At 34.7% G+C, this 288,358-nt stretch overlaps 1 protein-coding gene across 3 annotated transcripts; it reads right to left on the bottom strand.

The window, feature by feature from the left end:
- Positions 1 to 54,953: 54,953 nt before the first annotated feature.
- Positions 54,954 to 209,083, bottom strand: TUSC3 (tumor suppressor candidate 3). Of its 3 annotated transcripts, none has more exons than XM_081045702.1 (11): positions 208,733 to 209,083; positions 168,296 to 168,465; positions 141,010 to 141,127; positions 136,582 to 136,722; positions 132,696 to 132,836; positions 132,269 to 132,358; positions 87,209 to 87,272; positions 71,969 to 72,043; positions 68,322 to 68,412; positions 62,628 to 62,690; positions 54,954 to 56,563 (listed from the first exon to the last, which is right to left on the bottom strand). In XM_081045702.1, the coding sequence occupies exons 1-10, from the start codon at positions 208,868 to 208,870 to the stop codon at positions 62,672 to 62,674; spliced, it is 1,047 nt and encodes a 348-aa protein (XP_080901828.1). In that variant the 5' UTR covers positions 208,871 to 209,083; the 3' UTR covers positions 54,954 to 56,563; positions 62,628 to 62,671. The 3 variants fall into 3 exon arrangements, with proteins under 3 accessions (XP_080901828.1, XP_080901830.1, XP_080901829.1); XM_081045704.1 differs by lacking the exon at positions 208,733 to 209,083 and adding an exon at positions 169,243 to 169,263; XM_081045703.1 differs by lacking the exon at positions 62,628 to 62,690 and having other exon boundaries at positions 208,733 to 209,059.
- Positions 209,084 to 288,358: the final 79,275 nt, after the last annotated feature.

Here is a 288,358-nt window from a genome sequence, read left to right on the forward strand (position 1 = left end):
CCATCTGTAACAGAACTCTGACCATGAGCTCTGCAACATTCAGCCCAGGGTGCTCAAATCCTGATCAAGGACTTGGACTTTCCTATTTAACCCCTACCTCCAACTCAAGACAAACCAGAGAAGCCCAATACGTTCCTCAAACTAATCAAATAAGATCCCCCTTTTCTAGCTAGGCCGTGTCCACCTCCCCACTGCCAACAACTTTCAGTCAGAGCATATCCAAAGGCTTCCTTCTTTTGCCTATAAAGCTTTCTTCCACCTCTGCCTCCTTTGAATCTCAACCAAATGTGAGATGGCTGACTTCTGTGCTATAGCAGTCAGTGACGTGGCTGACTTCTGTGCTATAGCAGTCTCTGAATAAATAGCCTGTGCTTGCTCTCATCTAGGTGGCCTTCATTTAGTTCCATAGAACACTTAACCTTAAAAATAGAGGGAAATGGCTCAGATGAAAATCCAGACCTGGGATCATTTATTCCTGAGTGCAGCAGACCAGAACTACCCACCCCACATGAGGGAACAGTGCTCTCTAAACGGCGCCAGTGTATTGATATTTTGTGCACCATTATGAAGCTAGAAGACCCTTATTTTCCTGTATTTTCAGGAAAGAACATCCTGAAAAAGCAATTAGAAGCATTTTAAAGGTGTAGAGTGTGCTAATTGGTATTCATTTGCCACATATCTACTGTTTGGAAGATGAAGAATGATTATGGTTGACGTATGTCAGGCCAAATCCTGTTAGTGCTCAAAATTTCAGTGATCCAGAGTAATTCCATAAATTTCAAAATGGCCCCTACAGCCAAAATGCCATCCTCTAAATGCCGTCACTTAAGAATGGGATCCTGAAAGTTTTTTAAAAGGTGCATGAACTCTATTTAAACTAATCAGATCCGTGTATCATTATGGACTCTGAGCTCAGTTTACAAGCTAACAAACCAGTACCCCAAAAATGCACTGTGAGCTGGAAAATGTCATGCTGATGGCATTTTATTAGGAGCTAAAAGTTAGGTCACATCAGCAAATTTTAGTGTTATTGTGCTCAAATTTGTACATGACTACCCAGGCAAAGAAATTGATTATTTTAAGGGGGTTGATTTTTTTTTGAAGAGTTAAAAAAAAAAAAAAAGATTCAGTAACTAATCACTATAAATAATTTCATTAGAATCATTATACATTCTAATTATTATTATACATTAGAGCATGAACTTAAGGTGAAATAGCTAAGGCCATACAACAAAATATTTGAGTAAAAGATACATAGTAGGTTCTCTCTGCCTTGTAACCTCAACGTATATATCTCTTACAGCATCTATAATACTTCAAGGCATGTATTTACATACATGTCTTACTTCTTCTGATGGACTTTAATTTCCTTAAGGATAAAGATAGTACCTTATCAGTGCTTGAGCATCTCACCACCTGGTTACCAGAATAGCACATAGTAGGTGCTTAATAAGTGAGAAATGAGTAAATAAATGAATGAATGAAATTAACATTGTATTTACTTCCCTCTCTTAGCACTGACTATAATTTCTGGCAATAGATATCAGGAGTGCTTCAAAGAACATAACAGCATGGCTTTGGTAAGGGCTGAGACACCAGTGCAGTGAATATTAGACTTGAAACTTTAAGTGGATAAACTACAAAAAGGGTGACTTTTGTCTCGAGTTTCTAGTTTATAATAGTGAGAGTCAAACTTAGAGTCAAGCCACGCAGAGATGGTATTTTAAATGAATTTCACCAACAGGCATTAAAATCTTTCATTCCAATTCAAAAGAGTCAGGAAACGCTACACATTGACAGAATTAAGAGATTGGCTTACATTTGTGATGAAAATTTTATGGTAATTGCATAAGACAGATATAGAACAGTTAATATCTCCACAGATTTTAAAGAGACCCAGCACAAAGTATATATGTATTAAACCTATTAGTTGGTACTCATGCCTTGCTGATGGATTTAACTCCTTTAGAAAAGCATTTTTGGGTCTAAGTATGTTCACTTGCACTCTATGTATAAACAGATGTTTAAAAGTACCTTAGTGAGGAGAATGTGGGGTAATTCGTGCATCAGATCATAGTCAGACACTAAATAATAACAAGATATCTTCTACTTCTGTGATTATTTAGCTCTACGAGACAACAGATCGATTCTCAATTTGGCTCTACCATGAGTGAGGGCCACCATGCCCTTGTTTAAAACTCATTTTCCTTCCCCTATTAAACGGCAGGATAACACTAATTGATTTCTAAAACATTTTCTTGCTCTAAAATTTTAAATTCTTTCAGAACCAAAACTTTTTAAAGTAATAGAAGACATTGTTTCTTACGCCTACTTTTTCTTAATGCTGTATCAATACAGGAATAGCATCATATTTAGTTCTAGTTTATGTTGGCCCTTAATGGAAACCATAATAATGACACTGTACAAAAAAAGATTTGTAATAGGAAGATTCCTGTTATTTACTGCTCATATACCAGTAATATGGGGTGGTTATTCTTTAATAAGCTGAACTTTACAGTTTCAGTTTGATTTGGCTGTAGGATTAGAAACCTGATTTGTGCACTGTTATTTCAGATCTCATTATTCGCTCTAAATAATAGAAGTGTTACAAACATTTTACATGGAGAAATCTTACTTTGATTAAGACTTCGTTTGGATTCTAGATATTTGCCTAAAATTTTTATAAATTCAGATTTCTATTAATCAAATACCTCAAATACACACTGGTATCTTTTATTTGGAAAAAAAATGATCATAATGAATTAATAAGACTTACCCAAAATTCTGACTACAATATACAAATATGGGAACCTAGAAAAAAAAAAGTTGCCTGACTGTTTTATGAATATTAAAGTAAAAGGCATAGAAGGATAGAATTTTAAAGAGAAAAGTCACTTTGAAAATATACAGGCCCACATCCTTATCTCACTTAAGATAAAACTAGGATGCAGCTACTTAAAATTAAAAGATAAAGTTGAACTTCAGAGAAGAGTGGGACCTTGCTGGGGCCTCAACTGTTTATCCTGTCCTTTAGACAGAGCTTGAAAACCCCACTGTGTTGACAAAGCTAAAGTTACTCAGGATTACACAAACTGGTGCAGACTAAACTACCTTGGAAGAGACTGATACCGTAAGCAAAAAGCCAATATATTAAATTGAACTAAAGATTTTTAACTATAAATGAAATGGGAAACATGGGTCGATCTACTTATCATTTAAAAAATCTGCAATAAACAGTACTCATTGAGGATAACACCACAGCAAAGGATTTTAGTAGCTGGTGTCATTGAGTTATAGGGAGAACAACTCTGTCTACACTGTAAGAATATAATTTAAATCCACTGTGGGCTTTGCCCCAACTCTCCAACAGAACTGATACTGTAAAGGGCACCAGTAATCTCCACATTGGGAAATGCAATAGTCAATTCTCAGTTCTTATTTTACTTGACATATCTGTAGCAAATGACAGCTGATTATATCTTCTTTTTTTTAGGATATGTGCTGCCGAAGCGAGCACTGATTACATCTTCTTAAAACAATCTTTTTCAGGACAACATTTTCCTGGTTTTTTACCTCACAGGCTGTTACTTTTCTCTCTCTTCTTCTCATCTTTGATCTCAACACAAGTTCCCCAGACTTTTGTCCTTGAACCTCTTCTTCTTGGTATCTACAGTTATATTCTAGGGCAATGGTTCCCAAAGTGTGTTACTCAGACTAGCAGCATAAGCATGACTTAATTCTTCATAGAACAAGTTCCACAAATGGGCACTTGCACATAAGATTCTCTATGTCAATAGTCATAAGAAAAGTGAAGGTTAAAATCACAGTGAGGAACCAACACACACCCATCAGAAAAGCTAAAATTACAAAATGAACATACCTAGCTAGCATCTGTAAGGATATGAAGCAACTAGAATTTCTCCTACACTGCTATTGGGAATGTACAATGGTACAGCCATTTTGGAAAACAGGCAGTGTCTTGAAAAGTTTAATGAACAACTTCCGTGTATGTCCTTGGCCTTTTCACACCATGGAGACAAAGCGCATACGAGTATATCCACGCAAAAACTTACATCTTTAACTCATTTTAGTAAAACATCCTAGCTACCTTGTTTGAAGGTTAGATCTTCTCCTCTTCCCTGCAATCTCTGTCTACTGCATCTATCCTACTGTATTTTTCCCCTGAAATTATCACCATATAACATTTTTGAATGTATGTTATCTAACCTTCCTGGAATAAAAAAAATCACGAGTACAGGGATTCTTTTCTGTTTTATTCATCCCTGTATCTCCAGAACCTAGAACAGTATCTAGCATAAATGCTAATATCTGTTGAATATCTGTTGAATGAATAGATGCCTGTCAAGAAATATCGAAGGAATCACGTATCCTGAAACTGGGGACAACAAACTGACAATTCATTGCTTTTTAGGCTCCCCATTTTGGACTCTGTTTCTGTATCAAACTATGTGCAACATAATTGATTATATTCTAGCTTTCTTTGGAAATATCTTACTCTAATTATGATTTCTTTAGACACCCTGTGAGGTGTATTGATTGGATTTGAGTTGATAAAGGTAGTTGTATCATTAATAATAGCAGTAACACTTATTAAGGGCTTATTCTACATGACACATTATATTAATGCTTTATATGCCTTCTCTCTTTTAATCCTACTAACAACCTTTCAAGATAAGTGTTGGTCTTCTCATCACACTACAGTTGAGAAAACTGAGGGATGTGGAGCTAAATAACTTGTGAAATGTCAAACAGAGGCCTAAGGTATGAACTCAGGCCCATATGCTTCAACTAATTAGTGACACTGTTGGATTTCTATTTACCTATAGCCATATGAATTAGATGTTGTGTCTACCCATTTAACTTTCAAAAAGTAATCTTATTTCTAAGATCTCAGAGGGGAAAGGGTAGTGAAAGCTATTACTATATTCTTCTGTAGAAGTAAAATCCAGAAACGGTGCATAAAGTCACCAAGTTCACATAGCTAACTGACAACTGAGCCAGGGGTCTTATGAATCCTAAGATGATCTTCTATGCCCTTTCCCAGGATATCTCAGTTGACATAAATCATAATTTATCCAGCAAATTATAGTAGATGTGTGGGTATTTGCCAGAGTACTACTTAACCACTTTTGGCAAAAGATTTCTGAATAATTCTCTATTATTCCCAGGAGTCTGGTGTAGTAAAGGCAGGTAAACAGAACCACATTTGATTTTCTAATGAGCACTTTGAGAAAAAGTGATGTATATGGAATAAGTCAGATTAAAATCTGAAATATTCTGCAGTGAGCCTTTCTTCCCCTAAGTATTTAATCCTACTAGAAGGCCAAAGAAATATAAATATATCATTAATATTTACCATTTTAGAGAATTAGAGTGGGCTTGAGATAAATAAAGGGAACTCTGACCACTGCCTTCACTCAAGGGCTATGCCTGAAATCAGACCAGTTGACTAACAAGAATGTTTAGAAAAGGAAATAAATGAAGATAATAGGACAGGAAGCACAGATCTCATTCTCTTTGATAAATAAGCCCAGGTTTATAAAAAAAAGTTCAACCTCCCTAAAATGCCCACAGTGTGACTTTTGGATTGAAAGAACTTACCAATACCCATTTTAACCATTTGTTATCATCTTTATACAGCAGATATCCTTTTAGAGTATTGCAACATTACTAAATTCAGGTGAATTTAGCGAACCAAACTTTTATCAGCTTTCAATTCTATACACCAACTGTGCAAAGTATTGAAAAACATGCAAATATGAGAAACACCTAATTACCATCCTTAGACTATTAATTAGCTAGTATAGCTAGTATGAAAGTAAAGGAGTTGGTGGAACCGTCATTATTGTGAGAAGTTGATGAGCTAGTTAAGTAGAGATGCCCGTGACAGTTAACTGAGGAATTAACACTTGGGAAATTTTCAAAATGGAAATATAGATTAGGAATGATCTGCCTAGAGGTAATAGTGGAGAAGGATGAGATTATGGAAATAAAGTAGTTATACTCAATAGAATGAAGAAGAGTGGAAAAGGAAGCAGAATAGAATAGTGAATATTTATATTTAACTGAGTGAAATTAGAGCATAAGGAAAAGAATTTTAAGTATGTTAAATAATGCAGAATGAAGATGAGGTTAACAATGATTAAAGGATAATGGTTTATATGCAGTCTACTGACATTACATCTGAGAAGATGCTAATTTACATTTAAGTATAAACTTTCAGGGAACCATCAATGAATTGTGATAATGGAGAATGAAATAAGCTGCGTAATCAAGAATGCTCTGAATTTTCACCAGATGAAAGAAATGCTTTTATCCATATTGACTTGTCTTATTAAGAAAGACAAGGTGAGCATGTTACACTTTAAAAATAAAGCCCTCACTGTTAAGTTAACAATGTTACAAAAATCACAACAGGGAAAGTGAATGATTGTAATGAGTTGGGACAGCAACAATTTAATTTATTTTTGTAACAGAAGCAAGGACAATGATATTTAGTTCTTAAAAGAATAAGTAGTTTGAAACATATGTCCCAGTTGGAGGTTATAATTGTAGATGTTCCTCATAGCTATAAACTTAAAAGGTGACATAGTCTCACTTGTACCATTATGCTTAAATTTTCTCATCTGATCCTCAGTGTCAATCACAGAGGATTTGAGAAATGAAAGATTTCTACTTTTCAGGAGCTCGTTTTTAATCACCTGTCAGAGGCAAAGGCTGAATGGTAAGAAGGAGAAAGATTATTAGATTCAAGCTGCACAATCAACAAATCCAAGAACATTGAAGTTTGCCAATTTTGTGAAAATTAAAAATAGAGTACCCTTGAAGGTATTTTAAAGAGGCAAGTAAAAGTACAATAATAATTTAAACAGGAAGACCATTCTAAGGAAAGGCCTGAAAAGCTGTTTGAAAAGATTTCTACGGAAGTAGTACAATGATATGCAAAATCTTTACACGATGTTTGCTCTGAATACATGTTCTCTCAATCACTGAAAAGAATAATGAACAGTAAGTGTCCTTCTTTTTCTTTCTTTTTTCAGTATATCAACTGAGGAAAGAAAATTTTTTAAAAGTTTGTCTTGACATGATCCCATGGCAGGATCTCATAATAATCTCAATTCTTCTGTTGAATCAACCTAATCTCGTCTCCGCTCCTTTGCACGGTTTTGGAATTGAGACCTGGAATTGCATGGTCATGATGTCTCTGTTCCTCTTTTCCTACCTGCATGCATTCCTTCAGCGGCCTCCTCCTTTGCACCCCTAGACTCACCAGTGTGAGTGCTGCCTTTTGACTCGATTCTAACACTGTTGCAGTCTTTTGTGTTTCTTTGCCTGTCATCTTTCGCCAGTTTAGCACCACAGGTCAAGTTCTCTGAAAAAAGATCCTGAGATAGTGGTTGGGGATAAGATTTTTAGTCGGGACCAACACCTATGACAGGAAAGCAGAGGAAGCAAGATTGGAGAAGGAGAAGACAAACTATGATCTAGGCCCAACAAAGCCTCTCCCAACCACACATAGATTTCCAGACTGTTGGTCCTGAGAGCGCCTGTGGTAGGCTTTTGTTCCAAAATCTACACCTCCCACTCCATCTAGATCAGTGAAAAAGTGTGACCTCGGGGAGGCAGCTGTTTGTTCTGACCAGACCTTGGGAAAGCTGACAGTGTAAGGCTGAAGACTTGTCTTCACAGCTGGCTCACATTCATGCCTCACACTTGAGCCATGATAGGTACCTAAAAAATACATTCAAAAAATGTGTTAGTTTCAAGAATATGGATTTTAGAGGCAGAAAGACAAGTACTGGAGTTCCCAAATCTTCCAGTTATTATGCTACATGATTTACTTTGGGTGAATTATTTAATTGCTCCAAGCCTCCTCCTATTCATATGTCAAAAAATGGTTGCACACACTTATTTTGGTTATTATGAGGATTCAATGAGACCAGGAATGCAGTTTTCTTAGAATGGTGCTGAAATGTAGTCGGACTTAATATTCCTTCTCCTCCTTGGCTATCTTAATGCATTGAATATTGTTGACTAGCCTCTCTCAAAATATTAGAACCTCATCCCTTTCATGATACTGCATTTTTCTCCTACAACTTCAGTGAATTCTTCTATGGTAACTTTTTTAAAGCTTTATTGAGCTATAATTGACATACTACATTGTGTAAATTTAAGGGGTACAACATGGTGATTTGATGCACTTGTACGTTGTAAAACGATGACTCCATTTTACAGATGTTTACTAGATGTTACTTAACATCTCTACCACCTCACATAATCATCTTTGTTTTGTTGTTTGTTTGTTAGTGGCAAAATTTAAGATTCTCTCTCTTAGCCACCTTTAATACAATACAGTATTGTTAACTATCCTATCCTGCTATATATCATATCCCCAGAACTGATTTATCTTTTAACTGGAAGTTGGTACCATTTGGCCAACATCTCTCCAGCCCTGCAACCAGCATTCTACTTTCTGCTTCTATGAATTAATCTTTTTAAAATTACACCTGAAATGAGATTATACAGGCGTTATCTTTCTTGTCTGACTTATTTCACTTGGTATAACACTCTGAAGTTGCATTCATGTTATTCCAAATTGGCGTTGCTGAGATGGGGGGGGCCGGTATGAACAAGGGACATCTTATCTGCTATCTTGCTGATATCACTCCTATTACCCTTTTACTCCTCTCCCTTCTGCTCAGCACAGTTCTTTCTTCAACTCATTCTTTTCCTACATATTCTCTGTCTTATGCGGCATCATGGCAGAGGGAGAAGATGTTCAGATTTGGAATCAAATAATAATAACATGAAATCCTCTTTCTAACAGGTAGGTAGTCTTGGGAAAGTGACTTAAATTTTCTGAACTTCACTTCCTTTTTTGTAAACTTAGTATAACATTTAAATTAAACACTAAAAATAATGTGTCAAGTATCCATAATACACTAAAAGGAAAAAAGTATTAATAATATATAAAGTAATTATGAAAATACTTATGGTAATGATGATGATCTATCCCATTCAAGCTAAAGCTCCCAACAATTGCCTCTTTTCAGATTGCTCTCACATGACTATATGTAGAACAATTGTTGTAAGTTTAATTCCATACATTCTACTGCCTATTGGACATCTATACATGACCACCTGGTTAATTAACACCTGTCCCAAAGTTAACTCATAATTTTTAATCTTTAAAAGTGATCTTTCTATTAAGCAATACTCTTCTTTCAGAGAGTAATCATAATAACCTATGCCAACAGAAAGAATAGATATGATAATTTAAAACACTAAGTGTGGGCATGAAAAATGTTTTGCATTTATGCTTAAATATGAGAAAGTCTAATGGTTAATAAACTTACCTGAAATAAACTAATAAACCAACCATATGAGATTTTGCTTACTGGAAACCCTGAAAAATTACCTACTTTTCTCTTAATTGTTTACTTCTGTGTTTAAATGGATATTTAATTTTCCTGCTGACACAAAATCTCAATTCTCAGACTCAGCCTCATACTTTTACTAGAACAGTGACAGTGGTTGGATATTCAAAATTCAAAAAACTTTATTTTATGATGAAACCATTTGATAATTAACAATGATAGAAAAACTGCTGAAATACCAGTAACACAGAAATTTTCTAAAAAAGTATTAATAGCTATGAACTAATCAAGGAAACCGGAACACAGACCATGAAACAAGTGTTACTTCTGAAAATTACAGTAGGCTCTTACCTAGAGTCAAGCTTAAGTAGGTTTTCTTTATGCACTAATTTTCTGCTTCTGTCTCTTGATCTGCAAGATAAGCTGGCAGTAGGTATAGCTTAAATACCTCCTGGTATTTAAGGTCATCAATTGCCATGTACCACAATTTAAAGTACCAGGTATTTTTCTAGACTGCAAATAATGCTCATGAACATGGTTCTTGGTTAACCATGCTGTGCAGTCCATCTCTAGTGAACTTCTTGTGTATAAATATTGTAATCGCTATGCATTTTATCTAAACTTGTCTTTTCAGTATCTCCTATCTATTTGATAGCAACCAGTTGCCTACATTCTTAGAGCCATGTCAATCAAGTACTCTGCAAGAATGGATAAATCCTGGATTCCAGACCGTGCTTCCCTCTCAGTTCCCCATAATAACATCATAACTGTCATATTCCATAAAATGATTTAGATTGGTTTTTCAGATTCAGATCATTATGACTAGAATCACATTCTTGTTTGCCTATGTCCAGACTGAAAACTCTTTTTATCTAACCATGTTTAACACCAAGGATTTCTCTGGCTTCTTGGTTTTGTCTCTCCTGTCTAGAAGCATGCAAATCAGAAAAAGCACAGACATGAGTCTAACTTACAGATCCAGCAGTTGCATTTTTGTTGTTTTATGTGCCTTTCCCCCAACTTGAATCTCTTCTATACATTGCTGTGGTTTGAACTTCAAGACAGAATATTCATCTTATTACTGCCCTACTCAAGAGTTCATGGTAGTTCCTATTAGCCTATTTATTGCATCTAGTAACACTACTACTATTTTAAGCATCGCTAAAATCTGGCTCTCAATATGCTTTTTTTTTGTTTTGTTATTTCTTCTCATAAAATCCGTCTTATTCAGCCTGCTCATTTTCTTACACTCTTTCCCCGGCTTACCCCATTAATCCTCCATGATCTTCTCCAAGGATTTACTCTGCTACTTACCCTATTAAGCTTGTCTTTTAACTTTCATCCATTTATCAATTTCCTTCCAAGCCCAATAATCCAGCGCTAGTTCTTCCTCCTGTGTGATACTATAACTGATGGCTTAGCCTTCATAATCTTTGTTCTGGTGAGTATTTTTTTGTATCAATCATTTACTGACAATTTATCATATGAATAATATTTTTTCATATGTCATTATTATCAAGCTGTCTGCATCAATAGTCTTCAATTATAGCAACATTTAATGTAGTTTTATATATATATATATATATATATACATACATATATATATTCTTACTTGTTTCATGTATCTGTTTTACCAATAGCTAGCTTATAAGCATCTTACGAATAGCCAATATTTCTCATATTTCTCTTATGCTATGAAGTACTTAGTACAGACATAACTTTATCATTGAGTATACAATAGGCACTTAAATACTTGAGCCATAGGCTATTGGGTTTTCAGTACAACCCAAGATATTCGTGAGCATTTTTTGTACAATTAGTTATATGCTACTACTTAACCTATGCTTGTAATCGTAATACAAGGGAAAACACTTCATTTGATTCATTTTCAGACAATAAATTTGTATGTATGATCATCATCTAAACAGATAGTGCTATTCGGAATTAGCATAAAGCTTTCTGTTTGATATGTTGCTTATAAGCTAGGCTTTGCTGTTTATGTAAGACACTGGTTCTCAAACATTGGCATGAATTTAGAATCACTTGGAAGACTTGATAAAACACAGAACGCTGGGACTCACCTGAGAGTTTCTGATTCAGTAGGTCTGGGATGGGGCTTGAGAATTCACAAGTCTGACAAGTTCACAGCTGTTACTCTTGGGACCACACTTTAAGAGCCAGTGATCTAAGAAATGAGAAATCCAGATACAGGACCAAATTCTTTAGCACTGAAGGGTGTCAGACAGAAATTTGGGAAAAATGACAGAAGCAGAATATATTTTCAAGAAAGAACATTGCTCTCCTATATTAAATTCTAAAGCATTAATTTTAGGGTCTTCTTTTTTTGCAGCCTATCCACCGACAACCAGTTAAAAGTCTGCTGTTACCCTTGTTTGCTTGTATATTGTTCTTTTTGAAGAAAGGGACTAAGTTATACATTTTTGTGTGTGTGTAAATTTTCAACTAAATGAATGATTTCTTATTATAATACTTTAAAATAATTGTTACTTTGGTTAAAATATTTTTTCAACCTTACACATTTGATATATAGAGTGTTAAAAGAAAACAAATATTAAATAATATTGGCATCTGTTAATGCATCTGTTCATAATTTAAAATTATAATTTAAGATTTTCATATATATATTCCGATCTACATGCATTTAGCTATTATTTCATAACATATACATGTATACATATATTATATACACACATGTATATAATATATATGTGTATATATATTATACATATATATATATATACAACACATTTTAAAAATAAACACATTAGTGCAATCAATAAAAGATAGCATAGTGTTTGGGTTAGGGGCCAGGGCTTCTGTTTCTGAAAAATGTGAACCTAAAGTCAAGCATTGCACATCACTGGCTCTGAAATGTTAAATTGTTTCACCTCTTTTAGCTTCCATTTCTTCACCAATAAGAGGCGGATCTCAGAGAATCTCAAAGAATCTCAGTAGGAACAGATGAGTTATGTGAACTACTTAGCCAATGTCTGAAATAAAGAAAGTATCTGAAAAATGCTTACAATAATTATTATTATTAATCATATCAATTAAGTACATTATTATACAGTGATGAATATGGTATTGTTATTATTATTAATAACAATAATAAACAGTATCTATAGAAGGTGCTCAGCAAATGTTTGAGTAAGTAAATGAAATAATTCATTTTACTGGAACCTTACAAATTATAATACCACATTCAAGTAAAATAGATGAGACTTATACCCCCAAAATATTAACATACATCAGCAAGCTAAAAAATAAAACTTATTTCTTGATGGCATTAACACAAACATATTTTTGTGATGTTTGTTTTCATGTTTTAGTTCATATGTATATTTTGTATGCATTTGCATTTAGTCATGCCTAATATAAGGTTTTTCCATGTGATAGAGCTCCATGAATGTTGACTAATTGCCTACAAGCCATTTGAAACTGAAAATGAGTATATTTCCTGCTTGTATTATTACGTAAGTCATTTTATGAGTTTGCTAAGTGTGTCATACTGTTATCCTTTGAGCTTGTATTTTTCAAGACTTGATTTCTTTGTTCTCTGGTTGGGTAGCAAACAGAGTGCTGATGCGGTGGAGAGGGGGCGGGACAGTCACCCAATTTCTCAACAACCTAAATCCCGATTAATGTTTTCACAGTTGTGCTTTTTCCACTACCTCATACTTCCAAATAACAGAGAAAAAAGCCTGACTGAGTTTTTATAAGACAGCAACTCCATAGGTGTCTTCATTAATAGCAGTCGTCTGAAGAGACTGACTATCCCTTTTAGGTAATGACCAGATTATACGGGAATTACAGCTTGACTTAATGTTTCTCAGTAACGCAAGTTCCAAATTACTAATTAGTAATTTCAGTTGCCAGCCTTCACATCTCAGATTTTATTTTCCAACAAAATAAAAGAGAAGAACATTTTGGAGCAGCAATAATAGAAATAAAATCTTTACTTTTTTTCTTTCGTGTGTAACATCAGAGAGTGGGTGCTGCCAGGAACTGTAAATCTTCAATTCTGCGATAAGCACACAACCAAGTCTAAACTATGATTGCAAGTTGCTTGTATTTCACTTGAATGACACTGAATTACATGCTGAGTATCAAAGCACACAGATACTCTGTAAGAATTCTAAGTTATTGGGAATGAAAGTGCATGTATAAGTATGTTCTGTCACAAACACTAGAGGTTAAAATGTGATAAAAGCTTTGACCTAAAGCACTTTGACTGTTGCTTGGGGGAATCACCATATAAATTACATCTCCCTATAGGTAGCACCAGCAAATCCCCAAACCCTTGGGACAGAAAAGTCAGCCTTTCCAGTACTCATTGATGGTAGCTACTAGTGCCAGGGTACTTCACAGATCATGTCCCATAGTATCTCCCTTCTTAATCTGTTGCCTGAATCTTCACTGTGAAAATTTTTAATGTACCGGATGACATCAGCTGGACATTTGTTCTCAGGAGAACAGTTAAAATGCATTTACTGCTATCTTTCTCATTGTATCCTCATTTTTCAAGTATTCCCAGCCTACACTTGTGCAATAGGTGGCCTAAGTCAAAGAATGAGGCTTTTCCATATGCCTCTTAAAACTCATCTTCAGTCCTTTCCATTATTGAAATCTATTGAGACATCTTAGGAATCTGACTCACGAACTGGGGCACAGCCAAAGTCCAAGTTTTATAGAAGTTCCTACAGACCTCCCCCCATGTTATAGTTGTCTACAGACAGCTGCTAAGTAGGGAAACGCAGTCATTCACCCTAACTGCCGTTCCTATGGAAAGCTCACCAGATACACTGGGTAAACTGCCTCACTGAAATGTGGATTCAATATGTCTAGTACCTCTTCCTCCTCCTTCTGACAACTTTGCCAGAAGATGCAATGAAGTTTGTCCCATGATTTGCTATTTATGGGCCCAGGTTAGCACTCTAAAGAGCACTTCTTCCATATTAAGTGCTCTATAAGGCAATTTATTCTGGAATGTTCCCTGGAAATGATGCCAAATTTGCTATTCTATAATTTGTAGTACTCACCTTTAGAAAACATTTAGTGATACTGTCTGCAAGTTCTTTAATAAGGGGCTCAGCTGTAATGTATTTGAATCAAGAGATTTGAATACATTGTAAAGGACTAAGAAAAGAGAGGCAAGATGCCCAAAGAAGTGGGATTTGCCGAGCATTAGAAAGCCATGACTCTGTGTAACATTTGCACCGGGGATAGGTAATGATTGTGCTGCACAGATTGCTGACAGATACTTCTGTTCCCAGTTCTAATTGTTCTCCTGTGTCTCTCCTTTCTCTGCTTGAATGTCTCCTATATATTGTTGTATTTAAGCTTCAAATACAACTTCTTCATATTACTGCTCCATTCAGAAATTTATAATAGTTCTTAGTAGTCTACTGTATTCATGAAAACACATTTAAGCTCTTTTAAGGATCTCTGAAATCTGACTCAATCTTTAATAGTAAATATTATTTCTTATTATTTCCGTAAGAAACTCTGTCTGATCTAAGATTCTGACTTCCTTACTATCTCTCCGTACCCCACCCCCAAAACTCCTCCGTGATAATGTCCATGGATTTGCTCCTACTCCTTATGAGAATTCCTTTCTACTGTCTATTTATTAATATTCTATCCATCCTTCAGATCCACTTCCTGTGTGATTCAAAATCACGTCTCCACTGAGATTTTTATGTACAAATCATTTAGTGACAGTTATTCAATGTATACATTTTTATATGACATACTATCTCATTATCTATATCAGTAGTTATTTGATTATCATAACCTTTGTGTGTTTGTATGTATTTTTTTTCATGATGTATTTTCTTATCAACCAAATGATAAGCAATTTGTGGGTAAACAACCTGTCTTACAGTTCTCTCTTACTTAGTAACATTTAGCACAGACCTAACTTTACTGTTGTCATTAAGTATTCAGTAATATACTGAATATATACTTAAATTCTGGGTGACTGGGTTTTCATTACATCTCTAGGTATTCATACATATTTTTGTACAATTAGTTATTTGACACGATTTCTCATTCTTAATATTTAACATTGGTGAATCGCTAACTCCAGAGGTCATCTGGAATCTTTGGTTTTTCAGGGGAAAAACTTTGCATAAGGCAACTCTTTAGATCATTGAAATGAACAAACAAAAAGGACTTGTATTATGTGGATATGTGTATGTTAACATGAGTGTAAATTTTTCATTCAATTTCTGGACCAATCGATATTTTGGGACTTGCAAAAATTCAGTTAAAGTCCGTCAGCACCCAAATCCCCTGAAAATCAACTAATTTTTGAATCAAAACATATTCACTACCAATGCATTGCATGGAGGGGCTTAAAAATGAGGTATTTATATTTACATCTTAGTAGAATGAAAACTGCATCTTTCTCACTTCTCCAATTTGCTTCTCAATTCAGAGGTGAATGTGTTTCTGCAGAGCATCAGGTAATACAAAAGCAGTAACTGATTTTGATGGGTTTGTCTCTGCATCCATCTGGAAGAAAAATGTTTTTATCGTGGAACTTGGTAGGAATACCACACACATTGTCACAGAAAGACTAAACATAACTAGAAGTCAGCAATTAAATTGAGTTTTTAATCTCTTAATTTTGGCTGGAGAAGCCTGCTGATGCTATATCAGACTAAATGACAATGATGAGTAAATTCTGTAAGTAAAAGTCCCACATTTCTAGGTACTATATGCAAAGTTTACTAATATAGGACTAAAATGATACAAAAGCCTTCTATGTCCAGGCACTATTCTAAGTACTTTATGAATATTATCTCATTTTAGTCCTCACAAATAACCCAATGAGGTAGATAATGTTATTACCATGTTTCCCCGAAAATAAGACCTAACTGGAAAATTAGCCCTAGCACGATTTTTCAGGATGGCATCCCCTGAACATAAGCCCTAATGAGTCTTTTGGAGCAAAAATTAATATAAGACCTGGTCTTATTTTCAGGGAAACATGGTATGAAGAAACTGAGACACACAGAAGTGAAGTAACTTGTTCCAAGTCACAAAGCAAAGAGTGGCAGAGCCAGATTTTAGGCCCAGGTAGCCTGGGGCTAGGGAGATTGTGTTTTCACCACTTCATAACACTTTGATTGCATTAATGTTGAATGACTGAAGAACAATATTTAATGACTAGCAGGTAAGCTCTCTCATATCTGGCAATAAGCTATCTTGTTCTATCCCAGAAATGTATAGATAGTAGGTACTCAATATAAACTTGTAAGTTAAATGATTCCATTTTCCCACATATTATATTTCACAGATTCTAAGAAATATCATTTTTCCATTTTAATTATTTATATTTTACATCATTTTTAATGTAAAAATTAAAATGCACCTGAAAGTTTATAGCATTTGCCAATTACTGTCAGCAAGAGAACAGTTGTAAGGTATTTGCTATTATCTGATACCTTCTGGTAAGCTCAAGAATCAGCATCAAAATTTTCAGGATGATATCAGAGGCCAGATGAAAATCCCAGAGATAGGAGTAACATGTTTTGTTTTGTTTTTAAGAAATGCTACATCACCAATACTCTTAATGGCACAGAGGACTCAGCTACCTTGAGTTGAAAGCAATTTCAGATGAATCAGAACCCGAATTAGAAGAACTTTCAGGAACGTTTTAACCAATCTAGTGTCATTACATTTTCTTTTGGTTGATTGTACAATATCAAAATCTAAGTGAACTCTTCCAGCAAGTATAAAATGTAAATTCTCAATGATATGAAAGCACTGTGTCCTAGGTTAATGGCAGCATTATTTTCTTTTTTTAGTGTTACATAAATCACAGTGCATCTTACATTCCATGGGATATTACAATCAAAGGAATAACACAAAAATATGTTTAAAATGTCACCACTCTTCTGCCCTCTTATAACACCGCTCTTACCCTCTGGTGATAGAAGGAGAACTGACTCTGGGTGGTAAACACACAATGCAACATGTACATAATGTATTATAGAAATGTACACTTGAAACCTATATAATTTTACTAACCAACGTCACCCCAATAAAGTTAATACAAAAACATATCACCACTCACATACTACTAGCAATATTTGTTGATTTTCTACTATTGGGAGTGATTTGAACACCCATTGTTTTCTGATGCCCAATAAGTTGCATTGAGATCAATAGCTGCTGTTGTGGTACAGATGGCCAGAAATACATGTATTTTCTCAGTGAGAACTATATTGAGACAAGATGAAGCCTCTTATATAAATGGTTGCAGCCATGGTCACATTTTTATAGCAGTCACAAAATTACCTATTTTATCTCTGAGACTATTTCTTTAACAAGAAAATAAATATATTAGAATCAAAAGCAATTTCCCCAAATTGTGTCACTAGTATTTGTACCAATGTATACACTATCATCCCTTCAGATTTTGATTCCTGTAGAAAAGCTACAACAAAAAGCCTCCTGAATGCTATTACTTTCCACAACACTCATGTTTGCAGTTTGTGATTCTTTTGAAACTTTTAGTCTACAATTCTCTAGCTGAAGAAACTCGGATAATTTTACATTGAGTACTTATTTGTTTATAAACTTTATATTCATGGCAGCAAATACATTTCAACTTACGATGCACTTTAATGCCTGCTAAAAACACAATTAAAACTTCTCATCTAAGTTGAATGTCCCCAAAACCTTGACAAGAGAACCAATAAAAGTTGTCTTCCATCCTGTGTTCTATTTCTTTGGAGAATAAAAGGAATGCAAATTAAGTCAATAAGAAACCATGGGCAAAATATTTTCACAGATCATCATCAAAGAGAACATAAAATTCCCACTTCTTCAAATACCTATTACTATTCTTTTCCTTTCTATTTTAATCTTCCTAAAATCAGTAGTTGGAGAACTGGCTCGGCCATTTTATGGAGGCTTTGGTATTCAGACAAATGTGACAGTCCTCAATGAAATTTGAAAACGTAATTTAGCCCAGATTTACTAGATTATCAAAAAGCTATAGGACTTCTTTTCCAACATAATTCAAAGGTCAGTTATGCTATGTTAACCTAAAGTTAAAAAGCTGAAATGAGAGGCAACAGCATTTATTTGGGTTAAAAAAATTGCAATTTGGGGAGAACAGATTCAGGTTGAAGCCCAAATAATGTCTCTCCCCCTTCCTACTGGAGATGGGATTAAGTATTTTGTTTGTTTGTTTGTTTTAAATGGCAAAAGGGGAGGAAGACGAAGTCAGTTGCATTAAAGAAGAGTTCCTTGGTTCTGGATGAAAGAGGTTTAAATTGTACTTCATGGATTCACTGAGATTTGGTCATCAGGGAATAGGCTAGATTTGCACTTCATTGATTGGCTGGCAATTCGGTTCTTGGCAAAGTCCAATATCCTTACAAACAGGATATTCTCGTTGTTACTGACTTCTTGGAATGTTGGCAGTTTGGTCCAGTTCAGAAGATGAAAATGAAACAAGATGTGCTGGACAGTTTCTCTGACATCGCTACCCCACCTCTGTTTTCACATGGCTCCACTTATGTCCTCTTCCACAGTGAGCATGAGAATCCCCTGGAGGACCTATTATGACACAGGCTGTGGTCCTAATCCCAGAATTCCTGGCTGAAGAGGTCTGGGATATAACCTGACAATTCGCATTTCTAACAAGTTCTCAGGTGATGCTGCTGTGCTGGTCGAAAGACCACACCTTGAGAACACTGTTCTAAGAATTGCTACTAAAGTGTGATCCCTGCACTGGCAGCAGCACCACCTGGGGGCATTTAGAAAGTCAGAATCTCAGCTTTTGTCCTCATACTATTTAATTATAATTTGCATTTTAATTAGATGATTTAACAAGGGCATTCTCCACATGACTCGTACACTTATTAGAGTTTGAAAAACATTAAGGTCCTAAAGAATAGGACGGATACAGGGTTGAATGATTTCCCTAAGGCTGAGTGAAGTGCCCCTTTGCCAGGTGTAAGGAAAACCAAATGATAAGGACCCTTAAGTTATACATAAATATATGTGTTTGTAGTCTACAAATACATCCTTTAAAAAGAATTTTTGGTACAGGTTAGGGATTGTCAGATTCAGTAAAAGCGCACCTAGTAAACCAGGGGATAAGCAAATCAGAAATAAGGCAGAATTTCTAGGGCAGTAACAGGCCAAAGCTAACACCCACATATCTGAGCCTAGAAACTGTTAAAAATGAGAAGCTGTTAGGCAAATTTTCATCTACCATCTTTGACATTCTAACTTTTGGGGGATATAAAATACTTTTGCAATTGACTGCTTCTGTTATCCATGTTCTTAGCTTAATGGAAGAAGAAATAATGGCAGGTTTGAAGGTTATAAATTGAAGAGTAATTCTGAACAGTCTGGGCAGAAATGGACAAAGAAAGGTATATATAAAAATAAATTTTCTGCCCCCTTAATTTTTGTTTGTCTAATATCAAAAACTCTCATTTATAGTAATAAAATGCAAAGGACTATCAAGAAAGTCTTAGCTAAGTAAGTATATCAATTTTTATGCCCTACTGCTCATGATACAGCATTTTTTTCAAAATGATTGTTATTTTTATGTTTAATATTTTAAAATAAAATTCAGTATTAAAATGATAATGCAATAAAATTTGTGACAAAATCTGTGCAATGCTACTACCGTGTTTCCCAGAAAATGAGACCTAGCCAGACAATCAGCTCTAATGCGTCTTTTGGAGCAAAAATTAATATAAGACCTGGTATTATATTATATTATATTATATTATACCCGGTCTTATTAATTTTTGCTCCAAAAGACGCATTAGAGCTGATGTTTGGCTAGATCTTATTTTTGGGAAACATGGTAAGTTCCTGAGGGCAACCTGCTTACCACATAGAGGAAGTATGCACTGAAGATGGTACAAATCTTTTCTCATACAGGTCAGAAAATAAATCATACCTAATGTCTGCACTAAAATGATATGGGATAGTACTTTAATAATATGTTGATAAACTAGTATACGTCGTGGGCTTTAAAATGATACTAGTGTAAACATTTTTTTAAATATCTATTTAACCTTTTGTGCTGCTGAAATTTCCTGTCAATTTTTATTTCAACCTGGTATGAGGAAATATATTTGTTATCATATTAAATTCTCCAGTTCTAAGTGCTAAATATGACCTGTCTTATCTTCACTTAAACATGTTTTATTTGATTTCAGAAATTATACTGTAAATTGAGAGAAGTTACAGATTTATATAGTCATATAGAGGTTTATAAAGTTATTTTACAGCCTAATAACAGTACCAGACTTCACAGTGGTTTAAATGCCTTACATGTGCCTAATTCAGATGATCACTTACTAAGTCTACTAAGACATAGATGCATTTCGATGCAATATTTCTTATTAGGCTTTACATCTCTTTCCTGGAAATGATTGATCAAAACTAACCACAAAAGTGCAATGCCTGAAAGAGAAATCCTATTTTCAGAAACGAAACACTTTTTGAACAATTTGAAAATGCTTCGCCCATCGTTGTTCACTTGCTGCCACGATTATGATGATCAGAAGAAAGGAGTGAACACCAGCATTGACCTTGTTCTTTAATTTTTTTTCCTGTCTTCTCCCAGTCGATATTGCCATAAGTTTTTTGCAAGCACCACACATTTACCTCAAGTGAATACTGTTTCTATCCAGCAGTTCTTTGCAGGTGACATAGTACGCACATAATAATTACTTAAGGTTATTAATTTTTCTAAAAAGTTAATGCTGGAATGACCACTGAGCATGACTATAATTAGCAATTTTCTGCTACATTTATCCAAATCCTGGGGATGTGGTTACACAAATAGCTTTTCTTTTGAGAAGATATGCTTCATTTGAGTTACCTAAGCGTTCTGTCTGCTCTCTGATTAATGTTTCTCAGACCGACCACTGTGTGGATTATATGACCAGTAGAGATATATTTCTGGACCAAAAAAAAAAAAAAAAAGAAGAAGTGAGTGACCTTGTGTCTGTCTATTCAAGAGATGCAATTATAGCTATGCTTCACACGAGGAAAAATTGGACTTTCCATTTATGTCTACAAGTAGAGAAAACAAGATTTGCAAGGACATCGTTTCACTCTTCTTATCCAGGGACCCACACAGACTTCAGTACGTAGCTGTAGGGAAACCAGCGGTTTTGCTGCCACAGTGTCCTTGTCTTCCTTTCTCCACCTCCTCAGCATCTCTGTATGTCACACTAATCGGCTCAAGGCTTCTGCTCTGTAAAACTTCACCATTCCCTTAAACAGTCCAAGCACACACCAAGGAAAGGCCGTGCAAGGAGACAGCAAGAAGGCAACTGCCTGCTTCTCACAGGACGCACCCTCGTCTTGGACTTCTGGCCTCCAGAAGGAATTAACGTGAGGAATTAACGTCTGTTGTTAAGTCACCCAGTCTGTGGTATTGTGTTATGGCAAGCTGAGTCAGCTAAGACACTGTCCAGTCACATCTCTCTTAACAAATTTGAAGTTCAGCGATTGTCCAATCTCAAGCTGTATTTTTTTAAACTTCATTTCATGCATGAAGGATCTGTTCACCTCAGTGTTCTAACAGAGATATTAAATGTTAAATCAATAAGATTACTTTCTAGGCAAAGAAAAATCTTTTATAGGAATTTTGCAATTATTTATATTTCTTCCCAAATTACAGTGGCTATAATTGATCTTTCAGAAGAGGCACTGAAACCTTAGTGGAATTTACTTGAGAGCCATGGACAACAAACACAGTTTATTAATCCTGTGTATTTTGACAAAAAAGAGGAAAACTGTTAAATACCTGGTGATTTCTGGGGCTTCCATAGCTGCAGTGTGTGATTTCATCCAGTGTCTCCCACAACAGCTGGCCTTTCCCTATTGTGAATTAAAATGTGCTCAATGATTGTTGCGCTTTGTCTGAGGTTGTAGACATTCCTCATTCTACCCCTACGTGATGTGTCTTCCAAAAGAAGGCATGGACACGCAAAAGTCGTGTTTAACAACACTGCAGGCTCTATCTAACTCCATCTCTAATACAGGCATTACTCAGGATTCTCTAAGGAGAATAGCTGATCAAAGCTGAAGTCTTAGGGGGCAAATGGGAATTGCTAAGAGACTAAAAGCAACTCTAACTTCAACTGGTGATGTCGTCTCCCAGGTCCCCTGAATCCTCTGTCCCATTCCAAGCCCCCACCATCACCTTCCTCAGAGGACTTGTTTATTCAATTCCTCAAACAGAACATCATTACCCATCATATTCTGTTGCTACAAACATCTCCAACTAAAAGGAAACTGCTCTCCTCCATGTCAGGAGGCTCACTGTGGCAAATAGTACCCCACTTTATATCAGGAGGTTCTCTTGTAGTTCGGGAACCCTCTGAGGCAGAGAGAGGGTTCACCCTTCATGGACCAGCACACCCAGCCTTCCACAACTCATTGTGGTTTTAAGTTTTTGTCTCTCTCAGGGTATGTGATTAAGTTGTCTCCCTCCCGAGCTGTCATATTTACTAAAAACCACAAGACACCAAAATGGAAAGGTCATTTTGTTTTATCTCCTCATGAATGCTAGTCAAAAAGATTTAACAAGAAATAATAGCTGAGTTCAATGTTCCTACAATAAAATTTGTGAAGGTGTTTTATCACACAAATAGGATTTCTTTGGAAACCTGCTCTCAGCCACCATATACATTATTGAATTCTTCTTTAAATGGTCCCCCTCACTCCTCCACAACTCCATACCACCAAAATTCAGAGCACAACACATTTATCCCTGAAAAGTTTAGACACAACAGGCATCAAACTCACTGAAGGGTTTAATAGACAAAAAGATTGATGTGCTCTCCTCACTAAATGGTTCTCTTTGCAGCACTCTGGAAGTCTATGACTGTTTTGTGAACCATCAGGAATAATTATAGTTATAATTTTATTAGTAGCTGGGGGACAGCGTGATAGTTTCTCCTGTCTTCATTTCCAAGCAACTTTGCTGTGGACTTCTCTGCATCTTAATTTAGGACATGAGGTCAGAGCACACCCTTACCAATGTGCATTTATGAGTGGGCACCAGTCTGTAAAGCATTATTTACAAGAAATGCTTCATCTTACTGCTATGCTTTCAGTACCTATTTTACCAGCTAGATTTAATTGGCCTTTTTAAGTCCTACCCTTTCATGCAAATGTTTACGTTTATTTCAGTTTTTATTTCCCTTACACAGGGAACAAAATTTGGGAAAACAGAAACATTCTTACTTAAAATGAATCCTTGCAAAACGGTGCATTTCAAATTTGTGAAATTTGACAAGTGTGTCTCTATTGCTGTTAACGCCCGCTGGCTGCTCTCTTTTCTCACCTGTAAGTTTTCCTCATTCTTTCTGGGGCTCTCCTTGTTAGATTCTAGACACGTGAATGACATATCTTAAATATCTTTCGAGCACTGGGATTTTTAAAAGACACCCAAGCCTCATATGGGAGTGAAAGTACATATCAGGGGGCTAAATGTGTTTCCTGGCAGAGCAGAGGCAAACCGTGTTTTCTCTGCCACATGTAAATACAACCCTGTCTTTGCTGTTAAGACAACCTGGTTGTGAAGCTGTACATCAAACTAGTTGTATATTAGAAGAGTGAGAAATGCTAGAGTTAGATGCTTCTAAAAATAAGCCATAGCCCTAAATCTAACTTGTTATTAACGTTAGTGTTTTGGAAGGACTAGAACTTGTTTAAAACAAGACAACAGGCTCAAAATGGAGTTGATTACGCTAAGCCTCACATCACCAAACAGACTTAATTATAGTTTTGGCTCTCCTAGAAATGCAGCTCGGGAAATAGGCACAAAAACTGCAGACACTTTGGCTGCTGCTACTGCTTAAAGTAGTGCATTGTCTATCATCTCTGACCTGGATTTTCATGTCATCTCCCAACATCTATGAAAATGTAGCAGGCTAACTTGTTAACTTGCAAGTAGGGTAAAATTTCAGATGCTTCACAGTTTTGGACAGTTCTAGCAATGAGGGTAGGATGCCGACCAAGTCATGCCTTTCTAGAAGATAAACAATGAGGATCTTGTGGGCTGATTAACAAGATTTGATGGGAGTCATGGGAATTAGCAGTGAGCATGTGGACCAAATCATATGATCAACTGGACAATAAATGGCCCTTTACCATTGATCATTAATGAGGGGAGGTGGTTACAGACTGAGAGTATCAAGAAGCAAGTTCAAAAACAGTTTCCCAAGTGGTGTGTCATTGTTAACTTTCCTAGAGATAGAGAAATTTCCTTGAGAACCTGGTAGTCAGCTTAGGTCCACTGCATGGTAATAACTAGAGCTGAGGTTCATCCAGGGCAGGCAAAAGTTTCCTGACCCTTTCAGGAAACAGTTACAGAGGTGCAGGTCACAATGAGTGTGAAAGGAGGGAAATTTGGGAGTACCATTTGGAAAAACTAAGCTAATTGTTAGAACCTTGGCTGGTTCCTTAGGACTTGAGGGGAGTGGGGCTTGTGAAGAAATACACCAGCTGGGCCATCTTCTGGCTCAATTCTGGCTGCAGGCTATCAAGCCAACTGTAGATCTATTTGAAGACAATACAATAAGGACTCAGAGGTTCGTTTGTTGTTTTTATTTTATTTCATTTTGCAGGGTATTCTGGCTGTGATAAGGAGGTTTTACTAGCTCTCTCAGGCAGATTTGTCTGAGAAAATAAAACACCTGAGGAAACTGTAGACGACATTGACTGAATCTTTACTTCCCTGGATGGGATTTACAATGCTGATAAAGGAGACTCACTGGATAATAAGAAACTGATCCAAAGTAATTTAGATACATTTTTGTGGTCAGCCACACCATCATGGGAAACTTCCCTAGCCCTTACGTTAAAATGAGGCAAGAGGTTTGAGAGATGAGGCCGGGAAACAGGGCCACAGGTGTCCCATATTAAAGACGACTCCTTTAAAAGGTTGTTGTTGGGAGTGTGAAGGGTGAGTCAGCCGGAAGTTGCAAGCCTAGTGGTCCTGGCTGGAAAGCTGTGTGAGGGAGCTGCTGCTTCAAGGGATCCCACTACTCAATAGTGAGTGCTGGGTGGGATGAAAATATTTGAAATTCATTTTGCTGAACCAGAGCCAATGCCACACTGCTCAAAACTGAAGGTAAATGCAAAGCCTTGTTTCATGGTTCAGTCTCATCCTCTCTCCCCTCTCCCTTCTTCCCTTTTCACTCTCACTCTATGCTGACCTCAGCTACTTTACGGAGAAAAAGAGTTAAATGCAGATTTGAGGTCTCCCTGTCCTCAAGGGGGAATTAAAGAATTTCAAAATTTTTAAGCATACCACCCAGCTGAATATGCTTAGAAACTTTGAAAGGGGAGAAATGAAAACTTTTATGGCTTTTTAGGTGCAGGTGCCTCAGGCAATATCCTACACCAACCGATGAAAGAAAAGGGTGCCTAGATTCAGCTAATTGGGTTTGGAAAGTGTTCCCTGTGGGGAAGAGGAGCTAATGTGACCTTGTGTGACTATTCTGTGCCCTATTGATGATTCTACATCTGAATGGATAGTAGAAATCCATATGTGATGATTGTACTTCCCTGTCTCATAGTGCCAGGGCTAATTCTCTTGGCTGAGAAGAGCCACATATAGAGAGAACTGTTAGTGGGATGTGAAAATTGCCCCCCATCTTGCATGCCTGTCCTCCCCTGGCTGGTCTAACAGAAATAGTATAACTTCGCAGAAAGAGAAAGGAAAATTGCAGGCTGGATTCAGGACTTAAAAGGAGGCTAGTAAGAAATACAATAGCTCAATACAACAGCCTTATACATTCAGCAGAAAAAGCTGATAGTAGGAGTTAGAGGTTTACAGCAGATGATTGCCAATTGAATTCAGGTGTTCCTCTTATAGCCCCAGCTGAACTGTGGCAGACTCGTAAGAGTAGTTGAATCCATTACGCAGATTGATAGCTCTTGGTGTACCTTGTCCCCTAAATGTCTCAGCCTGGTTCACTGATGGTTTGGCTGAACTGAAACCCACTAGCATAACGAGGCTGCTGAGGCTATTTTATCTCAGCTGCAGCTGTGCAGAAAATGGTGTGGTTCCCTCCAGTCCGTGGACATAACTCAAGGCCATTCTTATGTAGCTCTGGCTGCTACAGTCATTGGTGAATTTTGTTATATTTTTAGTGACTTTTAGGCTATTCCCAATAGCATAGCTGTCTGGTATGTCACTTGGAAAACTATCAACTGGCAGATTAAACATAGCCCTTTATGAGGTCAAGAACTGGGGAAATAATTCATAGCTGCCAATAAAACTGTCTGGGTCACTCATGTAGATACACAGTAAGAGCCTGTTGTCTGATACCAAAGTGGAATTAAGCATCAGATTGTCACTTTTGCTTTCTGAATCCATCATGATACCAGGCATGGTAATGCATCCACCAACATAGACTGGGTACTGAGGAAAGGACTATCTCTGATGCAGAGGCAACTGATAGAGCCTGACTTATGACTCCTCCAGAAGTTTAATAGTTTGCCTCAAGGTGAGAGAGGTCACACGGTTTGGAGTATTGGTCCAATCCACTCCTGGCAGACTGATGGCATTGAACTTTTGACCCCATTTCAGGACTATTGGTAGTGTTTCATCAGTCTTGATACTTTTTCAAGTTGCATTGTTGATATTTCAGCCTGTTCATCTGACTCTGGAAAATGCTGTAGGGTAGAAAAATGCCACTCAGATGTTAGTATGAAGATTGGACCCACTGACTTCAAGCAATCCCTCCAAAACAATGATTGATTACATTATTCAAACTAAACTGGAAACCCTAGATTTCACCAGCCAGCTTGGAGTCTATGACCCTGGCACCCTATGTACAAAAACTGGTGTAGTTACTACTTGGACTACTGAGTAATGTAAACAACGCTTTCTTTCCAGGGGCACCATGCCCTCTCTGGTCTATGCTTCTTGTGTGAAGACAAGCACTTCTTCCATCCGTCCTGAAAACATGGTGACTCATATCTTAGAAGTGGACATGAAAGCTCTCAGATGACCTCAAAAATCTCTCCAAAGTGAGGCTATGGTTGGTTAATCAAGGGAGCCTCTAGAAGGGTAATTGACACATTATTTGTAATCAAACTGCAGGTAGTTATCTATACATTGGGAATCCTGCTATTAGAAATGGGAGAATTAGTCCCTTCCTTTAGCTGAAGTGATGAAGGATGCCAACGTTAGCCCTGCAAAACCATCAGATCAGTTTGAGCTCACTGGCCAGGTTTGTTACCGTTTTTCCCTGAAAATAAGACCTAGTTGGATAATCAGTTCTAATGCTTCTTTTGGAGCAAAAATTAACATAAGACCTGGTCTTATTTTTATAAGATCCAGTCTTATATAAAACCCAGTCTTATAGTATGGTAAAATAAGACCAGGTCTCATTAATTTTTGCTCCAAAAGATGCATTAGATCTGATTGTCCGGCTAAGTCTTATTTTCAGGGAAACACTGTATAAATGACAAAATTGCCCTATATTTTCTGCTTGAAGACCAAGGCAGAGTCTGGGCAAATGCTAATATATCCTGTTATACTTGGATTAATGCTTTGGGTCAGATGAAATAGTCAATACAGAAACTTAGCTTTCTTGCCTTCTAAAGTCAACTCTGACAGCCTAAGGTATTTGTTCAGATGGTTGGGTCTGGGATTCCAGGGATCATGGCTGAGGTCACTACTGCCACTTGAGTTCTATTGCTAAGATTCTCAATTAAATGGTACATAAGACAAATTTAAAAAGATTGTCCCAGCCTCTGTCAGCAGAGTGGCTGTCAGAGTGGCACATGGAACGTTCATAAGAAGACAGGATGGTAGAGAAACATGGGATAAATATTATTGGGAGGTAACTCCTCAGGGGTCTCGCACATTTCTATACATCTGGTTTATTCATCAGATGTACAGACATTCCTTTAGATTGTTTTTTAAAGGATGTTTGTATAGAAAACAGTCATGAAACATAGAGGGAGTTTGTTTCACTGGAGCAAAGGGCAGACATATTTATAGTCCAGTATAATAAAGGTAATGTTACCTTTTGGAGCAAAGGGCAAATATGCTTACTTACTGCTCATTACTTTAAAAAAAAAAAAAATTGGGCTCCAAAGCTTAGGGTTCCTTTCCTGTAATTCAACCCTCTATTGGCATAGGCATCACCTGGCCCTCTTTGTGTTGCTGTCTTGGAATTAAAGCTCAGGATACAGGCAGAAAAATTCAGTTATTCTGGCTACTGCTATTGATTTGAGTAACAAACTGTCCTTTATCTATGAGGAGGAAGCTGATGTCTTCTGCCTACACCCATGAAACGGTGGTAGGCTCACTTGTTAGCTTGCAGGAAGGATCCAATCCCATATCCTTCACAGTTCTTGATGATACATTCTAGTGAAGTGAAATTATGTTAGATCTGTCTTTTTATTTAAGAGGAATCATCAGTTTTTACAAAATAAAAAGTTAACCCGATTTTTCCAGTTAGAGGGAAACATGGAAGACCCAATGATCACCTCTTTAGTATAAAGTTTATTAGAAACAGTAAGAGCTTTTATTGTCTGTGTCCTTGTAGAAAAAAAAAAGTCTCAAAAAAAGTCTGAATCCTCAGAAAAATGTGATGGGCAAGAAGAGGGGAAGTAGAAAACAGGACAAAGGGGAAAGTGTTTATCAAGGGCCAAGGCATCGTTGAGATCCTGCAGCAGATCTTGTAGGAGCCATTAAGCAGCAGAAGGTATAGCGTTCCAAAAGATCTGCAACTGAAATACACAGTTCATTCACTACTCAGTAACTGGAGGCCCTTGCGAGTAGAGGGAGAAAAGCATCAGGACTTGGCAGGCATCACTCAGAGACTAGTAGGAGAGAGCTATCAGTTTTCTGACCCTTTCTTCCTCAGGAGGAAGTGTTTTGAACCTCTTTCCTCCTCCTCTAGCCACACTGGCCTTCATTGTTTTCCTCAAACACTCCTACTAGTTTCTTCTCCTGTGCGTTCACAGTTCATTCAGCAGACATTTCGTGAGAGCCCATACATGCCAGGTTTTTTTGCGTTTTTTTTTTTGTCCCCCTACATTGTGAGGATAAAGTAATAATAAAACCAAATAAAAACCAGGAGACTGAGCTTTAAAAAAAAATCTTGCCCTCATGGAACTTAAATTCCAGTTGAGTTTGTGAGGGCAGACTATACACTAAATAAATGAAACATGATGTTTGAATGATAATACATTTGAAATGAGAAAAACAAAGCTGGCAAGGGAGACAGTGAGAGATGGAGTAACTGAGGGTTTCATCTAGGGTATAGGGAAGGTCTCAGAAATCATTTCAACAAAGAACAAAGGAGGTGAGGAAGTGAGTCACACAGAGATCTGGAGGGAGATAGATCAAGGCAGAAAAAAACCAGTGCAGCACTTCCATGGGCTGGAAGTGTGTTGTGTCATGTTCAAGGAACAGCGAAGAGGCCAGTGTGGCTGAAGCAGTATGAGAGGGGGATGGAAGAGGAGGAGTGAAGGTCGTAAAACGGCAGAGACCGGATCTTGGTGAGCTTTGTAGTCTTTGTAAGGACTTGGTTACTGTGTGTGACTGGAAGCAGAGTTTTCATACTCAGGCAGGTTGAAATGCTGATTGATGAGGGAGAGAAGGAAATATGGAAGATGTAGGAGAGAGGGGAGTGCAGACAGAGCCACGTCTTAGGGTAAGCCAGAGGACAAAGGACCTGGTGCAAAAGGGGGAGGAGTACAGCCTTACAGTGCGAGCCCAGAAGCTTCAGAGCAGCAGGTGAAAAGACATCATAAAAGGGTAGATGTGACAGTAGGTGCCTAAGGAACATCTCTCTGATTGCTTTTCTTTTTTCAGTGACATAGGAAGCAGAGACCTCAGTAGAGTGAGAAAAGGAGATATTGGAGGTCTGAAGAAATAGTAGATATGAAATGGACTAGAAACTTGTATTACAACAGTGTCAGGGGTCTTCTAGAAGTACATGGTCATGAATTTCAACGGAGACTCCTCAGCATGGTCATGTGTTTTTCTTCAGAATAAATTCAGCTATAGGTGCAGATGTGAAATAATGTAATCCTTGTTCGGTCATATCTCCTTAGAAGTCTCTCTATACTCTACAGTTACCACTCAGTCTGTGACATTAGTCTATTTTAATTATCTGCATAGCATGTACCACATGTATTTTTCTTGTTTAGTTGTCTGGATATTACCTACTTCTCATGAAAAGGTGCGAGCAGTCATATTTTCTACCTCATTCACTGCTAGTATTTGAAACATTGCTTGGAATATTGCTTGGGGTGGGTGTATATATGTGTGTGAATGTTAGGTGTCCAATCAATATTGAATAGTGACTCCCTTTAAAAATGTGTGTGTGTGTGTGTGTGTGTGTGTGTGTGTTAGAGGTTGGCTAATAGAAGATTCTTTTCTGAATTCTAAATCAAACTGGAAAGCAGACATTGCCTTATAAACCACAACACTCTTCTCATCCAAACAGAATTGATGACACAAACGGAAAATATATACAGCCTTCAACAAACGAACATCTTGGAAACACAGTTTAGTATTTAATTTTTTATTCCATAGGTGACTTTTCACACTGGGAAAAGGAAGGTGGTGAAGATTAACCACATAGATGATGTCACAGAACCAGATCTGTTGCTTAAATCAGTTAATAAACTAGAGTGATGAAACAGCATGTACATATCTTATAATGAAGACAATTAAAACAAAAACAAAAACAAAAAAAACCTAGTTAACAGAAGACCCCTCCTGGCTTTATCAAGAGTTGAAACTAGTGAATTTTTTAAAATGTGAATGACAGAGCTTAAACGAGCTTCCTTGATTTCTTATCTTCAATTTTGGTTTCTTTCCTGTCTGTTAAGATAAGAATAAAGGGAATGGTTTTGTATTTCAGCATTAGCAATGGTATGCAATTTCTTGGTAGGAAATTAGGCCTCATGTAAAAGGACAAAATTCTGACAAAGCTGGCCAATGATAAAACAGTATTTCTCCAAATAGTGAGTTTCCCAGCCCTGTCATTCAAACAGGAACTAGTTTAGGTCATCTCTAGTCCAGGTTTACAATTAAATCTGTGCCAGGCATTCAGGCGGGTGGTTCTGTGTATACATTAATGTGAAAACAAAGCGTATATTTTTGTTCATAGTGATAGAATTACCACTACCATTACACATAATTACATATGTAAAGGCAAACAGTTGGGATATGTGCATATATGTGTGTGAATGTATGTGCATGTGTGTAATCACACACCATGGACTAAAACAATTTGCATGTTGTTTTTTTATCATTACACTAGTATCTATACTAGCAAATGGACAAAGAAATTGGCAGGTTTGGTGAAGGTCATTCTGGTGATTCTCATAAAATATTTTGTTGGGAAATGGTGGATTTTTTTTTTTTTGGTAGATAAAATCTATTCTTTCTATTCCCTGTTCCATTATGCAATTTTTACTTCATCTTTTTTTTTTTTTTTTTTTTTGCCTTGAGTATTGTGACTTCCTGCATACCTGCCCCAATCCATCCCACTCTCTACACAGTAGTTAAAGTGCTGTTTCTAGCAAGGCAAACCTACCTGAGCCAACCCCCTGCTGAAAATCCAGTGGCTTGCAGATGGACTCAGCACCTGGTCCTCAGAAGGCTTTCAGGCTCCTTCATGAAATGAATCCCACAGAGTCTCCAGTCACATCTCTGGTTCCTGCTCTCTTCACACATCTCAGCCTTGTTGAACTAAAATAATATCCTCAAATATACCTTGATTCTCCTCAATTTAGGGTTTCTGCCAGCAGTTCTCTCCTGTGTGTGCTTGGCCAGGCAAACTCCTCCTGTCCTTCATGTGTCACAAGGCTTTCCACTAGTGCCTCTGCCCTGCTGGAGGTTGTGTGTCCTCCCTGTGTATTCACAGGGGCCTGCCCTTTTCTGTTTCATTGCCATTTGCTTTTTTTTTTTCCTTGTCATTTGTAAGCTCATCAAGAGCAGGGACTGTTTTTGTCTTGTTCTTTAGTGTAACTCCAAAGTGTGTCATAGTGCTCGGCTCTTGGTAAAAGTTCATTATGTCTTTGCTGAATAACAAATTTTTGCTCATTATAATAGATTTAGAATTGATTGTATTTTAATTATATACGATATGTAATTGATACAGACAGTCACAGGTGCTCTTCATTTTGTTTTCTGGGTGATTTAAACTTTCAGAATGTTTTTAATTCATAAAATTGCATGGCTTCATTATGTAAATGTCCTAATTAGGCACCTGGATGAGGTCCTCTGTCAATAAACTGGTAAGCTGTCTCTTAAGACCGCCTGATAAATCAGATGAACCTATGACTAAAAGGCAAATGTAATGGTGCCAGAGTAGACTAGGTGTAGACAATAGGAAGCACTATTTTGGGAAATGATATTTTCTGTTATTTCATTGTGCAGAGATGTGAGGCTAGGCTGCACTTGCTCATGTGATGACATAGGGTGTCAGGTCCATTCGCTCAACACTGCAAACACCACTGAGATGAATGCACTTTCCTCCTCTGAGCCAGGGACATGAGGTGCCTCAGTGAAATCCATCCTGGCAGGTATGACTGACACAGAGAATACAAAGAGGTTTTCGCCTAACACTCTGGGAAAATGTGGGTGATGCTATCGGTTCCTAGTTCTGGGAGTGCTTGAATGGTGACACCAGTCTGTTTCCTAGAAATAACAGGCATTTTACTAAACAAACATATGTGAAGCTCTGCCTCAGGGTAGGAATTCCGGGCAGCTGAGGAAAAGGAGAGGCATGGTTTGTCAACTCCATCTGCTTCATTTTCCTAATAATCTAACACCTGCCAGTGAGACTCCTCTTGTATCCCAAAATGGCTAAGGATTATAGAAACACCAATAACTTCTCTGAAGCCCCCTTACTCTCATAAGTAGGAGAGTGACTTTCCAGCTTACCGATTTGCTCCAGAATGATAAGTATGCTAATAGCTCTCAGCAACATCATTGTTGCCATTACGTACTGTTTCCCGAGTGCCTACAGCATCTCGAGCACTCTGAAATAAGAGACAGATTAAATAACAGGCGGTGAAACAAACCTGATAGTCCTCTTTATTGATGTTTCCATCAGTTTCCAGACAGGAAGCCTAGATAAAGACCTGATTTTCTTTTAACAAGCTTTAAAAATTTAATTCTCCGATAAGTACTTGCCTCTCCCACAGGAATGGAAGAATATCTCTTTTCTAATGTGAAGTTATCATGACTTATTTAGTGTCTGGTTTCCATTTACTTTGATTTAATTTAGTTAATTTAGACCAAGTTCTTTCAAATTAGAATTTTCTCCCAGATATTCTTGGCTGGTTTTTCAAAGCTCCACATAGCCATGGTCGGTTAAGGCCTTGATTACCCTATGAAGGTGAAGTACAGTACAGGGCAGAGGGGTTGGGCCAGTCATGCAGGGGAAGCATTTCCCTGAAAGTTATATGCCCCTCCTAAATTACTTTTTATAAAAGGGAGAGAAAAGGAACATTTGAGAAATAATTTACCTGTTGTGACTATATAACTCCATTTACTTTCTTGCCAAGTGATAAATGATGACTTTCCTTAAAAAATACTAGGACTTATGGCTAAAGTTCAACCCAGTAAGCATTAATTCTTTGAAAAATGAGAAGGATTTATATGAACTGTGCTGTTAGTATTAACCCTAGGAAGTAGGCTCTATTTTCAAAGACACTCTCAATCTAGGATAAAGGGGAATGAACAGTCTAGTGATAGACATGTCTGGTCAGATTGATTTTTGTGTGTATTAAGAGCCAATACAGAAAATACCTCTTAGGAAATGAAAGCATCAAATTCTAATCTTCAGGAAAAACATATCAGAAGAGAAAAAAGTGAGTGGTTTTAGTGAGAAAATATATAGCAGTGACTAATCCTGGTCTCATTATTCTAAGAAAGGTTTTATTGGCAATATAAAATCCTTTCAAATGTATTTTTTGACAGTTTTTACAAGAATTTGACCCGAACACTTCAGGAAATATAGTCAATGATAAATACATAATCTGTCGGCAGGATTTCATATAGATCAAATCACCATCTACCTTGTCTATTGTCTTTCATATTTCTTGCCTAATTTCATTGTCAAGGATTGGTTCTCATCCACTATTAACCAGTGCACTGATATTTTCATTATTCTATAATTAGTGTATATGATGCTGGTAGTAAAAACAACTTGCGTACCTTGCTTTTGAAACCATGTTGAAAAAGAATCTCAGAATTTAATACTACCTGTATTAAAACAATTTTTAATTTCTAAGGTAATTCATTTTTCTGAAAAAGATATAAGAGATAGCCTAATTTTGGCCATAGAGAAAAAGATATAAATTAAATCACAAAAGTTCTCAAATAAAATTATAATTATATATCTGAACTATCTGGAGAATGCCAAAGTTTTAAATCTTGAGATGCAGTGTGGTGTGGTGAATGAATACAATGAAAAAAATAAGAATGTAACCAGTAACAATATTGACTAAAAGCCATTAAACTTCATAATTCCCCTTCCCTTTCTCCTAATCCGGTATTTCATTCTACCCTAGTCTCATGTCTAACTAGTTCTTTGTATGTTTTGAGTGTGTGTGTCTTCGTGTGTGTATTTGTAAAGATTAAAGGACTTAGAAATGTACGATGCACTTTTTTCTCTATTTGACCTTCCTGATCAGTTCTAGGTTTAAAAAAGGGAAGAAAATATTACTGTTCTGAGATCTTGTGATGAAACACAAGTCAAATTTTCTTTTGAGCACTTTCTCTCTGTTCTTTTTTAGACTTCCACATTTTTATCTTTCATCTTAATGACATATTAAAATACTTTCCCTTACTAGGGATCTGTACAGGATCATATTACTTTGAGATACATATTTTCAATTTATAAACATTTTTTTTGGGGGGGTAACATTTAGTAACTTACTACTTCATTAAGCTAGCATCATAAGTTCTGAGTAAGAGTAAGTTGTTGTTTTTTTGTTTTGTTTTTTTCCCCCCAAAGTTAGTTCACTTTCGTAGGGTCGCACTTGGATCTTGCTAAAACCTGGCTCAAAAATATATAACATTTTAGACATGGTATGAAGATACAGATATTTTTCAGTTCAGGATTTAAATGAGATGTTACAAAGACTGTGAGAATGGCTTGAAAAGTGCTAGATAAATGCGCTGTAGAAATACCAGGGAGAAGTTTTAAAATAAAACAATATTATTTTTCCAAACTAGTTCAGAAGTCCAACATAGAGCTAGACTGTATACTGTCTTCTCATCCCATTTAATAATGCAATAAATTTCTTGGAAATTTATTTTGAATCATGAAAAAGCAAATTTAGGGCCTGAAATGAATGAAAGCAACTTTAGGGCCTGAAGTGACCTTAGCTATCATTCAATGAATCTTTCCTTTTATAAATTGGAACAATGACTTCACATATGGCTAAAGGATTTTCTTCCAAGGTCACATGTGTCTGGTTATGGCAGAAATATGATTAAAGTTTTTCAATTTTTAGTCTAGAACTGAATTGTTGTTGTTGGTTTTTCTTACTAAAGATATCTATCCAATAAAACACACGAGCATTTTGGAATACCTTCATATAGGTTTTCTTTGCAGAGGTTTTGTTGTTTTGCTTACTTTGTTATAATAATAATGCATATATAATTTTTATTGTAATCCTTTTTCACCTAAGAGTTCAATGAGCATATTCTACATCTTAATATTATTGAGGATTTATATTTTTTTAATGAAGTACATATTTTGATAGGCATTATAAAAGTTGTATGAATGTGCATCCAAGAAAATCAGGTAAAATACCCACCAAACTATCAGCAAAGTCTACCTGGTGACGTGGAGTAATAAGCAGGGAAGACTTAGATCCCCCTCTCTAAGATTCTCTGCATTGACTGGGCTCTACACAAAAATATAATTCTTGTGCAAATAGAAAGATAGCTAAGTAAATGGATAAACATTCTTGTAACAATTTCAACCAATTTAAAAAAATGAACACAACTAATCATTATTAACTCCCTGATAGGCATACCTCATCCTCTGAAAAATATATTTAGGTATAACATTTCAGTTATCACTTTAGAGTAATAGAAGAATTTGGCAAAAACATTAAAACGATGAATAATGGTATAAAACATGTTAAGTTTCTTCTACTCTCCTTCCTTTGTAAACCTTCACCCTGTGTCCCAAGTGGCATTCCCATAGGAAGATACTTAGTCATCGCTTGTCGAATTATCTTTCTGATTATCATTATGTTTCTAAATGAGATTTTTCAATTTTCTGTTTCTTGATTGGTCAACTTGAGGTAAACAAAATAACCTACCTCCCCCTCTTCCCAACTATCTCTTCTCTTGTGAATCTGCTGATAACATTTCAGTGCCTTCCTGCCTTATGGAAATCAACTTTAAAAACTTCTTTACTGTTGATGGCACACTTTGTGGTTATCTAGCCTGTTTTGGATTTTTTGTTTGTTTGTTTTTTGTTTGTTTGCATGTAATGAAGTTTCAGTGGTCTCTTGAGAAGTGTGGAAAACACATGTGCTCAGTCCACCATCTTAGTACTCACAGCTGTCCCCCTCATCCGCTGGAGAGGTCCCTTGCTGCTGGGCACCTCAACCCCTTGCAATGTCACTCTGGGGAGGAGGATGGTTCTGGTAGAGCTTCTCTTTTGCACCCAAACTTATCTGTCTCCCATTCTGGTGGTATTCTAGAATCGCCTTAAGGCTGACTGGATTTCTACAAATTCTTTTTCAATTGTGTGTATCTGCTCAGGTCAACAGTCTACAGGTTTCTATTCCCCCATCCCCATCATTGACTGTGAGTGCGGGTGGAGCAGTATTGCCAACTCCCATGGATCCACAGCCTTTACAGAGGTCTTGTTTATTTTCAGATGTGCATGTGGACAAGAGTCCTCCCAGGTCCCTTGGCATAAGGCTGAGGCATTTTTGTTAATGTATAGATACATCTCTAAGTAAGGAGGGGAGAAAAATGAGAAATGATTTATGCCTCCATGATGCTGATGTAACTCCATAACTTACATTTTTTTGACAAAGTTATGAAATGGTTTGGGTTGTGAGGATTTGAAACTGTTTCTAAATTTTATGCATCTTCTGCATTAAGGCATTATTAGTTTTTTTTTAAATAATATACATATCTGATCATTTTCTGTTTCATGGATAGTTTAAAAATACATATTCCATATTCTCTATAGAAATGTAATATGGTCTTTTTATTTTTTGTGTTTTTTTTTTTTGTTTTTTTTTTTTGGTCTAGTGTATCAAAGTTGACAGAGGTGTTAAAATCTCCCACTGAAATTTTATTCTTGTTAATTTTTTATATTTCTAATATTTTAAATGTGCCAAATAAACTAAGATAATGTATAAAGTATCAGATATATTATTGTCCTTACATTACTTTTTTTTTTTTTTTGCAATTTTTGATAGTCCTTTTTCTATCATTCAATTTTACATCGAGTCCTTCTATTTTCTTACTTTTGGGGGAACTGAATTTTATTTTTTTTACAGCTTTATGAATGTTATAATGGACCTATAATAAATGCATATATTTAATGTTTTAACATATGTATGCATACATATCATCACCCCCAAACTTTCCTTGCGTCCTTGTAATACCTCAAATAATCCACTGATTTGCTGTTCTTACAGATTAGTTTGTATTTTCTATAATTTTATGTAAATGGAATCATAGTAAGTACTTTTTTTGGGGGGGGATGGCTGGCTTCTTTCATTCAGCATAATTACTTTGATTTATTCATGCTGTTGCATGTAGCAATATATTCCTTCATATGACTGAGTAGCATTCCACTGTAAAGATGTACCACAGTTTGTTTATCCATTTACCTGTTAAGGGACATCTGGATTGTTTCTAGTTTTGGCTATTACATATAAAGGTTGTAGAAACATTTGTGAATTAGTATTTGCATAGATATATGCTCTCATTTCTCTTGGATAAATACTCACGTGTGAAATGGCTGGAAAGTATGGTAATTTTATATGAAACTTTTAAAGTAATTGTCAAACTGTATTCCAAACAGGTTACACCATTTTATATTCCCACCAGCAGTGAATGAGTGCACCATTTCCTTCATACTCTCACCAACGCTTGGTATACTTGTTCTTATTAATTTTAGCAATTCTAAAGGATGTGTAGTTTAATTTGTATTTCCTAATTGACTAATGATGCCACACATATTTTATGTGCTTATTTGTTATTACTGTGTTTTTAGGAAAGTGCCTCTTCAAATTTTTTATATTTTTAAAATAGGTTGATTGTTTTCTCAGTGAATTTTGAAAGTTATGTATTCTAGATACAGGTCTTTTATCAGATATATGCTTTGCAAAGATTTTTCTCCTGGTCTATGGCTTGTCTTTTTATTCTCTTAACAGTATCCATTTGAAGAACAGACATTTTTAATTTTAAATGAAGTCCAATTTATCAATTTGTTTTTATTTACTAATTATACTTTTAGTGTACTATTTATGAAATTCTTGCTTAACCCAAGATTACAAAGGTTTTATCCCAAAAGTCTTGTGTTTTAGGTTTTAAATTTAGGTCTATGATCCACTTTGAGTTAATTTTTAAGGTATGAAGTAGGATAAAAGTTGATTTTTATTCATATGGGTATCAAATTGTTTCAGCAACATTTGCTGAGACTGTTCTTTCTCTACTGCATTGCCTTTGCACTTTTATCAAAAATCAGTTCTCCATATCTGTGGCCCTAATTACGGATTCTACTCCTTTCTATTAATGTACACGTTAATATTTTTTTTACTTATCTAAATTTTATTTATTTTATTTTACTTTTTTTATAATTTATTAGTTAAAGGTGTACAAGACAAGGTAATACTTAGACGTTCATCATTTATATCCCCCACACTGTGAACCCCCTGCCCCCATCTACTATCCCTCCGACCTCGCACCGAGCCATCACATTATGTATATAAAATTATAGTTGGCATTCATTATTGTTTAGCTTCTGGTGTACTGTGCCATGGTCAGGCATCCACAGTATCCCTGAGGTGATATGGAAATAATCTCATTGTTCCAATTACTGTGGTTTTACATTAAATTTTAAAATCAATTAATGCAATTCTTCCTTTTTTAAAAAGTTGTTTTAGCTACTTTAGGTCATTTGCCTTTTCATATCAATTTTAAAATCAGTCTGTCAATATCTAACCAAGGTGGGGAGGAAACCCAGCCTCCTGGGATTTTGATTCCAATTTCATTGAATCTATAGATCTATCTGGGGAGAATCAACATCTTAACACACTTTATCTCTTTGTATTTAGGTTTTCTTTCATTTCTGTCAGTGGTGTTTTATAGTTCTCAGTGCATAAATCTTGTACTTTATCAGATTTATTTCTAAGTATTTCATATGTTTTGATACTATTTTAAGTGGTCTTTTGGCCTCAATTTCTGATTTTTTTTTCACATGTAGAAGTACAACTGATATTGGTATGTTGGTCTTGTATCCTTAACTTTGCTAAAAACTTATTAGTTCTGGTAAATTTTTTGTTACCAGATTCTATTGGATTTTCTACATAGACAATTACGTCATCTGTGAATAAAGATAGCTTTACTTAACCCTTTCTAGTCTAGATGTCTTTTTTTTTTTTTCTCTTTCTTGCTTAACAGTGCTGGGTAAAGTTTCTAGTTTATTGTTGAATATAAATGGTGGGAAAGATCATTCTTGTCTGTTTCTGATCTTAACAGGAAAGCATTATAGCTTTCCCCATTAAGTATGACATTGGCTGTAGGGTTTCTGTTGATGTTCTTTACCAGATTGAGGATGTTTTCTTCTGCTTCTCTACCTAGTTCTACCTAGTTTGGTAAGAGTTTAATCAGAAGTGAATGTGATTTTTCTCCAGTGGTTTTGAAGATGTTAAAACGTAATTACTTTTATGTTTTTCAAAAATAGTTGAATTATCCTTTTTTACAGTATTAAAAAAAATAAGGCATTAATTTTTATATCTAATCCTGGAAATTGAGCACATTTTTTACTCCCTTTTAGTCATTAACAATGTAAGTTGTAGGGATGTATTAAGAGTGTTATTACTAAAATTTAAAGTATTTACTATAATTTTCAGTGTATTCTAAGAATTTTTTAAATCAATTACCTTATTCAAATCAATGTTTAGAAAACTTTCATACTGCAATAGTTTCAATACTAAGTGATATTTTCTTGTGCCTACCTTTTTGTTTCTTGAGTTCTTATATTTAATTAATCATGTGATTAGATAAAGAATGTTGTGAATAACTTGTTTTCCTCCTGAAAAGTACATGGGTGAAACATTTTGAGCTCATAGAGAAATTAAAGCTGTAACATATTAGATAGGTATAGAATTTAGGGTCACTTATTTCCCTCAACTCTAAAGTGACACAATGTCTTTTACTTGATGTAACATACAGAGTCTTTTATGACAAACCTGATTTCTGTTCATTTTTGAGTAATTTTTCTTTCTAGGCTATAGATTTTTTCCCCTTTAGTCTTGAAATTTAATGATTTCTTGAGGAGATATTTTGGGATTAGTTTCTTATATTAGTTTCATCTGTAGCATGTTGAGCTATTTTGGTGTACATATTCAGATTATTTGTATAGTACAGGAAAGCTTTCGTCTCTGATATATTACTTCAATTTAAGTGTTTATAGTCTTCCTTAAAATGTTAACTTTTTAAAAACTAAATATTTCTTTTTATGTCCTTGCTTGCTGTTTTAATGTCTTAATACCCCCTGGGAATTCTTAGACAGTTTCAAATTTTCCTCTACCATACTGATTTAATTTCCTGCAGATTTGCTTCTGTTCATTAATTTTTTAATTCAGTTTATAAGTCTATTTTGATTTTTTTTCTGCATCGTCTCACCCATTCCATCTCCTTTTAATTCTCTCTCCTATCTTCATCATGTCCACTTTCATATTATTTTACACTGTTCTGGACCTAATGTTTTTGTTCTTGTTGTCTACTTTTCGTTGAAAACACAAAGCAGCTTTAATTTTTTCTGTGTTTACTTCTAACTAGTGAGTCTATTGGACTGTACAGTGTGTCCTCAAATAATGTCATTTCATTTTGTTATAACATTGATGACAATAAAATAAAATTGATACCCGGCCAGGGCCATTGTGTGGAGTTCGCATGTTCTCCTCATATCTATCTACATGGGTTTTCTGGGGTACTCCGGTTTCCATCCACATCCCTAAGATGTGCGAGTGAGGTGAACTGGTGTGTCTACATTGTCCTCGTCTGAGTGGGTGTGGGTGTAAGTGGGTGTGGGTGTAAGTGGCCCTGCGATAGGAGGGAGTCCTGTCCAGGGTTGGGTCTCACATTATGCCCTGAGCTGCTGGGGTAGGCTCTGGCCACCTGTGATCCCAAATGGGAAAAGCAAGTGGATTGGAAAATAATTCTCTTACTTGTTTTTTATTAATCTTTTTTAAAGGAGTTTATAATTCACATGTATTTTAATCTTTAATATTAGAAGTGTTTTGGGTCTTCATTTAGAAGTTTGGTGATGACCAGAAATATATGCTGTAGGAACTTAACTCGTGTTTATTATCAATTAGACGAGGGTAAAATCAGTTTTGTTATACATCGTTTTGCTTAAAGTCACAGTTTTCAGGAACCTGTCAGTCACATTAAGTAAGGCCTTATCTATGTAGCATCCCAATTCAATTAATAAATCAATGACTTTCAATTGAAATTTGGGGCATTTGTTCAGATCTTTGGACAAATTCATGGAGGATATCAAGAGTCTCACTAGTGTCATAGAAGAATTTCCAAGAACATCATGAAGACTTTTATTACCACCCTTAAATTTCAGAAGATTCACCAACATTTCACTGAAATGATGGATGCGCTGTTGAATCTGCATCACTACTTCCATTCTTTATATCCCTGATCTCTCTCTTTCAAAATCTTTCTAGGGGATGCTGAGAATCCAGGTTCAGAGTGACTTATACCTGTTGGTATAGGAAGACGCGTGGCAGAAGTCCAAGACTGATGGAAATACATGGAAGCTTAAGGTACTTCTTCTATCTCTTGAAACTTTTCCAGAAAGATCCCCACCCAACACCTCAGATAAACTCTTGGGGCTATAAAGATTATGAATTTCAAAATGCAGTTGGTGTTCACTAAATACTTGGATTCAGATCAGGTATGTGAATAGTGATAGGAAACAGAAGAAGCCAAATAATTAAAATTATTTTTTAAAAGCTGAAAAGCAAACTTTTTAAAGGAAAACTTAAAATTATTTCATGTGGCTAAGAAAAGACTGGAAGGGATTTAATAATTAGAAAGAATGTTTTCTTCCTTGCCATTGAGAATAAGGGTAAAATAAATGGGCTTAGAGAATGAAATGTTTTGTATTTGAAACATAATTTTGATGTGTGCTTTTTTTTACAATTAAATATATGAGTGACTCTTCTTCCAATATCTTTAAAAATAGATGATGGTTGTATTTGGTATTGCTGGTATCTAAAGGTCAATATATAATATATTGTGTAAACTATTCCTAATGTTCCAAAGTTTTTTCACTTTATTTTGTGATATACTGTTTAATGGGTGATTTTTATTTGTAAATTTGGTGTAATTTGTGTGTGTAACAAATTATTCATAGGCTCCAGGCTATTTCTTCTCTTTATTATTATTAAACTACTACTAACTAAATAATAGAAATCAGGGTTCTTTGACAGTGAATGTTCTGATTTCAGGGTTTCTTCAGGATTGTATCCAATACTTCTCCATCTTCTTCACACTCCAATCATATAACCTCTATTCAAGCTCCTGGTTTCTCATGGTGGAGATACATGGGCTTTTCCCTTGATCCCACTGATCACAGTATTTCTGGATAAACAGTATAACGTTACTCTTTTGCTAGAAGTATTTTATATATATAAATAAGTATTATATATATATATAGAAGTATTTTATATATATATGTATATATATAATATATATACACATATATATTACATATAAATATATATATATATGTGTATATATATATATATATATATATATATATATATATATACACATATATATATATATATATATAATGCTGAGAGTGGACTACTCCTAGTATTTTTCCAGGATGTATATGAAAATAAGTGAAACAGAATATTTCATCTCTAGCCCTAACACTAAAGTGTTATTACAGTTAATCTTATGTAGAGATGGTACTACAGTGAATTAAAGAGATTTTGGGATTTAATAAGTTTCAAGCAGATCTTTTTTCCAACGGAATTAATGTAAACTCAGAAAGACAGAGCATTTTTAAATGCCTCATTCATTTTTCTATATCTAACTCAAAGCAGATTGAGTTTCTTACTGTAACTTTCATTCCCAGAGAACCACATTAGCCTTTCTGTGGCCAGAGTCCCTTTTCTCTAAGGAAAGAGTACATTTTGGGGAAAGTACATTAGGAAATATACGCTTCCTTTATTTAACATAAAATCTAAGTAATAATGATTTTAGCTGAATGGCATAAGGCACCTTTTATGTTGGGCTTAGCATGGTGAAGATAAATGTTGGCAGAAGGAAAAGAAAGATGCTTACATTTATAAAATCTTTGTTAATAGTTTTCTTTGAGTGAGGCTTGAATTTAGTCCCTTGGTCTGGGGATGCTGATTAGTTAGTAACAACTAATATTAGAGTCCAAAGATCTCTGCCTTGTCTTCTTGTCTATTACTCCAAGGACCCTGAAATGATACCATTCTATAGGGAAATGGTTTCTGTTACTGGTAACCCTTTCTCACACTTCAGGTTGTTATCTTATGCTAATTAGAGTTTTCAGAGCAAATGTAAATCAGGGCCTGTGGAGATCAGGTGGGAGAAGGAGCTTTGGTACCTGAGAAGGAACTCCTAATTACATAGTTGGGAGCAATGGTGATGTTAGTTGGTATTTCCACCTGACAGTATGGGCCTGGCATCTCTGATGTGAGGGCACAGTGGGACTGGTGGGGGCAAGGAGAGGGAAATGAGGATGCTCTTTATGATTCCGAGATCTAAACATAGATTGTTGGATCATTTCTAATCTGGTCTATCTACATTAAATTTATGCTAATCTCTCCAAGAGATTGACAGTACTGTCCATCAATAGCCTTAACCTTTAAGAACTTCTATGAATTTATCCTTTTTGTGTGTGTTTTGTATGTGTGTACATAATATTTTAAAAGGGAATTTTAAGGAGAGGAAAGAGGGAAGAATCAGGAACAGTTATCCAATAGGTATCACAGGCCTTTAATCTTTGAGCTTTTTTCCTCTCTGTGCCTCAGATGTCTACAAAATATATAGTTATACTTGCCTTATCAACAACTTGAAGCTGTAAGGATGAAATGGGATAACTTATGTGTAAATACTTCAAAAAGTAGAGGTGCCATATAAAAGCAAGTACAATGGATATCCTTTATATCTGCTTGAGCTCTGGGGATATATGTTTTTCCTCTTTGTACCCACTAACATCAGTAGACTGGAAAACTGAATTATGTTTTTAAGTTTAAGCAACATATGTAGAGAGATATATACTCTACCCATTGACTTTGTGGACTGGCACCAAGATACGATCCCATTAAATCTCCCTTTGTGGTTAATGAGGACTGAGGTTAAAGAAATGTGGATTTCAGGAAAGTCATTGAGTCAATGTAGCCTTGTTTCTTCATCTTTGGGAACAGCTTGGTAACACCTTTTACTCACCACAAAAAGTATGAAGGCAATCATGGTACCTTTGCTATACTTTCTCCCAGCTGTTATTCTGTTACGACTGAAAGTTGGAGATTTTAAGCAGCAGTTAACCTTTATTTGACGTATTCCATTCCAGTTTCGAAGGCAGGGACTGAACATGTCTTCAGCTTTTGTGCCTTCTATTCTTTAAAGACTCTAGCCAGAAATACTTTGTGAGACTTTAAACAAACACGTAAAATATATTTCATAAGTTTCACAACCGACCTGCAGTGGGTATAGTGCCATGACTTTGTTGTGAAGGCATACATAGTGACACCCAGAAGTTAAATGATTTTGTAATGAACATAAAACAGTGTTAAACTTAACTAACACTTCACCCTCAATTTTTTCCATCATGTTACTCTGCCTTTTTCAGATAATAGTGAAATGTTTAGATTTATAGAGGTTTATAGAATGGTATTGGAAGACACCACTTAAGATAGTTGCAATATCCAAAGAAGGCTTTAAAATAATATATACTTTACAAGGGTAGAATGAAAAATGATTTACGAAGAAATTTTTTAAATGGTAATATAGCTCATTGCCAATTACAGATAATAGATATGAGGCAAAAATATTACTAAAAATTGTTCCACAAGCTGTTAAAAATTGATTTGAATATCTAGTGAAGTGATAACTGAATTTTGACACTTCTTAAACACTAAATAATGGTAGTACAAAGAAGTTTAAAAAGCTGTGTTCGAACTTACAAATATAAATAACTATATATTGGGAAATAAATATCTAAATCATGCATTTTAAGACACAATAGGACTAAATTTTGAAAAGAGCATATGGGCACATCAAGTACTGCAAATGTTTCAAAAATAGTATTCCCTAGATATCCAGTAACAGCCTAATCTCCCAGAGGAATGGGAGGCCATGTGCTGACGTTTTTAGGATATTCATCCTTTCAGAATGGAAACTACAAATAGATGCTGAAGATAGAAATGCCTTCTTCCCTGAGGGGTTATAGAAAACAGTGTAGCTACATGATCACAGGTAAAAAGGAAGCACCAGAAATTAAAAAAAATATACAATAAAAAGCTATAAAATGAGGGTGAATCTTGCTTCATCATCAGCAAAACGGTTGCTGATGTAAGCGTAATCACCAATTAAGATATTCTTCATAACTAATGTCCTTTTTATAGTGATAAGCGAAAAGTGCTTTACCATTAAAAACGATGCATGTGGAAAGCAGTGAATTAGATAAGCGCATCTTTCTTATATCTAAAGACTAAACTATATAGTAAATTTTAAGAGGAATTGAAAAACTGTTAATTAACTGCATCCCTCATCATTTAAATTGGATTCCTTTTTCTGCACTAGTTTACTTATTTATTTGCCCACTTTACCTTGCTTTCCACACTAATCAACCTCTTTATTCCTACGCAAAGGGACAATCCAATTGGAAAAAGGAGGCATATTCAGGAGTCATGCCTCCTTTCTGTAAGAATTAAATTTTGCCTTTTCACCATTATGGATATTTTATTTATATATCTCTATGTATATGTCTGCAAATCTACATTTTTGGTCATGCTGTACCTAATTTAGACTCCAGGAGTCCAGATGAGAGGACCATGTCATCTTGAATAACATCGGGTACAGATGGACAAAAATATTTAAATAGCTATATATAGGATAATTTCTTGGTTGTGGTGGTAAAATCAGTATGGCATAAAATTTATCATTTTAACAATTTTAATGAGTATAATTTCGTGGCATTGACTATATTGACAATGCTGTACAATTGTTCATAGTACTCTTTTCTACACTTTTATTTTTGTAAGGTAGCTGTTAATGTTCGCATTTTCCTTTCTGATTTCAGTAATTTGAGAATTCTTTTTTTTTTCTTGGTGATTCTAGGTAAGGTGTGTTAATATTGCTGATCTTTTCAAAGAATCAAATTTTTATTGATCTTTTCTATATTTTTTCTACTCTCTAGTTTGTTTGTCTCTCCTCTAATAACTGATTGCCTTCTTTCTGTTACCTTCGGGTTTACTCTTCTTTTTCTAGTTCTTTAAGGTGTAAAATTAGAGTATTGATTTGAGATTTAGGCATTTACGCTAAAAAATACTCCTCAGAGCATTGCTTTCAGTGCATCCCATAAGTTTTGATATGTAGTAGTTTTGTTTTCGTTCATCTCAAAGTATTCTCTAATTTACCTTATACTTTCTTTGATCCATTGGTTGTTTGAGTATGGCGTTTTAATTTCCCCATATTTGTGAGTTTTGTATTTTTCCTTATTATGGATACTTAGTTTCATTTCATTGTGGTTGGCACTCTTTGACCAATATTCCGCATTCCCCATCCCTTGGCATCCACTATTCAACTCTTTCTATGAGTTTGAGTTTTTTAGATTTCCACATATAAATGAAATAATACAGTATTTGTCTTTGATTTATTTTACTGGCATAATGTCCTCCAGTTTATCCATGTTGTCACAAATGGCAGGATTCCCTTCTTTATTATGGCTGAATAATAATCCGTGTGTGTGTGTGTGTGTGTGTGTGTACAGAGGGGGCCAAAAAATGTATACACATTTTAAGAAAGGAAAAAAAAACTGAATTAAAATTACAATATATAGCAATAACAAAAGATAAATACAAGTAATGCTTGACTCCTGCAATTATGAGAGGTCCTCAAAGTGGCTACCATCAGCATAATTTTAATAGTTTTTTCCTTTCTTAAAATACATATACATTTTTTTAATACCCTGTGTGTGTTTGTGTGTATCCCACATTTTCTTTATCCATGTATTCAGCAACAGACACATAGGTTTTTTTTCTATATTTTGACTACTGTCAGTAATGCTGTAATGAACACGGGAGTGTAGATATCTCTTCGACATGTTGATTTCATTTCCATTAGATACCCAGAAGTGGGATTGCTAGATCATATAGTAATTCTAATTTAAAAAAAGAATTTGAGGAAGCTCCATACTGTTTTCCCTAGTGGCTGTACCGATTTACGTTCACACCAAAAGGGTACCAGGGTTTCCTTTTCTCCATATACTAGGGGTGCCAGAAAAATACATGAGTATACAAATGGACACTTTGGTCAACATTGCTCAAGCAACAGTTTGCTGTAATCAGAACTGTCTGGACCCTGATGGTAACCACTTTGAGCACCTCTTGCAATTGCAGAAGTCAAACGTGACTTGTATTCATTTTTTGTTAAAGGTATATATTGAGTATTACAATTTTAATAGTTTTTTCCTTTCTTAAAATGTGTATACATTTTCTTTTTTGGCACCCTATGTATTTGCCAACACTCATTTCTTGTAATTTTTATAATAGCCATCCTAACAGGTATGAGATGATATCACGTTGTGGTTTTCATTTGCATTTTCCTGATGATTAGTAATATTGAGCATCTTTGTATGTGCCTGTGGGCCATTTGCATGTCTTCTTTGGGAAAAATGTCTATTCAGGTAATTTCTCCAGTTATTAATTAAATATTTGGATTGTTTTGGTATTGAATTTTATGAGTTCCTTATATACTTTAGAAATTAACCCATTGTCAGATATAGGGTTGCAAATATTTTCACTCATTGCACAGGTTGCCTATTTACTCGTGTTGTTTCCTTTGCTGTGCGACTTTTTAGTTTGATGTAGTCTCATTTGTCTATTTTTGCTTTTGTTTCCTATGCTTTTGGAGACCTATCATAAAAAACAGTGCTAAAATTGATGTCAAGGAGCTTTTTTCCTGTTTTCTTCTAGGAGTTTCAAAGTTTCAGGTATTACATTCAAGTCTTTAATCCACTTTTTATCCATCCAAGTGAATATTTGTAAGTGGTATAAGATACTCAGTTTCATTCTTCTCCATGTGGTTATCCAATTTTCCCAGCACCATTTATCAAAGAGATTATTTTTCCACACCATGTGTTTTTGATGCCCTTGTGAAAGATTAGCTGACTATGTGTGTGGTTTTACTTCTAGGTTCTCTGTTCCATTGGCCTATGCATCTTGTTTTTATGTCAATACAGTACTGCTTAGTTTACTGTAGTTTTGTCATATAAATTGAAATCAGGAAGTATGATGCCTCCAGCTTTGTTCTTCTTGTTTGAAATTGTTTTGGGTATTTGTGGCCTTATGTACTTCCATATGAATTTTGGAATTGTTTTTCCCATGTCTGTGATAAATGCCATTGGAATTTTGATAGGGATAACATTATATCTGTAGATTGCTTTAAGTAATATGGCCGTTTTAACAACATACATTCTTCCAGTCCATGAATGCAGGATATCTTTCAATTTATTTGTGTCTTCTTCACTTTTTCTCATTAATGTCCTGTTTTCAGTGTACAGGTTTTTTTAACTTCCTTGCTTAACTTCTGTTAACTTTATTCCTAAGTATTGAACTGATGCTATTGCAAAATGAATTGTTTTCTTAATTTTTCTTTCAGGTAGTTTTTTGATAATATATAGAAATATAACTGATTTTTGTACGTTGACTGTTTTTTTAATATCACGTAGTTATACTGCATTTACTAGTTTTAATAGTTGTTTGTTTACTTTTTTCTTTCCATTGGGATTCCCTTTATTTTCTCGCATAATTGCTCTGGCTAGGATTTGAAGTACCAAGTGGACTAGAAGTAATAAGTGGGAATCCTTGTCTTGTTCCTGATCTTAGAGGGAAAACTTGCAGTGTTTCACCAATGAGTATGTTAGTACTGGACTTGTCTCATTTGGTCTTTTTATGTTGAGATACATTGCTTCTATACCAAATTTGTTGAGAATTTGTGTCTTGAAAAAAGGTTTTATCAAATGCTATTTTGCCATTAAGATGAGAGTCTTTATCTGTCTTTCATTTCTGAAGGGCAGCTTTGCCAGGCAAAATATTCTTAATTGGAAGTTTTTTTTTTTTTTTTAGAACTTTGAACGTATCATCCTGTTTTCTCCTGGCCTGCAAGGTTTCTGCTGAGAAATCCACGTATATCCTTAGGGGGTTCTCCTAGGGGGTGTACATGAGTATCTTTGGCTGCTTTCAAAAATTCATCTTGATTTTTGACAGCTTTGTATACAAATCTTGATGAAAATCTCTCTTCAGGTTGAATCTATCTGGGGACTTAAAAGCTTTATGAGCGTGGATATTCTTATCACTCCTAAAATTGGAATGTTTTCAGTCATTATTTCTTTAAATAAGCTTTCTGCTTCTTTCTCTGTCTCTTCTTCTGGAACTCCCATACTAAGTAAGTTGTTTTGCTTAATACTGTGTTGCATAATTCACATAGGCTTTTTTATTCTTTCATTCTTTTCTCATTATTCTCCTGTAACTAGATAAATGATTCATTTTTTGAGTTCGGATTCTTCTTCTTGATCTAGTCTGTTGTTGATGTTCTGTATTGAATTTTTCATTTCATTCATTGAATTCTTCACCTCTAGAGTTTTGTTTGGTTCTTTTTATGAATTTTGGTGTGTTGAACTTCTCATTTTGTTTGTGTTGTTCTCCTGATTTCATTGAGTTGTTTGTGTACTTCTTTCAATTTCCTTAAAACAATTACTTTTAATTGTCAGGCATTTTAAAAATCACTGGAAAACTGTTCCTTCATGTCATGTTTTTCTTAATATTTTGCACTCCTTGTAGTCTTGCTGCTGTTTTGCATTTGAAGCTGTACTTAACATCTTTCATTCTCTGAGTTGCTTATGGAGAGAGAAAACTTTAACTCGCTCAGCCCTGCTAGGCATATTAAGGCTTTCTCATGCTTTTTTTATGGATGCAACTGTTCAACATGTTTTGTTTCCTCTTGAGGGAGGGGATTAAGATTTCTTGCCTTCTCTCAATTCTGTACAGCCAGGCTGTGTGATGAGAGCCTTAAATTTGCTTTCCAGGGCTATACCCTGAAATGCTCATGTTTGCATGCTTTCTCCCAATCCTGCAGACAGGTCAGCTTTCCGCATGTATTTACTAGTTGTCTAAAAAGACTCATACTCGCCTCATAGGGAACTGGTCACTGCGGGGCTGGGGTGGTCTTGCATGCGTGAGGCATGTGGTGACTTGGTGGTGCCTGTGGTACATTTGGGGGAATCTGGTCGTGAGGTATCTCAGCAGCTTATGAGCAGGCTTGCTCATGAAGTCTCTGAAATAATTAGTAAGTGCTGTGTCCCTTTGATTTCTAAGTTCTGTCCACTGTGCTCCCAGCCTCTCCCTGGCCCTCAGCCTTACAGATCACTTCAGTATTCTGGGTGAGGCAAGAAATGAGTGGGCCTCCACAGAAGTGTCCTGTACAGTTGTGGTAGCTGGACACTCACTTTACTCCCACCTTCCCCCCTGAGAGAAATTGTCGGCTTATGGTGTCTCTCTTGGCCATGAACTATACTGCGTAGTGACCGAAGTGAGGCAGGCAAGGTGAAACTGTTCCCCTTACCCTCTTCAATGTATTCAATTTTGATTTTTTTTTTTTTTTTGCCTCAGCTGTGTGCTGGAACCTCTTTTCTCTGGGGGAGGGGGATGATGGTAGAAATGCCTATTCCATCATTTTGTTAATATGGAATTTCTTCATATGGCTCTTCCCATTTCTTCATATGGCTTTGTATTGTTGTTTAGTGTTCTTTCATTTCAGCTTGAACTTTTTTTTAGCTTCTCTTGTAGGTACATCTACAAGCAACTGGGTCCTTCTACTTTTATTTATTTGGGAAGGTCTTAATTTTATTCTTCACATTTTAAGGATAGTTTTGCCACACACAGAATTCTTGGTTGACAGCTTGTTTCAGCACTTTAAAAATGCCTTCTTGCCACCATGGTTTTTAACGCGCAGTCAAGATGTTAATCTTACTGAGGACTCCTTTACATGTCACGTCACTTCTCTTTTGCTGTTTTCTGGTTTTTCTCTGTCTTTTGACGGTTTCATTATAGTTTGTCTTGGTGTAGACCTTTTGCATTTTATACTACTTGGAGTTTATTGAGCTTCTTAGGTATTAGATTCACATCTTCCTTCAAATCCAGATTTCATCCAGACATTATTTCTCCAAATATTCTTTCTGTCCTTTTCCCTATCTCCTTCCTTTCTAGGACTCCCATTATGCACATGTTGGTGTACTTATGGTGTATGGTGGGTCTCTTAGGCTCTGTTCATTTTTCATTCTATCATCTTTTTTTTTTCCTTCCTCATATTGGTTCATTTCAATTGACCTATCTTCAAGTTCATTGATTCATTCTTTTGCCTATTCTGTTCTTGAGTCCCTTTAATGAAATTTTCAATTCTATGGTATTGTTCAGCTTCTGTTCAGCTTCAGGTTTTTTATGACTCATATTTATAATTTCTAATTCTTTATTTGTATGTATTTGGTGAGACATTGTTCACCTGCTTCCTTTAGCTCTTTGTTTATGGTTTACGTAAGCTCTTTGCGTGTATTAAGTACACTTAAAGTCTTTATCTAGTAAGTAAGTCTAACGTTTGTGCTTCCTTAAGAGCAGTTTCTGTGAATTTCTTCCTTAAGAGCAGTTTCTGTGAATGGGCTATACTTTGTTTTTTTGAATGCCTCTTTATATGCCCCTTTACACCCTCCCCAGCCTCCACTCCTCTTTTTTTTTTTTTTTTGTAAAGTGGACACTCTGGATATTGTGGCAATTACGAAAATTGGATTTTACTCCCTCTCCAGAGTTACCTTCAGTTGCTTGTTGTGGGTTGTAGTTTAGTGACTTTTTAAAGCAGTTTTTGTAAAAACTGTATTCTTTTTCATGTGTGGCCTATAAAGTTTTTATTTCATTTGATTAGTGGTAACCTAGAGGTTTCCTTAAATTCCTGGAATCAAAAAGAAAAATAAAAAATAAAATATTCTCCTGGTTTTTGCAAATTGGCTTTGTGTTGAAGCTCCCCTTCAGCACTTATCCAGGGTGTTTACAACTGTTCTAGCCTTCATGTCCAGTTTGGGCTGGGTATAAAGATTAGTAAGAAGTAAAAACTTAGGGTCTTCTCAGGTCTTTTCTGAGTGTACCTCCTGCCCTGAATATGAGCATGTCACATGTCTTCTAGATTCCTTAGAATATGTGGGAGCTTTCCAAGCCTTGTTTCCCAAAGCATTTCAGTCCCCAGCTTTTCCCCCCAGGCCCTCACTTGAGTGTTTATTGTTTTTTTCCAACTGTTGTTATTTGCCCCAGGCAGCATGTTTATTTACCTTTCAATGTTTTAGAGAAACACCTTCTCTGCATAGATAGTTTTCTACCCTAAAAACTTCTGTGTGAGGTGAAACAAAGAGAAGCCCTTTGCATCAATCCTATTGGGAGTCGCCAAACTAGTCAAAACAAACACTGTTCCTTGGGAAGAAGGTCCATTCTGCTCTCTCTAAAACCAGGCATCCACACCAGTAATACAGGCTGACATTTCAAGAGCACAGCAAACTGGAGAGAAGGGAGGGAGAAGAGTAAGATAAAATGCCATTAAGCTATCGTACTGGGTTTCTGTCACCTTTTTATTGTTGAAGCATTCACTTGGTTGCTGTAAACCTTTCACTATTTTCCAGACTTTGAAGAAAATCTATTTGGACAATTTTTATTAGCTTTCCTAGTGTTTCTGTGGAGTGGGTGGGTCCCCAAAGAGCCTTGTTTTGCCATTTTCACTGACATATCTGCGTAATTTTTAATGGAAGTAGATACACCAACATTTGGGTGAACATAGCATGATTTTCCTATCATAGTCTGAAGGTGTGATGTTTCATTAAAATTTTGTATAAATATTTAGACTCTCTAGTTACATGATATAAACATTTGCATGCATGTCAGACATTTTAGATTAAAGGAGGAATATACAAAATTCATAAATGATAGATACTCATGAACTAAATAAAGGAATTTAGTGGCTAATGTGTACAAACTTGTACCGTTTGAGTGTGACTAGCTACTATGCTAACCTTTCTCCCACTATTAGAAAAAAAATAATAGTAGACATATTATTGGTCTGACCTAGTATAGCTTCTGGCTGGAGGATGAAAAATATACCTTGTTTTCATATTTTAAACTTAATGAGCTCTATGAACTCTGAGGAACATTAAATCTCCATTAGTCCATTCAAACATTTTGTCCCTAGGTGCTCTAGCTAATGTGTTTGCCCCTATCACCAGTCCTTCTTAAAATACAATGTTTAATCTCCAAATAATGTCATAGCTTATTTAGAATAACTACTCCCTTCATATACCTTTAGGGAGGTTCTCATAAAAGCAAGAAAGGAGATACTTGTCAAGTTCTGTGTTTACAAGGTCTAATCTCCCCAAATCACTGTGCTTGCTGACAAGGGATGTTACTTTACAGGCAAAAGAAAATTACAATAAACACACAACACTATTGGCTTTACTCATGTGAACATGTAATGCAAGGAACCGTATGCTGAGCAAAATGCAACACATTATTCATCAGGTGTTATAAAATGAAACTCCTTTAGATGGAATTTTTCTCTCCAACTGAGGAAAAAAGTAACTGTTTTAATCCTAACTGGAGATTGTTAAACATATCATCAGTTTTTAAGGGAGTGTTTAATAGAATGAATCTGGTTGAAAAGTGACATTGGAGGATATAACATACCATATACAAATTAGTTTTCCAATTTAAATGGTTTGGCAAAGGTAAAGATATATATTACGTATGTGATTTTGCATGTTACATTCTGAAAGCAAATTACATTTGAGCCATTTTTTTTTCTTTCTAGTTTTGCCTGTAGCACTTTGCAATCACACCTTATCTTTAGGCAGTTTATTTCCCTGGAGGATCACTTCCATAATGTAACAATTGACTATAGAGAAGAAATAGCATTTTAAACTATGGAATTCTAGAAGAAAACAAACAAACAAAATGTTTTTATAGTGGCACATGTTTAATGTTCAGAGGAAATTATATAATTGAGGCTAGAAAACTTTTACTAATCTGAGATAGGGAAGTTCTTACCTAGGTCACAATATCTGAGAACTATAGAGGTTAACTGTATGTTAATTTAGTCAATTGCAAACTGGAAGACAAAAATTTTGACCTTTAAGAGGACAAACAGAAATCATTATAATTAATAAATAAATGTTTATTACTTATAAAACTTGGCCTCAAACTCCAATTGTAATGTCTGTTCTGAATGAACTTTAGGTCATACAAAACTATTCAATGGATAAAGATGGACAGATCAAGTGCTACCTAAGGATAGTAAATTCAGTGGGTGTGCACTGGTTCCTGTTTGAGAATATAGCTGGAACTTCCAACTAGCAAGTTCTCCATGGTATATTATTTGGATCTTAATGAAAATTAGATAGCAAAGCCTAAATAGGGAAAACAAAAAAGAGTTTACTGAACTGACTGACTGTATTTCTAAATCCTGCTTTGTGTGCTATAGAACATGAAAATTCAGGTTTGGGAGTTTGAAAGCTTAACCAAAAGCTCTAATTTTTATTCGTTTTGGCTTTCAGCTTCTAGTACTTAAAAGTCAGACAAAATTTACATTTCCTGTCTAATTTACAGAATTGTTATGAATATACTGTAACATATGCAAAGATGCTTATAAACTAAATTTTATAAAGTAAACAGAATATACAAATAATAATGGTTAGACTCCTATATTTGGTTTGCAAGAAAACTTCACTGAGTCCCTCACTCATATTAGGATAACTAATCTTTATCTGGATTTAGGGAATGAGGTTTTGATGGCAAGGTTCTTCCATATAACACTAGGGAAAAATGTCCATACTGGGTTAGTTTTGTGATTATAGGTTATAGGTCTAGATTCCTGGATGTCACTTCTACAGTTGGAGAGGAATTAATTCCCAGTTCCGGTGCACTGTTTTCATTGCCTGATGCCTTTGAGGCATGTTAATTTAGTCATGTTTGCTTTAGATTTATAACCTGGGAAGAACCTCCCAAGTTAGGTATCCAAGTTATAGGTACTATTCATCCAGCTCCCTGTACTATACTCCTTTATCTAGTTATGATTAATGAGAACAAAATCCTGTAACCATACATGTCCTTTATATTGAAACTGAAGTACGTTTAATTTTTCAATACACAGCATTGTCATGCATATACCTAATCTCTGTACAACCATATGAATTCTTTAACACACATTTCACAGTTTCCTCTTACTAACATTGTGGATTTCTTTACTAATAAGTGAATAGCTCTAAAGCATGAATTCAAAATTACATTGTCACTTCAGTCTAGCATACACTGAATATAATATGCTTGAAAAACACTTCAATGTTTCCTTTGTTCTTTCCAATGCTAATATCTAATTTGACCATCAATTTCTTTAAATTACATTTATTAGGAAATCTCACATTTAAAAAACTTATACAAGAATAAGCTAGATTATCACAAGAACACAAGGAAATGAATTTAAGAATTCAAACTAGTATGTCTGGAACATTTATCTTCATGGTAAATATTCACTTTATGGAAATTCCACTTTGCTTCATTTAATTAAAAAGCTGAAAAACAAAGAACATTATTTACTTAAAATTAGAACAAAATATGCCTTTTATTCCGTTCTAAATTAGTACATATAAATATAACAAAAATGTCATAATTATATTAACTCAGCTCATTTTAATTTTTAAATCAGGTTAATTTCCCTGAACTAGTTCCTGTAACGGGGTCAGAAATGTGGTCAGAATAGATCAGGGTGGGATAAGATGCTGATATGAACTTGTACTCGTATTGGTTAAGTTTGGATAAAACACCCTATTTCTGTGAACCACTATCATTGTTGGCTAGATCAATAGTTAAATCAGCATTTAAACTGACAATGTAGGGGAAATAAAGGGAACTGATTGAAACAAATATTCAAAGTGGGTCATTTCAGTGCCTTAAGGGAACTAGTCTCTTTCTCATCATTCAATTTGTAATTCATTTGCTTACATAAACACTTAATCTTTTTCATGAAATTTATTATTTCATTATATTGAATAGCCAGAAAGTATACACAGATCATTAAAGTATTATCAGAGCCTGATGTGTCGTTTCAACACAAATACATGCTTGTACATATAGAAATAAAAGTAAAAGGTAACAATTATTTTGGTTTTTAACTTCCCTAAGCAAAGCTTTTATCTATACATAGAAATATATTTAAGTTTGTAAAAAAATAAGTCAATTTAAATAACATTACTAAGCTTTTGTTTGATATTTATGTCTTTCTGCTAACATGTGGCAAGTTTTTTTTTTTTTTTTTTTGTCTTAACAATATAACTTTGTAGGACAACCAAAGACAAATTCATTTTAAATATTAAAAATGAAATTATTGGTTACTATAGTTGAAAAGTCATGTAGTTGGAAAACTAGTACTTTTAATTATTTGGATGTTTAAATTATAGTATCCTAGGCATACACTTCTCTGTCTTTCTGAACCTCAGTTTCCTCATTAGTGAAACGATTTCCTCATTGTTTTGGATGATCACCAAAGTTCTTTCCAGTGCTAATATTTTATGATCTTGGTGGTACCATGTGTTAAAAGTAAATATATATTTAAAAATAATTTATTATAAAACATAAGCATTGACATATTATATATTTAAAATATGTAACAAATGAAAACATAAAGTGTGCATTACAAACTAAAACAATTACTCTGTATCTGTTACTGAGGAATTACTAAATTAAAAGTTATAAATTATGTGCTGGCATCTACAAGCAATAAGACACTGTATTTTTCAAGATAACAAGTTATGACTGAAGTACCGCAAGGGTAACCATTTCCATGAAGAATGTCAGAGCAGTAACCGCAGTCAAGAGCACTAAGCTCCAGTTGCTGTTCAATCTTCCTTGCCCCTAATAACGTGGGTGGCAAAGAAGTTAGAGGTGCCACATGTAAATTAACTCTTGAGCGTTTTCTGCATTTAATAATAAGCTTGCCTGAAGATAAAACCTGCCTGAAGATAAAACTATCTGAAGAATGAGAGATAGATATCTGAAGAATGAAAAAAGAAAACTTGATCATAAAATATTTTAAACTAATTAAACTTGGAAAAATGATAACTTAAAGAAACTGAAGATTTGTAGTTTTTCTTTCTTTAGTTTTTTAAAGGACAAGTCTGAACATTTCAAGCTATACAGCACCTGTATATAGCTATACAGCTATAAAGATAACCTTTTATCACTGCTAAAAATATTAGCACGATAAAGCAAGGACAGTCATTTGACTGTTTATGATGCTGTTATACTTCCTAACTTTATCTGCAGCTAGAAAGGTTCAAAAGGTTCTATTAGCTTTCGTAATAATGCTTACCATAAAAATGTACAGAATGCTTTCGTGTCATACATAGAAACTGTCAAAAACACTAAAAGCTGAATATATCCCTCTTACTTGGAATGTACTTTTCAGTGTTGCAGTGTGTTTCATGGTTGTCTGCATGTGCAAACACTCACTACCATGATTAGTGTATTCTGAAGTGAATGCATGGTCAACTTTAACTCAGGCCGCAATATAAGACAGAAGCTACTGGGCAAGGCTAGTGACTTGTACACAGGGAAATTAGACAGCAGACCAGAAGCAGCAACATATGCCTCAGAAGCTCCCTGTTCTCCTAACCTAAAGGGGTGCAACCATTCCCTTTTAGTCTGCGTACCTTGATTATTGCTTAAAGCACTATCAGGGACGCAGAGGGCGCTGTGTATACAAAGAAGGAATGGAATGAAGATCCCAACACTTCTCTCTGTAAGTCTGGCTCTCTCCTAATCTCTCCCCACAACAGCAAACATTCAGGATTTAGATAAAAATGCAGTCCCTGATTTGCTGAGGAGTGCTGTTCTAAAGATTCATTAGCAAGTTTATTACTGGAAATTCAGAGTTTTTTCTAGAGAACATTATTTAAAGTGGTAGTTCTCTCATATTCAGAACTAAAAATGCCATTTTCAATCAGTATTCCATAACGACTATTGATCATCTATAGTGTAGATGCATGTTGTGCACAGAAGGGAGTTACAGGAAATGGGATGCCTGAAAATCATGGCCATTATGTTTCTTTTTCAGAGGAGGAAAAGCCCTGGATACAATTAAGTGTAGCACTGTGATATACTTGATATGACGGCAAGTCAAATGTTAAGGAATTTAGAAACAAGGAGGCAGAGCAAAACTGACTTTGAGAACAAGTAAAATGAAGGGATGGATAGCCTATGCTGAAGGAGCTGATTGAAGAAAGGTACCAAAGAATGAAAACACGTTAGGTGTTGTGTTCACATGGCTAAACCAGTAGTCGGCACACTCTGTAAAAGACCAGAAAGTAAATATTTTAAACTTTCTGAGTCATAGTTTCTGTTGAAATTACTCAACTAAGCTGTTTTAGTGAAAAAGTAGCCATAGATGATACATAAGCCAGTGAATCTGGCTATGTGCTGATTATACTTCATTCATGGACACTAAATTTGAATTTTACATAATTTTCACATGTCAGAAAATATTTTTTTCCCAGTGATTTAATATTGTCAAAACCATTCTTAGTTTATGTGGAACACAAAAGTGGGCAGCAGGCTAAATCTGGCCCACAAAGCAGGCTGTATCCTGACCCCTGTACTGAAGTATACTATAAAAATAGAAGGGACAGGTGGGACCAAACTTAAAAAAAGAAAAAAAAAAAAAACGTTAAGTGGATTTATTGGATTATTACATAGGAATTATTACAATGAAATTATTACATAGCTAGTAAAATCATGTTGTAGAATATTAGTTAATGCCACTGAAATATGCTCATGATGTATGGAAAGAGAAAAAACATGATATAATCTTTTCCTAGGTTCTAAATATATACAAGCCAAACTGTTGACATTGATAATTTAGGTGTTGGGACTATGAAAATTTTATTGTCTTCATTTTGATTATCTATATCTTCTAGAAGGAACATGTATTACCTTTTTCCTCCCCTTTCTTGTTAGCCAAAATCAAATGGATTTTGACGAAAAAGCAACATAATCTATGTATCTTAAAATAATTCTGCATTCCTCTAGAATAAGTGGTGGCTTAGAGAAGACAGTGACTACATATAGGGAGATAAAGTCAGGAGGTTAGGTGATAGTCTGAGAAAGATACTGTGTACGATAAATCAGATAGCAGCAGTGGGAACACAAAGTGAGTTAGGTCAAAATGACTCCAAGGTTTCTGTCTTGTATGACTGAGAATAATGGTGTCATAGGGAAAATGGGGAAAAGGGGAGAAACAAGTGTGGAAACAGAGATGGTTTTGGACATGTTGGTGAGGGGGTAAGGCTAGGATTTGGTCAGTATATTGGGACTGAGAAGTAACCCCGAAGGAAAGAGGAAGGTGGAAGAGTGTCACATTTACAAAATCCATGGTATAACATTTCAGAGGAGCTGGTCAACTACAGTGCTGAAAAGGTTATGTGGATTACACAATGAGAAGAGACCTCTGTATTTGATAAGTGGATGGATCACTGGAGACCCATACGATATGTAAAGCCTATTTGTTCCTTTTCTCTTCCTGTGATATATCTGAACAGGCACCAAATAGTGGTTTGTGTTTTATTTTTGCTTTCCCTTCTCTTGAAGTATTCTTTTTGTTCTCAGGATGTGCACAGTGCTCTTGAACAAATGGATACTGTCCAATTGGGAGCTGACTGAATTCTCTACTGAGATCTTCAGCGGGACAGAATTTTCTTGTATACAGTTTTCAGTTCCTGTTTTCAAACAGGGGAAGGAGTCAGGGAGAACTAGTGGTTACTTAAGGGCACTCTTTTTCACAGAAATCATTTATATGGTTAAGAGGTAGCTGCTAGGATTTCATTTTAGTATCTAAATTTAAAAAAAAAAAAAAGTGCAGGAGGGAGGAAAAGCCTTGCTTCACAGCATGGATAAACCACTAGCTGGGTGTTCTCGCCTGTTCCATTGGCCTTTGTAGTGAGTGGAACTCACTGCTTCACCGTTCTTAGGATTTTTCAGCCTTTCCACCCTATTCATAAGTGTTCTAAGGGGATGCCAGGCAAAAGTACATTATGGCTGTTAGCCAGGTCTCTTTAGCCAAAAGCCATGGGCTCTCTTCTTTGTTATAGGTTACTGAACCCAGAAAAGTCCTCATGTTGGAAGTTAAATGATCTTAAAAAAAAAGGCCCAAAGAAATTCAGGGCTTTATTAGGAGTTGGGAGAGATCTCTGGGAATGAAAATCTTTCTATATCTATAGTTACACAAGGTAGCAACTGTCAAGTCTAACACTGCTAAAGCCACTTCTATACACAGAGAATAACGCTCAGGTAAGAGCTTTGATAACATGATTATTAAGAGTTAGGCATGGTCAGAAACATGGACGCTAGGTCTGGAGAAAAAGAACAATGATCCTAGCATGTAGGGTAAGGTTGAAATAAAGACAAAGAACTCTGAGACCACTGGAGCTTCCACGCGTGACTAAATAGTGGACTTTCTGTCAGAGTAATAACCGTGTATTTTTACAATGAACATAACCCCTAGAGCAAGAGTGTCCAAACTGCGGCCCGCGGGCCAACTGCGGCTCGCAATCCATTGTTAATTGGCCCGCAGCAAATTCCAAAAATATATTTAGTTTACTTAAATAAACCAGGTGAGGCAATACGTACTGCATCTTGAGTGAGTGGCCCAGCTATTTGTGTATTTTACCGCATATGGCCCTTGGTAAAAAACTTTGAAAAAAGTTTGGACACCCCTGCCTAGAGCTACCTTTGATGTATAAGTGTGCTCAGACTGTGTTCTGGTTTGAGGGCTTGGAATCTACAGTGCAAAAATCAAAAAACCTGGATTTTAAATTTTCTATAAAAATTACTTTGGATTTATGTAGTAGTTCCTAAGTATCTATTTCTTAAATATTGATTAAAAAAATTAGTCCATGTTTAAAAGACTTGTATTTTGTTTTATTATCATGGATATTAAAGTTTATGTTGCTTGCTTGTGAGAAAAGGGACTTGACTAGTTTTCATAGGTGGAATTAAATATATTTCTATCCATGGTTCCAGTTCTGCTTTCCACCCTAAAGTAATAAAACAGAGAAGTAAACAAATGGAATTATATTTTGTTTGGAGTGGAGGGCATATGCATGTATATGAATATTACCATGTTTCCGCGAAAATAAGATCTAGCTGGACCATCAGCTCTAATGTGTCTTTTGGAGCAAAAATCAATATATTTTAATATAAGATCGGGTCTTATATGAGATGATATGAAATAACATGATATGATATAACATAATATAATATAATACAGGTCTTATATTACTTTTTGTTCCAAAAGACACATTAGAGCTGAAGGTACGGCTAGATCTTATTTTCGGGGAAACATGGTATTGTTTAAAATATATACTGTATTTGTCAAAGTCTATAGCTGGAAATTTTTATTTGAGGAATTATACCTGTAACAGCTAAGTACTAACAGCATAAGACTGTAATATGAGATCTCACGGTAAAGTTATTTTACATTTGTAAAACAAATACTTTGCTTTAACTGTTCTTACGGGATAAAACTTATGGTCATTATTTGAGAGATGAGGAAAACTGAGGATCAGAGAAGATTAAAAGACTTGCCTGAGGTTACAGTTTTAAAGTGCCAAGGTCCAAATCACATCTTCTCACTCAAAGTCCAGATCACTTTCCAAACACCATAATGAAATACAACAATATGGAAAAAATAGTCCTTAAGATTCTGTAGGTACAACATTATTACAAGATTTAGCAGTGTATTCTTTATCTAGATAAGACAAGGGATAGACAATGGTGCCTTCATAGCACGACAGCTCGTCTTTGAATCGTTGGGCCTTTACATCCTTCCTCAAGGTTGGAACTCAGCAACCCCAGTGAAATTCTTATCAAAGACATGATAAGAATATAAGCAAAGACTATCATATATAGCTACTAGCACTTCGCTCTTCTTAGAAAATGGGACAAACCCTAAAGTTAATCTTTAATAAACAAAATGAATTCAGTGCTAGCACTGCAAAAAAATATATTTTTCTGAACTATGGCTCAGATGGTAATTAGATCAAATTCTTAATCATATTGATGTTTCACTGGTAGTTTCAAGGGACTCAGGAGTCCAATTAAATTAATCAAAAGATTCAGGGAAAAGTTGTTCTTCACTCAACTGAATCATGCAAATATAAAGTAACAGTTACTTAATCTTCAGTGTAAAGAAAAATCTTGGTTAGAAAAAAGAAGATTAAACATAAATGAGTTTAAAATATTCATATCAGAATTAATGATAATAGCATCAAACATTTATTGTGTAATTAATATTATATGCCATTTACAATGTGCTAGGCAATGTGCTAAGTGATTTACATGCATTCTCCCATGTAATCCTTACAATGGGCAAGTGTAGCGTGTAGTTGTTTTCCATGTACAAATGAGAAAATCAAGGTTTAAAAAAGTTAAGTAACTTGTCCAAAGTCATACAGTCAGTAACAAGCAGGTCAGAGATTTAAATCAGGAAGTTTGCTTATTGAAACTTAAAAGATAATATAGGAGAATTTAGTGATAGTATGAAACATACTGTAGGGAAAAAATCCTTTACACTAAAAAGTGGGGAAGTTTTAAGGAAATAGGATGAACATTTAAAATACGCTTTTATCCCCTTCAACATGCACATTGACCAAAAAAAAAAAAAAAAATAGCGGTAATGAGGTACTAAGAAATTCTGATGAACGGCATAAATGTTAGTTTTGTAAGGTTTAAGATTAAAATAAAAATGAAAATAGAAATCACTCCATATGGCAGAAATTACAAGTTTCAGATTAAACAGAATTCATAATTGGAAGGGAAAAATGAAAAAAAATTAGTTTAAAAATTCTAGACATAGTTCTGTGCATCCATGGTATTTCTTGTCACAAAAGTTATTCACAGAAACTCAAAAGGAAGATATTGAGGGGTCCAAAAGGCAGTGGCACACACCCAAGAAAGTACTTTGGCTCTGGAGCTAAAGCCCATGGAGAAAGGTGATTTTTAAATTAGTAGATGGTGTTATGTTCAAATGTGTAATTTCTCTAAGGCATATCTCAAGAGTTTTACCCAAAGTACAGATATTATCTAAAGTACATAGAAGCGGAAGATTTTTCCATTGTTTTTGAAGAAAAATGAGTATTTGTCCTTTCAGCTTATCTCAATGTCAAGGATATGGTTTCGGCTGAGACCTTTCTTTTGCAAGCCTACTTCAATGTATGTCTCACAACTGATTAAGTTGATTTGGCTTTTGGTTCCCAAAGTTTATGATTCCTATAGTAGAGCCTAACTCACTTGGAAGATGGACATCCATAAATATCTTTACAGGAGTACTCAGGCTAGGACGTACCTTCTGGTATATTCTGCAGATTTTCCTCTTCCTGTAATGATGGTGTCCTATCCTGCATCTCATTTTTCTCAGTCCCTACAAACTGCCTTTATCTGACACGAGCAATGTTGGTTCGTTCGTTTTTTAAATCAAGTACTATAATGCTGATGCCGCAGATGCAGATACATGCTTCTGGGAATGCAAAGTGTTCCTTAAGACTGTGGTGCTATGTTTGTAATTGACCAAGCTTCTTCTAGAGCAGGAGTGTCCAAACTTTTTTCAACGGTTTTCATCAAGGGCCATATGCGGTAAAATACACAAACAGCCGGGCGACTCATTCGAGGTGAAGTACGTATTGCCTCACCTGATTTATTTAAGTAAACTAAATATATTTTTGGAATTTGCTGTGGGCCAATTAACAATGGATTGTGGACCGCAGTTGGCCCATGGGCCGCAGTTTGGACACCCCTGTTCTAGAGGATAACTTAGTGGGAAAGGGTCTCTTTTTCTTCCGTACCAACATTTCCCCTTTCAGCTATTATTTCTCTCTTCCTTTCTCTCTTTTATTCCCTCTCTCATTATTGCTTCTGTCCTCACCCTTGCTTTTTCTCCAGTGAACTAGTCGTATATGTGTATATTTTTTCCCCTGCACTGTCAGGTTTTTAGAGGTTAGCTCAAGATTTACCCAAATCTCTGGTATATACTCTCTGCAATCCTTTTAGTAACACTTACTCTTGATTTTTTTCATTTATTTATCATCATGATTATTCACAAGAAAGTTGATAAAATTTCTGAGGGAAAAAAAAAGCTTATTGTGAAGAAAAATGATGTAATGGAATAAAAACAAAACCCAAAGCAGTATCTACCATCACTAAGGCGACTTTTGTATATACCCATGTACCAGACATAAAAAGGAATAAATATTCGCAAATGCAAAAATTTTTTTTTCATAATTCTCCCCTCCTTCTACCATGTTTTGTTAGCTCAAAGGGATACTGTAAATGTAGTGAAAGGAACATATATCCCATAAACCTGGCAGTAAGAGAATGTGAGTATAAATGATCAGAGAGGGATGATTTATGAGACCTGTAAGGATATATGGAAGTTTGACGAACCACTATATCCATGGAAAAGACAGAAGATGGAAAAGTGGATACAAATCAATTTTAAGGAGGCTGGAGAGAAATATTAGAAAGCTTTATATCATATAGAAAGAGACAGTTGAACTAAAAAAAATGATTTAAGTTGGACGGTGGAACAGCTGTATAACTGAGTCGTAACACAGCACAGCAAATGCGAGAGAGTGCTGAAGAGCTTTTGTAATAGCAGGAGCCTGCAATCCATTTCTCTGCAGCCCCATGCCCCACTCTTTCAGCAAACCTCGTTTCCTAAGCTTCTTTACCAGGCTCTGTTTGATTCTGTTTCTTGGCAGCATCTCAGGGTTTCCATCTCAACTATGTCAAATTTCATATTCACAAACCACTCTTGGACATGACTTCCATCTCTGACTTCTTCCAAGAGATCTCATTCACATTTCCATCTCCATGTGGCCAGCTGGTGGCAAGCCCATCCCTTGTTTAGTCTGGTGGGGCCATGACAAGGGAGTGTGGCTGGCTACACAGTAAGAATGTTCAATGCCACCTTCATTTATAAATAAAATAAGCAAGCCTATACTCTGGTTCAGAAATGCTTATTATGTGTATTGAGGGTAAGGCCTAAAATATATATTCTGAAAATCTCCCTGGGTGATTTATATGTCCACTCCTGATAAAGAACCAGAGTAGTGGGGAGGAGGTATTATATTAAAATGACAACTACTCCTTGGGCGGGGGTATATAAACTTGAAAACTCTTCATATCACACACACAAAAATAATGCTGTCAAATGTGACATTATTCAATGAAAGTAGTAAAAACTTAATTTTCTCTACTTTTCCACCTCATTATATTGCTCTGTCAGAGAATCTAGATAGGGAATGACATTCTGGTAGGATAAGGTGCTTTTATATACAAGGAAAGCTATAATTTTCTCTTTACCTTCCCCCATTTCCTGACTCTAACTAAACAGTGTTTAAGAAGAATCTCACAACATCTCTTACTATATTTTATCTTTTATAAAAATAGATACCTTTTCTTTGACATATTCTAAGTGCTGTCAATTGAAATGAATTAATTTTTAAGTGTGTTTGGCATCCTGCATAAAAAGAAAAAAATAATACAAATAATCTTTTATAGATTCTATTAGAACACATATAAGTCAAACTAACACTCAATTCATACAGAACCATGATTCTCAATTCTTGGGTAAAGAGAAAGAGTAACACATAACTTCATCTTTCTTGAGTATACTTAATCTGGATTTGATTAGTCTGATCATTTCGTATTTTCAAAACCAAAATTGGCTGGCTATGTGATGTCAAGAACAAAATGAAGAAACTGGAGGCTTTACTTGCCTGTCTTATTACTCTTGTAATTACCGTTGGAACTAATGTTTTTAAAAATTCATTTACACTGCAGGAAGGATTTAAGGCAGACGATCCCGCAGCTCAGATCTGATACATTTATTCCATTCCTTTAGTATATTTATATTTAATTGGAGTGGGAAAAAGATAATTAGAAATGTGCTTCTGTTCATGTAAGAAAAGAGGTGGGGTTGAAGAGTCTTATTTTTCCATTATAACCTCATAATCAGATCTCCCTGTTAATGGGATTAGTTTTGTACCCCGATAAAGCCATATATTGTTGCCACCATCCATGTAGAAACATTCTCTTAAAATAACTGCACGGTTATGTGGAAAGGATATAAGGAATGATGAGATTTTATTTTCTACCAACATATCACTAGTTGTACTAACTCAGCAGAGTATTTAAAATCTCTGAAAAAAAGACATATAGGACCTTTACTTCTTCTTTAGAAAGAAGGATGGGTTAAACTATTAGGACTCCCTAGAGAAAGAGAAAGTGGAATATTTATTTCCTTAAGAGAAGCTGAAGAAGGAATATACTCAAGACGTAAACTTATGCCTAATTCATAAAATGACCAAGTATAATCTGGCACACTAATTGTATTGTGTTTTAGTAAAAGTTTAAAGTTTGGTTGTAACAGTGTGGTCTCAGAATGAATTTTCACCATCTTCCCACCTTCAATCATGACAATATGTTGGTGAAAATCTTACAAGATATTATGACAACTTCTAGTGCTCAGATATTTTGTCATTTAATCTTCCCTTTCAAGTTGACTTTTCTTATTAGAAAAAAGGGAAAACTTTGTAGATTTAAAAGCTGATGCAAAGTTTATTATACACTGAATAGCAGATGAGAAAAGTTTTGCAAGTTAGGAAAAAACTGCAAATCAAGTCAAAATCATAACAGATAAACCAAGAGGAAAAAAAAAATGAAGTCCACAAAGCTTACAATCCATTTTGTTATATGTGTATATACATATGTTTTTATATATACATATAAAATATATATTATGTGTCTCTAAAAGGAAACTGTACTCTGCTTGGGAACAACAACCATGACTTATACCGTGTTTCCCTGAAAACGAGACTTAGCCAGACCATCAGCTCTAATGAGTCTTTTGGAGCAAAAATTAATATAAGACCCGGTCTTATACAGTATATTATATTAGACCTGGTCTTACTTTAACATAAGACCCGGTCTTATATATAGTATACTGTATAAGACCGGGTCTTATATTAATTTTTGCTCCAAAAGACGCATTACGTAGAGCTGATGGTCTGGCTAGATCTTACTTTCGGGGAAACACGGTATCTCCTTTGTATACTCTATGCTGAACATATGGTGGATGCTCAAAAACTTGCTTTACTGAGTTTAAAATCACTTGGCAAATGAGTTAGCTATTTTAAGTCAATCCTTAAATATAGATTAACAATTGAAATTCTGTTTATTAGTTGAAAATGAAAGCAATCACATTAGTATAAATAATATTACCTGTAAGGATAGCCGTGGTACTTGGAACGGAATATCGAAAGTAGAAAACTGAAGAAAAAGACAACGAGGCCTAATCCCACTAGGCAAATTACTAAAAAGAGATAAAATACTATTAGCATCTAGACAAATGAAACCCAAATGTCTGTATTTTTAAGATGCATTCACTTAAGTACAGTATACTTACATGTAATAGTTAATGGTACATACAGATACAACAAATCAGATAATCCAAAATGTAATGGATTCATTATTTTCCACATTCTTAATGAAAATGTACTATTTGGAGTATGAAAACAACAAAAGTAACTGAGCTAAATCTTCTGGTTGTTTTCTTAAAGAGTTCCTAAGAATACTAAAATGCCCCAGGGGACAAAACAAAACAAATTATGTGATAGACCACAAACAAGATTATCAGCCCCTGCATTATGAAGCACTAGATATACTGGCAGAGACATGTGCGTTATTACAATGATAAATATAAATTCATTGTTTTCAGGGCCATGCAATATTTACAAAGAAATATAATTTTAGATTACTGCTTCAGAAATAGCCTGTTACTTAGAAATAGTTCATCCTGGTGTACAGAAGGCGAGGGTTAAAAGCTTCTAGAGTAAGATAATATGGACTCTGTAAAAGACAAAGGGAGAGAAGACCCCCTAAGTAGCAGGTAATAGTGTCAAGGTTTTATTGTTTGTTTGTTTTAACAATGGAATGGGGGCTGTAATATATTACAGTAGAATGTGCTGTGCTCTAGGTTTTCAATATTTGTCCCAGGCAAGTTGACAATAGGAAAATTACTTTTTCCCTTTTCTCTTTTACTTAAAAGTAGATGAGTAATTATATATACATTCATATCATATAAAATAAAAATATGCTCACATATTTAAATATACATTTATGGATATTTAAACAAGATTCATTGCTATTAATAAAATAGATATGTTTCTAATATTTAAATGTTTAAAAATCTGAGACAATAAAATGCAAGTATGTTTAGAATAAAATAAATATATATTTTTAAAAACTGAAGTTTATTTAAATTGGTTTTATAAATAAGTAGAAATTAGAATTATTTCTCAGTAATAAACACTTAAGCATTCTTAAGAACAAAATATTTGCACAATACTTGTATCTTTTTATAAGTTTCAGGAAATAATTTAAAAATACTGAAAAATAGCTGAAATAATTATAAAAGAAAGGAGAAGGCAAAAATAGATTAAACATACTAAGGCAGAGGACCACAAGGAAAATTAAAGTTATTATATATGCTTATAATGATAAATACATTTTAAAAAATTCTTCTAGCATATAAATGAAACCAGGTTTAATTACAGTCTTGGAAACCAGGGAGTACAAAAAGTATGGACTCTCAAGGTATGGTCTAGAAATCTGTGTCGGTTTTCATTCAGCTCTGTAGGAATATCATTCTCTCTGTTTTGAGTATAAATAGTTAAAAATCATAAGCACTTAATAGCATTCAATTGAAACTTCTATGACATTTAATTTCAGACAATATTCATATGGTTGAACTTCAAATGAATATTGGCAGATAAAAAACGGTTGCTGAACATCACAAAATGAAAAACACCTTTTTTAAAAATTGTAGAATATCCAAGTATGCCAGACATCAGGCACTAGACACAGCATATTAACAACTTTGCGTACAACAGTCTTACTAAACCTAGACTTAATTACATGATGTTTTACTTTATACCTTCCTACATTTGGTATTTTTATCAAACACTTCTTCCTTTCCTCTATCTTTAAAAAAGAGACACAAAATTTTTAGAAGTTGAATATTCAAAACACTTTTCACTCCCTTTGCCACTTTTAGTAGCCGCATTTGGTTATGCTCAACGGGAAAAGAGGCTCAAAATATGTGATCACGTAAGGGAATATATTTGTATCAGTGCAGTGGAACAAAATAATGTAACTCAAGTACTTGTACATGGAGAAGAGAGAGGAATCGAATGGGTGGTGAGGAGTTAGTCATCACTAAAGGAACCACTGTAGCCCATCCAAGACTACATACTTGTAAGAAGAAGATGCTATAATGACACAAACATTCTGACCTGGCCAATAATAATCACAGTAGTTGTATTATACCAAAAATAAAAACCACATTAGAATCAAAAAGGAGTAATTTAAAAATATATTTCCCACCTCTCTCTCTCTCTCTCTCTCTCTCTCTCTCACACACACACACACACACATTAATTACGCAATGTGTGTGGGGGGGTGTTGGAATCACGCATATACAAATATCTACCAAGAGGGAAGCTGGAAGTAGTGATTTTATAAACTCATTATCATAGACATTGTGAGGTTAAAAAAATTAATACATATTTCTTACTATTACTTACCTTGAAATGACAGAATACATATAAATATATAATCACATTAAGAATTTGTTCTCATAAACATTATCTGTCAATCCCAAGACCATCAAATTGTTTATTTAAAAGCTATATCATAAAATGATATTCTGAACAATGCTTAACTAAACAAAGTAATGCATTTGTTTCTTACCCTGTAGTTTCTTTATAACAGGGTGTAGATAGCATCATGGAAAACCAGAAGGTAAACTAATCTATAAATTACATCCAAAACACTTCAACATTTAAGATACCTAAGTATTTAGAAATCAGTATGATGTACTTACTGACATGTCACCCTATCTAAAATCCCATAAAGAAAATAAGTCTTTTATTTTAAACTTCTTAAAAAATTATTAATCTTTCTCAGGCATCTATGCTCACCATACATAATTTATGGGTTTTAAGAAGGGTTCAGAAATGCAAAGCATATTGACAAAAATTTTACCTATAGGTTTGTAGAGGTATACTCATAAAATCACATAGGGACTTGACATAATGATAAAAAGGTCTGTGTCAGGAAATACTGAATTTAAGTCTCTCTGTACTTTCCTAACCTAGGCTCTTCAGGGAAGAGTTTTTCCATGTGTCGATCCCCTTTCCTGCCAAGTTTTGTTACTTTATAAAAGAATGTTGTTTTATTCTATCACCCCTTAATATTTTCATCAAAAGATAAAACATAATTGACTGGAACTCGGTGGAATTGTAAACCTTGGAATATCACTAGAAAAGGCAAATGCCCTGGAAAAGGTAGGATTAAGATATGCTCCCTTTTTAAATGTTGATAAGAGGAAGTTAGGAGGTAATTAGAAAATATTCTAATACTTCAGTGTACAAAATCTACGTGAAAACTTCTCCATCTGAGTCAGTCCTTGAATGCATACCTGATTGTTGGCATAGGGGACATACCATTTGCCAGTAAATCCGCCTCTCCCCACAGAATTTTCCATCTCCCCTGTAGGATGGATGTTTCTCCAGAGAACACAGCTTCAACAGAGATGGGTCAGGGCACCCCTGACAAGAGTAGATAGCAGCTTTCCTTTATGCGAGATTCCACAGAAATCATCCAATCCCATTTTGGAAGAAATATATTTTTAAGTATTTGCACACAGACATCCAAGAAATAGAAGCAAAAAACACCATACCCTTTCTCAAACTGGAACATTTCTTTACAAGTTAATATTTACAAAGGACCTTTATTTATTTCCCATTTGATTTACATGAATCTTAAGACTAAAACAAAATTACAAAAATACCAACACAGAGACTTACTCCGTCTTTTTCCAACATCTCCTTTGGATGTTGCTGCTTCATTTAGAAGAACCATCCCCATGGTGATAGCAGCATCTATAGCAGTTGTCAAGGAAACAGTAGAATCAGATGCAAATAAAATCTATTAATTTTTCTGGATCTGAACACAGTGTGTTCTGTTCCAGAACAGTTAAATTACAAACGTAAAAAGGGATAAATACAATTTATTCTCTTCATATAACATAAAATTATCATTCTTTGTATATTTAAATTTGCCTTAATTTTTAAAATTATATAACCTAATACTTTAATTTGTGGGATTCTGAAGGTCTATTTGAAATGCTCTAAAATTCTGGGACTTTCACAGCACATATGAATTATACAGACTCTCAAAACCAATAATGACATTTCACATTATACACAAAGACATGAACCAGTTATAGTTATGATGACACATTCCATTGACAATCATAGAAAATTAGAATAGATTCAGCAAGAAACTAACCAACCAACCTTGGTCAGTAGCCTAATGTATAGAAGAGAAAAGCTGGTACCAGCCCTGTGGTATACCACCCCTGGCCTGACTCCCCATCCCATACACATACCATATGCTACCAATGAACTTATAGGGATCCATGACACACAATGTGAAAACCAGAGATTTGGATAATTACTAAATTCCTTGAGTTTCAATCATACAGTAATGGCTGAAAGGATAATGAAAAAGAATGAATGTTTCCTACTACCAGTATAATTAGTCTATGGACTTTAAGGAATCATTCTTCTTAAGGTGTTTTGGTCAATCTGATGATACCAAATCCCTCAAGTCCATAGTCATAGGCCACTGCTAATAATAAGAGAAAAAACAATTAAAAGCTTGTATCATTCAACCTGTTCATATACAGGGAATTTCCACTGCTTACTTCTTCGGAGCAGACTGATGCAGGTCTTTAAGGAGTTACGTTAGAATTCCCCTTTCATTTTCTTCTGGCAATACCCTTTGATATTCATGTATAGATTTTAATCTATGCATTTGAATATGTATCTTTGATCTAAAAATTCATACAGAATTTTAGATTATTTTAACTATGACATATTTTTTGCAAATATTCAAAATGATGTTTTAAAATGACTTTACATATATAGTATAAATTAAACAAATATTTACTTTATGATTCTATCTGCTAAGTAGCTTCTGAAATTCCACTAATAAAATCATGGTGTAAATGGCACAATTTATATTCCTGGGGAAAATAAGGTTTACAAGATTAAATGGATCAAAGACTTAAATATAAGGTCTGATACTATAAAACTTCTAGAGGAAAACATCTTTGTGCAGGCAAGTAGCCTAAGCACTGTACATGTATTTCTCTCATTGAGTCCCTTAATGATGCTATGAGGTAGGTACTCTTTTATTCTTGTTTATAAATTAGGATAATACATATGTTAAATAATTGAAACAAGGTGTTCAGCAGTGCTGGAGCCAGAACTCAAGCCAAGGCTATCTGACTACAAAGCCCACTTGCTCTTAACTTCTTTATGCAACAGAAGCCGTCTCCTTTTTTTTCCTTTAAAAATATTGAATATATTTGACATAGAACATTATATAAATTTAAGGTATAAAACATCTTGATACAGCTATATATTGCAATATGACTGCCATTGTAGTGATAATTAGCACCTCTATCATATTATATAATTATCCTTCTCTTTTTAAGGTTAGAATAAATTCTAAACTCTTAGCAAGTGTGATTACAGTACAACATGGTCTACACATATATTATACTGTGCATTAGAGCTCTGGTTTATAGAGTACCTGTTAAGTTTGTATATACACCTTAAACAACATTTAGCATATCCCCCAATATCCCTATCCCTGGTAACCACCATTTTACTGTTTTTATGAGTTTGACTTTTTTAGATTCCACATATAAATGATAATCATAAAGTACTTGTCTTTCTGTTTCTGACTTCTCTCTCTGCACACAATATGCTCAAGGTCCAGTCATGTTGTTGCAAAAAGCAAGATATTCTTTTTTTTTTTTTTTTTTAGTTTCAGGTGCACAAGACAAAGTAATACTTAGACGTATATCATTTATATTCCTCACACTGTGTGGACCCCCCTCCCCCTATCCACTATCTCTCTGACATCGCACAGAGCCATTACATTTCCACTGTCTCTATTCCTAATGCTGTACTCCGCTTCTCGTAAGTATATACATACATATATATACATGTATATATAAAATTATAGTTGGCATTCATTATTGTTCAGCTTCAGGTGTACAGTGCAGTGATCAGGCATCTACATCATCCCTGAGGTGGGCTCCCAAACGAGATTACTTCTTTAGTTTTATTTTTTTTATTTTTTATTTTTTCTAATACAACAGTTTATTTAGGTGGGTAACAGATTTGGGTCTCTTTTACAGCACTATGTTTTTTTATTTTTTTATTTTTTTTTATTTTTATTTTTTTTTTTTACATCCCTCACACCGTGAATCCCCCTCCCCCCATCCACCACCACCCCGACCTCACACCGAGCCATCACATTATACACATAAAATTATAGTTGGCATTCATTAATGTCCAGCCTCTGGTGTACAATGCCATGACCAGGCATCCACAGCATCCCTGAGGTGGTCTCCCAAACAGGACGCATGTCCATCGGACACCCAACAAAATCCCCAAACACTATTGAATAAGTTCCCCAAAGTAATTCTCAAAAAACCCTGAGGCCATCCTGTGGTCACCAGCCGCCCCCCAATCCCTTCACCCTTCCCCCCATCCTCAACCCCCTCCCCGCCGCCCATCTAACAACTCTCGGTTTTTTGTGTCCCCCAAACTGTTTCTGATTAGTTCATACACATATTCTTTTCTTTAGATTCCGCATATAAGTGAGATCATATGGTACTTGTCTTTCTCTTTCTGACTTATTTCACTTAACATAATGTTCTCTAGATCCATCCATGTTGTTGCAAATGATAAGATTTCTTTTTTCTTTATGGCTGCGTAATACTCCATTGTATAAATGTACCACAGCTTTTTAATCCAGTCATCGACCGATGGGCATTTCGGTTGTTTCCATATCTTGGCTATTGTATAAAGTGCTGCAATAAACACAGGAGTGCATATAGATTTTTGAATTGGAGTTTTGGATTTCTCCGGGTAGATGCCTAGGAGTGGAATTACTGGATCATAGGGTACTTCTATCTTCAGATTCCTGAGATACCTCCATACTGTTTTCCATAGTGGCTGCACTAATCTGCAATCCCACCAACAGTGCGTTCCCTTTTCTCCACATCCCCGCCAGCATTTGTTGTTTGTTGATTTATTGATGATAGCCATTTTGACTGGGGTGAGGTGGTACAAGATATCCTTTTTCATGGCTGAATCATATTCCTCTGTACAAATGTGTGTGTGTGTGTGTGTGTGTGTGTGTGTGTGTCACATTTTCTTTATCCATCAGTGGTGACGCTTAATATTGCTTCCGTATCTCGGCCATTGTGAAAAATGCTGCAATAAATGGGGTGCATATATCTTTAGTGTGGTTTTCTTTTCTGTGAATAAACACCCAGAAGTGGAATTATTGGATCATGTGGTAGTTATATTTTCCATTTTTTGAGACACCATACTGTATTCCATAGTAACTGTACTCATTTACATCCGCACCTATAGTAGACCCTGTAGTATATTTTCTCTGCAGCCTTGCCAACGCTGTTATATCTTAGTCTTTTTAATGCTATCCTTTCTAACAGGTAGTGATGTTGAGCAACTTTTCACGTATCTGTTGGCCTTTGGATGTCTTCTTTGAAAAAATGTCTAGTTATTTCCTTTTTTAATTGGATTTTTTTATTGAGATGCATGAGTTCTTTATATATTGTGGATTATTTACACTTTATCTGGTATACGGTTTACAGAAATTTTATCCTAATCTGTAGGCTGTCTTTTCATTTTGTTGTTTCTTTTGCTGTGCAGAAGCTTTTAAATTTGATTAGTCCCAATTGTTGATTTTTTTGCTTTTGGTGACATCCAAAAAATCATTGGCAACACCAATAGAGGAGCTTCTTCCCCATGTTTTCTTCGAGTTTTATAGTGTCAGATGTGATATTTAAGTCTTTGATCCATTTTGAGTTTATTTTTGTTAGTGGTGTAAGAAAGGTGTCTAGTTTTCTTCTTCTGCATGTTTATCCATTTTTATCAACACCATTTGTTGAAGAGTCTATCCTTTTCACATTGAGTATTCTTGACTCCCTTATTGAAAATTAGTTGACTGTATATGCAAGGGGTTAATTTTGGGCTGTTTTGTTCCACTGGTCTATGTGTTTATTTCTGTGTTGGTACCATACTAGGACCATACTGTTTTTATGCTTTGTAGTATAGTTTGAAATCTGGGAATGTGATACCTGTGGATTTGTTCTTTTTCCTCAGGCTTTCTTTGGCTACTTGGGGCTCTTTGTGGTTCTGTATGAGATTTTAGAATTATTTCTTCTATTTCTATGAAAAATACATTTGGCAGGTTTTGATGGAGATGACGTTGAATCTGTAGATGCCTTTGGGGAGTATAGGATTTTAACAATATTCTGATCCGTGAACATGGTATGTCTTTCCATTTCTTTATGTTTCCTTTGATTTCTTTCAGCAATGTCTTATAGTTTTTGTTGTACAAATCTTTCACTTCCTTGGTTAAATTTATTCCTAAGTATCTTATTGTTTTTGATGCTGTTGTGAATGGGGAAGTTTTTTCTTTTTTCTCAGATGTTTTATTAGTAACATATAGAAATGTAACTGATTTCTGATCGTTGATGGTGTATTCAGCAACTTTGTTGAAATCGTTGATTAGTTCCAATGGTATTTTTGGTTGAGTTTTGGGATTTTCCACATATAAGATCAATCACATCAACTGCAACCAATTTACTTCTTCCTTTCCAATTTGGATTTCATTCATTTTTTTTGTCTTGTCTACCACGTTTCCCCGAAAATAAGACCTAGCCGGACTGTCAGCTCTAATGTGTCTTTTGGAACAAAAATTAATATAAGATGCGGTATTATATTATATATTGTATTATAGTATATTAATTATATTAAACACCAGGTCTTATATTAAAATAAGACTGGGTCTCATGTTAATTTTTGTTCCAAAAGATACATTAAAGCTGATGGTCTGGGTAGGTCTTATTTTCGGGTTAACACAGTAATAGTTCCAGCTAGGACTTCCAGTATCATAATGAAGAAGAGTGGTCAGAGGGGACATTCTTGTCTTGTTCCTGATCTTAGAGGAAAATATTTCAATTTTTCTCCATTGAGTACAGTGTTAGCTATGGGTTTCTAGTATATGACCTTTATTATATTGAAGTATATTCTGACTATAGTCAGTCTTTTGAGGGTTTCTATCAATTAAAAAAGGTTGCATTTTTGTCAAATCTTCTTCTGCAAATATTGATATGATCATGTGACTTTCTTTCATTTTACTAATGTTATGTGTTGCATTTATTGGTTTGTGTATGTTGAATCTTCCTTGCATCCCAGGATTAAATCTCACTTGGTCGTGCTGTATAATCTTTTTTATGTGTTCTTGAATTTGGTTCACTAATATTTTGTTGAGCATTTTTGCATCTATATTCATCAAGAATACTTGCCTATAGTTTTCTTGTGGTGCCCTTATATGGTTTTGATATCAGAATGATACTGGCGTTGTGGAATGAGTTTAGTGTTCCATACTCTTCAGAGTTCTGGAAAAGTTTGAGAAGGACTGGTGTTAATTCTTCTTTAAATGTTTGTTAGAATTCTCCAATGAAGCTATATTGTCCTGGGTTTCCATGTTGGGATTTTGGCTTTTTTTTTTTTTTTTTTTGGGGGGGGGGTCTGTGTGATTTTTAAAAAAAAAATTAGTTTCAGGTGCACAAGGCAAAGTAATACTTAGACGTTTATCATTTATATCCCTCACACTGTGTGAACCCCCCTCCCTCAGGGATGATGTAGATGCCTGATCACTGCATTGTACACCTGAAGCTGAAGCTGAACAATTAATATCAACTACAAGTTTGTGAGTGTGTGTGTGTGTGTGTGTGTGTGTGTGTGCGCGCGTGTATGTATATACTTACAAGAAGCGGAGTACAGCATTAGGAATAGAGACAGTGGACATGTTGGGATGTTTTGATATAAACTCAATATCTTTACTTGTTATTGGTCTGTTCAAATTATCTATTTCTTTCTAATTCAGTCTTGGTAGGGTGTGTTTCTAGAAATATACCCATTTCTTCTAGGCTATTTAATTTGTTGGCATATAATTGTTCATAGAGGTCTCTAATTATCCTATTTAGCATCACTTGAGTCATCTTTTTTATTAGTCTAGCTAAAGATTTGTCAATTTTGTTTATTTTTTTCAAAGAACTAGCTTTTAGTTTTCTCGGTCCTTCCTTTCTATTATTTTCTGGTTTCTATTTCATATATTCTCTCATCTCTATTAACCCCTTCCTTCTTCTAACTTTGGGCTTAATTTGTTCTTCTTCGTCTTGTTCCTTAAGGGTGTAAAATTTTAGGTTTTTTACTTGAGATATTTCTAATTTCTTAACGTATGCACTTATCAATATAAACTCTCTTAACTGCTTTGCTGCATCCCACTAGTTTTGCTATATTGTATTTCCATTTTCCTTTGTTTCAAAATATTTTTTATTTCCCATTTGATTTTTTTGATCCATTGGTTGTTCAGAAATGTATGATTTAGTTTCCACATATTTATATTTAGATATTTTAGCTTTCCTCTTTTGTTGATTCCTAGTTTCTTACCACTGTGGTCAAAATACTTCGTATGAATTCATTCTTCTTAAATTTGCTAAGACTTGTTTTATGCCTTGTCATGAGTTACCCTGGAGACTGTTTTGTGTGTACTGAAGAAGAATGTATATTCTGCTGCTGTTTAATGTAATAGTCTTCCAAGTCCATTTGTTCTAAAGAATGGCTCAACTACAGCATTGCATTGTTAATTTTCTTTGTGGATGACCTATTACAGATAGGGGTATTCAAGTCTCCCACTATTATATAGTGTTGTCTATTTCTCCCCTTAGATCAGTTAGTATTCAATCAGTACGTTTCAGTGTTTCAATATTGGGTGTGTATATATTATGACTGTTATATTTTTTTGATGTATTGACTGACCCCTTTGTCATTATATAGTGATCTTCTTTGCCTTGTATTACTATTTTTGGCCTGAAGTCTATTTTGTGTGATCTAAGTATGGCTAAGCAAGTTTTTGTTTGGTTTCTTATTGCTTGGAATATCCTCTTCTATGTGTGTTCATTTTGAGTCTGTGTTTATCTGTATAAGTGAAATGAGGCTCTTGTAGGCAGCATACAGTTGGATTCTATTTTTAATCTATCCAGAAACTTTGTGCCTTTTGACTGGTAAATTCAATCCATTTATATTTAGTGTGATAAACAGTATGTAAGGATTTACTACTGCCATCTTTTCCCTCTTGGTTGTCTTGTATCTCCATTGTTTCTTTTCCCTCTGTATCTATCTACCTTTTTAAATCTGTGGTTTTCTATGGTGATTTGTTCAGTCTCCCTTTTTTTTTTCTGTCTGTACATTTTTGCATGTGAGTTTCATGAGGCATGCATACATCTCATAGTCTTTTTCTACTGATACCAACTTATCTATCTTCATTGTTCTATAAAGTTTCCATCATTTTACTTCTCTCCTTCTATATTTTTGTGAATCCATTAACAAATTGGAGTAGCTTTAACTATTTTAATGCTCTTTACCTTTAACTTTATACTATAATTAAATGGTTAATGCACTCTTCATATATAGTTTTCTAATTATATTCATCAAATTTATCAGAGTTTTGTGTACTTTCATTGTGTGTGTGTGTGTGTGTGTGTGTGTGTGTGTGTGTTGTCACTAATTAGTGTCTTTTCATTTCAGCTTAAAGAACTCTTTTCAGCATTTCTTGCAAGGCAGGTCTCGTGGAGGTGAGCGCCTTCAGCTTTTGTCTGGGAAAGTTTTTGCTTTTATTTCTCCTATAGGAAAACTTGGCTCGATAATGTATTCTTGGCTGACAACTTTTATCTCCCAATACTTTGACTATGTCATTCCACTCTCTCCTAGCTTTCTGCTGAGAAATCCCCTGATAGCCTAATAGGGGTTCATTTGTAGTTTACTTTCTTTTTCCACCCCCTGGCTGTCTTTGAGATTCTTTATCACTGATTTTTGTAGTTTCACTATAGTGTGCCTTTCATAAGGCCTTTTTACATTGGATTTTTTTAAATTTTATTTTATTTATTTTATTTATTTTTTTAAGCTTCATAGACTTGAATGTCTAGTTTGTTCCCCAGTTTGGGAAGTTCTCAGCTATTATTTCTTAAAATAAACATCTGCCCTTTTTTCCCTCAGTTCTCCTTCTGGAATACCAATTATTCTTACTTTTACTTATCTGATAGAACCTGATAGCTTTTTAAGGATTCCTTCACTTTTCCAACATCATAGTTCTCTCTCCTCTTCCATATGAGCCATTTCTAAATTTCTGTTCTCCAAATTGCTTATTCTTTCTCCCATCTTCTGTGTCGTAATTTCTGTGCTTTCTAAAGCATTCTTTATCTCATGGATTCAGTTCTTCAGCTCCAGAATTTGTTTGGTTCTTTTTAAAAATTTCAATCTCTTTGGTGAAGAACTTCTTCTATTCATTAATTTTATTCCTGAGTTTATTGAATTGCCTTTCTGAATTTTCTTGTAGCTTGTTGAATTTATTCATAAGTTATTTTGAATTCTTTATCAGTTAGATTACAATATTCCATACTTGGGGTTTGGTTGTTGGAGAATTACTTTCCTTTGCGTGACACCATATTACCATGATTTTTTCATAGTGTTGATGAAATGTGCATCTGTCATTGCAACTGAAGTAGAACACACCTTTCTTAATTGTTTGACTGTTACAGTTCAGTAAGCTAGCAATCAAAACCTGTCTCTTGTCTTCCAGAATGTGGCACTACAGTGCAAGTTTTTGATTTTTCTTGAGCTGGTTCTTGCTGTGACCCTTGAGAGCACAAGTCTTAAAAAAGCTGACCTAATAAGAAGCTGTTGGCAGAGTGGGAGTGTATGTGGGCTTAGTATCTTGGGCTTTGGGGGTGCCCTCAGGCCAGCAAGGGGATCCTCTAGTAAGGGAATCCCAGAGGTCCATGGGCAGATCTGCTAAAACACTGGATCAGACTACAAGAAACATGTTCCTTCAATGCCCTTTGAGGTTGTCTGTTCCCCTCTCCTTCCCCCGATTCATGGGGTTCCCTCCTCAGACATCTGGGAGTTACGGAAGAGAAATGGGTCCCTCCAGTTGCGACCTGAACTGCCAGGCCATCTGTCCCTCATCATTTTTGCTTTCCACTTTCACTGCCAAAGATGTAGCTGGTATTCCTCCCAAAGCCTAGCTCGTTGCAGTGTTGCTCTGGGGATGGGAATCACATGTGGGCATGTTTCTCCCTCTCTTCCTCCAAACTTGTCTGTATCCCGCTGCAATGGCTTGCTGTGTTCTCTTTAAGGGTGGCTGGACCTCCACGAATTCTCTATTTCTTGAGAATGTCTGTTTAGTTTTGCACTCACCAGATTACCTTCTGATGGTCGCAAGTGGGAGCGAGGCAGATTCACTGGCTCTGTTGGATCCACCACCCCTTCTGAGGTTATAGCCACCTACTTTCTAATGCACAGGTGTGTGAATACTCAGTGTCCCATTGTCCTCTTGTATTGTGCAGAGATACTTTTGTTTGATTATGGATGTCCAATTAGTTGTCAATCAAAGAGGAGAGAAAAAAGGAATGACTCACACTGCCATGACATTGAGGTCACTCCGTTGTCTTTTAAATTGTTTTGTCACTAACAAAGGTTTTCATTTTAATGTGACAAACTGTTAATCTTTTCAGTTATGAATTTTGGTTATTGTTTCACTTACAAAATTAATTCCTATCCCTAAGTCTTAAAAACATTATCCTTTTTTCTAAAATCTTTAAAGTAAATCAGGTGTTATCATTCTTCCACCCAGAACACTAATAGCTTTCCATCTCACCCAGAGTAAAATCTAAAGACCTCAAAATGGCCTCAAGGTCATACATGATTTGCAGCCTGACCCACTGCTTACACTTCTCTGCCCTCGATTGCTTTTATTCTTGTCCTAACTATTCTTTCAACAAGATAGGAACCCTTCTGCCTCGAAATCTTGCTATTATTCCCCTGCCTGAAATGCTCTTCCCCCAGATATACACATAATTCAGTCCCTCACTTCTTTCAGGTTTCTGCTGAAATGACATCTCACAGAAGCCTCCAACCTCTCTACTTCCTTTTCGTTTTTCTGTTTTTGAAAGGAATTTCAGATATCTTTTTAATGTTATTTATGAGTGTATGTATGTGTGTATGTACGTATATATATATGTATGTATGTATTTAATTATTGTCTTTCTCCTACCACTATAACGTTAGCCCCAAAAGAATGGAAACATTGTTTTGTTCACAATCTTACTCATTACCACTTTTGACAAAGATCACTGTCCTCAGTTTACAAATAAGGAAACTGACTCTCAGAGAGGTCTGAGTAACTTGTGCAAAGCCACAAAGCTAGTGAGTCAAAGTTGGAAACCAAAAAAGCATAAAATAAATGAAATAGAATATCACAGGGTTAGATGAAAATGATAATGAGAGTAAAACATTTCTATGCTAAGCATAAAAATAATTTTGTTAAAGGAAAATATAATGTACATAAACAATACAATCTCTTTAAAAACAGAGAAATGCAGGGAAATAAATAAATAAAAAGTAACTTTTCTTGGGGCAATGAGGCTGTGGGCTTTTTTCTGAAAAGAGCCAGAAAGTAAATATTTTCAGCTATGCAAGCTGTACTGTGTATTGTCACTATTCAATTCTGCTATTGTAGTGCAAAGTAATCGCAGACAATACATAAATAAATAGGTGTTTCAATAAAACCTTACTTATAATAATAATAGGCTGGATTTGGCCCTTTCAGGTCCCAGTTTGATAATCTCTGCCATAAAGAATCTAAGGTAGTACCAAAGATACTATAAACTATTTTATCTGAGAGGAAGTTAGCTTTATTATTACTTGAAAATAAATAAATGAAAAACTTGGTAAACCTTTCTACATGTGATTCCAAAGTAGGAATTTTAAAGCAAAGGGATGTTTAGATTCAGGTTGTGCATACTACCCTAAGATATATTTTATTAGAAAGCAGTAGGGTCGGGAAATAAGTGTTTTCAGAATGTTTCCTGCAAAAATGAGTTTTCTAGGCTTTACCAAGAAATGAGTTGTGAATCTACTTTAAACTTGATGGCAATAATAAAATACAGAAATTAAACCAAAATGGCTTTAAAATAACCAACCCTCTCTCTTTTATTTAAAAATATCTTTTTTAAGGCCTTTGAGTGTTGAGAATTATTTAGCTTATATTCCAGTGTCAAAAAAACAAAACAAAAACAGTTTTGGATAATAAAAAGAGCCTACATAATGTTTATCATTTGAGAAAAAAAATTCACATTTATAACACAGATTTTCAGATAAAGGATTGATTTTTAGACAGAGGAAAAAGCTAGATGATGATCTGTCAGAGTTGATGTGTAGGGCTTCCTTTATTGGGTTAAAGGCTGAATAACTAATGAAAGCCCCTACAAATCTGAGAGGTTCTATGTCTGACTCTTGAGTAACAGATGCTTTCCTACCGTTACACTGAGGGCTGTAGCTATTTGGCTGTGCCTGACTGAAGAATGCCAACATTAAAAGAGAGTAAGATATGTAAATAAGTAGTGGATAATTTGTAACGTTTCTGAGACTTGTTCTGAGGTATCAATGCCTGTGCCCACACACACACACACACACACACACAGCGGTCTAGTTCATGTATTACTTTGCACAGTTGTATTAACATCATAGCAATATATACTTCAACTACCATGCACACTCAATAGTTTCTCTGCTGATCCTATCAAACACCATCTTACTGCTTAGAAAGTCAAAATATTAACATGATCCCACATAAAATATAAGCTGCTATTGTGTAAATTATATACAATAGCCAGAAGCACTGGGGATCCTACTGAACTAATAACAAAGACATTTGTATTACATTATAATCCATTCTCAATTACACATGATGTTAAGTTTACTGTTGTTCCTAGGAAGAGAATCAGGATTGTCAATTTAAAGATAAATGAAAACAAATATTGAAAAATATATTAGCATATTATGGAAGACTTAAAGAGATCTAAACTTAAAATTATCTTCAACTTGCATTCATCATTAATTTTCTTCTATAATATGTTTCTCCTTGGATATAAGACATTAAAATAAAAGAAACATTTTTTTCGCTATCACAGATTAAAAACAAATGCAGACTAAAATACTCTTTCGTAATAAATGGAAAATGTTTTCTCATAGGAAAAGCAAATGTGACCTTTATAAGATTACATATATATATATATATATATATATATATATATATATCACGCACACATATATTTTAAAATTATTATTGCTAGTATAACCTTTGCCTTCTGTATCAGCACTTATCCTTCCAACTGATATTTATCTCATGTCATCTTCTTGAGATCCCAGAATTTAAAGGATGTGGGGAATTAAGGGACAGGTCAGAGTTTAATCTAATTGACGGTAACGCCAATCCTAGAAGTCACGTGACCTGTACTCACTGGCACACAAAGACTGTAAGTGGTGAATTCAGATAAGGGTCAAATTTCTTAGCAAGGTATGGGAAGATTTTCATTATTCAGCCAGTTATCTCTCATCAATCTCCTCTTCAGAATTTGTGAATATTCTCTATGTTTTTGTACCTATCATACCTTCTACTGGAATATTCTCTCCCTCACTTATTCTCCCTCTGGGAAACTTCTTTTGCTACTGTAGCAAAACCAGGCTGAAAAGCCAGTTCAATTTCTATAGGCATCAATGTGTTCCTTTCTTGCTGCTTCCAAACACTGATTATAGTATTTGTCACAATGGATTACAATTTTTTTTCTATCCATCTACTTTTGTTGTAAATAACAAATGTCTTATTTGTATCAGGTATTGAAATGTAACTGAATGAAAAATAAATGAATGAAAAATAATTTTTTACTGGGAAAATATAAAGGATTACATTAGTCTTAAATAGTTCACATATTCTATATTAAAATGCTATAATATTTCTTATTCTCTTTCCATATGGTTTCCTCTCATAGCTACTCACCATTGTTATTTTTTCCCCTTAAATAAGGTACTTAGAAAATAAGACACTAATTAGGAGAAAAATCTTATTCTTAGTAAATATGAATCTATAACCTATGACATCAAACAACTCCATCTGTTCTTTGTTTTTTTCAGCAAAATTTTGTATATAGCAATTGCATCTAATCATCTGGCTTACTAAATTTAGAGCAGAAAACCAAAAGGCAGAAATGGACTCTACAGATAAACAAAAAGTAACCATCTGGAATTTACATTTTTTTTTTGCATAAGGGAAAAAATACACACATAAATTACGGGGGGAAAAACACATGGCAAGTTAAAAAAATTAGTAGACTGCCAAATAAAAGTAAAATCAGGAATTACATAATGGCTTCTTTTAAACTTTTACTGATTATTTTAAAAGAAATTTTCTTATTCACAGGTACCTATAAAATAAAAATAACCCAAGAAATAAAACAACAAATAATTACTGGAAACATAAAGAAAATGGGGACTTTTAGTTCTTCTATGTATTACTGTTAAAAAATCTATATAGAATACTTCATCCTGCTCATGAAATTTCTTGCATCCTAAATCTCAGCTTGATGTCAGTGAGCCATGAAATGAAACCTTGGAGAATTCCTGCTATACAATGAAATCATGGTCTCAACACAGCTTTCATTCCTTTTGCTAGGTACTCTTGATGCTGCTTTGAACAAAGCATTTTTTTTTTGTTGCTAAAATGCTACATCATGGATTGAAATAGGATAGAAAACAATATTTAATATCTGTGCACACACACACACACACACACACACATACATGCTAAATAGTTACCTACAATAAATACTTTGTACTTTAAGACAAATGCATTTTGCTTCATACATACATTTATATAATTAAAAGATAAGAGGAAATAAGTCCTTGCCCATATTTTTTAGTATGGAGACATTTCTATAAACATTTGCAAATATTTCATTTTCTCACCTAAGGGAATTCTGATGGGCAGAAAACATTAATTGTTTACCGTATTAAAGTTGGAACACAGAAATCTAATAGTTACTAATGAAGATTACAAAATTTGACAGTGTTTACTCACATACAGTTATTTCCAGTTCCAATTTATGTGACAAAGTAGAACAAAAAGATACTCATCACAGTAGCTTCTTAATTTTGAAGCCATGAAGCATATGGTCAATTAAATAAATGCAAGCAAGAAATAAGTTAGATATGCACAATTCCATGTATGCACCCAAGCATGTGTGGACAAAGGTGGAATGAATAAAGCTGTTGAGAACTGATAGAGGAAGAACATGGTCAGCGTTGCTCAGTGAGTTTTAGAGACAAGTGTTTAGCTCCCCTGCAATATAAAATGCATTCTTATAATCTCTCTTCTCAAGCTTCATTTCCAAGGTCAAACCCTCAAAAAACACACAAACAATGTTCCCTCAAAATGCAGTTGTTTGCCCCAAAAGTAACATTACTTCATCTCTGGCAATATTCAGAGTTTGTTTTTAATTAGACACTTGAATCTTACCTCTTTCCTATCCTGTATCTTCTTCTTGACCCTTCTACCTCCAAACCATAAATTGTACAGTATTATTATTCATAACAGTCGAAAAAAGGATTTCTAACCTATATCTCCTTCTTCTGACTGATCAAAATATTTAAGGGAACCAGTACTAAGAATGTTTTTCATCTTGCTTTTTATATCATAGAACACTTTTTTCTCCCCATTAAGACCCTATGAGAGGAACCATAAAAACTTTACAAAAAAACTCTAGCCAGAGATAATTCATGCAGAACAAAAGCTATGCTTTGAAATTCAATGGTCAGTAAAAATGAAAATTATAGGGTGTTGATGATTCAGAATAAAAACAAAAATTATACTGTAATAGGAAATAATTAGCATAGAAATTAGAAAATTAGTAACACGGTAGAGTTTGGAATTTAATGTCCTTTACAGGTCTTGGTATTTATTATCAGGAAAAAAATTTGATAGCGCATGGCTTTGGTTTGTCTTTTTCAATCAACCCATATTTTAAAGGATACTTAGTACCAGGATAATGTGTGACTCTGCCACGAATTGAGCCTGGCTGCTTCCATGAATGTAGCTCTACAAAACAAGACAAAGAAGAAAAATTACCATGTGGAAAAAAGCAGATTTATTTGGTAGTTCTTTTTGTATTTTGCAGTTTTATGTCATGAAGATACAATGAAAAATCTATTAATTAAGCTCCTATTTATAATCCTTTTGAAAAAAATAATTAGTTAACTAGAAATAACACATGCAAATGTTGGTGGTTGATATTACTGCAAACTGTAGAAAGCTTAATATCAAAGTAAACTTAATATAACTTGTTAAAAGGTTTACCACAAACACATACATGCAACATAATGATTTTTCCAGTTAGTGCAAAATGTACTTGATAACACAAGGTACAAATTAGAGCAACTAACTTTACTGATTCTTTATCCTTTAAAATAAGAAAAAATGACCTATCAGATGTTAAGTCACTCTTTTCCACATTATCAGTTTTAAAGATGAGATAGCTTTATAAACACATTCATTTCATTAGAGAATTTTAGTTGATTTTTTTTAATTTCAAAATATAATTATTAAAATTGTTTTTACTTCACTGAGAAATGTGCAGTTTTCCATATCTATTAAGAATTGTATTAGTTGATACCAGTCAATTACAGAAAATGATGCAAATCTCCAAGATAAATTTGCTTCTAAAAACCTGACTCTCCCAGTTTTCAGCTGTTAAGTTCTCTTACGAAAATTAGTTGCTATGAAGTTGTTTTAAAGAAAAGACCTTTTCTAGGGATTTTGTTCATACAAAAATAGTTCTGGAGAAAAAATACCTCCTACAATATAATACCTGTCCTCAATTTTATATCACAGATGAGACACACTGTATCATTTGAGAAGGACCACTTTGGTCCTCTCAAAATTTTCCGTTGTTTTTGACAGTACATATGGATGAAAGCATGCATGCTTTAATGGAAAGATTATTTAACTAGGAGTTAGAAATTATTCCTTCTTGGCCTTAACCATAGACATGTCACCAAATGTCTCAGATATTCAATACCCCCTCATTATAAAATTAGAAAAAAAAAATAGATGATTTAAAAAACCTCCATGAAGTACATAAAATCTTGTTTTATCATTAATTGTCTTTATGTTTTCATGTGAAAGCTTTTCTTTATATTCTGTTGAACGTTGTCTTTGTAGCTCAGATTTCTCAGTAATTTCATAGCATAGTTGCCACATCCAAAGTTACGTTTGGATGTATTCTGTAAGCACAGCTTCAAGCAAACTGGGTAAAACAAAAACAGTCATTTCTGGTTCATTCACATTATGCCTTCTAAGGAATCCTATCACCACGTATGTTTTCTTCTGACTCTATCCAATTAAATGGCCCTATATGGAGACAGTACAGTTTTAAAAATCATAACCTAGCTGTTAGCTAATCACTTAAGGTTTTTATCATTAGTAACAAATGATAGTAGTACAGCAAAACAAATAATAAGATAAGCTATGTTTGATAACATTTCAAGCCCAGTTAGAAACAGACCCTCAGAGCTAAGAAGTGAAAGTTTTATTATTCTAATAATTATAACAGCAAGGGTAGTAGCTAATAAACCATACCAAGTACTAATAATAGCTACCATTTATTAAGCACTCATTTTGTGTAAGACAGTTTTGTGTAAGTTTTGCATGTAATATCTCATTTAATTCTGATAATCCTACACGGTAGCTATATTTTTATTACAGCCATTTTATAGATAAGGTGACTGAAGTTTAAGAGAGGTCAAGAAACTTGCCCAAGTTTCACATATAACAGTATATGTAAATGCTGGGATTTGAAATTAGGTCTCTTTGATTTCAGATCTTGAGGTCTTATTCAATATACTGGATGCTTCTATACATGTTATCCCATTGTATCTTCTTAACAACCATATAAAATAGGTATTATCACGTATTCTTCCAAATGAGGAAACTGGGATTTTGAAAAATTAGTTAACTTGCTTAAGATTGAATAACTAGTAGAATTTGGACTGAAACCTGGGTTTGATGAGCTCCAAGATACATACACACCTTTTCCATCATACAATAACAACTTATCAAAAGACAGGAGGGAAATCAGGTGAAACAATTTGTAAAAGCTTTATCTGGCAATTACATAATTAAATGTTGACCATTTAGGTAATTAAAGTCACCACTTATGACTAAAATATTTGAACATAACAATACTGGATATTATGCCCATATTTATATAATGACCACAAGGTAGTTTGCCTGTATTAGAATCACAGATTGAAAGATGCAAGAGTGTGTTGATATGTTTTCTATGTGAGTGGTTTCAAAACTTTTAAGTAGTAGAATCATCTTTGGTGGAAGTCATCAACAGATTTCCACATTTCAAATCCTGTGGTCGTATCCTGGTCTTGTTGACTTGATCTATCTGAAGAATCTGCTGCATATGATTCCTCTTTCCTTTTCTGTAATATTTTCTTCACTTGAAGAAAATACCACTTCTAGCATACCACTCTGGCTCCTACTCTACTGGCTCCTTTTCCTCAGGCCACTTGGCTGATCTGTCTCACCGTCTGAACTCTAAATTGGGGCGTAACTCAGAGGTGCACAAACTTAAGCCTCTTCTCTACAACCAACCTTCCTAGGTGTTCTCATCCAACTATCCTTCCTATACTGATGACTCCTACATTTATATCTCCAGTGCAGTCCTTTAGACTTGTACGTATGTTGGTCTGATATACCGGGGTGCCAAAAACATGTATACGCATGACTTGTATTTATCTTTTGTCATTGGTATACATTATTATAATTTTAACATAGTTTTTTTCTTTCTTAAAATGTGTATACGTTTTTTTTAGCACCTTCTGTATATCCACCTCCACTTGGTAATCTAATAGTCTTCATTAATAGACTCCACTTGGAAGTCTAAAACTTGAAATGGTCAAAACAAACTTTTGATTTACTTCCCTTTCTATCTTAGAAACAGCAACTTATTTTTTCTGGTTATTTAGGCCAAAACTTTAAAATCATTCCTGTCTCTTCTCCCTCCCTCTCTTCCCATATCACCCATCATTGAGAAAATACTGTTAACTCTACTTTCAAAATCCATTCCAAATTCAACCGCTTGTTACCACATCCCGGAAGCACTGGCAAAGGCGGCTGAGCACAAGGACAGGTCCATACCTTACTGCCTGCGCCGCAATACCTACATCATTGCAATAGACTCCTTTGTTCTTCCTGCCTCTACCCTATGTCTAATTCTGAGATTAATCCTGTTGCAATTAATCAGATTCTATTATAACCCTTCCAGAACACGTTAATGCTTTCTCAAATGTGTGAGAAAAATATAGTATCTTTCAATCTATTAACCAATTCCATTCACAATATCATGAACCTACATATCTCCATCTAATTTAAAAATATATAAGTAGGTTAAAAAAATCCACACTTAGTCCTTAGAGACATCATTTAACTACAACAGATCAGTAAGACTCAAGGCTTATTTCTTGTACATGTGAAGAAGTATAGAGTAAAAACTTGTAGACAGTCCCGACGTGCTACTTGCTAGGCTGGCTGTGTTATCGTGAACAAATTACTTAACCTCAATTATCTCATCTTTCATAGGAATAGGAAGATGTTCCTCAAAATTATATCCTAAAAATCAAGTAAGATAGTCATTTTAAGTAATTAGCACTGTACCTATTTTTCTCTATTGTAAGTAATCAAAATAATCAAGAATACATCATTTAGAAGGCTGTATTCCAAACAAATAATTTGTATCTTCTAAACATTAGATGAGCATGTTTAACCAATCACAAAGCCATTTTATTTTCACAGGTGAATTTAGTGTTTGTTGAACTGATATTTTGAAAGATAATATTCAGGAACTCGTACTAACATTTGATTTTTCTCCATCTTCTTTACTTATCAAAATCACTTTAAGACCAGAAACACCAAAATAGTTTAGGATTTAATAAACTCAAGTTTATTTGATACATTTTTATTGAGCAATTATGTACCAGGTACTGATTGAGGCAATGGGAATCCAGTGTAACAAAAACAGAAAACAAAAAATATGTTCTCATGATTTTATCCATTCAAACTATGAGAACACATTTTTATACCAAAGTGTAACAGCTTGGTGGAACATACTAAAAACCATACAAGCAAACCCAAGAATAAAAGGACAAATAAGCAATGACTTTAGGAAAGTGTCTCTCATTTAAGGGGCCATCTAAAGCAATGATATAGTCTAAGACTGAACTAAGGTCCACAAATTGAACCTGTTCTTAAAAATTTGTATTTAAATGATGCATGCACTTTCAAAATACTTTATAAAATAAATTCCTTAACAGCTTTAGCATGATGTTCATTTATATTCTTTCCCTCTCTGATTTTTACTAATTGTGATAATGCAGATATTAGTAATTAATGGTAATTTAATCCTAAATATATATTTAACTTGTAATATATAATCAGAATGCATTTGCAGATCAGATGACTAATCAAAAAGAAAATCTGCTTGTCCACTGATATTGGATACACATCTATTTTTTCCATGGAGACAGACTATTTAAGAAACCATTAATATAAATGTTCTTCACTTCTTCAGTCCATTGAACATTTCAGAGTATATGAACCAAGATCAAATAAAAAGAATGGTTTGTAATTATTAATCTCTTTATTTAAAAGAAAAATTAGATGATTTGACGTTTGCACAGCATAATATAAATAATATACGTGAACAATACATTAATTTCAAGTAACATACTTCAAAATAATGTTTTGTTTAATGCAATGATTCTAATACTTCTTAAATAACAGTATTAGAAAAGGAAATTGAAATTAAGCTAAATATAGTAAGTATCAATAAATAAAAGAAACCTCATTCCCTTTAATTTATTCCTAAATTCTTGGAAGGTACTATCAGTCATTATGCTCTGCTTTTTCAATATTATTTTTCAGTATTATTGTGTTGGTAATGAGTAATCATTAAGGAGTCCTTTTATGCATTTCATGTTCTGAAAATAATAATGGCCAATGTGGACCAATAGGTTGTTGTCTGAAAAGGCAGCCGTTGTAATGAAAAACACTAAACTTAGAGTCAGGAGTCTTGGTTTCTAATGCTGATAATGTCCATTCAATTTAAGAGATCAGTTGTTGGTCAGTTCAATCATTTGGGTCTCAGGTTCCTAATCTGGAATTGATTTTATCAAGAAAACAGGGTAGTCTAATCGTTTATAAAATGGATTTTAATCAAAAGGCCTGAGGTGGTATCCCTGTCCTGGATCTGCCACAAGTGTGACCTTGAACAAAATTACCCAGAGCCTCAAATTGTTCGACTGTATAATGGAAAAAAAAAAAAAAAAGGTGAGAAATCAGATAATACACATAAAATAGCTATTATCAGGCCTAAAACCAAGAAGCAGTCAATAAATGTTATCATTATTACCTGAGATTCAAACTGATTTCAAAATTTTACTGTTTTAGTCACATGACTCACAGAGGAGCCATGATGTCTATGAGCACAAGGTTTATGCTTATTAATGATCAGTCATAGTAAGCTATGTCTAGGTTAAATTCTAGTGAATAAGTTTTTAAACTTTTATTCAAGCCTCTCGTATTCCAAGCTGATATTAAAATTTTCATCCTTAGAGCAAAAGCAAGATATAAAGAACCGACCTGTTTGATGAACTCTAACAAAGGCTGTTTTAGTTAAATGGGCTTTGGAGCAAAACCAAGTATTAACATAAATAGAGTACAAAATGTTCAGTAATATATATAAGCCAGGAAATAACTCCTTTGAAGACATTAATACATAGGATTCAAATTTGTTATTTCTCCCATTTTCATTGACAAAATATATACTCGCATTTATTGGCTTTGGCATTAAGATCCATACTAGAAAAAATAATAATAAAAAAGTGTGCTTAAGCCAATCCTAGAGAGATGTGACTTTGATCATTTTAAAAACTATAGCTTATTTAAAAATAATCATTTATGACACGAAGAACATGGTAAACAAATTAAACTAGGATTAGACGTTGTTGCGTGTTACCCAAATGACAATTTGTCTCAGTACAAGGTCAAATCCACAAAAGTGCTTTTGGTCCCTTCTTTCATTTTAAAATACATGTTTACAAAATGAACCAAGAGCTTGTCAACAGCTAGAGGAAACACTATTGTGATTATCTTTCACCATCTCCAATCTTTTGTGTCCAATCTTTTCATGCAGTTGGACACAAATCGGTATAAAATGACATGTACATCTTTTTTTGTCTGTTTTCTTTCCCCCTTCCTGCATACATCATGAAAAATTATCTGTGTGAATCCTTTTAGCCTTTTTCATCCTTTATTTACTTCCTTACAGTACAAGGGCAACAGATACTTGAAATTAAAAATATATATATATATATATAGTGATAATCTCTCGATTGTCTAGCATGATTCTTCTTAGCAACAGCAGTCTTGCAATAGCAAAAGAAAAAGAAACATAATTTGTAATCAATATAAGAACAGAATACAATATGAAAATCCTGTATTTTCTTTGACAGCACTTCCAAGGAAGTCAAAAGGGTTGCCTCATTTATTTTAAATAAACTTATCTATGTCTTTGAAGTGAATCTTGGCTGTTTAAGATTTGCCAGCAGAAGAGCCACTGCTTTCCTGATCAAAGCCTATATAACACGAGGGATCCACCTCTCATCTAATAGAATCAATCACTTTTTTACCATGTAGTTCTAAGTAAATAAAATGGCATTTCAAAATATGTAAGTTAGGAGGAATGCTGTAATGCCCCCTTAGTCCCAAGTCTCTTTTGTGTGCTTAGGTACCCAGAATGCTAAAATGAAACCATCTTTATTATTTTCGGTTTCCTTCTGGGAATACTAATGTCCAAGACAGGATTCTTTTGAACTGTTGAGATGCACTATTTTATTTAGTGTTAAAATTAATAGAAATACTTAAAAGGTATCCTGTGATCTTCCCATTGTATGATACTTTAATCCTGCTTACGACAGAACCAATCAATTGGGTCTTCATTAAAAACAAAATGTGAAAGAAGACAGGCAGGCTGGCTTCTGTTGAACTAACGGCAAAAGGAAGTATCCTGGGTCATCACTGTTCTGAATAAAACAAGTTGAAATCCCAAGGTACTTAACACACTGACATTCTACTGAAAGATTTCTCTATTTCTTGATAGTTATACATTTCTAGCTCTTTCCTTAGGGATCTTCTTTTTATTCATCAATTTCTCTGTGTTAACACTAGTTCTTGCTAGGATGCTACACCCAATGGCACATGTGATACAGATCGTACAATAGCTAGGCCATGTATTTCTGGATTTGCCTGAAAGAAGAGATGTAAATAGGTATTACCTACAACCAGGTGACAAAGACTGCTACTGTGTTTGATTTCCCCACAGGCTACACATATCTCATGCTTGAAGTTCCTAAGACCTCATTAAATATTTGGCTTGAACTAAAAAAAATGATTTATAATAGATACAAAACAATTCTTCATGAAAGCACTGATAAATCTGATTGCTTGCCACTCAAATTAGTTTGTCTCTGTCAGCTGTTAGCAATAAGCCACTGCTGTCTTGTTAACTGAAATTTTAGGCCATCTTGTAGCCCTGTTCCAGGTGAACATATTGCATGACTGACTATGGAGTGTGAAACCCTTACCTGCCCTAGCCATACTCCAAAATGGATTTCTTCAATTTTTCCTATCTACTTGAGGTTAAAAGGTTGACCACTCAAACTAAGTCAGTGAGTCTCAAAAATGTGTATGAAACTCACCTGGGATATTTGTTTAAAAAACAGATCCTTAGATGTCATGTATTGAGATTCTAATACAATAGGTCTGTGGTACCATGTTTTCTGAAAATAAGACCTAGCCGGACCATCAGCTCTAATGCATCTTTTGGAACAAAAATTAATATAAGATCCATTCTTATTTTCTATAATATTTCTAGCTAATAAGAACCTAGAGTGCAGGGATGGAACATTCCTAGGATAACAGAAAGCAATCTTAAGCCCTAGATATTAGTAAGACAGTAATTGAGGATACACTGTGTTTGCAAAAGCACCTTTTACTTTTTGAACAAAACTGATAATATGGCCAATAAGAGAAGAGCTTCTCATATCTACTATACTTTCAAAGTGTTAAGAGAATAAAAATATGACAACATCATAAGACTAAATTTCCTCCCAGTCTACAGAAAAAAAAGTAAAAGATCCTATGACTCATCTTCTAAGGTAATTTTGGTAATTAATATTTTGTTGACAACAACACATGTCTAGACTTGTTATAGACTGTTTTACTGGGTAAGAAAACATGAAGTGCAGAGCATAATTACTCTCACCAAATTTTCTTTTGTAACTAAACTAATAAAAAGTTCAAAATGTAAAGTTATTATATTCCACAGCATTTTAACATCCAACTGAATAGCTTTTAATGTGAGACACAATGAATATGTTAATCTCTAATACAAAGGCTTTGGTAGCTCTGTCACATCAGGTATATATAAAAAGTATAATACAATCAAAATGTGTTATACTTTTTCACCTCAGGGGAAAAATTCAAATATCAAGGAAAATTAATATTAAATATCAAATATCAAGGAAGATAAATGTAAATAAAAAATGCAGGAACAACAAAAATTAATGCAGCTTAAAATTTATACCATTCTGTTAAAAAAAAGCAGTCATACCAAATGTTTCCACCTATAATTGATCTACGAAATGCATTAGGAACAGTTTCTCTGTGCCCTAATCTAGCTTTGCCAGTAAAGTGAATGGTTTCCCCTGGAAAGCCATTTAATCTCTCTGTAATCCATTGCCTGGTACAGATCATTTTTTTGTTACTTATGGGGCTATTAGGTGATAAAAAGATGTTATCATCAAGCAAACTTATGAAATGCATTTAAACAAAACAAAACAAAACAAAACTAAGCAAGGATCACTGTCTTTTGAAACATAGTCTGTCTCTAGCATTGCTTTTCTTTTTCTTTTTTTGATGTGTCTGTAAAAATGGATGTCTGCATGTCCAATTCTCAGTAAATGCTTTGGTAATTCTATATATGTAAGCATATTCACAAACCAGGGGTGCCAAAAAATGTACACATTTTAAGAAATGTTATCTATGTATTATTTTCAAAATTAAATTGAATTATGGTTCCAATGTGTAGCATGATGATCGCTCAAAAGATGACGTTAATCAAATGAACACTAGCGTCATTCATTGTATTACAATTTTAAAAGTTTTTTTCCTTTCTTAAAATGTGTATACATTTTATGGCATACTTTGTAGATGACAAGCAATTATTCTTTAATAATAAATCTTTTACATATCTGTGAAATCATCCTCAGATCATTATTTGTACTTTATATTTATTCATGTCCCTACCTCAGTGATTACAATGTGAACAAAATATTGCTGAGTTTGAGTCCCATTGTATCATGCTGGGCTATCTGCTATGAGTTTTTCTAGTCCAATTCTTCAAACAGCTTTTGTTCACATTGCTAAAACTTCTCTTACATTGTCTTTAGAGAAGGAGACTTTCTCTAAAGTTCGCCTAATACCAATTGCTTTAGAAGTCCAGTGTCATCTATTTTCTTCATATGTCCACGACCACTGTATTCTGATGAGCAAGTCTGGAAAATCACTGCTACTAAATCTTTGACATCAGAGACTTCATCTTGACATCTGATGTGAAATATAGTACAATGGTACGATAAATGAAGCCTGTCTAAGAAATGAAAACAGCACTGATAAGGATTCAGATATTAGACCCATATAACACAGCTGACAGCACTATGGCTTTGCAGGCCTTGAGAATGGATTTAACCAATGATGGGTGCTACTGGTTGAACCCGCCAATCTGTGAAATGTGACATTAAGTTCTTGTCGTCATTTTCTATTTCTTTAAGCTTACTCTTTCAAGGCTACAAATGAACAACATTCATCTTTATATTTAATCAGTATACTATCTATGTGAATTCAGGTATATGAAAAATATTTTGTATATAATAGGCTGATATACAACTAACTTCTGGTTCTACTATAAAAAGTTTATAGTGCAAAACACAACAATCATCTTCAACAGAAGCACCACACTCTAGTGGTTGGGAGCTCTGGTTCCAAGCCGGGCTGCTAAATTTGAATTTTAGCTGTGTGGGATTGGGCACATTACTTAACTAACCTATGGTTCAGTTTCCTCATCTGTAAAACAAGGTTGCTATAAAAATATAAAGCTTTCGGAAAAGTATGACAGGGAATAAGCCTTTAGTAAGTGTTAGCTATTACTGTTGTTCTTTATTTCTTCCACGAATATTAATTGAATGTCTAACGTGGTAGAGGACCTTTCCAGGCACTTGATGTAAATAGTGAACAGAACAAATATCTCTGGCTTCCAGGGGCTTAGTCATGTGTGTGTGTGGGGGGGGTAGAGACAAAACAATGGAGATATATATATATATATATATATATATATATATATATATGCATATATATACACACATATATATATATCTGTGTGTGTATATATATATACATATATGTGCATATATAAAATGATTATGAAGGTCATCAGTTAGCCATATTAACTTGGGGGAAGCACAGACAAGCAGAAGAAATAATGGCCAGCACAAAGGCTTCAAGGTAGAAATGTGTTGAGGAGAATGTCGATTTCACTCTGGATCACAGGAGAAGCCCTAATAGGAAGGTTCTGAACAGAAGAGGAACATGATCTGTGCTGAGAATAAACTACAGTGAGCAATGGCAGGAGTAGAGAGAGGTTACTACAATAACACAGATAGAAAATGCTGGTAGTTTAAAGCACGTTCATAGAAGGTGTTAAGAAGTGATCTGATCCTGGATATATTTTGAAGGAAGAACAACAGTATTTTTTGTTTCCTGTGTGTTTTATGCAAAAGAAATATGTAGCAAATATTTAGTTATTTAAAGTCCAAATTCATAGTAAATATATATCACAGTATTTACAGTATACAAATATAGAACATTTACATTCATTCAATTGGGGATACATAATCTACATATTCAGTTACATTTAAGTTTATTAAAATAAAGAGGTTACTAAAGTGGTAGCACTTTATAAAAGAAATAGGTTACATTATTTGTCTGTGAAAGTTCTGTTCTCTTTTCATATTTTCTCCTTTGGAAGATTCATACTCATATTCAATAACTCTTCTGTATGAAGACCCATTCTCAGCCAGGTGCATATTTTCACATGTTATGGAAAAAACAACTGCTAATTGTATTGGATATTTCTACTGAAATATCCCACTTGAATGCCCTAAAGCTCTAAAATCATTTTTCCCCCAAATAAATTCAATATTCTCCACAACAACTAACTTATCTTTGCCAGGCTTCCATGTTTCCCTCAGTAACACAGCCATTCTTTTAATGATCTAAGTTTCAACTCTGACATCAGTGTCTACATCAATCATAAAGCCAGTGAGTACTGTCTGTTCTATATTTGCCATTTTTCTATTACCTTGACACTACCGATTCTGTCTAAATGCTTATATCATCCTTGGATTATGGGCTCTCTAATCTTTACTCCCCAATCTCTCACTTCTAGCTAAATCTTCTAAAATCACCAGTTTAATCAGTCTGTTGCTCACAAACTTTTAAAAATTTTAAATTGCTTACAGGCCATTCAAACCCCTTGGCAGTATAAGTGAAACACCTTTGAAGCAATCAATCTGTCAATCAATAAATCAATCCAACAAACAGCTATTCAGTATTTAGGAGTAAGAGATACTATATTCCCTACAATGAGAAAAACAAGTAAATATAAAACATGGTGATTTTGCTAAAAACAAACAAACACAGTTTATGTGCATAAAAAGACATCTAATCACAAAGACAAAATAAAATGAAGGCACTGTTCTTAACACTCTAGATTTAGTAGACCAGGATCTGAATCTGTGCTTGAGTTTCCTCCTTTGTAAATGGGGATAATACTAGTATCTTTCTTAGTGAGAACTGCTATAGAATTAAACATCATAATTAACAAAATTACCTACTAAGTCACATGGTATTTAGGAAAGACTAATTTTGGTTATACATTTAACTGTGTTCAATGAATTCCAGAGAAATATAAATAGTGAAAATACTATAGACTGAAATAGAAGGAAAAGACTAAAGACGGTTAACTGTAAACCGGGTATTTCAATGTAGATTATGTTGAGATAAGTAATGGATGTGGGAAGAAGATTTTAAATGGATAAAATGTGACAAGGAAACTAATAGAGGATGGGAAGCAAAATTGTTTATCTCATCTTAATGGGAAAGCATTTGAAGGCAGACGTGATTGGGATGCCCGATTAAGCACAATTTTTTTCATACTATTTCTATCAAAAAAGCATGTTTCAGTAAAAACTCTCTTCATGGCTGCTAAACATCCCTATCATCATTTTGACTTTTATGTAGGTTTTTAAGGCTTGTTTCATTTTTTTTTCCTGACCCTTATTAAGGAATCATCTTTCTTCCTTTGGTTAACCAAAATTAACCTTGATTTTTTGAGGGCCAACTCATTCTACTCCTTTTAATATAAATTTCCCTGATAATTTTGCCTCAGGATAATAACTGCTGCTCTTAAACTATTGTAATAGTTACTTAAAATATTGTAATATTGTAATTAAATAGTTAATTTAACCTGTATCTTAGGCATACGTATTTTTATAATGCTAGTGTTGTCCATGTGAGTTTTAAGTCCAGAATCCTACCTGTTTCAGGACAAAGGATATATTATTTATAGAATACAAGCAGCAAGTATTCTGTTACTTTAAAGAGAACAGGCTCCAAATAGTTACTTCAACATATTTTAAAACAATTTAAGTATAAAATACATTTAAAATGTAAAGTAAAATGATTGTAAAAAATCTGTGTATTTATAGTAATTCAGGGATTTAAAAAAATCTAGAACATCTATTGACGATTCTGTATTTTTTTAACTTCTCATGAAGCTAACACTGAAGTAAAATTTCTCAAAATGTCACGAAAACCAGTTAAACCGAGGAAATTATACTGTGTTTCCCCGAAAATAAGACCTAGCTAGACCCTCTAATGTGTCTTTTGGAGCAAAAATTAATATAAGACCCAGTCTTATTTTACTATAGTATAAGACCAGCAAAAATTAGTATAAGACCGGGTCTTATATAATGTAAGACCCGGTCTTATATTAATTTTTGCTCAAAAAGACTCATTAGAGCTGATGGTCCAGCTAGGTCTTATTTTCTGGGAAACATGGTATATATGCAACTTAGACAAAAACAGTGTTGATTTAAAACTATACAGAGAATGTTATTTAAATTAGAAAAACCAGACTTTACTCTTTTCAGATGTACACCAAGCTCATTAAATAATGATATTTTTTTTTTTTTTTTTTTTTTTTTTAGTAAGCAGTTTTGTGCCAATAAAATTTCTTGGCAAATAAATATTATTTGGTGGTTATTGCATGTACTGTAAGCATATAATTAAAAATCATATTTCTTCGGAGATTTCAAAAGTGTATTTCATCATTAAAGCTTAATGCATTACAAATGCATTAGTGTATTACAAGGGAGTACTTGTATGCACTTAACTTTTACACATAAATTGGTTTTGCTGTATATATACTTGCACGTGTAAAACATTGGCTGACTTTTCCTTTATTGGTTTAAAAAATCTTATTAGCTTGTAAATATCATAATCCGAACTTGCCTTTATTTGTTGAGCGTATGTGGCACTGTAAATATACCTTCTTTAAAAACTAATCACAATTTCTCTTTTAACTGTGGCTTTTTTTTTTTTTTAAACTGGCTGATTCATAAGAAATACCTCAGATCTGTCCTTAATTAGAAATACATGTTAGGGGGAAAAGGGCATTCAGAAATTTGCCACTGGAATATTCAGTACAGCCAAAACTCATCTTAAACTACAGATTTAAGATCTTTGTATTTTTCTGTATATAAATTATACATCAAGACAAAACAGGTATATTTTCAAACAAATATTACTTGGGAAAAATAAGCAGAAACAAATGAGTCTTTCCATCATAGGTATTGTAAAATACTTCCATGAGTTTTTCACTGACCTTCAGGAAGCACTTTTTCCTAAACCAGAGAATACTGCTGGAGAAATCTGAAATGATATTTTACTGATTCTTAATAAAACTGAATAAATTGAAAGAAACTTTAAACTAGCAGGTAGAGAACAAGAACTTGTATATTTAATATTCATGTTAAGACAGAAGTATAACCTAGGAATTTATTTATTCAGTATTGAATTATCTGCTTTAGATTAATACCAGACGCTTTAAGATGGCACACAACTTTTCATCGTTATAATTATTTCAGAACCATGTTGCTATCAACTCAAAAGTCTTTCTCTGATAAGCATTTCCAGCAGTTATAGTTTACCAAATATAATTAAAAACGTCGTCTCAGTATTGTATTGTAGAAATTATTGTATTGTAGAATTAAAACATTCTATAGCTGGAAAGAAGCTATCAGAGTTATTTTATTTTTTTGTCTTTACATGGTAGAATAATTAACTTCAATAAACTTGGGCTTCAAAACTGAAATTTTTAAAACAAAATAATTCTCTATTTGCTATACCTATTATTTACATAAATTTACTTTATAGATTACTTATCCAAATCCTTTATAAATGCATTTGAGGTAAAAGGCTATAAAAACAATTCTATTCTCATATTCCCAACAATGGAACACTTTTAGTAATACTATCACCCAGAATGTGAATAATACTTTAAGATGTACCATGTAATTTATGCACACTACTAGCCTTAAAACACCTTATACCACCAATGAAAATATCTTGCTCATTCTGAGCAAGCTAGGTGGAAGTTACTAAAAGCTGTTCTTAATCGTGAACAACTGCGATAGCTTCAGTCAGGAGGCAAATTTCTTCAGCAACATGAATAAGTGACCAGCAGTTTCTGTGAGAATTATTTTTAACAGCGTTTCAATTGAATAGTAATGCTTTCTTACAGGCTAAATTGTATCCCCACCTCTAATTTCATATGTTGAAATCATAACCTCAGTACCTCAGCATGTGAGACTGCATTTGGAGACAGAGTCTTTAAAAAGGTAATTAAGTTAATGTGAGGTCATTAAGATGGACTCTAATTCAGTATGGCTGGGGTCCTTATACAAGGAGATTAGGACATAGATATAGAGAGAGAAGACCAGGTGAACATACAGGGAGAAGACAGTCATCTACAAGCCAAGGAGAGAGGCCTCCAAAGAAAGAAACCCTGCTAATAACCTTGATCACAGAGCTCTAGCCTCCTGAACTATGGGAAAATAAATTTCTGCAGTTTAAGCCATCCAATTTGTGGTATTTTATTATGGCATTCCTAGCAAACTAATGCACATTCCAACTGACAAAAATTATTAGTTTTCTTAAACATCTCTTAATTGTTGACACTGGTGGCTGAAGTTTTCGTAGTCAGCTTCCTTTTGAGCAATAATAATAGTTCATTTAGACTCTAGTCTTAAAAATATGATAATTTTAAATGCTTACAAACATAAAGTATACACACATATTTTAGAATATATTTACAAGTGGACACATGCTGAAAAAGCATGGATGGAGAAACAATTGGAAAGATCCACACAAAACTGTAAATTATTGTTACCTGAGGAACAAATTTTATAAATTGAGAGAATAATGAAAAGGGTTATATATTTTCTTTTACATAATTCTGTATTACTTGAATCTTTTAGAAATTTACAAGGAACTATTTTGGATTACATGGGGATCAACATGCTCTCTTAAAGAAAGGCAAAAATATTTTCCTGTTGCCATCAAGTAGTTTATAATATTTTAGAAAGATAATTTCTTGCAAATGTCGTAAGCAAATAAAATTTTAAAAATGACTGAAAAACATCCATCTGACTTTAACAACATAGAAACACCTGTTGAATTTAGTAAGTGTGATTTTCAATGGACTAATGGGTGCAGGAGCCAGAGTGAAGTACCCTGAGGCATGAACAAGAAATGATGCGACTTCATGGGGACAGACAACTCTTGGTATTTCATATAAGAAATAAGTATATCTAATGAGGGTGAAGACTAGGACAGAGGTGTACTAGTGAAAAATTCGTAGAACACATTAAATCAAAACTTGATGATTTGCCACTATATTTTACAAGCAGCTACTCTATAAGTAGAGTTTATCAGGAATGAGGATTGGCAAGGAGGATACAGTTAAAAAAAAAAAAAGATGAAGATTCTGAGGAAAAATTGATTATCTTGGTGTGATTGGGAGACCAGCTAAGTCCCCTAAAAGAGGGTGATAGAACAGGAAAATAGAAAAGATCTAAGAAAATAGATGAGGAATGAAGTTCAGAATAAGGAGGAATAAGAGAATGGAAGAAACTGAAATGAATTATATTAATTTTAAGTTTAAGATCTTGGTTTTGGAATTATAAGTTTTGAAGAGATTTTAAGTAGTTCCCAAAATGAGCAGTTTAAGTAGGATGGATAGGAAAGTTATAGAATTTAAAGAGAAAAATGATAATATGAAGCCAGTGTGCTAAAAGAGTCAACAGCATGAATATTCTGAACAAAGGGACTTAAAACAAAAACATTTTTATTATGTCTGAGGACAGAAAAATGAAATAACCTTTATAAGTCATTTAAGACACTCTGCTTTCATTTTTCAAAAAAAAGTTACTATATGATTGTCTTCAAAAAATAGAAATAGATGACACTTTCCAAGAGTATAAATGACAGACTATTCAATCCTAAGGGGAAAAAAAAAAACAAAACAAAAAACAAAACAAAACAAAATCATTTATAAAAACTGTGCAAATCAACTTAATGAGTTTTTCCTCTTGAAAATATTAAAAAACTGAATGATTGAACAACTTTAACTTATCCTATTTAATCAGCATTAATATATGGTGGCCACTGCAATCTTTTTCTTTAATAAATCACTACAATATGTATTCTTAGAGTTAATTTCTTGTGTGTGGTTTCCTTTCAGTTCCTAAAAATATAGTAAAAACCTAACTATATCAAACTGGGGGGAGAATGAAGGTATAAATTTTAAAGTAGATTCTCATATAGAATAATTCTGTCAACTAAAATTTCTCAAGTGGAAAGCTTATTTCAGTAAACAGATAAAATATATTGGCAATTAGCATTGTCCTTATAGATATAAACAATAAAGTCACTACAGTTCACTAAATGATGTTTTTTTGAGCAAACTACACAGACAAAATTGTTCATAGCCTTAGTTTACTTAGTAAAACAGAACTACAAAATACACTGGTAAATTTATGTAAAGATGATGTTAAATTCTCACGAATTCCTAAATTAAGAGTCCTTAATTAATGCTTAAAGCAATTTAGAAATATATCCACGTACCTTTTTTCCTCTAAGACCTAGTAACCTCTTTTCTAACTAAGTTTTTGGGTTAGAAAAAGTAAAACAAATTATCACAGATACTCTGAAATTAGGTTTATCCTCTCAATCTTCCAAAAAACTGTTTGAGAAAAAAAGCAGACTCTCTATGCCTAATCGACCAATTCTGAAATCCTACAAGAGAAGAGAGATCCCCTAAAATGTAATCTTAGAGCTTAAGGAGTTCAACTCTGAGGAGAAACTTATAAGAATTCTTCAGAATAAATTTTTCAGGACTTTTTATTGCAAAAGAGAAGGCTGGTAGGGAGGGGGTGGATAAAACAAGGTGGGAGAGAAGAAAAAGGAGATAGTAGTTTTGGGAGCAATATTTGTTATTATTGCAATACTAGAAGCTAGCCTGGGTTTAAGGAAGAAGTTCTTACATTTACTGTACATAAAACTCAGGAAACCCTTGAGGGATGAGTTGAGGTGGTGGATTAGTCGCTATAGGGGAGTATGGAATGGCTTCTGGAATGCAGGTTACATTCCGTTTCTTGATCTTGTGCTGGTTAAATAGGTGTGTTCTCTTCATAAAAATTGACTAAGCCACACACTTATGATCTGTGCATTTTTCTAAATATAGGTAATGTTGCTATAGAAATTCCACTCAGATAAATAAGTAAATAACCTGGGAATCTTGCTACAAAAATACATTTCTGGTACATTCCCTTTTCTAGAATCTGCATTTTAACAAGTACCCTGGGGGTCTGTGCAGCCAATCCTCACAACATAACTGGAAAAACAACAGTTGAGAGGTTCAAAAGTAATTTCTTTATCATCTCAGTAATGCGTTTTCCTGCCATAGGCATTTCTGAGACATTCAATGAATCTGCTGATTTTAAACCCTTCAGCTCCAGTTGTCCAGCAAGCAGAATGATTACTGCCAAAAGAGTAAGGGCTCACTTTAGGTCAGAACTCATTTCCATTCTTACTATTTATTTTATCTAGCTTTGAAAAGTACCAGTACTAGACAACACAAAAATGAGAAAAAAAAAATCATAGTTTCTGCCTTCAAGAAGTTTATAATCTAATTTATGTGAGCATACCGAGTATGCCAAAAAAAACGTATACACATGACTTGTATTCATCTTTTGTTATTGGTATGTATTATTACAATTTTAATACAGTTTTTTTCCTTTCATAAAACGTGTATACATTTTTTGGGCACCTTCTGTACATTAAAGTACAAAACAAAAAAATTCAATGGTGTAAGTGGTAGCAAACAAAGCACTATAAGAGAGGAAGAATGGAGAAGCAAATCAGGTTCCTTAGGAAGATATCGAAACTAGATAAAACCTAAAGTAAAATTTCAACAGAGAAGAAAAAGGAGAAAATACTCCACAAAGGGCAGATGGGAGAGCATTAAAGGAAAGAACAACATGGGCTGTTTGTCTATAGGGCGACCCGGAAGGAAGTAGTTAGAGATGAGGCTAGAAATGTAGGTGGTTTCTACATGTGGAGGGGCCTTGGATAAAAGGACTAACTATACCTAATTTTAATTTATAGGCATAAAGACATCAAAGAAGACTTCTGAACAGAAAGAAGACATGAAGGTAAGACACTTTAGGAAGCTAAATCCAGAAGCTACAAATTTAATGGACTGAGACAAGAGAAAGATGAAGGTAAGTCATGGTGCTATGTCACGGTGATTGCGACGCTTGTCTATGCAGCTAGATAGATCTGCACTCCACTGCAGCTCTACTTTAGTCAAGCTATTTACCCTCTCTGAGTCAGTTTCCTCACTTCTAACTGGGGGTAAGAAAGACTGCTTCATTAGGGTACTGCACAGACTGAAGGAGGTAACATATAAAGCTCCTACTATCAGAAGTAGTTCTTCATCATCGACGTCGGCATCATCAGCTGCTTTTTCACACATCCCGTGCTTTTCCTGTGCTCTTAGATATGATGTATTTAGATGCTTTACATGAGTTTTGCCTGAGCTAAAGTCTGATGAAAGAAAACAAACATGGTATAAAATACATGCGAGAAGAGCAATTAAACAGGTCTAGTTCAATATGCCAAATGGGAACTGGGAAATAGATGAAATAACCAAAAAAAAAAAAAAATCACAAATTCAGTTTCTCTAGTAGTACTTGTTATTGTCTCATACTTGGATTTGGGCGAAAGCTGCCATATGGCTTTACTCCCTCTAAAAAAAATAACAGAACTGTGTACTGCTGTCAAGCTAATATTACTAAAAGAAAACTCTTCCCAATCAGCAATGCAGGTAACCGATCTGCTTACCTGACCTTCCAAGATAGATTCTGTTGGCTGTAATATGCCTTTCCAAACTTACATCTAGCCAGGCTATCTTTCCTGCATAACACACACCATTTTCACGTCTGCTTTCCCATCTTAACATATGATCAGCTACCATTTGGATGCTTTCTATCCTCTTTTAAACCAACTGAAATATGCCTTAATCTAAATTAAATACCACTTTCTCAATGAAACTTTTCATGGCACTTAACTCCACATGGATATTTTTCTAAGCTGAAACTCTGAAGTATTTATAAGTCAGAAGTACTAAGTTTATACTTGTTATACTCATCTGGATTGTTTTCTGTTTCCCTTTTATTCGACTCATGACTCCAAACAGCTTATAAAGTTCTTGAAACAGGACCATGCTTGTGCATATTACACAGAATAATGCTAGACAGAAAGTATCCCTAAATAATTGCTGATTGATTGTTCAACTCAATTATATCTAAAGATTCAAGGAGATTGATTTTGAGATTGACTTGGGAGCCAAGTTTATAATGTATGCCATAATTAAGAATTTTGGTGGGGAAAGGAAAATACAACATTGAATTTTGAGTTTATTCTTGTATATGGTATAAGAAAGTGATGTAGTTTCATTCTTTTACATGTATCTGTCCAGTTTTCCCAGCACCATTTATTGAAGAGACTGTCTTTACCCCACTGTATATTTTTGCTTCCTTTTGTCATAGATTAACTGAACATATAAGCAATAGGCTTATTTCTGGAATCTGTGTTCTGTTCCATTGACCTGTGTGTCTGTTTTTATGCCAGCAACATGCTGTTTTGATTATTATAACCTTGTAGTATAGTTTGATATGAGGTCGCATGATGCTTCCAACTTGTGTTCTTTTTTAAGGTTCCTTTGGTTATTCGAGGTCTTTACTGGTTCCATTTACAAACGAGGATTATTCGTTCCAGTTCTGTGAAAAATGCCATTGGTATTTTGACAGGGATTGCATTGGATATGTAGATTGCTCTGGGTAGTTATGGAAATTTTAACTGTATTAATTCTTCCTATCTATTAGCATGGTATAGCCTTACATTTATTTGTATCTTCTTCAATATCTTTCTTCATTGTCTTATAGTTTTCCAGGTACAAGTCTTTTATCTCCATGGTTAAATTTATTCCCAGACATTTTATTGTTCGTAACGCAATTGTAAATAAAATTGTTTTCCTGATTTCTCTTTATGATATGTCATTATTGGTGTATAAAAATGCAACCGATTTCTGAATATTAATTTCATACCCTGTGACTTTACTGATTCAATTATTAGTTCTAATAGTTTTTTTGTGTATTCTTAGGGTTCTGTCTATATAGTATTATGCCATCTGCAAATGAGAAGTTTTACTTCTTCCTTTCCAATTTGCATGTCTTTTAATTTTCTTGTTTGATTGCTGTAGCTAGGACTTCCAATGCCATATTGAATAAAAGTGGTGAAATGTGGACATCCTTGTTTTGTTTATGATTTTAAAGAAAACCTTTCAGCTTTTCACCATTCAGTATGACATCAGTGTGTTTGCCATACATGGTCTTTATTACATTGAGGTGTACTCCCTCTTATTCCAATTTGGAGAGTTTTTATTATAAATGGATGTTGGATTTTGTCAAATGCCTTTTTATGCATCTATTTATCCTAATGATTTGTATCTTTCATTTTACTTATGTGGTGTTAACTGATTTGTGGATATTGAATCAACATTGCATCCAAGGAATGAATCCCACTTGATGATGGTGTATGATCTTTTTAATGAATTCAGTTTGCTAATATTTTGTAGAGGATTTTTGCATCGATGTTCATCCAGTGATACTGGCCTGTAATTCTTTTTTTTTGTAGTGTCTTTGTCTGGTTTTGGCATCAGGGTAATTCTGGTTTCGTAAAATAAGTTTGAGAGCCATCCCTACTCTTCAATATTTTGGAATAGTTGGAGAGGGATGGGTGTTAATTCTTCTTCGAATGTTTGGTAAAATTCACTGTGAAGCCCTCTGGTCCAGGACTTTTGTTTCTTGGAAGTTTTTTGATTACTGATTACATTTTGTTACTAGTTAGTAGTTATAGTAGTTTAGATTTTGTTTCTTCTGGATTCAGTCTTGGAAGATTGTAGTTTCTAGATATTTATCCATTTCTTCCCAGTTGTCTATTTGTTGGCATATAATTGTAGTATTTCCTGATAATCCCTTGTATTTCTGTGGTGTTAGTTGTCACTTCTTTTTGATTTCTGATTTATTTGCGTTCTCTCTCTCTCTCTCTCTCTCTCTCTCTCTCTCCCCCCCCTTTCCTCTATCCCTCCCTCCCTCTCTCTTCTTTCCCTCCCTCCATGAGTCTGACTAAAGGCTTATCAGTTTTATTTATCTTTTGTTGTTGTTGTTGCTGCAATGTATGGAATTTATTTGGATCCTGCAACAAATTCATGAGATAATTAGGGAAATTTAAACACTGTATATCTGATAATAATAAAAATATATAGATTTTTTTTTTAGCTGTGTTAATGATAGTTTTTTTTTTTAATTAAAGTTCATTGGGGTGACAATAGTTAGTAAAGTTACATAGATTTCAAATGTACAATTCTGTAATACATCATCTACATATCACATCGTGTGTTCACCACCCAGAGTCAGTTTTCTTTCCATTTATTTTTCCAAAGAAACAACTCTTGGTTTCATTGATGTTTTGTATTTTTAAACTCTAATTCATTTATTTCCACTCTGATCTTTATCATTTCTTCTACTCACTTTGGGCTTTGTTCTTTTTCTAGTTCCTACAGTTGTAAGGTTAGTTTTTTTGAGATTTTTCTTGTTTCTTGAGGTAGGCCTGTATTGCTATACATTTCTCTTTTAGAACTTCTTTGGCTATATCCCATCTATTTGGGGTCACTGTGTTTTCATTTTCATCTGTCTCACTGTACCTTTTAATTTCTTCCTCGATCTCATTGTTAATCTACCGTTGTTTCCCTGAAAATAAAACCTAACCAGAAAATAAGCCCTAGCATGATTTTTCAGGATGACATCTCCTGAACATAAGCCCAAAAGCGTCTTTTGGAGCAAAAATTAATATAATACAGTCTTATTTTTGGGGAAACATGGTATGAGTCTTCCCAGAGCAAGTGAGTCTGTGAGCAAATCCAGCCTGGCCCTCCAGACGAATGCCTGGGACTCCAGCAGCACTCTGTCTCAACCAGATGGAACCCCCACTAGTCACAGCTCGAAGATAGGAGGACTCCTCTTCCCAGCACTGGTGACCTCAGCTGGGGAGCCGAGTGTAGGCCTAGGATTCCGTGCTCCTTCACAACCGAAATAACCACTCCCAATTCTTAATTGCCACACAGTAGGTATGGGTCCTTCTCCTTTCATATCTCTGCCACTCCTACCAGTCTCATCATGGCTTTTCTTTATATCCTTGGTTATAGGACCTTTGTTGAGCTAGTCTTCAGGTGGTTCTCAATGATTTAATTGTTCTTCTATAATTTAATTGAAATTTTGATGTGGTTGTGGGAAGGGGTGAGCACAACTTTTACCTACTCTGCCATCTTGACTGGAAGTCCACATAATTATAATTTTATTTTCAAGTTATGAAATATGTATCATTGTATTAATACCTTGTATTACAGGCCATATTTTAATATAAGCAACATGACTGGCTGTACTATAAAAACACTGAAAATAGTATTGATAATTTTAGAAAGTTTCTTCTGTTCACATTCCGAGTGCTTTTTAAGTATTCACATTGACTGACATCTGTTTGACTAATAAGTGCAAAATCATAAAGTTTGAATTGAAGGATACTTTCTTAACTAGCTTACTTAAGAAACAGTATTAATCCCTAATTCAGTGTCTTTGTGAGATTATACATTAGGAGAAAACTTTGTTCTATTTCCTGTGGAAAGCACCTCAAGCAGAATGCTCATTATGAGAAACAACATTCTCTTTGTTCCTTTGCCTCTTAACTGACCTATTGATGAAAAAAAAAATACTACTACTACTAGTCTCTGAAATAAAAATAAGCATATATAGAAATATACATGAAAATATACCATAAATATATGCTTTAATAGCCACTGTTTACTGAAAGTTTAAAGGAGCATTATGGAATACTATGCTAGATCAAGAGTACTGAGACATTAAAAAGGTACTATTCCTGTCTCTAGATTACAATATAGTTCAATTAGGTACAAAAGATTACTGTTTCTTTAGACTCACTATTGAAATTTGGGAGCAATTCAACCATGTACTATACAAGCATCTTAAAAAACGTGGCATCTAAAATCTAAATTTACAGCATATAAGAAAAATAGTAGAAAATGGATGCCTTGAATTTGATTTCTATTGAGTAAAAGCTCATGGAGTCAAGCTTTATGAGCAGAAAAGAAAATATGGAGTTTTACCTAATTATAAATAAGACTCAGAGCATGAAGAAGGAGATGACAGCAGAAAGAGAAGCTACTTCTATAATAACTAAGAAATATGACTAACTGAATACAACCCACCTGCCATCACCACTGGAGTGAAGCAGCACTAGAGGAGATGCATAAAGACCTTGTTTTTCTCATCTATCACATACAGTCACACTCAAGGTGGTGTTAGAATGCAGTCTTCTGACAAAGTTTTATCACAGCAAGCTGTCAATACTTAAGCAAGAATCATTTTAAAGGTAGTTTTTGGTAGCTCTATCATATTACCAGAAAATTGGTTACGTAAAGACTTACTTTGTTTATTTTTATATTACATTATTGTTAGGTGATCAAATCAAATTTAACAAATATTATGTCCATCCAGATTATAAAAATGGGGAATCGACAAGCAAGAATCCCAGCACTTTTTCTGTCCTAGGGTCTAAATTAAACAATAAAGAAGTAGCCTCTATGCTGCCTCCTTTGCACAGCTGTTTTCAGCTTCAAAAAAGGAAGACTTGTCACAGTCAAATGTATTGTACCTCTCTCCCTGCCTAACAGTTAGTTACCAAAGGACACAGCTTATTTAAGAAAATAAGAAATCCCCAAAACTCTCTATTCATTTGAGCTTCTGCTGGCAATATTTTTCTAATCTCTTTTTGGAAACCACTAACTCTTTGAGGGGGTGATTACTTCAGAAATACCACTAGCTTTTCTCTTTTAACTTGCAGAAATGTGGTTTTTACTTACACAAACTCACGACAAATACTTTCTTACACTATTCATTTTCAGACAGTACAGCTATGAAGCAAAGAGCAGATGTTAATTTCTAAATTCGTAAACAGGGCCACTACACCTCCAAGTATCATGCACATACACGGGCAGTTTCAACTCCCCTCTCTGGAACTCTCTTACCTATCCTTTTCAGCTGTGCCTAATAATGCTGAAACCGAAGAAAGCATGAATCTGTCCGATGTAGCTACTAGAAAAGCTAAGAGAAAGTTAGCTTTGTTTTGGTTATGATTATTGTTTGTTTATTTAAGTAATATAATCCGGTACCTAGAAATAACGGTAATACTCCTCCCTGTTCAGAACACATCTAGAGAATAGTACTCATACATGAACACTGCAGTTACTAAGAGTGGCAGTGACAAACTGGAGAGCAAGACAGAGGGCAGTAACCAGGATGGTGAGGACTTACAAATCTGCCTCCTGACAACAGCTGAAGGAACTGGAAATAGGTTGCCTAGAAAACAGTCCAGAGTGATAACCCACCTCAAATATTTGTTCAGCTTACATGTGGAATTTAGAAGGCACTCACTCTGTGAGATGGAGGGAGGAAGACAGTACCAGTACCGTGTTTCCCCGAAAATAATATCGGGTCTTGTTTTTTTTTCTCCAAAAGACGCATTAGGGCTTACATTCAGGGGATGTCATCCTGAAAAATCATGCTAGGGCTTATTTTCCGGTTAGGTCTTATTTTTCGGGAAACACGGTATCAAGCATTTCAAAGGAATAGTTTCCAACTCAATATAAGAAACATCATCTCAACAAATAAAGCTAAAATTGGCTGCTTCTTGAGAAAAACATTATCGTCTAAAATTGTTTAAAAAGAAGCTCAGTAATTACTATTTAATATGGATGTTGTAAGAGGTTGTTTTTTTTTTTTTTTCTTCTCCCCCCTTAATCAAGTAGAGGACTCTGGCTTTGATAACTGAAGTTCCTTCAATCTGTAAGATAGATCCATGAAAAGTCTTTGAAGAATAAATGCCAAAGTTCAAAAATAAGCCCATCAGGCCTTTGAAAACAGAATATCTTTATTTTGCTCCACAAATACCATACTGCTTCCTTATATGATGGTTCTTTCATTCTCATCACATCGCTATGACCTTGGTTGCAGCCTTAATAATTTAAGTTAAAAGGTTGTTGATGAATTTTATCTCTGAGAACTAAGACCATCTGTGTCAACATTGACTTAGTAGTTTGTTCAAAGAAATCTTTGCTTCAAAGATAAGATTATAAACCAAAAAAATAACTTCACGATTTGCTTCAGGAAATTCTTGCAGATCAATTTATCAGAGACAACAGTATGCATACCTGGACAAATAGCTTACTTTTAAGATTCTCACCCAGCAGTAGCCAGCAAACCTAAACTGTTCTGTAAAAAAATTGCCTAATCCAAATCAGCTGCCTGCCTTGAAAAGCTCACCTTTAAACTGTTTGAATCCCGATTCCATGATCCTACAAATATTCTACTTCTACTTCCGAGAAACAGCAAAGACTTTCTTACTGCAGTAAGTTCTAATTCATTTAGTTTTGCTTTATTAACAGGTTGTCTGATGACACTGTGGGGAATCCAATATCTCTGTGCTCTAACATCTACACTGAACCATCATCCACTCCCCTTATCGCTAAACACCTACTATACCTCCTACAAAATTAACTTCCTAAAACATAACTTGTAATATACTGTTCTATGGCTTAACAATTTTAATAGTAAAAATATATACACTCACAAGACATTTTACGAATCATCTTCAATCTCAAAAACATTACATTAAGTAAAAACATCCAGACACATACTATGTGATTTTTTTTTTTCCCCAAGCATGGGCAAATTAACCTATGGTGATAGAAATCAGAACAGTGGCTTCCTGGAAGGAGAAGGTTGTAAATGGAAGAAGGCCTGCAGAAATCTGAGGGGGGATATGAATGGTTGATATCTTGATTATTACAGGGATATATATACATTTATCAAACTTATCAAGTTGTACATATAAGATCTGGATATTACACTGTATATTTCACTTCCATAAAAAAAAAAAAATTAAAAGTCGGGCTGGCCCTGTGGCTCAGGTGGTTGGAGCACTGTGCTCCTAACGCCGGGATCGCCGGTTCAATTCCCACATGAGCCAGTGGAGCTGTGCCCTCTACAGCTAAGATTGTGAACAACAGCTCTCTCTGGAGCTGGGCTGCTGTGAACAGTTGGATGTTGGTGTGAGCTGCTGTGGGCTGCCACCGGCTGCTGTGTGCTGCTGTGGGCTACAGTGTGCTGCCATGAGCGGCCGGTGGCCAGCCTGAGTGGCTGGCAGCCAGCAAGAGCTGCTGTGAGCAGCTGATGGGTGACCGACTACCTCAGCTGGGGGGAGTGCAAGGCTCATAATACCAGCATGGGCCAGGTTGCTGTGTCCTACACAACTAGACTGAGAAACAGCTTGAACCGAGAGGGATGGTGGAGTGGAGGGGGCAGAGGCGGAAGGGAGGGGAATTAAAAGTCAATGTAAGACTTATGACTCTGAACAAGATGGTATAGATGCATTTCTCCTCCTGCTAACTACTGCCCCAAAGCCTGGATGTTAGATCTAAAACATATGTAAGACTAAGAAAGGTAGAGAAAAGACAGGCAGCCTAGGGACCTTAGGACCCAAAGAACAATACAGCAATGATTTCCCTGGGGTTTTTCTTGCCCTTCATATATCCTGGACTGGGTGATACCAGCAAAGCAGGCAAGCCAGAAACATCAATGGGCACAGATGTTTAAGCTCCAACAAAAGCCTGTTCTTCCAGGCCAGAGGAGGAGAAAAGTGGCACCTTAGCAATACAAAAAAAACCCTTTTAAACAAACATTCTCTCCAGTACTCTTTCTTCAAATCATCCCTTGATTTCCTATGGCTCACGTGATTAAGAGCTAATAATAAAAAAGCTTCCAAGGTTCTTCATGATCTAGCACCAAGTTTTCTTTGCAGCCTCATTTCTCAACACTCTCAGGCACGAATCATGTCAAATTACTTTCTGTTCTCTGAACAAAGCATATGGCCTTTGTTCTTCCTGTCCTCTCTATCTTGAATAGCCTTTCCATTTATCCTTTAACTGATGAAATTTTAGTTTCCTACAATCTCCCCACCCCCGAAAGAAAAGGTCTTTCATCCATCCTTACTCTGCGCTCACATACCACTTTGCTTTTATCGTGACTATAGCTCTTGTCTCACGAACTAGAACTTACATCTCTAAATTGAAATTCGTCGATGCAAGAACTAAGTTCAGAATATGGTTAGAATGCCAGAGCAACACGGAGTGAAAGGCACACAACAGTTTTTCATTGAACTGAAATGATTTAAAATGTAAATATTTTTGGTGGTGGAGCATGAACTTCATTTTTTCTGGGTCAGTGCCATTGGTTTCCTAGACTCAGACTATTTGAATTTGAGTGGATTTGGATACTTATGATATCATCACCTAGGCTTACTGCTGTCACTGTCATGTCCTTTTTTTTTTTTATCTAAGGAATGTGCAAAGGACAAGGTATATTCAATCTCTACAACTGATAATAGTTTGTATTCAAGTGTATGCTGTAAGTGGATTGCAATATTAGAATATCCTTAATGCTGACCCAAATCCCGCTTATAAAGAATGAGCTAGCAAGATATTTTATATGGGTTTTTGTTGTTTGTGTAACTCCTGCTTCTATGGCATTTGTTGTAAGGACAACCACTTGGTCAAAAAAAAAAAAAATACAAGTTCTAGTTCAATGCTAAGTGCTTTATAAATGCTGAATTAGATTTTTCCAGTGTCTTAGTTATGGCATAATAGAAAATATATACTCTTTGTGAACTGCACCGGCTCTAACAAGCCACGAAGTATTTCAATGGCTTGTCACTCTTGTCCAAACTCTTAAGAGGAAGAAAAACTCATGTACTATCAGGATCTAAAATGCATTTGAAAATCCAACCATAATTAATAAGGAAGTAACTTTCATTCTGCATTTAGGCTTTTTTTCTGGGGCAAATAGCATTTCTTTAAAAAGTGTTTTGTCTGCAGTATTTTTTTTTCCAGCTTCATTGAGATATAATTGACATACAACATTAAGTTTAATATGTACGACCTGTTGATTTGATAAACATTGCAAAATGATTAATACTATAGCATTAGCTAACACCTCCATCCCATTGCTTAATTACCATTTTTTGTGGTGAGAACACTGAAGATCTACTCTTACAAACTTTCCAAGTATTTAATACAGTATTGTTAAATACCTTGCTGTAAATTAAACCCCCAGAACTGACACATCTTATAACTGGAGGTTGTACCCTTTGGCCAGTATCTTCCTATTTCCCTCATCTCTAAACGCTGGTAACCACCTCTCTACTCGCTGTTTCTCTAAGTTTATCTTTTTAAAATTCTACATATATGTTGTATCATACGGTATTTGTCTTCCTCTATGTGGCTTATTTCACTAAGCATATGAATTGCCCTCAAGTTTCATTCAAGTTGTCCAAAATGGCAGGCTTTTCTTCTTTCTCGCAGAACAATAACATTGCAATATTTATATATACCACATTTTGTTTATCCATTCATCTGTTGACAGATACATAGTTTGTTTCCATATCTAGGCTACTGTAAATAATGGTGCAGTGAACATGGGGGTGCAGATATCTCTTGGTTATATATATTTTTTCATTTCCAGGAGATATATACCCAGGAGTGGGATTCCTAGATCATATGGTTCTATCTTTAATTTTTTCAGGAACATACATATTGTTTTCCCCAGTAGCTGTACCAATTTACATCCTCACCAACCGTACACAAAGATTCCTTTTTCTCCACATCCTCACCAACAACTTATCTCTTGTATTTTTAATGATAGCCATTCTAACAGGTGTGAGGTGATATCTCATTGTGGTTTTGATTTGTATTCCCCTGATGATTAGTGATGCTGAGCATCTTTTCATGTACCTGTTGGCTATTTCTATGTCTTTTTTTGAAAAGTGTCTATTCAGGTCCTCAGCTCATTTTCAATCAGGTTGTTTTCTTTTTGCTATTGAGTTTTATGAGTTCTTCATATATTTTGGATCTTAACCCCTTGTCAGATATATAATTTGCAAATATTTTTCCTAATCTGTAGGTTATCTTTTGATTCTTTTTCATTATTAGTTTCATTATTAGTTTCAGGTGTACAAAACAACATAGTGGTTAGACGTTTACACCTCTCACAAAGTGATAACCCCAACAAGTCTACTCATCTGACACTGTATATAGCTATTACAATACCATTGACAATATTCTCTATACTGTACATTCTGTGACTATAGATTAAGTTATAGTTGACATTCAAGATTTATTCGTTTCAGGTGTACAGTGAAATGGTTAGGCATTTATATAATTTATGAAGTGATTCCTCCAATAACTCTAGTATCCATCTGACACTACAGTTTTTACAATATTATTGACTATATCTCCCATAATGTATTTCACATCAGGACAATTCTGAAACTACGAATTTGTACTTCCTTATCCCTTCACCTTTTTTACCCATCCTCCCAATCCCTTTCCCTTCTAGTAACCATCACTTTGTTCTCTGTATCTATGAGTCTATTTCTGTTTTGTTTGCTCATTTGTTCCTGTTCTTTAGATTCCACATGTAAGTGAGATTATATAGTATTTGACTGACATATTTCACTTAGCATTAACACCCTCTAGTTCATCCATATTGTTGAATGTCTTTACATTTTTTGATGGTTTATTTTACCATGCAGAAGCTCATTAGTTTGATGTAGTCCCACTTATGTATTTATTGTTTTTGTTGCTTGTGCATTTGGTATTACAGCCAGAAAATCGTTGCAAATACCAAATACCAATCAAGAATCTTTTCCCCCACTGTTTCTTCTAAGAGTTTTCCAGTTTCAGGTCTTAGGTTTCAGCCTAATCCATTTCAACTTAATTTTTGTGATGTACACCAGATAGAGGTCCAATTTACGTTTTTCTCTCTGTGTGGTTATCCTATTTTTCCAACACCATTTATTTAAAAAGATACGCGTTTCCTTTTGAGTATTCTTGGCCCCCCTTGTCAAATATTAGTTAACTGTACCAGGGGTGCCAAAAAATATATACAAGTGGACACTTTGGTCACTGTTGCTCAAGCAGTAGTTTGCTGTAATCAGAAGTGTCTGGACGCTGATGGTAACGTTGCACTATGAGCACTTCTTGTAATTGGAGTCAAATGTGACTGGTATTCATCTTGTGTTATCGGTATATATTGAGTATTACAATTTTAATACAGTTTTCCTTTCTTAAACGCACATACATTTTTTTTTGGCACCCTCTGTATATGTGGGGTTTTATTTCTGGGCTCTCAAATCTATTCTGTTGGTCTATGTGTTTATTTTTATGTCCGTGTTATACTATTTGATCACTAAAGCTTTGTAGTATACATTCCGTCCTTAATGTCATTGACATGTTCTTCAACTTTACTCAATGTCATTGTAAGTTCTGCAATTTAAGTAAAGTGATATGTAATAAAACCAATTTTACCATAGGCTAACGATATAAACAAGAGTTAAGTTTCTATGCATCTCGCCAACATGATAACAAAACAACATTGACTTGAGAACGTGCTGTATGTACTTTGAAAACAGGAAATGTGGTGCCTCCCAATTCATTACTCTTTCTCAGAAATGCTTGACTTTTTGGTGTCTTTTGTGGTTCCACATGAATTTTGCAATGATTATTTCCTGAAAAATGCCATTAGAATTTTGATAGGGATTTCAATGAATCTGTAGATGGCTTTGGGTAGTATGGACATTATAACAATACTAACTCTTTCCATTTGTGTCTTCTGCAGTTTCTTTCATCTGTGTCTTACAATTTTCAGTGTACATACTGATCTTTCCCCTTCTAAGTTAAATTTATTCCTAAATATTTTGTATTAAATGAGGTTGCTTTGTTTCTTTTTCAGATATTTTGTTGTTCATGTATAGAAACGCAAACGAGTTCTTTTTGCTGGCTTTGTATTTTGCACCTTTACTGAATTCTTTGATTAGTTGTAAGTTGTTGTGGGGTTTTTTGTTTGTTTGTTTTGATGGAGTCTAGGAATTTCTAAGATCACATCATCTGTAAACAGACAGTGTTACTTCTTCCCTTCCGATTTGAATACCTTTTATTTCTTTTTCTTCTGTTCTATGACTTCCAGTATTATGTTGAACAGTAATGATGAAAGTGGGCACTCTTCTTTCTTATCTTAGGGGAAAAACTGTCAACATTTCACTATTGAGTATGATGCTGGCTGTGAGACTGGCATATATCGCCCTTATTGTGTTGACATATGTTCCTTCTATACCTAATTTGTTGAGCACTTTTATCATGAAAGTTTGTTGTAATCTGTCAAATGCTTCTGCTTCTGGAAATTATTATACGGTTTTTACCTTTCATTGTTAATATGCTGTATCAGTTATTTCCATATGCTGAATCAGCCTTGCACTCCACTTGACTATGGTATATGATTCTTTTAATGTGTGCTTGAATTTAGTTTGCTAGTATTTTGTAAAGAAATTTTGCATATATAGGTTTGCATCTATATTGCATCGGGGGTATTGGCTTGTACTGTACTAAAACTTTTTTTTTTTGTACTGTGCATATATGGTATCAGGGTAATGATGACTGTGTAAAATGAGTTTCGGAGGTTCCTTCCTCTTCAATATTTTGAAGAGTTAATTAACATCAATCCATCTCAAACTGTTTGGTAGAATTCACAGGTGAAACCATCTGGTCCAGGACTTTTCGTGTTGGGAGGCTTTTGATTGTTGATTCACTTTCCTTACTTGTTATTAGTATACTCAAAGTCCCTACATCTTCATGATTCTGTCTTGGTAACTTTAATGTTCCTAAGAACTTATCCATTTCTTATAGGTTGCCCAGTCTGTTGGCATATTTGTTTACTGTAGTCTTTTATCCTTTGTTTATCTGTGGTATCAGTTCTAACGTTCCCTCTTCCTAATTATTTGAGTCCTCTCTATTTTTTCTGAGTTAATCTAGCTAAAGGTTTGTCAATTTTATTATCATTTCAAATAAAACTCAGCTCTTATTTTCATCAATATTTTCTGTTTTCTATTTTATTTATGTTTGCTCTGTTCTTTATTTCCTTCCTTTTGCTAAGATTGAGTTTGTTTCTCTTTTTCTAGCTCCTTAACAAGTAAAAAGTTAGCTCGTTTATTTGAGATCTTTCTTTTAAATGAATGTAGGCATTTATTGCTATAAACTTCCATCTTAGTACTGCTTTTGCATCATACCATAGGTTTTGGTATGTTGTACTTTCCTTTTCTTTCAAGATATTTCTCAATTTCCCTTCTGATTTCTTCTTGATCCATTGATTGTTCAGCAGTGTGTTGTTTAATTTCCATATATTTGTGACTTTTCCAGATTTCCTCCTGTTACTGACTTCAAGCTTTATCCCATAGTCAAGACTAGTTTTGTGACTTATCATATGATCTCTCCTAAAGAAAGGTCTGTATGTGCTGGAGAAGATTTCATATTCTGCAGCTAACGGATGGAATGTTCTACATGTCTCTTAGATCCATACAGTCTCAAGTATGGCTCAAGTTCAATGTTCTCTTATTTATTTTCTTTCTGAATGATCTACCCACTGTTGAAAGTGGGGTATTGAAGTCCTCTACAATAATAGTATTTTTGTCTACTTCCTTTAGATCTGTTTACTAATATATTAAGCAATATATTATCAATATATTACCTAAATTTAATGAACTCTTATTAGATAACAACCTTATCTCATTATCATTTTTGGCTTAAAGTCTGTTTTGTCTGATATAAGTATAGCTACTCTGTCCCTCTTGGTTTCCACTTGCATAGAGTTATCTTTTCCACCCCTTCATTTTGAGCCTATAAGTGTCCTTAAAGCTGAAGTAAATATCTTACAAGTAGCATATAGTTTGGTGTTTTATTTTATCCATCCAACCACTCTATGCCTTTTGATTGGAGAATTCAATACATTTATATTTAAAACAATTATTGATAGGTAAAGACTCACTATACCATCTTATTGTTTTCTGGTGTTTTGTTGTTCCCTTCTTCCTTTCTTTGTCTTGCTGCCTTCCTTTGTCAACTGATGATGTTCCACAGTAATACACTTTGATTCCCTTCTGTATCTTTTCTGAACCTACTGAAGGTCTTTGCCTTTTGGTTACCATGAAGCTTACATACTATTTTATATATACAACAGTCTATTTTATACTGGTAATAATTTAACTTTGATCACATACAAAAACTCTAATCTTTCACTTCCCCCCTTTTATGTTTTTGATGTCACCATTTACATCTTTTTATACTGTTTGTCCATTAACAAATCATTGAAGCTATAGCTATTTTTAATAGCTTTGTCCTTTCACCATTATACTAGAATTAAGTAGTTAACACATCACCATATGACAGGATTAGAATATTCTGAATCTGATGATATGCTTACCTTCACTGGTGTTTTGTATATTTTCAATGTTATTAATTACTGTCTTTTCAGTTCAGCTTGAAGAACTTTTCTCAGCAGTTCTGTAAGGCAGGTCTAGTGATAATAAATTCCCTCAGTTGTTTATTAGAGAAAGTGTCTCGCTTTTATTTCAAAGACAACTTTGATGGGTACTTTTGGTTGGCAGTTTCTTTCTTCTGTACTTGAATATATTACCCCTTCTCTCTAGGCCTGCAAGGTCTTTGATGATATATCTGCTGATAGCCTTCTGGGGATTACAATAAGATTTTTCTGTTACTTTTAAAAGCCTCTTTTTTAAAATTTTAGACATTTTATTATAATGTGTCTTTGAGATTTTTTTAAATTGAAATTCCAGAGTTACCTATTAGCCTCAGAACTTGGATGTCCAAATCTCTCCCCACATTTGGTAAGTTTTCAGCTATTATTTGTAAGCTTTCTACCCACTTTTCTCCCTTTCTTCTCCTTCTGGGACTCCAATGATGCATTCATTATTTTTCTTGATGGTGTCCCACACGTCCTTCAGTATTTCTTCATTTCTTTTCATTCTTTTTTCTTTTCACTCCTTTGATTGAATAATTTGAATTGATCTGTATCTAGCTCGCTGATTCTTCCGTCTGTATGGTTAAGTCTGCTGCAGAAGTTCTCTATTCAATTCTTCAGCTCTGATTATTTTTTCAGAACAACAAAAAAATCTGTTCTTTGTTGGGCAATTTCTGGATCTCCATTCTCTGGGGTTAGTGACTGGATGTTTATTGTATTCCTTTGGTAGTGTCATGTTTCCCTGATTCTTTGATCCCTGTAGACTTTTCTAGGTATATAAGCATTTTAAGGAGCAGTCACCTCTTCCAGACTTCATGGACTGACTTCGATAAGGGACGACTTTTACCTATGGGTGGGTGCACAATGGAATCAGCTGTCACCCTGAATCTAGTGGTTCAGGGCACCAGGTGGGGGCGAGGGACATGAAGTCTCTTCAGCTCAGGTCAATGGGCATGGAAGTAAAGGTTAAAAGGTACCTAGGTTGCATCTTGTATCACAGGGCCCTGAACTAGCTGCCAACACTGCTCCTCAACTCCTGAGGGGACGGGAAAGGACTCAGGCAGCTGATGTCTTATACTTGTATAGCAAAAGAGGCCTGGGAGGGCTGTTGTTGGTATAGTTCCCAGGCTCTAGTGGAGTGGGTAGGAATTCAGGCAGTTGGCATCAGCTAATGCAGATACAGATGGGGTGAAAGCTAGGGCAATTTCCAGGTGGTCCACTGGCTTCATCAGTGGCAAAATTAGCTGAGTTTTCCTCAGAGCAGGTCTTTGTATAAAGCAATCACTCCCACTCTGTGTCTGCAAGTAATAGCCCCTGCTTTTCTTCCTTGATCCTAGCTAGCTCTATACATCACCTTTGTTGGTCTGGGTGGGGTGAAACTGAAGCAGACAGTTGCAAATTTCCTCAAAAGGCTGGAGAAGCTGTTTGCTCACACTGCTCTTCCTTTTTACCAGAGGGGAATTCTTTCTAGATGGGAAGTTCCTTCTCATTGGTGAACAATGCCAGCGTAAGTGATGGGATGACACAGGCAAAATGATGCTGTCTACTTTCTCTTCTTGTACGATTAGTCTCAGGTTTTTGCTGTTGTTCCACCATGTTGCTAAAACTTCCTAAGAGGATTCTATAGGTCTCGAAGAGCTGGTTTTACTTGTGGATAGCTATCCAATCATTGATCTTTGTGGAGGGACAAAGGCTGTGTTTTCCTATGCTGCCATTTTTTGCAAGTACCACTTTTAAAAGTCACATTAATTATCTCAGCCTATTTTATCCTTATTAATGCTAGATTTTATGCATATGATAGATTTTGATAGCTGGACACGTAAAATCCAGGTTGTCTGGAGTTTTACTAGGATTAATGAAACAGTAAAGAGGGAAAGAGGTAAGAAAGTTGCAAGTTTTTAGAACTATGGTGAATGAAAGAAATGCCAGGGAAAAGAAAAAAAAAAACTTTCTCTAAAATGAGAATACCTTTAGTAATGACTTAATAATCAGTGATGAAGTATACATTACAACTCACTGAAGAGTTACAGGTAAATGATTACTAGTTGTATTTATAGTGTATTTCAATAAAATGCATAGTTTAAAATATGTTGAAGGTGATCCATGCTTTCAGCACTTAATATATTAACCAATCAGCAAACTAGACATAAAGAATGGTTTCTAGGGGTCAAAACCTAAAATATAAGCAATATAAGAATATCATGAAGACACATCACTATGAAAGATGAAAAACACTTCACTCTCACATAAAAATGAGGCACTGATACAGGGAAAATACTTTTAATATTAAAATATACTGTCACATACTACAATTACTAAACAGGAAATATTATTTTGAGACATAATACTTTCAAAAAATTTAGGTGCCACCGAGATTACCATGATAAAAATGCAGATATTTCTTCTTCATATATAAGGTTTGAAATAGTTTGTATGAATTGAACAGTTGTAGGTCTCCTATAGAATAATGGATAGTATGGCACTACGTGGTAAATTTTACATATTTTCAGATACTATTAACATTTTTTTAAAAGCATGTACCATCTTTGTTCCAATATGAATTTGAGTATATGAGAATAAGTTGTATTCTCATATTTATTTAGGTATTCATTTGCATATCCAATTAAATTGAACTGGACAGATATGTATCTCAAAGTTTAAGAGCACAGGGATGTGATGCAATCTCATCAAATGGGGAAAGGATTCGTAAAGGTTCATACATAGTTCACATTTGGAACCTGAATCTGTAACTTAAAGATTTAATAAGTACATAAATTACAAATCAAATATCAGACACAATATACAGTGACTATTTATTTCATAATGTTCCCTTTATTAAAATATTGTTTTCATTCTGTTAGTGAAAGAAAACTGTAATGTTACCTTTTAGAGCTTTTGACAGATTCTTGAAAGATTTGATGTAGGACACAATTTTATTTCTTGGCAGAAATAAAATGTTGCTTTTCACAGTAATTGCTTCTTTGGGAGAGAATTAAAGCATCTTTGCATTATTAACACAGCTCTGCTAGCACATCAATTATAAAATTCATTTTAGGAATGAGGCTTATTTTAGAATATTATGAATTTCAACGGTGGTTTTTTTTTTTACTGTTTTTACACTCAGGGATAAATAAAAATATTATAAGTTATAGTAGAGGCATACGATATTTTAAAATTGTTTTAAAACAGTTTATGGTATACATTAACTCTGTATTTCAATACACAGTTTAGGATAAATCCAAAATCTTTCAACTAGATTAAACTTCAGTACATGTACTTAATAAGTCTATATAGTCTGATAAAGAGGTTTTACAAAGATGAGTAACATTCCCATTCTGTGGTTAATATCATTTCATCTAATTAGTGGACAAGATTATGCAAAAAAAAATGTGATATAAAACTGAAAGAAATAAATGAGACAAATAACTACCACGGCCATCCACAATAGAACTTTATATTCATCAGAAGTCATAAAAAACAACTTTATCAAAAAGAAAAAAAAAGGAAGAGGGTTTTATAAGTGTAGAGAAAGGAGGAATGTTATTCCAAGATTACTTATAATAAAACATATTGTGTTTACTGTAAACCAGAATTAACAGAAAACAAAATACATCTGATTCATTTTTCTACCTGCATTCTATTCTAATTTATCTCTTTCTCTGTGGGAGGGTAAATTCTTCTTCTCTTTTTTCTATTTTTTCTTCTGAAATCACATTTATTCTGGATTCTCAGAAAGAATATTTAACTGTATTAAAGTTTGACATATTAAAACACCTACCATTTTGTAGTTTTATAATTCCTCTGTGTATGTGCTTTCAAGGTTTTAATTACAAAGTACAAACAAACCTTACGAGGGAAAACCATTTTTTTTCAAATGTACTTACCATTTTTGAAATGCTGAAAATATAACCTGAGTTGCTGAAAATATAACCTGAGTTACTATTTGCAAAGAGATTTATTCATCTATTCAGCTATTTAATATCAATTTATCATGTGTGAAATTCTTTGCTAGGAGGTGATATAAATCACATGATCCTTCTTAATTAATTGCCAGGATCACAGGTAACAACAGTTGAAAGGAGGAATAGGAGCAGTTTGGGTTGGCCCCAGAAGTTGGTAATCAAGATGAGCTGGAGGTCAGGGTCAAGAGTGCATGTAGTCCACTGTGAAGATGGAAGTCAAAACGAGGTGGAGAGGAGGTACGGTGGAGATAAAGGCAAGGAGTTTTACCAAAGGCAACTAGACAAAAACTTTAGACATCAAAAGGAATATTGTATGTCAACTATAAGGAGAAAAAAATATATATATGTATATGTATACATATACATATATATATATATATGTATATATATACACATATAGAGAGAGAGAGAGAGAGAGTCACATAATCATGGAAAGTAGAGTACAGCATAAGGAAGAAAGTCAGTGGTAGTATAACAGAGGGGTCACCTGAGATTAAAAAAAATAAACACAGCAACAAAAAGATAAGGTAAAGCTTGCAAGAGATAACATGCAGGGTCATAGCAACAAAGCAACATAGCAACAAACTAAGGCAAAATTCTAAAACAATTCCAATTTCTAACACCATGCAATGAAATAAGCAAGGCTTTAATGACTAAGACTTGGGCAAATCCATATCATACTGTGTCTCTCCACTAGTCTATGAGCTCCAGGATGTGTCTGTACTTCCAGGGCAAATATAGTACTTTTAATGGGCTCTGAACAAATATTTATTGATGGCAAAATAAAGGAATGAATAAATCAAAAGTTAGAATCCCAATTCCAAACTCCACCATAAGTTTTCTGCATATCTTTAGTATATTAATTATTGTCTTTCTGACTTGTTTAAACATTGTCTTTGCATGTTGACACTCTTTGTTGGTTGTATGAAGATTACAACAAAACTAGTAAATATGCTTGCAAATATTTTTATACAAAATTATATTTAGTTCAAATAAGCCCATATAATTTTTAACTAATAACTAAAATATGTCCCTCAGAGAGCTAGCATATACAAAATCCCTGTGACATGAATGTGTATTATGGCTGCCTGACACAGAAAAAGTGCTTTATTAATGATAAATTTTAGATTAAGCAGCATGCCATTTTGCAATAAAATGCTGTTGCATGTGCACACAGGACACAGCTCTTAGCTTTATTAACAACTAAACTATAACGCAGTGAAATTTTTTGGATTATATTTGGTAAACCCATAGCAATCTTCAGGAAGCAGCTAAAAGCCATATCTTGAAACAAAAATCCATTTATATTATGTTGGGAGTTATAACCTAAGTATAAGCTTTATTTCCTTGAATGCATTTCCTTCAAGATGATTGTTTTTTTAACAGCAGAAAATATCTTTATGTCCCATGTAACTACACAGTTGTATAGTTTCCCTTCAGCTACACAGTAATGACTGCTTTTCTGATGACTTTCATGCTGTTAAGTGGACCATTAGTACTTGACTTGTGCCATTACATAGCATCTTAATAGTGACAAACAAATAAACTTGCAAATCAGCACAGCATCGTACTGCCTGCACTATTAATTTTCTTTACATTCTCTGTATTCATTTACATTATAAGTTCAATGCAGTGAAACTTACTCTGGTAGCATTTTTAAATTCTTCTATACATGTCTTATTCCCCAATTAATATATGAAAATGAACAGTCACCAACATTACAAATATGTTTACTATTTCTAAATACTAATAGCTAAATGAAGACCCAGCAATATACCCCACAGTCCTATTAGGCTTGCTTGACACAGTTTAGTCCAGTTAGAAAACTGAACTGTAAAAGCTAGAATCAGAAGTTCAGAGCTGACACAGACCCATTACATATCGATTCTGTCATGGCCACAGACCACGCACCATTCTGACCAATGTTTCCCTAAGTGCACACTGTTGATCATAAGGAGAATGGGCAGGAGGGATGAATAGCTCAGGGGACTGCAACACATACCACTTCTGGAAAATAAAATGCAAAACACAAGCCCTGTTGACAGAGCATCAGTAAGAAACCTTCTATAAGGGCACAAATTATCTATTCATCTATATAAGAATTGTTAAAACGGGCAGTAAGGATGGATAGAGGTAGGTATTCTAAAATATGTATACATTTTCTACACTTTTCCTTGCAGGACTGTTTATAAGTCACAGATGATATTGGCTTAAATAATTATTCACTATTGATAAGAAATTTTGAACATTTGTTATTTGTTTTCAGAACATATCTTAAAAACAGCAGTTCAAAAGTATGTTTCTTCATGATTTCTTTTCTCTGCTTTGGAATCTACTAGAAAAGAATAAACTTAGCACATTATCAGACGTTGCAGGAGACACCATCTGAGTGCCCATATTCCTGGCCCTGACAATGTCATGCACTACAGCCTGACTTCCGTCACCAGCACTGCCATTTCTTTGGTTGGATTTCTTTGACAGTTGATGTCCACCAGTTTGGGTAGGCAATGCATTCCCCAAGGAAATAGCACTCAATAAGTGGTGAGAGTTGGTATATAAATATCTCTGTTTTCCTCTCCACTAGGGTAGAGGAAAGCTCTATAGCTTAATGCAGTTCTACACTGGCTCCCGGAGATTTCCCAGCAGGAGTAAGCTTCAGCCGCCTTTATGACTAGATGCCAGTAGTGGGTATGTGCCCCCACAGTTGTGACAACCAAAAATGCATCCAGACACTACCAAATGTCTTGGAGTTGGTGGGGTGGGTGGGGGAGAATTCATCCCTGCTTGTCTGACATGAGTTTTATAGTCCAAACATCCCTTCGCTACTTCATGAAAGACAGCCAATCAATCTAAAAAGGCAGTAAAGTTTAATGTGGCACTGAAACATAAACTACTTAAAACTAACTTGAACTTGTACCTAACGTTACAAGGTTCCAGAGTTAAAAACATGGAAAAAATAGCAAGGGCTGTGAAGCTTATACTTCTAAGACATTACATTACTTGGTGTTACAAAGAAAGAGCTACAGTTTTTCATGTTTTGGCCCAACAGTAGAATCTCTTATCAGCTTGTATTTCCCACTAGTAGCTTGATATTGCAATGACACTATGAGGCAGAACACAAACACTCTGGTAAGATAGAAAACAGATGCCATGTGAGGTAAAACAATATTTCTCGGGGAACAAATAAAATAGATGTAAGCATACTGGTGAAAACAAAATCAACTTTAAGGAAGTTCATAAGCACAAAGAAACTGCACATATGACCATTTCAATAGTTCCAGATGTTAATGGAATTTCTCTTGTACTTTGTAATTCTGTTGCCAGTTTTGCATTTTGATGAATCCCTATCAGTGTTTTAATAAGAAGGAAGGCAGAATGTATCAGGCACCTGGGATCTGCTACCATCATAACCCTGAAAATCTCTATTCTATTTGGCTGTCATTTTTTTATAGCATCACCTTGGGAATGTTATACTAGACCTATTCCCTTTGTTAAACTGTGTGTATGTACAAGGTTTACATATATGGCATTTGCCTAACGTAAGAAAAACCCTACTCCATTTTCAGGGGCCTTTTAAACTTTCTGCTTATATTTTGGATATCCAGACTGGCTTTTAATGTTCTGCATTTCGTATTTCTCATTGCTCTATAGCTTAATGCAACAACATTCTCTTTAGCCCATTAGCTATAGATAGGCAGTGCGCTTTACATAATATGCTCTCTCTCCTTGATGAATTGACAGCTTTAATTGGTACCTAGCTTTTATAATTTTCTAACTTTCCATATTGAGCATTTGTTAATTTTATGATCAGAAAGTAAATTTTAAAAGAAAAAATTGAAATAGAAAAAGTCAAAGTATCATATTTCAAAGACTATTTGGAACAATCAGATCATAGAGAAATACATTTCAGGACTATACCTGGCCATACATAGCTTTAAAACTGTAAGGTTTTATTAGGCCTTAGCTGTATTAATTGAAAGGAATGTGAAAATTATGGAGGTTTCATGACCTTTAATCCATATTTAGTCAATATCTGTACAGAAAATAGTGCGTATCACCTATGATTCATAGTGTTTAACTCTCAGATTTCTTAGAGATTTTATCAAAAATATAAGATGGATTTTAGCATCGGTATTTAACCACTGTTAGGAAATATATCTATATATACTATATATATGTAAATATATATAATGTACATGCATATATACACACATATGTATGTATATGTGTGAAATTTAAATTTATATTTTAAAATAATTTAGTCTAATTATCAACATAGTCTTCAAATGACTCAGTCATGTTACAAGATACACCATTCTACCTTGACTATTGTCTCTTAGAATGTTACTTTTCCTCTTAGAATGTTACTTTTCCTCATTTATAAAATTTTATTCTATTTCACTGAACGAGGTAAATAGCCTCATTATAGTTAATTTCAAGTCCTACATGGGACTTTCTCTTTATATATACATATATATATATATATATATATATATATATATATATATATACACTAAAAAGAAACCATTTGCTATTATCCTTGTACTAGACAATCATTTTAAGTACAAATTCTGAACCACTAACCGGTTCATTAATAAAGCAAAGTTAATGTTCTATTTTGTTCCAGTAATATAAAAACACATCATTATGCAAATCAATTCATTAAAACAAAACTCAAATCACAAGTATGTTGACATTATGCATATGAAAAAGCAGGAAGTTTGCTAAAATGTTAAAAGGTAAAATAAGACAAGAGTTATATATTAATGAGCAAAGTCCTCCTGCCCCTTTCAACAGTGCTGTACAGGCAGGTTGAAGGCCTTGTCTATGCTGCTTGGCAATTAATCTCTCACAAAAGCCTAAAATTGTATCCACAACTCTGGCCAAGAGAACACTCATGCAATCGTCTTTGTAACAGGAAGTTCCTGTATTTCCAAGACTTACAATTTCTGTTCTTCAATCTGTATACTTTATTCAAATGTAAGAAAAAATATATTTTTATACAATATATGGGGCAGGGTGAAGAGTTTGGGACAAAAATTCATATTTTAAATATTTTGCTTATAGGCTTAAATTTCATCATTTCTCTAACTTTTGATTAAGATCTTGAAAAGCTAAAAGTTTTTCCCTTTTAAAATATAAAAAGTTGTATTTTCTTGTGTTATCTGGGCCTTTGGAGTACCTTTACTTAAAGGCCATTGCAATCTCTATAGACAAGAGTTATTCATTTGTGTGAAGAGTTGAAGGTAAGAGAATAACTTATTGCTAAAAAAAATTCTTCAAATTAGTTTAATTTTGAATATTAAAGGCACTCAAATTACTCCTCTCTCTTTAATGACAGATTTAAAAAATATGTACACCTGGCAAAAACCATGTTGGAATGGCTATGGCAGCTGACTATCCAGAGGCCAACTTAGTCTCCACACCCTTGCCATCTATAGGAAATATCTGAAAATGTTCACAAGAATATGAGACTAAGTTTAAGTTTATGATTATTACATAGTATCAATGACTATGACTCTGATAATTTGCAACCAGTCCCTAAAACCTGATTGGGTATTCAGGAACATGCAAGGAATAAAGTTAATTAGATCCCTATATCACAAAAGAAGTTCAGAGAAAGTCACAATGTAGGAAGAAATAACTTGTTAGTTTTCTTTGATACTAAAAATATATGAAGTACTGTAAGCAATGAAGAAAAAACCTTATAAGCTTATATACATTTACAATAGAGAATTTGTAACATGATTTGCCATGTGATAATTGTATTCTGATCAGAACCACAGTTTTAGAAATTATTCCAGGTGTAATGGTGATATGTGGTTATGATTTTTAAAGAAGACTTTATCTTTTAGGGCCACCTACTAAAATATTTATGTATGAAATTAAATGAAATGATATGGCACAGTTATTTCAAAAGACTCCAACAGCAGGTAAAGAGAACCGGCTGGGAAAATAGATAAAATAAGATTGGTCATGAGTTGGTAATTGATTAAGTTTGGTGATGAGTAATGAGGGACAGCATTCCATTATTCTCTCAAAACCTGAATATTTTCCAAAAGCTTGAGGAAAAAGGGGCATATTTTCAAACAGTTATTAACCTTCACCAACCTAACACTAAGGCCTCATAGACAGCATTTTGCAAATTTGATCTATTATAATATTTCCCACCCACCAAAAGGAAAGGAAAGACAACAAACTAAGTTATATATACATTCAATAGGAGTTACTAATGTGCAAGTGATTTAACTACACATCAATTTCACTTTCACTTTCAATTTTGAGGCAAACAGTTCCTAGCATTCTAATATAATGACTACCCGAGTTCTTAATAATTATGTTTTAATCTCTTCTGAAGTAAATTATATTTACCATTGGTGGGATACTGACTACAAACTATTTTATTTCCTCTTGTGGCATTACATATTATTACCATAGCAGTATACAAAGTTGAAAAACTAGATTATGCATATAAATTTGAAGTGGTAGATACACTGGTTTTTTTTAATCAAAACTAAAGCAGTCTTCACCTTAAAAAATCAATATATTGTATATGCGTGTATGTATATGGCAGAGGTAGTAAATGAAAAGAGAAAGAATATAGATTTACATGTAAAATCCTTTCTTACTAAGTACTTAACAATTTCTGACTGCTATAGGAGCAGGATTCAAGTTGAGAATATTGATGCTTAGGACATGTACCTACCACTTGTCCATTGTGTGGGTTCTTATGAGCATACGGAGGTCCACGGATATGATTCCACATCTGGCCAGAAGTCATAGCAAAGACTATACACTGAAAGACAGGGTACGATGTGTTTCCATTATAATAATAATCTGGCTCATTTTGTTACTATTACAGTGTTTCCCCAAAAATAAGACCTAATTGGAAAATAAGCCGTAGTATTACTTTTCAGGATGCGTGTAGTATAAAATAAGCCCTAATGCGTCTTTTGGAGCAAAAGTTAATATAAGACCCGGTCTTATTTTTGGGGAAATACAGTAGGGCTTATTTTATATTACGAGCATCCTGAAAAATCAAGCTAGGTCTTATTTTCAGGGAAACATGGTATACAACTTATACTACTATACAAAATAGAAAGAAAAAAAAAAAGTACAATGTGATAACCTACCAGAGATACCATGGCCCAACCGGTCTTGTTATAGATGAATTCCAAGTTGTTCCTTCTTAAGTAGAGCAAACCACCAACAAGGGACACTAACAGGGCCAAAGCAATGGTGCCAGAGTAGTTGGGTGGTCTGAAGACACGAATCTGCAAAAATGCAATGAAAATCTTTAAAGTGAAAGAAAAATATTTTTTCTCTTGACCATATTCTAAGTCCTTCCAGTCTTCACATAATTTACAAAGGTGCCTCTTTACTTTTCATACCTGGCACTACCATTTCTTTTACTCTTTAGAAGTCAAAAATATATACCTTAAAACATAATGACTATGTAAAAAGACTCACTCTTCATTTTAGGTGAATACAGTTGAACATATGCAAAACCTACTTATATTCATCCCAGAATTGTTCTTCATTAACGCATGGAAAAGTGGGATCATCTGGTAAAGAGTAAAGGTGAGATGGGAGTATATTATTTGTATTATTTCAAATTGGGACTTTTTAAAAAGGCTTCTTAGAAATAGCTTTCTTGAGATATAAACCACATACCACACAATTCATCCAGAGTCAATTCCATGGTTTTTAGCATATTCACCAATATGTGCAAACATCACCACAGTCGGTACCAGATAATTTGAATCACTTCAAAAGGAAGTGCCATGCTCCTTAGCATTCACTCCCTTATTCCTTTTATCCTCCAGCTCTAAGCAACCACTAATATACTTTCTGTCTCTATAGATTTCCCTATTCTGGACTTTTACATAATATGTAGTCTTGTAACTGGCTTCTTTACGTTAGCATAATGTTTTCAAGGTTCATCCTTGTTGTAGCATGTGTTAGTACTTCATTTCCTTTTGTGGCTGACTACTCCACTGTATGAAAATGCTACATTTTATTTATCCATTAATCAGCGGATAGTTATTTGAGTTGTTTCCACCTTATGGCTATAATGAATAATGCTGCTAAAAACATTCTTATATAATTTTTTTGTGTGGGCATGTTTCTATTTCTCTCAGGTATAAATGTAGGAGTGGAACTGCTGGATCATATGGAAACTCTATGTTTAATAGTTTGAGAAACTGCAAAACTGTTTTCCAAAATGGCTGCACCATTTTGCATTCCCAACAGTGGTGTATGAGGGTTCCAATTTCTCCTTTTACTTGTTAACGTTTATTATCTCACTGATTTTAGCAATCTTAGTGACAGTGAAGTGGCTTCTCATTGTGGGTTCCATTTCTCTGCATTGCGCTGATGACTAATGATGTAGAGCATCTTTTCAGATACTTAAAGGACATTTGTATACTTTCTTTGCAGAAATGTCTATTCAAATTCTTTACCCCTTTTTTAATTAGGTGGTCTTTTTATGATTGACTTGTAAGAGTCATATATACAGAGGGTGCCAAAAAAGTATACACATTTTAAGAAAGGAAAACAATTAAAATTTTAATAATACATACCGATAACAAAAGATAAATACAAGTCACATTTGACTTCTGCAATACAAGAGGCGCTCAAAGTGGTTAACATCAGCGTCCAGACACTTCTGATTATGGCGAACTACTGCTTGAGCAACATTCACCAAAGTGTCCACTATACATTTTTTGGCACCCTCTCTCTATATATACTAGATGTTAAGTCCCTTACAAGAAAAATGATTTGCAAATATTTTCTCCCATTCTGTGGCTTGTCTTTTACTTTCTTGATGGTGAACATTAAAGCATAAAGATTATTTTTTAAACGTAGACATAATTGGTATAAACTCATGATTTCCCAGTATGTATAGATATTAGTTCTAATAACATCTGACATTAAAAGAAACCAAGGATACAAAGAAAGATGACTAATTGAGTGCTGGGTAGGTTCGATAGGTAGATAAAAGATGAGCCTGAAATAATAGATGAGTCAGAGATGATCACATTCCCTGCTCTCAGATTTTACTACAAAATTACAATAATCAAAACAGTATGGTATTGGTAGGAAAACAGACACACAGAACAATGGAATACAATTGAGAATCCAGACATAAACCTTCACATACACTGGCAACTACTTTTTGACAAAGGAACCAAAACCATACAAAGGAGAAAGGAAAGCCTCTTCAATAAATTGCATTGACAAAATTAGAAAACCAAATGCTAAAGAATGAAACGAGGCTGCTGATACCATACACAAAAATTAATTCAAAATGGATTAAAGACTTAAAAATAAGACCTGAAACAAAAATACAAAGAAGGAAAGATAGGTACTAAACTTATGGACCTTGGTCTCAGAAGGGTTTTTGTGAATTTGATTCTAAATGCAAGGGAAGTAAAAGCAAAACTTAATGAATGAGGCTACATCGAACTAAGCATTTCTGCACAACAAAAAGAAACCATCAACAAAACAAAAAGGCAACCAACCAAATGAAAGATATTTGCAATGATACCTCTGATAAGGGGCTAATGTTCAAACTATAAAGAACTCAACAACAAAACCAAACAATCCAATTAAAAAATGGACAGAGGACCTGAACAGACACTTCTCCCAAGAAGACAAACAGCCAATAGATATATAAAAAGATGCTCAACTTCACTACCTATGAGGGAAATGCAAATCAAAACCACAATGAGATACCACCTCACACCTGTTAGAATGTCTATTATCAACAAGACAAGAAATAAGGGTTGAGGAGGATGTGGAGAAAAGGCACCCTTGTACACTGCTGGTGGGAATGTAAATTGGTGTAATCTATGGAAAAAGTATGGTCTTCAGAAAATAGTGTTGCCATACAACCCAGCAATTCCTCTTTTGGGTATCTACCTAAAAATTTTTTTAAAAAATCTTATTTGCAAAGATCTATGTCCCGCTATGTTCAATGCAGCATTATTCACCACAGCCAAGACATGGAAACAACCTTCAGGCTATGACTGGATAAAGATGTGTTAGTAGAACACTTCTCAGCCATAAAAATGATGAAATATTGCCAACAACATGGGTGGATCTTGAGAGTATCGTGCTAAGTGAAATAAATAGATGGAGAAAGACAAGAACAATATGATTTCACTGACATGTGTGAGATATGAAACAAAAATCAACAAACTCACAGACAGTAATAGTGTATGATATTTACCAGAGAGGTGGGGAAAGGATGAAAAGGGTAATGGGAATCAAATATATGCTGACCAAAGAACATTAGACTTTGGGTGGTGAGCACAGTGTAATATACCATGAGGTATTATGGAATTGTACACTTAAAACTTAGATGTTATTAACCAATGTTACCTGATAAATTTAATTTAAAAAATAAGGAATAAACTGATTTCCTCTTTAAAAAAAAATTTCTATGTCTAAGAATTTAAATTATCCTCAGTTATATCCTTAACTTAAATTTTATAACAAAGACATGACACATAGTGTGAGAATAGTTACACCAATTTACGACATGACACATAGTGTGAGAATAGTTACACCAATTTACAGTCCCAAGAACAGTATATGAGAGAGGGATTATCTCACATGGCTCATAAAAATTTGGTATTAATTCTGCTTTTATTTGCCCAAAAGATAGAAATTATACGTCTTGCCTTTTCTTTAAAATGTCTTTGATTACTAATACCATTGAGCAATATGCAGTATATTTTTTAGCTCTGAATTTGTTTTGTGCCTAACTCACATACTATTTAATGGTTCTTAAAATATCAATGAACCATTATTCTAAAAACCATTTAAAAACCATTTAAATTCACCTAACTCAAAGTTTAGCTTACACCTTTTTGCTATCAGACAGTTTAAGCAAGGAGCTAATGCTCCACTGAGAAATTGAAAAAAGAAAAACAAATCCTGTGGCCTTAGTACAATGCTCTAACAATCTAAGCTAATTAGGCTATTATTAAAACTGTGGGGGAAAAAACATACATGAACATCCGTTCTGTCAGCAATCCACTTTGCTAGTTGTTCAGCTGCAAATCCAATTCTTTGAAGGTCAAAGGTATCAGCTCTCTTGGGTCTGCCTTTTGGAGGAAAATGCATGAATGTAGGAGCAGAGTTCATATTGAGCTGTAAAACATGAAACAGAAAATACTAAATATAGTATCATTACAGCAACCTTTCTATATCATTCTAACATTTCATGTTTTGTTTGTTTTTTTCTGCATGAATTTTGGAAAGATAGCATTTATTATGAAAATCCAAGTGGCTTTTCAGAGCTTAATTACTATTTTTATTCACCTTAATGTACTATTGAAAGAAAATACAAATTTAGCTGTTTGATGAACCTTCACATTTAACATACATCATTGATATTCTCAGCTGTATCCTCTATATTTTATCAGTTATTTCATTCTTTTTCATTTTAGAATTCTATAGTAAGAGTAAACAATGAAGTAATTAATTCAAAGTGCAAAATAGAAATACTGTAATTTTTCAGTTTCACTTCTTATGGAATTACAGAAAAAAGACTTGCATCTAATGAAAATACAAATGTATTATAAAATTAATTTTAAATTATAAGTGGATTGACTTCTCTATTAAAAATGTAAAGACTTTAGAAAATGATAACAGAAGTCAACATTTTTGCTCTAAACAACTTGGATTTACCAGACTATAGAAGAAATCCACGATAGTCTTTTTCTGTTTAACTTTTCTGTTAACACAACTGTCTTAAAATGGTTGTTTATTATTTTCTAAAGACAATTTCCATTTGAAAAGTACACTGAATAGAATACTAGTCTAGAATAGATAGTACTTATTAGTAATATAATATCTAAAAACAAATATTGGGTTAATTTACATTGAGGAGTAACCTGCAAAAATACATACAGATTAAATTCTGGCTGCCCAGGAATTAGGAAAACGTCTCAAATGAAGAGTTTTTGCTCTAATTTGTAATAAAAAGTTCAGCATTTCCCATCAAAATCAAAATCAAATCCAATAACACATACATTAGGTCAGATGACATCAAGGTAAAGACAAGAACTGTACCAGCAGTGAGCTTGCTTGTTATGGTCAGTTACCAATGTCTGTTACATTGAACAAAACACATTTTCTTCCTTTGTGTTTTCTCCCCCTCCAGACTTTGTTCACGTGTGTTTCCCTGATGGATGCACAAGAGAGGGCTACATCAACATGTAAATGTAAGATTTCAAGGGGGGGAGTTCCTGCATTGGAACAATCAGAAACTCCATAGGAAGGCTTAACATCCTAGAATATGAGGAGTTTAAAAGAAACCATATAATTCAAAGCTTTCATCTAAATTAAAATACACAACTTCCCCAAGGCTACAACAAAGCGGGGTATAACACAGACCTAGTTTCTAGTCCACAGCTCATTGTAAGACACCATATTCATGAACTCCTCGGCCTGCTGTCAGACACAGCCTCAGTTATCACACAGCATCACATATCACGGAAGTCATTTTCCCAGTAAGTTCCCAACGAGCCAGGAATTGCCAAATTTCAGACACCACACTACTGCCGGTGGTGCCTTAAAACATTAGTTTAAAAGTGTACTTCAACAAAATATGATTCAACGGTGAATGAGAAAAAAAACATAGCGTTAAGAATCTTTCAGTGGTTCTCAAGTGAAACAATATATATTCTCTTCCATTTTTGTAGATTGCAATTCCCCATAAAAATCCTTAACTGTTATAACTTACACATATTTCTGCACTTAAAAATGAAAACTCTTATTGCTAAGCCAGGGGCTAGGTTTTAGAAAAGACAAAGCAGTTCTATATTCGTAATTCTGCTGAATCAAAATTAGCCTTAGGAAATTTTTCAATTAAAAACAATCTTGACTTCAACTCTCAAACTTTAAAAGAAAATGTTTAAAGCATATAAAAGATACATCAACTATTATATCTAACACTACAGCTATATAGTTATATACTCTTAGCCTATAATCAGTACTCAGCACAAAGATAGTTACACTGTGCCTCAGTTTTGTTTAACCCGAATTACCTGCCGACATTTTAAGAAGAGATTTCATATAGAAATTTGTATTTGGATCTCTTCTTGTTGAAAAACAGAACTAGCTACACGTGGCCTGCGTTTCTTTAATGAAACTCGCACAAAGCTGTATCGCTGTCACTTGTCAAGCTTGAGGTCAAGCTTGTCCTCTCTGCTTTGCTGCAGTTCCACCCACACTATTCTGGTTCCTCAACAATCAGACCAAAGATCAGTTACATGGTGTTTTGCTGATTTTCTTTCTCACAGTTCTTAGGAGAAAAGTGAAATATGAGTGTTTCTATTCATTTTTTTAAAATAAAGACCAAGATAGGCTCTGTTGTAATAAATATAGGAGAGAGCATATTTACTTGTGCGAGTGAAGAACTACAGCATTTAATATACTAAGATACAAAATTAATTCAACCTGCTTTCTTAGTTTAGTTTACAGGCCTGGCCAGGACAGACGTTAGTACTTGAAGCCTCTGCTCTAGCGGTCAGATCGTGGACCTGATGACTAGTTCCTAATGTGGCAGAGAGGACTCACTTCCATCTGCTGATCTTTAAGGCCAATTCTGAGACTCTACAGAGACCCACAAATTACATGAAAGAATATTTGGTTCTCACAGTACTGTAATTTTCTTTATTTATAAAGTTATTTGAAATTACATATTTATGTATGAGTTTTTCTTTATTATTATATTAGCACTCAAGTCTGTAAGGTCCTTATTGGGAAAAACTATGTATGCCTTTTCTTGTCATTCATTGCTCCTACAAGAATAGCCACTCAATATTTGCTGTATAAACAAAAAGAAACATCCCCAAAAGGCAAAAACAAAATTTATGGAGGAAGAAATACGTGAATAGTAATAGGAAAGACCAAGGGGTAAAGGCTAGTGAAGGGAAAAAAGAATTTATCTCATTCAACCAGAACTGGCAAAGATGAATAAATAATCAATCTGGAAGTAAATAAGCAAAAGATACTCACTAATGGCTCATTTACATTTAGTGAGCTAGATTTTTCAAGGAACTAAATGCTTTTCCTTGACGTGGTAAAGCATTATGCTAATGGCTGTCACATGAGAGACAAGTAAAACAGACCAAGATACCCAAACTAATCAATGTCTTCACTATAATAAGCTTCACATTTGAAAGGCAGTGATCAAGTAGTGGTAAATATAAAAAATTAATAACTACACAGTAACAGCATGAGTAAGAGCTAGATCTCTGGAAGCCAGACTACTGAGCTCAAATTTTAGCTCCATATTACACTAACTTGATAACTTTGAACAAGTGACTTAACCTTGTCACACCTTAGTTTCCTGATCTGTGAAATAGAGATAACAACGGTATCTTTCTCACTGGATGGCTGTGAAGCTAAATGAAGGAATACACATGAAGCACTTAGAAAAAGTCCTTGGAACATAAGCCCTCGATGTTGGCAGTGATGATGACACAACCACAACAAAATTGATAACAAGCATTCTGACACCGCAATTCAACACTTTGCTCTACAGAAAAGACTGTGTCAATGACAATGTATTAATCCGCTAGAGTGGCAGTAAGAGAATACCGCAGACTGAGTGGCTTACACAACAGAAACTTATTTTCTCAGTTCTGGAGGCTAAAAGTATAAGATCAAGGTTCCAGTAGGGTTTGTTTCTGATGAGACCTCTCTTCCTGGTTTGAAGACGGCCACCTTCTCACTGTGTCTTCACCTGGCCTTTTCTCTGTGCACATACAGTCCTGTCGTCTCTTCCTAGACACCAGATCTAAGAAGTGGTGTCCTCCTTAGACATCAGTTTAAGGAGGTAATTAGGATTCAGTGAGATCCTAGTGGATTAGGGCCCCATCCTTATGAGCTCATTTAAGCTTGATTATCACCTTAAGGTGATATCTCCAAAAACAGTCACACTGGGATTTAGGGTTTCCACACATGAATTTTGGAGGGACACAATTCAGCCCACAACAGAGAACAAAGACTTTTAAATATTTAACACTTTATATATGTGTATATCGTACAATTCTCTGTATCTGCCACATTGGAAAAAGTAAAGGTTAAAAAAAAACTTACATTGAGTTTTATGTATAATTTCATAAATCTATGGATAATACCATCTTAAATCACAATTATCAAAATGCATGTAAACTGCCACTGTATCCTGTAAAACCAACACTTCCTCTACAAAAGTTAAAATGTGTTTATGGTACTCACACACTAATGACCAGCACTATTCAATGATAAAAATAACATTAGCTATAATTATTTTAATTATGTCACAGAATTTATTATAAAGACTATTGTATTTATGAACTTATGTATTTTTATCTGGCAAACAAAAATGTATCAACCAGAACCAACTCAATTAAATATATTAGCAAAATAAAATATAACTTTTACCTGTTGAAAAACATCTGTCCCCTCATCATAGTCCACCATACTGAAGAACAGTTTGTTACAAAAAGCAGAAGAATAGCGCCAGGAGTTAGCCAGTATTTGATATTCTTCATTGGCTTGCCTGATAAGAATAATGGAGTACAGTAGACACATATCAGTATCCAAGCATTAACAAAGCTGTTAATAAAACAAGTAATTCTAGGGCAAAGGTTGGCCACTTTTTGTATGGAATTCAAGCTACAAATTGATCTTATATTTTGAAATGGCTGTAGAAAATAAAGTATTCCATGACATAAAAATTATATAAAATTCAAATTTTATTGTTCATAAGTAAAGGTTTACAGAACCACACTGATTCATTTATATATTGTTTATGGTTGCTATTGCTCTATGTAAGAGCAGTTTTAATAATTGTGACTGAAACTGTATGGGCCAAAAGCCCATCCTGGCCCTTTAAATAAAAAGTTTGATCCCTCTTATTCTAGAGGATAAAATCATTTGCGCTCTCTCTCTCTCTCTCTCTCTCTCTATATATATATATATATATATATATATACACACACACACACACAAGCTTAAATCCTCTGATAGTTTTTAGTAAAAGACAGAGCAATTTTTACGAATATTTGCAATTCAATTTAATAATCATGAGGATGTTTAAAATTGTAAACACAGTTATACTGCACCTTTATATATTCCACTTATCTGTAAATTCATTTACATTCAAACCTAAAAGTAAGCAACATGTTCTGAGTAGCTAAGAGCATAGTTACTCCTATTTTGAATTTATTTCTATTGGATATTTTGTTGATTTCCCAGATAATAAAGCTCTATATTTAGGTGTAGGGAAGGAGAAGAAACAGAGAAATGGTATTGCTGGAAGGATATAGATATAATAATGAAAACAAAAAAAACAATAAGTGATTGCAAAACATTAATAAAGAAAGAGAATGCTTCTTATATACAGTAGTTGATTATTCACAGGAGTTTTGGGGAGTCCCTCTACCAAAACTGGAAGTAAAAAAATAAAAAGCTATAATCCCACAATAACAATAAGACTTAAAGTGGAGTCAAAATCATATAAGAGATTTTAAGAATATCTGAAAAACAAAGCTAGTGGAAAAGTTCTGATGGAGGACAGTACAATATCAAAGGAGACTTCGGCCGCCTAAAAAAAGCTAGGAAAAATCCTGGGTTAGAAGCCACAGAGATGCTAAGTCTGAGATTTTATCGTGCTAACAAACTAGCCTGTTATTGTTTCATGGATGCTGGCAGAAGACATGAGACACCTAGGTCATAGACAAATACATAGACATTGTATTACTTCATGTTTCTGCATCAATTCCCCGGGACCTCAGGTCTCACAGGGTGACATAAAAGGTCCTCTGGGATGCCTGCACACACAACTGACTGTGTTACCGGAGAGGAATACTGAGTTTGAGGGACTTACTGTTTTTACAGTAAATGATAACAAGTTTGTGCTATGTTTAGTGGGAGACATCTTTTTCCTTAAGGCTTGTCCCTGGACATACAACCCTTTGTATTCTTGGCACACTCAGCAAGAAAAATGCAGGGGTGCTCAGGGCCCATGGCAAACTGTGTCTCCCAAAAGTATTCATACACACACACACACACACACACGAAATGTCATGTAAAAAGGAACACAGAAAATAAAAGAGACGGCACTTATAAATTTTAAACATGATTGTTTAAATACTGATATTAGAAGATAGAGTTAAATAAAATTCACAGAATAAAAAAGACACAGATAGACTACATTGTGGGTAGGAGGGAGTAAAGGTCCTAGAAATATAATCCAATCCAATAAATCCAACTTCCAAACAAGAGTCCCAAGAGAGAAGAGAGACAAAATGGAGGAAATATTTCTAGAGACATAACACGATTCAAGATTAAATATTAAAATCATTTCCTAGGTTCTGAATAAGAGGAGTAAGAAAAGAGCAATACTTAGACATATTGTAATATGTCAGAACATTATGGTTAAAAGAAAGATACTAAAAGTTTTCAGAGAAAAAAAAGCATAACAAGGGTAAACAATGAGAATGGGACTGGGCTGGTTATTTCCAACACTAGATACTGGCACATAATAAAACAATCCCTTCAGAGTTTTGAGGGCAAGTTATTTTCAATCTAGAATTCTGTATCAAGCCAAACAACTAAGTTTGAAATAAATGTGGCCTCAGAAAAGAAATGTGAAATTACTTTAGGATATAATTAATAGAAAGGAAATATGTATAATAAAAAAAAGAAAACTTGAGACTACTACAGAAACTCTATAAGAAAGGCAAAAGGGCAACTAGAAAGATGGTAAGGTAGGAAGGGTAGAAGGTGTATAAGAAAGCTATGATCCAGCTATGAATTACAAAATAGAGCAGACATTTAATTGGACTTCAAGGTGAACAGAATAGTTTCTAATCAATCATTGGAAAGAGTTGGAAGATATCAAGACTAGTAAGGCGTATCTGGTCCCACAACAAGAAAAACGACAACAAAATGAACATAAATGGCAAGGTCTAAATAAGAAGCAAATTAAAATATATCATAATTTTGATTAATTGGTAATGAGAAAGGTTATTTTAAACATTCTGAGTAGGACAGAGGTCACAAACAACAGCGCTGTAGAAAAGGAACCATAATCGTAACATTCTACTTTGAAGTCGGTTCTATTTATGTAAAACTAATAACATAAATGCTGTTTGTCATCTTTCAACTTTCTAAATCAAACTATAGACAGAGCACAGATTTAATTATGGTTACAGTAAAGGATTTTGGTGGGTAAAAGGGAAGGAGAAGAGGTGATGGGGAAGTACTTGTTAATCTTTATGTTCTAAATCAGGGCATCAAGAGAGATCACCTACCTTTAATGGACAAGAAATAGAAGGATGATATTAACTGTTAGAATAATAAAAGAAAAACTATAAAAACGATAAGGGGTGAGTGAGATGAGTTAAATCCTCATTTATCATAGCAAGAAATGTAAAGATTGAGTCTTTGTATGAAATGAATAACATTTGGAGATATGAAAAAAATCACCAGAAGAAAACACAATGGAATAACAGTGAATACCTGTAGCCAAGTCTGCAACAGGTGAGTCCAAGGGCTAAGGATGGTATTTGTTCATTTTAGCTCCTCCCATCCCTTTTTATTAAAAACAAGCAAATATTGCTGTGATTAAAATATATATCTAAGAGAGCTAAATATGAACAGAGCTATAATCTGAGGTTATTTAACATAAAGACCATAAGAGCATCATTCGATCAGAGCATGGTACAAAAACTGATCATTGTTAACAATCAGCCTAAAACTGTATTGTGCTCAATAGGCAGAAAATTATATATGCTATATATTAGAATATGTTCAATGAAAATTATTACAAATTTTGAAAGCTTTGGTGGTTAAATGAGATTAAATTCACTATAATTCACTAAAAAAGTATTTACTGAGCACCAAATAGCAAGAAGTGAGTTAATCTCCAGCGTCTCTCTGCTCTTGAGGAGTTGGTGCTATAGTGGGAAGACACATAATAACCAAATAAATACATAAAAATAACCTAAAGCTAAAATACACACTGAAGAAAAAAATACATGAAACAATATTACAGAAAATCAGGAGAATCTACTCAAATGGTATGGTCATAAAAGGTTTCCTCAGATGAAGTGATACTAAAGCTCAAATCCCACAGACGAGAAAAGCCATCAGTGAAACAGCTAGAACATTTCAGGTAGCAGAAACAGCAAGCACAAAGGCCTGAAGAAGGAAGAACTTTAGATGCTGGCAAACTGGAACTGTGGTGTGAGAACACACTCTCTGTTTACTAGAGGAACACAAAGAATACCCAGCTTGCCCCCTCCCTCAATCTATGGAAAACAGTACCTCATTGCTCCTCTTCCAATGCTAACAAAAAAACACAGCTAAAAGCAACAGGAGCCCTACAATCTGATTTGATTTTTGCCACATGGACTATAATATTATTGGTAAATATTGATCACTGATTTTTCAAAGAAAAGATGCATAATAACTTCCCACAGTGAGTTGGCACTGACGATGAAGTAGGTCGTAATATCTCTGTAAACTAACAAACCTTATGAGACCAATGTTACCTTAAAAAGAATGGCATTAAAATGAAGAAAACAGTGTATTTTTACACAGAAGAATATTTTACACACAAAAATAGTTTCACTTTTAAAATGAAACTTAGGGAAATACAAATCAGCAAAAACTGGCATTTCGGTGATGGTGATATTCTGAGAAATGAAAATGCTTCATTCTGAAAAATACACAAGAAGAATCATATTTTAGTATTTAACATCTGTGTATATATGGAATCTGGTGGAATGACGTTAAACAAGGATAATGTTGAATTTCTTTCACTCATGATGTTATAACCTAGCACATAACTACTAGACTCTCTAAGTATACATTCATGCACTCATTAATTCACACCACAAATATACAGAGGGTGTCAAAAAATCTATACACATTTTAAGAAAGAAAAACTGTATTAAAATTGTAATAATATATACCAATAAAAAAAGATGATACAAGTCACATTTGACTTCTGCAATCACACGAGGTGCTCAAAGTGGTTACCATCAGCGTCCAGACCCTTCTGATTAAGGCAAACTACTGCTTGAGCAACCTTGACCAAAGTGTCCACTTGTATACATTTCATTTTTTTGTCACCCCTAGTATATTAGTGCCAACAATGTTTCAGGTAATGCAGGCGTGAATAGTAAGTACAAGGTCCCTAATCTCAAGAGTACATTTCAGTGAGCAAGAGAATAAACATGAAACTTCAGATAATCCTACGTACTCTGAAGGAAAGAAGAAAATGTGATAGAGTATTGAGGAATCAAAGAGGATGAATTCATTTTGCCTTTAAACTCTGTATTCCTTATCATCCAATTGTTCAGTTTAACTTCCTAATAATCAATGATAGTTCTAGCTTCCTTTAGTGAGAAACCCTAAAGTTTCCCACTGCCTGTATCATAAAGACAATGCGCAGAACAGAAGACGAGATCCTCCATATCCTGCCCACAACTTACATCCACAATCTGTCTCTATCAACATATTAAAGGGGCCTCTGTTTTGTGACACCCCATGTTCATTCTGGAAGCATTAAAACATCAAATCCTTTGCTTACAAAGTCCTCCATTCTTTCAAAAGCTTGCTCAAAAACTGCCTCTCCTCCAGAAGTCATTTGAAATCTCTGCAGTACTTGTTGAGGCAGCTGTTTGAAATGAAAATTCTTCGCTATTGTGCAGCTACTTATTTTATGCATGTATCAGTACTGTTTGTGCATATTATGCTTATGCATTGATTGTCCACGGCTATGACCCGGTACAGAATAAGCATTTAATAAAGGTTTGATGATGGTGGTGATGAATAATATACTTTCCTAAATAGTAAATATATATACCCTAAAACTAAATATCACTAAATTAGAGACTCTGAACTCTGGAAAGTATGATTAAAGCCCACTTAGAATTATGTCACAGGATAGTATCTTTTGTAAGACCAACTTGCTTTACTCTATTGGTAGTCTTAGAAAGAAAAAAATGAACACTTTATGTACCATCACAAATAAATGCTATTTATCAAAGGAATGGTGGCTATTACTTGAAAGGTTGTAATGACTAAATCAGCATCTAACATAATGTTCTTAATGTCAATTTCATATGCAAATCTATCTTAATCAATATGTATTCAGCATTTTAATATGTGCTGCAATAATGAAGTATACGTCACATCTCCACCTTTAAGAAGCTTGTTAGAGAAAGGAAGATACACACACTGATACATAAATAAGATATATATTTAACAAGAATTTAGATTATAGGTGCTATATGGCATATAGAGGAGGGTGAGATCACAATGGAATGGAACAACTGGACAAAATATGAATGTGAAAATATTCACAAAAGAACAGAAGGCATAAAATTACAATAAGCAAGAAAGGACAGGAAGAAAATATTAAGGTAACAGAAGCAGGATAAACAAAGACTACCAACTCTAAAATATGTTATTAAGTGTTCAAATAATAGAATATACATTTCATGTTAGAAAATAAAGAAAAAAGAGACTGGACGCTTTCTTCTGGTAGAAAGATAAATAGGACCTGGACGTTATTCTGTAAACAGTGAACAATTATGAGTGTTTTGAAAGAAGTGGATTATGCAAAATACTAATTAAGAAAGCTGTATCTGGCAACAGTGTGGATAATATATTGGAGAAGCAGAAAATGTTTGGAAGCCACTCAGAATGTTACTATAATGGTCTACTTGGGAAAACAGGGGGGTATTTAAATAGACTATAAATGAAGATTGACCTATTTCTTACATATTCTCCTTTAAAATCTAGAACACCAAAGCATCCAGAAATTTTTTTTTTACACAAGCTGCTTCTACTTAGGAATATATCTAGATGAAATAGAGAATTCCAAGGGAGCTAAGCAAATTATATTTTTTCAACACAAGTACAATACTTAAGAGAAAATTCAATATTGACAAGGTAAATTGGGGCTTTTTTTCTGTTGGACATAATTCACTAGCAGTAAGATCAATGAATAGAACTGTCACTAAAAATAATTCAGCTAGCCTGAGAAATATGAATTTCTCACCTATTACTTATGGTATATTCAGATGACTCATTAGAAGGAATGTGTCCCAATAACAAACCCTGTTTTCTAAACTTAACTCCATTATCCATATACCCCTTCAGTCCAACTTCTTAATGATTAATAGGGAATAGAAGAATCCAAACTAATGAAAAATAAGAAATTCACTGATTTCTGTATATGTTTATGTCAGCTTGGACTAAGGAGGCGAAGTGAGGCATCACTACTAGTGCTTATTGCCACACTTCAGACTTCACTGCCATCTGAAAGTGAAAACTGAAAATCCACAAACGCTCCAAACATTTAACTCAAATTAGTATATTTGCAACACTGTTAACTAAAAAAAAATACGTTACGTTTATGTAGCTCAGGAATATTAGAGGCTTAATTATGAATTTAGGAAACATTGTCAATTATTCTAATAGATTCACACGCAGCCTGAAGAGGGCAGTCAAGTTGTACCAAAGCATCCAGGAAGGCTGCTGAGCACAGTTCTGCTAAATGTATTGTTAAATCTTCTCAATTTTTTTATTATGGAGACAAGAAAAAAATTACTTAATCCAAATGCTATAACTTTTTATATTATAATCATTTTTACAGGTTATGTAAAACTAAAAAGGATTATTAATTCATCTGCAGTTGTGTATATTTAATATATTTCCCATGATGAATGTAATTTTTATCTGTAATGCCCTTGAAGGGATTTTTTTTTTTTAAGAAATGTGATTTCTCTTTTCAGTGTTATTCAAACTTCCTAAAAGTAACAGGTTCATATCAAAATCCCATGTATCTCTTTTATATCCATATGTTTATGATGACTTACATATGTATATAAATATATATTACAGTTATTCCAAAGTATGTCTTCATAAAACCCCCAAATTAATCAATTTCGATAGACATTGATATACAAAAATCTGGTGTGAGCAGAACCACCTATTACTTATGGTTTTGAAGAGAGAAAAAAACGGGTAAACTGCATCCTAAACAAAGATTTTAACAGAATGATTTCTCTCCAGTTGTGCTACACATACCCAGGAACCTACTGAACACACTGAAATACACTAAATAGATCCAATACTCTGAAGAGCTGAGAAATCAACAGTTCACTACCATGCTGTAATTGACTCTGCAAAATTCACTTGGTAAGATAAACTGAAGAGGTTGTGCCCATTATGCTCCGTTTCCTAGGCATCTGTCTTTTCCTTTATCATACCTACTAACTAGATGCCTTTCCTTGAAAAACAATTCTAATGTAAAACAGGTGATTCAAACACAAATCTTAAAAGAAAAGTGTATATTAATATAAGGTATTAAATTGTATGTACCATGCATAGTTACAACTTGGTTCGAGTCAATAAAATTTTTGTTCTCTTAAAAAATGGTAACACCAACATATAAATGCTTAAAGGCTGTATGCTAAGGAGACTGGCACACAATGCAATAAAAAAACAGATTCATCCATTGTTCATTTGACAAATTTTTGTCTACATGTATAATGTAAATATTAGGACTATAGTATATATTTGATAAATATTTGTGGAATTAACAAAAATAATTGATAGATGAATGAATAAATGGATAAATCAATACAGTATTTGGCAGGGGTATACGGAAGCAGAAAGAAACAGGCCCTTGCCTCAAGATATGTCATTTCATTAGGAAAACATTTATAATCTAAAATAATGAAAACAAAACAAATGTTGAAGTTCAAAACAATGTAAATCTTGTTTATCATAACATGCCCAGAAATTATTATATTAAAAAATATTCGTTGACTAAATGAATTAATGCATTCATCATAAAGCCTGACAAGCTGAAATTAGAAAAGCATTAACTCGTATCGTAAATCCTGCAGGACTACTACAACAATTGTACGCTTTAGCTTCACATGATTGAGAGACTAAAACATGCAGCTTTTAGAGAACTTTGTTGTAATGAATCAAAAAGGCAGACACAAGATTATAGAAACTATGTTCCAGGAGATGGAAATCAGGTGTTTTCTACTTAACTGAAAGCAACACTATCATCATAACATTTATTTTGTACTAAGAACCCTTTTATGTATTTACACCTATCTTACTTAATCTTCACAAAGCCTTGTAATACAGATACTATGTAGTTCTATCCCCATAGTTGTAACTATGTGTGTTATATACAATTTAGTATCTTGTAATCATATATTTTTCCAAGAGTCTGAAGGACAAAGTTAATAACTTGTTTCTGTCCCATCACCAGTAATTACTAGAGACAGCAGAATTTCAAACTCGGGTAGTAAGAGGTTATAACTATACCTATGGCTATACATAAAGATATAAATACAAACTCAATTCTCAAAGCATTTTCCCTAAACCAGATGACCAAAACTCATCTGGGATATTTTTTGAAGACTTCATGTTTTTAGAGCAGTTTTAAGTTTATAAGAAAATTGAGAGGGAGAAACAGATTTCCTGTATATCTCCAGCCCCCCATTGTCTCCCCATTATCAACATCACTCACCAGAAGGGGCTTTTTTCTTTTTTTACCAAGGATGAACCTATATTGACACATCATATCACCTAAAGTCCATAATTTACCTTAGGGTTCACTCTTGGTATTTGCACATTCTATGGGTTTGGACAAAAGTATAACGACATATTATCTACCATTATAATATCTACAGAGTAATTTCACTGCCCTAAGAAATCATCTGTATTCTGCCTATTAATTTCTCACCACCACTTCCTGGTAACTACTGATCTTTACTGTCTCCATAGTTCTGCCTTTTCTAGAATATCATATAGTATGATGTAGCCTTCTCAAATTTGCTTCTTTCACTTAGTAGTATGCATTTAAGGTTCTTCCATGTCTTTCATGGCTTGATAGTTCATTTCTTTTTAGTACTGCATAACATTCCATTGTTTGGACGTACCACATTTATTAATCCAATCACCTACTGATTGGATCATTGCTTCCAAGTTTTTGGCAATTAGTAAAGCAGCTATAAACATCTCTGTGCAGGTTTTTGTGTGGACATAAGATTTCAACTTCTCTGTATAAACACCAGGGTGAGTGTTTGCTAGATAATATGGCAGGAATATGTGTAGTTTTTTTAAGAAACCGTTTCCCAAAGAGGCTGTACCATTCTGCATTCCCACCAGCAATGTGTGAGAGTTCCTGTTGCTTCATGTCCTTGTCAGCATTTGGTATTGTCAGTGTTTTGGATTTGGTCTACTAATAGGTGGGAGTGGCATCTCATTGTTATTTTAATTTACATTTCCCTGATGACTTAAGATGTGAAGCATCTTTTATATACTGATTTGCCATCTGTTTATCTTCTTAGGTGAGGTGTCTGTTAAGGTCTCTGGCCTATTTTTTTTTAATTGGGTTATTTGTGTTATTGTTGAGTAAACAGTTCTTTGTAAATTTTGGATAATAGTTCTTTATCCAATGTGCCTTTTGCAAATATTTTCTCCCAGTCTATGGCTTGTTTTCTAATTCTCTTGATATTGTCTTATGCAGAGCATACATTTTTTTTTCATTTCAATGAAGTCCAGCTTATCAATTATTTCTTTCATAGATTGTGTCTTTGGTGTTTTTTCTAAAAAGACATCATCATGCCTAAGGTCATTTAGGTTTTCTTCTATCTTCTAGGAGTTTTATAGTTTTGCATTTTACATTTAGGTTTATGATCCATTTTAATTTTTGTGAAGGATGTAAGGTCTGTCTCTAGATTCCTTTTTTTCTGCATGTGGATGTCTAGTTGTTCCAGCATCATTTGTTGAAGACACTACCTTTGCTCCATTGTGTGGCCTTTGCTCCTTTGTCAAATATATGGAGGTCTATTTCTGGGCTCTCTATTATGTTCTATTGATCTAGTCATCTGTTCTTTTGCCAATACCACACTGTTTTGATTACTGTAGCTTTATAGTAAGTCTTGAAGTTAAGTAGGGCCAGTTCCCCAACTTTGTTCTTCTTCAATACTGTGTTCGCTATTCTGGATCTTTTGTCTCTCTGTAACAACTTCAGAATCAGTTTGTCAGTATTCACAAAAATGACTTGCTGGAATTTTGATTGGGAGTACACTGAATCTAGTGATCAAGGAGATCAAGTTGGGAAGAACTGACATCTTGACAATATTGAGTCTTCCTATCTATGAGCATGGAATATCATTTCTCTCCATTTTACTTCTTTAATTTCATTCATCAGTTCTGTAATTTTTTTTTCTCATATAGATTTTTCATATATTTTGCTAGTTATACTTCAATATTTCATTCTTGGAAGTGACGATGTAAATGGTATTGTGATTTTACATTCAATTTCATGTGTTTGTTGTTATATAGAAAAGCAACTGACTTGAATACTAACCTTGTATCATGTACCCTTGCTATAATTGCTCATTAGTGCACGGGGATTTGTTGTGGATTTTTTTGGATTTTCAAATAGATGATCATGCAATCTGCAAAAAGAGTTTGTCTTTCTTCTCAATTTGTATACATTTTATTTCCTTTTTAGAAGGTTTTTTATTAGATTTTCACTTATTCCTTCTTTGGTGCTCTTCCTTTCTTTACGTAGATCCAAATTTCTGACCTACATATTTTCCTACTCTGTAAAGTACTTATTTTAACATTTCTTGCAAGGCAGGTGTGTTGACAAATGGCCTCAATTTTTGTTTGTCTGAGAAAGTCTATTTCTCCTTTACTTGTGAAGGAAAACTTTACAAGGTGCAGAATTTCTTTTTCTCTCAACACTTTAAATATATCACTCTACTCTCTTCTTGCTTGCATGATTTTTGAGAACTCAGATTTCATTCTTATCTTGTTCCTCTACATGCGGTATACTTTTTTTCTTTTTTTTCTTTTTCCTCTGCTTCTTTTTGTTTTTCAGTTTCTGTAGTTAAGGTATAGTGTTTTGTTTTGTTTATTTGTTTGGTGATTTATTTTTCTTGGAGTCTTCTGAGATTTCTCAATCTGTGGTTTGGTGCCTGACATTAGTTTGGAGAAATCTCAGTCATTATTGTTTCAAATATTTATTCTGTTCCTTTCTTCTGCTGCTACTATTCTCATCACACATGCATTAAGCCTTTTGTAGTTGTCCCACAACCCTTGGATATTTTTGTTTTCATTCTTTGTTCTCTTTGCTTTTTAATTTTCAAGAAGTCTATTGATATATCCTCTAGTTCAGAGATTATTTCCTCAGCCATGTCCAGTCTACTGATAAGTTCATCAAAGACATTCTTCATTTATGTTACAGTGTTTATTCACTCTAGCATTTCATTTTGGCTCTTAAAATTTCCACTGCTCTGCTTACATTGCCCATCTGTTCTTGACTGCTGTCTACTTTATCCATTAGAGTCCTTAGCATGTTGATCATAGTTATTTGAAATTCCTGTTCTGATAATTCCAACATCCCTGAAATACGATTCTAATGCTTGCTTTGTCTCTTCAAACTGAGTTTCTTTGTCTTTTGATATGTCTTGTAATTTTTTTCTTGATAACCAGACATAATATACGGGGGGAAAAGGGACTGCCATAAATAGGCCTTTAGTAATGTAGTGGTGAGATGTTGGCAAAGGAGAAATGGTCTATAGTCCTGTGATTAGGTCTCGTTTTCTGGAGAGCCTGTGCTTCTGGACTGTGAATTTCACAATTGTTTCTCAGTTTTGTTTTGTTTGTTTGTTTCCTCCTCCTTCAGGTGGGACAAGATGGCTGGAGTGTGCTGGAGTTGGGTATTTCCTTTCTGCCACATGGAACACTCGAGGCGGGTGGAGTTGGATATTTTCCTTCGCCAGTCAGTTAGGCCTTGATAATAATACCCCAGCCTGTTAGGGATCGATTAACTAGTTTCCCCTGAGGGTAAGCCTTATTAAAAACAGTGCTCTTGTGTATTTCAAAATGGTTCCTTTCCCCTCTATGTGCTGGAAGCCCCAGGGATTTTTATCTGATATTTACTATGGGAATCTGGTCAAGCTCCTGGAGGTGAATCTTATAATACTGTAGGAGCTCTTCATGACTGGGTCCCCTTAAATTTTTAACTCTAAGAATTGTCCACACTGAGCTTCCAGCAATTTATCAATTACAGTTCAGGTTTTCCTACCCCAGCACTGGTTCCCACACTGATTTCTGCTCATGTGTCTTCTCCTCTGGTAAACTGTGACTCCCTATATTCACCTTCTTCTCCAAATTGGACCTCTTATAAATCCAGAAAGAGTTGATTTTTCAGCCTGTTTAACATTTTACTTGTGGCAAGGATGGAGTGGCAACTTCTACACAAGTTCATTACACACAGGATTGGAAACTGAAAGTGGATTACTTTTTAAATACAAATCCCTGGACACATATGTTAAATTAGTCAGTCCCTTCTAAGTATGGGTTCTGGGAATATATATTATAACCAGCTTTCCAAGTATGTTTTACACACGCAGAAGTATGAAAATAGCTGAAATAAATGAATACTGGGAAAACAAATGGAAAGGCTTCTCAGATTAAGTAATTTCATCTAATTCTGTAGTACTCCCCCTCCCAAAGTTAAACATATTAGTCTGAGTTAAAAAAGAAAAAAAAAAACTGTACAAAATTACAATAATTTGTGTAAAACACAACAAATATAAAAATAATCAGACTTCCAAATAATGTAATACCGCTTTTATTATTACATTTTGGCTAGGTAGAAAGTATTTATACAGCATTTGAAATCTGAAAATCTAAACTTGTATACTGGCAGTGAACTTCATATAGTATAAAATTGGGAAAAGTCACATATACTTTCTGTTTATCTTTCCCTTTGTTGCATGACAATACTAGTAATTCTTCTCTCACTGAGGTTAAAAACCTGAGGTGTATATCAATTTAATAAATGGAAAGGGTTATGCAAATATCAATGTGTTTAGCATCTGGCATAAAATCCATTGACTGTTTGCATTTTCAAATCTCATTTCTAGCTATTTCCCCTCTTACTCTGTAACAGGCCCCACCCAAATCATTTTCACTTCCCTCGATAAACTAGGCTTACTCTTGAAATTTGATTTATGTGCTCTTTCTTCCTCCTCTTCAACACTACTTTCTATAGACACAGAGCACACACACCACACAACACATATGACACACTTGGCTCACACACATCACAGAGACATGTGTCCAGGGTATTGAAGCAGATATAAATGCCTCATGAATTCCTAATCGTCCTGCAGATTTTATTACCTCAATTATCACTTTACCAAATAAGCCTTTTTTGGACATCAGGGTCCTCTCATAGATCTCTGCTTTTCTTTCATGGTTTGTATGAGTTAAGTGATTACAAGTTAACTGAGTAATGTAACTAGTGTCCAGACTTCAACTAGACTCGGAAATCAATTAGAGTTGCCACCAGGTCAGTTTATTCTCATTATCTCCCTAGTATCCAGCGCGATATCTATATATAGTGACTGTTCAATAAATAGTGGTTCAAAAAATAAATGTCAGTATCAAAATAATATTGTATCATCACAGTAGTACCCAATTCTATGGCAAAAGGCCACGGAATTATAAAATAAAGATTTTGTTTGCCACTAGTTCTAGCTAAGATTTTTAAGGGAAAAACAAAACAATAAACCCTATTCTACAGACCTGAAAAAAAAAATGAGAATTTAAATAAAAAACTGAAATGAATGATAAGTATATAACTTATTGCCAAAAATATTAAGAGACATTTCAGAATTATTAATAGGTTCTACGTTTGGAGTCCCCGGTACCAACCCTAAGTTCGGTGATTCACTGAAAGGACTCACAGGAATTAGCATAAAATCATACTGGTATTCATTACAGTGAAAGGTTAAAATTTATTATAGTGAAAAGATGCAAAGCAAAATCAGCACAGGGAAAAGGTACCTGGAAAAGTCTGAAGGAACTAGATGCAAGCTTCCACCAGTGATTCCCAGTGGAGTCACACAAGACTCACTTAATTCCTTCAGCAATGAGTTGTGACAACACTTGTAGAGTGACATCTACCACCAAAAATCAAAGATTCGGTGTCCAAGATTTGTCTCAGGGGCTGGTCACATTGACACCCTCTATCTAGCACATGCCCACATACCAGTGGAGCCCCAACCGGACAGCAGGCCTTTCTGAGGACAGCAGTCTCAGGTCGGCCATGTTAACTAGCTTCATTACGGCCACCATCATCTGATAAATCAAGTAAGCAATTCATGTTCTTTACTGATGTTCTTTACTGACAAAGACAATGATCTACCACAAAGACGGAATACATCTGAACCTCTTTACTTGACAAAGTGTTTAATTGTTTGAATTCATTCCTATGAGCCCAAGCATCCTATTCATGTGAAATTATTTAGGAACTAGAGTCTGGAACTATGATAAACACTACAACTTAATATGACAAATGACTAAGATATTATAAAATCATGGAAATCAAGGATAAATGCTTAAAAATAACATGAATGTTATAATTTATGACATGTATTTTATGTATATAAGTAATACTTCTCTCAAGATAAAATGTAGAAACTTTCATCTTTAGTTTGAATGCTTGATAGTAGTTATCAAGACTATACATTTAAAAGCAATTATATTGTTTCAGTTGTAATCATTATAAAGCAGTTTTAGAGAAATAAAATGCTACTTTATAGCCTATTTACTTCTGAACTGTGTAATCAGAAATCTTTCAATGTATTTTTCTTCCATATGTAGTATTCTCACTCATTTCATTCAATAAAATCCTAGTAACTACAGAGATTGCAAAGCGCTGGATTGCATGTGATCTAGCATAGACTCATCATCATCATCATCATCATATTAGCGTAACAGTTTTCTTTCAAAGAACTTTCTACTTTATGGTCAGACTCCAAATTTCTTTTGTAAGATTAAAACTCTACCTAAAAAATTACTGGATTCCTATAGGATAAGGACAACCAACTAATAGTTTCTAAAAACTATGCAGATCTACCCAAAGAAAAAACAAAATTATTCACGGCTATAGCATAACTAGGATAAAAAGAATACTACAGAAGGTAAAGGTATATAAAAGTGGAATAATTAACATCTGAAACCTTAGAAACCTATGCAAGAACAAGAAGTGAGGTGAAAACTGCAAAAGAAAAGAGGAGAAGAGAAATTCTGGCAGAGATAGAACACAAGAGGGAAAAAAATCACTCCTAGAAAAAAAACAGATCTCAGCTGAACTGGAAAATATTAGAATAACAGTAGATAGATAAGAACAGTGGCTGCTAGCCAGTATATATAAATGAAGGGGCTTGGAAGTACACGGGAACAAACATGGCAGTCTTAAGAATGCATCACTTTGTGGAGCATGGGAGAGAACTTAAGAAGAGGCAGATAGGCAGGCCTTGGAGGCCTGGTGGTTCAATGGAAGGGGAGAAGGTCATAATGGAAATTGCAGGACCTATGGGAACATAAAATTGTCTCTGAATCAAAAGACCCTACAGGAAGGGAGGGAGGGAGGAAGTCTTTTTGCTCAACCTATTCCACTTTATAAACAGAAAAGGGTACTTAAAAACCTACTAGGCTACTTGAAAGTCTAACCATCACCTCCACATATTTCTGCTCTAGAAACAAAAACAAATTTAAAGAAGACCAAATAACCAGCAGTATTCATTACAAAGAAGAAAATCAAAAGTAAGAATCAAAATTCTCCAACTGATAAAAAATGTCCCTAAAAAAGCAACCATGAAGAGAAAAAAAACAAAAACAAATCACACAATAGTCCAACTTGAATTAAGTATCATTAAACAAGCATATGAAGACAAAAAAAGAAAACAAAATCTCAAGTAGGAAATTAAAAAAACTCAAAATAGAAGTGAATGAAAAACAGGAAGATATATGTGAGAGTTGACCACACTTGGGAAACCAATAAAAAGGAAGAAACAAAACAAGCGAAACACAGAATTCCTGCAGAAATGTACACTGCACTACAAAGTGCTCAAAGAACAGAGCTGCCTGAAAAATGTAATAAAGCACAGTGAGAAAAGGAATGTAAACAAGAGAATAAAAACAAAATAAAGGTTAAAAAGGAAAAAGGCATGATAGATATAAAAGATGGACAAGAAAGATTAAACGCATGGAGAACTGTAGTTCCTGAAATAGAAAAATAAAACAATGAAACAGAACTGCTGTTTTAAATTATATACCAATAAAACTTTCTGGAAATAAAAGAAGGCCTATATTTATATATCAAAAGGGCTCACTGTGTACCTGGAGATGGTGACCCCACATAGTCAACTCTGAGACACAGTGTAGTAGTACTAGACTTCAATGAAAAAAAAAAATATGTGCATTGGCTCTCTAGGCAAAAAGACAAATCACATGCAAAATAAGAAAATGAGGTTAGCATCAATTTGTCAACAGCACCAAATAAAATTTGTTGGAACTACATGAGCCTACACAAACTGATTAATGTCTCCAGCAGTGGAAGACAGCTATCTGTTCAGCCTCCATTACCAAAATGGAGGCCCAATACCTTATTGGGCTCTTTACATACTGAAGTAAGTGTATCCCCTACAGGAACATTCTTAGTCATTTATACAGATTAACTCACAAATCAGAGTCCTCTGAATAGGGACCAATCCAATATGTTGCATTGGATATGTCCAGGAATCCGTGCCATATTACCTACCTTTGGGGACACACAAACCTAATGAACCCCTCAAATTATTTGTGACTGATAATATTGCTGATTGGAACCTATGGGAGGGAATATGAATTGTCCTCCATTTATCAGTACTCACTTGATTTTTGGACACGCTATCTGACTGACATAGCTACCAAGTATAAATAAATGCCTATATCCCTATTTTGGAGTTGGTCAATTTGGACCCAATGACTAATAAGGTGAGAGGGATCTAATAGGCCTTGCTTGTTAAAGGGAAATGATATATTCAGGAGTGCAGCTGACCTGGCCAGGCAGCCTATCTAACTTACATCACAAAAGAGGCAGTACCATTTGTTTTTTTGGTGGAGGGCGAGGGGAGAACCTTATGCCCTGTCAGTACTCAAAGCAAAGTCAACGCCTCAATGTAGTCCTTAAGTCATAGAGATTACCCTAAATATCTACTCATAGGCCCCTGATGGTGTCTGATGGGCGGCTGTGGCTGTTCAGCCTCAGAGACAGCTTTGTAATATCAAAGCAGATGTACTGTTCTGCTCAGTGGGCAGAGCTCAAGGCAGTCCTCAGAGTTCTGAACAAGATTCTGTCTGATAAACATTCTACTACAGTTTTACTGACTTTTGCCAATGGTCTAATCATAGTCTGACACATGGAAGAGTATAGACTGGCAGGTTAAAGACACACCTCGTTGAGGACGTTGCTCTTTTGTGAAACAAATTATGCCTGCCAAATGGTCATTAATAGGTCACTAATGTGGATGTCAATAGTGACGATCCATCATCTGATGAGATCGACTGGATTCCAGTTGCTGGTGGAGCCTGCACTACTCAGACACCACCACTGCTACCTGACTTCACTACGGGAACAGACATGCAAGTGATCCACTAGCATGAACTGAGTACAGTTTCACGCAGAAGCTACGATGCGTACAGGACTTGGGACTCTTACTAATCTTGGCCTATTTACTCTGTAGAGCAAGAGGCCACATTGGTCAGGGGATTGTCCCCATCCATTTTTAGCAAACTAACTATTCTGCGCCTATGACCTCTTCTCAGGACTACTATTGGCACCTTACCATTGTCAACACCTTTTTAGATTATGATGTCACTGTTACCGGTAAAGTATAAAGTAGTCTTAGAATATCTTATTGAGCCAGAAAGCAAAGATTAATGGAGGCATGTCAGGACAGAGGAGTTGGTTTCCACTGGTCAAGTTTAGAACAACTTGAAAAATGAAGAAGAATCATAGTAATGGATTAGTGAATAAAACAAGAATCTTTAAGTTGAGATACCATAATTATAAATATAAAAAAAATTATAAATATAAAAAAAAAATTATACCTCATTTTTACCTTTTGAGTATCTGAACTAATTAATGTAGAAGGAATGATAGAATTTTTAAAAATCGTCACTTTACAATCACCAACGCAAAATCAAATTCAGGTAAATATCAATGGATGCTCTAATCACTGGGTAAAAAGGTACTGAGAAACAGGATAGTCATATGATCTCAAAGTATCCCCCTCCTGAACCATTCACCTCTCCCAATTATTTAACATAAGGAAAAAAAGACATGCTTAAACACAGAAACTGTGATGGTCATCACACTAATCAGATACTCGATTTCATTATTTACAGTCGAACAACCTAACATACGTGCCTCCTGAGATGATGCAAAAAATACATAAATAATTGCCATAGTACTCCTGCAATAATTTAATTAATTAATTAATTAACCAATCATGAGGAAACAATCACATATTCAGATCATAGGACATCAAGGCAATTGGCCTAGATTCTTTTTTCAAAAAGGAAGCCAACATTAAAAGTGCGGGGATTACAAGAAACGCAAGAGGCATAATAATCAAATACAATATATGACCTTTAACAAGATCCCAAGTAGCGTGGAAAGGCTATAAAAGACATTTTGGAGAAAAATGTGAAATTTAAATATGCACAGTACAATAAGATTATATCACTGAATTAAAGTCAATACACTTAAAAGTGATAATGGTATTTTGATTGCGTAAGAATTTCCCTTTCTTAAAAGATGCATACTGAACTATTTAGCAGTGATATTTCATGATGTTGATGTACATTTGCTTACATATAACTCATTTTTGACATATACTTAAAAGAGCAAAATCAACTGTGGCAAAAATGTTAATAAGTAATGAAACTTGGTAAAGAGTAGACTGTATCCTTGTACTACTGTTTCAATTGGCTATAGTTGAAAATTAGAAAGATGGAGGACTAAAGCTGGACTTTACATATAAATAATATAGAAAATAAAAAGAGCTCAGAGACTGCTACAATGTAACACAGATAATGAAAAGTCATTAAAAACAATAAAAGAGTTGGGGTCATCCAATCTGAGGAAGACACCTAGGAAGAAATTTAGTACACTGAAGTTACATCATATGCCTTCAACTTAAAAATAATTAAACTAGATGAAACTCAGTAATAAGTCTAGAACATCCTTTATATTAACATGGTCATAGATTCAATCAAACCTGAAACAGGTCTCCTGTTATTAGCTAACTAGGCAAAAAAATGTGTGCATTTCAGGAGAGTTTGACAAAGACGTGAAATACTTTGTTCATGTAGCCAGGCATATTAGGGTGACAATAGTTAAGGCCATAGAGAATTATTATCTAAGGCATAGAAGATATTATAAGGGCTATAGTCCCAAAACCGTTTACATAGCACTTATAAGAGCATTAAGTGATGTACAATGGCAATTTTACCTATACATGATTTTCACCTTATGTACTCACTTCAGAATCTAATCTCATGAGAGATATGACTTCACTTTAATGAAACAAAAGGCTGATGAGCTTTTTTCCACATGGTTTTGGCCAGCTATCTCCAACTCACCAGTCCCTGTTGTGAGATGCTACTGTGAATAAAAGCTTTTCATGATCTAATGAGTTTAAGAAATGCTGACTTATGGATCCTAGCCCTAAAAGATTAATAATCTTAATTGGAAAGGCAAAAGCAAAATGCAAATTACAGTTCACAGGGTAAAGGCAATGATGAATGTGTACACTTAAGGGAAGCATTAAACTCTATTAGCTCTGGAGTCACAAATCCCAACCCTGACAGCTATTAGCTGTGTGACTTTGGATAAATTATATAATTTCTCAGCTTTGATGTTCTCATCTATAAAATGGATTTTTACAGACTTACCCTTTACAGTAATGAGAATGACATAAGCTTTTATATAGAGTATATCATATATATATATATATATATACATACATACATACATATACACACACACACATAAATACAGTATACATGTATGACAAAGGATTCCCAAATTTACACATGGTAAATAATAATTTTATTTAGGAGGAAGCATGTTAGCCAGTTAACAACTAATATATCAATGTAATAATTTATTCACCCTCCTTTTCAAAATATCTTTGTAATTACTAATTTTTTTATTTATTTTAAGTCTAACAATATATTAATCTCCAAGATATTACCATACATGAATCCTACTTGATTCTACATGTACATTTTTTATTTTACTTCACCTGGATTTTTTTTGCTTACATCTATTGATCCATAGTAATAACCTCACAAGAGGATATTTTGCTTTTAGAATTTTTAGTGGCTTCTGTAAGAGATGAGTAACTTTGTGGTAGCATACATCTAAAAGATTTAGCATTTATGAGTAATGTACCCTTTAGTACAATCTGATAAAGGAAGTTGGAGTTAACACTTAGGGGAGGTGAGAATTATATTGAGTTGTCTTAATTAAGAACTTTATTTGGCCCAGGAGTTTGATGCTAACACTGAAGAAGGTGAGAATTGAATTCTGAAATTTGTGAATAAACTGTGTGACGGAAGAGCACAATGATTTGATAAGAGGGCTTCCAAGGAACACAACAGTTCATTCACCAGCCTAAAAGCAACTAGAGAATCTAAGTAAGTTAACTGTAGGAGAAAACATCCCTTTTTCTTAAAGAAAAGCATAAGGCAGAACGTCTCAGAGAGTACTAAGATTTTACAAGTATAGCTATGAACTTTTCAATGACTATCAATAATTATAAAAATTACAGGAGTATTATAAAAAATGGTCCAAAATTAGATTGACACAGAAGAACCAGAATTTAATTCATGTTAAAAAAAAAAAAAGATGGCTGCTTAAGATAGGATGCCTTTCTCAATGAATCCACCATTCCCTTTGAGGCTGAACTGAGAATACAAGAATAGAATTTGAATAACTTTTCTTCACACACCTTCTTTACCTTTTCATCTTAGTTGTCACCTTGAGATCTCAGTTACCCACTCCGCGATATCCTACGAGTCACAGTTAGGACTCATGTGACTCCGTAACAGTAAACCTCAGAACACTGCTCAACCACAATTATTTATAGATACTCATTTGAAATTTATATAAAATAAAATTATCATTCTCATCTAACAAACTCCAAAGCATCCCATGGAGCTCAGTTAATTTTCTTCCTCGCCAATTCCATTGTCATCCTGAGTAAATTCAACAAATATGATTATAATCTAGACACTACCAGAGCATGGTAGTTCCTCAAGCTTCTTCTCTACAACATCAACAATCATCTATACTATACTTCAGTAAATTATTTAAATAAACCCTTCATGACAACTTCCTAATTTTCAACCCCATCCTAGTTTTACACAAAATCTGTCCTTCATCCTCATGAAAATATAGCTTAATTACATATCACACGTAGTATAACAGCTGCTCCTGGCTTCCTTTGACCCCCTATCCGTCTTTGAACCCATAGTTACACATTTCAAATATACTCTCACTAACACTCTTGAATCATTTGCCTAATCCACTGCACGCCATACACCAAACATGTTAATTTCTCAGGAGGGTGTGCTTGCTCCTAAATTGATGAATATTGGGGAAGAAAATAATTTAATTCTACAGGTTCTTCCCTAAGAAGTTGGGTATTCTAGTTTCAAAAGGGTCTTCAAAGCTATATGGTTATCCAATTAGTTAAGCATTCCAATTCCCATTGCTCCAAAATGAAAATAAACAAAAAACTATGAATCATAAACCTGCTTCTTTCCTTCCCTTTCTCTATATTGCTGGCACGCTAGAATTACCTAGATCACATTTTGTAAACGTCACTGCTGTGGCCCCATCCCAAAACAATTAAATCAGAATGTGCGTACAAGAAACATGTATCTGCCTTACATTTTTAATTTGCCTCTAATGCTTCACCTCTTCTTTCTCACCTCTCTAACAACCTTTCTGCTACCCTGATCCATAAATTATCTTAACTTTTTCTAATAACTTCAATCTTTTTCTCTTATGAATCTAAAACTATCCTAAAATTTAAAAGTTTATTACACAATAGGCTACAATAAACAAACAGATAAAGGTTACTAAGAAACTTAAGAGTCCATATTTAACAATTCATTTAACAACAATGCATTAAGTAAAATATTACCCAAAGGATTTATCATTTGACAGTATGTTATGGCTAACATTATCAGAATACATACAATGATATGTAACTGAAATACAATTATATGTTACTGTGAAATAAATACTTCAATAATAAAGTATTTCTAGATTATAGCTGCCAAAAACATAATGAATATATTTTTTTGAATAGTAGTGAATATAGGAAATCAATCTATTCAGTTTTTAAGAGTAAACAAATGATTTCCCTAAAATATATATGGTATTGTAGCATGCCAAAGACAGTATGTATTTTTAGTGGAAACTGAACTCTTACACCAAAATGTCAATTAAGGTGGTATTTTTATCTGCGGAAGGCTTCACAGCCTCCATTACTTAAGGTATGTATACCCTTTCCGTAAGTGCTAGCCCAATTCTGGCAACAACATTAACACTCACTTGGGTAATGGTCTCTAATTTGATAGAAGGGCAACTCAGAATCATCTGACATGTATTTTTCAAAATATTTTTGTTTACCATCTTCTCTACCCATTTTTAGTAATGCCCCAATATACACACATTATTAAACTATGATAAGATCCTTCTTGAAAATTTCAGAACAATAAAATTAAATACATTTTGTGCAAGCTAGTATGAGCAAAACTGTTTTGTTTTTTTTTCATTGACCCATGTTACTAATAACTTCAGTTTCCACTAAACTTCAAAATGACTTAGAAATTTAAATAAAGTCTACAAATGAATATACTTGTACAATGCTGAGTTTGGATGTGGAGACACCACACAAAAAGCGTTTGCTTTTATGTCTCCAAAACTATTTCTGATTAGTTCATTCACTTATTCTTTTCTTTAGATTCCACATGTAAGTGAGATCATATGGTATTTGTCTTTCTCTGTCTGACTTATTTCACTTAACATAATGTTCTCTAGGTCCATCCATGTTGTTGCAAATGGTAAGATTTCTTTCTTCTTTATGGCTGAGTAATACTCCATTGTATAAATGTACCACAATTTCTCAATCCACTCATCTACCGATGGGCATTTCGATTGTTTCCATGTCTTGGCTATTGTATAAAACTGGAGGGTTGCTAGATGGGAGAGGGGATAAGGGGGAAGGTGAGGGGATTATAAAACAGTCAGTAACCACAAGATAGCCACGGGGTTTTGAAAATTAATTTGGGGAATGTAATCAATAATGTTGTAAAGATTTTGTAGGGTATCCAATGGACAGTAGTTTCATTAGGGAGACCACCTCAGGGATGATGTAGATGCCAGATCACTGCACTGTACACCTGAAGCTGAAGCTGAACAATATTGAATGTCAACTACAAGTTTTTATACACACACACACACACACACACACACACACACACACACACATATGTATACATACATACATATATGTGTGTATATATGTGTATGCATAGGTATATGTATATACTTACAAGAAGCGGAGTACAGCATTAGGAATAGAGACAGTGGAAATGTAATGGCTCTGTGCGATGTCAGAGGGATAGTGGATGGGGGAGGGGGTTCACACAGTGTGCGGGATATAAATGATAAACGTCTAAGTATTACTTTGTCTTGTGCATCTGAAACTAATTATAATAAAAAAAGTGTTTTCTTTTGAAAAGAAAACATAGTGAAGTGGTCAACCAAGAAGAAATATAGATAACCTGAGCTGACCTTAGCAATTGAGGAAGTGGAATATAAAATTTAGTTTCCTGAAAAAAAATATCCAGGCCCAAAGGGTTTTACTGGAGAATTCTATTAAACATTTAAAGAAGTAGTAACATGACCTTTAAAATTGTATATTTTTACACAATCTATTCCAGAAAATAAACAAAGAGGGAACATTTCCCAACTCACTTTATGAGGCCAATTTTACACTGATGCCCAAACTAGACAAAATAGTATTTAAAAAATGACATAAAAAATTATACAAATTAACATCATGAACTCAGATGCAAAATTTTTCAACAAAATATCAGCAAATAGAATCTGATAATACATAAGAATAACATACCACAATTAAGTGAGATTTATTCCAAAATGTAAGACTCGTTCAATATTTGAAAATCAGTGTAATCCACCATATCAACAGGCTAAAGAAGCAAAATCATATCAAAATCATACCAAAAACATGGAAAAAGTCCAACACCCATTCAGGATAAAAACTCTCAGTAAACTAGGAATAAAGAAGAATTTCCTCCTAATCATCAGAGAAATGCAGATTAAAACCACAATGAGGTATCACCTCACACCTGTCAGAACGGTCATCGTCTTCATTTGTTTGTCTTGTTCTTTAGTTGTTTTCAGTTTTATATACCACATATCAGTGAAATCACATGGTTCTCGACTATTTTTTGTTTGATTTATTTCGCTTAGCATAATAATCTCAAGATACATCATAATAATCTCAAGATACATCAATGTTGTCACAAATGGCTCTATTTCATTTTTTTTTTCTTATGGCAGAATAGTATTCTCATAGACACAGACAATAGTTTAGTGGTTACCAGAGGGTAAGGAGGGACGGACGGGGGTGGTAGATGAGGGTAAAAGGGATCAAATATATGATGTTGGAAAGAGAACTGACTCTCGGTGGTAAACACACAATGTGATATATAGATGACGTGTTACAGAATTGTACACCTAAAACCTATGTAACTTTACTAACAATTATCACCCAATGAACTTTAATTTAAAATAAAATATGGTCATCATCAATAAACCAATAAACAAGTGTAGGCGAGGATGTGGAGAAAATGGAACCCTCGTGCACTGTTGGTGGGATCGTAAACTGGTACAGCCACTGTGAAAAATAGTATGGAGTTTCCTCAGAAAATTAAAAATAGAACTACCTTATGACCCCGCAATTCCAATTCTGGGTATTTATCCAAAGAGATCCAAAACATTAATTTGAAAAGATATACGCATCCCTATGTTCACTGAAGCATTATTTACTATAGCCAAGGTATGGAAATGACCTAAATGCCCATCGATAGACAACTGAATAAAGATGTGGTACATATATACAATGGAATATTAATTGGCCATAAAAATATTATATCTAACAAAGGACTAGTATTCTAAAAATATATAAAAATTCTCTCCAAACTCAGTAAAAGAGAAAATCCAATTAGAAATGAGCAAAAGACATGAACGGATATTTTCACCAAGGAGGATATACAGATGACAAATAATCACATGAAACAATCAATGTTCAACAAGACAAATAAGCACGTAAAAAGATGTTCAACACCATTAGCCATTAGGAAAATGCAAAATATAACCACAATGAGATAGTACCCCATACTTATCAAAAGGCTAACATAAATTAGGGGCAACATAAAATGCTGAAGAGGGTATGAAAAAACTAGATCACTTATACACTGCTGGTGGGAATGCAGTATGACACAACCACTCTGGAAAACATTTTGGTAGTTTCCGGTAGTATTTGGTAGTTTCAAAACTAAACACGCAACCACCATACAATACAAGCATTACACTCGCTGCCATTTATCCCAGAGAAATGAAAAGTTCACACAAAAACTTGTATAAGAATATTCATAATGGCTGTATTTGTAATAGCCCAAAACTAGAAATAACCCAGATGTCCTTTAACAAATGGATGGTTAAACCATACACAGTCCACCCATACCATGGAATATTACACAGTAATAAAAAGAATAGACTATTGATAAATGCAACAACTAGAATGGATTTGGGGGAATTATTAAAAGAAAGCCAAACCCCAAAAGTCACACACTCTATGATACCATTTACATAAAATTTACATTTTGAAATGACAAAATTACAGAAATGGAGAGCAAACTCTGGAGGTGGGAGTGGAATGGATGTGTGCGCGTGGCTATAAAGGGTCACAGGAGGGGTTCTTATGGTGATGACACTGTTCTGGATCATGACTATATCAATACCAACAACTGCCGATGATACTGTACTACAGCTTTGCAAGGTGTTACCAATGGAGGACAATAGGTAAAAGGCGTATGAACTGTCTGTATTATTTCTTAAAAGAAGACATGAACCTACAATTACCTCAAAAGGTTCAATTAAAAAACAGCATTTGTTGCATATGTGTTATATTTGTATTCATACAAAATTGTCTTTAGTATATACCTACTGAAAAATATTTCATTCATCTCAAATCGTTTACTTCTGTTTAACAGGAAGCAAGTTCTAATCATTGATGGTATTGAAAAGGAAATGGGCTTCTCTAGTAAATGTGTTCCCTCTATTAAACTTGTTAAAATACAGGCTGCCTAAGGAGGGCTTGGGCTTCTTTATTGGCCACAAGATATAATTAGGTAATCTACAAGGCAATATTTGAACCACATTCTATCTTATATTTACTTTTATATAAGATATAAAGATGAATCTTTTCTTATGATTATATGTGGAAACGGTCAATAAATATTTTACATAATAAAAGATTAGCCTATTAAAGTCATTTTCTAAAACACAATAATTTGAGCTTACTTTTAAATATACACAATTATATTTGACTACTAAATTGAACTGTTTAATTCTATTAAATATATTTATCTTAAATAAAATAAATATATAGGCATGGACTAATAGTTTTTTTAAAAATTTAAATGCACAAATTACCTGCACACAGAACACTGCCGCTGAGGCTGAAGAGCTGTGAACATAACAATCATAGAATAATTTCGAGGTGGTGCCTTGATGAATTTTCGGAATTTATCACCATTCATTCGGAAGATTGAGCGCCTGGAACTCCATTCCATCAGCTGTTCTACTTTTTCAGCTAAAAGATTCTGCAATAAAACATAAGAAATTAAATTTACACACGATTAAAGTCCTTCAGTTTGTATTTCATATAAACAGGATTATGTGAGATTATATTTTAGCCAACATTAATTTCTGTTAAAAGTCTTTGTTTTGGTTAATATATTCATTGTTAATTGACCATGCAGGCATAAAATATTTCATTTTATTTTTCCTAATGGTCTTAAATAAAGCAGATATCAAAGGTAAAATAGACTTCCACCTACAGAAATATCGAATAGACATGCTTTTCCCTAATTCACCCACTAAAAACTTTGATCATGATATTAAAAAAATAATAATAATCATAAGAAAGAAGGCTTGGAACAGTGAAAACAAAAAGGAGGACGAGCAATGGACCTCAGAACCTGAAGAATGACATGATGGTGAGTTCCCTGGGTTTTCTTTTTGCCTCATCTATCCCACACTGGTTGCTGGAGAAGTCCACAATCCAAGAATGCCAATGGATACAGGAAAAAAAAAGGAAAAAGAAAAAAGCCCCAAGAAACAGATGCTCTCTCTCCCAAAAGGACAAGAGAGCAGCAACCTAGTAAGACAAAAAAATTAACTGCTCTTCTCTAGCCAAATGCCACAAAAACAAACAAACAAACAAACAACAACAACAAAAAACAATGCAGCCCCACCACCACCCTCACTAGCAAAGGCTGAAAGGGGAGCCTAACTCGACCTTAAATTTCCCTCTAGGCTTCAACATGTAACAACATGGAGGAATTTCATAAATACAAAGCTGAGTGAAAGAAACTTACGCAGGGTACTGAATGGTTCCATTTATATTGTCAAAAACAGGAAAATATCATCTGTGTTTAAAATCAGGATGGGAGTAGGCAGAGGGACAGTGGGGAGGCACAGTGACTGGGGACAATCCAAATGGAGCTGGGGTGCTAGAAACATTCTGTTCTGGGGAAAGGAGGTGACTGTGGGAGGAAGTAACACTCCATCTGCATAGAATACTCTTAGTCTTTAGAGCATTCATTTTACCTGAAAACGTCTGAGAAGTAAAAAGTCCATGGTGGTGTATTCCTCTAAGAAAACAGATCCCCTGTCCTTGGGAAACTAGGCAAGTACGTGGTTAGGGGAGAAAGACTTGAAGTGTGCCCTTTAACCAAGGTTTACACTACAGCATAAGGAGAAATGTAATCTATTTCCCTTCGCTCTCAAGTAAAAAGTGACAGTGGCTCCCTGTGAATCTCTCATAGAGACTGGGTATGTATTCAAGAAGGGGAGAATGCAGAATGATGCAGCCACTACGGAAAACAGTACGGAGGTTCCCCCAAAATTAAAAATGTGATTCAGCAATCCCACTTCTGGGTATATATCCAAAAGAATTAAAATCAGAATCTTGAAGAGGTATCTACACTCCTATGTTCACTGAAGCATTATTCACAATAGGCTAGATTTGGAAACAACCCAAATGTCCACTGACAGATGAACAGATAAAGCAAATGTGGTGTGTGTGTGTGTGTGTGTGTGTGTGTGTCTGTGTGTGTATCTACTAATATCTACACACACACACACACACACATACACACAAAATGGACTATTATTCCGTCTTTAAAGAGAAAGAAATCCTGCCATTTGTGACAATATAGATGAACACAGAGAACATTATGCTAAGTGAAATAAGCCAGTCACAAAAGCACAAATACTACATGATTCCACTTACATGATGTATTTAAAATAAAAGAAACAGAAAACAGAACAGTGGTTGCCAGGAGCTGGGGGAGGCGGAATGGGGAATCATTGCTCAGTGGGTGTAAAGCTTCAGTTACACAAAATGTGTAAGCTCTAGAGATTTCCTATATAATATAGTATTTATAGTTAACAATACAGTATTGTGCATTCTAAAATATGAAAGGGGAACTGATCTCATGTTAAATGTCCATACTACAAAACACACAAACAAGAACACAAGACAATGTTTTAAAGTGACGGCTGTATTTTTAGTACTTTGTGGTGATGGTATCACGGGTGTGTGCATATGTCAGTCATCAAGATGCATACATTAAATAGGTTTGCTTTTTTCATATATTAATTACAACCAAATAAAGCTAAAAAAGAAACAGAGAAGGGAAGGTAGGCATCTTACACTCAGAGTAAAAGACTTGTTGAAGTACTCTGTACCTACCTAAGGAAGAAAAAAGGTATGCTGGAAAAAAAGGAAGAGATTTTGTCTCTTCTAAACTATCCTATTTTTGCTTATAAGGTGAATCAGGAGAGAATGACAATAGGAATAGTAATGTTTTTAAAGTACATATTTGATTATATCTTGTAAATTATTTGTTTAAAAAGTTTTAAATTTACTATATGAAAAATCTCAATTCTTTAAAACATGAAAAAAAATCCACGTTCTGTAATTACAATGAATAAAAGAAATGGTGTCATTTAAGAAGTGACTTCCCCCTCCTATCCTCTTTTAGTATCCCAATTTCTTGATTATTCACACAAATTTCTTTCCTTCTCTGATTGTTCAAACCAGACTAGAACATCAGCAAAATCCACCAAAAATTTTCCCTATGAGCTTTAAGTACCGAACAACTTTTAATATTTTCTTCCAAAACATAAGCATAGGGGGTGATGGAAGCATTCTGTCTCATGACTGCAGTGACAGAGCCACAAGTATGCTTTTGCCAAAATGCATAGACATATGCAACACAAATATGAATTTTATTTTATGCATTTTTTAAAAAACAAAGAAGATGGGGAAAGGAGGTCCCAAAATAAAATACAAACTTTAACAAATGAACCTGACTGCATCACAAGTTAATAACATACATAATTTTGGAAAACAATATTTGATTAGATACTGTTACAACTAAAGCAAAAATAAGTGCACATAAATGCCATACGGTAGTTATTTTATTTCTCAGAGGACTAGCACTTCTGTTATTTAATGAGTACACTAGAGTTGAACAAATAAGCAAACATATTGCAGATAATGACAGCCAGATTTCAGGGAAGAACTTACAAATAAGGAAAGGCAGAAGGCTAGAATAATTCCTGTGAACTTGGGTAGTAGTTGGAGGCTTCCATATTAACTTGTGGCTTTTAAAACAGAGATAAACAGAAAATCTATATTTTACAGATAGATGCAGAAATAAAAATGGACCTGTATGCATGGATACAGATACAGATAAATACAGAAATAAATATGAACCTGTCCTCTGAGAGGGCTCAGGAGCAATGACATCCCAATCGTAAAGAGCACCCTAACACTAAGATTGTAGTTGCTAAATACCATCCTCCATTTAAAGAACCTCAGTTGCCTGGAGAAACAGTTGATTAAAAGGCCAAGGCAGAGAAAAACAACACGAGACTAGAATACCTTGTAGTACCAGAAGGTAAAGAAGTTCTCAAAAATGAGAAATGGCATGTCAATGGGCACAGGAACCAATGGAGGAAAACTCCTAAAAACCAAGGCTGGAAAAATAGAAGCAACAGAAATGACAATAGTATTGAATTATGAACCACATAATAAAAAATAAAAGCCCAATGAAAGACCACAATTAAATAACTGAATGAATACACAAATAGGAGGAAAGGGACAGCTTTTCCTTACAGAAGAATTCCAAATAATTAATGTAGCAACAGTAAGTAAGCAACAATAATTAATGTAGCAACAGAAAAGCACCATTTGAACACCACCAGTAAGACCCACCAGTGGGTGAAATTTTAAGGAGAAACAGAATATTTGTGTAGTCTCAAAGTATCTTCCCAAAGATGTTTATTAATTATCAAGAGAAAGATAGTACCATGATAGTGGAGCAACCCAGCAACAAGAAATCCAAGTAATCGGTGATAGCAATATGGGTAATAAGACAAATCAACATTGCCAACTCCCTGATGATCCACTGAGAAGAGCACATTCCTTCTGTGGTATTCCTGGCAAAAATGCATGACCTCAACCTAATCATGAGAAAACATCACACTAACCCAAATTTAGGAACAATATACAAAATAACTGACCAGAATTCTTCAAAGCTGTCAAGTTCATGAAAGACAAGGAAAGACTAAGGAACTGTCACAGACTGAAGAAGACGACTAAGCTGACGTGACAACTAAAATGCAATGTGGAACCCTGGAATGGCTCCTGAAACAGGAAAAGTGACATTAATGGAACCAGTGAAATTTGAATAATGTCTAAAGGTTAGTTAATGAATTAACAAGTGTTAATTTCTCATTTTTCATAATTGTGCACACTGTTAAACTTGGGAGAAATTGAGTGAAAGGCTTATGGGAACTCTACAATTTTTGCAACTGTTCTGTGTTTAAAATTATTTCAAAATGAAAAGAAAAATGTAAGCATATGTTCTAAAAATATATCAGTTCCTTAATTTTTTAAATGTACACAAGTTTTACCTATTAGTCAATGCTGGGATGAAAATTTCTGTGCTACAAGTTCAGAGAGAAGATTACAACTTAGTGTCGCTTTATACTAGCACATTTTTAAAATGAATAATTATTTTTGGCTTTTGAAAGTATCACAATCAGGATCATAAAAGTGAGAAAAAAGGAAAACACTCAGGCAAATCTCTTAGATCAAGCAATTTTGATAGACTGCTTGGGAGATCCTCAGAATGATACTGTAAGCACGCCCTGAGGAAATTAAAGTACAGTTCCAAAGTGTATGTGTTACATGAGAAGTAAGCATTCCCTAATTCAAAAATATTTACTGACTATCTACTATGTGCCAGGCGCAGAATTAGGATCTAAGAATATAAGAGTAAATATGATACAGTCCCTGCCCTCACTGAGTTTACAGAGTGATGTTTCTCAAATTTTAATATGTACTGATCCCTTTTAAAGAAAATTCTTGCAGCCCCTTCTTTGCGTCAGTTGATTCTTTGCATCAGTTTTGACATTTTTTGTGATTTTAAATTTGTTTTAGTTATGTGAGATAGAACGATAAGGAGTTTATATCTACTATATTTCTAAGTCTCTAGTACTCTCACACATTAAAAAAAGCTAACTATGGGAGGTGATGGACATATTAATCAGTTTGACTGTGGTAATCATTTCAGTGTGTACATATTTCAAAATGTCATATGTACATTTCATATAACACATATAATTTTATTTGTTAAAAATAAAATTAAATTTATTTAATAAACAAAAATGTAATTTAAAATGTTAAGGTCTAAGGACTTTTGTTTTAGAAAGATCACTCAAGGTGCAAGGTTGAGAATGGGCTGGAGGAGGGAAGAAGGTAGACAAAGAAGTCAGTTGAAAGGCAGGAGAAGTCAGCTCAAAATGCTGAGAGCATGGAGCAGAGTGGAGGCCGTACAGAGGAGACTAAGTGAGGAGATACAAGAGATATGTGGGCAGCCTGATCAACAGGACTCGGTGATCATAAACAGGAGTGAGATCACGGAGGGAGGGGTCAAGGATGACATTCAAGTTTTTGCTTTGAGCATGTGGGTGAATAATTTTCTCACTCACTAAGACAGGAAAACACAAGTGGAAGAGCAACTGTGTAAGAAATTGAGTTCAGTTGAGGATATGTTGATTTGAGGTGACTGCCTCCTACTTAAGGACTGGGACTGTGGTCTGTTCACTCCTATATCCTGCATGCCTGAAACTGACCCTAATGTATAGCATATATCAATAAGTATTTGCAAAATAAATTGAAAAAGTATAGCATACTAATTTTTTGGAAAGTTCTCTTTGAAGAGTACATTGACTTTAAAGCTCCAGCTTCTCTGAAAGTTACAAAAAGTTGCAAGAGCAGCAAACAGAGAAGAAAAGATAAAAACATCACAAAGTCTGAACAAGACTAAGAGGACAAGAGCCCCCTTGTTTAAAAACCTTCAGCGGTTAACTACTGATGGGATAAAATCAACCCAGAACACAGAACCACGACATTATCTGGCCCTCCCTGTTTTACTAGTTTCCTTTTCTGCCGCTACCTCCTACACCACCGCATATATGACACCAGGACTGGGAACATCTAAGAATCAGTTTTGCTTAATAAATGTCTTGCATAGTTCTAATATGAACACTAAATTGAGAGGCCACTGCTATACTCAATCTCAGAAACAGGGCACTTCTTCTACAACACCAGGCCTAGTACAGAAATACCTACCCGACCCCTCTTCCACTGTCATCCCTTAGTGAATGTATCCTTGTCCTAATGAAGCCAACTCCAATATAGCCACATGCAAGGACCCTTTCCTAAAGCCACCTAGGGACTGTCAGTTCCTCATTTGTAGAAACTTCTACTAGACTACCTATCACCCTTCCCGTGATCTATCTATATGGCCCCTACTAAGTTCCTAAAGGGCAAGAAACAGGTCTTATCACCTTTTAACCCTAGATTATTGAAAAGTCCAAAGGATATAACAGATACCGAAGCTGTGTGTAACTGAAGTGGGAGTTACAGATTAGAAATTTTTAACTAAAAATTAAGGAAATATGTCTACATTATATCTACAAAAATATAAAGATAGGGGAGAACCAAAACTATTTCTAATTGAGTTTTGGTAGTTTCAACATATTTACATTTATTTTAAAATTACTAAAATAGATTGTTATTCTATAAACACACTTCAGAGGAAAATTTCCAGGAGTTTACATTTCATATACAAATATGTATCACTACTTATAAACTTCTAAAATAGAAATTAGTCAAGAAAGAACAACAACTTTATTGTTTTGTTTTTTTGGGGCATATTCATTTACAAACCTATTCCTATACTAAACTAGGTTATCCACTTTTATTCCACTTTCCACCCATAAGGAGCAGTGATCAGTTTTTGTATCTCTTGCCTCAAATACTTTTTTCCCTATATTGAAGTCAACAATCAAAGGGACCTGAAATTACTATACGATAACATGCCTTTGACTCATCCTTTCTGAACTCTCTCATCTGTGCACACTAAGAAAACATTAGAAGGTATACAAGTAACTATATTAACTACATAAATGACCTTTATTTATAGACACTGACAAAAATAGAACCTATCAACACCAAATTAAAACTTTCATCTTCCTACCTCACTAATGTCAAACCCATCACTACTGATGAAGAGCCAATGACTATTAGCAATATTCATTACAGAAAACCTAAGTTTATTTTTAAAATGTAGCATTATCATCCTTATCATAATATGAGGCTCACAATCAAGTGACAAGAATAAAGAGTACTTCCAATGTGTCAGGTGCCAAAGTAGGCACATGACATGTCAGGTGCCATATTGACAACCCTATTCCACAGAGAAAAGAAAAAACAAATCAGGCTCGAAGAACCTAAATTACTTATTCAAGATCAAATTAATAAGTGGTTAAGTGGGGATTGAAATTCAGCTTTCCTGTTGTTAATTCCTATGCCACTTTCTCCATGTAATAGGGAAGGGGTGTGTGTGGGGGGGGGGTTGTGTGTGTGTGTGTTACCTGTTTGTATGTGACATATGGGGGGAGTGAGGTTTATACACATTTCATTCTTAAAAATAAAACTGGGAGATCCATTTAAGTACAAGTAGACTTTTCTACACAGTGAGACAGTTTACCAAAGAGCTCCTCTAATCTGGTTACCTCACTAGGCCAACAAAGATATTATTTGTAAGCATCCATATGTACAATAAAAAGTAGGCCAGATAAACAAGTTAACATGTAGTTTCTAATTGCTTAAAGATTTTAAGATAATATAGAAAAATGTATTTTAAAAGTACCAATACACTTGAAAAACATAATAGCAAAAATACTATTAAAAATAAATTTAGAACACAATTAAAGAGAGCCAAGTGGCAGTCCTCTATTTAGGAAATAATGTGCAAAAGAGATCAATCTGATTAGCTGTCACCTTTTTACAGAAAAATAAATGGTCTAGGAAGGGAGGTTTTAGGGCATCCTGGCTGATTCAAACTTCCAAGAGCATCTATTATAAAGAAGGCTGAGCTAATTCTCCAAGGAAAATGTTACAAGGTGATATAGCAGAAATATTCAGTAAGGAATATAAATCTGATCAATGGAAATTCAATGATCTACTAAGAAAGAATCATAGTTTGAGCTGCAGTCCCCCAATGGGGTTTACTTACGTCACTGCTGCACTTCTGTGACAGGACTATGTAGCCTTATTTAGGGACAGGTAGGGTGCATCTGCCCCTTCAAAGTATTTCCCTTTTAGAAAGCTGTTTGTACTTGTCTCTGTTGAGATTTTTTTCTTCCTGCTAATATTTCACTTCTCCACAAGTACTTTCAAGACTTCACCAACTCCTCTGGATGTCCCTTTTGGTCTCTTGAAGAGAGTAACGCTCTTGAATCTTAACTCCCTATTCCCACTAAAGAATGACACTTAGCTTAAAAAATAATAATAACAATAATTCCAAAGGGAACTTTGTGTATTTAAGGGAGCAAAGAAATATCCATAAGATGGAATATAACACAACTTTTAAAAAATTGAGACAGCACCATATGTCAAAATTAAAACTGGAAAATTATTTGATGGTTCGAGTTCAAATGATGATTCTGTATTCACATGCAATGTGACTTGACCAAATTATTCCCCTGAATCTCAGTTTCTTCATCTCTAAAAGTGAAGAAACACCTCACAAAGATGTTGGTGAAATTAAATGACTTAATGTATGGGAAATATCTAGCACAGCATCCTGCAAAGGACAAGCACTCAAATTTTGTTCCCTTTTCCTGATAGATAGATAGGTTCATTTCTATCAGCAACACTGATCAGGCTGCTAAAGGAACATCCACAATGGGATTATTTAAAGATCTCATTAATATCTTAAATCTCAGAGTTACCAAATGTTTTCTGAGTATTTATGACACGACAAGTACTGCACTAAATTTATAACCAAGCTTGTGGATTACTAATTACATGACAAGCGTGTTAAATTCATGGAAAATGAAAGAGGAGTACAATAAACCCTACTCTCAAAGCCTTATAGCAAATAAGCTCTACCATTAAAAAAATAATAACAACATATATATATATATATATATACACACACACACACACACACACACACATATGTGTGTATATGTGTATGTGTATATGTATGTGTGTGTGTGTGTGTGTGTATCTTATATACATATAGCTTAAGTTGATGTGTTATGGTTGTGGAGTTGTGGCTATGCTGTTAAGTAAATGGCTTAGTGCCAACTCAGGAAAGGATGGCATATAAGATCTCATTTCTGTGAACACTAACTGGTTGGTAATGGCTAACTTAAATTCAGTACAGAGGGAAATTCTAAAACCTAGACTGGAACTACGTAAAGAGTATGTGAGCAGTTGCAGTTTGTCTGTTCCTGGCACTGGGCTGGGAAAATAGGGACATAAGTGCCATAAATCTACCATATCAGAAAAGGAAAGAGAAATCTAAAACTGAGAATCTTCAAGGAGTAAACCCTTTCCTTAACCAGTTACGCCGTAAGAAGCACAGGCTAGGAGGTCCCACAGGTTGATGAAAAAGTATAAAATGCATATAGTACACATGCCATAAAGAGGGCAAAGATTTAACCAAGTAGTCAGTTTAATAACTCAGCAAATCATGGTATCTCTGCAAGCTATGCAACCTACACTCTATTGGAAAACCTCAACTATCACTACTTCAAAGGGAAAAAGGCAGAGAGTCAAAATACATTAAATAAATCATGCTGAAAGTTCTTTGATGTGTCTAATATCAAGCACTATAAACTTAAAGAAAGGAATACCGGGAAAACTGCAGACCACTTCCCCCTCAGAGAGAAGCCTAACGATAACCTGGCCTGTGTAAGCACGTAAAAGATCTGGCTACCTATGACAGGTACGCAGTACTCACAAGTTGATATAGGGAATAGTCATATCTGTTTTTAAGCTCAACATGTCAAAGACAGTAATTCAATTCACAGCTGAATGAGAAATGTAGAAAAAAACTTATTTGAGAAAACACTTAATTTAAATGTTTACAGTTTTCTTTAGAAAGGAAGAAACCTTCAATTGACGGCGCTACAATATTCAATTAAATGAACTTTTTTCTGTAGACGTAGTAAAACATTTCCAGTAACACTCATGTAATTAGGGGCTTTCTCAACCTGAACTGGCCTCAGAAAATTTCCCAGAAGAAAGATCTACATGTTTGCTATTTTGTATCCCTCAAAGCATCTTGAACTTGGCTATGTCTTGATAGGCCCTAAAGGGCCTATCAAGCTCTTGTAGGCGCTTGTACGCTTGCTCTCCCTCTCTCTCCCATACCCTCTCCCTCCCCACATACACACATACTGAAGCAATGGACAATTTCTAAAATTTATAAGCTATAATCCAGAAATTGATCATTTATTAGCCCTATTCAAATATAATTTTTAAAAAAGTTTCTAACTTTAGTTTGTCATAGACTCTTTTCTCTATTTATTCACTGACTCAAAAGTAGAAATAATATTATAGAAGAAGAAACTGTTTCCTGAAGTTGTATGTTTATGCCATATGTAACTGACATAACCATAAGAACTTAAGCATTACTGTGATCAAATTTAAAAGTAATAATTCAAGAATTTAACATCAACTTCAATTGTTTAGGATTCCATAGTTCACAAAACTAAAAGAGCAGTGCATTTACATAAACATATCAACATAAATCATACATTAAAAAATATCAGAATTTTTGCTCTATAAGAAACTTAACTATTCCATGGCAGTAACAGAATTTTTAAAACCCTAATGTTAAATGCTGTTATACCTTAATTTTATGAGATAAAAACATTATACAGTATTTTGAAAATTTTGTAGTTGACACTAGTAGTAATAACAAAACTAGATTAATGAATGTATGGAATTATATAAATTCAGGTATACCAGGAAATAAATCTCATCCCCAAAATTGAAGGCCATACACAAAAACATTGATACAAAATATATTAAACTGATTATACTGGTTAATTTAGTAATCATGCATTTTAAAATATACTCTAAAAAGTAATTCAAAAAGAAAATAAATCTCAGCATAATTAGGTGATTGACAGCAATAAAAATAGGCAGGAAATAAAGAGCATATTAGACCAATGAAATTTTAGGGACCAGAATGACACACACACACATTCTGTAAATACTGAAAAAATTCTATCACAACATTAAGCGAAAAGACAGAATGGAAGGTAGCATATTTATATTAACTACAACTACACAAAAATATCTCTAAAGATAAATCATAAAGTCATGTAAATAGTCAAAAAATGGTCTTTTTCAGAATTACGAGTTATTCTGTTTTATTTTTTACTATAAAGTGAAGGCAGTTTTTCTTTTTTTTTTAAATTCATGTGGGTTGTCTTCATGACTGTTTTGACTGTAAAATTGCTTCAGTACAGTACGCTCCTGTCAAGAGGTAGTATCAATAGAATGTGAAGGATCAAAATACGAAATTATTTTAATAAGGGGCCGTCATAAAACAGGCTAAATGAGCACCCCATTTTTATTCTACCACTGAATTATGCAGTTTCTATCCCCATATTTCTTGAACTCCTTCATATATTTATGTTGGATATTTATTCTTTTTTTTAATTTATTAGTTAAAGGTGTACAAGACAAGGTAATACTTAGATGTTCATCATTTATATCCCTCACACTGTGAACCCCCTCCCCCCATCCACTATCCCTCCGACCTCGCACCGAGCCATCACATTATATATATAAAATTATAGTTGGCATTCATTATTGTTTAGCTTCTGGTGTACAATGCCATGATCAGGCATCCACAGTATCCCTGAGGTGGTCTCCCAAATAGGACACATACATGTCCATTGGATACCCAACAAAATCTTTACAACATTAATGATTACGTTCCCCAATTTTCAAAAACCCTGAGGCCATTTGTGGTTACCGACTGTTTCCTAATCCCTTCACCTTTCCCCTTAACCCCCACCCCCGCCCATCTAACAACTCTCAGTTTTTTCCTTTTTGTCCCCAAAACGAAATGCCCATCGGTAGGTGACTGGATTAAGAAGCTGTGGTACATTTATACAATGGAGTATTACGCAGCCATAAAGAAGAAAGAAATCTTATCATTTGCAACAACATGCATGGATCTAGAGAACATTATGTTAAGTGAAATAAGTCAGAAAGAGAAAGACAAGTACCATATGGATATTTATTCTTGTATAAGTATCCCATTTTAAAACAGGTACCAGATACAAAGAAACACAGCAGCTGTAAGAGTAGAGAAGAAAATCTACTTGCAGCTGTACACTGCCATTTGGCCTTTCTCCCTTGAGAGCACGAACCCAGACAAGATGGCCATTACCAGTGTTAATGAGTGGAGCAGATACCCTATTATAATAATACATTATGTCACAAAATAATCTGCACTGCTCTAGAAATAGGGTTTGTATATAACGCTTTACTGTTAATAGCAACAAACTATGTGTTACAGCTGAAGAAAACTTTTACTGCAAGAATGTGGAAAACCAAAAACATTAACGATTCATACACTGCAAAACTGAGAGATGATTCTTAGCAAGTTGAGTATTCTTGAGTCATACAAACTAGTAAAATCTGTGATAATTAAATTATTAAAACTAAGAAAAATTAAATAGAATCCAAGAGAAAATAAGCCAAGAGCAAAGCTTAAAATGTACTTTAAAAGGTTTCCAATGCCTTTCATCAACCTAAATAAGATTTGGTCTATCAAATTACTTCCAAATGGCAGGAGCAAGTGAAGTTTTGGGGGGAGAACAAAAGATTCGCTTTGGTTATTTTGTATAAAAGGTATACTATAAAAATTATCACAGCTACCTACTAACTGAAATCTGTGTTAGGGGCAGAGACTCAAATATTTTGGGCAGCAAAATCTCCAAAGAAACTTCTTACATGGGCTTTATGTAGAAAACATTGAGTGATATTAGAGAAAATACCCTACCTTTGTACCCACCACCAGGATAGAATGAGATGCCCCTACTATTGTTCCATTTATCCCTATAATATGAAGACCATCATATAGAAATGCACTGCCTATGAAAAGTACCAAAATAATGTAAGGTAGCAAAGCAAGCAAAATAATAACAATAATAATAATAATATTAATAATAAAATTCAGTACAAATTAGAGCCTCTTGGGGTGGGAGGTGGTGGGGAACTAGATGAATTCTAACCAAGCGATAAATCAAAATAAAGAACTCAGGAAATAAAGAAACTATGGTTAAAAAAAACCCACAACTAAATGTCAACTATAGTGTTTAATTTATTAAATGCAAATACATTTCAATGTAAAACAAAGAATAAACAACTCCAGTAATTACTGTTATAGACAGTCTCAACAGCCTGGTTTGCCTAGAGGATCCCAAATTGTATTTGCTGTCCTTGCATATTCAATAATAGCACTCTGTTTCTCTCTCAAAAATATCCCAATCTGGATAAATTATATGGTCACTCGTGATATATAACCCTTACATTATGTTCCATAGTTAGATAAAGTAATTTATTAAACATTGAGAGCCAAGGAAGGGAATTTGGGAGGAAATATAAGAATGCAAAATTTCCACCTCATCTATAGTATAGAGTCAATCAATACAGACTTTGATGAAAACATGACATGATTTAAAACAATAGTTAATGCTATTCAAGTTGAGAGAAGGAAGGATACTAATGTCTGCGACCTACTTAAAAAGCATTTGGACGTACGGATGATAGATAAGATGGCTACATGATAAAGTAAGTACAGTAAAATGTTAATTGTAGAATCTACGTGGTAGGTATTTGAGTATTCACTGTAAAATTTTTCAACTTTTTTGTATGTTTGAAAATATTCGTAACAAAATGCTGGAGGAATATGAAATTCACCTAAAAATAATGACAGTTGTTTCTGGATGGTAACATTTTGTAGCGAATTTCTTTTGCTGTCATATTTGAACATTTCTATTTTGCTTCTTGTTATAAACATATCATTCTACAAACATGTTATAACTATAATGCTAGTTTTAAAATAAGTTGTCTATCAGCAACAGTTCATTAGTTTCTACCACTCAATTATTAAAAATAAAGCCCAGAACATAAAGACCACAACTGCGTCTTATTTATCACTGTGTCCCCAGTACCCAGCCCAGTGCTTGCCTCATAAATAAGTATGTGTATAGCTAATTAGGTAATGGACCATTTTATTGGAAATGCAGAAACAGAATGAACACCGTTCTCTCATGGCTGTCATAGTCCTTGGTCCAGACACCCTTCTACTTATGGGGGAATTACTCTTTTAAAAACATTTGCTATTATAATAGAGACAGCATCCCAGGGTGAAAGTTGACCATTAAAACTTGGAAGCAGTATGTATACAAGGTCCCACATTAAGTTGCTAGTATTCATTCGGTAAAAATATTATAAAAATATTTTGCTTCAACATATAAATGTAATATGTTATACTATAAAATGTTAAGAGACACAACATAGATATACATTGGTACGATCTTTCAAGGTCACCCTAACAATACACACACAATTTTAATGTGTGTGCCCTTTAGTACAGCAATACCATTTCAAGGAATTTATCCTGAAGAAATAATCAGACAAGGCACACGTGTTTATGTAAAAGAATATTCACTGCAGCACTGTTTATAATTGCAAATATTTGGAAATTATGTGTGTGCCTATAAAAAGAAAATTGGCGAGATCATAATATGGTATGAAATAGAACACTATTATAGTCATTAACAAGATGAGACATAGTCACCTAAAAGGATATTCACAATTTACCTTTAAATAATCCAAATTACCTTTAAATAATCCAAAAGCTTACTTATCAGAATACTGTGTAAAGTACTAATTCATATTTCAAAATACATGTGTGTGCCTATTCACTGAACTTATTTTATACATATGCTAACTATATGAAAGGATACATAGCAAATTGATAATGGTTTATTTCTAGAGGAGATTATATGGGTATGTTCATTTCTACTCTATACATGTCTACATTGTTTGGAATTTTTACCTATATTACTTCATAAATAACAGAACAGTTATTGCCCATTGGAAGGAGACAGTGAACGAGATATCAAAAACAAAGTGGCTAGAAGATGAGACATTCTGATTTCTCTAGGAAGAAATGTTTAATACAGCTAAGATGGTGCATTGGTTACTGTATGCCTCTTTGCTGTTCCAATTCTAATTTTCCCATCTATTGATTGAGTCTACTCTTCTGAAAGTTACACTCACTTCACTTCAATCTAATCTTTACTTTTGGTCAGGTTGGTATTTGAGAAAATGAGGATGTTTCATTATATTCTAACTTGCACAGTTACTACTACATTCATCGTTACTGACGAACACCTTAGTTCATTTCAGTAAAAATGACCAGGAATATGTATCAAAAGTTCTTCAATAACCAGGGTTTTGTGTTTGTCTTTACTAAGAAACTGAAGAAAGCAATCCTCGATTTTCAAATCTAATTTAGTGAACCATTAGAAAAGATACAAGAAACCAATCTACTCCAACAAATAAAAGCATTTTCCTGGGTCTAGCAAAAGAAAGTTTTGAGCTTTTCTGGTGACGAACATGCCAGAAATGGGCAAATATTGCACTATTAAATTACTGCAGAGTAACACGGTACTAACCGTATTAATAGTTTCCATCCTGCTACCATAAACATCAACCACTATTCAAAGACTTACTTTTACAATCCAAATAAAAAATCAAAAGGAAACAAACCCTAATGTTTAATGTCTTCTTCCAATATTATATTGAAATGTTTGTCAGAATTTTTAGAAACCTATGCAGTTAACACATAAAGGTATAATTTCCATTGTTGTAGAACATCCCATCATATTAATTTTTTCCATTTCTCTTAACAATGGTCATACAAGTTTTCTTTTCTTTTTTTTTTATTTTTTAAATTCTTATATAGTATAATCACGAGCATTATCCATGGTTGAGAGACTTTCTTGACAAGAGTTCTCAAACTAGGTCTTCATAGGTTCCATGATTAGAATTCAGGGAAACCATGCTCTTGGAAACAGCAAAAAAAAAAAAAAAAAAAAAATAACATGTCTTCATTTTCACAAATCTCTAAAATTTAACTTTACAATTATAAATGAAGACAACAAAACACAGCAGAAGTAACAGCATCTGTGACTGTAGCCAACAGGAATTATGGATCTTTTCCTGTTCCCTTCCTTTGGTTGCTGGTAGCTCTAGATAATTGTTTACATACATCACTACTTTGGAACCACAACAATTATCAGATCTGTTATCAGATTCTTGTTATAAAATGCCTTCATAAAGAAATATGATGTTACTGTGCCATATTTTTTATATTTTGATGCTTGTATTTCAATATGGCTTTTATCTTTTGTATTTCTATGTATTTTATTCACTTAAAAATCATTCTGGGGTGACCCCTTTACGTGAGTTCCAGGAATCTAATCACTCCAGGACCTTGATTCATCATTTAGTCCTCTACTACCCCACCCTATGTCTTTATCATATTTCACTGGCTCCTTCCGATGTTCTTCCTATAGGTAACTTGTAGTCTCTCCCATTTAAAAATAAACAAGCAAACAAACAAAATCACTCCTACTTTGAACTCATGTTTACTTTTAGTTAACTGTGTTGTCCTTCTTGCCATTCTTTAAAAGGCAATCTGTCCATTTTTCTTTTTTTACCTTGAATTCATTCCCTGACCCACAACATTCAATCCTCCATACTTACCACTCAAACTGTTCTTAGCAAACGCAAAATGAACTAGCAAATCTGATGGATATTTTCTGGCTTTCCCTTAAATGAATGAAAATAAGATTTGGCACTCCTGAAAATGTTTCTCCTCATTTCTAAGACACCACTCTCTCCTAGTTTTCCTCATACCTCCCTCATTACTTCTCAGCCTTCTTCACTGGTTTCCTTCAGAACTGTTTACTCTGGCCATCTATTCTCTTATTCTATATGAATTCCCTGGGTGATCTCATCTACATTCATGGTTTTAAGTATCACCTTACACATTTATATCACCTATTAAGGATTCCAGGTCTATACCTCTCTCCTGGACCTTAAATGAATTTGCCAAGGACCTCAAAAGCCATGTGTCTCAAGTTGAACTCATGTGTACCCTAAGAGTTCCTACACGCATATTCCTAATGCTAGTGAATTCATCAGTTACCTAAGCCAGAAACACTGAGTCCATTCTATTCCATTCCTTATAGCCTAGTAGGCATTCCACCTTCTAAAATGTTTGACTCTATCCCCTTCTCTCAATTCCTTTTACCAGAAAAACAGCAGCCTTTCATTATCTCTTCCAAACTAGTACTTTCATAGTTTCATAGCCTTGATTGGCCTTTACTCTAAGAGTCATATATTTAAAACACCTCCAACCCCAAATCCTTTCTATATTACTGTGTGTTACCTTTCTAAATGGAGACGTGTAGTGTCTCACTCATCTGTACATTATACTTTAATGTCTCCACATCTCCTATAATGTAAATTTCAAATTATTTCAATAGCATTTTAGACCCTTCAAGCCTTGGCTTTCATTTATACCTGTCCAGTCTCACCTCATGTTAATTCCAACAGAACCCTGAACATGCAAAAAGGCCTCACTATTTGAAACTCCCTGAACCCATCGTATTTTTAGATTGTTGCGAATCCTGTTCTTAACACCTGGGATTGTTGCGAATCCTGTTCTTAACACCTGGGATTCTCCACCAACCTCCCTTCACCACCACCACCACCACCACCCCACACTCTCTTCCTCTCACACACATACATACACATTCCATATCGATCTGCAGCCTTCATCAACATGTCCGACCCCTCCTCATTACTCAAGACTGAATTCAATCAATTACCTGACTCTGAAACCTTTCCAGTTCTTACCATACATGGACTTATTCTTCTCAGGTCATAAAGTGAATCTACCTCTACCTATGTTGTTCTTGTTAGTTTTTTTATATGTCTCCCTCACTAAACAGTCTCTGAATAGATTGTACTTTCTCCACCTTTAAATCCCCCATAAACCTATAGACAGTTGTAAGAGTATTAGTACACATTTAATAAATGATAAATTAATCAAAACAGATAAAATTACAGAAAATTCTTACATGTTAGTTGAATCGTCTTCCACTTTTACAATACAATACAAAGAGAAAAAAAACACTCCTATCCTCCTTGATCACTTTGCCTTTAAGTCAATGCTTTGCTGAGATGAACAATTTTACAACTACTCACTGGCACATCATATATTTGTCTTCCATCTTGTTACTGAAATTAACTACAATAACATTTATGAGCTTCACAATTTAGAATATGTTAAAGAAATATCAAATAAATTTAACATCAATTAAATATGTAAATATTTGTAATTCCCACAAAAATATTAAACAGCTATGCTACTGTGTTTGATCACATTTCCCCGTGAGTAGCTGTTTTTAACATTTTTCTTGCAAAATACTGCCCCATTAGCAGTAGAGAGTAATCAGGTTACACCATCTGTCCTGAGATTTGATTCAGCACATCTGCTTACTAAAATGATATTCCCCTTCCTTCTTCCCTTTCCTGATGTTCTCTTCCTAAAAATGTATCATCATTTAAGAGAAATCTGTCCTCAAATCAGAAATTTTGTTTGTTTGTTTTGGTTTAAAATATATAAATGGTTCATGCTTCTTATAATCTTTTTAAGAGTTGTACAAGACAACCCCCAAAAATTTCATTTACCTTTTTTTTTTTTTTTGAAAATCCATTACTATTCCTGTTCACTAAAGAATGTAATTGGCATTAGAGTGGATGTAATTTAATTAAACCTCCCACACAATATGGCATGTACAACATCCCGACAGTTGATCACAGAAGGTGAAAACTTCTGGTAAAAATTAGCTTGCTATCTCACCAGGTGGCCAATTTCATTTCAAAACAGTGATAATATTTTACAATTCTTCCTTATATTTACACATGTAATACCCATCCACTGGACCTATTTTTGCCCTCTGGAGCCACAGAGAATAAATCTTAACCGTAGAAGATACACTTAAAAAATTCAAAGAGAACAACAATGAGCCTTTCTCTTTCTAAGCTAAACTTAACTAAATTAGTACTTCCAACATATGGCTTTCACTCTTTACCATCACTGGCAATCTTCTCTGCACTGGCTCTAGCTTTCAAATCTATAGTTAGTTTTATTTGTTCTTCATTTTATTACAAAGTGACTATAAATTTACAACACAACTTAGAAAAGAATCCAAAATAGTACTGAATCCTGTAAGTATTGTGATTAAATACTAAATGTTTGTTGCACTACAATTAGGAGAAAAATCAGAGCAACAAGGTTATATTTACAAAGTGCCTAAAACAGTTGTCTGCCACATAGTAGTACTATATAAGTAATAAAATTAACTGATCCACTGTTCATTATCTTTATTATGGTAAAGAACGATATATGAAATGTATGTGTATAATAATGACATGTATGAATACTTGACCTAGTCAACACTGGAATTTTTTTTTTTACATTTTTAATTCCCTAAATATCAAATAGCTAAAATAAATAAATAAATAAATAAAAAATAAAAGCCTGCCAAAAATTAAAGAGCACTATTGCCAATCTGCAGTTACAACCCAAATTAGGATCACAAAATCATTAGAATCAAGAGAAGCTATAAAGAAATTCTAAGGCATCTTCAGAAAAAAAAAATTGCTCTTAATTTCCCAAGATAGGATGGAACATAGGGCAGGTGGAAGAGAAAAGGAAACCACATCAGCAGTGACTCCTCTTACCAGAAAACTTCCCTGCTGTTAACTTATTCAATTGATATTACCGAATGCTTCCTGGCTGGGAAATCAAAACACGTATTTTAGGGATGTGAGGAAGCACAGCTTAGGATATAGTATCTTAATGCAGCATCAGTGCCAGGTTTTGCTTCATTTATATTGTTTGCAACTGGTGTTTAGAATAATCTTTTGGAGGAGGGGTGATTTTCAAAATTTTTATTTTATTATTGTACAAACACTTAATATGAGATCTACCTTCTTAACAAAATTTTAAGTGTACATTATTGTTGAATATAGGTACAATGTTGTGCAGCAGATCTCTAGAGCCCATTCATCGTCCCTAACTGAAACTTCATGACCACTGATTAGTAACTCCCAATCTCCTTCTCCCCGCAGTGCTCAGAAACTACCATTTCACTCTTTGACTCTATGAATTTGACTATTTTAGATATCTCATATAAATGGAATTGTGCAGTATTTGTCTTTTGGTGTCTGGCATTTCATTTAGCATAATATCCTAAAAGTTTACCCATGTTGTCAATATTCCTTCTTGTTTAAGGCTGAATGTATATACCATGTATTCTTTATCCATTCATCAGTTGATGGACATTTATTTAGGTTGTTTCTACATCTTGGCTATTGGGAATAGCGCTGCAGTGAACGTGGGGGTGCAGATATATCTTTAAGTGTCTTATTTCAATTACTTGGAATAAATACCCAGAAGTGGGATTGCTATATTATATGGTAGTTATACTTTTAATTTTTTGAGGAACCTCCATACTGTTTTCCATAGTGGCTGCACCATTTTGCATTCCCATCAGCAATATGCATTTCTATACACTAACAACAAACTATGTGAAAAGGAAATAAAAATTTTAAAAACCTCCCATGTACAATAGCACCAAAAATAATAAAATACTTACGGAAAACAACTAAGGAGGTGAAAGACTTGTGTATCACGAAAACTACAAAACATAAAAGAAATTAAAGAAGATACAAGCAAATGGAAAGAATGTTGTGTTCATGGATTGTAAGACTTAATAATGTTAAAATGTCCATACGACCAAAGGCGATCTACAAACTCTATGCAGTACCTATCAAAATCTCAATGGAATTTTTTTTACAGAAATAATAGAAGAGAAAAAACAATTCTACCATTCATGTGGTATCAGAGAAGACCACAAATAGTCAAATCGATCCTGAGAAAGTAAAATGATATTGTCTGTCAAATATTATCACATTTAATTTTAAGAGCAAGTAAAAACATCAACTAGAACCTGTCAACTGTGTATGCCTTAAACCCAAGAAATACTATGTAAAAAAGAACAACTGAAAGAGGGTACAAATTATGGTTGTTTTAAGTTATTAAAAATGTTATATGCCATTCATTAATAAACAATTAAAATAAATTTAATAGGCACTACTAATTTTAGTGGAGCAATACAACTATCATATAAATGCTCGTACATACATATTTGTCACAAAAGAACTGACCTCCTCCCCACCCCATGTGGGAGAAAATTCACCTTGGAGCTATAGATACACATGAACAATGAGAAAGGCAGGCACATCAATCCAGACTCTTTAATCAACTTTGGTATTCAGCGGAGAGAAAGATTTCACAGCTATATCAACCACATCCTACCTAGTTTGGTTTCAGAATATACCATACTACCTCCAAGTTGAATTTTGATAACTACCAGTATGTTAATAATAGTTTGGAAGCCACTGTAAGTATAAAATGAGTAAACTTAAGCCTAGGAAGAAAAAAATTTTAAAAAGGCAGATTCATCACTAACTAGTTTATGATATTATTAAGTCACTTAGGCTCCCATGTATTAATTTCATCATCTGTCAGATGCATAAAGTCATCTCTAAGATACTTTCTAGAGTCAGGATTTCCAGAACGGCTATGAGAGGAGCTTGACAGATCCTCTTCCTCAGCAAAACAGAATGAGACTGGTCAAAATTATATTTTAAAAAAATGTTTAATAAACTCTCTGGAAACTGACCTAAAGGCATACAAAAACCTGAGAAGCATTTATTCAAGATAATCTAATGAATCTCGGTAACAACAGCAGGAAGGTGGCATTTAAGCCAGAAATGCTATGTGTTGCAGAAGTTCTATTGTGTGCACATGTGTCTGAGAAGGAAGAGGAGAAGGCAACCTTCCCTTGCCCGGCTTCTGTTCACAGGGCATAAGGTGGATGTTCCGCACTAGAAGGGCCAAGCAGAGAAGACCAGAGGCTACCATCCCCTTCTAAACCCTACTCAGGGAGAAAGAGCCCACCATCTTCCCCATCCCCAGCTCTAAGGCAGGTTAACAAAGGCTCTGTCAGGAAGAAGAGCAACACATGAAAACTACCGGCTCCACAGCACTGTCTGAGGTGTTATGGAAAACAACAGAGATTACATTGGCAAGCAATTAAGAGGAAAAAATAGATACTAGAAGCAGCAAGAAAACAGTACACTAGTCATAAATTTAACAGAGGGATTCGGGGAAGGAGACAGCCAAAAAAGAGCCCTACAAAGATTACATTTACCCCTAGTGGTCTGGAACACTGCACATGCTCAGAAACAACTTGAAAAAGTACTTGCCAGCTGCTAATCCCTTGCTAAATAAAGGGCAGACATGAAAATTCCCTGAACTTTGAAAGCATCCCAAAAACCACACACAGATCCACTGGCAGGGGTGGAAGACTTACTGGGTATGGGATCTTAATCACAACTTCTAATTAATCACGGGCAATTCCTGGGAAGCCAGGCTTAAAAATAAAAACAAGAAGGAAAAAACATTAAAGTGTTCAAAGGTGGAACACTGCAGGGGAAATAGATTCCACAGAAGTAATCCAGGCAAGCCACTAAACAAATACAAATAAAATAAAATAAAAAAGAACAACAATGAGCTAGGGGAAAGACGGCAATAGCAGAATCTAGAGTTGCTAAAATATCTAAAATCCAATTTTCAACAAAAATATCTGCATAGAAATAACAAAAACACATGCAGACAAACAGAAAAATGTGATCTCGCACAGGGCAAAAAAAAGCAGGTGATAAAAAAACTGCCTCTGAATGCGCCCAGATATTGGACTTAACACTTCAAAGTAGCTATTATAAATATGTTCAAAGAATTTTAAAAAAAGTTTGAAGAATTATAGAAAAGGGTGACAATAACTCATCAAATAAACAATACAGAGAAACTATAAAACATAGAAAATTAGAGCGTTCAAAACATGCTTTCTACCTCAAAAAAAATTAAGCAGTAGCAAACTGTCCTGACATGATTATCATCAAATAAAATATTATTTTGATTATTAACTCTAGCATTCATTGTGTATGATGCCAAATTTGCTTTTTAAAAATATCTAAACCAAAATATACCAATTATGTTGTCTTTAATAAATAACACCATTCAGACCATTTTCATTAGATATGCTTATAATGGTCCTGGTAATGGTCCTAGTTTATTCCTGTTGCCATGGGGTAATTATTATAAGCATCTCCTTTCCTTCCTGAATGTCTTCCCATTCTGATGATCAATTATAGGGTCATCCAGCTATGTGTATCCTTACAAGTTGTTTATAGCATTTTTATCTTTAATCTTTCATTATTTAATTACCAATTTAAAAATGTTAATATGATTTTTTAGAAACAGAGTTGTAGGTATTCAAAGTGGTCAAAGCATACTTTCTCATAGCATGAAGGTATCCTCAACCCATTTGGGTGTACAAGTAGTAAAGAAAGGTGTTGGAACAACATCAAAAACAAGAATTTATAAACACTGGTTTAATTCTCATTCTCAAGGAAAACAACAAATTTAATTTAGCTCTATTTTCACACCCTGATAGGAAAAGCAATGCATTCATAAATTTCTGATTCACTTTTATAACCCTTTCTTAGATTTAAAGTTCATTTAAATCTAGGGTAAAGTTTATTTAAATCTAGACTATTTTCAAAAGTCTAAAACATCATTTCCATCAAAAATATGAATTATATATTTGCAAAAGTATACTTCAAAGGAATTTTCAAAATACATATTGTCCTCCTAATTAATGAAACAATGTATGTGCACACATACACATTTAAGTTCTTAATATTTTAATTAGTTGCTATGAAAAGATTCCATTTCACTTGAAAAATAACAAGTATAAATAGTCATTGCAAAACAAAATCAAATTATCTCCACTCAGTAGTTTTTTAATACCACACTGGACACTTTACAAGGAAGCTTTAGTCCTTTTTAAAACAAAGTGTTAAGAATCAAACACCACACAATGAACTTTACAAAAGTCCAATTATTTCCTAATACTGTGTATTAGGAAAACTTAATACTGTGTATTAGGAAATAATTAGGAAATAAATACACAATATATATTTATATACAAAAATATGTATGTATACAAAAATCATTCAATTGATTACGTCCCATAAAATGTGCATTTAAAATGACAATGTAGTATATTTTAAAAAATCACTAATTGCTTTTGATAAGTTAAGCTTACAATATAAAATTTTTCTAAACAATAAATTCAAAAAAAATTTCCATAAGAACTAAATGTTTTGTAGAGGAAAAAATAATCCCGTAAGTTAAACTACTTTTTCTCCTTCAAAAAAAAAATCCTTAAAATACAGTAACACTAGGATAGTTAGTTCCACAGCAGGAGATATTCCTTACAAGTGGACATATGAATTTAGACTTGCTTATTAAGTTCTAATTGGCTGATCCCACTAAATGTTTTCCAAGTGATTTACACCCAGATGAAAACCCATTTGGACACAAAGCATAACATCTAGCTAAAATAATGTTTGATTGACCTATTTCTTTAAGGTGGTTGTAAAAAACAGAATATTTGTGCCTCCTCAAAATTCACATGTTGAAATCCTAACTCCAGATGTGATGGTCCCTAACTCCCAATGTATTAGGAAGTGAGAACTTTGAGAGGTAATTAGATCACGAGGGTGGAGCCCTCATGAATTGGATTAAGTCTTGTAAACAGACCCATGAAGTTCTCTTGCCCTTTTTAAGCCAAATGAGGATAAAATGAGAAGTCAGCCCATCTGCAAAGGGGTAGAGTTCTTCACCAGAATTGGATCATGCTGGCAGCCTGACTGGAGGGATAACTGTGAGAAATGAATGTCTGTTGTTTATAAACCGCCCAGTCAGTCTATGCTGCTTTGTTACAGCAGCCTAAACTGACTGAGACAATGGTATAAGCCCTCCCAAATCCTCAAGAGGAATGAAGATAAAGTTAGTTACAAAATGACTTCTGGCTCTTACGCAAACAACTGAGCAAAAACCCTAAAATAAGCTTTGTGTGGCAGAGTTACCAGAAGAATAATCCTCATATAAATTACTCTCATGCGGTTAAGAGGGAGCTGAATGCTTTACTAAACCACATCTATTTTCCCAGCCCACCTTAACCTACCTGATAAAAGTAGAAAAGAACTTTCAGTTTTAAGAAAGGACCTGGGCAAGAGAGACAATCTGATAAACTCTAAGTACCCTAGGGAAGAAAAGAGAGCAGGATGACAAGTAAAGAGAGGAAAAGAAGTTGAGTACTAGAGAAAAATGATTCCTGCTGACAATTTTATAACCTATGCAATTTTCCCATACTCATTAAATGCATTTACATTTATAATCATAGTTGTATCCCCTTTTGGTAACAACAATGAGGAATACAGCAGGTTAAATCTCTATGGATCTTGATGGTGAGGGTGCAGAATGCCAGGGAGGGAGGGAGGCAAAGAGAGAGAGAGAGGGAGGGAGCTACCAGTGAGTGCAAAAATAACTAACAAGTGATCATAAAGTGCATTAACAATCAGAATGCCAGTTACGCTCCCTTAATAGGGAAATGCTGAATTTCCCTTCCACCTAAGCCTGATAACGGATTAAAAAAGACTGTAAAAACTATAGGAACAAAATATCACCCAAAAATGGCAATAGAGATAGCTAAAATTACCTAAGGAAAGGACTGGCTTAGCCAGCTTCTTCATTCTGATTGACTTAGCCTACTTCTTCATTCTGTACCTGTACTGAGGTGTTGTTTTGTTTTGTTTTGTTTTCCCCCTTATGTTTGGAATTGCCAGGGATGTTTGTAAGATGACATTGGAGGCAAATCTCCAATGTCTGCATGACCTGAGGCAGCTTTTCTTCCAGAATACCTTTTCAATAACACTTGAAAAAAGTTTAAAGAAAAGAAACTAGAGATAGGGTTTCCCTTTGGGTTAAAGGGCAGATTTGTTTCCTAACCATAATAATGAATGTGTATCTCTGGCAGGGCAAAGGTTGAATGGGTTTTTTAGTACTCCCTTCAAAAGACCAAGGTTCCCTAAACTCAGGGTTCCTCAGCACTGCATCCAGGAGGGCCCCCCTTGGCACCACCCCATGGGATGAGTGGGGAAAGGGAGCTCATATGAACCTGAACATCATTGATACTGCCTGCTGTGTCTGGAGTAATAAACTACCTAAATTCACTTGGGATTTCTCCTTACCAGCAGAATCTATGGAAGTGTGGCAAGCGAACCTGGCAGGGGCCATCATACTGCTGTTTGAACTATTTAACTGCTTGACATACACAAGCCTTGCATAGCTGAAGCTGGTAATAACTTTAGATGCTGACTCTACTGGAAGGCAGTATAGCTCTGATTCTCTTGTTTCTTAAACAGAATAATCCTAGGCACCCTTGGGGTGACTTGACAGTGTGCCAAGAAAAACAATATCGCATCCTGAAGCAACAGTTACATGCAACGAGAGAATACAAAAAATAGACAATCACATTAAAAAAAAGAAATAAACTAATAATGGAATAGAAAGCAAACTTTGCAGAATATTTTAATATAAAAGCTCACAGATATTTTGAATAATCAGGTAGCTTCACACTGGACTGCCAGGTCCCCAGTGGTATGCATTCCCTCTGCTACCTTCCGTATGAGAATCACAGATAGAAGAGTAGTTAATTAAGAGCAACGCCTTGCAAGTCAGTTCTGCATCTGAACAATAGCACAACTGCTAACTGCATGATTTGGGGCAAATTACTTCAACTCTCTGAACCTCATCTGTAAAATTAAATCGTAGTAGGTTGTTGTGCTTACATGAGATGATAAATACATATATATGTATACGTATACATACGTATATATATACGTGTATATGTGTATATACGTATGTATACGTGTATACGTATATACATACACGTATATATAACAGTTACAGCATAGCCCATAGCAGGTATTTCATAAATGGTAGCTATTGCCAGTGGTTTATTATAAACTATGTTGAAACATAACCAATACAATGTAAACATTACTGTTTGTTTTAATTAATTCTAAACTTTGACATGTTTTTAAAATAATTTCCAAATTCCTTCTTCCAAGCACAAAACTACTAGTAGTTGCTGCTCTATGAAAAGATAGAGCTTTTCTTTAGAGTAAAGCAAGGGGGGAAAGCATAAGTCTACATCTGAATTTATGTAGTTTTATATGACACACACACACACACACACACACACTCGTATATATACACACAAACCCCTTGTACAACACTAAATGGATCACAAGTCATACACAAGAGTGTACCGTGGTGTTTAAATACAAAGAGAAAGAAATTTCTATCAGGACTTCTATAAAATCATTCTAATCAATCAACAAAAACATATTCAACACTAACTATACAACCATTTTAAAGCTCTTCTTACTAATAAGGAGACCGTATGTCCCAGCTAGGCCAGGGACAGTCCCAGCTTACTCCTACTATCGCACCAAAATTAGTAATTGCAACTGTTTTTCACTCTCAAGTGTCCTTGTTTGGACAATAAATTCCATGTTCACCCTACTTCTAAACAACTGGCTCCTTCTGGCCTTGCCCTGCTCCAGCTGTCAGGATAATTATACAGATATCCTGAGACAGATTAAATAAACTTTATGTGTATGTATTACATAGTTTCATTATCATTATGCTACAATTTGTTATCTCAAATTCATATGGTAAACTTACCTGTGATTTTCACCTCAATTAGTCTAAATTTAGTCTAAATTTAAGGAGTATGTATTTTGAATGGAAATGAACTGCCCATAATTTTCCAGCAGGTACCAAAAAACAAACCTATAAAAATGAAAGTGGAGCTGTGCAACAAATGAGTAACTAAAAGAATTAAGTTGCGTATGTATCTTATAGTGTTGCTGTGCCAAATTCAGAAGCATCTAGTACAAAAATACTTCAACAACTTAATTTTAAGAATGCAAATGAACTTCTGTTTCATGTATTCTTAATCATATATAATAGTAATAAAAGAAATTAAGGGATTGAATTATAATGATTTCCCAAATTTTGCTCATTCAATGCATGATTAATTATACAATAATAATCTTCAAAAGTGATTCACCAAGAAACTGTCAAGTCTAAAGCAGGTCTACATGGAAATATTTAGTAAATAGTTACATTTTCCTGAATAACTAAAGAAAGTAGTCAACCACAGGTACTTACCAGAAAACCATGAGGTTAAAGACTGGAATAGAATATAAGAAAAAAATGAAGGAAAAGGTAATCTCCATTTACCAAAATCTGACATGTAAAAATGTATGATAAAGTTTTACTCCAATTCACCAATTTGTATTTATTTATATACTTTAAATTCTGTATTACCTTCCTAATGAAAGCTGAAAGAAATGGTAAATGGCTTTCATATTTATCAACGTGCCCTTAATTAAAAATGATATAAGCCTAACGCGTTCTAGCCTGGGTGAAAAGGAACTGTGTAAGTGCATATAACACGGAAGGATGTAAATAGGTCTGGCTTCAGGAATGAATAGATCCAAGAATTTGACTGGTGTTGTCAGTACTCTGTCTAGCCTTAGAAGCTCCAGGGCAGCAACCGTTTTTACATGTTTTGTTTATTTCTGTATTGGTGGCACTTAGAACAAAGACTGACATAGAGTTAGTACTCAAATATTTACTGAATTGGTGAAAATCTCTTCTCTTTATTTGCTTAATATCTACACATCAGAGTTTTTCATGCCAGAAGTGAAAGGCAACCTAAAATCACATCCTTCTAATTTCTAATTTCTAATTTCACATGCCAATTAGCAAGGTAACCTCATTGTTAGTTCCACTTAGAAAAATCCCAGTGAACGACTCTATGTCACCTGCCCAACCCTGTGTCAAATATGACAAGTGGGATGAATAGTAGCCTGGTAATATACTTACCTATGTGATCACAGAGGAGGGACTGTTAAGAAGAAAATAAAAGAGGGAAAGGAGAGGAGACCTACAGAGAATAATAGGTACACACCTTATTTAATGTGACCCTCCTTACCAACAACCCAAACACAACATAGCCATTCAGCAATTTCATAGCAGTTTTCAGTCCTGTATTTGCCACAGGAGATGCTTCTTATCTAAGTACTCAATATGTGCACACACAAAAAATGCAAAGACACAGAGAGGCAAAGTTATTTCCAAGATGTGATCAAACAATATAGTGAATGTTTAAATAAAAAAACTCATTACAGTAAAAGACACATTGCCATTAATTCCCCTCAAAACATTCCCCCTCACTTTGAACACACTCCTCCCATCATTCTTGCCACTTTCTGAAGCAGTTCTGGAAGTCCTCTTTTGTGAGTGTCTTAAGTTGCACTGTCGTGGCTGCCTTAATGTCCTGAATCATTTTGACTTTGGGGAAGAGCCAGAAGTTGCACGGTGCCAGAGATGGTAAATAAAGTAGTTGAGAACACACCACAGTGGTTTTACTTGACAGAAATTGCTGTATACCAGAAGTGATGTGTGACACGAGGCATTGTCATGATGAAGGATGATTTACAGCACTTTAAAACACACCTTCTCTCAACAGTAGCTCACACCCAACTGACTGCACTGAACAAGTTGAAACTTGTCACGCACTGTTACTAAGGTTCGATGCGCCGCTGCCTGTATTGAAGATTCCTGCCTTTCCGTTGGATGGCACTCGGCAGCAGCATTCACCATATTTTGTGATCACAATGGAAAAAGCTCTGTGTCACATATCACTTCTGGTACAGCAATTTCTGTCACATAAAAACATTACGGTGTGTCCTCATCCACCTTATTCACCAGATCTGGCACCATGCGACTTCTGGCTCTTCCCCAAAGTCAAATTATTCAAAACACGGATACAGCCACAACAGTACAACTAAAGTCACTCACAAAAGAGGACTTCCAGAACTGCTTCAGAATGTAGCAAGAACGACGGGATGAGTGTGTTCGAAGTTAGGGGGAGTACTTTGAGGGGGATTAATGGCAATGTGTCTTTTACTGTAATGAGCTTTTTGTTGTTCTTTTAATTTAAACATTCACCATATTTTTATCACACTTTTTCATCTTCTATTACTCATGTCCAACCACTTACAAAAGTAGTCCCTGTACAGACATTCATTCTTATTTTAACATAGCCTCTATCCCCAAAAAAAACCACATCACACAATTTTTTTGGTAGTCTCACATTTGACTGCAATCTTATAAAAGGCAAAAGGTTTTATCAGATTGATTTTTAAAATGCAGAACTACTCAAATTATATGTAAAACGACTGACAAATGAACTGTCAGAATTATAACAACATACAAAAAGAGAAAAACAAAACAATTTAAGTACTTCAAAACAGAATAATGTGGATATCAAATAAGTGAAAGATGCCCCTGAGAAAACTAGTAAACCTGAAAATATTGTGAATATAACCTCCAAAATTATGCTCCAAAAGTCAAGCATTAACTGAAGATGTCCATCATGCTATCATATAATTTTATTGAGAAAAATCACACCAAAAATATCACGACTTATTCATTGTTTATCCTAACAGATCAGGACTACTTGCAATCAAAAGTTAAATTTTAAGCATATAATCAATTGAATGAATTTTCATAATTTTGATTTAATTTTATATAGATAACTTCAAAGCTTTTTTAATGCCTATGAAATACTATTCATTTTAACTAGATTCATAAACTGGCCTCTTTCCATGTACTATTTAACTTCAGTTAAAGGGGAACCTTGTATACTTAAGAAGTATTTGCTACTATCCTAAGTATTAAATAAATTCTTAAATAAGCACCTAATCAGGGAAGGATACTGGACTAAGTTCTATGGGAGATTTGAAGATGAACAATGTAAAGGACATTATGCTAATTTTTGACAGAATTTTTAAAAATGTGCTATAAAAACACCAGGAGAGTGATCAATGGTGGCCAATTAAAGAAACAATTAAGTTAGACACAATTTTTTTTATTGAAAAATTATTAACTTTAGTGCTTTTCTGAAAATAAACTTCCCCTACTGCCCCAAAGTATTTTTCAATTCATCATTAAAATGAACAAGGTGTACAAGTTGAAAGCCATCTTTTATCTACCTCAACTCTAATTTTTTTAACTAACAAAAGTATTGTGACTTAGAAAGATGGAATGGCTTAACCAAGAGAACAGTTAAGAGTTAAAAAATTCTATAACTAGAATCTTCGTCATGAATTCCCAACTGGCTGCCCCACTGTCTTAGTCAAGAGCAAATTCAATAAAACCCGTCCCTGGGAACCATTACTAAGTGAAGGCCAAATGAGAACACAGTACAAACTAAAACAAAACATGATGTATGTGACAACTTTTAGAAATATGTGTCTTCTGTGAGGGAAGGCAAAGAAGTACATGTACCTACTCTGAGGTATACCTTATGGAAACAGGAGTGAACTTAGAAGCAAAAGACCCATATTTGAGGCACAGCTCTTTCCCTTATCAGCTGTGGCACCTTAGCACAAAAATCCTTGAAGTTAGGTTCTCCTTTCTTAAAATGGTAACAAGACCACTCGTTCAAAATAATTCTATGAAAAATAAATGAGATGATGCTATGGTTTTAAAGCTGTATTCCTCAAAACACCAGCCCCTGAGATTTGCTTCTGAGCTCTAGAAGCATGTTAAATGTGATGGTGAAAATATACTGGCAATAAAACTGCGGCATCCCATTGAGAGAGGGGAATACTATTAAAGAACAGCTATTGAGTTCCATGCTTTAGCCTAGACATTGCCAAAAGCATACTGTGCTAAATATGCAAACAGCACCATCATCCAACAATGTAGTCCAGAGAGGAAATTGAGAATGCATACTGAGTTAGTTCAGAGGCTGAGACAGTGATGTGTCAATAAATGATGGACACAAATGTTAGAAGTCTGTTTTCCTTGTATAACATATTCATAAAGGTAAATACAAGGAAAATGTGCTGCTCGAAACCAGGTGTGTTTAAATACACAGAAAGAGATGAGATTTGTTTTAGTATTTAGTTTTCAGCATCTCTATTATTAAAAGTAAACTAGGCTGTGGGACTGTAGCACCAAATAGAGCCCCCAAATTGAGTGACTTATATCCACACAGCACTCCGGAGCAGAAATCAGGGCAGCAGAGAGACTCCCCACACAGTCATGGACACCAGGCGGACGGCTGCTCTGCCATCTGCAACATGCGGCTTTCCAGGTCACTCTTTACATAGCCAAACAGTCATACAAAAAGAGCTTTTATCAGTCAGGCTTCAGTCAGGAAAACAAAGTGTTCCATGTGCTCCAAATATGGAGGTACTGAATGCAGGAACTTAGAAGCAGCTTAGAGCACCACTGGAGAGCTCGCAAGAAACTAAGGTAAGGAAAGCCGCTACGGACAACCTCAGCGCACAACACCAAAGCAGGTGATTGTCAAGAGCTCACCTGGAGCTCGTAGACTTCTTGAAGGCTTCCACCAAGTAGCTTGGTCTACAAGTTAAAAGGATAGCTGTGATAGGCTAAACAATGCCCCATCCCACAAGATGTTCACATCCTAATTCCCAGAAACTTGGAGCATGTTACTTAACGTGCTAAAAGGAACTATGTAGATGTGATTAAGGAAAGGATCTTGAAATGGGAGATTATCTTACATTAGCTGAGCAGGCCCAATAAAACCATTTAGGTTTTATGAGAGGAAAGCAAGAGAATCAGTCAATAGTAGGGGTGAGGATGCAAGCCAGAGGTTGGAATGATTCAAGTAAAGAATCAGAAAGAATTCAGGCAGCTTCTAGAAGCTGAACAAGACAAGGAAATGGATTTTCCCCTCAGAGCTTCCAGAAGGAACGAGCTTTGCAAACACCCTGACATTAGCCCAGTGAAGCTGATTTTGGACTTCTGATCTCCAGAACTATCAGATCATAAATGTGTTGTTTTAAGCCAGTAAGTCCATGGTAATTTGTTATGGGAACAATAGGAAATTCATACAGTGGTCTCCTGAATCTACCTGGACTATTTCTGAAGCACAGTGGCCTTTCTCCTTTTCTGCTTTCTAAATCTCAGTGGCACAGGAACAGACCCTCACAGGAAAGCTTGTGATGTAGTCAGTGCAGGTGAGTCCTCTGAGCAGGATGGCAGTGGACAATCAGCACAAACCTAGGACAGATCTTCATGGGCCAGGCAGGAGATGCCACAGATCATCTCCAGTCACATTTCACTGGCCAGAACTTTGTCACATGACCCTAAAAAATGCAGAGGAAACTGGAGAACGTAGTCTAGTTTGTGTCTATGAAGGAGGGGGAAAAAAACAAAAAACTGATGTGGTAAACAACTCTCGCAAACCATCAAAGAATTTAGAAAAAAATAATAATAAAATCTGATAAAAATATGAAAGCCGCAGAAGGAAAGCAACAGAAGTAGCTCTCTAAAAGCTGCTGATAGATATGTCCAGAGAATCATTGTGTATGCACAAACAAAAGTGGCTATTAAAAAGATGTATATATCTTTCAAAACATAGGATAATGCCATATAAATTGTCGATTTTGTTAAGGCATTATCTTTAAATCTTACACTAGTCAGACTTAGTAATGAAAATGTAGATATTGGATTCCATAGTTTACTTTTTTATAATACCAGTCTGTTGGCAACTGAATGAAGGTAAGGTACTACTATAAATATTTCAAATAAGACAAGAAATCAATTTTTAGTTTTGCTAATAGAGAAACGTTAACTCAAAAACAATATGGCTGTCTCAACTTAGCTCTATCTTCCTAATACTCTCTGTAATTAATAAGCACAATTTGGAAATGCAGGGTCCATTACTATGAGGCCTATAGAGACACACAAAGTAGCAACCATAAAAATTAAAAATTAAAAAAAAAACTACACTTAATATTCAAAATGAGTATTTTTTTTCTTTTTTTGAAACTGCAAGTAAACATTAGATAGAAGAATAGTGGTTTATCCTGTAATAGGTGGGGGGAAGACTTCTATAAAATTCTTAATTTCTTTCTAATTTTTAATTTTAATTATAAGTTTCCCTATGAAAAATATATACTGCTCTTCCAAACTTCTTTATCAGTTTAATTGGTATCCTGAGGCTGTAAGATGAGTGAACTGATTAAAATAATTCTTATCATTTCTAACTACATATTTTTTATGAATAATGATTTCTCAGTACTATGCAATTTTAGAACAATGAGCTTTAAAATCACTCTGAGGATGCTTTCACTCCATCCTCACAGGTTTCAACTTGTTCTTATTCTTCCTCACCTTACAGCCAGCCATCCTCCCTTCCCAGCTGACTCTGGACCACAAGCTCCAGCAGCAAACACTGAAACAATAGCCTTACTTAACCCGCTCCCACCATTACATAACATCAAATCCCTATAACAAATTCAGATACGTGCAAACATACATCCTTGTATGTTCATCTTCTTGTGAACCTGCTTCTGACTGAACCCTGATACATGTTATCACTTTAATTTTATAGGCACTGTTAAATGTCTTATATTGAATAACGCTGTCCTATAAACTATCATACCTGTTTATGTTGATTTTATAAGCTGCCATATACAGAGGGTGCCAAAAAAATGTATACACATTTTAAGAAAGTAAAACTGTATTAAAAGTGTAATATTCAATATATACCGATAACGAAAGATGAACGTAAGTCACGTCTGACTTCTGCAATTACAAGAAGTGCTCAAAGTGGTTACCATCAGTGTCCAGACACTTCTGATTACAGTGAACTACTGCTTGAGCAATACTGACAAAAGTGTCCACTTGTATACATATTTTTGGCATCCCTGATATAAAAAAAAATATCTCAAAGTGTAAGCTCATCCACTTTAGTAGGTAGAATTCCAAAACAATCCCCAATGACCCCATACCTTTATATATTTCCCTCCCCATGAATATGGACAGTACCTGTGAATGTGATGGAATAGCACTCCCATAATTGTTACTTTATATGGCAAAGATCTGCAGATGTAGAGCCCCAACCAGTTAACTTTGAGTTAGTTACTCAAAAGGGAGATTATACTGGGTGGGCCTAACCTAATCAGGAGAGATTTTTCAAAGCAAGTTCAGTGTTACAGAGGTACTCCTACTGGTCTGGAAGAAAGCAAGCAGCCAAGTTTTAAACTGCCTAGGGTGGGGCCCACATGGTGAGGATCTGAGGGTAGTTCAAAGAGCTGAAAGAACACACCTAACAAGAAAATAAGGAACTCAGTCCTATGACTGCCAGAAACTAAATTCTGCCAACAACCTGAATGAGCTGGAAAGAAGACCTAGAGATTCAGGTGAGAATGCAGCATAGCCACACTTTAATTTCAGCCTCTTCAGATCCTGAACAACAACAATAAATAAATAAATAAATAAATAAATAAATAAATAAATAAATAAATAAAACCTAGCTATGCAAGGAATCCAACCTATAGAAACTATGAGATAAAAAAAAATGAGTGTTATTTTAAGTCACTAAATTTGCAGTAATTTCTTATGCAAGGATAGAAAACTAATATACTAACAAACCAACTTTGCATTTATATCCAATTTCTTAATGCTCATCATGGATTATTCATCTTAAGAGAAGCATGTAAAATGATAGATAAATTGCTAAGCAGTTCTATTATTATCTACACCACACTTTCTAAGAGATAAAGATTTTAGAACAGGACATTTTATATACAATCTACAAATAATATCTCAGAAGAAATTCATGAGACAACACTGATGGGTAAATCACTGCAGTATTTAACCTCAGGCAGTAATTCTGCATTGAAACTCCAGTTTGTAAGAAAATGCTGGAAAGAGTTTTTATCTCCAGAATCTCTGAAACCAGAGACTCCTGCCTCACGGTTATTGCTGCTGTTTTTACATTTCTTTCTTAGGTATTAAAGCTTACTGAAAAATTGATTCTTACCTCTATTTATTAATAGTTTTGATAATTTATATCCAGAAATCATACAGTATTGATATTTTTAATCACAGAACTATAAATTGAAATTGACATATCTCATAAAATGATCCATAGCTGAGACAGTCTATAAGAAATTTAGCTAAAGTTGATACTGCTAAACAAAAGGCTGCAATTGGTAAGATATCAAATGTTGCCAAATGTCTACATGATCACTTAAACAGAAGCAATATTCCATACATCTATGAAATACTGAAAACACGAGTTTATCTGATTCATAAAAAATGTCATAACATTAGAAAACTGATTTGAGATTTTGAAAATAAGATAGGAGAGAAATGAAGGTTGCCATTATTCGCCTGCAATTTCTCATTTTAGGACTGCAATACTGTCACATCAAATCAAAGAAAAAACATGTAAAATTTTCAAAATCACAACTAATTCCTTACATTTTATACATCCGTAATCAGTGTTCCATTAATGTCTTTGTCAGAACCCTAGGGCTACTAAAATGGAAACCATTCATTCTCCTTAACTTTCACTCAGGGACAAGGGTAGAGTTAGCACCCTCTTAGTTTTGTATCCTCACGTAAAAACCCCTGTTCCTTTAGGAGCCATACCTTAAAAGTATAACATCATCTACCTTGTTTAGACACTGTCACCTAATGAACTTTTGGTCACTACCTTTCACCTTCCCATTATTCTGAGTAATGTATAAAGCCCACATAAACAATCTTACACCCTATTCTTTCATCTCCTATCCTCATAATTTCCAATAATGAACCTCAACACCATTTCAGCCACCTACCACCAGGGTCTCATCTCTACTGACAATACACAAAAATTCCTGTAAGTGCTGTAGAGAAATAAACATGGAGACACTGCTATGTGAGCAAAGATGAGGAGTCCCTCATCTAAAATGTTAGGCAGGGGCATAACTTGCCTAAATCGACACTGGGGGGAAGCATGAAAGATTGGTAAGATATAAACAGGAGAGTTAGACAAAGGCTCACTCAGGAAAAGATCTAAATAGCACGCAGATTACTTTGGATTGCATCTTATAGGCAGGCATTTCAACAATATTTAAACAGTACTCCTGTCGGTCATTGGTCAGAAAAGTCCTGGGGATATCTTTAGCTGGGGTGGGGACATGGCAATGAAAAAAAAAGTCACACTTAATGATTTGAAACTAAAACGTGCCTGACTTTCTGGCCTTGGCAAATAGATGTATGAAAATGCTTTAATTAGTGTGAGGGGCTGTAGGAGGCATAGTTTTGGGGGGAAAAGATGGAACAGAAACTCACTTTCATCCTTTCTTAATCCATGTAGATTATAGCTAATCATTTTCCTGCAGAAAGGATACATTATTATAACAGCTGCTTTTGATGATGGCAAAGTCAGTCGACTGGAAATAATTACAAAATTTGAGCTCTTTTTATATTATCAGAAGAGTTCATTGTAGATTAAAACAATTCTAAATAAAGGTGATTAGTTGATAAGTGTTAACAACGTGAGAAATAGAGAAACCATCAAAATAAAGGAAACCCATGATGTACTAGAAAAACAAATGATACAATGCCAAGAAGCTGGTCTCCCACAAAGTTGAGGATTCAAAAATTAGTTTTTAATGATTGTTTGCAATGTAATTAAGGAAAGTGACTATAAAAATCTCTAGTCAATTTTCTTTGCCTATTTACTATTTCTCTTGACTATATTCTTAAGAGAATTTAACAAAACTATATTTTAATGAAAATATCTTCATCAAGAAACATATATACACATATGTGTACACACACACACAGAAATCCATACCACTAATTCTTCCATGAAGCAAAGTCTCCTGGGAAGTTCTCAAACAATGCAAGAGTTTGGAATTTTCAATGTTTCATTATAAAATAAGTAATAGACAATTTATTCCAGTAACTATGTAATTTATAATTATTATAAAGTCAGTTTACTTAGCAAAAACAATTAATTCAAAATTTTTTATCACATTTTATGATCTCATCATGTCTAATGCTTTCATTTAAATGAGGAACACTAATAGCTACCAATTATTGGTTTGTTATGTTCTAAACGTTGCACTAAGCACTTTATATACACAGTCTTATTTAATCCTAATGACAATCCTGAGATGTAGGTATTATATCTGTATTTTAAAACAAAGAAACTAAAATTCAGGGAACGTAAGTGGTTTGCCTGATGTCATACAATTAGATAGGGGCTAAGTTGTAACTGGACCATCTGACTCAAAAACCTATGGTGGTAACTATTTCTGTCATAAACATTACCTCCTGTAAACCCACTAACGTACACTCTTGATTCCAGGCTTAACTTTAGACTTCAATTTGGCTCCCCAAATTGAAGGAATACATCATTCATGCCAAGTCCACTCTCATATTTATGTCAGTAATATGTATAGTGAGCTAAGTTCCAACCGCTATACTTTCTGGTTCAGTGTTTTTCATCCAGTATTAGAAGAGATCACAGTGTTTGTACCGAGCACCAGTTAGAGAAGTGGACAACACTTCAGAGATGTGCACACTCCGAGTAAAGTATTTAAAGTTCAACTATTCAAGTTGTTGTTTTGCTCTTCTTTTCCTTAAATAAAATACGGTACTCTGCAATACCACCATATAGTAGTACAAACATACCTTGGAGATTGCAGGTTTGATCTCAGACACCTGCAGTAAATTAAGTATCTCAATAAAACAAGTTGTAAGCTTTTTGCTGGTAGAGGGTCTTGCTTTCAATTTGTAAAAACGCAGTATCTGTGAAGCGCAATAAAGTGAAGTGCAATAAAACAAGGTATGCCTGTATTAGACTCTCCTTTTCAAAAGAAAGAAAAGCAGGTTTTTTAATCTTCAACAATTTTCTCCCTATTCTTTCATTTTTTAAATATCTTTTATAAAAAATATTTCAATGGAAACGTTATCATAATTTATAATTATACCAAATTAACAAACGTTTTTGCATGTTATAGTAGTCTTATAACTGGAGATGCTAAGATGCTCTGATGATGTACACTTTTTAGACTTTTCAGTTTTTTTGTTTTTTTGTTTTTCTTTTAACGAAGTTACTGAGGTCACAGTGGTCTATGTAGGAGATAAAACAATTTTCATACAGTCCCTCACCGTTTTTTTATATCACTGTCTGCTTTGGTAATCAACAACAACAAAAAAAAACCACAAAAAACTACTTTTTTTTAATTTCCTCCCTTTCTCAAGAAAAACTATGAAATCTAAAACTCCTGGAATGTGTTATGTACATACCAAATGCTAAAAAAAATATCTTTAATTTATATTTGAAAAGGCAGTTTTAACAATGGTTCTTCTCTAATCCTCTTACCAGAACTCCACAATAATTTTGTATGGCCTACTTTTAAAAAGCTAAAGGGAAGAAGTTGATCTTGAGTTCAGAGTGGTTTCAGGCAAAGGGTAGAGAAAGAGAATCAGAATCAGTGTGAGGCTCTTTTTTCACTCTATCTACCCAACCATCAAGAAAATTGTGGTAATATGTGAAACCTGAATTAGATTTTGAGCCACGTGTGTGTAAAACTTCACCTAGAAAAACAGTCTTGTATTATATAAAGAGAATTCTCTTACTACCATGATGTACAATTAGAAACCTTACATTTCCAAAATAATTTTTTCTGATTCTGCTAGATCGACTATCCAAGGTAAGGACAGATAACCGATATTCACGAATTAATTCACAACTACTTTAAATATAATCAGTTACTTCAACGCTCGCCCTTATCAGTTATTAGAGAACTAAGATTGAAATCAGGTGATCTTACCTTCACAAGTAAATATTCATAACTTAATGTGAGGTTACTCTCACCACTATACATTGAGTTCAACATAATTGCATATATATGTGAGTATATATATTTATATATTGCTATAAAAATGTACAATTAAGAATACAGAATAACTTAAGACACATTCTCAATACGGTGTTGCCTCTAGAAACGGATAGCAAAGGGAGCAGAGTAATGAAAATTAGGAACAAACAGTTCCTATAGGTTTACTACATCCTAAAGGGTCTCTTCACATTCAACACACCCCTTTTAGTGACTCAAGCGCCAGAAGGTCCGCCTCCAATTTAGGGTTAAAAGCGCCCCGGGATCGGAAAGGTGTGAAATGCTGAGACGCGAAAGGATGCCTCCCTGTTTTTTGAGAAAACACTGGCCTATCCCCACAACTGAAACAGTGGGGCCCAAAGGCTCGCAGCTCAGTTGGCTCCCGCCCCAAAGCCAACAACGCTCACGCCGGATGGCCCGGCTGCTTAGCAACGCGGCGGGCCTGCCTAGCAACAGGGCTCGCCCAGGCACGCCCTGGGCCGCCCCAGCCCCCTGAGCCCACGGGGAAAGGCCAAAGGGAGTCATTCTACCTCTTTTTTCTTCTGTCCTCCCCCGAGCTGGATGCAGAGTAGCAGCAAGAGCAGAAGAAAGGGAAAGCTCCCGGTGGGCAGGTACCGCAGCCGCCGCCCCCCCTGTCTCCGGCGTGAAGGAGCGCCCCTGGCACCCATCGCCGCAGGGCAGTGTCTCCTCCACGCTCGGTAACCGTGCGCGCCCAGCTCCTACCGGCGCCCTACACCTGCCAGGCCAGCCGCCAGGAGCCCCCTGCCGGTGCCCTTCTGGGTGCCTGTGGCTTCGCCAGGTACCGGTGCGGCGGCCGAGGACGCCGAGGAGGAAACTGACAGAGCATCCGGTTCACCGGGAGAGGGGACCTGGAAAAGCCCGGGATGGAGCAGGAAGTGGGCGTGGCCACGGAGCAGCCTCCGCGCCCTGCGCTCTCCGCGGGAGTTTTCCCCGAGACCCGCACTGCGGTGGGGTACCACGCTCTCGCGCGAAATCGAAGGTTGTCCAGCTACTGAAGCCAATACTAGGTCCCAGGAGTATGCGAGGGGCCAGTTAGTCCAACACTTTCCCTGGAGCCACACACAGACTAATTGCCTTTTTGGGAGATGGAGAAGAGCTTTGAGGAATTAATGAGGATTTGGCCACTCTAGCCAACTGCAGTCTCCGTTCCCATTGAGACAGTTTTGGAGACACAGCTGTGGTTGACAAACTGAGCCCTTTGGAGCTCTCTAACATAATCCAGAATGCCTGGATACCTAAAAGCTGCCCACAACTTCACAGCTGTTTCTTGCTGCCACAACTGAGGAGCCAAGGTCCACAGCAGTTTGTTAATTCCTTTGCTCATTCTTTCAGTATTCGTGGAACACCAAAGGGCAGAGCAATGTACTAGATGGTTTGAACACAAAAATGAATAGGACTTAATTCAATTCCTGTTCTCTACACATTTTAAGAACAATAGCAGGCCGTTTAGTGAATATTTGATATGCTCCAAGTACTGTTCTAGTGCTTCATATGTACCGTTTTAATCCTCTATCTTAAAATTTCTTCGCTTGGATCATGAACGCCTTTGATAGTCTAATAAAGCCTATTGACCCAGTCTTAAAATAACACAAAAAATAAATACGTAGGATTACAAGTGAATCAATTATAATACCATTATCAAAATTAAAACAATTTACCTCCCTCTACCTAATGTTCAACGAACACTTGTATTTTGGGAATACTGGAAAACAATGTAGATGTGAAGACCAAGGTATAAACATTCAGACCTCACAATGTGATGATTGACCAGAGGCACAGAATTGTGAGGCCCTTGGCCAACTGAGTGGTGTGAGTAGATAAATTCTGCAATCATATGCAGTCTAGCAGCATATTGAACAGAAATTTTAATAAATTGGTAATTTTGAAGTAGTGGTGATGACAATATTTTTAAACATCTGCTACCGTTGTACTGTGACATGAAAATATCTATCATTTGTACAGGAAACAAAGCCATGCATACTGCTAGTACTACTATTTTGTTGCCTGCTTTCATAATTGAAGAAAACACATTTTCATTCAAGGTTAATAGACATAAGATTTTTTTTTCAATTAAAGTTTCACAGATGCTATGAAATTTTGTGAACTCCGGGTTAACAACTCCTGCTCCACAAAAACCCTGTCACCTAAGTCCTATTAGAGCAATTTTCAGATAATAACGGCCAGAAAATGTGATTCAGAAGTATGTAACTAGAAAAGAATGGAGCAGGAATTTGAACTTTGGCAGTCTAACTCCATAACCATTCTTATATACTGTACAATGCCACCTTTTAAAAAGGAATTTACAAATAAATTTCTCTCTCAGGCTTTTGATTACCAATTCTTATGGGACCATTTTTGCCTATAGTATTTATCACTCCCAAAAGAATAGTTCCTTGCTTTTTCCTTGAGACTTGTGAAAGCGGCTTCAAGTTCTATTTGGAGACAAGAGTAAATTTATAGTCTAAACATCAGCTAAACATCTTCACTGAGATATACTCTCTATAATCAAAATCTATTACCTGTGCCTTTCCCAAACTGATCTTAATTTCTTTATTGTAATTAATGGTACCACTGCCCTCCTAATTACCAATTTTCAGAGCCTCGGAGCTACCTTCTGTTTTCTCCATTCTCTCTAACTATGCTGCCGTCTATATTCAGTTTCCAGGTTACTCTGCCTCCAGTGTCTTAGGAATATGTCTTCTTTTTCCCTTTTTGTAACTCTAGCATTCATTAGAAAGACATTAGACATCATTATTAGTCCATCCTCTTTCCCTTGCTTATAATCTTGTCATTCTCCTCTACCAGCCTAATCCAAGATGTCTTAATCCTGCTTCTTGCATTCCATTTTTGACAAAGCAGCCAGAGTGATCCATTTCATACATAAATCAGTGCAAAGTATTTTCTCTGTCAATAGCATAAAAGCAGTCTTTTCCATGTCTTCAGGACTTTACATCACCTTGAACCTGGCTACCTTTCCAACTTCCTTTCCTACTTTTCTGAGCTTTCTAACTCTGCTCCAGCTAGGTTAGCTTTCTTGTTTTCCTTAAATATGACAAGCACACTCTGCCTTTGGCCTTCACAGTGCTGTTTTAATTGGTGAAACTCTTTTCACATAGTAAACTTTCACATATCATACTTGATCATTTTATTCAGGTCGAAGCCCAGATCTCCCAAAATGTCATCTCTCATCTCTCAGACCACCCTTTCTAAAAGATAAAACCCTTTACCCACACACCACTTGTACCTATCACTACCTGAAAATCATGCTCTTGTTTTCATTTATTTCTAGTCTCTTCCATTGGGATGTAAACTCCATGACACAGGGGTTTTAAATCCACACTGTCCAGAATAATCCAGGTTTTACATTTTTTTATACTATCCATCCCTCACTGACATTACGCTTTTGTATTCGTTTAACTATCTTTTCCCATTAGAATGTAATGTAAACTACAGGAAGGCAGAGGCTTCATTTTCTCTGTCTTTGAATCCACACTACACAGAATAGTGCATTTGTTGAATGATTGGGTGAATCCATCCATTCTCTATTCCCTCAAGTACAGACTAATCATATCTCTGGTTTTAGTCCAGACTTTCAGTAGCTATTTACTAGGTTCAAAATGAGGTCCAAACTGTCGATAATAGCTCATAGCCAAATTAAACCCTTTATCCTTGCTCTATCACAGCACACCCTTCAAACTGGAATGTGTGCCAAGGACTACATAGTCAATTGGTTTTAAGAGAAATCATTTCCAAAATTTCAACTCCCACGTGCACTTTCCTAAAATTGATGGACTTGGAAAATGTGCATGAGGTGAAGGCTGTTAGTTTTTCTACTTGCCCAAACCTTTCTTAGGACAATTGCCTTTTCTCTCTTTGCAAAAGGAATATATCTCTTCCACCCACCCTGATTGCTGTGCTAAGGCGTGCTGCCCCACGGTGTATAAAAACAAAAGAAACGAAAGGAAGAGTAATCCTAGGCAGCAAACAAAAGGATAGTTCTAAGTATTTGCATAGGTGTTGAAAAAGTGAATCTAATGACTTAACAAAAATCTTTTTGTTAATCAGAGGTTTCATTTTCTTCACTTTCAACAGTATTGAAAGAATAAATCTAGTTGTCAGCATCAGATAATTTAAACATCATTTTGGGGATAAAATGCTATGTAATTGTTGTCACATTACTCAAAAGAAATTCAAAGAATTCAGTGATACTGTGATAATAGACACCTTCTATTCCTGTCTACTTATTGTGAACAGTTTCTTAGCACTTAAAGTAAACAAAAATTAAAAATAAGAATAAAGCTAGACTAAATATTATCTCTTTGAGTAATAATGAATATTTATCCATAGATAAGTTAACTAATTTTTTAAAACTTAAATTATTTCCATAAGTAGTATCTTCCTAGTACCATTTTTCTTTTTATGTTTATTAACATTTTCTCAAATTTATAATATAGGTTGTTATTTTTATCAATTAGATACTACTAATAACCAGTGATAACTCAGTGCAAAAGATAAATTTTAATATAGCCAGCCTTATGGTCACAGAAATTTGTTTAAATCAAATTTCAATTTATACAACTCTTTTTTTGCAGAGAAAAATGACTTTCAAGCACAAAAATCCAATAAAAGACTTATGAGCATATTAATATATAAATACTATATTAGGATAAAATGCTATCTGATTATACAGGTGTTAGGAGGGTAAATCGATTCAACCACCTAGAAAAACTGTTTGGCAGTATTTACTAAAGCTGAGTACATCTACCTATGACCTAGCAGTTCCAAATAGGCATATACTGTATTTAACAAATGACATGTATAAATTTGCATAGCAGTGTTATTTCTAAAAGTCCAAAGCTGGGAAGACACCAAACATCCATCAACAGTAACAAATAATTTGTGATACAATCATATCAATAAAAATGAACTAATGACATCTATACATAATATGAATTAATTTTACAACATGAGAATCCAGATACAAATCTAATGCATTAGGGTTTATGTGATAATAAATGAAGATCAACCAAATGAGAACAGGCAAAGGGTATTTTATTCAGAGCCTGCTACAGTAAGGGAGTAGCCACCATCACCTGAATTTTGGCAGACTCAAAAGCAGGCAGAGGAGTAGAAAAGATTAATAGCAGAAAAAGACTGCATGTGTGCCCTAATTGAAGGTTATTGGTGTGAGAATGCTTCAGGCAGACTAACTAGAAAAAGGGCATCTTATGTGATTGGTTAGCTTATGTGATTTGGCTTCCTCTAGTTGGTCCTAAGGTGAAAACAGGGACAAAAATGAGGGAAGCTATCAGTTGTTAATCAAGTCCTGGCCACTTGGAGCCAATTGTTACAGAGGTTACTTTTGGAGTCCAGCTGAGGATGGGGGCGGGTTGCCAGGAAAACCAAACATGTGATGAGAGGGTTGGAACTTTCAGTCCCACCCCCTGACCTCCAGGCCAAAATAGATGCTAGAAATTCAATCAATTGTCAATAGCCAATGATTTAATCAATCATGTCTATATAATGAAAACCTCCATAAAAACCTAAAAGGATGGGTTTCAGAGAGTTTCTTGTCTGGAGAACACATGGAGATTCCAGGAAAGAGGCATACTTGGAGAGGGCATGGAAGCTCTGCGCCCCTTTCCCCAAATGTTGCCTGATGCAACTCTCCCATTTGACTTTCTTGTAAGTTATATCATTTTGTAATAAATCGGTGATCTAGTAAGTGAAATCCTTCTCTGAGTTCTATGAACCACTTTAGCAAATCAATAGAACCCAAGGAGAGAGAGTCAGAACTTCCAATCTATATAGCCAGTTGGTCAGAAACACAGGTGTGGGGATTTATAAGAACTTTAATATCTTAACTCATGGTCCAACATTTATATGTTTGCAGCTTTAGCTCTGAAGCTGCTTATAAGATATAACTTCGCCTTTTTGGACTCCAAAACCGCCTGTAGAGCAAGCAGCCCCCCTGTGTTGATTGTACTGTTTGATAAATCATACCCCTGTGTGGTTGATAAGCAACAACCCCTGTACAGGAACTGCTCTACCAAAAGCCATCATTCTGTGAGCATAAACTGAAACTGGGACACTGATAAATGCTTAGTCATATGTTACTCATTGTTCTTACCACTGAAAGTTCATTTGCCCCTATCAATCAGAAAATGAATGATGGTGTTAACATAGGCTTGTGACTGGAGTTTGAAGGGGGGTTGGGAGGGAGGCAGTCTCATAGGACTGAGCCCTTAATCTGTGGAGTCTGACACAGGTAGTGTCAGAATTGAGTAGCATCATAGGATAGCCAACTGGGGTCTTAAGAATTGCTTGGTGCTGTGGGAAAAAAACTTCACACATTGAAATTGGACGCAGAACCTTTTTAGTGATTGTCATGTGGGTTGTCTGGTCCCCATTCCTCACACTAGAACACAGAATATGGAGAGGCCAAAAAGAAACACCAACGGAATTATAGATAGGGGAGTCATACCACTATTGTCTTGCTGGCGACTGGGTTGGAGACACAGGAAGCAGGAGCCACACGATCCGCAAACTGCTGTCCTCTTTTCTGCCAACAAACCAACCACCAACCACGGCTAATTAGCAGCTATATTAGTGGCTAATGGCTAACTGGTTACAGCTGATGGCCATCTGCTCACAGCTGATGGCATCTACTACCTGAGCCAGCACCTTTCCAGGTCAGATCGAGAGCCTGGAAACTGCTCTCTGGGACTCTGTCCCCACAATGATGAATGTTTTTCTTTCCTATTTCTTACTTAAAAATTATCCAGGCACCCAAAGATTATTTACTAGTTAGCTTAATTATATGTCTAAGGCAGTTTTATCAATATAACTCCATGATGATGAAAATGTTCTACATCTATACTATCCAACGTGGTAGCCACTGGCCATACATAACTACTGGGAACTTGAAATGTGCTAGTGCAACTGAGGAACTAGATATTTAATTTATTTAATTTTAATTACTTTAAATTTATAGCTACTGTGGCCATTACAGGAGTTGCTACAATTCTGAATAGTCTAAGGTCTTAGAGTTAATTAAGAAACTGAAATTCAATTTTAGTTAACACATTAAGTCCTTGTGATTGGCAGTATTGTAAGAATTTCATAAAATTAAACTTTAAAAAAGACATCCATTATTATCATTCTACTTACAGTTGTTTTTTTAAGTCATTAAAACAGTAATAGTTAACTTATGAAACTAGTTTAGGAAACCATGTGAAATTTAACCCCGGTTTTGTATAAATCTAAATATTGTGCTAATATTTTTATTTGGTAAATAATTTTACAGACTCTTTAAATAATTCCATGTTATTCTTGTTTATTAGAACTAAGGTCTTTTTTTTTAATCTCATAATTATAGTAATGAAGGCTATTAAGTCAATACACTTTTCATTCTCCACAATTTTTAAAACAAATGTAACACAATACTATTTTTTTTGCTTAATGTTTAATTCTTTTATTTTTTTTATTGTTTTATTTTTCCTTTCTATTTGTGTGGACAGAGTCCCAGGGAGCAGTTTCCAGGCTTTCAGCCTCATGTGGAAAGGTGCTGGCTCTGGTAGTGGATGGCAATCTGCTGGGACTGGTTGGCCATCAGCTGTAACCAGTTAGCCTTTAGCCACTAATATAACTGCCATGACTGCGTTGGTTGTTTGGTTGGTAGGCAGGCAGAGAACCGGACAACGGACAACAAATTGCAGATTGGGTGGATCCTATTTCCCGTGTGTCTCACCTGGCCACCAGTGAGACTGGGATGCAGGAAGACCCCTTGTTGGGGTACTGGCGGATGTTTGCTTTTGTATCTCCAACCCAGCCGCCAGCAAGTATATAATGGTATGACTCCCTGTGGGGACAAAGCCCCCAAAAAACAGTTTCCAGGCTCTTGGCCTCACAATAGAAAGGTGCTGGCTCGGGTAGTAAATGGCCATCAACTGTGATCAGATGACCAGCAGCTGTGGCTAGTTGGCCGTCAGCTGTAACCCGTAAGCCATTGGCCACTAATATAACGGTTGTGGCTACGCTAGCAGAAGAAATGGGGGCTAGCAAGAAGATGGTGGCTGGCAAGCGCGGACTGCTGTTAGGCAGGGATGATGGGCTGTGAAGCTCCATGAGCAAATGCAACTTAGGACTTTGATAAAGTGCCATGATCCTGCTTCCTGTGTCTCCAGCCCAACCGCCAGCGAGAATATATTGGTTTGACTCCCCTACTTATGGCTCCATGGGTATTCCTTTTTGGCCTTACCGTGTCCTGCGTTCTTATGTGGGGAGCGGGACCAGAGACCCCGCCGGACGCCCTGCGCGACAAATGGCGCAGCGAGCAGGGTCCCCTGCACAACACTCCCCTATCTATGGCTCCGTGGGTGTTACTTTTTGGCTTCACCATATCCTGTGTTCTTATGCGGGGAGCAGGACCAGAGTCCCCGAATGATACTGCCTTTAAATTTTTAAAAAAAGAAAGTTTCAATTACAGTTGACATTTAATATTATATTAGTTTCAGATGTACAGTACAGTGGTTAGACATTTATAAAACTTATAAAGTGATCCACCGGATAAGTCTAGTACCCACCTGGGACCATACATATTTATTATGGTATTATTGACTATATTCCCTACTATATTTTATATCTCCATGACTATTTTATAAATGCCAATCTGTGCTTCTTAATCCCTTCATGTTTTTCACCCTTCCCCCTAACGTTCCTCCTATCTGGCAACCATTAGTTTGTTCTCTGTATCTATGAGTTTGTTTCTGTTTTGATTATTCATTTATTTTGCTTTTTAGATTCTGCATATAAGTGAAATCATGTGGTATTTGTCTTTCTTTGTCTGACTTATTTCACTTGGTGTAATATCCTCTAGGTCCATCCATGTTGTGGCAAATAGTTAAATTTCATTATTTTTTATGGCCGAATACTATTCTGTTTTACATATGTACTATATCCTCTTTATCCAATCAGCTATCAATGGACATTTAAGTTTCTTCCATTTCTTGACTATTGTAAATAATGCCACAATTAGCATGGTGTTTGTCTACACTAGATATTCCCAAAGTTCATGAATAGCAAGAAAAACGATTTTTCTAATATATTGCTCTGTAAAATTTCCCAAGCACCAGAAAAAGAGAGGGAGAGGAACAGATATAGATACAAAGTCAAATTATTAAACTATCATTGTAAAGGGCTTATTATCTCCTGTCTACAAGGAGAGGAGACAAAGCTTAGATATAAGAAAAACCATTTCAACATATAGTACATTGAAGAGAGAGTCTTTGACCATTTTGTCAAGCCATAAAATTAAAAAGCCAGGGTATATTGGACCCTGAAGTATGGAAATGAAATGGAAGATGAGTCTTCTACATGAAATAATCTTCTCTGTGGACAAGATAATCTCTCCATGAGGGTTCTTCCCGTTTTGTTCCAAAGGAACTATCAAATAAACGTCTCACTAATCTGAAAAATTTCCCCCAATAGTCACTGCAATTACAAATTATCTCTGGGAAATGTCACCAGTCAGAGGGTAAATCTACATTATATTTAGAAAACATAAAGGGAAACAGGAGTTTGGTCCAAAGGAGATACAGTTTTAGATTGAGAAGTTCAAGTGAGAACTCTAGCAATCAGTAGGTTGCCACTTGAGCGACTTTGTGTCTCTGGAACTTGCCCTGATCAGAAGCCACCCAAAACCTCCCGACTCTGGGCTGATGAAACTGAATAAGTCATTTCTCACAAGACTGAGGGAAAACTCCTTACAAAGCTTTGAAATGGTGACCTAAAGCACTTTTACCCAAAGAACAACTTTCTGAGGACGCCTTCTGAATTCCTTCTTCCTTAGCACTGGCTCAGGGATAGGCTTCCCAGGTCTATGCCTATTCCCTCCTTATAAACTGTCCTCATGTAAAGCAGATCACAGAAGTGAATACTACTAGGCCAGAAAACGATTCACCAAGAAACAATATAAATCTGATCATACCGAGTTTCCCCCAAAATAAGACCTAGACAGACCATCAGCTCTAATGCATCTTTTGGAGCAAAAATTAATATAAGACCGATTTTATGTAAGACCTGGTTATATTATATTATATTATATTATATTATATTATATTATATTATATTATATTATATTATTATATAAGACCCGGTCTTATTTTACAATAATTTTTGCTCCAAAAGACGCAGTAGAGCTGATGGTCCAGCTAGGTCTTATTTTTGGGGAAACAGGGTACAACCAACAAGTCTCAAGAGAACTCACTCCTAAGTAAATAAACAAAACAAAATAAACTCAGTGTTGAAAAGTCACAATGAAATATTAACTGGAGCTCAGTTCAGACTGAAATTAACGTCCCAACTATGGCCAGGGTAACACCTGGAATACCTGAACAGATAGAGACTTCAAGGGGTTTCTGGTGAGTACATTATTATTGAGTCTAGTGTCCTGGGCCAATAGTAAGGGTTTCCATTTGTGTTAACATCCTCCAGCCAAAGAACACACCTGAAGTGGAACCAACTTGGTTTTATAGGTTCCCTGGTTCCTTGCAAATGAAGAAGATATCTCACCATGAAGACTTATGGGGGAATCTCAAAGGAGGTTAAAGGAGACATGTTTTAGGATTTGGGCTTGTTTTTAATCTTTTTAGGAGGATTCAAGGAAGTGACTTTGCTCTGGATTGAGAGCCATCAGAAGCAGGGTAAATTTCCTGGTAGGGTATTTTAATAAATTTTGTCTACAAGGTCAGAGGAACAAAGTACGTAGAGCTAAAGATAAAATCGATCAAAAAAGGACCAGTTCCTTTATTAGCTGAGAGAGGACGATGTTTGGTAATTGTAATGGTTTGTAGGATGCTCTTGTTCTTGTCTTTCCTCCGACAAGATTATGGAAGGGAATAATTTTTGTCTTGTTCTGTCACCTTCACAGAGTGGGCATGTCTGATGTCCAGGGTCTATGAAGTTTTTTTATATTCAACAAAATAATATTAAGACCTGTTGTTACAGCCAGATCCACTCCAAGCTGACAGAAGCCAGGAACTGATTTGTTTTTTCACATCTTGGGTAAAATCATCTTACTTTCCTAATCAAAAAATAATAATAATAATAATAGTAATAATCATAGGATTCTTGTGAGAATTGAAATAAACCATACATGGGAGGGAATTATTACAAAGCTCAAAATATATAAATTCTTAATCAATTTTGCTAGTGTCATGATTATCATTTACCATTACATTGAAAATATGTTTGTTTCCTTCACACTGAATTGTAAATACTTTGAGGGCATGGCCTGTGCTTTATTTATATTTGTACCCCCTGCACCAATTTCTACACCCAACACCTGCACTACATAAAGTTGAGTGTTTGGGAGCATGGGCTCTGCAGTTGGATTCTTGCTCTACTTCTTAACCAGCTCTGTGAACTTAGGCAGATTACATCACCTTTCTGTGCCTCAGTTCCTTTATTTGTAAAATGAGAATAATAGCACAACAAAGATGAAAGAAGAGAATACATGCAAAGTATTTAGAATAGTGCCTAACACATTGTAAATGCTATATATTAACTCCCATATGGTCATAGGTGCTGTATAAATATTTAACTGAATCCTGCATCGAACTCTTCTAGTCTACCAGATACTATGATAAATACAGGAGTAGTGGCAGGAGAGGAAAAATATGTTTAGTCTTTATCTAAGAAACAGGCATAGATACCAGACTGTTTCCCTTGGAGTGCCATGTCAAAGTGTCTCTTTAGCTGCAACGTAGAGAATAGACTATCCAGGGAAAGGGTATAAGCTGAGACTTCAGACCCACATTTCTACCACTGTATATGATGCAATATATTATAGGAGCATAAAAACTTTTATCCCCAGAACTATTATAGAGGGGCTTGTATGAATTATACAAAGGAAAGTATAAAGGGAAACCCTCTAGAACTCCACAAAACACAGTTTTGAAACCAGTGGTTGGAAATGTTAGGCATTGATATTAAATCCTACCTCTTTTTCTTATATCCCTAAACATACTCATTTGTTAGTCCATCTAAGTAATTTTAGTATTTTTTGAATAATTTGATTTTTTTTTTAAGAAATATGAAAGATTTTTATTTCAAAAAGAACCAGAGACCTGAATTCTAGGATTGATGCTTCCGTGGGCTGTCTGTATGACCCTAGGGAATACCTCTCCCCTTTCTGGGCTAACAACACCCTGCTGATACTCTCTTTATCTCCATTTCTTTCTCATCGCAGAAATTCTATGTCCTAAGTATCTACAGGTCTCCATCTCTCCTTTCCAATTATCTCTCCTCCAGACTATGGAGCATCTCCTATCCTAACAACCACCACACCCAATCCTTTTCTCCCACAACATAGTCAGAAAGACTTTTCTAAGATGAGAAATGAGCCAGGCCTCTCTTCTTGCCTTTTACTGCCCTTGGGATAAAGTTTACATTCCATGTTGCAGACTCAAGGTCCTACTTGGTCTGATCTCACCCTGATTTTTCCCTAATGCTCTCTGGAAAACTTTCTTTCACGGCTTCACTCCCACCCTTTCATTTTGAGGCTCCCTACCTGGGACATATTGCCCAATGATTTTTTACACTCAGTTAATTTCTAATTCTTCATTAACTTCCCAGCTTAAACACCACTTCCTCAGGGAAGGTGTCCATGACCACCTTTGTCCCTCTCCAAGACACAGCTAGGTGCTTCTCCTGTTTTTCACTTTCATGTTTCTCTGAATCAATGGTCAGAATGTTTATCTCACCACGTTAAAATTGCTTAATTGTCTCTCCCCATCGCAACCTCCATGTCTGTTCCCCATGTATCCCAGCACCTAACCCAGTATCTGGTTCTAAAAAGTTCAAGCAATTGGATATTTAAATCAAGTTTTCTGTAAAGAGTGTTTCCTAGAAATATTCCAGAATGAGAGTGATTTTGTACTTGAAATCTTGAAGTGCTATATCAATATATGTAATCAATAGGAATTAGATTATTTTTATAAATACTGTTAAACCTCGACCTAATGCCACTCCCCATAGAATTAAATTAAAACATTATTTTTTATTCGTATAATTTGGTAGTATTTATAAAAACCCATTGCATATGATCTTTTCATTATTGTTTGATTTCTGGCCTAGAACGTCTATCAAGTCAATATAAAGTAACATTTAAAACACAATAGTAAGGAGTAATATAGTAAAAGATTTCTGAAATGGAATTATAGTGCTAAAGTGCATACACTTGTGCAATTACATTTTTAGAACATATGTTTATGTTTGGGAGGTTTTCAGAATAACCCCCAGCATGTGATTTGATTATGTTGAACATTTGGTTATCTCAAACAGCCTTTCGCTTATTTGTTCAACATGTTCCCTGTACCTGGAGACGCCGGGAGAACATATGTTAGGGTTAAGAAATATCATTTCAAAGAATTGTTCATTGGTTAACTGACAAGAGGGCATCATTTTCTTAAATTCTTGTATGTTAGATGCTCTAAGTCAAAGTCCCAAGTCTGGCTGCTCTTTGGCAAAATGCAGCCAGTTTCTAGACTCACTAAGAACATTCAATTTATCTTAATGAAATTACATAGAAGGAAGGTAGGATATGAACAGATGATTGAAGCTATTTAATTCAAGCAATCTGTAGCAATTTCTTACAAAGGGAAAATAATCCAAGAGGGTCACAGGAGTGTGTGGAGAATATCTCTGAGATTCTGGAAATAATTGAAGAAGTGTTCCACAGAGCCAAGAGAACACTGGAAAGGAAACTAGGCAGCCAGGTGAGCAGACGAGATAATTTCTCTATGCTTAGTATGCCAAACAAATTGTCTGAGTTTGGACAGATGTGAGTTGGCTGCAGAATACTTAACAAAATAAGTGTTATTTTGATTTGAGGTTCTTATGGCTTAAAAATGCTGTAATTTGTTAGGATACAGAGAACAACTTAACTATTTTTTAATTCCTTTCAATTATCTTTTCTTTTGAATTATATATATAAAAGGTTAAATTGTACTTTTAACATTAATGAGTAAACAATATACAGAATCTTGAAGTATACAACTTTCTTCTTAATTTACTTCCTAAACTCACCAAATAAGATATCTATGCTTATATTTATTATACATGCCAATATTTTATTTCACCAAATAAATGTTCATTTTAACTTTATCATTTTCAAGCAAAGAAATAAAATACTTTCAAGTAAAGAAATGATGGGTGTTGTTCTGTTTTTTTTTTAAACACCACAAATTTTGAGCTAAGTATGAGTGTTTTTTTTTATATTAACAAAACTACTTAACTGACATTATAATCAGTCATTAAGTTTTATTGGTAGAATATTATGACACATTTAGTTGGTTTCCTGCAAGAGTTCATCATATATTCCAGGAACTAAATTAGTTATTAAGAAATATGTCAAAGGCTATTTCTCTGGGATAAAAGTGGGACTTACCAAGAAGCTCAAAATTAAATACCCCAATTTATTAGTTAATGGGGTTTAATCTACAATGATTTTATTACTAAAAATCATTCTACTCATTAACACTATATATAAATGAATCTAAGGTAGAAAGAAGGAACTGTATAAGGAACGTTTAAAAAATGAGTGACTAAGCATTTTATGTTAGGGATTTATTTTGTCCAATGATAACTAAAGTTGTTGCTTAGTAGTTGCTTAGTAAGTGCATAGAATGCCTTTCCAATCAAGAATAAAGCAAGATTCAGGAGCATTCAAGCTTCACATAGAAAGGGGTTAATAATGTATGAAGTCACAATTTTAAATCAACAAGAACTAGTTTTTCTTTATCATTGAGTGAAAGAGACCAATAGTACAAATTACAGTAAACTTTTAGTGACCTGGCATGATTAAAAATGGAAAAATTCATCAGGTATTCAAATTAATTTAAATTTGTTCATACACTTTGTGAATTCACACAATTAAAAATTCTAATATGATAAATAAATACTTAATATTTAAATTATACCAAATATAATTTAGTAGTTACAGTCTAGAAGGCTCTTCAACATCAAGTGGTGATTTATCAGCATTATCAGTATTTTATCTTTACTTCTAATACTTGCTGTGTTCTCTGATTCCTTAATTCCTTCCCTCCCATCCCTCAGGCTTCAAACTGGCAAACTCTAGGCCTGGGCTTTACTATTTTCTACATGGATTCCTATAATAAATAACATTTCTACTAGTTTTCCTCTCTATAGAGTCTAACCCACTACCAAGACAAATTCCCTTGAGCAGAATTACATTTATGTCACCTTCCTGCTTGAAAACCTCCACTGACTCAATAAAGCCAATATGATTAAATTTAAACTTCGCTGGACCTGGGTTCCAGCCTCTGTCTTGCCTAACCGACTCTTGTCACTTTCCTAAGTACTTTATTACTACTTGCTTTCCCATTAAAGCCAAACTGATCCCATTTCTCTACCCCTGCACAGTCTGTGTGTTGCACCAGTTTCTTTGCTCTTTCTGGCTCTCTGCCTTAGAAGTTTTTTCCATTCTACAGTGCTCAAATCCGCCTTTATCATTTATGGTCCAGTGCAAGTTTCTGTTTCTCCAAGAAGTCTTCACAGAATCCTCCAGTCCACTATGAGCTGTCTTTCTGAATTCTTTGCTTTGTCCTATCGTTATACAACTAATAAAATGTCGTAGCAATTCTCAGACTTTTTGAACTCAGATCCCTTTACCCTTTTTAAAAATTATTGAGGACCCAAAGAGCTTTTGTTTATGTGGGCTATATCTATCAATATGTGTCATTTTATAAATTTAAACTGGGAAACAAATCTTAAACTGTTTAAAAATAATAGTATATCCATTGTTTGTTAACATAAATACCATTTTTATTTTAAAAAATATTAGTGAAAAGAGTGACTTTTTGTACATTTTTGCCAATTTTAATGTCTGCTTAATAGAAGAAAGCTGTATTCTCATACTGTTTCTACATCGAATCTCTTGTGATATATCACATCATATAATTTCTGGAAAACTCCACTGAATACTTGTGAAAGAATGATACCAGCGTTCATGAGATAAACCATGAGTTTGGGGATCTAAAAATGAGTTAATTGGGTTTATTTATATCTTTATCCACTTGCACAAAATAAAAGAAACAGGGAAGTCGCATATGGTCACAATTATTCAGGCACAGATCACTCCTCTTTGTGGCTTTAAACATCAAGCTCCCTCCCAATACTAATACTGACTATCACTTCCACAAAGTGTACTCTTAATTTAAGGAAAAAGTGTACTTTAATATTTGCATAAGCAAAAGGTACTGAATTTACATAAGTGTAAGACATTATTTTTGTAATCAGTCCATAATGTATTTCAAATTCAAAGATAAATAATCTTAGGAATTACTTAAGTCACAGCTAATTCTTTTCCATTAGACATGGTAACTGGTAATTAAGTCTATTAATTGTCCCACCTGTTCACTATTATGGCTGGATGGTTGTAAACTTATTGAAACATATTATTGACAGTAAATAGGCTTACTATTTTTTAAAGTGCTAATTAACTTCTATTTATTATTTCTACTTTTAAGAATACAAAATTACTAGCTATGATCAAAGCACTAACACAAACAAAAATGATTTTATTAAAGTATTAGTATTTTGGACTAGTTTACTCTTCTATTAAAAAATATATGGTGACGGAAGGAGACCTGACTCTGGGTGGTGAACACACAATGTGATATATAGATGATATATTACAGAATTGTACACCTGAAACCTATGTAACGTTATCAACAATTGTCACCCCAATAAACTTTAATTAAAAAACACAAAATTAAGTCAATTATTTGGGAAATTAGCAATGTATTCATTATTTAATCATCAATTATTTACCATGAAAGTATAGAAAACATGATACATTGATGGGTAATCTTAGGAGTTAAAATAAGTAAAATAAATAATCTTAGCCCTCAAAGAGCTTACATATTTTTTTGAAATACAAAACCAGCACTCATGAAAGTTACAAAAAGCGTAAGTAAAAATACAAGAGATACAGGCTCTGCTTTGGCAATTATTTTATTGTAAACATCGGCTGACTATTTTTCTCTTCCTACAAGATTATAAAGACAGGAATTTTGACTTATACATTTCTAATCTCCTAGGTTTATCACATAGTAAAGGTTAATTTTTTTTAAAATAAACGATAGCATTGTGGGAAATTTCCTGAGTAGAGGCAATAATAGGTTGCAAACTGGAATTGGATAAGTAGAAAGAAATATAAATGTGTGAGCAAAATTATGGAGGGGTAAACCCCTGAATCTTCTCTTTCATTTATATATCCCTATATTTTCAGGTACATGCAATAATAATAATAATATTGTTTGTTATATAATTCAGAGGTTTCATACAATTCAGAGGAAAGGATGTTTCATGGTATCCTGTAGGACTCTTGGTTTCATAGAAATATAGATTGATATCAGTTAAATAACAATTAGCTCAGAGTAGCCAAAAATCTTTTAGAACTATATCAGACACTGGACCAAGTGGTTTGCATGAATTATGTCATTTACGAATTTAGCAATGGAGGCTTTCAGAGGTTTCATATCTTACTCAAGGTCATAATGTTGTTAAGTGGAAGTAAAATCCAATTTTACTGTAGCATTAATCTCAGTCTTCATGGTGTCAAAGATATTTAAACATGTCTATCTACTTACAAAATCAGGAATCCTTATTGACAAAACCCATACATTATTGTCTTTTGTCTCTAAGCATTTCAATAATGCCTTCCAGAAAGGGAGTGTTTGTTGAATTTGAATTTATCTAAAACATGATTAACAAAGATATCATGTGACAGAGAATAATTAGGACATGAAAGGATAGCAGGATGAGAGGTAAACTGGAAGGATAAAAATTCAGAATCCACTGTCTAAATCCAATTAGGTATACTGGGGTCGGGGTGTTGGGAGTGGGCTGCACAAGTATCAATCAAGTGGCAGTTTTATCCACCAGGGTTCATAGACTCTCCTAATTCTTTTATCCTTAGCTAGCCCAGTTTCTCCTTCTAGGTATTTTGAGAGTTATAGTAGTTATAACCACAAGCCAAGAGCATTATTCCATATTGAGTAGGCTAGTCAAAGAACTAGGGACTTTTTATACATAAAAATATTTTAAAATAGAATAAGTATCCAATTGTCTTTGATGGTAGATATAGACCTTTCCAAAACTATACGACCACTGAGTCTATTATAGCTTCAAGGTGCTATGAATCATGAGTAATAAACTAATTGAAAGCCTATATAGCTACAAATAGGAAATAACTATGAAAAATGATAATTACATAAAATATACTTATGGGATTAATATCAAAGACAGTAATGCCTTTACAATATTTAATATACTTAATTAGGGTTGTATCTGCAAAGAAAGTTTTAAAGCTATCCTAAAATTAGCCAAATAAGAAACTAAAATGCAATAATTATTCTCACAATCATGACTCCTCATCATGCTTCAATAATTTAATTAAAAGATGGGTGATAAATCTTATGTCAGCAGATGTGTATATGAGAGTGAGCAGGCAGCCAAATCAATGAGCCAAAATACAGGACGGCACAGCACTGTTGTAATAATGTCTTTGTTGTATAAGCAAATGCTGTTTTGTCTTATTTGCATAAAGAGATTTCATTTATTGACTCAATTTTAGGATAGCCTTGTAGTGTTACAGGCATAATTCAATAAACATTTTCAAATAGAGAAGAGAGAACACTATAATTTAGATTTATTCCATTTTTATTTTTTTAAATGGAATTATTTCTTCATACAGAGGGTGCCAAAAATGTATACATATTTTAAGAAAGGAAAACTGTATTAAAATTGTAATACTCAATATATATCAATAACAAAAGATGAATACAAGTCATGTTTGACTTCTGCAATTACAAGAGATTCTCAAAGTGGTTACCATCAGTGTCCAGACACTTTTGATTATGCTGAACTACTGCTTGAGAAACGTTGACCAAACTGTCCACTTGTATACATTTTTCTGGCACCCCGTATTTAGATGTAAACTTAGCATAAACTTAAGTTATAAAAAGAGAAATGATTAGTATTTCTAACATACTCTTTTAAATAAGTACTAAAAGTACCCTTGAATAAACCATTAGTAACGTAAAGCTGACCAGTAACCATTCCTACAAAAAAAAAGTGACTTGGTTATAATCCTAATCTAATTCAATTAGTTAAAAAGAAAATTATTCTACATAATATGTATATATATATATATGTATATATATATATATACTCACAATATTCTATATATTATATATTATTATATCTACATATTTGTAAATATATACTTTGTAATAGATAATGACTATTTTTATATTTTGTCTGATTGTCTATTACTCATCATTTTTATTGTTCAACAAACATGGAGTGAATCCTGAGTGAACTTTTATATTTCATAGAATTAAATGTCTAAATATAACCTGTCTGAGTCAGAAGTATTTTGGCCCTCTGGTTAATGGTAGTGTGAAAGTGAGAGTGAGCTCTTCAAGTAATGAACGGCAGAACAGAGTTTCATGGAGGAACCGAACATTTTTAGCTACAATTTATAAACCTACCTACTTTAGTTAAGACAAGTAATTTTCATGGTAATGGCAACCCAAAACATTTTGGGGGGAAATAATCACCTGCCATAGCACCAAGAAACTATACATGTGTCAAGAGAAATACAAAGAGCCCAAGTGCAGTATATTGTAAATGAATAATACCATGAATAAACAAAGTGAGAAGCAACAAAGGAAACTAGTAAACAAAATGAAATTAAGGTCAGGTGAGATGAATTAAGGTCAGGTGAGAATATTAGAAACATTTTAATAACTTGTGCTCAAAAGTTGAAACAAATTCTATTATTGGCTGGCAATGCATTCCTCTGTAATTGTTTTAATGGACATTATATGCTGAATATATCAAGGACAGAATATGGGAAATATATATTGAGTCTAAGATCAGTGAAGCATTTCTGATAAGCTAGATGAGGATGAGTCAAATTTAGTTAACTCAACCATGAAAGTCATTAACAGTAAGTAACTTTTAAAATATCTATAGTAACCTGACATCTTTATATATTCCTCCAATGTCACCTAAAGCTTTTTAGGATAATTTAACAGAACAGAAAATTCTGGGAAAATACTAAGGATATAGTAAATTTTTTGAATGATAAATTTCTTATACAATATACTATATACATTTTTGTATCTGAAAATGCTTGATTAATAAAATTTAATTGTCATTTTGCTCTAGGCTGATGTTTGGACAGCTTCCAAATTGGGTTTCAAATTCTACAACTAATAATAAACCAAGAAAAATGGAACATTTGGACTTTTGATAGAGTCAAAAAGATACTGAATGACCACTCATGCTAGAAATAAGAGAGTAGAATTTGAGTGAAGTACACATCCAGATTATCAGTCAATCTTATCTAAATTAGTCCATCATCCAGAGGTCTTATTACTGTATGGAGCAAGTTAGAAAAGAAATGTAAATATGTGTAATTTTGGCAGTATTTATACCTCACTGAGGATTGGTAGCTGACCGAGATGGATTTAAAAAAAAAAAAAAAAAAGGAAAAAAGGTCTTTCAAAAACAGTAAAGTGGGAATTGAAAGCTTATCCTAAAATTCATGTTGAAATGCAAGGGACCCTAAATAGCCAATACAATCTTAAAAAGAAGAACAAAGTCATGGGACTCTAAAACTTCCTATAAAGCTACAATAATCAAGACGGTGTTGTCTTGGATGTTAGATTATCCATAGGGGGCGGGAGGGAAAACAAAAAATCCTGGATTCCAGAAATAAATCCAACATCTGTTGTTCACTGATTTACCAACCAAAATTAAATACTAATGTTATCATTTATTGAGTATTCATTATATGCTAGGCATTGGGCTAGAATATTTACCTATTTTCTTCTTGTCTCTACCACAGCCATGAAGGGTAGCTTTTATTATACCCATGTTATTGATAAAGAATTAGAGGTTAGGAGAGTTTAAGTCAATCCACTAGAAAGTGTCTGAGTCATAATTCTAAACACAGGTACACCTGATTCCAAAGGAAATCATGGATATCACTATATGCGATGAATATGTCTGTACAAAATAAATAAAGTGGATATTGGAAAATATTACTAGTAACACCAAATAAATATAAATGAAAAATTGTTTAATAAACAAATATAGTAGGATATTCCATACAAAAAATCAGAACAAAACACAGTGATTGTGTACCTTGATGTGCGAGGCTAAGAGCCCTGCACTGTGGAGAATTGGAGTTTTGCCTTCAGTGTGATTATAAAGTGAGCTTGCACATCAGATTTCACAACTTCTACTTCTGTCTTTTATAGTTAATATATTTCAAAATATGACAGCATCCAAAGGAATATTTTTATTTCGCATGCTTTATAATGATGAACAGTTTTTAGATGCCTGTTATATTACTTTTCGTGCTCAACTCATTCTTGGCACACTGTTATGAAAAAAAGTTTCTAAAATATAAAAATAAATAACGACTATCAATGTAAATGTTACTGAAAGAAAACATCTATTTTGTCAGTTTATACCTAATGACTGTTTCATCATTCACAATGTGCAAGAGCAAAACATACCGTATTTATTGTGTATTTCTCCCTTCAGTTCCAACAGTTTTTCATATATACTGGGTTTCTGCCCGCAGTTCCTGGCTCACAGCTCCCAAATCCCTTGGAATTTCCTAAGTGATGAGAGCTTAAAGGTGTCTCATGTTATGTTAATCAGGTGATATTTGGAAAGCACCTAAGGGTGGGGGCTGATTGCCAGGGCAGCCAACCATGTGACTAGTGGGTTGGAACTTTGAGTCCCACCCCTCAACCTCCAGGGAGGAGAGAGGGGCAAGAGATGATCAACGATTAAATCAGTCACGCCAATGTAATGAAGCCACTATAAACACCCCGAAGGAGAGGGTTCCGAGTGCTTTTGGTTTGGTGAACATGTGAAGGTGCTGGGAGAGTGGTGTACCTTTTATAAGAAACTGGTAATCTAGTAAGTAAAATGTTTCCCTGAGTTCTGTGAGCTGCTCTAGCAAAGTAATTGAACCCAAGTAGGGGGGTGTTGGGAACCTCTGATTTATAGAGTCAGGTAATAGATAAGCTAGACTTGCAATGTGTGTCTGAACGGGGTGGGTGGGGGCAGTCATGTAAGATTGAGCCCTTAACCTATGGGATCTGACACTATCTCCAGGTAGACAATGTCAGAATTGAGTTAACTTGTAGCTTGTGTCTGAGAACTACTTGGTCATGTGGGGGAAAACTTCCCTTCACAGGAACAACAGAGTGGCATGGCACAAATTTCAAATTCTTGTTTGGTGAAATGGAAAATATAACAGTACTAACTCCGTTGGGAGGAATTAATTCAAGTAATGCATTTAAAGCTCTCAAAGCTCTTAGTACAGTGAGTGGCATAGTTAAGGTAAATAAACTGGCTTTTGTTGTCCTTACTAGTATCTTATTTTTCCTTATTTCACTTAGTAAGGAAGTCGTGGATGCCTAAACTCCTAAACCAGTAACATTTTGCCTTTGGACCTCGGCATTTATCCAAAATCTCACTTAATACCATTTAACCATTTTGTTAACTTTCTGAGGAAGAGACTTCCATCTCTAGTTTTCACTAATCTGACCTTCTGCTTTTAGAATCCTATGCCCTTCTTCCCTTACTGAGATCTTGTCAATCACCCATCCCTCTTGTTCTCCAGAGGGTCCTTCATTTTAGTTAATAATATATCCTCAAGTCTGTCTCATATCCACAGTCTGTCCAGAACAAGTTTCAACTAAACTTTCATTATTCTGGTTCATGTATTACCTCTTCTATTAAGATTTGTTCACCTCTACTCCTTTCCGTCTGGCCTTATCTCTTGGTGAGGGAATTCCTCCTTTCGTTTCCCTTCCATGTTTCTCACATAAGTACAATTCTTTCTCTCTCTTCCTTTCTTCCTCAGTAGACTGTTAAAACCAAAAATGCAAAAACTTTTATTTGTTGAATATCCAGCACCCATCAAATTCTCAGTACTTAGTGCTCATGAAAGAACTCTTGAATTAGAATATGGGAAGTTATAGAAATTGTTCTGATCTTTTTTCTTTGTCTTGTCTTTGCCTATATAGATTCTTTTGAGTTTAAAAGAACTTAACTTTATAAAGAAATTGATAAGACTCAGAAAGGACACAGATACCTAATTTTCTTTAAGTATAAAAAATAGCTGGAATCTAAATGATACAAAAAAAAAAAAAGGACTTTTTCCCATTTTCCCCCCAGGTTACCATCTGTCTGATTTTCAACAAATATTCCGCTTTCAGCTGTACAGATCTAAACTGAGAGAATTTTGATAAAGCATGAATTATAAAGGGATCAGATATATTTATATATGGATGATATCTGAGAAAACAGCAACCAATAAACACCTCCTCCTCCCAATTAAAAAGGACCCATCACAAATATAAGTACAACATTCCCAATTTGCCTGATTACAGGGTTCATCATTTAAAAGTATAGTTTTTCTATCCCCACTTCAGACTTTCTAAATCAAATTCTCCGTGGGAGAAGCCTGAGTATTTCCATTTTTAGTTGATGAATCTTAGGACAGACCAGTTTGGGAAATACTGTGGTAAAGGAAGCAACAGAATAGGAAGATAGAACTAGTGTGACAAAGGAATGTAATAGGAAATGGAGATTTTATCAACAGGAATAATAATGTTGCTAAGATTATGCACTAACAACTAATACTCAAATTGACTGAAATAAATAGACATAGTACATTAAGTACAAGTCTAAAAATAAGTCTGAAACCAACTAGACTTGGCATGATGCCATAATAACAGATAAAAATCCTGGCCAACAGAGCAGCATTCTCCTTCCTTCCTTCTTTCCTTCCTTCCTTCCTTCCTTCCTTCCTTCCTTCCTTCCTTCCTTCCTTCCTTCCTTCCTTCCTTCCTTCCTTCCTTCCTTCCCTCCTTCCTTCCTAAAATTGACAGTGCAGTTTAACTTACTGACATTGATGTCTTATTGAGAGAAGAATTCCTAAAGTATTTTATCACAAAAAGTAGCTCTGGGAAAGGACCTGAATCATATAACAAAACAGTCATGAAATCAAGCCAGTTCTCATGATGATAACAGACATGATTTATTCCAACTAATGGGTATTCTGTAGGCTTGGAGGAGAGAGGGCAATCTGTCATATTTTTATAATGTAGGAGGTGATATTTCCAGATTCTTGCCATTCAGCAATAAGATTTCTATTATTTGTTTAATGGATGTTGAAATAGTATTGTTTAGCAAGTTTCTAACTCTCTTGAAATGGAAAACACATGAATCACAAAAAAGAAAGAAGACATGTTTTCCCATTTTTCAAAAATATAACTCAAAATGTTGCTGTTAATAGAAGAAATTGGTTTGGCAGCTGGAGCTCTAGTCTTAAGAAAGACCAGTAACAATACGGCAGTAATAGTGATGTATTTCCTTTTGAGTAATTGAATAAACCAATGTTAATAATGATGATATCTAACACTAATCATAACTTATCCTTGTTGATCGCTTCTGTATGCTTTGTGCCAGACATTGTGCTAAGTAGTTTACACGGATTAATATATTTAATTTTCACAAAACCTCAATGAGGTAGGAATTCTAATGATGTTTATTTTACAACTGAGGAAACAAGCTTACAAAATAGAAAGCTAGTAAGTGGCAGAGTCAGCGTTTGAATCCAGGCAGTCTGGCTCTGAGGCTTACACTGTTAACCATTACTTTGTATAGTATTAAAGGCTTGTCTTTGCTGGAAGCATTGTGTGCCTGATTGGACTCTGGTCTGAAGAGAAATAAACTGTGTTCTTTTCTATAGATTTTTGTTTTTTTTCAATCCATAACTCTTGGGTCCTATGGCCCAGGCACATGAGGATCTTTGTTATAAAGTGAAAGTTCAGTATATATACACCAAAAGAGATTGTTACAAAATCAGTCAATGAGTACTACATGATAATTACATGTTAAAAGCAAAATAATATGAGTTCCAAAAATGATGTGCTAGTAAACTGGTATATTACTTCTTATTGCTACTGTAACAAATTACCACAATTTTGATGGCTTAAAACAATGCAAAATTTATTATTTTACAGTTCTAGACATCAGAAATCTTACTTTGATAAAATCAAGTTGTCAGTGGGGCTGGTCCCTTCTGGAAGCACTAGGGGAGCATTTCCTTTTTCAGCTTTTAGAGGCTGCCGGAATTCTTTGGCTGTGGCCTTTCTCCATTTTCAAAGCCAGCAGCACAGCATATTCAAACCTCTCTCTCTCAGACATCTGATTCCATCATCACATCTCCTCTCAGGAGGACCTAAGAAGGTCCTCCTGCCTCCTTCTTATTAGGTCTCTTGTGATTATATTGGGCCCATTTGAATCATTCAGAATAATTTCCCTGTGTTAAGATTCTTAACTTTATCACATCTGTAGTACCTTTGCCATGTAAGGTAACACATTCACCTCAGATGCTGGAGTTTAGGCTATGGACATCTTTCAGGCATCGTTATTTAGCCTACCACTGCTAGATGAATATATTCAAATATATTGTGTGCATATTTTTTTATCCTACAAAATTTTATTGTGTAACAAGACTAATTTATATTGATGGAGAAATTGAGACCCAGAAAGAATAAGGAAGAGTTGAAGAAAAATACCTTAGGCTCTTCAAGGAATATATCCTTCCTTGTAGAAGTTTTATAAGGATTAAAGATTATATTTACCAAGAACCTAGTACCATACATAGAACACTGTAGGGGTTCAATAAATGGTGGCCACTATTACCAGTTTTGTATGTTTTACAATGTATTATAGGACTTGGTGAAGAGGTGTAAAGCATTACTACTAGACAATCAACTGCCTTATTTTTGTATTTTTGCATATTTTACTTATATGCAGGGATAAAACCTCATAGGGATATCAAGTAACATACTAAATTTACATAATTTGTGTCTGAAGTAATCTGGGAAGTCACTACATCAAATCTCCTACACAGTGAGTTATCTGTAATATTCTTGGGACCATCTGGTTTCTATTTGAATACTTCCAGTAACAGGTCTCCTACCCCCACCTCAAGTCTTCAAATTTGGGGCCTCTCTTAACATGAGAATATTTAATATTTAAGGTGCAAACAAATTAGGAAGCTCATTATCTTTTTCTCACTGGCCTTCATTCTACTTTCTGGAACTGTATAGAGAAGCATCCATTCTATATAAGCTCTTCAAATAATAACATGGAAATATGATTAATACCGAGAAGCTAATGTTAACATTTATATTATTGACATGAGGGGTGGTCAGTCAGGGAAGACTCAAAGACTCAATATGTCTTAGGTTTGTGCTAACCCCTATTTCTCTTCATACCATCACTCCACCCAAATAGCATTGAACTACCTCTCATTGGTCCTCCTAGAGCCCCTTACATGTATCTATGATAAAATAAGCTCTAAGATGGTGGCAAATACACTTCCATGTGGTAAGTACTGAACACATATTTTTCAAATAAATGAATGATCAAGATGTAGCCAGGTAGATTAGAAATAAAGACATTTCAGTAAGCAGGAACCGCATGCAAGCATCTGTAAATATGAGTCTGCATGGTGATTTGGAGTAACTCTCCGTAGTTAAATGGAATTAGCTACACTAACGAATATTAAAGTTGTTAATATACAAAGTAAATGTAAATCATTTAGAACAGCTAAAACATATAAGCTACTTAGAATAGCCTAGCATGTTGGGCCTGTTCTCTAGCTAATATCTCTGGGTTGATGGGTAGAAGCTAAAAAATGCCCAATGTTCCCAGATGGTGTTTAGTCCTGGTTTCTCCAGTTGCTGCCTTGTGCATCAGCTGGAGAGAGAAGAGCACAGAAAGGTTAGGGCATCCCTTCCCAGGATAATCAGCCATACTTGGCATAGAGTGTGTAATCAGAGAGTGAATTCAGTGGTTACAGAATAGGTCTGTAATTCCCTCTCTCCACTAGGAATCCAGTCTTATCTTAGGTAGGCCTTGGAATTTCCCAGAGACTCGTTTTCATTTGTAATACAAATCTAGCTAATGAAATTATGAGAAAAATATCTCCTGTATCAGGTGGCTTTGGTAAATTTGTTTTGCTAAACACTATATTGTTTTTGATGAGTATAATCTTTATTGCAGAAGAGAGTGCTTTGTTTATCACACATAAAGCAAATCAGCACCCCTTTCAAAGGATGTGTTATTCCATAGGAGGAAGAAACCAGCGTACCTATCCTTACTTGTGCTTTCCTGGACCTATTAGTCCTCAGGTCCACTCCATACTCTTTCCCCTGCAGGATTGGCCTCTGCAGGCTGCATTTCCCAGGCTTCAGTATCAGCAGACCTGAAGCTGGGTAGAGCTAATGGAAGTCACTGCTGGAAATTGCAGGGAGGAAATGGGGCAGAAGGTTATGAAGAAGCAAGAGAAAACTAGGTTGTTTTTCTTCCGTCTCCTGGGGTAGCAATCTGGTGGGAGCTGTGCCTTCTATGAGGTTCCAGCTCCCAATGGCCAGTTCTGCCATGATTCAGCTCCATCTGGATGTGACTATGGCTCTTGCCCTCTGGTAGCAGTGCCTCTTCTCTGTCTCTCCTGCCTTGAGGTGGGGTGGTTTCATGTTGGTCCTAAAATCTGGGACTAGTCACCATACCTGCCTCTCTAGCCCTTCCATAATCCATGTGAAAAAGAAGTCTTTGCAATAGATTCTTTCTGTTATAAACACTCTGTCTTTCTGAGTAAAGCTTCTAATAAAACATCTTAGTAAAACAATACAAAAAAATTACAAATCTTTTGTTTTGACTACGTTAGCACCAACAAGACCACAAAACTTTATAATTTGTGATTCTCCAGTCATATCAGAATTAATCTTTATTACCTTAAATGTCTGGTTTGTTGGGGAATGCACTAGATTTGGATATACTCTATTTTGAATTACAAGGAGTCTTTAGAAACAGTGATTGAGATCATAGGAGGGGGAACGAGTCTCAAAGTCAACATACTCATATTCCTGGAGAGGAAGAGGCTACCATGGTGACAGAAATATTTTAAAGGTAAATGCATGCATTCAAGATTGATATTGAAGACATATTTTACGTGACACAAGAATAAGGAAACTTCAATCAGGATAGGACACAGAGTCAAAGAAACACAGAAATTGTCTGCTTTAATCTTCCTTCTCTTCCCAAAGACACATCATTTTTTTTTTGTAATTTTTTTATTGACACATCATTTTACAGATAATGAAACTGGTGCTGAGGAGCGTTTATTTCCTAGAGGTCACACTGCTTAGATAAGAGCTAGGAGTAGAGTTCAGATCACCTGAATTCCAGCTAAGTGTGTTTCAACAACTCCGTACAGCTACTCTTCTGTTTAATAAGGAAAACATCTTTGTCAGATCTATTGACTGATATCTATTGACTAGTCTAGTAATGAGAACAATAAACAAAGACCAGATTATAAATTAGGTGAACTTTGCTTTGAAATTTTAAGACAATAGTGTCAAAAATATGTGATTCTTGGAAACATCTAACATGGGACATAGAATTTATAGAGAAAAAAAGGATAAATTGGGTAGGTTTTGTATGCAAATATAGGCAGACAGAATTTACTTAGGGAAATGGGTGCTTTAGCTTTTGAAGAAAGTTGTGCTGATAATAGAATAACAATTAGGCGGCATGACACCTAATTTAAGTGCTGAGCTAAAAGAAGCTGAAGAAGTAAAAAGAATACTGGTATTTTGTTGTTTTAATATTTTCATCTAAATGAAATCTAATTCATCTAATGTTTATCATCTCACTAAACAGATATATCAGAAAAAGTAGATCATTAAGTAAAATACAGTGATAAATTAATTATTCTTTGTTCAACTCACCCAAGAGCTTTTTGAGCCAAACTCTAGCCAATATCAGTGCCTATAATTACCAAAATGGATGCTAAAGAAGCAATTATTGAAAATGAAAATAATCAGGTTTTCAAACTTTATCATGGCCACTCACTAAAGTATTAAAAGGAGTAAATAGCAAGGCAAAACATTTGGTTCTAAAGATACTCAAAAGCTTTGGAAAACAATAGCCTGATTAAGTATAAAGTTGATATTTTTAGTTTTTTTTTTTTAATTAAGTAGTAGATATTAGATCAGGTCATTGAAGAAGAAAGATCTGAAACAAACCAAGAGGATTAAAATAGAAAAAAAATAAAAGTAAACAAACAATAAAATTGGGAAAATATTCCTCAAATATAATAAGCAATAAAGAAAAGAGTGATTTATTGCTCTGCCAGAGAAGAAAAATGAATAATAATATATGATTGTATACACAGTGAAGATTTTCAATATATATATATTCTTGCCCCGTTAGATAATATTTATATGTTAGGTGATTGGCTGAATAATGTTCCTATGTTAAAAAGATGCAAGATTTAAGCTATTAAGAAATATATAGAATATCTGAATAGCATACTTAAGGAACTTCAGATATATTTGCACTGCTATTAGCTTCAATTTTTGAGAAAAAGAATATAGAATAAATTCCTGAAAATTAGTAAAACAAAGAGAATATGTTTATCTTAGAAAAATGTAGAAGCAGAAGAGAGGATTATTCTTTGAAATTACAGAATGATCAATATAAAAAATGTTAAAACCAAGTACAGGCTGCCCTGGATTTGTATAGTACAGATATGCACAAATTTCAGTTATTACATTTTAGTTAAATAATACCAGTTCCCCAACAACGTGATTTATGGTTCAAGCACCACTGTATACAGTGTTTCCCCCCAAAATAAGACAAAACCAGAAAATAAGCCCTAGCATGATTTTTCAGGATGAACATATGTGTCTTTTGGAGCAAAAATTACTATAAGACCCAGTCTTATTTTCGGGTAAACACCATATTAACCTGAATAAATGCATAAAGTACAAACTTAGCTGCTAGCTCTTCAGTCCACAAATTACTACATAAATAATAGATGTGTGTCATAATCAATGACCAATAACATCACTTCTTTCAAAGTCTGTGAGTAATTGATCACTATGCATCTGTTATTCAATTCCTAAACAGACAGCAAAGTATGTAGTTATGTTGCTTTCTTATCTCTCAGTGATAAACACACGTGAAGTTTTACAAAAACAGTAATTGAAAGAGGGAATTGGCCATTAAAGATAAAAGTGGAGTGAAGAAACAAACAGTGATAACACTGAAAATGAAATTCGAATTGAACATTAGTGAAATTATAGGAGAAATAGGTGGTAAAAGTGGTAAAGGGAAAGTTGACATTGCTACTAAATAGTCTAGATATAAAACCAGAGGAACTTTGTGAAAATGAACTTATAGACACAAAGGAGGAATGCGGTTGTGACAAACAAAATAAAAGTGTCCTAGAGAAAGTGACGCTGGCAAAAAACTTCACTTTCAAGGAATTCTGGGAGATATTTTCTGACACTGAAAGTGCAAAAAAATAAAGTAGCTGATCCAAATGTAGAGTGGAATATTTCAATTTAACATAGCATAGAAAAGATGGTTGCTCCTTATCATAAACCATACTATGAAAAGAAAGGAAGCATTGTTCAAATTACTCTTGATAAGTTTTTTAGCAAACAAATAAAATGCTTTACTTTTCTTTTTTCTAATGTTTTAAGTTATAATGTACAAAAAACACATTCATTTTACTAGGTTTCATTTCCCTATAATTTATAACCAACAGTAAGAATTTTTAACATTTTTCAAAATGTTAAAGGCCATTGAAAAATCATAATTTTTCTCATTAAGATTGCTTTGAATAGTCTCAGCTTGCACGGTCACTTTTACAACTCTGCACTACTATGCAAAGAAGAGATTGCCGACATTAAGTGATTGGTTATTATGAACCAAGAATGATACAACATATTGCCAAATTATGAAGAGTGAGGTGCTCATGACTAATTTTACCTTTTATCTATGTTCTATGAGAAAGGAATAGATACATTAGATTTAATTTTACTGAAAACTTAGATGCATCTCACATAAATAACTCTTATTGAATATTTACTGCATGTCTTCTATTGTGCTAGAAAATGTGGAGAAAACAAAAGAAGCATTTGCTTCAGTAGCTTTATAAAATAATCATAAATCTAAATGAGCATACATGAGGCAACTAGAAAACAATTAAGTATTGAATTATATTCATTACTGATAAGGAGAGATTAATTTGATGATAGGTTTCTCGGGGAATTGGGCTAAGGGAAGAGAGGGGATTTGAGTTAAGATATGAAGTATGAGAAGGCTTTGGAAAAGTGGAGAGGACTATGCTAGAAATGAGATGCATTACATCAGCACAAAATCATAAGAGGCCTTTGTCTCTATTCATGTGTCTGATATTCCTAGGACATGGAGTAGCAAAGGAGTTGGCCAGAATATGCAAATAAATATTTGGGAGTCCACAGACAAAAGAGAGCATAGATTCTCGGGAGCCAAATGCATAACCCTCTGTAGGTCAGTGCTAGTTCAGAACAAGGGAAGAATCACATAGAACATGAGAAAATAGAGGGTGAATTTACCACTTAGCAAGGACCACATAAAGCAGATATTGAATCAGCAGGCTAGAAAAACAGTCACTGGAATTCGAAGGATAGCATGAACTCTAAGAACACTATTTTTTTAATCAGACTTAAATTTATTCTCCAGGAGGAAATCTCTCCATAAGGAAATACATATATATATATATATTAAGAAAAGCATCAAGTTTTAATTTCCAGTTGTATTTAGCCCGGGACTTAAAGACGGAGCATTGCATTTGTTCATTTAATCAAATAGGGTGAAGATAAAGGGAAATAACAGCTGTTGATAGAGCATGAGCAAAAGTAGTAGAAAAATGACTGTACGATGGAAAAAATGGATGGAATAACATGTAGTCTTCAAATGACAGCTTGTAGGAGATGATACACAATCCTCTAATTAATGAGAGTATTGTCAAAGATAGTTCATCTATAATATTAGAACAAAAAGTAGGTCTGCACAGAGCTGCCTTATTTAATCATGAATAACATGTATGTAACATGGTGACTATATAAACATATGCAGAGACAATAGTAAAAATTAAAAAGGAGAATAAAAAGTAGCATGCTGTAAAAGAAAGGTCAAGGGATAGAGACGTTTCCTACAATGCTTTATGCAGTAGAAAATCTTTAAAGAAGATGAATTAAATAAAACAAAAGCTGATGATGAAGAACAGATAAGACACTGCCAAGAACAAGAAAACATAAACAAAAAAGGAGTTTCTGAAGTACTGATTCAAAAACATAGAACACAAAAACAATCAGATATAATATGGAATAATTTCCCAGAAATGAGAAAAAAAGCAAAACAAAACCAAAAACAACAACAAAAAAAACTTGATTCTAAAGGCCATCATTCATACCAATAAAAGTTATTGTCATTGAGATTAAGTGATCCATTTAAGCAATTGAACATTTATGATGAAAACTTCCTCAGGATTCTAGGAATTAAAAACAAGTCACCTCCAGGCACTGAAAATCAAACAGGTCTCAGGCTTTTTCACAGTAACATTCACTGCAAGCAGGGAACGAAGCAAAGACCACTAAGGGAAGAATGTTTGACCTTAAAGTATAAATGTAAGAGGCATATTCCCTTGAATATGAAAAATCTCAGGTAATAGGTCATGGACAAGTCCCCTCCTTAAAAAATATAAAAAATTATTTGATGGTAAAACTCCCAGCCAACCAAGAGAATTCAGAAATGGAAAGTATGTCACAAAGGACTTGTGGAGAACACTAACCCCATTTAAATCAAAAGTAAATTTAAACACTTTGAAAATGTTGGGTTGCATAACCAAATATAAATATTAAAAATCTCACTAAAGTAGACATAATGTAATATACATAATAAGATGGTAGGCCAGAAAAGAAGGAGAGCATATAGCAGTGCCAATCATCTCATCTGTGATAGCAGAAAAATCAATCAACATGTAGTTAAAAATCACAATGGTTTCCTTTATTCTTAATCTCACATGTATGTTTTTCTTAAGGAACTAATAACTCATGAAGTTTAAGAACATTTATCTGAAATTTAGACATATGTTGTTATACTACATTTTCTTTTGTGAAATACAAAAAACAATAACATTTAATGGGATTTAACTTAAAAAGAGCATATACAGTATTAACACATTCTCCTACTATCATACTTGATTTTCTTCTTTTCCTCCTGCTCAATATATATGAATAGAGAAATATTTTGTATGTTTTACAAATGTTTAAGGTGGTATTTAATTTGTGAGTGTTTGTAGTTTTATAGGATTCCCCCTCACCCGAAATTTTTATGTGGTTTCAATTTCTGTGTTTTGTACAGGTATTATTTTAATTTATTAAAAGTCATTACCTAAAGTAATATGTATTTAGTGTACAAATTTTGGAACACATAAGGAAGTTGAAAAAGGAGAAACAAAAATCACTTATCCTACTGCAATTAAAATTGTGCTTCCTGGATTTTTCTAATTTTTTTTCCTATTCCTAAATCTTTCTTGCATATAAATTTGTAATTACTTTGTCTATATCATGCTTTGCTCTACTAAAGTATTTTCTATGCCATTATAAACTCTATAAATAGTCTTTTCACGGCTGTGTAATATTTCATTGAGTATATATATGTCATAATTTAGATTAAGTATACCTCATGTAGTTGAAATGACAATCATACAAACAGCTTTGAGTGTCTGTAGTGGTTCAAACATATGATTAAAGGAAGAGTGATTGGCAGGCTGATACTCAACTTCTTTCTTAAATATAATATTAAATTTGAACTATGAAATCACCAATAGAAGCTATAATTTGATTTCTTCACATGTCTTAAAGAAGGCTGTCTTGAAGTATGAGGTTGAGTGTACAAAATTTCTGAATTTAAAATGAAACTTCTAATTCATGAAACTTCATATACCCATTTCATTACTCAAACAATAATTTAATTTTCTATTTCCCACATCAGTGTAAAGAAAATGAGGAACCAGACACTCAATTTTTACTCTTATGGTGTAAAGAACCATGAAGGATTTAACAGTACGTCAATGATGTATACATACATGTATACTACTCAGCATAAACTGTATTCTGCAGAAACAAATGATCCCCAAAACATCAACAAAGATATATTTCTTGTTCACCGTAGATATCCATTGAAGGTTAGCTTCAGAGGAGGTCTATGACATCTTTACTCTAGGAACTAGACTAATAAGGAAGCCTTTAGCCATAACACTGCCCAGGAAAAAGAGATCACATAAGCTACAAGGTTGCTTTTAAACAAGTTCTCCTTATATTTCATTGTGCTTAAATTTCATACCAAGGACCAAGAGGCAGGGATGTATAAAGATCATCCACCCATAGGGAATGGTACTGGAATGAGAGACAGTAGATTATTTGGCTAGAAAACTAGTTTAGTCATGTTGTGGACTGACTCATACGTTGAAGTCCTAACTCCTAATACCTAAGAATGTGACTGTATTTGGCTACAAGACCCTTAAAGAGGTAATTAAGGTTAAATGAGGTTATATGGGTGGATCTTAATTCTATCTTCTTTGAGAGAAGATGAGATTAGAACACACCTAGAGATACCAGGGCCATGTGTGCACAGAGGGACAACCACATAAAGAGGGAGTAAGAGGGTTGTCATGTGAAGGCCGAGGAGAGTCCTGAGAAGAAACCAACCCTCCCACCCCACCTTGACCTTTGATTCCTGGCCTTTGAGAAAATAAATTTTTGTTGTTTTAGCCACTCAGTCTGATATGAAAGCACTAGTTGGGTTAACGCAAATATAGCATCTCTTAATGAAAGTCTCTGTGGATATTTTACTGATTTGTGTAGCATTATGGAACTGAATTGGGAAAAAGTCAAGAAAGAGAAAAATAAGAAAAAAAAAGCAGGAAAGAAAGGAGATAACTTAGCAATTATCATCTTATTTATGATCTAGATTTATTCACATATGCTTATACATAAATATATTTCTCACTATATTTATTTATTTTAAGTTGTCCAATGTGAAAAGTCAGGTCCATTTTCCATGTTAGTTAATTGATTGCAAGTCATTGTTTGCAGAATTAAACTAGCTCACCAATAAAAGTTTGATGTTAGGTTGTAGGCAAAGTTTCTTGAGGCTCCATTCTAGAAAACTTCACAAAGAGGAAGAGAGGGTAGATAAAACCACAGAAAAACTAGATGGAAGCATATTTACCCTTTGGTCAATGGAACTGAAAATTTCAATTTTTGAACACAATATAGAATAAATGTTTTTGTAAATGACATTTAAAAAATATAAATGAGTTCCCTCTTAAACCTTAATATCTTATTAGCTTTGGTGATATAGCTACTGCTCCTTAGAGGGAAAAGTCACTTTAATAAATAAAATGACCATAGTATATTAAAGTCCTCTAAACCTCTGAACTATACAAGAAGGATAAAGTGTAATGGAACACAAAGGATTACAGTACATTAAGAACTGAAACACACATTTTGGGCAATTAAATGTATTTTTAAGGAATTATGGTAGATTTTTAAAAAAATATCTACTCTACTCACTGTTTGCATTGAATTAGACATTAGTAACTGTTTGTTTGTTTTTTTTTCTTTAAACAGGTATTTTCTTACATAAGAGCATAAAAACCTATTTGACAAAATCACACAATCACTTAGTCATTTCTTGGGTACAGGCTGCACTTTAGTGTGTTAAAAAAATTCACTTTATTCAGAATGGAATTTCTCAGTAGGAGCAAACAAGTATTATAGAAATAATTTTAAAGATATCTTTGAAAGCTTGATGTACAGAAAGCTAAAAAAAATATCTCATTATGTTGTTGAAATTCCAGAAGTTCTATTCTATTGAGTCTAAATGTTCATCAAACTGAGTTATCCTTGTTAGAACAATCTAATTAGAAAGGAATATATTCTGGAATCACTTAAATCTATCAGGGGAAGAGAATTAATGCAGTTATATCACCTAGACTTTCAGAGTGCATACAGCCTATTAATGCTAATTACATTTATAAAATGCAAACTACTTACTTCCCTTTGCTCTGTGTATTTATGTTAATGTGCACAATTTAAACTAAGGCAAAAACACTTAAGCTGATAATCTTCATATAAAACTAAAATGATTAGTTTATTTAGAAAAATAGTTATTGTAATGGCATGTATCTCAAAGTACTCTAAAGCTCCAGTTTTCCAGTTTATTTATTTATAGTTTTTTTTTCAACTCTAAAAATAAAATTATCTGTACAGGGTTAACAGTTTCTGATCTCTAAGTTTATTTTGGGGAATATAAAAATCGCTTTTGGGATCTGGCTAAGAGTATGAGAGATCAACAGAAAACTGACAAACTGGAAGAGTAATATTAGTACTAATTAACTGAATCCAAAGATGATACTATGTAACAATTCTTTCAAATGCTGCCTCAACTGTGTAAAACCTGTACAAAGGGCATAGGGAAACGGTGCAGAGTGCTAGCTCCATCTCTGGGGACAGACTGATGTGGATTCTGGTCTTAGCTCTGCCCTTTACCAGTTCTCTAGACTCATCTATAAAATGAATCTAGTAATCGTATAGACCTTTTAGGGATGTTGGGTAGACTAAATAGGGTAATTTAAGCCTTCAGGGCTTAGTGCAGTGCCTGACAATGTAACAATTGCTCAGTAAAATTAGCTCTTATAATCATGTAGCAGCAAATCATGTGTAAAGGGGGCATCTCTAAAAGCAGTAATTGGATTGTAGCCGTTGACAATTATCAAAACATTTAAGTAGATAATAGCAAAATACAGTAAATGAATCTCAATATCAACACGTGTCACAGAACACATGGTTTGAAGATAGATGAAGAACTCCTTCATTAACATCCTTCATTAGCAGAGTGATTTAAACACTCTGCTAATGAGGTTGAGACAGGCTGGCTGGGATGCTCAGGGTTGGCATGGCGTGAGAATGGGATAATGGTTGTATATGAGTATGGAGGAAGAATGTGAGAAGTGAGATTATGAAACAAATCTCAAGATCGAAACTGTCGACATTTCCTAGTTACTTCACTTATTTTTAAAATGCATGCTCTTATTTCTTTGAACGTTAAGTTTTAAGCTTTTCTACTATGACAAAACAAATGCACATATTTACTTGTTAAAAAGTATCAGCCAACCCCCCCAGATAAAAAAAGTATGCATCATCTTCTCTGAATATTGAAGTTAAATCACAGGATGTGTGCAGCTTTACCTGTACCTGTTCCATTTATTATAACTAGTGACATTCAATTACTGTCAGTGAAATTAAGTAACTTTGCTCAGTAAAAATGGATTGTTTTACTTTCTCTATGAACCCATTACTCCAAACCAATGCTTTGCATGATAGTGTCAAAAAGACTTCAACTTGTGGACCAAATTCAGATGAAGCCAGCTTTTTTTCTATAATGTTTTTACATGAAAGTGACATTTCTCTACTAGCAAGGATAGAGTATAGGCTGAGATATTTCTTTTTAGATAAATTGAGCAGAAATTATTTCAATAACAATGTTGTAAACAGTTGAAGTTATACCCCTCATAATCATCATCAGACATTTTGATCAAATAGTTGGTTACAAGTTACATCCACCAAATGTAATACCATTAACAACTCACCATGTTGAAAATGGCTGTTAGCACCGAGGTGAGACCTTATATGTGGGGAAATACAAAGAATGAGGAACACAGATTCAACCTGTGATTCCACCTTCATGAAGAAAGTATAAACTGTGAAGATCCTGGGTTTGGCGTTGACCCAAATTGTCACGTATTGAATCCCACTTCTGCTATCTGCTAGTTAGATAACATTAGGCAGGGTCCCTAACCTCACTGAAACTCTATTCCCCTAACTGCAAAATGACAAAACCAGTTCAACTCTTCACATAGAGATGTTAGGATGATTTTATGGGGTGTTACATGTGTGATGCCTCTACACAAAAGTCACTTATCAGTGTCAGGATTTGTTTTCTCCTTATCCCTACACATGAGGGATTCGTTCAAGACTTGTTTTTTTTTTAACATATTGTAGTTTATTAGTTTATTATCCCTTTCATCAAGATGACCCCCCAAGCTTATCTTCACAGCATCCCCTTTTTGAATGATTAGTTTAACTTTGTTTCTCTCCTTTTGAATCTCTAAAGTATTAAACATTTTACTAATGTTCATATGTCTAGTCCCCCATTCCCCTAAAAGGAAAAGAAAAGAAAAGAACAAAACAAAACAAAAATATCATTCCAGACAAATAGACTTTCCATGACTGTGCTTATTTCTTATCAAGAATATTAAAAAAGATATTTAAATACTAACTTACTCAAGGATAAGAAGTTTGTAATTATATGTTAGGTTATGTTAGCATTTTGAAAAAGAAATATGAAAATACATATATAACGTAAATACACTGAAACATAGAATTCCTAAGGGAATTGTGATAGAAAGTCATTGCAGAAATTTGATTCAATAAAACATGAACTATTAATAGAAAATGGGAAACTATTTTGTCTAGACTCGAAAAGGCCAGTACTACTCTTTTATCTTTTCACTTAGCTCAGAGGTGTCTAAACTGCGGCCCGTGTGCCAACTGCGGCCCATGATCCATCATTGTTAATTGGCCCGCAGCAAATTCCAAAAATATATTTAGTTTACTTAAATAAACCAGGTGAGGCAATATGTACTTCCAGTGAGTGGCCCGACTGTTTGTGTATTTTATCGTATATGGCCCTTGGTAAAAAACATTGAAAAAAGTTTGGACATCCCTGACTTAGCTGATACTTCTGACACAGTCTCTTCTGTTTCTGTCTCTCTTACTCTGAAATAATGATACGGAATTGAGTAAAAATCCAGGCAAAAATTAGGTGCCCATGGCTTTAAGGATGTTACTTAGATAATTCAGCCAGAACTACTCTGGAGCAGCTGAGGGAGGAAAGAGCTTTTGTACTCAATTTCAACTCAAGGGGCATATTTATCTTTTTGAAAGGATCTATTGGGCTGCTTAGGAGAAAGTGTGATTTGCTGTGTGTGTGTGCATGTGTGTGTGTGTATAATGTATACGTTATATATATATATATATATATATATATATATATATATATATATATATACATATATATATATTATGGATAATTGATAATTTTCTAAGTAAAATATCTAAAGAAGCATTTTTCCCCTGTATTTTCATTTATCTTCTGTTCTGGCCTAAGACCTTAAAATTAGAAATATACTTGAACTCTTTGAAGAAAGATCTTGTCGGGAAAATATAATTTGACTGTCATTTCCTTTAGTCGTTACCCATTGGTACATCACAATATATAAGATTAAGTAAAGATAAGTAAATATTAACTTCTAACTGGCTTCTTAGCTTTTAACTTTCGTGGCTATGTCTATAAATGTCTTCTCCTCTTTAATGACGTACTCAGACTCACAAAACAAATATTTTTACTCTTAAATTGTAATATTTTTTGTTTAACTTATGTTCAAACAATTTGACTAACTGCATATGAATTTTTAAATAGTTATTTGGCCCTTTGTTAATGCATTTTTTGTATTTGGGGAAATTCCTACTTATGAGCCTTGTTTTTTTAGTATAATACAGAACCCTTCTTTGTCTATGGAACCTGACAATGGTAGATGCTCACTTTCTGTCTGGAGAGGAATACATGATCTACATTCCTCTTTTGAGGTGCAGTCTCCTCAGATTTTGAATCTAAAGTTTTTGCTGCAAAAATGCAGAGCTAGCAGAGAATCCATTCTAGGGCACATGGTAGCAGAAGTGGCAGGAATATCAAATATCCCGGAATAGACATTCCATGGTCTCACCACTTCTAGCGTTCTAGCAATGGTGTCCAGAACTATTGGGAAAAATGATACAAACTCAGGATACATTGGTGGCATCTTCATTATCTTCATGGTTTTGTGTGACATATTTTGGCTGCCATTCTGATAAATACCTAATTCCACCTGGACCTGCTCATTTTCTAAGTTGTTTTTATTTATTTATTTTTCTCTCCTTCCTTCCTTCCTTCCTTCCTTCCTTCCTTCCTTCCTTCCTTCCTTCCTTCCTTCCTTCCTTCCTTCCTTCCTTCCTTCCACTGGAAGATAATTCTCCATGGATCTCTCATGTTCTTGCATGATTTGGGACTTCTGAACATAGGACATGTTTGAGCAGCAAACATGACTTAGAAGCTAGAGACTGTGTCTCTCTAAAGGTAGAGATCCCTGTAGATATTCCAGGATAGCAAAATTTCCTTCTACTCTGGGGGTGGCATTTTTGCTTACATTTAAGGCTAGTGAGTAGTCTCTCTCTCTCTCTTTCTGTCTCTCTCTCTCTCTCTCTCTCTCTCTCTCTCTCTCTCTCTCTCTCTTTCTCTCTCTCTCCCACCCCTCTTTCAGATGAGTAGCTCTACCAGCAACTTATAAAACATTAGAGTCTCCTTAAATTTGAACTTCCTCTTTTGTGGTGACACCAACCTTATGCACAAGTAAATATCTGGCCTTCATCGTTGCTCGATGGGGGTTGGGTCATGGGAAACTGGCTCAAATCAGAACTCAGGGACAAGAAAGAGTAAGCCTACTTCAACCTATCTCTCCAACTGGTTATAATGAAAAACTTAGGGAAAAATAAAAAACAACTCTCTGAGAACTCTGAAGAGTATATAAGAGCAGGCATATCAAAGAGGAAAGTCAAAACTGGAAGAAGCAATTGTATGAAGATGGTTTTGTTTTGCTTTGTTTTCCTCTTTCCTTACCTGGCTTTGCCCTGATGGTAGTTCAAGTTGCAAAAATGTGTAGTTGGCACCGACAGCAAAAATTCCATGACAAAACACTGTTTGTTTATCTGTTTGTTTGTTTATCCTGCCCAAAGGACCAGGGAAAGGGCCACTGCAAGTGAAGAGGGTGGGTGTAATGCCCTTTTTTTTTTCTTTAATTTCTTTCATGGGCTGCCTAAACGTAGCCCCTGTAACAGAACTGCACAGTGGCAGTGAAAGCAGCTAAAACTCTGAAAGAAACCCCATTTTTCCGGCCAGAGAAACCAGGAAGAAATGTCCCCATGTTCTAAAGAGTGTGTGTGTATGCGTATGTGTGTGTGTGCATGGGGGGGGGGCTTTCTGTTAATTTTTTTCTTTATTTTTTCTATTGCTGTTTTGTTCTTAGGGTTGCCATAGTCACATTGCACTGTATGTTGGCAGTAGGGACAGCTAAAATCCTGAGTGAAACCTCATTTTTCTTGCCAGATGTCCTGGGAAAGAAGCTCCTGAGATCCAGGAATGTGAGCATAATCTTGGAGGTGCAGAGAGATATGCCCTAATTCTGGGTATAAACCAGGATGAGTCTCAGATTGTAAATACATGGAACAAATCTAAAGCAACATAGCAAGGGCATTGAAACACGAACTATAATAAAAGTTCAGACTGCCACCTCAGTGACGCATAAATAGGAGAGCCCAAAACTGTATAGGAAAAGTTTTGATAATGGAACAGAGATGGTAACATTGCACAAAAGGCAAGACAGAACTTGCGGGCTGAACCTACACTGACTTGATTCCCTTCTAAAATACAAACACTAGAATTCTGCAGAAGGTTATATATTAGGACCTATATATTAGGACCCAGAGTCTTACAACAAAGTATTCAAAATGTTCAAGATACAATCTAAAATCACTCAACGTAGGAAGAACCAGGACAACGTGATCAATTCTTGAGGGAAGTGACAATAAACATATTTTAAACTTGAGATGACCCAGATGTTGACTTATCAGACAAAGAGTTTACAGTAGAATAATATGTTCCAATAAGAAAGGGGTAAAGACATGGAAAGAAAGAAGTTTTCAGCAAATAAAACTGATGAAAATAATCAAATGGATAAACACAAAAAGAAAAATATTGATCAATACAAGAATGACTTAACTTAGTGTCACTGGAATCACAGAGGAGAGATTGGTGAGGTAAAATTGTTGTAAAAAATAATGGCTAAACATTCCCAAATCTGACAAGAAAACATAAATTTATAGGTAGAAGAAACTCAGTGTATGCCAAGCAGCATGAACTCAAAGAAACCTAAGATCAGACATATCAGAGCCAAATTGCTAAAAACCAACAATAAAGAAAAAAATTTGAAAGCATCAATAGAAAAATGACACATTTCTTATAGGGAAACAATGACTTGAATGAATCTAAATTTGGTAATCATGGAAGCCAGAAGGCAGTAACAACAAGCTATGCTTCATGATTTTAATACTCCTTTTCATAGAAATCAATAAAACAAGCAGACAGAAACCAGTAAAGATGTAGAAGATCCGGACATCTCTAACAACCAACATCATCTATTTGACATTTATAGGATTCTCCACCCAATAAAATCACTAAACTTCAACAAAATTAAGTATTTTTTTATGTGTAAGTCACTGCCAAGAGAATAAAAGTTAAGGCACGTTCCACAAGAAGGTATTTGCTAATTGTATATTTAGCAAAGTACTTATATCCAGAATATAAAGAACTTTCAAATCTCAATGATAAGAAAACAAGTAACCAAATTAAAAATAAGGGCAAAAGATTTGACTAAATATTCCATCAGAGAAAATATACAATTGGCAAACAAACACATGCAAAGATGCTTTATATCAGTAGTCATTGGTAAATACAAATTAAAAGCATAATGAGATATAATTCCATGCCTATTAGAATGGCAAAACCAAGCAAACAGCAGCAGAAATAACAAACCCTCTGATAAGACTAAGTTTTGTCAAGGATGAGGGGCAACTGGAACGTCAGTGCATTGCTGGTGGAAAGCAAAATGGCATTATTTGGAAAACAATTTCTGTTTAGCAGTTCCTTATAAAGTTAAACATGTACTTATCATATGGCCTGACCATCCTTCTTTTAGAAGTTTATCCAAGGAAAATTAAAGCTTATGTTCATGCAAGAACCTATATTTGGATATTTACAGCAGGTTTTTTTGCTTTTCATAGTTGCCAAAAGTGGGAAAAACTCCAAATATTCTCAGTTAGGAATGGATAAATGGTGGCCCATCCATACAATGGAATATTATTCAGCATTAAAAAAGAACTATTTGTGAATCCCAGCAGCATATTCTAAGCGAATGTATCAGATGCAAAAGGCTATATACTTTATGATTCCTAGATAAAGAAAACTACAGAGATGGAGAACATTTCAGTGGCTATCAAAGGCTGGAGATGGGGAAGAGGTTGACTTTAAAGAAATAGCAGGAGGTAATTTTAGGGATGTAGAGCTCTCTGTGTCTTCACTGTGATGGTGTAATACACTGCTTACCATCCATGGTCAAAACTCATAGGACTCAGTACCAAAATAATGATTTATATTTTACTCAATATACATATATTACAAAATGAACATCTGAAAATTAAAAACTAAAAACCTTGACTGTTGAGAGTTTAAGCTACTCTATGTTATTGCTGCCTTGGCATCCATTCTCTTTGGCCCAGAAGCCTGGAGGGCCTTAAACTGACACTAGCGCCATTGCACACAGGCCCTAAATAAGAGCCTGAAGAGTCACAAGTTAATGTAGATTCCTGATCTGACTTCTCCAACAGGCCTTGTGATCAACAGTTTTCCCTGCCTCTCAGGACCCCTTAGATAAAACTCCCACGGAGTTATTCAAACTCCCTGCCTTGGCTTAGAAACCCCAAATCACTCCATGCATGTACCCTAATAAAGGTCATGCTCACGTCTTGCCTTCTCTGTTTCCATCCTCCCTTGACAAGAGAGGTTTTGACTACTTTGAACGTACTTTTGTCCATAATGGAAGGAATGTCCAGACAGAGACAAAATTCAGAGCTTCGAAAGTCACTTGCAAAAATGATTTATTTATAGCAATAGAATAAATTGATGGAAGTATGATATAGAACTTTTAGCTCAATCTCAAGGATGACAAAGTTTTAGAAATTTACTTTATGTTCATTATTGTGGCCAATTATCATTGGTCTGAAAATCTTGCACCATTTCTTAGGCTATAAATCCCGGAAATCATTTGAGGCAGAAATTTGGGAAGTTTACCATAGAAAAACAAATCGAATTTTAGGAATAAATTAGAGAGACTTTTATCTTCCTTTCTCCATATGATATTTGAAACAGCCTAATTTCAGTTTGAAAAATTCCTCCCAGAAATTCCCACTAGAAATATATCAAAGAAATCTTCTCAAAGCTAAGAATTATTTTATATATTTCACTATTAAATCATTATTTCTTTTGCTATGATTAAAACTTGATTGAATAAGGCAGTCTATTTTAATTAATTTTTTCCTTGTGCACATATCCAGAAGACACACTGAAACTTGTGAATTATGTTACTCAATTATGATACTAAATCAATGGCAGTGGAAAGAAATTTCAGTTATAAATTTATAACAGTATGATTCATGAAGTCTTTATGTGAATGTCTACTTCCTCCCTAAAAATTTGAGTAAATTTAATATATTTGCTCTTAGAAGTGCAATGAAGAAAAACTTTCAGTGGTAATAAATAGAAAATGTCTTCTTATAGGAACAATAATACATTATTTAGGATTCTGTTTTTTCAGTTTGGAAATAGCCAGAAAATGCAAATATGAGTTTTTCCCCAGTTTGGAGGCTATTGGAAATAAAGCTACCAAGAACATTTTGTACAAGCCTTTTTGTGGATCTATGTTTTGATTTCTCTTGGGTAAAATACTAGAAGTGGAGTAACTGTGTCATTTGCTAAATTTTCATTTAGCTGTATGAATGCGTGAAAGTTTATTTATTTCATATCTTTGGTAATCCTTGTTGTTGTCAGACTTTTACATTTTAACCATTCTAATAGATGTGTAATGTTATCACATTGTAGTTTTAATTTGTATTGCTCCAATTATTAATGATAATAAGCATCTTTTTGTGTACTTGTTGGTTATATACATATATATATATATTTTTTGGTTTGGTAAAGTGTCTTACAATCTTTTGATCATTACTAATTGATTGTTTGTCTTTCATTATTTGAGTTTAAAAGTTTTTTTAATGTATTTTAAATATAAGTCCTTTGTCAGATTTGTATATTGTGAATATTCTCTTTCAATTATAAATTGTAATTTATCAAAATCTTCCAGATTATGACTTAGTTTTCCTTTTTAAAATAATATATTTCAAAGAGTAAATCTTTTTTAATGGCATTAGATGTTTTATTGACTGAAGTATTGTATATGCTCAATTTATAAAGTGATTCCTCATATCCAAGTGAAAAGACTTCTATTTTTATTGATAAGTTGAATATATGGACATAAGGAATTTAGATGAAGTAGTCAAATATCTATAAAATATTCATTTTATTAATTTTGATAATGCATGTATATATCAAAAAGTATGTTATATAAAATAAGATCCTAATATAAAAATACACATTTCCAATTTCCCATGGCATAAAACAATGTTATTGACACTTTTTCGAACCATCTAGTGGCTAAAATAATACAAGGAACTTTATAAGACTTTATATGTATAAAGTTTATTCCCTCTTTTTAGAAGGTTAATTTAGGGGGTAAAACTTCACCTTATATTTGGACATACAAAATAAAAACTAAGGATTTTAAGGAATTTAAACTTTCTTATTTGCTCTTGGATTTTGGCTAGGATAACTTTGCAATTTCCATATAGAGGTTAGACAACAAACTGAAAAATAGTTCTTGTATCTATTTTAATAGATCACTCCAAAGTTTAGCGGCTTAAGAAAATAATTTACTTTTTTGACATGGTTTCTTTTGGTTAAGAATCTAGAGGGGGTTTGGCTGGCAGTTTTTCTTAATCAGGATCTCTTAGGCATTCACAGGAATACATTGGCTGGGGCTGCAGATATCTGAAGTCTTAACTGAGGCCGAAGTTCCCACTTTCAAGATAGCTCTCTCAAATGGTTGGCAATTTGACATTGGCCATGGATTCTGGTGTCAGTTCTTTTCGCAGTGCTGCTTGAGTGTCTTCACAGCAAGGAGGCAGCCGTCACCCAGAGTGAGAGATCTGAGAGAGAATGAACCAGGTAGAAGGAATCTCAGAAGTCACACAGGTCACTTCTGCTGCATACTATTGGTTGAGACAGTTACAAAAGGGAAGGAACACAGACCCCTCACTGCTGGATGGAATTATGACAATGTCAGACTGTAATGAGAGCATGTGGGACGGAACATATATTGGTTCTGTCATCTCTGTTAAATACAATCTGTTAGAGTTCTGAATTTCATATTCAGCCAACTGTGAGCATCCACCATGTTCTGGGCCTCTGTTTTTCCTGTTTTGTTTGGGCACACATGGTCTGTAAAATAAATTTGTGAACTAGGTATTATTTATCCCATTTTATGTGGAGAAAATTGAGGTTAAGAGAAGTTAATCGTTCTCAGCTTTTCACATATACAGTATGGAGAATAGAGCATGAGGATTTAGGTTAAAAGTGAGTTCAAATTCTGCTTCCACTACTTATACACTGTGTGATTGAAAGCAGAATGAATCATTAGCTGCAAAAAGCCCATAACTTTTAGCAAAATATGCATATTTTGTAAGAATAACATCAATCATTTATATTGTGCTACACAGTTGGCAAATGTCATTCACTTCATTCCATCTGTAAGGTCATCTCACAGAGAGGGAAACTCTGAGGTTGTATGATATGCCCACCACTAGGAAGAGGCACTGTCTGAAGAATAACCCAGGTCTTTGGACACCTAGGGAAATATATACTCCTATGTTCTTACGGTTATTTTCCATCTTGCTGTTAATTCAATCTTTATTCTCTAAGCAAATTTGAATTTATAGACTATTTAACATTTTCCCACTTAAAATTAATGAAGAAATACAGAAGACGGGAAAATTAAAAAATATATTTGTTGGCCATTATTTAAAAGTTCGAAGACAAATTTGCCTTTTGAGGTGAAACATTAAAATAATCTCTAAATTACAGAGTCCTCAAAAGTTCTGTGTTTGCTTTAAACCATAGCATTAATCATTAGTACCGTTGTAATTGTATTGATAATATGAACAAGGAAGAGTAAATCATTGCAAAGTTCAAAGGGCCAAACTTTTCTACCAGTTGACTTGTACCAATTATTTTATCAGATGAAAAAAAAAAAAAAAAGGATGAAAGCTTAAGACCACTTGGTCTCGTCAGTACATGCTTCTGTTCACTGCATTTCTAAGCAGCTTTTATTTTTCCAAATGCATCTGGCATGTTTCTTAATTTTTTTTTATGGCTAATGTCATCCTGGAAGAAATTTATGATTTTAATCTGTGCCTATTATAAGTGTTTAGAGCTCAACTATTTAGATTGGGTTTGAAGAAGGCAGCAATGATAACGATTTTTAACTTTCCTTTGCACTATTTTAGAATTCTGAAAGGAATTAAGAACATGTAGTGCAGATAAAATACATGAGGACAATCATCTTAAGATCAAAAGCTCTATTTAGATATTAAAAGGTATATGTATCGTTAAAAGCAAAACTGGCTTTGAGATAACAGAAGGATTCAAAGTTTGTCTCTGCATCCTGCGAGCCATACCCTTTGGGTAGTCCCTGAAACTAGACACCTTATATCTTCACGGAAACCAGTATCTATATCTCTAGTTTCATATTTTCTCCTGTAGCCATATCCTTAAGCACTCAGGAGAGAACAACTTCCTGCATATTAATCTATTTAACTCACATCCACTGATGCACAAAATGAATACACTCTATTCAGAGAACAGGGTAATTCCGACCAGAATAAATAATGCCAAAATGGCAGTATGAGAAGTAAACAGAGTAATAGCTTTGCAACCATCTACATCTTTATTTAAAATTTTCTACCCATTCCTAACAAGTGGTTCAATTTTCTGAATATCAGTTTTCTCATTTGTGAAATGGGTTTGTCCTATGGATTGGAGACGCTGCATGTGAAGTGGCAGCACGGTCTCTGGGACCGTCCAGGGAACTTAATCATTCCAAGTTATTATTTCTTTTCATGAGCTGAGGAATTTGAAGTAGGCCAGTGGATGAGATATTTTCGGTGCTCCTACAAAAGATTTGAAGGCCACTGTTCTCATACAGTTCATGAGACCACCTTGATTAAGTGTGGGTGCTTTACATCAGTAATGCACTCAGCAGACTGAATACTTTCTATGCACCAGGCATGACCTTCTTTATAATAACAATCCTTGACTTTAGTATAAAGTTTCATCACCCTCAAATTGCATTTAAAAATATTATATGTGATCTTCTCCTGATAATCCCAGAAGTGAGGCAGAACAGAAATTATTTTCCTCATTTCAAAGATGATAAAATTGAATATGGCAGTCAAGGGCCTGACAGAAAACATAGTCAGTTTGGGTAATGTGAGGAGAGTTTAATAAACACACTATTTACAATTCTGTGGTTAGTATGTGAGGAAACTACAAAGGATAGTACTGTACTCCAGAGCTAGTAACAGCAGAAACCATTGGTCTCCTCTGGCCTAAAGGGTCAAAGAGTAGCGGGAGGAGTTTACCTGAATCCAGAGAGAGAGAAGGATACCTGACTGGACTGTGACCTGTATTAGGAATGCAGCCAGTCAATAAGGATTGAAGAAGAATGAAACCAAGGGAACAAATATTTGACCATCCCTTATCTCCCTTTGATCTATTGTCATTGCTCCCATAAGCCAAATTCAGCTGGAAGCCAGGGGTCAAGGAAGCCCACGAATACAATCCATGATGGTTATCCCACTAACTTACAGAGCAGGGTGGTGAAAGACCAGTGGATCTGAGATGGAAGCTGGAAATTATCCAGAACACCGCATTTTAACAAGGTCAGATGCTTTTGGCTAAGGGTACACAAATTTGGAAGTGAGAAGTAGACCTCAGGTGCTTTAGATTATAGACTAGTTCCTTTTTACTTAAACATGCCATGTTACCTCTCCCTATATTAATAAGCATCTCCTCCTTTGTTTGTGACTTTTATACTCATATAGTCTTTATTAGTTTCTGCCATGCATGATCCTGTCACTATAAAAGTCTGTACTCTCAACACATTCAACCAGTCTTTTAGATCATTAGTAGTAAGGAGCTTTCTTTTTCATCATTATAACATTTTTTCACTAGTAATAATTCAACAGATACTACTTGAATCCATTCTTTCATTCATTCAATTGTTCATCCATTTAACAACTGTACAGTGCGTGCCTGCTATCTACCAAGCACAGGGATTAGTGAAAGCAGACATGGTCACTGCTCTCATGGTTTTGTAATATAGACTTTGATCAAATATTCACACTCTACTGTATGCATAATTGCAAGCTGAGATAAATGTTGTAAAGAAAAGGAACACTTACATGATTTTGACCTTGGATTTTTAGGGACAGCTTCCCTGAGGAAATCATGCTTAACCTGAGACTTGAAAGAGGCGCAGGTGTAAATAAACTGAAGAGGGGGATACAATGAAGCAGTGGTGGAAGCTTTTATGTCTTATCCAGTGTGGTCTGTATAGAATGGCTTTGCACAGTCGATAATTTAGAGAGCGGGCAAAGGATCCTAATGGTACCAACCATATCAATGGGTATTTCATCCATTTTCATGAACTGAAAGCAGATCACTAAGAGAAATCTCTATCCAGTATTATTAACCCAAATAGCTGCTCTTTTCCTGAAATGTCATTTGTTTTTTTCTTGTGGGCTCTCAAATTTACCAGTTTTTCCTTTTTTTGAAATGGCTCCAATAAAAAGTATAGTACAAACACTGATGCCAAATTATTATATAAGTATGAATGTTGAACACTTTCATATATATGTGTGCATATATGCATGTATTCACTTGCATGCATATGTGATTTTTTTCAATTATCTCTCTACCTAAATTTATACCACCTATATTATTTATACCAGAACATTGTATTTTACTTACAGTTTTAAGTTACATGAACTATTTCTGTAGGAAAGTAATTAAATGACTTGAGGAAGTATTTTAAAAGGTAAGGCAAGTATTTGATAAATCAGGAATGAGCAAATAGTAGAAAAAAAGATTAGGTTATTAGAAAGGCTGACTTAAAATATTGAGTGTGCTATTAAACTTCGAGTTCCCGTTTGCCTTTCTATTTTATAAACCCCAGTGAAAGAAATATGGCACTGACTGCAAACTTGTTGCCTTCTAATAAAAATAATAAAGTTCTGTCAGAAGATATCTGATTATTTGTTCTCAATGGCTTATGTTTTTATATTCTTATTAAAACACCCATAAAAATGTAGTACAGGATGAACATGTACAATATTGAAAAGTAAGATGAATAAATACTCTGATGACACAATAGAAGGAATTAATACCTTTAAGTGACAAACACTCACTCCTTGATCAAACTTTGGTAAGATTTCTCTGGGCCTTCTTTTGAACTAGGCCTTCATCTGAGCCTTCTGTATCATGGCTAGCTGAGCCTGGTTTTAACCAACAATCCCCTGATCCTTGATACGTGATCCAGTTCCTCAATGCCCCATCCTTGATATCTAAGTGCTTGGTCTACCTTTAGGAAAAAAAAAAAAAAAGGACAAAGAAAAAAACTGCTAAACCAGTTTAGCAAGAATACTAATAGTCTTGATGTCTCCTATAAGTAATTTTTTATCCACTGACCCCTTGACCCTGGTCCTAGGTTATAAATCATCAGCTGCCTTTGCTGTATTCAGAGTTGAACTCAGTTGTCAATGAAGTCTCTCTTATCAACTACAGTAGTTTAAAAATCTGTCTGGCCACTTTTATCAAATCTCTGGTGCAAAATTTTCCTTATTAGGAAGCCATCACACACACACACACACACACACACACACACACACACACACACACACACCCTATTCAGGCTACAGTATATGACACATTGTATCTTTGCTTCATGAAACAGACCACCTTAAAAGAAAAAAAAATCATGAAACTTGATCAAGAAGAGTGATGCAAACTTTATTTGTGTGATTTTGTTCAATTATCTCTCTACCTAAATTTATACCACCTATACTATTTATTTATACTATAAATAGTCCTCCATTCAGGAGGACCATTGCAACATTGGGCTCAAATCTGAAGACAACAAGAAAAAATAGAAATTTATGGCCAAGGAGCAGTGGGTGGGTGTGGGATCAGGGGGTGGGAATTACTAAGAGGAAATACCAAAGGTAAGGGGGTATTCTGGCTAAACTGACCTAACACTATTTTTGCTGTAGGCAAACCAGGATGATCAGACACTACTTGACAGATGGTAGAGGACGAGGAACATGATTAGATATTGAGCATCTTTGATATTGAGTGTGGAGGTATCTGGCTAAAGTGACTTAGCAGGGTTCCTGCTAAAATTGGACAATGCAGAGGTGAACACAAAAGCCCAAAAGGCAGGGCCTAGTTGAGAAGAGAGCTAAAAGGAGCATCATTAGAGTTTGGTCAAGGAGAGCATTTTTGTGAATACTTCCCAAACATCAGTTCTCTGACTCAGAAATTTAGAATTAATTGCATTCAGAGAGAAAGACAAGTGTTTTCCTACATCTTTACAATGATATTCAGCAAAGCAGGTAGATAATATTTTTCCTGTTTCTCATCTCTCCATTTGTTAGTTTTCTTCACCTTCAGAGAAATGCAAAAGTCCCAGCAAACTACTGGAAGGGAAATAGGAGTGGAGTGCTGGTAGCGAACATTCTGGGAAGTTTAAGCCCAGGAGAAAGACAAGCTGGGGGACTTATTTTTTCTTGAGCTATGTCAGTTGAGGTCCAGAGAACAGGGCAGTGGAGGAAAGATGCAGATTAACTAGGAGAAAGCTTATTAGAAACAACGAATTAAACATGACACTACTAACATCAACAATGTTCTGACTACAGATCTGAGAACAGACAGCAGGAAAATGAAATGACCCCATGTCTGCAAAGATCTCTTTGGCTCAGGGATGAGTAAGAGTAAAAACTACGTAGGTTATTAAAATCACTGCAGAATAAGCAGGAAAAAAAAATTTCCTGGTGGGGAAAAATAAAACTCAAAATGACCTATTCCACAATCTATTAAAAAATTCCAGGAAAATTGTACAAATTGTAAAGCTAGGGCCTCTTTGGAAAAAAGGCAATAAATCAATGGAGAAAAAAAAAGAAACCAGATTAAAAGTGATCAAAATGGAAGTGTAGATAACAGAATAGGAGAAAAGAGGAGGTAAATGAAAAAAGAAAATATTGAAATAATTAAAAACAATATTAAAATGGAAATTCACAGTGATAGTAAAGAATGAAAATGCTTCTGAAGAAAAATTGAAAGGTGATGTGGAGAGCAACTCTAATACTGTATCCTAAATGCAGAGCAAGACACCTAAAATTAAAATAATGAGATAAGATGACAGAGAAGTTAGTGTTCATAGATATAACAGACATTCCTAAATTTAGTTCAAAACAAAGTATAAAGAGACTTCCCAAGAACATCTGTACTAGGCTGCTAGGACCAGTAGGGTTGATTTCTTGTAAGGCCTCTTCCTTGCTTATAGACAGCTGCCTTTTCCTGTGTCCTTACTTCACATGGCCTCTTCCCTGTGCACATGGGGAAAAAAATCTCTGGATTCTCCTTCTCTTATGAGGACGTTAGTCCTGCTGTATTAAGGCCCCATCCTTCTGACCTCATTTAGCCTCACGTTACATAAAGGCCTTCTCTCCTAATATAGTCATATTGGGGGTTAGGGACCGAATGATATAAATTTTGGAGGGACACAATTCAGTCCATGAAGACATCCATTCAGGAAAACAAAGAAACAAAAACATATTTTAGAAAAACTCCAAAACAACTAGCATCATAGTTCAAGGATGCAACCTTAAAATTCAGAAGACAGTAGAGTAAGATCTAAGGAGTGTTGATGGCAAAATGTCATAAATCACTTATATAATTGTTACTTCCTCAGTTGTTAGAAAAACAAAGACAAAAATTAAGTACAAAAGTACATGGATGAGAAAGTTATGACATTAATGAAGATTAAAGACATGAATTTAAGTTACTGTTATATACTTCATTATGAAACTAAGACTAAATATTAAATATATTCTGGCAAAAATTTAAAGTGTAATAAAATATTTCTAAATTGAAATGATCAAAATCTAAGATGTTGGTGGCTAAGAGGCAAAGAAAAGAAGTAATAAAAACGTACTAAACGTCTTGTTTAAATATGTTTGATTCAAAAATTCTTCGTCACTTTTGACACTCCTGATACTGACTTGCTTCAGAAATATAGGCTAATGATAACTTTTTAAAAATATAAGGGTAATTATGTCACTCGTTCAATTATTTTCATCTTTCTTATTTAGGGAATATTATATCTGCCTCCTTGCAAGAAATATCTTCTGGCTCTCAAGGCTCTAAGCCCATTTCCCCAGGCCTCTACAGGTTCTATGAGTTACACAATGAGCTATTCTTTTAGTAAGTTTCTTTTCTGCTCAAAACAGTCAGAGTTCCTTTCTATTTATGTATAATGGAGATCTGTGACTGATAGAACTGTGGTGTTATGGAAGCTCTCTCCATAAGAATGTATTAATTGTGTTTTAAAAAGAACATCTCTGAAGTGGCAGGGGAAAAGGGTCAGCCCTCAAATACTCAGTTCCCAAATTAAGCATGTATCAAATACATATAAAGTAGCAGTTCTTTAAGTCATCTAACACTTTGTAAACTTGTCACTCAAGTAAAACCTGATCCTTGGGGAAAAAAAAATAATAGTAGTAAACACACACACACACAAACTTTAAAATTGCATTACTCAGAGATAAATGTTATGAGTAAATCTTTCCAAACTTTTCTATTCGAGTATGTGCATATATATATATATATATATATATATATATATATATATATATATATATATACAGTGACATAGTCATTTTGCACTACTCTTTTTTTTACAATGCATCATAAATATCTTTTCACTTCAACAAAACAAAGTCTAAATCAAATTTCAATGCTTGCTTAATAGTGTCGGATACATTATTTATTCAATGAATATTACATCATCTCAAATATTTCAATACCGTAAATAATACTACAATAAACACTCCTCTATCTGTACTTTTTTTCCACATCTACCCTGCTATGTCTTTTCTACAAATAGTAGAACATTTGAAAGACTGAGTGGGTTCATCTGTGAAGTAGGAAATGGTTCCAAAGGTGATTCTGATATGTGCATTTTACCTTTTTCAACATTAATTTACAGTTAGAACAGCACTGTGAAGTAGAATTTTCTGTCATGATGAAAATGCTGTATATCGATGCTACATGATATAGTAGCCACCAGCCATACATGGCTATTCATCACTTGAAATATTGCTAGTGTGACTGAGGAACTACACTTTTAATTTCAGTTTTTTTTTTTAATTTAAGTTTCCATGAGTGTCCAGAAGCTATCATGTTAAATAATGCAGCTCTGCATCCTTTATGACTTTCTTTTTGGATTATACATTACCTTATACAAATATTATGAAGCTATCTGTGTTTTTATGTTTTTCCATGATACACATTACCATTTCTTATATTGGTAATTTGTGACATTTTATATGATGTACATTTGATTTCTTGCAGGGAGGCAGATATAACATTCCCTAAATAAGAAAGATGAAAATAATTGAACTAGTGACATAATTACCCTTATATTTTTAAAAAGTTATCATTAGCCTATATTTCTGAAGCAAGTCAGTATCAGGAGTGTCAAAAGTGACGAAGAATTTTTGAATCAAACATATTTTAAACAAGATATTTAGTACGTTTTTATTACTTCTTTTCATTGCCTCTTAGCCATCAACATCTTAGATTTTGATCATTTCAATTTAGAAATATTTTATTACACTTTAAATTTTTCCCAGAATATATTTAATATTTAGTCTTAGTTTCATAATGAAGTATATAACAGTAACTTAAATTCATGTCTTTAATCTTCATTAATGTCATATCTTTCTCATTCATGTACTTTTGTACTTAATTTTTGTCTTTGTTTTTCTAACAACTGAGGAAGTAACAATTATATAAGTGAGTTATGACATTTTGCCATCAACACTCCTTAGATCTTACTTACGCTACTGCCTTCTGAATTTTAAGGTTGCATCCTTGAACTATGATGCTAGTTGTTTTGGAGTTTTTCTAAAATATGTTTTTGTTTCTTTGTTTTCCTGAATGGATGTCTTCATGGACTGAATTGTGTCCCTCCAAAATTTATATCATTCGGTCCCTAGCCTGGAACAGCCCGTTGTGAGGACACTGCTGCGTTCCGGGGGACAGCTTCCTTGGCTGACCCTGTGGTCAGAGAACCAGGCGCCGGGACTAGCACCATCGCCACTCCTGGCTCACCACGGCAGCTGCCACAGAGGACTCTCCACAAACTCCTTTCCTGGATATAACTAGCACTTGATTCAAAATACAACTGATGTTATTGGGTTATGAGCCTGTGTTCCAGCTGCAGTGCGAGGCAAGAGGAGCAATATGTGGCATTTTCAGCTTTTATAACAGAGGTGTTTCCAGATCCTGGACAGCCCCAAGGGGGTGATGATGTCTCACAGGAGTAATCAGAGTAAACCATGAAAGGATGCAGCAGCATCACCATTGTCTGCCCCCTTCCAACTCTCTCATGCAGCTGTAGCAATTATGATAAGAATTACTGGCAACAGTATTTTGGATAAATTGAACCATGACATTATTGAGGGTTTACTACATGTGTATATAAAAAAAAAAAAGAAACACACACACACAAACCATCACTTTTAAAGATGTTGTAACTGTAATGTTGCATTTACGTTCTACAAAAAACCATATCAAGTGGTTATTATTAGTATCTCCATAAATTTAGCCACAGAGAACTTATAAAAATTGACCAGGGTCACAAAGCTAATGAGCCATATGATAAAGATTGTAATCCATAATATTTGATTCCAGGGCTCACACTCCAATATCTGAGGCTGCACTGTCCCCCATATTTTCAAATAACACTTTTGTGGTTGTGGTCGTAGTGGTGGTGGTGGTGGTGGGCAACATATTTACCCTTAACAAGATATTTTAGAATACCTTTCCATGCCCATAATAAAGAAGTTGGAAAAAAAACTATCTTTTTGCCATCCATGTAGTTGCTCTGTCTTTCCTTGTTTAGGGTGAACTTAGGGATATTTTTATTTGTTTAGGTTTATCTTGGACATGAGAAAGATATGCATGCCAAATGTGAGACTTTTTTGGTTGTTTCCAAAAAAGAGAACATATGTTCATCATGGAACATTTCCTTTGCTGACATTTTCCCCTTCTTTCCAAACCTTTTAAAAAGTGTTTTGAGTTTTGGTTTAAATACTGCATTTCTCAAGGTCACAAAATAAATTTGCATAAACAGTAAATTGAATATCAGAAGATGCCTTAATGAAGGCCAAGGGTAACTAATTACTAAATTTTTGAAATCAAATACATGCAGAAATTACCCTTTTCCCCCAGAATTAGAGTTTCCCAGTTATAGATGATCTCTACTTAAATTCGACAACTTTCCCAAACTTTAAGAGAAGGCAAAACATATTAGTACTTATTTGTTTTCAAATAAGGGTTCTATAGTACACTGATGAGCTACGTAACTAGAGTCAGTGGCTAGGATATAATGTAAGTACAGATAGGCTGATAATTTTACTATGTAGACATGGGTGCCCAGGTGCCTCCTTTTTGCTTTCTTTGAAGGACAACACATGGCTCATATATGCTGTTGCTCAAAAATTGCCAGTTGGGATAATGATTTTGAAGAATATCCTTCCATGTCATTTCACATGAGAGTAGTATGATAATGATTATTATAATTATTTCCAATTTTAATAATGCCCCCACACGATGAAAGCAACAGACTCTTTCCCCCCAATCATTAAAACACATGTTGAATAAGTCCACCTACTTATTAAATGCTCATTTCAATCTCAATGACATCGCCTGTTTACTTTTATGACACCACTAAACATAACAAGTAGCTCCTTTCCTGTCAGCATCTTTCAAGAAAAAGTGATTTTCCATCAGACTTTGGACTTGCCAACTTGTGCAAATTGACTTGATGCAGCTGCCATGAAGCGTGTAACAAATCACTGTCTTTGCCCAGCCAGTTGCAGTTTCGTTAGCTACGACTACCACATTTCCAACACATGCATAAATGCATGGATTTGCTACATAGCCAAGAAGTAGACAAATAGGATTTAAATATATTTATAGAGCATTCTACTGGAGACAATCACTTGGGACTTCATAAAATTACACAGAGGACAAATTCTGAGGAATAGGGCAACTGTTACCAATGCATTACAAATAGGTCATGTATAGATTATATTTAGCTAAAGGAATCTAGTTTGTCTTGCCAGATTTTCTGTCAGGTATTGATGCTCCAACTAGCTGACAGCCAGCTATTTGTTTCAATCTTGTCCTCTACCAGAAACACGACTTTCTCTGGTTAGTTATTCACATTCTTTTTTTTAGGGTTCCTTTACTTTGTAAAACCAATCAAATATTGCTGTAACTCAGATGGAACCTTCATTGTGTGTATTATGTAACTGCAAATCATTTTGAGAACGAGGTATTGAACTTGCTCCCTCAATTCTTACAACTAAGTAGGCAGAGTTGTTTTAGCTGACATCCTAAACTTTGTCAGCATATGATTTAATCAATGATGTAAATAAGTATGTCAATTGGCTTGTGTGTATTTTTCATACTAACTAGAAACTCATTCCTAAATTTATACAGAGTTTTAAATATACAGTTTTAAATTTTAGGATATTTTCTTAGCAGCTATTACTAGCTCCGTCCTCCAAGATGAATCCTGGAGGAATTAAAGATGAAAAGGACCAAGAAAACTGTGGGAAACTCTTAGGACAATGGGGAGGAGGCAGGGGGTTTTGAGATAAGTGGGTAAGGTGATAACTTTGACCTGGGCAAGACAGCTTCAAAGTGATACAGCAGAAGTAGTAAAGGAGACCATTGTTGGAGTGACGCTCTTGCTTATCCCCATCATTGCATTGGGATAGGCACCTGTGTATGATGATCCCAGAAAAATAAGTGCATACTAACTGATCTCTAGCATTTTCTTTCCCATGTCTTTTCCTCTGAAGTCCTAAGTCTGGCAAATCATAATCTAAGGAGTGTCTAACGTGGCTTCTCTTTGGGAAGTGAAGAGTTAAATCCTAACCTGTAGGTATGTTTTATAGACTGAGAAGTCAGTGACTGGTTTTTCTGATACCTGGGTTCTTTAATTACAGGGGTTACATGTCAAAAAGATAAGATATTTGAGGAGCATAACTATTTGAAAGGGGAAAAAGGCACACTGGACCACAGATTTCCATTAAAAGCAGACATATTAGAAAGATGGACCAAGAGTACAAAACTAGTTTAATAAAATGTTCTAATAGTTATTAGGAAGAGATTAGCAATACATCTATGAGCAAGAAAACATGGTAAAAGACCAAGCACAAAAAATAGGCATAATTTCTTTTGAAAGAATGAACAAACTACATGGACTAAACATCAGAAAACATTAAAAATTAAAGAATGAATTAATGCATTAGAAGTTTAGATTGAGGAAATCTTCTAGAATGGGAGTTGGGAAATTTTTTCTATACATGGCCAGACAGATTTTAGGTTTTGTAGGCCACACATGGTCTTTGTCATCTATTATCTATCTATCTATCTATCTATCTATCTATCTATCTATCTATTATAAAACAATGAATTAAAAATGTAAAAACCATTCTGGCCATACAAAAACATCATTCAGGCCAAACTGACCCCGAGTTTGCTGACCTCTGAAATATAAGGAAGAAGAAGAGCAAATTGAGTAGAAAATATAAATGACCATTCTAAAATACATATGGAAATGTAAAGGAATATTAAGCCAGGAAACTACAGAAGAATAAGAGCAGAGAGGGAGACATCCCAAATCAGCTATCAGGACTTATTATAAAGTTAAAGTAATTAAGAAACAAGTGTTTTGGGGGTAAAATAAATAAATGAATGAATTATAAATAAATAAAGCCCACGGTTTTCTACATAATAGAAGAGAGAGCTTAGAAATAGAGTCATTAATTTATAGAACTTTGATATAGACAGATGTAGGGCAAAGAGGAACTCTTTAATATATAAAACTAGACAAAAAGTAGTCCATATGGATGAAGAAAAAATTGGATTCCTATTTCACAGAAAAGACTAGCATAAACAAACCAAAGAAAGGAGAAAAAGAAAAAGGCAATGGAGGAATAGAAGTGGAGAAACTCAACACTATCTTTTAAACTCTTAGAAGAAAATTTTTTGTATAGTGTTTTGTATGAGTTTTTCCACTTATATTCCTCTGTTTCCTTTTTCTTCTTCTCCTTCCTTTGGTTTGCTTATCCTAGTCTTTTCTGTGAAATAGGAATCCAATTTTTTTCATCATCCATGGTAGTGAAATATTTCCCAAGTAAGATTTAAAAGGCACAGTCTTAAAAAAACAACAAAAAAAAAACACTGTCTTAAACAAGAAAAGATAGATATATTTGTTTATATTAAAATTAAGAACATTTATTCATTAAAGGACATCTTTATGAAAGTGAAAAGACAGTTACAAGTCATAGAAGATATTCATGATATGGAAAATCAGCAAAGGATTAACATCAAGGATATGTGAAGAACTCCATAAACTATTAAGAAAAGTACAAATAGAAAAGTGGACTTCCCTGAAGAGAAAAACATATGGCCATCCGTCATATGCGATCAATAAAATACAAATCAAAACAATAAAATACTATCTTACACCTCTTTTACAGTGAAAATATAAAAGTTGCGTAACACAAAGTTTTGGAGCATGGGTTGACATTTACCTACACTATGACCCAGCAAGTTTTGCAACCAAGAGAAATTTTTGCACATATACAACAATAGAGATGTACAGATATATTCACAGCAGCACTGTTCACAATACCAAAAACCTAGAAACAATTCAAAAGCTCAGTATAAAAACCTGAATAAACAAATAGCATTGTTTACAGCACCAAAGTTAGGGATGAATCTTTACTGTAGAATATTAAGCAAAAGAAAATGTTCCAGATGATAACTCAGCCTGATATACTTTCTATAAAGTTAAAGCAAGCAAACAAACAAACAGAAAACGGATGGTTAACAACATACTTTTCAGGAATATATCTAGATGCATGAACACTATGTAAAAAAGAAAGCAATGGAACGGGGAGCATGAAATTCAGAATGACATTTACCTCCACTGGGGAGAAGCAGGGGAACGGAATGGGGTTGAAATCATATGGCAAAATGTAGTTTAAATGTCAAGCCCTCACCTGTGTTTAGGATGATGTGTTCACAGATATTTATTTCATTATTACAAATAACCAGTAAAATAAAATCAGGGTATATACGGGCAATGATGAGCGTGTTATGTACCAATGATGAAGGCTAATCTATAACCCAGCTACTGCTCCTGAGGTCCAATTTTAAAAAGTTGTTAGAGAAAAAAAAAAAAAAAAAAAAAAAGTTGTTAGAGTGCATATCACTTTTCTCAACTTTTGAAAAAAAAGGAACTAATTTTCTATATTATTCAGAAAATAAGTAAGTTGGAACTGCAAACTAATTTCTGGTGTGGAAGAATCATCAGTTTACATTTGCTAGGACAAATGGCCCGTTACTTCTAAATAATATTTTTAAAATGTTTTTGACTTTAGCTGACAGAATATTAATACATAGACTCCTCTACTTCTAAAAGGCTGTTCTGAGTCCACCAGTTCCATAAGCCTAAGGACACTAAAAGATTTCAGGCTTGTGAGGGAGTCTTGAAAAGTTATAAAACAAGGCCTATTCTTGCCTTTCCTGACATAAATTTTACTTGAGTCTTTTTACCAAATAGACCAGATTCATTTTTATTAAATACCTGTTGAGGTATCTAACCATTTTTTATAATCTCCCCAAATGTTCTACATCTGGTAATTTCTCAGCTATCTACATTCCTAGCCCCATCACTCAGTTTTATGTTTTGCAGATTTGAGAAAAGCCTTGGAAATATCCATGACATGACAAAGATTTCATCAGTACTATATTTATCGTGCTTAACTTGAAGCCATCAACAAACTCCCAGCTGAATTAATGTTAGTTTGTGTCCAGTGATGGTGTTGACTTTCTAGTCCTGAAAGTCCTTCAGTTCTAAAGTGATAACAGAAATTATTTCAGACATTTATCTTGTTGCTATTCATGACTGTCCGTATTCTTGCTCAATTGGGAATTGAAGAATACTTTTTTAATAACTAATTAATGCAGACATTTGTATGTATCTCAGATTAAAAGATGCAAAAATAGCGGGTTCGTATAAGTGTTCATATTAAATAATTAAACATATATACAATTTATTTCTAAAATAAATTTACTTAGCTCAATACAAAGAAAAATTCTATGGAAGCATACTGTGGGTATTTGGAGATTATAGCAAAGTCATGAAAGTGAAAAATGAATGGATGGCTGAAGTGTGGTTGACATTGCTTCTGGTGAGAGAACAGGCATCGATACTTTGGCCATTAATTGTTTGCTTTCTTTATTTTCTTCTGAGCAAATTGTATTATAAGTTCCTTAGATTCTATGAAATATCAATAGTTCTTTAATAGACAAAAAGTGTTTAAGGATCAAGAGAAAAGCATTTAATGACTTTTAGGTTACTAAGAGAATCTGGTCCCTGCTTCATAATAATATTAATAACTTATTTAGTGTATATCGTATGTTAGACCCAATTCTAAGAACTTTACGTGTCTTAAATCATTTATTTAACCCTCACTTCGATAAGTGACTTGTATCTAAAATATAATAATAACTGTTGCAGCCTGATAATAAAAAGACAACTCTGAAAATTGAGTAAAGGATCTGTATAGACATTTCTCAAAAGAATTTATATAAGCTCAATGGCTATTTTCATTTTATAGATGAAACAGGAACACGAGGGCTAAAGAGATTGTCCATGGTGACAGACTCAGGATTTGAACTTATACAAACTGGTTAGGATTTGAACCTGTATATAATCTCTATATGATGACTATCTTGTGTCATTATCTTTCTTGTGATATTAAATGCATTTTCAGAATTCAGTACAATACTCCTCCAGAAGAATCAAAGTATTGCTGCCTTAACAAGCTGCGTTATTTTTAATAACCAACATTACGCTTAAACCAAGATACATTTTTTTAACAGACATGGCAAAAGGTTGGTTTAGAGTTATTCAGTTTTTAAAACTTAGTCGGTTTTACTGGCATGTGGTGGCACTGATATCTGTTTCCCTGCCTGACAATTTACCTTTGCACCTGTATGAAGCTGTTAAGACTCTGGCTTCAGAAATACAATCCAACAGTGAGCAGAAGGGATGCTGGTCTCTTAACAATAATTCTGAGTCACCAACTTCCTGCAACAGAGAAGCCAAAGGAAAGATAATTTACTTTTTTCTAGCAAGTATGGAACAAGTCCAAAACCAATTTCTCAACTGCAAAGAGTTAGTTTATGGGTGTCAATAAAAAAAATATCTTTAGGCAATGACTTCTCTCTCTCTCTCTCTCTCTCTCTCTCTCTCTCTCTCTCTCTCTCTCTCTCTCTCTCTCTCTCTCTCTTCCTCTCCCTTCCCTTTCTTTTCCCCTCTTTCTCTCTCTGATTTACAGACATTTAGGAGACTATTGTTTTGACCCATCAACACGTAATATTACAACTGAGTAATTATGGAACACATGGAATAAGAATTTTCACCAAGAGAGTGATTTACTGCAAATTACTTAGCGTGAATTTTAAATAACTCTGTACATTGTGGTAAGAATAAAAAATATATGCTGTTATTTTAGCTAAAGATAGAGAGGTCATTCATCTCTATGATTCACATAGTAAATTAAGCTCAGCGGAGTTTTTTTCCTAGTGGTTTAAAATAGTGTCAGGATGAGCATTAAGAAGGTAATTGTCTTGGTCAAAATTATAATAAAAATATAATATTTACTACTGACACCAAAATTAAACTGGGTAAACTTACTTGATTGTGCCATTCACGTTAGTTTCCTTTTGTATACTCTTATTAGAAACCATCTGGCAAATGAACACCTGAGTGGCAGAAAGGTAGTAGGATGGAATAATAGCTCTTCATAGTGTGTAATGAACTGCACTGAAACAACCTTTTTTCAGATCATGAAACCTTTTGATTATTCCCAAATAATTAGTGCTGTGAAGCCCCATTAAGTTAAGTTATCTTTTTCATTCACCTGCATTAAAGAGAGCATAAAGGGAAAACTCATGTTGCTTGGCTTACGATCAGGTGTCAGAGATGGTTATTAGTTTATAGCTTCTCTAAAACCACGATGATTATACTCTTATAGTGAAGTGCTTTATACTCATCTCTGGGTACCTCGGGGTTTTCTATGACATCACATCTTCTCAAAATTGTAGATACAAAGATCTGTTATTTCTTTCCCATCAAGTTTTACTTGCCTATTTGATTGTTAGTGCACCTGTGCCTTTCTTTAGTAGGGTCCCTTGATTACAGTTTTATAGATGATGGAACTGTTGGATTTGTGAAAAAGATTTCTGAAGTTCCTATAAGACATTATTTAGTAAGAATCTATCAAATTGTACTTAAAAGCCTCAAAGAGTTAATCAAGCCATACTTATGTACAGTTAACATAGCAGCATGGCTAGTTGGTCAATATGGTTTACTGGTGACTAAGGTTATTGATCCTTCGAAATAAGGACCGGAGTCTATTTAACTAGACTGTGTCGCAGCACTATCTTCAACTACATTTAATTATTTGATGAAATGCAATACTTAAACTGTATATTTTGGATGAATCATTGGAAATATGTTGATTTTTACCCAAAACAACAAAAGAACAAGATTTTTACCTGGTGATTTTAATTTAATATGTGAATATGTTTAATATTTGGATTTTGAGAAATCCAAAAATATGGGTTTAGAAAAGACAGCACCAATCGTCTGCAAAGTATAAATGTTCTTAATGCATTTATCATGTAGTGAACTAAATGTTCTTTTCCTCCATTGTACTATCTACAAAATGGGCCGAGAAATATAGAATATTAAACATATATCCTCATTTTACAGATGAGGAAATTGATGCTTGGCATATACAAAAGGAAGTTGTATCAGATTGTACAGATATTTCAGTCTTCTTTCTGGTACTCTTTTTTTTTTTTTTTAATTAATTTATTTATTAGTTTCAGGTGTACAAAACAAGGTAATACTTAGACGTTCATCATTTATATCCCTCATACTGTGAACCCCCCTCCCCCCATCCACTATCCCTCCGACCTCACACTGAACCATCACATTATATATATATAAAATTATAGTTGGCATTCATTAATGTTTAGCTTCTGATGTACAATGCCATGATCAGGTATCCACAGTATCCCTGAGGTGGTCTCCCAAATAGGACGCATGTCCATCGGATACCCAACAAAATCTTTACAACATTATAGAATACCTTCCCCAAATTAATTTTCAAAAGAAAAACCCTGAGGCCATCTTGTGGTTACCAGCTGCTTCCAAATCCCTTCACCTTTCCCCTTATCCCCAACCCCCTCCCACACACCCATCTAACCACTCTCGTTTTTTCTCTGCGTCCCCAAAACTGACTCTGATTAGTTCATTCACATAGTCTTTTCTTTAGATTCCATATATAAGTGAGATCATACGGTACTTGTCTTTCTCTTTCTGACTTATTTCACTTAACATAATGTTCTCTAGATCCATCCATGTTGCTGCAAATGATAAGATTTCTTTCTTCTTTATGGCTGCGTAATACTCCATTGTATAAATGTACCACAGCTTCTTAATCCAGTCATCTACCGATGGGCATTTTGGTTGTTTCCATATCTTGGCTATTGTGTAAAGTGCTGCAATAAACATAGGAGTGCATACAGATTTTTGAATTGGAGTTTTGGATTTCTCCGGGTAGATGCCTAGGAGTGGAATTACTGGATCATAGGGTAGTTCCATTTTCAGATTCCTGAGATACCTCCATACTGTTTTCCATAGTGGCTGCACTAATCTGCAGTCCCACCAACAGTGCACTAGCGTTCCCTTTTCTCCACATCCGCGCCAGCATTTGTTGTTTGTTGATTTATTGATAATAGCCATTTTGACTGGAGTGAGGTGGTATCTCATTGTGGTTTTTATTTGCATTTCTCTGATGGTTAGTGAGGTTGAGCATTTCTTCATATGTCTTCTTGCCTTCTGTATGTCCTTTTTAGAGAAATGTCTCCCCAAGTCCTCTGCCCATTTTTTAATTGGGTTGTTTGTTTTTTTGGAGTTGAGTTGAGTAAGTTTTTTATAGATTTGTGATATTAATCCCTTATCAGATATATCATTGGCAAATATCTTTTCCCATAGAGTAGGATCCCTTTTTGTTTTATTGATGGTTTCCTTTGCTGTGAAAAAACTTTTTAGTTTGATGTAATCCCACATGTTTATTTTTTCTCTTACTTCGCTCGCGCGAGGGGATATATCAGTGAAAATCTTACTCCGGGTAATGTCCATGAAGTTTCTTCCTATATTTTCTTCTAGATATTTTATGGTTTCAGATCTTACATTTAAGTCTTTAAGCCATTTTGAATTTGTTTTTGTATATGGTGTAAGGAGGTGGTCCAGCTTCATTTTCTTGCATGTGTCCGTCCAGGTTTCCCAACACCACTTATTGAACAGACTATCTTTACCCCATCGTACATTCTTGCTTCCATTGTCGTAGATTAGATGGGCATATAGGCATGGATTTACGTCTGGACTCTCTATTCTGTTCCATTGATCTATGTATCTATTTTTATGCCAGTACCATGTTGTTTTGATTACTGTAGCCTTGTAGTATAGTTTGAAATCAGGTATCGTTATACCTCCCACTTTGTTCTTATTTCTCAAGATTGCTGAGGCTATCCGGGGTCTTTTATGGTCCCATATAAATTTTAGGATTATATGTTCTATTTCTGTGAAAAACGTCGTTGGTAGTTTGATAGGAATTGCGTTGAATATGTATATTGCCTTAGGCAGTATGGACATTTTAATTATATTAATTCTTCCTATCCATGAACATGGAATGTGTTTCCATCTATTTATGTCTTCTTTCATTTCTTTCTTCAGTGTTGTATAATTTTCTGAGTACAGATCCTTTACATCTTTGGTTAGATTTATTCCCAGATATTTTATAGTCTTTGGAGCAATTGTAAATGGAATTGTTTTTTTAATTTCTCCTTCTGCTATTTTATCATTGGTATATACAAATGCAACTGATTTCCGAATATTAATTTTATATCCTGCTACTTTACTAAATTCATCTATCAGTTCTAATAGTTTCTTGGTGGAGTCTTTAGGGTTCTCTATATATAGTATCATATCATCTGCATATAATGATAATTTTACTTCCTCCTTACCAATTTGGATGCCTTTTATTTCTTTCTCTTGTCTGATTGCTGTGGCTAGAACTTCCAGCACTATGTTGAATAGAAGTGGAGAAAGTGGGCAACCTTGTCTTGTTCCTGATCTTAGGGGGAATGGTTTTAGCTTTTCCCCATTGAGTATGATGTTAGCTGTGGGTTTGTCATATATGGCCTTTATTATGTTAAGATATGATCCCTCTATTCCCACTTTCTTAAGGGTTTTTATCATAAAAGGTTGCTGTATTTTATCAAATGCTTTTTCTGCATCTATTGATATGATCATGTGATTTTTATTTTTCATTTTGTTAATGTGGTGTATCACATTAATTGATTTGCGGATGTTGAACCACCCCTGCATACCAGGGATGAATCCCACTTGATCATGGTGTATGATCTTTTTAATGTATTGCTGAATTCTGTTTGCTAATAATTTGTTGAGAATTTTTGCATCTATGTTCATTAGAGATATCGGCCTGTAGTTTTCTTTCTTTGTGGTGTCTTTGTCTGCTTTTGGGATCAGGGTGATAGTGGCTTCGTAAAAAGTGTTTGGGAGTCTTCCTTCCTTCTGGATTTTTTGGAAGAGCTTGAGGAGAATAGGTGATAATTCTTTTTTGAACGTTTTGAGAAACTCACCTGTAAAGCCATCTGGTCCAGGGCTTTTGTTTGTTGGGAGATTATTGATTACTGATTCAATTTCCCTGGTGGTAATCAGACTGTTCAGGCTTTCTGTTTCTTCTTGAGTTAGCTTTGGAAGGTTGTGCGCCTCTAGAAAATTGTCCATTTCTTCAAGGTTGTCAAATTTGTTGGCATATAGTTGCTCATAGTAATTTCTTAAATTTTTTTGTATTTCTGTGGTGTCTGTTGTCACTTCTCCTCTTTCATTTCTGATTTTATTAATTTGGGTCCTCTCTCTCCTTTTTTTAATGAGTCTGGCTAAAGGTTTGTCAATTTTGTTTATCTTCTCTAAGAACCAACTCTTGGATTCATTGATCTTTTGTATTGTTTTTCTGGTTTCTATTTCATTTATTTCTGCTCTGATCCTTATTATCTCCTTCCTTGTACTCCCTTTGGGTTTATTTTGCTGTTCTTTTTCCAGATCCCTTAAGTGTGAAGATAAACTGTCAATTAGTGATGTTTTTTGTTTCTTTAGGTAGGCCTGCAGTGCTATGAACTTCCCTCTTAGGACTGCTTTCGCAGCATCCCATAGATTTTGGGTCGTCGTGTTCTCATTCTCATTTGTCTCAAGATATCTTTTGATTTCTTCTTTGATCTGCTGCTTGACCCATTCATTATTTAGCAACATGTTATTCAGCCTCCATGAATTGGTGTATCTTCCTGTTTTTTTTCCCCTGTAGTTCATTTCTAATTTCATAGCACTGTGGTCAGAGAAGACAATTGGTATGATTTCAATTTTCTTAAATTTATCGAGGCTTGTCTTGTGTCCTAACATATGATCTATTTTAGAAAATGTTCCATGAGCACTTGAGAAGAACGTGTATTCTGCAGCATTGGGGTGAAATGCTCTGAAAATATCAATTAAGTCCAACTGCTCCAAAGTATCATTTAAGGCTGTTGTTTCCATATTGATTTTCTGTCTGGAGGACCTGTCCCTTGTTGTCAGAGGTGTGTTGAAGTCCCCTACTATGATAGTGTTGCTGTTGATCTCTGTCTTTATGTCCATCAGTACCTGTTTTATATATTTAGGTGCTCCTATGTTAGGTGCATAGATGTTTACTAGGGTTATGTCCTCTTGTCGGATTGATCCCTTTATTATTATATAGTGCCCATCTTTGTCTTTTAATATTTTTTTCATTTTAAAGTCTATTTTGTCAGATATAAGTATTGCAACTCCAGCTTTTTTTTTGCTTCCATTTGCATGAAATATGTTACTCCAACCCTTCACTTTCAGCCTGTGTGTGTCTTTTGATCTGAAATGAGTCTCTTGTATACAGCATATACAAGGGTCTTGTTTCCTTATCCACTCAGCCACCCTATGTCTCTTGATTGGAGCGTTTAATCCATTTACATTTAAAGTGATTATTGATAGGTACATAGTTATTGCCATTTTTAGATTTGTAGTAAATTGTTTTCATCTTTCTTCTATTTACAGAAGTCCTTTTAGTATTTCTTGCAATGCTGGCTTGGTTGTCATAAATTCTTTCAGTTTGTTCTTTTCTGGGAAGCTCTTTATCTCTCCATCAACTTTAAATGATAGCCTTGCTGGATAAAGCAATCTAGGTTGTAGGCCTTTGTGTTCCATCACTTTGAGTATCTCCTGCCACTCCCTCCTTGCCTTCAATGTTTCTGTAGAAAAGTCATTTGATAGTCTTATGGGAGTTCCCTTGTATGTAACCTTCTGCCTTTCTCTTGCTGCTTTCAAGATTCTCTCTTTGTCTTTAAGCTTTGCCATTTTAACTATAATGTGTCTTGGTGTGGGCCTGTTTGGGTTTATCCTGGTTGGAACTCTCTGCACTTCCTGGGCTTGTATGTTGGTTTCCTTCATCAGGTTAGGGAAGTTTTCTGACATTATTACCTCAAATATGTTCTCAATCCCTTGCTTCTTCTCTTCGCCTTCTGGTATTCCTATGATGCGCATGTTGTTGCGCTTGATGTTATCCCAGAGGTCTCTTAACCCATCTTCATTGTTTTTTATTCTTTTTTCTTTCTGTTGTTCAGTTTGAGTGATCTCTGCTAACTTGTCTTCTAAGTCGCTGATTCGATCCTCTGCTTCATCTAACCTGCTGGTCATTCCTTCAAGTGAGTTCTTAATTTCGGTAATTGTGTTTTTTAGTTCTAGCTGGTTGTTCGTTAAGATTTCTACATCCTTTTTTAGCTCTAACTGGTTGTTCTTTATGATTTCTATATCCTTCTTTATGTCTTCTCTAAGCTCCTTAAACATTCTTATCACCAGTGTTCTGAACTCTGTCTCTGACATGTTGGTTACCTCTGCTTCATTTGGTTCCAGTTGTGGAGGTTTCTTCTGTTCTTTTATTTGGGACATGTTTCTTTGTCTCCCCATTCTGACTGACTCTCTGTGTTTGCTTTGATGTATTAGGAAGATCCCCTAGAGCTCTTAGTTCTTGCTGGGTTATCTTATGTAGTATGTGTCTTTTATATTTGACTTGGACTACTTCATTCTTCTCTGCATGTGCTCCACAGGAGGCTCGTGTGTTTAGTATATCGTCCTGTTCAAGAAGAACTTTGATTGCTTTTTGCTTGTGAGTAGGTGGGCTTAACTCCTAGGCCGTCTAGTTGTGAAACTTGGCTCTGCTCACCACAGGGTGTTCTGCTGGGTGAGGGTTGGCCACTTAAATGAGGTTTGGCCTCTATGGGCTCTTGTGCCTTCAGAGAATTCCCTCTGGGTGTGTGACTTGTAGGTCAAACTCGGTAGTACTCTGGTTTGGTCCAGAGTTGGCTTCTGGAAAATGTTGAATCTTGTGCCTCTTAAGCTGGGCCCTGGTAGGGCAGTTTCAGCACAAATCAAGTTACCAAGTACAACAACAACAACAACAAAGAAAACAAATCAAGTACATTCACAAATAAAATACAACCAACAATCCCCCCTCAACATAGGCAAAGATATCAAAGCAATAATGACAGAACAAAGCAAATCACTACAAGCAGAAAAAAAGAAAAAAAAAAAAAAAAAAAAGGAAGTACCAAGCAAAGCAAAACAGAAAGCAGAACCAGTCTTGGCTTAAGCCCACCAGGTAATCTCCAGGTTGTCCTCTGCTGTGCCAAAGAGTTCCCTGCCTATTGTGCAAGCAGCGCTGGTCACCTGGTGCCCAGAGTGAATTTGGGAGTGTAGATTTAAATGCGAGGGGCTGAGGGGTCTGGATGACAGTTTTCAGAGAGACCATGCAGTTTCTGTCCTTTCCTGCACAAATGCACGCTGAGAGTAGCTCCACCAGCCCTGTGGTCAGTATTCCTGAGTCTTAGGGCCCTCCTTCCATGGGTGACTTGTAGGTCAAACCCGGTAGTACTCTGGTTTGGTCCAGAGTTGGCTTCTGGATATGTTGAATCTTGTGCCTTTCTGGTACTCTTAAGTTAAATTCTAAATGTAAGGGACAGACACTTTGGGTGTTTCTGTTTACATGAGTTTATTGCACTCATTGCTTTGCATTCTTTCATGCACATATGCCCCGAGACTAGAAACTTTTTGAGAGTAGGAATTGTATTGCTATTTCTTTTTCATATGTTCACCACAACAAATTTGGTAGCACATGTGTTCAATGAGCATTTGCTAAATTTATGAATAAACATTCTAAAATATTATGATTTCTATCTCACATAAAAGCAAAGACTAAAAATCAGAAGATAAATGATGTCAGTTATAAGATATACAAAACAAACTGTCTTTCTAGACATTTAGTATATCAAGTTATACAACAGCTAAAATAATGCAACAGCTCAGTCTTCCCTATTAGCTGCTTTTCTCTCTGGTAGAATGAAAACACTGTGACTCTTAACAGCCTTTGAAAGTATTTCTTATATTTTTATGCTATATCTTTTATCATGGTATAGGAAACTTCTTCTCCTTTCTGACAGTTACCTTTAATCTCTTTGTTTAGTGGTCCATGACAAAATGGACTTTACACAGAGGAGTCAAAGGTATTATTTGGGAAAAGGGAAATGTTTACTCATTTTGTTTTCTGATGCCCTGATGAAATTTAACTTTTAGTGTTCAGTTCTTAATTTTAATTCATAGGTATTGAAAAGAAACAGCATTTGGCTCTTTCATCTCACCCTTATTGACTTTACTCTCATTATACCCATTCCTTTTCTGTTATTTCACGTTCTTTCTTATTGTCTTTTGGCAGCAACTTTTATTAATTTTTATTTTTTGACATTAACCTTCTGATTCCTAATTGTTTTCCTTCCTTATCTATTAATAGTTTTTCTTGACAGCCCTGTGGGATAAATGACAGTTTTGTAAAATAAATGTTTCACACACAGCAACAGTTAGAGAAATATTGCTTGAAGTAAATACTTATAAAGACCTAAAACTTTTAGGCGGATGAAAATGATTTTGTTTGGACAACTGCATAATGTACATTGGAAAACGTCTATTCAGAAAGTACTTTTTCTTGACATTCTTAACCTGTCCAGATAGGAATACACCCATTTTTTTATAACACTCTGTACAAATTGCTAATAGGCTACAACAGGAATTGACCAAACCACAGGAACCCCCAACACATTTCATTATAAATTTCACAGTCGGTGCTCAGAGACTGTGTTGACTAGTTGACTTATTGTGCTTATTTGTTACTCATTCTCAGTTTCCTTTTATTCAACATGAAGTAGTACATTGCTTTCTTCATTTTTTTATTGGGTATAAAATTCTCAAAACTGGCTATCTAATGGAATAGATAGCTGGAAAGTTTTTGTTTTCTAGTGTTATGTCACACTTTCCCAGGCTTATAGAGTTTTAATAATTGATTTTGTAATGTTGCTAAGAACTTTCCCACAGTTCATTAATCTAGGCAGGTTTCTACACCTTCTTTCCTTTGCTCAACTTAATTAAGATAGGTCCATACTGAGAATGGAAGAGAAAGACCACAGTCTTGTTTACCAGCACAGTAACTTAACCATAAGCCAACACTAATCAGGAACATTAACTGTAAAATAATACAGCTGGAAACCTCACAGAATATATCACAACAGAGCGTGCCATCTCTTTTAAGATCTGGAACATACTTCTTAGATGGGGGTGGCTTACCATTTTCACATATGAACATATAGTGTAATTTCCTCTCTAGTACAACTGTCACGCAGGAGACCCTGCTCGCTGCGCCATTTGTCGTGCGGGGCGTCCGGTGGGGTCTCTGGTCCCGCTCCCCACATAAGAACGCAGGACATGGTGAGGCTGAACAGGAACACCCACGGAGCCATAAGTAGGGGAGTCATAGCCCTATATTCTCACCGGCGGCATCCGCCTCTCTGCAATCTGCTCTTGCTAGCCCCCATTTCTTTTTCTGCTAGTGTAGCCACAGCAGTTATATTAGTGGCCAATGGCTTACGGTTACAGCTGACGGCCAACTAGCCACAGCTGATGGCCATCTGATCACAATTAATGGCCATTTACTACCCTAGCCAGCACCTTTCTATGTGAGGCCGAGAGCCTGGAAACTGCTTTTTGGGGCTTTGTCCCCACAACAACTTTCCTCTAACTCATTCTTTACATTATTCCCTGGCACAACCATTTTAAGTTCTAATTAAGTGAAAATCCTGCAGTGACTTGCCATCACATTACTTCTTAGCTGGACACATATGTTTTTGCAGGTGAGGCCCCAAGCCTCATCTCTTGACATTTGACCTCATTTACTCTATTCAGCACCAGACTGAGCTTACTCACTGCAACTTTGCACAGTCTGTTCTCTTTGCCTAGATTTCCTCCTCTCCTTTTCTGTGTGGTGAATGTTTGCTTGTTTCCAGCTCAAATATTGACGTCACTGTGAAGCCTTTTCTTTTTTTTTTCAATGCAGAATTAGTCACTCCTGTTTTTCTATCACCATATATATACCCCTTATAGCATCACATTGTCACAATTGGTCATTTGCCTGTTTCCACTTATAAAGGGTAGAAGTTAGAGCTTAAACTTAGTCTAGCCCCAAGTATAGCCTGCATATTATGAAGGCGCCTCAATATTTAATGGATATTGTTATTTTTTACCTCTTGTTAGTTTTTATTTTATTATTATTTTTGGTATAATTTCATGAACTACTACTCTCATATCTGGGACGTTTTCTTTAAATATTTTGATTAAGTAAAATAATGTATAATTTGGGATGATTTTTTGTCTTAATAACTTGCAGTTGACATGTGAGCATAGAATTTTTAAAAAAGAGAGAAAAGATGATAACCAATAATTATGACTGTGATTGTGGATTATATTTTACATTTACAAAATACATTATATTTTACATAATGTTTTTACATATGTAAAACATTTACATATTTTACATTATATTTTACATAAGAGGCATCAATTCTCTAGAGCAGCCATACAATTCTTTTTTTTTCCTAGTTGTCAGGAATCTTGAAAGTCACAAAAGTCTTCTCACGGATCAAATAAAATATTTCTTGATGAAGTTTAATATTGTTTCTTGGTTCAGTCCTCAAGGGTTATTGACAGTTGCTGAGTCTCATCAATCAATTAACAGATCACAAATACTATTTATTGAATTCTTACTACATGGTCATCATTGTAATTACAAAATTGGAAAACATGTGATGTATAAGATATGATTGTTCTTTTGCAATTTCCATTTCCTTAAGATGAAAAAATCATTTGTTAATTAATCCAAAAATATTTACTGAGAATTTGATTTGTTCTAGGAACTGAGAATGAGACTAGGGTTACAGGAAGAAGATTTGATCTCTGTAAAAAAAACATTAAATAGAGTTTATCCTCTCTGAAAATGTACCCTTCCTATTATAAACAGTTGCGCTAAAGTGTCATGAGTTTTGTTTGAAGCCTGGATCTGACCATATTCTATGGCTACAGTAGAAGTCACAGGTGTTAGAGTAACATTGATTGTTGCATGCGTCAGTGATCTTTTGCCACAATAATACTACATAACAAACACCCGCAAAATTCAGTAGATTAAATTAACAGCCATTTACTATTTATCTCAAATTTATGGGTAAGTTGGTTCTGCTAAGCTGGGTTCAGTGAGGCTTATTCTTGTTTCCTTGGTTAACTGGGTTTCAAATGCAGGAAGTAGGAGAGAATGGGCTGATTCTGGTTAAACAGATGATGACCACAGAATCAATAATCACTGGCTATCTAATGCAACAGATAGCCAATATGAGTATTCTTGTAACAAATAAGCCTTTTAGGACAAAGATGGAGGGTATAGAAATATAAAGAACTAACCCATACTACAAATCTATGCCCAGAGTTCATGTCTACACTACAGCAATAACATCTCTCTGCTCCAGCTACTGCCTTTACGTGGTGGTTTTGGAAGGATGACTTCCCATTATCACACTTAGTTGATGGACCATCATGCCTAGAAGGCCTGAGTTATTGGCATTTTTCAAATTACATCCTGTTGTAGATTTTAATCCTCTCAAAAAGACATTTTGAAGTCCTACCCCTCAATACTTCAGAAAAGTCCTTGTTTTTGGAAATGGGGTCATTACAGATGCAATTTGTTAAAACAGTCATGCCACAGTAGGGTAGACCCTTCATTCAGTATGACTGGTGTCCTTATCAAAAGAAGAAAGAGAGTCAGAGGAAGAGAATGCCACATGAAGACACAGAAAAACACAGGAAGAAGATGCCCATGAGATGACAGAGGCAGAGATTAAAGTGAAGTATCTACAAGCTGGATAACAGCAAAGATTGACAATTATGGCCATAAACTAAGAGGGAAATGTGGAACAGAATTTTTCTCAGAACTCTCAAAGAAAACCAACTCTGCTGACATCTTGAATGCAGATTTCTAGACTCCAGAACTGTGAGGGAATACATTTCTGTTGTTTTAAGACATTCATCTTGTGGTAGTTTGTTAGGGCAGTCCTAGGAAACTAGTATAGATTTTAGTCCCAGTAAGTGGGGTGTTACTCTAACAAATACCTAAAATTGTGGAAGTGGCTATGAAATTAGATAATGGGTAGAGGCTGGAAGAATTTTGAGGTGCAGTGATAGAAAAAGTATAGATTACCTTGAAGGGAAATTGGCTATGGAGAAAGTTTCTATTGTCTTAGAGAATACATACAATATATATTCCACGAACAGAATGTTATTAGAAATATGGAGGCTAAAGATGCTTCTGGTGGGGTCACAGATAAAAATGAGGAACATGTTATTGAAAAATGAAAGAAAGATATTGCTTGTTAAAAAGTGGCAGAGAACTTGGCAGAATTGTGTTCTGCTGTTCAGTGGTGGAAAGTAGAATTTGAAAGTAATGAACTTGAATATTTAGCTACAGTGATTTACAAGCAATGTCTGGAAAGTTCAGCTTGGTCTGTCTTTGCTGCTTATAATAAAACATGAGAGGAAAGAGATACACTGAAGAATAAACACTTAAGTGAAAAGGAGTCAGAACTAGATGTTTCGGAAAAATTTCTGCCTATCCAGGTTGAGTGTTTTGGTAACAGGGCCAAGGGTATGGCTGGGCAACCTTTTGATAAAGAAATCAGGAGTGTGACTCCTGGGACAAATAAACGATCTCAGGAGAAGCCAGGGATAGACATGCTGGTATCCGGGAAGGATCTGGGGAAAGCCCTTTTAGCTAATGGTATGGATCCATTTAGAAGACCAACATCCACAGAAGACTAACAAGGTTTTTGAGAATTGTATAACAGCACAAACACTTGCAACCCTGAACTGAAAGGGACAGAGATAAAATGAAGGAAGAATGGCTCTGAGGGCAGAGCCACAGAGGTAGAGGCCACTGTCTCCACAGTTCTAGAGGGCAGGAGTGGCACAGAGTGGTAACGGGGTAGAACTACCCCCAGTAACCCCAGAGAACAGAACATCAAGCCACAGGAAATCATTCTCAGACCATGAAACTCAATGGACTTTGCTCTGTTTGGTTGCAAACTTGCTTTAGACCAATGGCTCCCTTTTACTTACCAATTTCTCTATTTTGGAATGAGAATGTTTACTCTATACCTATCATACCATTGTATTTTGGAAGCAGGAGATCTGTCTGGTTTCATAGGTCCAGAGATAGAGAGACATTTTGCCTCAGAATCTAACAATCCGAATCTGACCCCTACTTGATTTAAATGATATCTAGTACTTTTTTAGTTGGCTATATTCAGATTAGATTTTGGACTTGAGTCGTTGATGGAATGGGTTAAGACTTTTGAGGATGTCAGGATGAAGTGAATGCATTTTGATTATGAGGAGGGATGCATTTTGATTATAAATTTTGGGAAGCTGTGAGGCAGACACTTGTGGATTGAATTGTGTCTTCCAAAAAATATGTTGAAGTACTAAACTTCATGTTTTTGGAATGTGACCTTATTTGGAAATAGGAACATTGCTGATACAATTAGCTAATATGAGGTCATACTACGGTCATGTGGACACTTAATTCAATATGACTGGTGTCCGCATAAGGAGAGACATAGAGAAGAGAATGCCATGTGAAGACATAAAGGAACACAGGGAGAAGATGACCATGAGATGACAGAGTCAAAGATTGGAGTGATGCATTTTCAAATCAAGGAATGACAAGGATTGTCAATGACTTCCAGAAACTAAAGAAAAGCATGGAACAGATTCTCCCTTATAGCTCTCAGAAGAAACCGTTCCTGCTGACACATTGATTTCAGATTTCTGGCCTCAAGAACCATTAGGAAATACATTTCTGTTTTTCAATCCATGCAGTTTGTGGAAGTGGCTTTGGAACTGGGGAAGAGGAGAGCTGTTTTGGTCATGGTACCAGTGTCTGAAGCTCCCAGAACTAGAACTGCCATTTGCTCTCTCTCTCTCTTCTATGATCAGCTCTCTAGGTATGGCATAGCTTTTAAAAATTCTCAAAAGTCACATTTTATTTAGACCACTCTCCTAGTACTATTGGAGCTACTCACTGTACACCTGTGTTTCTAAAAGAAACATCCCAACAATTCCAGGGTGATTGGTCTATCTTATTTTCACTGTGACATGCCTGGTTGCTATTCTGTCTTTAAAGTCACACATTTAATCTCTGAGGACCCTGGTAAGGCCACTTGCTAACTATCTAGCCAAAGAATTTTACCTTTGAGACTTTGAGCAAGTCTCGCCTCCTCTTGCATTCCCTTAATCACCATAGGCTCTGTAGATTGCTTCTCTTCTCTTTTGGCCATAATTACAAGTACCCGCCAGAGAGCTTGCTGGCCTATCTTGTTCTCTAGTTATCATTGGGGATTTGGATTCTTGCCTTACAACCACTGTTAAGCTTTTACTTCTTTTTATATTCTCAGGATACCTAGCATGTTGTAAGGAAGATATTGCCGCGGTTAACTTGCTGATTAACTGATTCTTGACCTTTCTTCAGAGAAGTAGTTGCATAAATTCATGGAAATTTTTTTCAGAGGTTTATTAGTGGTGGGTTACGGGGAGAAGTGGGGTGTGAATAAAAGAGAGGAAAAACATTACACAGAGCTAGTGAGGCTGCTGTGTCTATTCTGCCAGTACTGCCTGTCCCAGCCATCCATTAAAGGGCCTGGAATGACTACCGTTAGAGTCACCTCTCAATGATTTTTGAGAGATGCTGAATTCTAACTGGCAGATGGGAAATCTAACACATTGGGAAGCTGGGACAAGACACATGTTATGTGTTAGTATTAACTGTTTATTCCCATCATAAATCATAGAGCCCAGAGGGAGCTGAAGTGGGAGAGAGGAGTTTCAGGCATGGAGAAGGAGATTCGTGGTGAAAGGAATCTTCCTTTGCTCTGGTAGGGGGGCTTTCAATGACAGGAAGCCATTTAGAAGCCTCAAGGGAGAAAGGTTAATCAGCAAAAGGTAGAATAATAAGAGGGACAACAGATTTTTCCAATTTCTTAAGACTGATCTGTGGTGGGAAAATTGGGGCATTCATAATGAAAACAATTTTCTTTTCCCATTGTGGTCCCTCATAATCTTGACGGGGGTGGGGGGCAAGGGCATGCATGTCTGGATTTCTGCTTCATTCGCGAAAGCTTTTACATTACAGAAAATATAGTCTGAATACTTTCTTTTCTTTTAACGAAGCCCAGGGGAGCTTTTCACAGAAGCAATTATAAACATCTTCAGCTTTGATTCACTCCTCTGCAATATTTTGGTTTTAAATCAGACACTCAAGTCCTCCATAAAAATAGCAAGCAAATTTCACAATCACAAATATACATTTAAAGTCTAAATGTCCTCAAATGATATTTGGAATAAATCAGGATTAGCCTCATTTCTTATGCAAAAAAACACCCTACAAATTATGAATATATTTTGATTTGGAATTATTAAATGACTTTTAAGCAAATCACAGTATTTTTATACCAACACGAAACTGTACTATAAGAAAGTACTTTTTGAGAGTTCAGCGAGTGAGAGCTTTCAGGATGGAGAATAAGAACACTTCTACTTGCCACCTTATCGGGCTCCAGGCTCCATGAGGACAGAAGCAATTTTGTTAGAACTTTACCTACGTGTCTCTTCATTTGGCTGTTAATTCGTGTCCTTTAACATCCTGAAGAGAACCAAAGTTTTGCACCCCAAAAAGTACCTTTTGGGATATTGATTTTAAGATGGTTATTTAAAAACAAAAGACTCGGAAAGAACCTTTGACCCTCCCCCTTTCCTAGCTAAGAGATTCAGATGGAAAGGCCTTCTTCAGGAGGGGATCTTAGCATAATCACTTGAGCATTAGGTAGAAGGATCCAAGTAGGGGCCATTAGCTAGATTCCCTACTTTGTCCCATTATTTCTGGGCTGTTTAGCAGAACTTTGTTTACAACAGTGTTCTGCTGTCTTGTCTACCTGTAAACTGCCTATTTCCCCTTTGAAATCCCAGACTCCTGCCCCCGCTTCTCTTTCTCCTTTGTCCAAAATGGCATATAAACCTCAACTGTCCAATGCTTCTTTGGGGTTTTCATATACTTATGGATTGCTAAATGTACATTCACATAATTAACTGTGGACATTTTTTTCCTGTTTAAAAAAAAAAAGACAGTATTTTTTCGCACCAATGTTTCTCTTCCTGTTTAAATACGAAGGAAAATTAGATCTTTGAAAGAGAAGATAACCCGTGAATTACTAGCACTGCTTGTCAAGAAAAATATCCAGTCACTTTGTTGCCAGAGATTGGAAGCGCCCTTGTATCATCTCAGAAAAGCATTCCAGGATGTACAAATATTAATCAATGCAAACAAAGCCAAGCGAGCTGAGGATTTATTAAAAGAAAGAAAATAGTACAGGGCTATCTCAAGATAGCATGAGAGTGAGCAGGCCAGGAAAAGGGGCAGCTGCACCGAAGAACACAAACATTTAGGATTGTATTTGAATGAGTGCTCAGAATATTCAGGGGTGGCATTACAGGCATTCCCAGGGCATTCCCCGGGTGGATCCTTGCTGTTGATGACCACTCCTTCCAGTCGGGAAGTGGGATTCCCTTGTAGGAACTATCTCTGCGACAAAGGAGGCGGAGATTTCCCGCTGCCTGCAATGCTAATAGTGTTATCATCCGTTATGATTGGCTGTAGCTGCAAGTTTTCTTGGGAATGATCGCATCTCATCTTTTTTGTTGTTGTTTTCCTCACTTCCTTCTTTCCTTTCCCCTCCTCCCCCCCATCTCCCTGGCCCTGTTCTTTCTGCCTACAATAACAACTTCAGGTTTGGATTGCTCAGAAATCCTTTCATGAGGTTAAGGACTCTGGAATTGAAGGCCTCTGAGCTAAAAGGATTTTAGTATTTGCCCCCATTTATTTGTTTTATGAAAACTGTGGTTTGACACAAAACTGCTTAAGCAAGATAGGGAATCTGCAATTTTCAAACCCCACGTAGATAAGATATTCTATGCCCTTGGAATAGCTATTGTGAGCTACAGGCCCTTTGACAGTCAATCATTTTATCCTGTTGATGCCGTTACCTGGTGACCACCGTAACTATTTTCCTAGATGCTACAAGAAATTGGAAAATAACACCAACCATTTCTTCTATGGTAATAGTCAACCATCAGCCGAGAGACAAAAGAAATT

The sequence above is a fragment of the Rhinolophus hipposideros genome (genome assembly GCF_964194185.1).
Source record: "Rhinolophus hipposideros genome assembly, chromosome: 4".
In the NCBI taxonomy this organism is placed as follows: domain Eukaryota; kingdom Metazoa; phylum Chordata; class Mammalia; order Chiroptera; family Rhinolophidae; genus Rhinolophus; species Rhinolophus hipposideros.

Coding starts and splice junctions, on each gene's coding strand:
- TUSC3 (XM_081045702.1), bottom strand. CDS start 208,870: ATGGGTGCCAGGGGCGCTCCTTCACGCCGGAGACAGGGGGGGCGGCGG. Junction 168,466..208,732: donor GAGGACAGAAGAAAAAAGAG/GTAGAATGACTC, acceptor GTTTTATTGCAG/AATCTTTTAGCTGAAAAAGT. Junction 132,359..132,695: donor GTTGGGCCATGGTATCTCTG/GTAGGTTATCAC, acceptor CCTGTCTTTCAG/TGTATAGTCTTTGCTATGAC.